The sequence below is a fragment of the Prionailurus bengalensis genome, chromosome A3 (genome assembly GCF_016509475.1).
Source record: "Prionailurus bengalensis isolate Pbe53 chromosome A3, Fcat_Pben_1.1_paternal_pri, whole genome shotgun sequence".
Classification (NCBI taxonomy): domain Eukaryota; kingdom Metazoa; phylum Chordata; class Mammalia; order Carnivora; family Felidae; genus Prionailurus; species Prionailurus bengalensis.
In genome coordinates, this window is record NC_057354.1 from 72,468,565 (window position 1) to 72,756,922 (window position 288,358).

General features: G+C 37.5%; 5 protein-coding genes and 1 non-coding gene across 14 annotated transcripts; 3 read left to right on the plus strand and 3 right to left on the minus strand.

The window, feature by feature from the left end:
• Positions 1–4,898: 4,898 nt before the first annotated feature.
• ASB3 (ankyrin repeat and SOCS box containing 3) lies at positions 4,899–122,966 on the minus strand. 5 transcript variants are annotated; one of them, XM_043603372.1, is made up of 11 exons: positions 122,864–122,966; positions 93,992–94,112; positions 86,285–86,493; positions 76,579–76,737; positions 49,134–49,246; positions 48,411–48,546; positions 45,211–45,388; positions 42,579–42,776; positions 31,165–31,422; positions 25,518–25,651; positions 4,899–6,742 (listed from the first exon to the last, which is right to left on the minus strand). In XM_043603372.1, the coding sequence occupies exons 3-11, from the start codon at positions 86,478–86,480 to the stop codon at positions 6,537–6,539; spliced, it is 1,578 nt and encodes a 525-aa protein (XP_043459307.1). In that variant the 5' UTR covers positions 86,481–86,493; positions 93,992–94,112; positions 122,864–122,966; the 3' UTR covers positions 4,899–6,536. The 5 variants fall into 5 exon arrangements, with proteins under 5 accessions (XP_043459307.1, XP_043459306.1, XP_043459308.1 ...); XM_043603371.1 differs by having other exon boundaries at positions 31,165–31,425; XM_043603373.1 differs by lacking the exon at positions 93,992–94,112 and having other exon boundaries at positions 122,864–122,963.
• CHAC2 (ChaC glutathione specific gamma-glutamylcyclotransferase 2) lies at positions 98,503–106,508 on the plus strand. 2 transcript variants are annotated; one of them, XM_043603379.1, is made up of 3 exons: positions 98,675–98,972; positions 103,646–103,681; positions 105,708–106,508. In XM_043603379.1, the coding sequence occupies exons 1-3, from the start codon at positions 98,838–98,840 to the stop codon at positions 106,089–106,091; spliced, it is 555 nt and encodes a 184-aa protein (XP_043459314.1). In that variant the 5' UTR covers positions 98,675–98,837; the 3' UTR covers positions 106,092–106,508. The 2 variants fall into 2 exon arrangements, with proteins under 2 accessions (XP_043459315.1, XP_043459314.1); XM_043603380.1 differs by lacking the exon at positions 103,646–103,681 and having other exon boundaries at positions 98,503–98,972.
• An 83-nt stretch (positions 122,967–123,049) lies between the features above and the next one.
• On the plus strand, positions 123,050–154,502 carry ERLEC1 (endoplasmic reticulum lectin 1). 3 transcript variants are annotated; one of them, XM_043603376.1, is made up of 14 exons: positions 123,050–123,402; positions 129,620–129,724; positions 131,360–131,440; positions 132,416–132,493; positions 132,629–132,692; positions 133,199–133,233; positions 135,502–135,725; positions 135,818–135,947; positions 142,951–143,112; positions 143,969–144,028; positions 148,157–148,281; positions 150,013–150,090; positions 151,034–151,109; positions 153,623–154,502. In XM_043603376.1, the coding sequence occupies exons 1-14, from the start codon at positions 123,241–123,243 to the stop codon at positions 153,692–153,694; spliced, it is 1,452 nt and encodes a 483-aa protein (XP_043459311.1). In that variant the 5' UTR covers positions 123,050–123,240; the 3' UTR covers positions 153,695–154,502. The 3 variants fall into 3 exon arrangements, with proteins under 3 accessions (XP_043459311.1, XP_043459313.1, XP_043459312.1); XM_043603377.1 differs by lacking the exon at positions 142,951–143,112 and having other exon boundaries at positions 123,084–123,402; XM_043603378.1 differs by lacking the exons at positions 135,502–135,725; positions 135,818–135,947 and having other exon boundaries at positions 123,076–123,402.
• Positions 154,503–164,958: 10,456 nt separating this feature from the next.
• Positions 164,959–165,112, plus strand: LOC122467456. The gene has a single exon (XR_006292972.1). It is a non-coding gene; the product is annotated as a U12 minor spliceosomal RNA (small nuclear RNA).
• A 511-nt stretch (positions 165,113–165,623) lies between these two features.
• Positions 165,624–174,510, minus strand: GPR75 (G protein-coupled receptor 75). Its single transcript, XM_043603370.1, has 2 exons — positions 174,302–174,510; positions 165,624–169,943 (listed from the first exon to the last, which is right to left on the minus strand). Exon 2 carries the CDS (start codon positions 169,843–169,845, stop codon positions 168,223–168,225), a length of 1,623 nt encoding a protein of 540 aa, XP_043459305.1. The 5' UTR covers positions 169,846–169,943; positions 174,302–174,510; the 3' UTR covers positions 165,624–168,222.
• A 6,900-nt stretch (positions 174,511–181,410) lies between these two features.
• Positions 181,411–281,608, minus strand: PSME4 (proteasome activator subunit 4). Of its 2 annotated transcripts, XM_043603381.1 has the most exons (48): positions 281,337–281,582; positions 261,577–261,717; positions 260,823–260,939; positions 251,640–251,705; positions 249,622–249,666; positions 247,448–247,597; positions 245,871–245,934; positions 245,267–245,341; positions 244,018–244,140; positions 241,662–241,754; positions 240,647–240,912; positions 237,806–237,992; positions 236,951–237,040; positions 235,271–235,335; positions 234,860–235,010; positions 232,725–232,823; positions 232,434–232,503; positions 231,887–231,954; positions 229,617–229,832; positions 228,964–229,121; positions 227,920–228,015; positions 220,483–220,538; positions 219,401–219,457; positions 219,143–219,198; positions 218,951–219,049; positions 216,916–216,978; positions 216,673–216,768; positions 215,570–215,701; positions 213,318–213,527; positions 212,089–212,225; positions 211,338–211,391; positions 210,234–210,363; positions 209,254–209,335; positions 207,910–208,063; positions 207,300–207,369; positions 206,166–206,291; positions 205,459–205,611; positions 203,622–203,726; positions 202,731–202,822; positions 201,836–201,967; positions 201,271–201,479; positions 199,326–199,411; positions 190,385–190,513; positions 189,294–189,449; positions 186,596–186,758; positions 184,369–184,502; positions 183,483–183,621; positions 181,411–182,943 (listed from the first exon to the last, which is right to left on the minus strand). In XM_043603381.1, exons 1-47 carry the CDS (start codon positions 281,576–281,578, stop codon positions 183,487–183,489), a joined length of 5,598 nt encoding a protein of 1,865 aa, XP_043459316.1. In that variant the 5' UTR covers positions 281,579–281,582; the 3' UTR covers positions 181,411–182,943; positions 183,483–183,486. The 2 variants fall into 2 exon arrangements, with proteins under 2 accessions (XP_043459316.1, XP_043459317.1); XM_043603382.1 differs by lacking the exon at positions 251,640–251,705 and having other exon boundaries at positions 281,337–281,608.
• Between the last annotated feature and the right edge of the window lie 6,750 nt (positions 281,609–288,358).

Below are 288,358 nucleotides of genomic sequence, written 5' to 3' on the forward strand. Positions count from 1 at the left end.
TCATTCTTACCAATTCATAATTCGTGCTAACTCGTGGCTTGAGTTTGGCTGCAGGTATCATTAACATGATAAAGAAAAGTGTTAGGGCGCTTGGGTATCTCAGTTGGTTAAGCTTCCGACTTCGACTTCGGTTCAGGTCATGATCTCATGGTCTGTGAGTCCAAGGCCCACATCGGGCTCTGTGCTGTCAGTTCAGAGCCTGGAGCCTGCTTCAGATTCTGTGTCTCCCTCTCTCTCTCTGTCACTCCCCCACTCACGCTCTGTCTCTCAAAAAGGAATAAACATTAAAAGAAAAAAAAAAAGAAAAGGAAAGTCTTGATCAGGTACAAAACTGTAACGGTGGCTTAATTTTAATCAGGGGAGGGAAACACTCCTCAAATTTGTGTACAAATTTTTTAAAAGCCTGGGAGAAAGAAAATATTCCAATATGTAGGTTAACATTAATATTGGGTCTGGATGACAGGACTATGGCTCCATCTCCCTTTCCCCACCTTTTTTTCCTAAATTTTAGAATATTTTTTCATTTAAAATGTAACATTTAAAATGTGCTATTATTGCTATAATATATATAAATAAAATATACATATATAAGATGTGCTATTACCATTATATGACTTTTTTAAGATTTTTACCAGCATAGGGACAGGTTAATAGACATCCTTTTATTTAAAATTTAAATGTTTTACTCACTAGAGCAACCACAGAAGATACAAACTTAAAATCTGCACCCAAAGTATGTTTCAAAGTGTATGTTTCCTTAAAAAATAGAATTCAGACTGGCTCAGTATATAAGTTACTGATGTGTGATTGCAATTAAAACTGTATTTTTCTATCAATAGTTCACAAAAATACTAAGCATCATCAGTTCCCTGTCTCACTAAAACCATCAGTTTTTACTGACTCACACACACACACACACAAAAGTTTACTTACTGAAAATTACTGTATTTCAATGACAACCTGTCATTTAATAACAATAGTGATAATAACAAATACAGATGAGGATAAACAGATTAATTTAGCCTCAAAGAGAAAAACATACAATGGAAGAGAAAGCAAAAGAGGAAATCAAAACAGTCACACACAAGGATATTAAATTTTCCTTAAATGTTTCATTAAAAATTTTTAAAGGATAAAGAAGAAAAAAACCCAAGTGTTTATAAAATTATCATGATAGTCTCTCTACACCCTCAAACAGGGGCCAGATTTATCTGTAGTCAGAAACACTGCCTTCTTCTAGAGAATGTGTGGGTGTGAACTCAGAGATCCCACATTAGATCTAAATAAAATATAGCTCTCCTCTTCTGATGCAGGTACACCCACTCTCAATTATCTTTCAGCTAACTACCCCGGGTCATAAAGCACCATGAGTAATGGAAATACTTGGTAAGGACTCTCATCTACACATTAGTCTTGATACTCAGTTATATGTGACCGGCTGATTGGGATAAAAGAAAAGGGAGGAGGCAAGAGCTCCTTGGAAATTCAGGGGAACTAAGAGTACCCAGGGTACTTTTCTTATGTTCCCAGCTCCCAGGAAAAGCTTTAGAGATCCCTTTACCTTTGAGATCCTACTTAAATTGAGTATTTGGATGAAGCCAGTGGGCAGACCTTCCATTTGCTTTATATGGAGGATGAACTCACGAAACTGGAAGAAGGCAGTGTACAGTTTTCCTGGTTATTCTCCTAAATTGTTAGATCTAAAATATTTAATCATGGAGCTGAAAATGGCCACATGACTGACAATGTCACCAGCAATGTAAAATCTTTTCCACAATAGCACTAGGCACCACTGGTAAAAATTGTACAGAGATTTCCTTTTTAAACAAATATTTCTATGACTAATCAAGAAATATAATTAGGCTTTTTCCACAATTTGGCTATTGTTGAGAGTGCTGCTATAAACATTGGGGTACAAATGCCCCTATGCATCAGTACTCCTGTATCCCTTGGGTAAATTCCTAGCAGTGCTACTGCTGGGTCATAGGGTAGGTCTATTTTTAATTTTTTGAGGAAACTCCACACTGTTTTCCAGAGTGGTGATAAAGAAATTGTGGTTTATATACACAATGGAGTACTACGTGGCCATGAGAAAGAACGAAATATGGCCCTTTGTAGCAACGTGGATGGAACTGGAGAGTGTGATGCTAAGTGAAATAAGCCATACAGAGAAATACAGATACCATATGTTTTCACTCTTATGTGGATCCTGAGAAACTTAACAGAAACCCATGGGGGAGGGGAAGGAAAAAAAAATGAGGTTAGAATGGGAGAGAGCCAAAGCATAAGAGACTCTTAAAAACTGAGAACAAACTGAGGGTTGATGGGGGGTGGGAAGGAGGGGAGGGTGGGTGATGGGTATTGAGGAGGGCACCTTTTGGGATGAGCACTGGGTGTTGTATGGAAACCAATTTGACAATAAACTTCATATATTAAAAAAAAAAAAAAGAAGTATAATTAGGGGAATAGACCCCTGAGAATACAGAGTTTAAAAGGGAAAGGCAAACTTTTAGGTGGATTATGTCAACTTCTTTCTGTATCCCGTGCTAATGGAACCACCAAGTCTACTGTTTCAGAGAAGACGTCATTATTTACATTTGTATTATTTACATTATTACATTTTTGAGGACCAACAAAATTATAGTAGAATTTTAGGGAGTAATCAATCAAAACTACTCGTATGTTTTCAAGGTATACCTGACATAATACCTGAAGATCTATAAAATACAATTTTCACACAGATTTATAGATGAACTTAGGTAGGAAGAACAGATCTAAAGTTAGAGAGATCAACTGGTCATGTGACATAAATATGCCACTTAGGCTGCCTATCAAGGATTATCACTGTCATGGGTGGTCATTGAACACAAAGGAGTGTGACTCACTCTGGGAACTAGGGCCACCAGAATGCTTCACATCAAGACACTTGCTACTTGGCAAAAAAGAGAGGAAAATATAAAGAAACAACCTTCAGGTTACCACTGTTCCATCAAATGATCATGGAAAAATATCCAATGACAGGAATGACCAACAATAAAAAAACTTAAAGGATAACATATTATCAAGGGAGGGTAAAATCTTGACAATCGTTATTAAAACTGATCTGAGTCCTGCTCTGGTAATAAGTACCACCATTAGAGAACTACAGTACTACAGCATTCTTGTTTTTTTTTTACAGTGTTCAATAGGCTCACTGTGACTTGCAAATGAAAGTATTAAAACACATACACAAATATTTTATTTTCTTTTTACTTTATATTCCTTTTTATTCTTTAAAAAATTGTTTAATTTACATCCAAGGTAGTTAACATATAGTGCAACAATTTCAGTAGATTCCTTAATGCCCCTTACCCATTTAGCCCATCCCCCCTCCCACAACCCTTCCAGAAATCATTCTTGTTCTCCATATTGGAGTCTTTTGTTTTGTCCCCCGCCCCATCTTTGTATTATTTTTGCTTCCCTTCCCTTGTGTTCATCTGTTCTGTGTCTTAAAGTCCTCATCTGTGTGAAGTCATATGATACTTGTCTTTCTCTAATTTCACCTAGCATAATACCCTCTAGTTCCATCCATGTAGTTGCAGATGGCAAGATTTCATTCTTTTTGATTGCTGATTAATACTCCATTCTATATATATATGCCACATCTTCTTTATCCATTCATCCATCGATGGACATTTGGGCTCTTCCCATACTTTGGCTACTGTTGATAGTACTGCTATAAACATTGGGGTGCATGTGCCCTTTCGAAACAGCATACCTGTATCCCTTGGATAAATACCTAGTAGGGCAATTGCTGGGTCGTAGAGTATTTCTATTTTTAATTTTTTGAGAAACCTCCATAGTGTTTTCCAGAGTGGTCGCACCAGTTGGCATTCCCACCAGCAGTGCAAAAGGGATCCTCTTTCTCTGCATCCTCGCCAAGATCTGTTGTTGCCTGAGTTGTTAATGTCAGCCATTCTGACAGGTGTGAGGTGGTATCTCATTGTGGTTTTGATTTGTATTTCCCTGATGATGAGTGATGTTGAACATCTTCTCATGTGTCAGTTGGCCATCTGGATGTCTTCTTTGGAGAAGTGTCTATTCATGTCTTTTGCCCATTTCTTCACTGGATTGTTTTTTGGGTGTTGAGTTTGATAAGTTCTTTATAGATTTTGGATACTAGCCCTTTATCTGATATGTCATTTGCAAATATTTTCTCCCATTCCATGAGTTGCCTTTTACTTTTGCTGATCACATCCTTCGCTGTGCAGAAGCTTTTTATTTTGATGAGGTCCCAATAATTCATTTTTGCTTGTTTCCCTTGCCTCTGGAGACATGTTGAGTAAGAAGTTGCTGTGGCCAAGATCAAAGAGGTTTATGCCTGCTTTCTTGAGGATTTTGATTTCTTCCTGTCTTACATTTGTCTTTCATCCATTTTGAGTTTATTTTTGCACAAATATTTTAAAAATAAAAATGTACAGTATTAAAGCACTATTGTGCATGTAGGTCAGAGCTTATGGTTCACACTAACCAGAGGTATCATTTTGATCTAGATTTGATCTAGATTTAACTAACTCACTACCTGTAGATACTTTCACATTTCTCACTGAATCCTTGTTGTAAGTCATAAAAATCATAAATACGTAAAAATTTTTAAAGTTTATTTATTTTGAGAAGGAGCAAGAGAGGGAGGGAGAGGTAAAGGAAAAGAGAGAGAGAGAGAGAGAGAGAGAGAGAGAGAGAGAGAGAGAGAATCCTAAGCAGGGTCCACACTGTCAGCACAGAGACCAATGCAGGGCTCAAACTCATGAACCATGTGAGATCGTGATCTGAGCCAAAACCAAGAGTCAGATGCTTAACTGACTGAACCACCCAGGTGCCCCCATTTTCAGATTTTTAAGAACAAGAGCTCAATGATGTTATGGATAGTTTAATTTTTATTACATATTTGAACATGAACAAAAACACGAGAAGATTCACCCTCAAATGTAAACATTCTATGTGCATCTAGCTGTAATAATAAACCAGTTATGTTAAAAATCAGAGACTTGGAGTTTGGAAAAATAAAGATTAGGACATTTAAAAATTACTACATAGTACATACATCCTTGGAATTTCTTTATTAAGTATCAGAATTTCCACCTGGTTTTCCAAATTTATACTTATTTCTGCCTGTATACCCACATTCAAACTCTATCTCCACCCACAGGCAGCAACTATAGCTCTAATCTGCACGAAGTTCAGTCATCCACCTGGACCTTAACATTGCTTCCATCAGTTGGTCTGACTTCATCCACTGCTATTATCAAATAGCAAAGGCCTTTGAGAGATGCACCTGACATACTCCCATCTATTTCAATCCACAGAATCCCAACAGGATAGAAGACCTGCCCTCTTATGGACCCAATTTCTAGTTGTCTGTCATGACAGTAATGCTTTCATAAATTTTCTTTCAAGGTTGGTCCTGACAGCATCTTACCGTAGCTCACCTGATCCAATGTTTAGTCCTCTCTGACTATAGATTCATATTGAACAACTGTAAAACCAGTGAGGTGGTGTCTCATTACCCTAGGATTCTGAGGTCTAAATTTCATAGGATCAAGGACTATTTTATAACCTATCTAGATAATAAAAAGGAAAAACACTATAATATGAATATAACTGGCAGTCATTGCTTCATAGGATCAAAGCTGCCCTCTGATATAGAGGCTGAATGGAGCTTGAATGTTTTATTTGATACTATGAGACTCAGAAATACATAGCTTTCTTTCTTTAAAGATGGTGCCACAGAAATGCCCCTGTTAGTCTCCTGATTAGTACTCTAAATGTGGTTAAATGCTCATTTAATTCACTACTGACCTAATTTTTTTCAACTGAGCCTATCTTTGAGTTTAGATCTGTTCTTGCCATTGCAGAAATGGAGTTTCTTTTAACCAAAGACAGTATCAAGGAACTGTGGGGTAAAACTAACAACAGCAAAATTATTCATTTTCTATATTCTTTAAAAAAAATTCTCCCCTGAGTTTATCTGTGAAAAGCCAATGAATAGCAATTCTTCATAAAACTGACCAAATTAAGAGATGAGAATGGACTTATTTATAAACATAAGAGATAGTCAACCTTAAATAAAATAATAATAATAATGATGATGATGATGATAGCTTCAACCCCATTATGTGTACACTTCCAGGAAAGTTTTATGCAGTCCATTCTAAGCTCCTAGCCCGAGGTAAACACAGAATCGTAAATGGAAATATGCCATGTTCAGCACTAGAAGCAGCCTCATAGTTCATTAACAGAATAAAGTGGAAAACAGTTACATAAATGAATTTACAACATAAAATGTGCTGGTGAATCTGCAATAAAGTAACATAAGTGAAGTTTTTAGTATTTTTTACCAGAAAGCCCAATTGTAAACATTTACATTAAACTACTGTCCCTTCAAAACCTAACCAACCACACAAACAAAAATCATCTTTTATGACTATGAAATCATGAAGAATTTGTACTGCATGGCTCTTTGTTTTGGTAGTTTTCAGAGTAAGACAGGAGCTGTATTAAGTAGCTTCATTGATTTCTCCATCTTCAATAGCTGTCAGTGCTGGAACTTCATTCATCCTCAGAACCTCTGCATAGAGCAAGTAATTATGTAGACTTCTGGGAAGTGGCAACTGACAGATAAAACTGTCAGATCGTAGGTGTTCTGGTTTGAGACAGGACCGAATTTCCAAACGACAAAGGTGAGTAAGGGATGGAAGACAGGCTGGAGAAACAAAAAAAGATGAACATTTTTTTAATTTTCTTTTTTAAAATTTCCCAACTCTTTGTAGTCAAAGAGAAGGCATATGTTACTTAGATTACTTTTGAAAGATTACTTTGGTCAGGATGACCCTGACAAACTATTCATTCCTTTTATTATTTTTACAGCCTTCACCTGGTTCATGTCTGCAATTGCTGGCCACACACTTAAAGTCAGTATTCGGGGCCATATAAATGTTCACATTCTAAAGATGTGGCAATACCAGTTGGTATTTAAGAAATGAATTAACTAATTTTACATATGATAGACACCCACAGCAGCAAATACTATAACCCTCTTTCTCTGTTTCACTGCAAATGGTCTCCAGACCTACCCCATCAAGTGAATAAGTGAGTAATTTATAGAAGCTTTCCTCTTTTTATCCACAACATAGATTGATATTTTAAAATAGACACAGAGAGAAAGGGAACATTGATTATCTATTAGGCCACATACCTATACATTTCACACACACTATGTTTTTATTTTCATTAACCCTATGAGGTGTACATTATCATACTCATACAGAGATAAGAAGATTAGGTAATTTTTCCAAAGGTTATACATCTAGTGCATGGTAGAGCCAGGATTCAAACTCAAGTGCAGATGACCCCAAAACATGCACACACACTTAAAACTATTGCTGCCAGGGGCGCCTGGGTGGCGCAGTCAGTTAAGCGTCCGACTTCAGCCAGGTCACGATCTGATGGTCCGTGAGTTCGAGCCCCGCGTCAGGCTCTGGGCTGATGGCTCGGAGCCTGGAGCCTGTTTCCGATTCTGTGTCTCCCTCTCTCTCTGCCCCTCCCCCGTTCATGCTCTGTCTCTCTCTGTCCCCAAAAAAATAAATAAATGTTGAAAAAAAAATTTAAAAAAACAAAAAACAAAAAACAACTATTGCTGCCAAAGGGCGCCTGGGTGGCTCAGTCAGTTGAGCGTCCGACTTCAGCTCAGGTCATGATCTCACTGTTCGTGAGTTTGAGCCCTGCATCGGGCTCTGTGCTGACAGCTCAGAGCCTGTAGCCTGCTTCGGATTCTGTGTCTCCCTCTCTCTCTGCTCCTCCCCTGCTTGTACTCTGTCTCTCTCTCTCAAAAATAAATAAACGTTAAAAAAAAAAAAAAACTACTGCTGTCAAAAGCTAGTTACCAATTAAAAGATAATCCAGATGTACTTAATTAAGAAAATTGAAATATTCTACATAAGAATGAAATGTTCAAGGTGCTATATAGATAAAGTAGATTTAGCATATTAAATTGAGCTTCATTTTCTCGGATGAAAAGTGTTAACTAAAGAAGCTAACGTCCATGAAAACTAAGAGCACTATAAACAGCTATTGGTTTTATGTGAATCAAATCTAACACCTTTTATTAGGCAAAGAAATCTTCTATAAAATCCTCATGAAATGTAACAATGGTTAACAGACTGGGATCAGAGCAGCAAAGGCAAGTACTATCCGAGACCAGCTGGTCTGACTCCATGCCTAGGAGTTCTGTAAACTGTAAGACCCCGTAGGACCTGCCATACTAATTCTCCAACATCTTCAACACCTTCCAAACCACAAAAGTTAAGTCATCACCTAACTTTTAAGTTTAAGCTTATTGGCTTAAGTTGTTTTTTCAGAGACTGGGAAACTTCTCAAACCATAGTGTTTCAAAATGCCAAAGAAGTTATCTGATTTTGTACATAAAACCTGAATCTAAGAAAAGATGAGAATTTTCTTAAACCATAACTCATAGACTCCCCATTATAAATAGGACTATGACATCTATAATACGTAGCACATTTTTTTAATGTTTATTTATCCATTTTGAGAAACAGAGAGAGTGTACATGTGAGCAGGGGAGGGGCAGAGACAGGGAGAGAGAGAATTCTAAACAGACTCCACACTAGCACAACACACAGTTGGAACTCGCAAACCATGAGATCATAACCTGAGCCAAAATCAAGAGTTGGACACTTAACCAACTAATCCACCCAGGCGCCCCCCACTGCACATATATTTCCAGTGCTTTCATATCTGTATCTTGTTTAAATTTTACCCTGTTCTGCAAACGTAAAGGAAGAATCCTTTTCTCACTTGTAAGATGGGAAAACACAGTGAAGGGAAGCAACGCAGAGATAAGAATACATATAAAAAGCATGCCCAACCTGCAAATGCCCACATTTTTCCAAAAGAGTAAGCAGGTTCAAGTTTAACAAGTAGGCTGACTATGTTGAACTGTTACATATAAAGAAGCCCTCTTCCCCAGTGAGATCAGGAATGATAATTGGTCCTAATGTCACTGGGTATGCACAAATATCATAAAAGCTTTAGAAACAAGCATAACTGATTCTCGGTAAGCATACAACTCAGCTGGTAGGGACACAAGCATGTTGGCATACTAGAGAGCAAGCTATCAGCTACAGACACTGAGCACACCGTCGGCACAGTCAGATGAGAATGAAACCGGAAATGACAAGATTGGGTTGTGTGAGTTAAAGTGAGGTTGGTTAAGAGAACTTCTACTTATATTCAGTCAGAGTTTAATATGCATCTTGTTCAGTTGAGATCTCATCATTCTGCACATTCCTGGTTACACAGATACACACTCAGCAGGAAGATAAACGATATGGCTGTACAACCTGGAGGAGAGCTCTTGGGGCTAAGGGATTCTTGATGCCTCTCCAGCTTCTCCAACTTGATGGAGGACACTAACTTACAGCCTCCTCGGGCTGTGGAGAGTTCCTCTGGATGCCCCACAGCTTCCTGCAATACCACAAGCCTTTCCAGGCCATCTGACTACACCACTGTATCATTATCTTCAAAGCTAAATAAACCACTTATTTTTTTAGACTATTACGTATGTGGAAACTTAATCATTTGTGAGGAAGCCCAACTGGAACAGTACACATCTGCTATGAGAAGTTTACCCCACTTGCCCAGATTGACACGGTATAACAACAAAATAGCTGCTATCAGATCCAGGTGATTTGACTCCAAGTCTAGGATTCTTTAAAGTGTGATAAGACCAAAATAATTCTCTAACATCTTCTAAGCCACTGAAACTATCCCAAGTTTCAGAAGATCTTTCCATTTTTTAATACAAAAAAAAAAAAAAAAAAGGTTGGGGGGGAGAGGTGTAGTCACTTCAGACATTGATTACAATTTTAATTGTACCATTTTGGTTTTTCTCCTGTGAGCACAATAGACTGATGGCATTGTGAACAGTTAGAGGGAAGACCTGTATTCACTTGAACTGAAGGGAGTCTTTCATCTGCAGATTATTAACATAGACAATAATATACCCCTCAGTGCCATCTTAGTTTAATATACCAATGAATATTAAGGAAACTTTATAATCATATATACAGTATTTCAAAGCATGCAAAGCATTCCTATGAAAGTTTTAGTGATGCGTAGTATTTCCAGATGTGTTACCACTAGGCTGAGAGAAGATCAAGCCATGCCTTGAATTTATAATATGAAATAGTCCAGAAGCTGTATGTATGTAAAAACATACTTTCATGAAAACCTGTTAAATCCAGATTTTAATTTGTTAAATACATCTCTGCCTTCTTGGATTATGGCACTGATTGTAGCTTAGAAAATGATGTCTGAAGCCATGCTATACTTTTAAGTCACTTTTCTGACCCAATCAATCATACTCAATTTAGCATGATAAATCTTCTTTATCTATAGATGCAAAAGCATCATACAACCTTTCACTTTTCATTCCTATACAGAATTCTTCAATTTTGTTCATTTTGTTTAATATGTACTCACAGAACAATTGAAACAAAAGGCTACATGTTATATGAAGTTATATTAAGGTGAAAAATGATTAAAACTAAACATCACAATTCTTAACTCATTATGCTTATCAATGCCAACTTTCCTATAGCACAGAACTACATGTACATCATACATACCCGCTACCTATATTTTCCACAACCAATCATCTCTACTCGGCCCTTATGCCAATATTCAAATGAGCTTTCTGCCTAGACTGTATTTCTGTGGTTCCTCTGTACGGCTTTCCACATCAAATGCATTCATTTGACTTCTGGGCCATCTAGTACAATTTATATTTCCATCATTAACATGTTGTCTTTCTGGGTAAGGGGCATTAAGGAATCTACTCCTGAAATCATTCTTGCACTGATGTAAATTTTAAAAAAATTAAATTAAGTATTTTTAAACAATGAAAAAAAAGAATAAAAAAATATTTTCTGGTTGGCTTCTATCTTTTGTTCCCAGTCTTTCTTAATTTACTAGCATAGTCTCTCTTACCCACTGATGACAACCAAAAACTCTAAACAACATTCAAAAGGCAATTACCTGAGGGGTCTGAGAAATAACTAACAGATAGCTTAGGGCAGGAAATCAAAACATGGAGAATGACCAGTAGAACAGCAATGAACAGAACGAATGGAAAGAGCACCACACATAAAAAAGATCTGTCTGCAGTTGTCTGTATTAACAAGTTATGTGACCTTGGGCAAGTCATTTAAATACTTTGACCTTGAGTTCTTCCTGTGTAAGAAGGGCATAATGCCTTACCTATAAAACAGACATGATGTCACCTCTCTGCACCAAAGTTGTTGAAGAGGTTCAAGTTAGAACACATTTGCAAAAGCATTTTATAAAGTATATCACATACAAATCCTAGATACCATGTAATCCAGTGATCTGTAAATGTTTTGAATGTACACTCAATTAGTCTTTGAGTACATATGTGTAGCTATTTTTTAAATAATTATTTATTAGAGGTATAAAATTCTTTTTACTTTTACTAAAAATATTAATAATAATATTTTAACAACAGCGAGGTGACTAAGTTCTATAAATTCTTAGTGACTTGGCAATTCCAAGATTTGGTTCTAGGTCCAGTTTATTTTGATACTTGATTATAAGGGATGATGTAGCTTAAAGAAATATCTTTAAAAAGATGAGGTACAAATGGGAAGGGTGCATTGTAGCTTAGGTGAACTAATCAGCATAGTATCGCATCTACCAATTAGGCAAAAGTTTTTATCAAAATCCACCCAATAAATTTGTATTTTTCCTGATATCAGTTTATAACCTAATTAGAAAGTTTTACTTCTTTGCATCTTTATTAAATGCATTCAAAACCCAGGGAAATGGTTTCCAAGTATTTTAAAGGTGTCAATATAAGAGTTTTTCTAGGTGACACATTGTTTTTGGCAAGAAAAGCACATACAATAGAAGTACTTCCCAGGATGTTTTCAGACTCATCTCCCCAGAGCAGTTTCTTTCAGAAAGTGGTTTCTTTCTCACTCATTTAAAATGTCATCTTTACCTTAAATCAACAGAATTTTTAAAAAATATGTACTAGGTTTCACACTACTGACACCTATTTGTCACCAAGAAAAAGAATTTGGTTCAGGAGACTGGAACATTGCTATTTTAGAAAAAACAAAAAACAAACAAACAAAAAAACCCAGCTATATAATCCATCTTTAAGTTTGACTCTTACACCAAGAGAATGAGCACACTTCTGTATGTATAAATAATCATGGTTACTCCCATCTCATTATAAAGTACTACAAAGACTCTAATATATTTCAAAAGTCAAGTTTTTATGAAGTTGTCTACCACGCTATTACTTTGTGCTATTCTGGTTTCAACTCCTTTCCTGTATTAGCCTATTAATGATGCAATAAACTCATTTCATGAATGATGTTATCTCTATTTCCTAACATCTACAGAAAAGTAAGCCACTCCATCAGTAGTCATTCTTACAGATTTTCCAAAAAACATTTTTCTATTAAATAAGTCATTACTGTTATAAACATATCCATTCCGGTACATATTTCCTTTAGTGGCTCCCAGAAAAGTTAACTATTACAGAAACAGAATCTTCACAAATACCCTAAGCCAAGACCTATTATAAATATTATATATTTATAATAATAAATTAGTATACCTCCAACTTAGTATACCATACTTCCTACCTGCAGAGTGATTTTTGACTCTTTAACTCTTTAGCAGTATTATCTGTGCCCCCTTGAATATTATTAGCTAACAAGGAATGGATTTTATTCTGTCCCATATTATTCTAGCCAGTTTTACTGTGGCAGCAAGAACATGTTTCCCCAATAGTATGTGACTTTTTGCCTTTTCACTAATGATTAAGAAAACTTCAAAAGACTTGTAAGCATTTATCATCATGTTTAGTAAAATTTGTAAAAATAATGGATTGAACATCATGACTTAAAAAGTGATTTAAAAACTCACAGATTTGTCTTCATGGCTTAGAGTGTCTTGCTGATTATTACTTTTTTCATTACCTAATATTTCAAGGCATGCTACATACTAAGGTCAAAGCTCACTGTTAACATTACTAACAGTGAACCATATTTTCAATACTTTTCTTGATATTTCTAAAATTCTTGTCAGCTCAGATTAGGTGGTCATCAAGTTTTCTTTTGTTTTGTTTTTTAATGTTTATTTATTTTCGAGAGAGAGTACAAGCAGGGGAGGGGTGGGGCGACACAGAATCTGAAGTAGGATCCAGGCTCCAACAGCACAGAGTGTGGCACAGGGCTTGAACCCACGAAACTGTGAGATCATGACCTGAGCTGAAGTTGGACATTCAACTGACTGAGCCACCCAGGCACCCCAGGTGGTCATTATTTTTAATCAGAGAACATGGCTATGTGATAAAGAGCAGGGGTACAGCTCTATGGTTATTTGTACCTTAAGTATTATCCACATAAAACGCTCTTTCTTTAAAAGCGTCAATCTTTTTTTTAATGTTTATGTATTTATTTTGAGAGAGAGGGCGTGCGAACGGGGGATGGGCACAGAGAGGGGAAAGAGAATCTGAAGCAATCTCTGCATTGTCAGCACAGAGGCAACAGAGGGCTGGAACTCACAAACCATGAGATCATGACCTGAGCAGAAATCAAGAGAGAGATGCTTAAACAACTGAGCCACCCAGGTGCCCCAGGCAGCAATCTTTTTAAGCCGCTTGATCAATTTTTGAGAACTGGATAACGTAATCACAAGTCTACTGAATGACCACACATTAACTACAATTCATTAAAGCAAATGAATGTGGTTGCATGGTCAGTCCCACCACACACCTCGTTTTGGGAAGTACTTGACCTAACCCATATGGATATGTAGCATCGGACCATGTGTGTTAAGAGGGAAAAAAGACAAAAAGACAAAAATTCAATTCAAAAACTAAAACTACTTCACCAGTAGAGAAAAGACAAAATGGAAGGGAACTTAATCATTGATAATCAATTATATCTTCCTGTATCCCACCTTTAAGATGCCTCTCTGGAGCAAGGAATATTTGAAAATTAAGTAAAAACATCTAGCCTAAGCAGTTTCCTATGGTTATCAGATGAAAGAATGAATCATGGTCTCAGAATCTTAGAAAATAAAAATCCATTCTTTACTTCCCTACTCCATTTAGGGGAGACAATAGGAAAAAATCAAACTCAATATTATAAAGCAAATTTTAACTGTCCTAAAATTTTTCCATAAAGTCTTCCGGAACCCCCATTCTACCACAAACTTTCCTACATCTAGAACACTGTAGAGAAAACTCTCTCCACTTCTTGTCCTCACAGGGAAATCACTTCCTTGACCAATTTCTCAAATAGAATTTTCTCATTCTTCCACCCCCATCACATCTACCACAAAGTCTAGGAGGCAAATGTAGCATTCACACAGTTCTGCACCACTTCCAGGCCCATGGTTTTGGGTCTCTAAATTCCAACGTACACTATCCTTCCAGACTTCACTCTCCCTTACTGCTATTACACCCAATCTTTAATGTCCTGGAGACATCAGGTCCTGTGACTCCTCCTGCCACTAGTCTATCAGGTCCCCTCCTTTCCTGATTCCTTTCCTGACCAGACCAGATTCCATGAGCCCATCCCTCATGTTATTTAATCATCCTCAATTCTTCCGTCTCTGCTCTGACAATCCCTAGGATCAATCTAAACATTCTCCTTCTGCACCTCAACACAGAGAAAGGGAAGCAATGCTGGGGGAAATGATCACATAACCATATGAACGAGTACCACTTGCAACCTCTACGAGGTCTGTAGGGTTGCATACACCTCTTTCCCTGGCCCTCATTCCTTTCCCACAACCACCATTCTCAACTATCAGGTCCCCACCCAATTGTCACTTCAGTCTCATCTGCAAGATTTCCCTCCTACTTCAAAGGAAAACAGGAGGCCTTCAGGGCCCTCTCTCCCTGAGGGCCTAGTTCTCCAGCTATAATATTATCTAGAACCACCCCATCTTCATTCTTCTTTGCAAAGAAATGGGCCTCTTTGAGGCGAATCCCATCTCCCTCTGGGTTATCTGAAACCTTATTTCATAAATATGGCTTTTATCTCCAAATAGTTAAGCTAGTGCTATTGTTGTGTTTTTACAAATTGAGATCCTTCAATCTATAAAAGGTGTTCAAGCCTCTCTCGACTTAAAAAGAAAAATTCTGCTATGACCCTGCATCATTCCCTTTAGCCATTCCACTAAAGAACTATGCTCACTTTATTTTTTCATTCATAAATTCTGTCAATGTCTAATACATACTTGACATGTAATTAAAGAACCCACTCACTAAGGAATTAAGGGATATAAACAGCTAGATTCATAAATGTCTACTTAGAGAAATACTTACATGATAGCTTCTCTTCACTGAAGTTCCATACTTGGAACTAATTTTAGTTAAAATTATAGATTGAGTGATTAAAAGTTCATAAATGAACAAGTTATCAGGAGTTTAAACCTTCTATTCCAATTGTCTTTCCACCTTAAAACAGACATGTTGGGTCTAGAAAATAGTTTTTTGTTTCATTTGGTATACAGTTGTCCCCAGTGTCTGCCCACACACATATCCAATGCAGTATGTCCCTAGCAGGAGTAAGATGGTCTTTCAAATAATATTGGTGACCTGATACTTAGAATACTTTTAAAAATTCTGTTTTAATTGCTCTAAGGCAATTTCCGTCTCTTAGCTTACCAACACACTACTGACAACATAGAAAAATTTTAAGAGCAAAACATCCCAGCAACTATGGACACAACCCATTAGTACCTAGTTTAGTAAGAATTTCTCCACCACACAAACACACACACACACACACAGCCATGCAGATTAGTAAGAAGCTATATGTAGCTATACTTGGATTAGTAAGAGGCTGTGTGAAGGTAAAATTAGAAATGGGCAGATGGAACCTTGTTAAAATTTTAAGTTAACTATAAATTTCTCACTAAAAAAAACCCAAAAAAACTAAGTCTGGCTCTTAAATCTAACAATAAGGGCAGTCTATAGGATATTGTTTAATCAAGGCATGATTCTGAACTTATGAAGGCCAACAATATGGCTGGAATCTTGGAGGTCAAGTTTCCTACTCTATAAATAGAAGATCATATGTTTAATTTTTCAAGATAAAAGGCAACTACTGTTGGGGTTCTTAGTGATAATGTCTTAACCAGAGGAAATGCCTCTAGAGTTAAAATCCGCTGTGAATAGGGGCTTCTGAGTCTCACCAAATACTAAGCTTTATTAATTCTGTGGGCACAGCCTCTGTGGCCATTTTTCCTGTAGTTAAAAAAAAATTTTTTAATGTTTATTTTTGAAGGAGAGAGAGAGCATGAGTGGGGGTAAGAACAAAAAAAGAAGACACAGAATCCAAAGCAGGCTGCAGGCTGCAGGCTCTGAGCTGTCAGCACAGAACCCAACGCGGGACTGAAACTCACAAACTGAGATGATGATCTGAGCTAAAGTCAGACACTTAACAGACTGAGCCACCCAGGCGCCCCCATTTTTCTTGCAGTTTTAAAAGGGTAACTCTCTGTTAAAAACTGAGAACTGAGGGTTGATGGGGGGTGGGAGGGAGGGGAGGGTGGGTGATGGGTATTGAGGAGGGCACCTTTTGGGATGAGCACTGGGTGTTGTATGGAAACCAATTTGTCAATAAATTTCATGTAAAAAAAAAAAAGGGTAACTCTCTCCTCCACATGTTTTCTCAATCCCTACCAAATTTAGAGACATTTCAATTTATTGAACATTTTACCTAAAAACTGCAAGTTGGGGTTTTGCAAATCAATATTTAAAATAAGCGGGTGGGTTTTAGTTGAACTATGCTACCACAGAGCATTTGTATAAATACTCATTACCAAGTATATCACTACATCACTTGTACATTTTGTTGGCTTTTCCTTGGTCATGGACTCGGGGACAGAATTTGGTTATGGGTTAACTTGGTTACCATTAGGTTATGCTATGGTAACATATAAATCCTAAAACCAGTATCTTTTTTTTTTTAATTTTTTTTTATACGTTTATTTATTTTTGAGACAGAGAGAGACAGAGCATGAACGGGGGAGGGGCAGAGAGAGAGGGAGACACAGAATCGGAAGCAGGCTCCAGGCTCTGAGCTGTCAGCCCAGAGCCTGACGCGGGGCTCGAACTCAAGGACCGCGAGATCGTGACCTGAGCCGAAGTCGGACGCCCAACCGACTGAGCCACCCAGGCGCCCCAAAACCAGTATCTTAACACAACAAAGATTTATTTCTGCCTCATGCAAAATCATCCTCAGGCCAGGTGATTCTCTAGGGCAGGTGCCCTGAAATGACATCTCAATGTTTCAGGTAACTTCCACCATGTGTCACCACCATCTCAAACATGGCTTGCACACTTCCTCAGCGAGAAGGGGGAGCATAGAGAGCTCACATCCAGTGATCTTTGACTGCTTACAGCATTCACATGATCACCAAGTCTGGAAAATGCAATCTTCCTCTGTTCCAAGGAAGAGTAAAATGAAGCAGAACTCAGTTAGCTGAGGTCTGTCTCTGCCAAAATGACAAAATCTGTTGTGAAAATGATGAGGTAGGTTCTATTATTATCCCTTTTTTCAGCTGAAGAAACCAAGGCTCAGAGATGTAAGTAACTTCTCTAAGACGAGAAAGTAGTGGAGGTGTGTCTATTCAATTCCAGAGCTCCAATTTTTAACTATTTTATTAACTTTGCCTGATGTCCATGCAAAAACTGAACCATATCACTACCATGAGAGTCAAAGTAGAATGATAAACCATTATAGTAAGTACACCAGGCTGACTACATGTAAAAAGTTATTTTAAGAGACTGTTATATTTGCAGTTACAAATTACCTCCATTAACTCCTCCATCAGCCTGAAATAAGGTTGTGCCCCATCTCCCATCTTTTTAACAAGTAACTTAATGATATAGAAGACACATCTTGAGGGGTGCCTGGACAGATCAGTCAGTAGAGCAAGGGACTGTTGATCTCTGGGTCATGAATTCGAGCCCCACATTGGGTGTAGAGATGACTAAAAATAAACAAACCTTAAAAAAAGATGGAGCTACACTGTATCCTGCTAACCAAAACCAGTCAGAGAAAGACAAATACCATGTGATGTCACTTATATGTGGAATTTAAGAAACAAAACACATGAACATATGGGGGTGGGGAGAAAGGGGGAGAAAAAAGAGAGAGGGAAACAAGCCATAAGAGACTTTTAAAGATAGAGAACAAACTGAGAGTTGATAGAGAGGTAGATGGGGGATGGGCTAGATGGGGGTTGGGCATTAAGGAGGGCACCTGCTATGATGAGCACTGGGTGTTGTATCTAATGGGTCAATCACTGAATTCTACTCCTGAAACCAATACTGCACAGTATGTTAACTAACTGAAATTTAAATAAAAATTTGAAAGGGGGGGGGGAAGATTACATCTTGAAAGATGTATCTTTCAAGATAGAAAATTTATCTTTTGCACAAGATACATGCTATTGCTATAGATAACAGAAAAGTATTCTCTGAAAACTGGATACATTTTATTACCTTAAACTAGAAATGGCTTGAGTAGACAACTGGAATGCTAGTTAATTATTATCAAAAAGGTATACTTCAAACTCACACAATGTTATATGTCAATTATATCTCAATAAAGCTGGAGAAAACATTTTGACCAGAAAAGATTATAATAAACTATGACTAAACTTAAATTGTTTCTGGTAGTTTTTCCTCAATTTGTAACTTCAAATATAACAATCTCTTAAAATAAGCTGCTACATGTAGTGAGCTTGTACTTACTACAATGGTTTATCAGGAAAAGTACAGGAATAAGGAACACTGCTCCAAACTACAAGCATTGCTCAAAGTTTCAAAGGAAACTGTGGCTGTGGATACTTGTTCAGCCTACCACATTTAGCAAGAAGCCCTCATAATATTCCATGGGTTGCACAAATAGAATACTTAGCCCATCACAAATCAGCCTCTACTTTCCATTTTTGTTTTGCTTCTACTTCAAAGCTCAACTATTCCTCTTAAAAATGCGCTCTCAACTGAATCTACAACACAAAATAGCTGCACTCTGATACTTCTTAGGTAGTATAATTTTAGACTTATTGCTAACTATTAATATTAAAATTTGAGTTGAGGGGTGCCTGTGTGGCTCAGTTGGTTGAGAAACTGACTCTTGATTTAGGCTCAGATAGTGATCGCAGGGTCGTGGGATCGAGCCCTGTGTCAGGTGTTGGGCTAAGAATGAAGCCTGCTTGGGTTCTATCTCTTGCCCTCTATCCCTCTCCCCCATGCTCTCTCTCACTCTCTAAAATAAAAAAATAATAATAAAATAAAATAAAAATTTTTTTAATTGAAAAAAATAAAAATTGAGTTGAGGGGTACCTAGCTGGCTCTAGCTGCAACTCTTGATCTCAGAATTGTGAGCTCAAGCCCAATGATGGGTGTAGAGATACTTAATTAAAAACAAAACAAAACAAACAAACAAATAAACAAAACCTTGATCTGAGAGGGGCACCTGGCTGGTTCAGTCCAAAGAGTTTTGTGCAACTCTTGATCTTGGGGTCATGAGTTCGAGCCCCACACGGGGTGTAAAGATTACTTAAACTTTTGGGGCGCCTGGGTGGCTCAGTTGGTTAAGTGTCCAACTTCGGCTCAGGTCACAATCTTGTGGTATGTGAGTTCGAGCCCCGCGTCGGGCTCTGTGCTGACTGCTCAGAGCCTGGAGCCTGTTTCAGATTCTGTGTTTCCCTCTCTCTCTGCCCCTCCCCCGTTCATGCTCTGTCTCTCTCTGTCCCAAAAATAAATAAACGTTGAAAAAAAAAAAATTTAAAGAGAAGTGCTCAAAGTACATACAGGTCACCCACTCCTCCAGATATTATAAATCTAGCCCTGGTTAAGTCAGAGTCACAGATACCCCAGTACCTAGATGACACAATACTGATCCCTAAGAACTACTTTATAGGTTAGAATGATAGCAACAGTCCACATTGAAGACTGGTAAGGTAAAATAAAGTCCCCAAGAAACCAAGTCTACAAAGACAACTTCTAGGAAACTGTCATTACCACATCCAAGAATATTTGTACTTGTGAGTAACAAGTTTATCTTATGTAATCTCTGTAACCTAATGTCAATGACTAGAGAGTTCAGTCAGAACCAAATTTACAGCCTGTCCACAGGCACATTTCAGATTACCATGCTATATTTTCCCTGACACCATTTTAAATCCATCCCCAAGTTTACTTTTCATTTTTCTTTTGCTTCCACTTTTAACATCTTACTGTTTTGTGATAATCTACATGTTTAAACGACTTAAAATCCTTTTTAGAACAAAGCAGAACATTGAAATGAATAGATCAAGAGAGTTTCCTGGGGCCCTTTTAGATTCTTTACAGAATCCAGATTCATATAATACCATGGATAGAATTGTACATATTTGATCATTAAAGTGGGGATGAACTAAAGCCAAGTGCTTTTTTCCCTAAGAATTTAATTACTTAGACTTTATCTTGGACAGCTGGCCAGAGGTAGGCAGATTTTTTTTATGAAGAAGTCTACTACTATGTGGTTAAAATGATATTTCTAAAAGGTATGTATAGAAGGCACATGATTATAAAAAATTGTCATTAAAGATGCAAACAGTCAGTACCTGGTATACATTTCCTTTCTGATGCAAAAAAAAAAAAAATCTTTTTGAAGACAAATCTAACTTCATGATTAAAACATGAGGAACTAGGGGCGCCTGGGTGGCGCAGTCGGTTGAGCGTCCGACTTCAGCCAGGTCACGATCTCGCGGTCCGGGAGTTCGAGCCCCACGTCAGGCTCTGGGCTGATGGCTCAGAGCCTGGAACCTGTTTCTGATTCTGTGTCTCCCTCTCTCTCTGCCCCTCCCCCGTTCATGCTCTGTCTCTCTCTGTCCCAAAAATAAATAAACGTTGAAAAAAAAAATTAAAAAAAAAAAAAAAAACATGAGGAACAAGGGAATAGTTGTCTTTTTTATTTGTAAACTACCAAAGCAAGCTCCTATTTCTTTATGGAGGAAAAAGGTAAAAGGTAAGGAAAGGAAAATATTGACCAAGGATATGGCATTCCAAAGACTTGAAAAGGGCCTAGAAAAAAAAAAATAGAGAAAATCTTTTCCTTGGGATAGATACTGGTAAACCTAAAGGAGCTAGGGAGCTGAAATTATCTAGGGGCTTACTAATAGGTATTGGGCTACAAGAAGTATCTTTTCTGGCACAAAAACAGACACATAGACCAATGGAATAGAATAGAAACCCCAGAACTAGACCCACAAACGTATGGCCAACTCATCTTTGACAAAGCAGGAAAGAACATCCAATGGAAAAAAGACAGCCTCTTTAACAAATGGTGCTGGGAGAACTGGACAGCAACATGCAGAAGGTTGAAACTAGACCACTTTCTCACACCATTCACAAAAATAAACTCAAAATGGATAAAGGACCTAAATGTGAGACAGGAAACCATCAAAACCTTAGAGGAGAAAGCAGGAAAAGACCTCTCTGACCTCAGCCGTAGCAATCTCTTACTCGACACATCCCCAAAGGCAAGGGAATTAAAAGCAAAAGTGAATTACTGGGACCTTATGAAGATAAAAAGCTTCTGCACAGCCAAGGAAACAACCAACAAAACTAAAAGGCAACCAACGGAATGGGAAAAGATATTCGCAAATGACATATCGGACAAAGGGCTAGTATCCAAAATCTATAAAGAGCTCACCAAACTCCACACCCGAAAAACAAATAACCCAGTGAAGAAATGGGCAGAAAACATGAATAGACACTTCTCTAAAGAAGACATCCGGATGGCCAACAGGCACATGAAAAGATGTTCAGCGTCACTCCTTATCAGGGAAATACAAATCAAAACCACACTCAGGTATCACCTCACGCCAGTCAGAGTGGCCAAAATGAACAAATCAGGAGACTATAGATGCTGGAGAGGATGTGGAGAAATGGGAACCCTCTTGCACTGCTGGTGGGAATGCAAATTGGTGCAGCTGCTCTGGAAAGCAGTGTGGAGGTTCCTCAGAAAATTAAAAATAGACCTACCCTATGACCCAGCAATAGCACTGCTAGGAATTTATCCAAGGGATACAGGAGTACTGATGCATAGGGCCACTTGTACCCCAATGTTCATAGCAGCACTCTCAACAATAGTCAAATTATGGAAAGAGCCTAAATGTCCATCAACTGATGAATGAATAAAGAAATTGTGGTTTATATACACAATGGAATACTACGTGGCAATGAGAAAAAATGAAATATGGCCTTTTGTAGCAACGTGGATGGAACTGGAGAGTGTGATGCTAAGTGAAATAAGCCATACAGAGAAAGACAGATACCATATGGTTTCACTCTTATGTGGATCCTGAGAAACTTAACAGGAACCCATGGGGGAGGGGAAGGAAAAAAAAAAAAGAGGTTAGAATGGGAGAGAGCCAAAGCATAAGAGACTGTTAAAAACTGAGAACAAACTGAGGGTTGATGGGGGGTGGGAGGGAGGAGAGGGTGGGTGATGGGTATTGAGGAGGGCACCTTTTGGGATGAGCACTGGGTGTTGTATGGAAACCAATTTGTCAATAAATTTCATAAAAAAAAAAAAAGAAGTATCTTTTCAAAAAAAAATTAAATATATTGAGAACATAGTTTCTGCTACCATGTTAAGAGAAAGCGAGACTCATACATTTAGAGAGGTAGTTAAAGAGTTGCTTTTCTGGGCTCACTCTCACTGGTGATGAGCCATGCTTCTGCTCACCGAAAGTCCTGCAGCTCAAGATCCAAATAAAGTTAACCACTATACCGAATGGAGTGTCCTGAAAATTGAAGGAAAAGAGGAAAGCTGGGTGTATCAAGAGAGAGAGCCTTGAACTACAGAACGGAAGAGAAATTCAGACAACTGAGTAGGTGGGCATATCTTTTCCCCTCAGCCCTACTAAAATCCAATATTGTTATGGTTCCCATTATCTGCAGAAGAGGAACCAATACAGAATACCTTGAGAGATCAATATAACTAGGAGGAAGAACACAAGCTTTTCCTAAGTAGCCTGCAATAAGAGCAAGGTTTAAAAAAGGCTTTCCATAATAGGAATAAAAGGCCTTCTTAAAACCAGACAACCCAAGAGACAATGTAGATCAGAGTTTCTCAAACTCAGCACTACTGACCATTGAAACCAGATAATTCTTTGTTGTGGGGGGCTTCCCTGCAGATTGTGGGATGTTTAGCAGCATCCCTAGCCTCTGCATGCTAGATGGCAATAGCCCCCTCACCAGTAATGACAACCAAAAAATGTTGGTAGACATTGCCAAATATCAGGAGCAAAATCATCCCTGTTGGGCACCACTGCTATGGATGAGACAAGTAATAAAGAGCTGCCAAGGATAACTCACTCTCTGGGTAACTAGCACTCCCAAACCATTTCACTTCTCGAGCCAGGATACAGAAGGAACAGCAGGACTAGTAGGAAAAATGACAAGTTCAAATTTTAGATATGTCAAAATATGAGATACCAAGGGGAGATGTCCATAAGGCAGTTGGATATATGGGAATGGAATCAAGAAAAGAGGTCTCGGCTAGAGAAATAGACCAGAAAAGCATGAGCTACATTAATACCTCTGAGAAAGACTTTTGCAAATCTGTAGCCAAAATAAAATGCTCTTAAGAGATGATGATTATTACCCTACCCAAGCTCTACCTAGTGCCTAATTAAACAAGAAGCCCTTGATGGATTTAGTCTACTGGAGGGTAATGCACTCATGAACAATTTTTACCTTCATCTGGACAAACTTACCATATGTTAAAGTCTTCAGAGTAAACTCTCACATATCTTTACTAATTGATACACTGCAATAATTTTCCCATTTGGCATATGCTCCCTCATTTGACTTTTGTTCCCAAATCCATTGTCCCATATTCTATCTATTTGAAATAGACACTTGTTCTCTACTGCTTCAGATACATAATTAGTAAAAGATGCAATTCTCAACATTAAGAATTAAATGCAAGTGAGTTTTCCAACATTATCATTAAAGAAATTCTGTATGAAAACACTCAGACTCCAAACAGATTACTTTCTTCTTCAACAGAAAACTCTAACAGTTTGAATACACCTCAGTTCAAGAGCATATTTTCCTGAATGTCTGTTTTTGATTGAGAAAATCTACTTAAATGTAATTTTCCAAGAGATTACAAGACACATTTCTACATATGCATTAAGTTCACTTGTTAAAAACCTATTCAACATGTTTTATGAAGAGCTACATTTCATGCAAAAATAGCAGAGAAGAAAAAATTTTCCTAGCTTTAGACATATAATCTGGTTAACAAAATATAGTTAAAGTAAACTAAATCTGAATTACAATTATTATGTTTAGTTTAAGCTGGCTTCCTTGCGTAAGATCTTCTACTTCATGCTTTAATTTTTTTTTTTTTAATGTTTGTTTATTTTTGACAGAGACAGAGACAGAGACAGAATGCAAGTGGGCTAGGGGCAGAGAGCGAGGGAGACACAGAATCCGAAGCAGGCTCCAGGCTCCGAGCTATCAGCACAGAGCCCAACGTGGGGCTCATACTCACAAGCTGAGAGATCATGACCTGAGCCGAAGTTCGGACGCTCAACCTACTGAGCCACCCAGGCACCCCTTCTACTTCATGCTTTTTAACTAGCCTTAAAAAATTTTTAATAAGTGAAAGTAAGTTGAGAATTTGTTTTAAAACAGTCATTTAAATTATCAATCAGGGGTACCTGGGTGGCTTAATAGGTTGAGCCTGGGACTTTAGCTCAGGTCAAGATCTCACAGTTCATGGGTGTGAGCCTTATATTGGGCTTTCTGCTGTCAGGGCACAGCCCACTTCAGATTATTTGTCCCTGTTTCTCTCTGCCCTTCCCCTGCTTGAACTCTCTCTCTCTGAAAAATAAATATTTTTTAAAAAGGATTAAAAAATAATAATAAAGTATCAATCAATTCACAGAATTTTCACCCAGCTCACCTTGATAGTTATATTGTGCCAACACACTGGCATGCATTAAGTAAGAGGTATAAAAAAAAGGGTGGTAATAACAAATAAACGGTTAGCATTTTTCTGCCCACAAACTAAATATTCACTAACAACATTTTTAGGACTCACTTTTGTTTACATAATCCTTACTAGAAATAAAAGGACACCATTAAATAAAAATATCAATAAACACCTGCTTTTCTTTATATGCTCCTTAGGCTAAACTTATCAAATCAGATAAGATATTCATTGAAGAAAATTACTATGATCCACCACCACACCACCACCACAGCCCCATCCTTTCCCCACATAAAGAAAATGCAAACAATGCCCAATTTAATGACTCTAATCACTTACAATTATAAGATAGCTAAAGAGAAGAGAAAGTAGTGAAATGTGTCTAAAATCGAACTTTCTTACCAATATGCTGCTGCAGAGCCTGAGACGAGTGTGAGGCACGAGTGGAAATCATCTTTTCAACAGCTGGAGGAAGTGTCCTCCAATTAGTAAACTCCAAAGTGAAGATAAGGATGTCATCACTGACTGAGTCAATCCTGTATTAGCAAGATGTTAACATACCATCAGACACAAAATATGCCAAGGGTTCATCCTACAAACACCACTTAGTTATTCTTGCAACCTTTCAGTATAGCAGGAAGAGTGAAAACTGGGGGCACAGAAAACATTCATGTAACTGGAGGTAAGTTCAATGGATATGAATAATAATTTACAGGTTCCTATAAGAAAATGAATGGACTGTGTGTGTCCTTGTCCACTAGATGACAAGAGAATTTCTACTTCTGTAGAGGACAGGAATTCTCCTTCCCATTCCTCAGCAGCAGGGGTAAGAAAAAGAGAGGCACCAGTATCATCAGTGGATTTGTCAATTATCTCTTCCCACTGGAATCTCTTGCTATAAACACTTCAAGTGGTCATCCTTATAGACACACAACTTAACAGTCCTAAAAGGATAAAGCCCAAAACACCCAAAGCTATCACTCAACTGAGTATATGGGAGAGATGGCTTGTTTCTGTCCAATTCCCAGGGATGGGCAATTGTTACCCCGTAGGAACCTTCCGCACTGTATAGTCAGTTCTAAAAGATGTACTAAAACAACTTTTGTCCTTAAGGACTGAAAAGTGTTCAAGAGAAACAAGTTCTCCCTCTAGTATTTCAAAATAATACTGAATTTTCTACCAACCCAGCCAAAAGAGACTTCCCCAGATTTTATAAGCACCTGAATCCTACTGGACAGAGCACTGTTCTAAGAAAAGTTCTGGTTTCTTTTTTTTTTTTTTTAATTTTTTTTTAACGTTTATTTATTTTTGAGACAGAGAGAGACAGAGCATGAACACGGGAGGGGCAGAGAGAGAGGGAGACACAGAATCTGAAACAGGCTCCAGGCTCTGAGCTATCAGCACAGAGCCCGACGCGGGGCTCGAACTCACGGACCGTGAGATCATGACCTGAGCTGAAGTCAGACGCTTAACCGACCAAGCCACCCAGGCGCCCCGAAAAGTTCTGGTTTCTAATACCACCTCTACTACTTACAAACATATTGTCTAAATTCTTCAAGCCCTAGACCACAGTCTCAAAAATGCAAATAATACTTAACTTATTTCAGGAGAATATTTGAGAAAATAATATGAAACAATACAGTAAACATACTTTGAAAAGTATAAAATGTTGCACAAATATTTGATATTACTAAAACTGGATTGAAATTTTCAATATTGCATTTTTGTAGGCCTTAAAACATTGTACACATGAAATTTAGTCACATCTTAAAAAAATTTTTTTTAATATTTATTTATTTTTGAGAGACACAGAGAGACAGAGAATGAGCAGGGGAGGAACAGAGAGAGAGGGAGACACAGAATCCAAAGCAGGCTCCAGGCTCTGAGCCATCAGCACAGAGCCTGACGTGGCGCTCGAACCCACAAACCATGAGATCATGACCTGAGCCGAAGTCAGTTGCCTAACCGACTGAGCCACCCAGTCACCCCGAAATTTAGTAACATCTTAAAGAGAACTCCAAATTCTAACAAGATTACCCATCTTGTTACAAGATTACCCATTACTCAACTAAATACTCCCCTGCAATATTGCATTGTTGGAAGGAAAATAAAATGATTAGGGCTTCTGGTAATTACTTCAGAAATTATTTTCAAGGTTGCTTTTTTAAAGATGTTACTGAGCAAGGACTAAAAAAGGGGAAAAAATAGAAGGAAAGGAAAGAAACTGAATAATACTCTCAACTTGTCATTCAAAGACAACTTATATTTTGTAATTCAGAGTCAAAGTGTCCTTGAAATGAAGGACTAGAGAGTATGAAAATCATTTCTCCAATTCTTAATTCTCCAATATGCAAGCATACATAAGAAAGAAGGGTAGCACAAAATGCTTTGGGAAAACATTTTATGTCTTAGGAAGCTCTCAGTAAAATCACAACTTATCAAGAAATACTGAGAATACATTAAATGGTACAATATACTCAAAGGCAAACAATCTCCTTAACATTCTAGTACCCCACAACAAAGGTTACTTAATTCTGGCTCCTTATTTCTTTTTTAATGATTTCATTTTTCTGCTTAAGTGTGCTTTAAGTCTCACTGTGACCAAACACAAAGTCATTTTTATGCAGTTATCTAAACACACACATGAGAAATAAATCTGTTTATACAGCTTTAGTTAATATAATGGTGAGTTGATTCTACCAATGCTGATAATGCCACTAAAAATGTATTGTTAGTGTACTACATTGACCGTTACATTGTACAAAGCAGTTGTACAATCATAAACGAGTGACAGTTAATCAACTAAATGCACAGATGACATTTACTTCCTATTATTCACCCATTACATTTGGGCAAGGGTAGGGAGGGGACCTAGTCTTGCATTCAAAGTTGAAAAAATATTTCAACTCTGTAGATTATATTGTGACAGGCAATTATTCAGTGAGATACATTTTTAAAACTGTTTAAGGCAAGCAATACTAGGAAAGACATTTATAATTTACATGACAAAGATTAAGCAACAGACTTACATGTGATATAAATAAGATACAACCAAAATCCACTTTAACAACATACTGGAATTTTTATGGGAGAATTTTTCTTGAAACAGCTCTTTGAATGTAAATTTGATCAAAGAAAGCAAAACATTTATCATATTCAGCATAAACAGTAGCTTTATCCATTCAATAAAAGATCAGTGAACAAAAATTTGACCATGTTAAGCATTTTCATTGCTAAAGTGAAATTTTCCATTGTATTTTTCTAATGAATATAAAGTGACTGAAGTTACTCCTTTGGAGTAAAATATATACAACTGGCATTCTCCCTCCAGACAGTTGAAAGTTTTACAATTTACTTCAAAATAATTTGTAGTGTACTGTTTCTCAACTCTTTTCTAGCCCAACACATTCAATATATATAGCACACAGAGAGATATCAACAAATACAACAGAAAAATTCTTACATGGCCTATTCACATGGGGAGGGGGAGGGTCCTGTATCCGGACTGGGGATGGAAGAGTGTATTTTACAAATCCTTCTGGGAAAATTAACTTAAGTAATTCCCTCTCCCAGCCCTCTAGGAAGTTGGCTGAGGAGGAAAGGGGAAGAGGCAACATTTAATTTTTCCCCCTATAGGTACTTGCTAATTTATGAGTAAGAAGGAGCAAGAAAAGCCGGCACATATACATCCCCTAGGTTACGCAAGGGATTAAGAAACTTGAAATTCAGTGATGTAACTACAGTATCCATATGGACACACAGGGCAAAGGCAGGATAGCACAATGGTTAGAAAGAAACTTGAGCCACACTACAGGACAGCCACATTACAGGATAAACTCTAGTACTAGTAAATTACTAGCTGTGTCAGCTTGAGCAAGCATGCTAAACACTCTGGGCCTCAATTTGCTTCTCTGTAAAATAAGGATAATAGTATCTACTGTATTTTATATTAAATGAATTAATACAGTAAAGAACTTAAAATAGTGCTTACTTGTGTCAGGCCATATTCTAAGTGTTGGTTAAAGAAAGAAACTAGAAACCAGAAGGGAGTATGAAGGCTAAAAGTAACAGACAAGTACTACAAAGTCAGTACCTTCAGAGGAAGAACACAAAGAATACTGCTGAGAAGAGGGGGGGTGCCCTAAGGACACTGTCAGGGCTGTCCACAGCTGCCCCACGTGCTGGACTGAATTTATAGCAGCAGTTGGGGAGTGAATCCTAGAATAGTGAGAGGCAACTGCGGCTAGCTGTCAGGAGCCTGACACAACCACAAAATTCACTAAGCTAATAGTTAAGAACACTTAAATAACTTTGTTAATAGCTAGATACAGCATTCCTTAGCAAGTGTTTCTATCTTAGTGGTTTGTGTGTCTGTGCATGTGCACATACACACACACACACACACACACACACGCACATATAAAGGAGATTTAACACAAATATGCATATATGAATAACTTTTAAAAATCAGTGATTTCTCAGGGCACCTGGGTGCCTTGGTCGATTGACTATCCTACTCTTGATTTCCACTCAGGTCATGATCTCAGGGTCGGGGGATCAAGCCCTGCATCAGGCTCCATGCTGAGCATGGAGCCTACTTAAGATTCTCTCTTTCTCTGCCTCTGCCTCTCTCCCCCGCTTGCACACTCTCTCTCTAAAATAAAAAATAAATAAATAATTTTTAAAAATCAGTGATTTCTCAATGAATTGTCAATAATCTTTATATTTCATTCAATTATTTAAAAACTACAATGGATTTTTGTGAAATTGTATTGAAAAGGTATAGAGAGAATTCCAACAATGAGTATCTGACAGACAACTAGATATTAATCAGTTGCTGGGAAAAGGAGTAAATACAACCAGGCACTCAACTTGTTATAAGCTATAAACAAAAAGTAAACTGGGAATCGGAATGTGTACCTGAACTTTGCCTTTACTTCTATGTTCCTCAAACAACCTCCCAGAAAGCACTTTTTCCTTACAAACCTCATTATGTAAAACACTTGGTAACAAAAGGGATGACAGGCCGAAGCATAAAACCTCTACTTAGTAAAAATTCCTGAATTCTATATATTGACAGATGTCATAAAAAGGTGAGACGGTGAGATCTGCCAGATAGAGACCTGTTCACCACATGCAGATAGAGAAGCCACCGAGTGAAAGACGGGAGTCTCCAGAAATGCAAACAATGTACAAGTAGGGAACACTACTGTTCCCTGCATGAACCCCAAAGAAGACCTGTTTTCCAAAGAAAAACCCCAATTTAATAAGATACCAAAGCAACTTTCTGCTGAAATGCAAAATTTAGTATTTGTCTAAACATTATTTTAGTGAATGATGACTTTCAAGGCACAAAAATGAGGACATTGAGATGTTTCACTGGAATTTTATACAATACCCATGTCCTCTATTTTCCTGGAGACTTATTCTATTTTCTCATTTGACTTGAATTACAGGCCAACAGAGTTATTTCATTGCTACAATCACCTTCTCAGCTCCACCTAGATACAAACAACTTTTGTAAAAGCTAAAGGCTGGAAGAAACAGTTTTCTCTTCTCATCCAAGAAAAACCCTGAGTCAACTTTCATATATTATCAGCTACTGCAGAAATCAGTATTTACATTAAAGGAGACGAAGTTCAAATACACAAGATGCTACAGGACAAGAGTATTCCCTCTGGTAGATGAAAGGATAACAGAAATCTCCAAAGCAGCTACAACCATTTTGTCACAGGCATAAGAGCATGAGAGATGGCCTAAGTAGAAGAAATAGCCCCCGTCCAAAGAATTCACTGGCATTCATCCATTTCTAATCCCTTCCACCTCTTACCTTTTCCAGGACTCTTACATTCAATCTATTAGTAGCCCCCCAACTCCTTCACCCCAACCTAGCCATCACACCAAAACACACGCACACATTTTCTCTCTCTCTCTCTCTCTCTCGCCTCCCAAATGGGAATCTTAAGAAATTGGGAGAAACTGAAGGTAGTATATTCATTCCAAAAGGAAAAGCTCTTTTCCAAAGCTTCACTATGGTAGGACTTCTTACCATGAACTGCAGAGTAGATTCAGTGGGTCAAAGCCAGCAAGCAGGAGAGATGGCAGCCATTCCTTATATGTTGTCTGTGCTTTAATTGCATGACTTATAAATTCAGAAATATGGTTCCATGGTGCCAATGGACAACCTTTCTTCAAAAAGTAGCGAAATACTAAAAATTTCTCATACTTCAGGCAGTATGCCAAATGAAGTTCATTAAGCTGGGCTCCATATTTCAAAAGTATATTCACAATTCCAAAAAACTCGCAGCTCCAGCAGAAAGAAAGAAAGAAAGAAAGAAAGAAAGAAAGAAAGAAAGAAAAGAAAAAAGAAGACAAGTTAGATTTTCATATGAAAAAAATTCTTGCAAATAGTTAATAGTCTAATAGCTCTCTTCCTGTTGTTGTAGGCTCTTGTTTCCCATGTAAAGTTAGGCAGTCACTGGGGGAGGCAGAGAGCTTCTCCTGCCTCTGTTGGGTTTTTATTACTTTTAACTCAAAATAATCTTAATGCCAAAGTGATACATTTTGGGGGGCTCTCATCTGTAGTCCCTTCACATATCTAGTGAACTGGGACTAGAGAACTAGGGGAAAGGGAGTATTCTACTTTTTAATCTACACTCTCCTGCATGGTTTTTAATTTTCAGCTATGAACAGGCAATGTCCTTAGAATTTTAAAAATTCATCTTAAGTAGATAATTTAAAAGTTACCATTGACAAACAGAAAACTCTTCTCAAATTGTGATGTTTTTGTACAATTAAGTATCTACAACAAAATATTTGCTAAGCCAAGTTCATAAACAATGTCATCAGTCCCTAAAGACAGAAAACTCATTCTAGGAATTTCCAATATACCATTTCCTTTAGCAATAGCCTTAGTCAATTTCCCTTTTACTTTTAAATTAATAATGGTAAAAACAAGGACAGCTTTTTTACGAACAAAAATTTAACTTAGTTTTATATTTTTAAATTAATCTTCTCTATCAAGTACTTCTACAGAATAAAAGTATATCATTTTAGGAGCACTGGAGTGGCTCAGTTGGTTGAACATCCAACTTCAGCTCAGGTCATGATCTCACAGTTCAGGAGTTTGAGCCCTGCAATGGGGACAGGAGAGACCCTGTGAGACAGAGCCTACTTCAGATCCTCTGTCCCCCTCTCTTTCTGTACCTTCCCTGCTCAGGTTCTCTCTCTTTCAAAAATAAGCAAATTTTTAAAAATATATATATCTGGGGCGCCTGGGTGGCTCAGTCGGTTAAGCGGCTGACTTCAGCTCAGGTCATGATCTCACGATCCGTGAGTTCCAGTCCCGCTTCGGGCTCTGTGCTGACAGCTCAGAGCCTGGAGCCTGTTTCAGATTCTGTGTCTCCCTCTCTCTGCCCCTCTCGTGTTCATGCTCTGTCTTTCTCTGTCTCAAAAATAAATGTTAAAAAAAAAAAAATATATATATATATATATATATATATCATTTTATACCTATTAAATTGGTTTTTTTTTTAATGTATCATCCAAGACTGATAAATTGTGGTAAAACTGAATGAAAATAAGTGTAATCCTTTTCCAAGAGAGCTAATTGGCAAGATGAATCAAAAGAGGTATCACAGCAAGTTATAGGGGCACAAACTCTGGAGCCAGCCTGTTCAGCTACTTAGTAGCTATGGGATTCTGAACAAATTGCATAAACTTTCTGGCACACAACACTAGCACCGTACGTGTATCTGTAAAATAAAATTGTATGTAAAGTAAAACAGCATAGTGTGCCTGGCTGGCTCAGTAGATAGAGCATGAAACTCTTGAAATCTCAGGGTCATGAGTTCAAGCCCCATGCTGGGTGTGGAGCCAAGTTAAATAATAAAGAAACAAAAAACCAAATAGAATAGAATAGAATAAATACATATCTTAGGAATTTATCCAAGACAAAATAAAAAAGAAATTACATCCTATTGGCAAAATATGTTAATGACAGTATTATCTACAACAGACTTATTTTTTCTGTAATGGACTTTTAAAAGAAAATTACCTAAATGTTTAACGAGGAGCAAATAAGTACAAAATATGATATGGTTATCATAAAACTGCAATCATGGTGGTTTTGAGACCACATTTTAAAAACTATTTATGTTGGGGCACCTGGATGGCTCAGTCAGTTAAGCGTTCAACCTCAGCTCAGGTCATGATCTTGTGGTTCATGGGTTCGCCCTGCGTTGGGTTCTGGGCTGATAGCTCAGAGCCTGGAGCCTGCTTCAGGTTCTGTCTCTCCCTGTCTCTCTATCCCTCCCCTGCTCTCTTTCTCTCTCAAAAACAAATAAAAAACATTAAAAAAATTTTAAATTGTTTATGCTATAATTGTAACAAAACTTAGTAAACATGTATGTTCATTATGTATACAACTGTGAAAGAAAATATGTAATAAAATTATTCTCCCTTTGAAATTGGCATTAATCCTATTTTAAACTATAATTAAATAATATTTCATTAATCACAGTATCATAGAACCTGAGTAAATAAGAGGCATAAAAATTATTGATGAAACAAGTATTAAAATGTTTAAACCACTGTTATATGAAACTAACTCCTTCTAAGGACTTAATCTAGAACTTGAAATGAGGTTTTAAAAGCAGTTAAAAAAACAAATACATAAGTAAAATGTCACCTAACCCCTGCATATTTTCATAAATCTACGCTGTTTAATCTCCGATTTGTGCTTTTCTTTAGTTAAAACCTGAAATGGCATTTGCTTTACTTTTAGTTATTTACACAGCAATTAGAAAAGACAAATTAATAATTCCAAAATTTCTTGGGGCGCCTGGGTGGCCCAGTCGGTTAAGCGTCCGACTTCAGCCAGGTCACAATCTCGCGGTCCGTGAGTTCGAGCCCCGCGTCAGGCTCTGGGCTGATGGCTCGGAGCCTGGAGCCTGTTTCCGATTCTGTGTCTCCCTCTCTCTCTGCCCCTCCCCCGTTCATGCTCTGTCTCTCTCTGTCCCAAAAATAAATAAACGTTGAAAAAAAAAATAATAATTCCAAAATTTCTTTATAAAAATTAAAAACTTTTTTGCCTGTCTACCATCTTGCTATTTGTTCCTGATGAGAAGTCCATCGTTCATATCATTGTTCTTGAAAACAGTCCTGTATGTATGTATTTTTTGCTCTAGTTCTTTTCAGATACAGGAAACCTGACAGATTTGTCGCCAACAGTCTTGCACTACAAGAAATGCTAAAGGATATACTTCTGACTGACGGTTTTAAACAGTTATCACCAATTTATTTCAACCACCTCGACCTCATTTGACTAGGCTCTCGCTATTTTGCCTGCAGTTATTACTTGCTGATTCCACTATACATATGGACTGTTGAACAAGTTCCAATATATGCAGGTAAAGTGTGAGAAACTGCCTCACTACAAATGAGATGTATAATTCTCCAGAAGCCTGGCAATTTTCGAGGCATGAGTGTTTACATGTGCAATTCAGGGACTGGTTGAACTCTTCCCTCAAAAGCTTTGAAACCATCAATAGCCTAACCACAGATACTTTAGCTCTTAATGATTTAGCTCTTAAAGAAACATACTTTTGCTACAGAATACAAAGGTAAATGAAAGCCCTAAATGCAAGCTAGATTAAGTGCTACAGATGGCTTCTCTAGCCATTTTCTGTTTAGAAAAAAACCTACAAAACAATTAGTGGCTTTCCTATTAAAATTTCAATATAGCACCTAGACATGTGGCTCCTGCTAAGAAAATTTGAGAAACAAGGCCAAAAGAGAAACCATCCATCTCTAAAATGTGGCAGGAACATTTGCACACATAATTCCTTATAATAACAAATTTTAGTGAGTATTTATTCAGTACCAGCCACTGTGCTAAATGTGCTATGTGGAAGATTTGCCCTAATCCTCACAACAACCCTAAGAAGTTAAGTTCTATTATTATCTGTAGTCTAGATACAAAACTGAAGCTTAGACACAGAGGTAGTAACTAGTAGAATTGGCATAGTATCACACCAAAATCTAACCAGTGAATATGGCATGGCAAATACATGAAATATGTCTCCTCCAACTATTATGAAAACTGAACACTTAATGAAATAGTTAAATGAAATTGGGGAATATTTTAAGCCCAGACCTGTTTCCCAAAGTATATTCCATGGACCACTAAATCCTGGAAATGATCTATATGACAAAGGCTCCATATTGAAAATATTTGAGAAACTCTATATACTCTATGATGTGGAAATATTGGAGTTCAGAGCTGACAGCCAAGAAAGAATTCTTGCGGCGTTTTGGTGCAATTAAAGGTGGCTTTTATTATAGCGTGGGGATAGTACCAGCAGGCAGAAGATGATGTCTCAAGAATTCTTTCTTGGCCATTGGCTCTGAACCCCAATGTTTCCAATGGCTCCCACAGTAGAGCCAGGAAAGAAAGAACTATAGGATGAACTTATTTTTTTAAAGTATGCTAGAAAATAAATACATAGAAGTATGCTAGTTACATTTTTTTTTAACGTTTATTTATTTTTGAGACACAGAGAGAGAGAGAGAGCATGAACAGGGGAGGGTCAGAGAAAGAGGGAGACACAGAATCTAAAACAGGCTCCAGGCTCTGAGCTGTCAGCACAGAGCCCGTCCGCGGGGCTCGAACCCACGGACCGCGAGATCATGACCTGAGCCGAAGTCGGACGCTTAACCTTAAGACTGAGCCACCCAGGCCGCCCCTACATTTTCAAAGTAAACACCAAAAATGTCTTCTTCAACCTCCAGATACATTTCAGAAGAAATATCTTTAAAATTAAAGAAATAGGTCTGTTAAGTGAGAAAATCACAGGCCCCACATGGCATCACCCCGGTTAAGGCCCTGAGTCAGTAAACCAAGGCTTAAGACCTAACATAAGTGCAGTTTCAACTCCCTAAGGAATATGACTTAACCAGTCAACATGGAATTTCCTGGTCAACATTAGGAAATTTACTGATGGGCCCCTTCCATCCCCTTAAGAGGGCAACCTTGCCTAAACAATGTATTACTTGCTAATAAATTCCTGTCTCCTCTTTTTATGCCCTCCAGCTGCCTTTAAAAACCTTTCTTTTGTCTAGTTCAGGGGAGATTTCTCCTTGCTAGATGGGATGCTACCCGATTCGTGAATTGTTTAATAAAGCCAATTAAGATCTTCAAATATGGGGCGCCTGGGTGGCTCTGTTGGTTAAGCTTCTGACTCTTGATTTTGGCCCTGCGTTGGCCTCTGAGCTGGCAGCACAGAACCTGCTTGAGATTTACTGTCTCCCTCTCTCTCTGCCCCTCCCCAGCTCTCTGTCTCTAAAAAAAAAAACAAAAACAAAAAAACAACTTTTTTAAAAAACATCTTCAAATTTACTCAAATTTTTTTAAACAGGTCCAATCATTAATCTGAAAAAAGCATAATAAAGAGAGTTTAAAATGCCCAAAAAGTCTATAAACACAGGAACAAAGGTATATTTATAGTAAACATAAGGTTGTCCTGTTTCAAACTTGTGTAGATTCCCTCCTTTCTTTAGGACTTCACAGACATCACCATAAGAAAAAATATTAGAAGACTTTCAGGGAAAAAAACTTACTTAACATTGCTTACCCCTTTGTTTCCCAAACTTGTGTGTCTGGAAACCCCTTGTGTCCTATGCAATATCTAATGATCTATAGAAATAGTACTCTACAAAACACACTTTGGAAAACCCAGGTCTAAACTTCTCAGCCTTGTGTCAGGACAAGAACCCTCCTAAAAGCTTATGTGACTGCTTAGTACTACATTACAGACCCTTTTCTAACAAAACTACCATTTATATGGTAAATAAGAAACACAAAGTGAAGTAGATGATCATAAAACTTTATCAGCATGCCCTGAGCTTGTAGAAAACCTCTTAAGTAGGTGTATAAGCTCCAGAAACACAGGCACCTTCAATGCTATGACTTTGATTACCACATATCATTGAGCAACAATTGGCCCTAAGGTTTACATAAACTTAGGTTAAAATATAAATTACATGGACATATGCACATAATTCCCTTAACACTTAAATTCTCTCTCAAGCCCTGATGAAGAATTGGAAAAACTCTGGAAGAGCACAGAGATTAAAAAGAAATAGTCCATCCTATTTAACACAAATATCAAGAAATAACTATGCCACCTTAAGAGACTGCACATTGTATAAACAATAAAAATCAACACATACTAAGAGAAGAGGTTTAAAAACTAAAAAAAAAACAAAAAACAAAACAAAACAAAATGTCTAGGCCTTATTTTTAGGGCTGTACCTTTTCCATCATTCTGCTCTTTGAAATTGAAAAATGTGTACAGAAGTAGTGCCCTGATGACAGGAGTACAGTGAAAGGAAATTCAACATGTTAACAAGACTTATTTTAAGGAAATAGAAACAGGCAAACATCTTCAGCATTTTATGTCCAATTAGCCAACAAAACATCTAACCAACTTATTAGCTGAATTGTCAAAAGGTCATATAGTAAGTTTCAGCCATCAGCTGAAAACAAAATGAAGACATTAGGTCCTGCCTGGTATACCCATGTGTGATATGATGATGAGAATGGACACAATTTCTATAAAATTAATGGGATAACAATAATCAGCATCAATTAGAAAGACAAAATCAGGTCAGTTAAGCCATGGTCATGTTTTATAGTCATATATAAAAGGCATTAACATGTGTTCAAACTGTCCTGAAATTTCTCAGCTTCCCTCCTCCTTTACCCATTCCAGTTAAAAGAGTCTTTTTCATATATTTTCTCATTTGTATTGAACTACTTAGCTATGTTCTTGAAAGACTGGCTTTCATGTCACTGCAGTTGTTAACTTTTTAGCCTAAAAGGACAGGGACTGCTTTTGTACAGTGGTGCAGGAGACACCTTTCCATCATGCCTCATAGTGGTGAGGAGAGCTAAAGATCACTGCAGAAGCTCACCGTCTCAAGGGGAGACAGAACAAAAATGTCTCGGAATCCTGAGCTGAAAAGTTAACTTGGCTGAATAAAACCATAAAGAAGGGAAAATATAAAACCCAGAGCCATTATTTGTATTTATTATTTTCACCACCTTTCCATGTTCATTGTACTATTTGCAAAAGGAGACAAAAACTTACTAAAAGCACAACAGGCCAATAGCGCAAGATGGGCCACAAATACTAAATTTCCATATGTCAAACATACACATGTGAAAACAAGTTTCTGACTCATTATTACTAAAGTCAGTGTTGAGTAAATCTTTTGATTTTATACCAAACTAACACTATTATAAAAACATATGGCTACTATAAAAATAAAATTTCAAAACTTATGCCACTAAACTTACCTTTTAACCAATCTCTGAGAACTTGAATATCTAATAATAATTAATTTCAGTAAATATAGTCTTTCAAGCTCTCTGCTACCATTTTTGCAACCAAAATTCAAATTCTTATTAATAGTTGATAAATAGGATAAAGGAAGTTCATAGCTTCAATATAGAACAAAAGCACATAATAGTTACTTTAAATAAAAACTATATTCAACTATCCTTGCTTTTTAAATGGTAATTCTAATTAATTTAATTAATTTTAGGTGTGTGACTACAGAGAATCCAATTTTTTTGAAGATTTTATTTTTAAGTAATCGTTACACCCAACATGGGGCTCAAACTCACAACTCCAAGATCAAGAGTAGCATGCTCTTACAACTGAGCCAGCCAGATGCCCCCAAGAATCCAAATATTAAGATGCATACTTATTGAAAGAAATAACCACAACTTAACACATTTTTCAATTTTGAGTTTTTTTCCTAGATGGCTATGCTGTCCTCTTGATATACTAAAACAAAACCTACTGTGAAAATGACAGTTTTCTTGCATGATCAGCAAAGTTTTATATGGAGTTCCAAAATAATCAAGTGATACTCACATTACATGTACAGTGACTGACATGCAAACTAACAGATGTTAATTAGCTAATATAAATGTAGTATAAATATTAAAATTTAATTGATATCGTCTTCTAGCTAAATGGAGGATGGCAAGGAGAAGAAATTAACCATGGTATTTTTTTTACTACGTGCCAAAAATTGTGCAATGTACTATACTTAGGTCAACTCCTTTATATACACACATTAAATGCAAGCATAGGTGATTATGAGGCTACCATCTTTCAGATTTAGTCCCTTGGGAAAGGCTTCCCCTTCAATTAAATTCTCCACAAAGTAGGTAATAGTGGCAAAGATGTCTCAACATCTTTACAGCAATTAAGTCTATTGCCATGGGTTGCAGGCAAACAAATGAAAAGTCAATTAGAAAGACTAGGAGAATGCACCCTTATAAAACAGGTATTTTGATGTTATAGCTTTTTCCCTATAGACTAAGAAGTAATACCTTCCAATGACTTTTCTCACTGAAAAAACCTACCTTACTAATTAAGAATACATTTGGTTCAATTACAAGTTTCCATACGGGGGGAAAAAGCTGATAAGCCCTTTTTTAAAGCCACAAAACCAGATTTCAATTGTGGCCTATAGGGCCACTTCACAGAGCAAAATTTCCAAAAGTAGTAAAAACAAAGGATGTTAGTTCATGTCTGTGATCAAGTACCACTATACATCATTCTGATGCTTCTTCACTTTTAGTTTTCAGCAGTTCGATTGTTTTTTGAGCATGCTCTTTTTTTTTTCTTTTGGCTTTCTCCTGTATCAGTTTACTAAGCTTTCTAAATCTAAAAATGCATACCTTGATCCAATATTGGGATACTTTTGGCCATTATTAGTTCACATAACTTTTCTACAGCAATCTCTTTCTCCTCTCCTTCTGGACTCTACTGACATTAATGTCACTCTGTTGATGTCATCCCCCAGGACTCTGAGGCTCTGTCCTTTTCTCCTTCACCTAATCTTTTTTCTCTCTTCTTCCATTTGGATAATTTCTATTGGTTTATCTTCAAATTAAATGACTCCTTCCCCTTCCTCTGCCTCTTCCATTCTGCTATGGAACCCATGCAGTGAAATTTTCATTTCAGATATTGTATTTTCCAGTTGTAAAATGTCCAGTTGGTTCTTCTCTCATAGTTTTTATTTCTCAGTTGAGAATTTCTACCTTTCCATTTATTTCAAGTGTATTTACCTTAAATACTACACTATGATAGCTTTCAATTCCTTTATATTTCCAACAGCTGAATTATCCCAGTTTGATGCCTGTTCATTCCTTTCCCTTGAGAATTGGTCATAGTATACTCACATGTCAAGAGATTTTAAACTGTATCCTAGACATTGTGATGCTATTGTTGTATTATAATCCTTACTTTTGCTTGTTTATTTTGGCAGGCATATGACCTGCTTAGTTTCAGACTGCAATTTTGGCTTTGCCTTCTACAGACCACAGTTCTGTAGAAGTTCAGTTCTCAAAGACTTTGTTATGCTATTTTGGGTCTGGTCCCACAAAATGTGCCACCCAGAGGTTACTCTGAGACTTTGGGTGACAGTTTAAATCTTGTTTACAACAATGTATATCTGTCATTCAAAGCACGGGGTGAACTCAGGACATATGCAGAGAATCAGAGGATACCCTTCTTCAGCTCTCTCTTCTCCAGAATTCCCCTCACACTCTCTTTCCCACAGGGTTCAACCTTCCTGATTCCTCAGGCCAGAAAAACATTAATTTTGAGGTGTTTGAGGGTTAACATTAGCACTATGTCATATGGTTTAATTCAAACTATACTTAGAAGCTGATGAGGCATGAGTTTAGCTGCTATTCCTCCAAAAGGTAAAATGAAGGCCAGAAAAGACTATCATTATATTGGACAAGCACACATAAAAAATATCCAACACCATTATGTTCTGATATAATCTTTTTAAAAGGTCATTTACCCCACATCGGGCTTACTGCTGTCAGTGCACAGCCTGCTTGGATCTTTCATCCACCCCCCTCTCTGTGCCTCTCCCCAACTCGTGTGCATGCTCTCTTTCTCATGCTCTCTCAAAAATAAATGAAAACATTAAAAAAAATGTTAAAGTTCAATTCTGACCTAATAAAAAAATAGAGTTAGATACATATAGAGAAAAATAACTGAAATAACTAAAGTCATCAATGCAGCCCTCCTGAAGAAAAACTAGACATGTTAGAAAGACAAAACTTGGAGAGGTACACAACGAACTACTATGAAATCATGAGAGTTATGCACAGGGCAGGTCCAGATACTCAGATTCACCAAAACCCCTAATATTCAGACCACGATATACACCTGGAAGCTTACATTCAGAATAAATAAAATGAACTTCTATTTTACATAGCAAATGTTAAAAAATGGTTGACTGAAAAGCTTCATAAATAAATTTTTAATAGATGTTTCCATTAAATTGTGGAGAGGAGTCCATAATCATGAATTCAAGAGAGCCAATGGAATTTGAGGTATGCAAGCAACCTCTTCTGTGTCATTAAAAACAAAAGTGTCTATCTGCACAACTTATTCCATTACTAGATCAACCCTAGATATTATTCAGTATGTTTTTTTCTTACACATAGCCTTATTCTTACTATTTTAAAACCTTAGGAGTCTTATCAACAAGTACTGGTCAGAACCTAATAAAGCAGCAGTAATTCTTCATTTATTCTACCTCAGAAGATCATGGAAGATTAGCAAAACAAATATTTTAAGATCTTTTAATTTAATTTCCCTGACTTATATAGAGAAGTGCCACATATTAAATTCATTAAAAATACAATAATATTTACAAAACTAATATTTCATTTTTAGGCTCATAACAAGTTTTATAAATTTCAAATGGTAAATAACCTGAAATACAATGTCTTATTTGATAAAGTCATCTTAAATTCTTTTTTCTTCCCCAGCTTTACTAAAGTAAAACTGACAAATAAGATCATTAAGATATTTAAGTATGCAACACAGTAATTCCATATATATACACAATGTGAAAGGAATCCTCCCTCTACCACCAAATTAACACATCCATCACATTACATGTTTACCTTTGGGGGGGGGAGGGCGGTAAGAGAATTTAAGTTCTATTCTTAGTAAACTTCAACTATACAATACAGTTTTATCAACTATAGTCATCATGTTACACATTAAATCCTGAAACCTTATCCATCATATAAATGAATGTTTTAATTCTTGAATTATTCTGATAACTAAGTATTATCAGAGAAATCCTGCATTTACTGCATTTACAGAATACACTGAAAGTATTCTGTAAAGTTGCTACAATAAAAATATGATCCAGGTCCAAAAAGGGAAGAGAAAAAAATCTGACATTATCACCTCATTTTATTGTACTTTGATGGAACGATGTACATCACAGAGGGTTATTCATATCTTTCTAAGTTAACAATTTAGCTTCAAGTTTCATCATAAAAGAAAATCACTTGGAAATATATCTCCATGTAGCAAAAAAGGATAAAAATATAGCAAATATACATACTCCTTTTGGAAAGCCATACACATGGGAGAGCTGAACCCAAAGATGAGGCACATCTGGGCATCTGGGCTGTAGCCATGCTGGAGTAACATTTCTAGGCACTCTTCATGCCCTCCAAACACTGCAGAGTAAACGGGGCTCACTTTGTCTGGCCCAGTGTCACAAACCCGGTTGGTAAGTGGTATTAACAATTCCAAGATTCTGTAAGCACACAAGTTCAGGGCATTTCATGTTTTATATGTACATGAGTGCAATCAACATTTCTATGGCACTTATTTTAATAGTCACCCTTTGATTGATTTAAAGTCTTTTTCTGTCTTCTACCTACATTAGATTATTACAGGATAATAAAATGTTACCCTTATTGTTGCTTTATACAAAGGTCCTTACACATATCTGAAACAGAATTAAGTAATGTTACTATAAGTAAATATGTAACAGGTTATCCTTATTTTTTCACTAATTATTTCCCTTGCCACCATCATCACCGTACTCTCCCAAATTCAAATTTTCTATTAGGTATTTTAGGATCTGATCATTTAAAACTTCATTATACCAGATACAAATTTATATCAAGAAAATAAATAATTTTCCTCCTTAAAGTACAAACTAAAATTTATTTTCCTAATTAATAAGAATTTTTAAAGAGGATGAGTGACATGCAATGAATAGTATTTTCATGAGGAAGGAATAAGAATTTCTGCTAAAATATTCTATTTTCTGAAAAGAATATGAGCTCTTTAAACACTGAGGCAGATTTATAAAGAAACTGGTTGCTAAGTAGAGGAAGTTCTAAAGAAAATCATTAAAACCTAAGTTCTTAGATTATTTGTAAACTTACCTCCAAGACACACAGCTGGAAAAAAAATTAACAGTTTACTTTTCTAAAATTAAAAATAAATCTGTAGGGATAAGGTCAGCCATGAAATCCCCCCTCTTTCTGGGAAAAGAAATGCAGGGTTACTCCAAAGCTACTTTTCTTTAGTACTTACATTCACAGAAGGGGTTACACTGAAGTGGTCTATGGAGGAAATCGTTATAACAAAAAAATTCCCAATATTGAGAACAAATAAGGACAAATCCCAGGAGGGTTTTGGTATCAATTTAAAGCTCATGGTAGAATTGTATCTAAGACTTCTGTTTAAATAAACAAGCAAGAGTTAAGAAAAACACCAAATCGTAAAACCTAGGTATTCTGTTGAAATAAAGAATCAGTTTAATGTCCCTTAATAAATGTGTTTTAAAAATGGATTGGAAAAATTATACAAGGTGCAATAGTAAAATACCATGCCACCTAGTGGCATAATAAACAAATGACAGAATGTTTTCCTACTATGTAAACATATGAAAGTAATGACAATTTCACTATTTCTTTTTAAATTAAATAATACAAACAACTACATGGGGCGCCTGGGTGGCTCAGTGGTTGGGCGTCCGACTTCAGGTCAGGTCACGATCTCGCAGTCCATGAGTTCAGGCCCCGCGTCAGGTTCTGTGCTGACAGCTCAGAGACTGGAGCCTGCTTCGAATTCGGGGTCTCCCTCTCTCTCTGCCCCTCCCCCACTCATTCTCTCTCTCTCTCTCTCTCTCTCTCTCTCTCTCTCTCTCTCTCTCTGTCAAAAATAAATAAACGTTAAAAAAAATTTTTTTAAATAAAAAAATAATATGAACTACAAAACTACTATTTTAAATTATGACTCTAAAGAGTTTAAACATACACTTTTTAAAACTATTCATTGCCGGGGCACCTGGGTGGCTCAGTCGTTTAAGCGGCCGACTTCGGCTCAGGTCACGATCTCACAATCTGTGAGTTCGAGCCCTGCGTCAGGCTCTGTGCTGACAGCTCAGAGCCTGGAGCCTGTTTCAGATTCTGTGTCTCCCTCTCTCTGACCCTCCCCCGTTCATGCTCTGTCTCTCTCTGTCTCAAAAATAAATAAACGTTAAAAAAAAAAAAAAAACTTAAAACTATTCATTGCCAATTTATGTTAAGATGGGCTGCCATATTCTCAGAGGTATAACCAGGTTATTCGCTTCTAAGATTCCTGGAACCCCTAATTTTAGGGAGTTCCAACTTTCTTTAAGTCTCTTTCTCCAGAAAAATTTCATAAGAACTTCTGACTAAGGAAGAAGAGTAACAGAAGTAGGGCAGGCAAAGTACCAAGTTGGATTAGAGATTAAAGAGAAGGTCCAGTCACAGGGTTCAAGATGGGGAGAACTCCTTAGCCCACACAAAGGAAAGACTCGATCCAAGAAGGGTCACACACTCAAAAGCTTCCTGGGGTCAAACAGGAAACATCGAATAAGGCCATCAGATTGTTAACTAAAGACACCTGGAATAAAACCGGAGCAGAGCAGCAGAGAATGGCCACAGCTTGAGAAATTAGAGGAAAGTCTTAATACCCTGAGGATGCCCCAGGGCTCCATCTCCAGCCATTCTGTTCACACTAGGAGAGTGTAAGGCTAAGAGGAACTGGGATGGCATGGAGGACAGATATGGAGGTGGCTCTAATCATACAGCAGGCTGGTAGAGAAAATACCAAGGATTTTGCCTAAGATAAAAGAACAGGCTCAGAAGATTTATTCCTTGCGGACTTTTAATTACGAGACTATTTTTATTTTCTGTTTTACCACTTACTCTGTATGGCCCATTTGTGCAGCTGCATGAATAGGTAACTGCCAATCATCCTCATTACAGTAAAGATCAGGATCTGCCCCACTGGACAGCAAAAGCTCTACACATTCTGTGTGGCCCTCCTGAGCAGCAATGAACAAGGGAGTAGCTTCATCCAGTGCTTGACAATTGACATTTGCACCTAATAGAGGATAACAACATGTAACAGACAATCTTAATTTATTTTTTTTAAAATGATAATTAACATAAATTTCAAAACAGCTGTCTTAAAAGGGTTTTATAGTACAATAGTTCCAACCCCAGTGGACGCTGTTGTATAAACATACTGATTTTCCAAACTTGTTGATAATCATTTTAAATTGTTTTTGCTTTTATGTTAACAAGAAAACAAGTGATTAACATTTTAGAATTCATTTTTAAGCTAAAACAAAAATCTTATGCAATGAAGGATTCATTTCATTCCAATCTGTCCTCCAGCAAGCACTCTGTGGGTCCAGTAAGTAATCACTGAAAAGTGGAAAATACAAATCATCAAAAATGGATAACATCTGGGGCACCTGGGTGGCTCAGTCGGTTGGGCGGCCGACTTCGGCTCAGGTCATGGTCTCACGGTCCGTGAGTTCGAGCCCCGCGTCGGGCTCTGTGCTGACAGCTCGGAGCCTGGAGCCCATTTCAGATTCTGTGTCTCCCTCTCTCTGACCCTCCCCCGTTCATGCTCTGTCTCTCTCTGTCTCAAAAATAAATAAACGTTAAAAAAATTAAAAAAAAAAGATAACATCTGACTATTACAGAAAAAGATAAGAAAAACGTACGTTATAAGACTTTATAGATGCCATTAATCAATTCACGCTAAGATTTATGAAAAAAAAATCCCCACAGATATGACATACGTTGGGGCCATACCTTAAAACTAATGTTAACTATACTTTTCATTATATCCTTTTCCTTCATGACCACTGCTTTTAGAGCCTTATAATGAAAGAGAAAATGTCTACTTAAATGGTTTCTGAGCAGACTTTCAGAGAACAAAAACTGAGGCACCTGGGTGGCTAGGTTGGTTAAGCGTCTGGACTTCTGATTTTGGCTCAAGTTAGGATCTCATGGTTCGCAGGTTTGACCCCTGCTTCAAACCTGCTTGGGATTCTCTCCCTCCTCCCACTGTCCCTCCCCCACTCACATGAGAGCACGCGCTCCTTCTCTCTCTGTCTCTCAAAAATAAACATTACAAAGTAAAGAACAAAACTAATCAATTACTTAAATGCCAATATATTAAGACGTAAAAAAGTGACCTCACTTTTGGTGAAGGTTTTAAAAATAGCTAATTTCCCTCAATTTTTCTCATTGACAAATAACATGTTAAATATGCTAAGTATAGTGTTATTGCATGACAATGAGAATTTTTTAATTTCTCTAATGTCTCAGTGGAAATACCTTCATCACAAGGGAAACAAAAATTTTTTTTTTTTGAATGGATGTTCTATAAATGCACCTTGAATAAACCACAGCCCTGAGACAGGTAAAAACTGTGCAAAACACAAATACTAAGTTAAAGGGTTGATGGAATTTCAGAAATTCTAACTGGACACTCAACACATCCAGATAAGTAGGATCTTCTCGACTTAAACAAGGTGGATGCTTCACGTACTGTCAACCTCAGAAAGAAGGGAACACTAAATATATTAAGAAAAGACTAAGTCGAGAAAGAAATCTACTTAACTTTCCTTTTTAAGCAGTTTCATTTTGATTGACAATTTCAAAGAATCAAAAAGAATAAGGAACCAGTCCCTATAAGATTACAGGTAGAAAGTTGGAAAAATGACAGATAATTCACTGAAAGGAAAATCATTTTAAGGAGTTAGAAACATATATAGCTACATGATAAACATACCTACACACCTTTTCAATTTGCTGTTCATAACTATTCGGGGAGGGAGGAAGGAACAAAACAGAACAGGTGCTTAGCATTCTGGGAGACAAACTCAGCATGAGAAGACAATCATTAAGGTAATGTTTAACCTATTTTATTTTAATTATTAGTTACATGCTAATAATTGGAAGTTATGGAACTGGAGGCCATAAAATGAATTAGGACAGCCTCAGGAAAACACAACAGAGAAGAAGAGGAAGAGAGGAAGTCACATGAGAAGGCCTGCTTCTAAGCCTCATTCTGCCAGGAAGTATTTTCTAGATCTTTGGCAAGGCACTTAAACTCTCAGGGCCTGGGATTCTTAATCTAAAAAAGTACATGTTTAAATAAATAATTTTGGAGATTCCTCTCAACTCTAAGATTTACAGATTCAATATTTGTAACAGGTATCTTAATTTGGCACTTAATGTTTTCTTTGCTCCATACTTCAACTTGCACATTTGAAGGTTTGTAAGAAGAGAGCAGAAATAAGAAACTATGTGCTTTGTTGTCGAAATAAACTTTGTTTTGTATATTTGGAGGCAACTTATTAAAAGCCTAGGTATTATAGACAAATATAAAAAGCCTAAGAATTTTTAAAAAATGTTTTGCCTAGCAGCAAATCTGGTGTATTTCCCTTCTGCTCGTAACTATCCATGCTTCATCAGGTTAGTACTATGAGTGTGTGCACAGCGTTTGGAGGAATTTGAAAGCCCTTACATAACAAAGGTTTCCGGTCACAGAAATGTCATACAGCATAAGAATGCCACCTCAACACCATCTCCTCTGGTAATGCTGAATGTGTAATGACTGTCACAGAGAAACCTTTAGCAGGGTTAGGTTGCTATTAATATATTCAAAGCGTAAACATGCTTTCAAATAAACCATTTAAATAATCCCACAATTTATCAAAACATACAACTCAAAGGCTTAATATACGAAATAGCTATCAAATAAATTAATTAAGCTTATATAGTCTTGTACCCTAGACAGTTGGAACTGCTCAGGTCCCCATAAGAAAGAACAGCCCCATCATTCAACTTGCCAATAAACCTGCTTTTGTGATAGATCGTTGTGTTCCTCCTCAAATAAATTAGTAGCTGTGCATCACATTATGTTAGTAATAGACACTTAGTAACCAGGCTTATAAATCAACTTGTATGTACTCTTATTTACCACTAACATAAAACCACAATTTCACAACCTGATTTATATCTGGTCCAGAACTGTACTTCCCAGGAAGACACACTTAAAACTGAAGATCTTAACAGTGCAAAGGCTAAAGGATTCAACTTACCCGATGAAATAAGTATGCTCAAGCTTTCTAGTTTGCCATACTGAGCAGCCACAAATAAAGGTGTGATTCCAAAGTCATCCTGGCATTCCTTGTCTGCTCCTTTCTTAAGAAGCAATTTTATGATCTCACCATTTTCCTAAAGCACAGATTCATATTTTAAACAGGAGAAAACAAAGAAAATAGAAGGTATCTGTTTTCTTATCCCTGTGTTTTGGGGTGTTTTCATCTTCACTAAAGGAAAACTTTTTTTTTAAGTGTATTGTTCAATGGGAAGGATGTACTAGACAGAGATTATTCTATATGTTTAGCCAGCCCATTAAACAGGTGAAACATTGATCTCTAAGAATTATAATCCTTTTAAAGCCTGCAAAATTAGTTTGCTAGCCCAAGCAGTAAGGAGTTAGCACAGTGTCTAAACACACTGCTATAAATAAAGTAAGTCATTGCTCCTTATCAATTTATACCCTAAATATTCTGATGGTCTCTTAACTATGCCATCAACATATGAAAAACTTAGATAATCCCTGAATCCCAAAGCTGCTGGAACTACCAGAGCAGTGGGCTTATTCAGAATGATCATTAGCATTTAGACTGCCTTTTCTGTACTGCACTAACCATCATAAATCACAGGCAAGTAGGAAGCAAAAACTGTATAGAACTGTCATTTTAAAAGGGTAAAACACATAATTTACATGGAAATGAAATAATAAATTCACAGGTTACCTGAAAAGTAGCCTGATGCAAAGCGTTCCATCCACACATAGAATGGGATCCATTAACATTTGCTCCATATCGAAGCAACAGCCTTAACACATCTATATGTCCATTTTCAACAGCTGCGAATGCAACAGTCAAAACAATTATTGTCAGTAGAAAGGCAGGTTTGTAGGACTGGACACTTTGGTGATGTTCTCATCACTTATTCACCCTGGAACTCACAGTACTGTGATCATTCCTATCAAGAAATCAAAACACATACTCCCTATGCAATCCCAAAACATTTATCACAGTTGTCTTAGCTTCAACCTATTAACATACACATCCTTTCTGTGAACAAAATTATTTTCAGTAGCATTTAAAAGAATACAGGGGAAATGGAAGTAAGAGGCAAACATTTATTCTCTCTGCTAATAAAGACAATGTTTCTATTTAGTTAAAATGCAATTGGGAGAGAGATAAGGATGAACAGGTCAGAAGAAACAGCAGTCTGAGGAAACAGTCCCAAAGGGATTGAAAGGTTGGCTGTTATTACCATTTGACCACAAATGACAATAGTCACTGCCCAACTGAAAAAGCAATACTGCAAGTTCTGCATCTTAAATATTTTTTCCGTCATAAACAATCGTTAAATGATATGTTTGAAGCAATCAATGAAAATGTAGTAAAACTTTGCTTGTTTGAAAAAGAAACCCCAGACAACCTAAAGAGTATTTTTGGAGAAATGCATATTACTTAATGGCCCCCAAGCTGCTGCTACAGATCATTTGAAGAATAGCTCACATGCCCATAGGTTCCTTAAAAAATGTGCACCCTTTTACTAATTCCACCAAATTATTCTATTTTCTTTTACATATCTAATTTAACATTACCCCAAGGTAAGTGCCGCCAAATATCAGGTGCATACAATAATTTACAAATCTGATCTTGTGAGGAAGAACACAGGTATGATGTTATTAAGTTGATAGAACAAACGAGTGGGACTAAACTTTCCAGAATGTGATCTACCACAAAACAAAATTGTGCATTGACGATGTCACTGATTCTGGAGTAGTTAAGGGGGGGGAAACAGAACGCCAGAACAGAGGTATAGAGAACTTAATAAAATAAGTACCCACACACATACACCATTAGCAAATATGACATACTGTGATTGATGTACATGTGAGGACTTCTTGGAATTATCAGTTTGGGGAAATATCAGTATCAGAAAGAGGACAGATGTGATAGGAAGGTTTGACTTCATGTGCTTGGCAATGAGAAAGGAGGTTTGAAAAACAAGTATGAATTTTTTATTTCATCTCAAGTATATATTTATTCCTTCTACTATAGTTGCAGGTAGGAAGTAAAAATCAACAACTCCAGTCAAAAATTAGAAAGGCGCTAGACTCTTAAAGAAAGAGCCACATTTGGAAAATGCTAGCATAAAATAGGAAAGATAAAATACTGGAATGTAGAAAGCCAGAAATGATAAGTGTGCTCATTATTACTGAAGATAAGTAACATGTCACTAATACTCTTAATTTTGTATACTGAATTTATACCAAACCTAGTTCCACCACAAAGGACTCTCAGAAGTTTTTTAGTTACGAATTCTCTTATCCTGGGAGGTTTCAGAAACCACAATGGTTGAGACAGCACCATTGTAGCAGAAGTTTAACATACCTTATTTCTAAGTTAACATTCAAGGGTATTTTATCAAGGAAAGAACAACAGTTTTTCAAGCTAGGTTATTTTTCTATAATCAATCTAAAGTCAATCTAATTTGGGTGGAGGACATAAGAAAAAAGGAAGAAAATCAGTTTCATATCCAATTCATCATTATCAGTGATTGCTGATAAAAATCATTCCATAGCCAGATCCTGAGTTGAAGCTTATCAACTGGCAGTGATGTATGAAGCAGGGTAAAGATGTTTGTTTTTCATGAGTTAGGCTGACCTTATAAAAATGAAATTCAAAAAAATTTGTTTTGATTATTAAATACACTACAGTAGAGAGACAGAAAAATTGTTTTTAACATCATAAATACATTAACATATGATACTTGCATCTCCAGTGAAAACATTTGCCAAAGGCAACAGTGAAACCAATATAAAGAGTATTTTTATAGCTCTATTTCAAAATAAAGCAAATTTAATGATTAATAATTATGAACTAGTGGTTCAGAAAAGTGTACTTAGAGGGGCGCCTGGGTGGCTCAGTCAGTTAGGGGCCTGACTCTTGATTTCAGCTCATCATGAGCTCACAGTTTATGGGATTGAGTCTACGCTAATAGCACATAGAACAGCCCACTTGGGATTCTCTCTCTCCCTCTCTCTCTACCCCTTTCCCCTCCTTCCCCCCCACCCTCAAAATAAATAAACGTTTAAAAAAAAAAACTAAACAAAAAGTACATTTAGAACTTACATCTACTACCAAAGCCTCTCCTTTGGAAAAAAATGAATTAACTTATTTTTCTTTACATAACAAGTTATCAAATTAAGCGGGGGGGGGGGGGTGCTATGAAATAACAACATATATTATGCTTCAATAAAAGTTTATTAAAAAACAAAAACAAAACCAGATTTGAACTTCCTATTTGCTGGCCCCCTAATCCACTAAGAAAGCATTCTCCTTAAAGAAAGAAACCGTGTTTCATTCTGCTTGTATGCCTAGTGCCAAATGCAGACAGAAGACAGGAAATAAATAATTGTTGCCTGTATGAATAGGAAAAAACCAAAGTCTAAAAGAAAACAAGTTTTCTCTTTTTAAAAACACATCCCTTTCCAAACTAAACAGGCTTCAGAATTACACTTCTGGATAGGACATTAACTGGTACTAAACTAGCCTTCCTGCTATCAACTATTATACAAGTGAACAAATATGTAAAGCAACTTTTTCTGGCATTAAACAAGTCAGAACATTGTGATTCCTGAAAGAAGGGAAACACATGAGGTGAGCCCCATGACCACCTCAGCTCTCTGCCTAGGGACTTTTCTTAATTATGGTGCAGTGAGCTGAAATCTAAGCAGGGCAAGGTAAGGTTGAAGAAAAGGTACTCAAGAAAGGAAACAATCCAAGCAGAGGACAGCAGTCCACTGAGCTAAGGAGGCATAGATTAGAGTTTAAACAGCTGACATCTGTGGTGCAAGGCCCCAGAGGAAAGAGATCTGTGCAAAGGAGAGGTCCTGGTGTGGAAGTTCTCTAAGAATCCTCAGCTGTGGTCGAGGCTGCACATGCCTAAGGCAAGACAAAACTCACAGAACTGCTGAAGGATTAAAAACGAAATAGAGATAACTAGAGGGCAAAGAGTACTGGGGGCAATGGAAATCCTAGGAGTTCTGGCCAGTCATGGTGGTGAAACAACAGGATACCTCATCAACACCCTGGGAATCCTGCTGAGACACCCAAAAAGCAGAGCCCTGGAAATAAAAACCAATTCTGAGAGTAAGACCTATTCTGGACCTGCTCTAACTAAGCCTAAAATAAGCCCTGAGAAGTTCAGGAAGGAGGCAGAAGTTGGGAAGTAAGAATCCCACCAAATTAGATGCACTTGGGAAACACCTTAAGCTCTCCATAGACACAGTCTAACAAAACATAAAACCAAACCTAAACAAGCTGAAGGTTATAGGTCAGTAAATGAATTATTTAAAAAAAGGAAAACAAAATCAACATTTCTCATATGAAGATAACAGAATTCGAGTCAGAAAAGAGTCAGCAGAAATTGACCCCAAGATGGCCCAGATGTTGGATTTAACAAATGAACTAAAGTAGCTAGTATAAATGCTTGAAAATTTTAAGAAAAGTATGTTCAAAGACTTCACTTTTAGTATATAGAGTATACAGATAGGTATACAGAGTATCTCAGCAGAAGAATGAAGCCATTAAAAAAAATTCTAGAACTGAAAAAAAGACATGGAGGGACTTAAAAGATGATTAGAGCTGGAAGAGTCAGTGAACTTGAAAACATTGATATAAACCATCCAATCTGAAGAACTGAGAGAAAAACCACATTGACTTACAGATCCCAGAAAATCAGCAAACCACAGAGCTTTGAAAGAGGTCACCTCACTTACAATTTCACATTATATATAAATTAAGGATGATTATATAAATATACCTGACAGCTCCAGGGAAGAATGTCAATGATTATAAAAGGGGCTACAAACAACAAGCCACTGAAATCAACTGCTATAATAGCAGTTTCACTTTTTTTTCAGCACTCCTATTTGCACTTAAAATCTAATCTACCATTTTACCATAATCCTTCAAGACTCTGCAAAAATAAATGAATGAGTCCAGTCATTCACCAGGACCAGGAATTGCACTAAGCACAAGGGTTACTGCAGTCAACTCGAATGACAAAGTATTTACCTTCATGGAACTTCTCTTCTAGTCAGAAAGACAGATAATAAACACATTGATAATAAGTTCTCATGAAAATACTGTGAAAGAAATTAACAGAGTAAAGTAATAGACAGTGATCAGGACTACTTTAGAAAAGAGGAGAGAGGACATCTCTGAAACAAAGACAGCTAAACAGAGAAATGACAAGATAAGAAGCAGTAAATCATGCAAACAGATGGAGGAGGAGTACTCCAAACAGAAGAAACAGGAAGTGTAAAGGCCATGAGGGAGCAAAGGGTATGCTTGAGGAACAGCAGGACGGCCACTGTGGCTGACGTGTAAAGACAGGGTGAGGAAATAAGGCCAGAGAGGTAGGAAGAAGCCAAATTTTGTAGGGCATGGCCGGAAGTGTTAATTAATTGCACTGATTTGTTTGTGTGTGTTTATTTATGTTTTAAGGAAACAATGAATTTTCAGCTAGAGCTACTCAAAGGAAAACAGCTCTCTCTTCAGCCTTGCCTTCTGAGCCAACCCCCTTCACTTCCCTGTGTTCTAGTCACACTCTTTTTGTCTTTTTTCAATGGTTATTTCCATGCTTTCAGGATGCCACAACTAAGACAAATGTTCACTGATCAGCCCAACTAAAGCAGGTCCCCCCATTTCTTTCCATCATAATGTCCCACTCCTCTCTATCATTTACATCAGATTACAATTATAATTCACATGTATATGTGTTCATTCTAAATTCCCTACCAGATCATAAGACTTATTCACTACTATATATCCTCAGCACTTAGCAAAGTGTCTGCCATAAGAGCCACTCAGTAAATATTTGCTAGGTGACAGAAAAGAGAAGAAGCTTTATATTGGCTGGCCATTCAAACATAAATACATCGTCACAAATACTAAAAGAAAATAAATGAGCAAAAGGAAAAAAGATACTTAATGTTAACAGTAAGCAGGATTCTCGAGGTGAATAACCAGGTCTTTGCTATTATATAGGAAACATAAGCCTGCATATGACTGATGTTAAAATGGAAGTAATAAAACCTAGAGAAGTATTTATTTGCAATTTATAAATTAAATGAGACAGTCACATAATGAGTTCTTTTATTGCCATAATCAAAATTTAAACAATAACCTGTAAACACATAAAAAGATCAACATCATTAGTCATGAGGGAGATGCAAATCAAAACCATGAGATGCCACTTCACACCCATTAGAATGGCTATAATCAAAAAAGATGGGAATGCAAGCTGGTGCAGCCACTCTGGAAAACAGCATGGAGGTTCCTCAAAAAACTAAAAATAGAACTACCCTATGACCCAGCAATTGCACTACTAGGCATTTATCCAAGGGATATAGGTGTGTTGTTTCGAAGGGACACATGCACCCCAATGTGTATAGCAGCACTATCAACAACAGCCAAAGTATGGAAAGAGCCCAAATGTCCATCGATGGATGAATGGATAAAGATGTGGTATATATATACAATGGAGTATCACTCGGCAATCAAAAAGAATGAAATCTTGCCATTTGCAACGACGTGGATGGAACTGGAGGGTATTATGCTAAGTGAAATTAGACAGAGAAAGACAAAAATCATATGACTTCACTCATATGAGGACTTTAAGAGACAAAATAGATGAACATACAGGAAGGGAAGCAAAAATAATATAAAAACAGGGAAGGGGACAAAACAGAAGAGACTCATGGAGAACAAACTGAGGGTTACTGGAGGGGTTGTGGGATGGGGGGATGGACTAAATGGGTAAGGGGCACTAAGGAATCTACTCCTAAAATCATTGTTGTACTATATACTAACTATTTTGGCTATAAATTTCAAAAAAAAAAATTAAAAAAAAAAAAAAAAAGGACAATAAGTATAGCATTCATAAGGATGTGGACAAACTGCAACCAACCTCCATTGCTGGTGGGGATATAAAATGGTATAGCCCCTTTGTAAGTCCAACAGTTCCTCAAACACTTAAATATAGGGTTATCATATGACCCATTCCTAGAAATTTCCACAAAACAAACTAGAAAACATACATCCACACAAAAACTTTTATACAAATGATTATTATAACAGGATTATTCATAATTGCCAAAAAGTAGAAACCCAAAGGTCCATCAAGTGAAGAATGGATAAACAAAAGGTAGTACTTCCATACCTTTGAGTATTATTCAGCCATAAAAAAGAAGGAGGTACTGATATATGCTACAACATGCACCTTGAAAACTTCATGCTAAGTGAAAAAAGCTGGAGGTAAAAGACCACATATTGTGTGATTATATGAAATGTTGAGAATAAGCAATTCCAGAGATACAAAGTAGCTTCACAGTTGCCAGGGGCTGGGGAAGGGGGTGGGGGGAAGAAGGGAATGACTGCTACCAAGTGCAGGGTCTCCTGTAACTGATGGTCTCTTTACATTTTGTACTATCTCTCAGCCCACCTCTTTTTCAAACCCCAGTGTTTCAATGCATTTCTTTTTAAAACTTTGTGGGTCTAGGGGCGCCTAGGTGGCGCAGTCGGTTAAGCGTCCGACTTCAGCCAGGTCACGATCTTGCGGTCCGTGAGTTCGAGCCCCGCGTCGGGCTCTGGACTGATGGCTCAGAGCCTGGACCCTGTTTCCGATTCTGTGTCTCCCTCTCTCTCTGCCCCTCCCCCGTTCATGCCCTGTCTCTCTCTGTCCCAAAAATAAATAAACGTTGAAAAAAAAAATAAAAAAAAAAAAATAAAACTTTGTGGGTCTCCCGTGAATATTCTTAGGGTTTTCTTTAAATAGGCAAAACCACACTCACGAAGTTCTTTGAGATAAGCCCTTCTCTGCCCTGGGCTTCTGCTGAGGAGCAACACCCCCATGCTTCTTAAAGCCCCACTGTCTGATTGAGTGTACCCGTAAGTCACACCCCAAAGTTGCTAGAGACATTCTGCCTGCCTAAATGCTACTATGAGGCACCACCTTTATCACACACACACTTTAACAAAGTACTTTACAATCATACAGGAGACTTCATTTCTGGACTTCATGTCCTGGATTTGATATTTGTTTGGAAGTTTTAATTTAAGTCTTCTGAATTTAAGCCTTTTGCTCTTAGCAGAGGCTGAGAATTTTCCAAACAAGTCTTTCCTTTAGTTACCTCTCTCTTCTCACTTTTTTTCCCCAAAGTGCTTTTCTTGCATACACCAAAGGAAAATAGTCACCTTAAGTGTAGTTATCATAACTCTTTGGCTCATCAACATTAATTAAAATATGAACCATTGGGGGAAAGGGGGATTTAGTAACAGGGTTAGATGAACTGATCAGCAATTTTTAAAGGAAAAATGAATTTAGATCCAAACTTTTCACCACACAATAACCAAAAAATAAAAATAAATAAGAAAAGCCAGAATTGCACAATTATCAGATTTTAGTAGAAAAACATTCTAATCCTTAATGCCATAGACACAATCACAAAGTAAAAGATAAAGAGATTTAAACAGATATATATACAATAGAAGTGAAAAAGTAGTAAGGAAACAAGTGCACAGGAAAATAATTTTCAAACACAAAAATGAGCTTATAATATAAAGAATTCATAAAAATCAAGAAGGAAAACATGAAGAATCTTACAGATGAGTGACAATAGATAAACTTATAAAAAAGTAAGTCCAAGAAATAAACAGACATGGGAAAATATATAAACCTGGTAATATTTTTTAAATTGGCACATAATATTACGCAAATGGTGTCCTTATGATGATTTGCCAACCTTTCTTGATTTAATAAGGTTAATATGAAAATGTAATAAAATGCTTATTTTTTATTTAGTATCCTTCAACTGATAATTTGTTGTGAGGAAAACTTTCATAGTTATTTTTTCCAAACATGAAGTGACTACTAATAAAACAAAAGGCTAAACTTCTAATATTATGATATAATACCTTCAGTAGACTAAAATAGTATCTAAAACTATAGCTACTAAGAGAGTATTAAAATGTAAAAAATACAGATTAAGTAAAAATGTAAATTGGATATATGATGTATTACATAAAATATAAATTGCTTCTTTAAATTATAAAATGTGTAAATTTCTGTATCAATTACATACAATAGCCACCCGTAAGAAATCACAGGGAGTCCTTAAAGAAACAAATGTGTAAGATATGTGACAATTTTTCCTTCTTAAAAATCTGTTATTATTTATATAGTAATTAAAAATATAAAAATAGTATTTGTGGGATCTATGCTCTTAATACCAACATCTCCTTTTCGGTGTCTCTACTAGTCTACCTCACTATTAACAATTTTTTTCAAATCGATAATGGTATTTCAAAAATTTGTACAGTAGTATTTTAGAGGATGGCTTATTCCAAAGTCTACAAATCTTTCATCACAAGATGACACTTCTGCTGTTGTGACCCAAGGCCACAATCTTCAAGCTCACTTTAGTATTTGCCTTTAAACAGAATTTCAGTCCAAAGAACAATTCAAAACCACATTTCAATACCATAAGACAGAAATTCCTATATAATACCTGTGTGATGACTCAATCTTTTTATAGCATTTCCCTATAAGATTTCAGATCCTGTATTGCAGCCTAGAGTAAGAAGCATATAGAGAAGACTGTGGAATTAGTGAAGTAACACTGCAGGGACAGACAGATGATTTAAATGTCTGGAACACAGTCCTGCTTCCTCATTATGATCAAAAACATCTGCTATGTGTAGAAAAAAGTCAGACCTCTGAAGTCATATTTCAGGGGATAAAAACAGTATGCCTTCATCTATCCATTAGCTTGTGTTCTGTAAACAACAAATAAATATATTCTACGGAGGGTCACGAACTGAAAATCTTATCAGTTGGATTCTATCCCCACATGTATTTTATTTGGTCCACAAAGTTTTATTTGGTTTTATTCATTTGTTTTGTTTTACAGTTGAGGCAACACTCAAAAACTGGGAAATTTCACATTAAAAAAAAAAAAAAACCCAGATATCCATATTTGAAGTACCTTGAAATCTGGCAACACTGGGCTAAAGCAAGTAGTGGCTGTCCCTTTAGACTGTGTTTTACTTTCCTCAATAGTCCCTAACGTTCTCTAGGCATCAGCACTTATAATCTATCTTCTGGTCCCAGTGAACCTTATCATCCAATTTACTTCCTCCATAATAATTACCTATGACCAGTTTTATTGGTTTAAATAAACCTTTCCTCTTCCTCAACTATATATATCTTGTCATTCAGCTTTACAAACATACACACTATTTTCCCATTCTCAAAAAAGGAGTCCAAAGCCCATAATCGTCTAGCTTTCCATGGTCACTTTCTGTACAAACAGCCATTCATTTGCCAGATTTTCCTCTCTTCCAAAAAACACAACTGGGCCCATAAGGGAGGCAGAAGCTGTTAACACAGAACCTTTATGTTCTTTCTTGTCCTTCTATTTCCTGTTCAAATTTTCACTAACTCTAAACACATTTCCTTAGACTGTTTAATTAGTATCATTTATTCATTCTCTCATGTCTCAGTAAGAGTAGGCTTCAGCTACTGATAATGACAAATCCGGAAAGACTTAAATTCCAAGGCAACAAACTGCACATTTTCTGCCTGGCCACACTGGGGCTATATACAGTCACTGACTTTGCACTCAACAGTCACCAGTGACCACAACTCAAATACCTTCCTTCCAATCCAACAACAAAAAAACCCTTACACTCATTTGAAAGTGAACACTCAGTTCAAAGATTTTCAATACTTGTCTATGATCTAGTCCCAGCAAAATCTTTATTGGAAATTAATTTCTATTCACCTAAATTTGGAATATAATTTATAATTTAAATGTATGTGTTTATTGTCACTGCCAATCATATTCTAGAAGCCTACTAATGTTTTCCTGCAAAAACTTCAGCAACCTAATCATTATGGTAAGGCTGGAGAATTACTTTTGAGGGAATGTTACTATTAAACCATACCTATGTATTTCTATGCAGTATACTAAACTGCACTCAACTAAAATTTATTTCTTTTCCTTGACAAGGTAGTAATACCAACTTTATTTGATTTAGAAGCATTTCCACAGTTCAAGTGATTCTGAGCAGCGAAACAGTGATATTTGTGGATATTAAAAAATAACACAAATTTCTACATGATACTAGGATGGCCATATACATGAAACGTATCCTAAAATATATTTTGAATAAGAAAGAGAGGAGGAAGAAAGGAAGGAGGAGGGGAAAGAAACTACTTCATGAGTGCCAGTAACTAGGACCAGACATTTCAGCAATATAGAACTTTAAGTCCCCTTGTATCCTTTTGGTATCATATTTTGTATGTACCAACATACCTCTCAATCAGAATCTTCAAGTAATATGTGCTCACATGAGCATCAGTAACAATCTGTGCACAAGATGGCGTCTGGAGAACAAGGAAAATTAACTCAACTCTTGCAAATATATCACGTTCTTTTAGAACACCATTAGCATTCCTGGCAGATGCTTATGATTGTTAGCCACTTCTCCATCCAAAACTTTGTTCTAAAATCAGTGAACAGGTAACAAACATTACATGAGGTAGAAATGATGAAACACTATACTAAAAAAAATAAGGGACAAATACACTAATTACAATGCAGGGACCTTAACTGGATCGTGATTTCAACAATGTGAAAAATATACATAAACATATATATGACAATCAGGGAAATTTGAAGACCAACTGGGTATTGTTACCTTTAAGAGCAATAATAGCATTGTGGTTGCTCTTTAAAGAAACATCTTTAACCTTTGCAGATATATATGGAGTGGAGATAGTGAGCAGAGCTATAACTGAAGTAAGATTTACCCTAAGTTGAAAACTACTGAAGTTCAGTATCAGGGACATGGCAATTTATTATATTTTTCTCTATACTTAAGACTGCCACAAATTTTGAAGACAATTTCAAACGAGAATTCCAAAAACATTCTGCATATCTGAAATATTCCTAATGTATACAAATCTGAATTTTAAACATACCAGAATAAAAATCTAACTGAACACTTTTACTTACTTATATACAATGGAATATTACACAGCCATAAAAAATGAAATCTTCCCATTTGCAACAACATGGATGAATCTAGACAATATAATGCTAAGTGAAATAAGTAAAGAAAGACAAATGCCATATGATTTCACTCATATGTGGAATTTAAGAAACAAAACATATGAACAAAGAAAAAGAGAGAGAGAGAAATAAAACACCAGACAACTATAGAGAACAAACTGATGATTACTAGAGGGAGGTGGGTGGGGAGAATGAGCCAATTTGGGGATGGGAATTAAAGAGTACACTTACCATGATGAGCAGTAAGTAATGCATAGAATTGTTGAATCACTATATTGTACACCTGAAACTAATATAACATTGTATGTTAACTATACTGGATTTAAAATAAAATAAATTTAAAGTTTAAAAATTCAACCTAATTATAATTAAATTAATTTATTAAAATTTGAGTACCTCAATTAAACTAACCACATATGAAGTGCTTGAGAGCCACGCATAGCCAGTGATTATCATACTGGACAAGGTAGATATAGGATATTTCCAAGTTCTATGGGACAGCATTGGTCTAGAGTTTAGAATTCAACTGAATTGGAATTTAATCTAGAATACTAGGCACATCTAAGATACCTGGCAATGGAGACAGGGGTCAGGCCACCAGTTGTGGCTCCTATGGCTTGGGGTTAACTGTTCAAGGACAGAAAGGAAATGAGTAATTCTAGAACATACAAAAGTACTCTGGTTCTCACAGACAAAAAGAAAGCAGAATCATAATGATCTGATATTATACTGGCATTCAACAGAGATCAAAGCCCAAGGATAAAGAATAAGGATGAAATAAAACACCCCACTTTGGAAAGCAGAGCTCAAAGTGTCTGGGATACATAGAGAGATGGGAGAAGGTCTTTCCTCCCTTCCATACAAACAGGTATTGTCTATAAGACTCCAGCTGAGACAGCAGAAAAGAAAACCAGGAGCTTTGAGGGAAGTGACAGTGCCCCTCCCACAAGAGGTTATATTATAGTGCTGGAGAAGCTAAGAGCCTATAAGCAAACAAGGATGACAATCTCAATAATTTCTAGGGAGACAGTTTATATTGTTGAAGAAGTAAGTTTCTCCATTTTGTAAATTAAAGGAAAAAAGAAGTCAAAAGAAGTAATCTGGGGGTTGCTGGGGAAGAATAACCTGGGGAAACATCCTGAGTAACAAAATACTTTTGAAAAGAAGACATCAAGTAACTGAAAACAGTCTTTGACCCATATAAAACTTCTAACCAAAATCACAATTTAATTGAGGCATGGAATACATACATTAAGTGCAATCCAAAGCCCCAGATGCAGACTTCAGGAAGGCATAGGATCAACACAGCATACTCATTTGGGACAAATAGCAGTAAACCTATGCAGACATGTAAGTAATAAATCTAACTAGAAATAACCAATTCCTAATAGTAAATAATGATCATCATTTAATGCAGCATTCATTAAAGAACAGATTTTTAAAAGAGGAATTTTTTAAAATGCAATTATCGTACTGAATATTCTTCTGGAAAATACCTAATGTAACCATGTATTCTAGGCAACTACTGTAGACAAATCCTATACCAAATGCAAATCACAGTGCCCTGAGTTTTAACTTTATAAGCTAGAAATATATTCGTTCAGTTTGAAGCTCAAATTTTGACAATAATTCTACTGAGAAACATCATGGTCAGTGAGGCTGAAGTGGACAGTTCAGCCACAGGCTGTCCATCTCCTCTTGAATAGCAGCAGGATGGCGATTTCTGAGAACATAAGAGAATCACCTATGTGTTCTATTTGCATGTTTGACTTATATATGAATTTTTAACTGCATCTATGCTTTTTAAGTTCTACATGTACTCTATTCTCCATTATGCACTTCATTTTTCTATGCAATTCAATAATAAAATCCTATTTCCATTGTATACCTAATACGTATACAACTTTTTTATACACTTAGAACATTCAGAAGGCATTTATCTACTGCAGTATTTCTCCAGTCCTGTGGTTACACTGACATCTGGTGGCACTAGGAAAGAAACCAGATTGCAATGACAAAGGAATTTTCTTTTTCTTTTTTTTTTAATAGCTAATTTATTCTATATGACTTCCGAGTTGATGTTTTTCCAAGGTTTTATCTATACCCAAGACAGAACAACTATTAAAATACTATACCAAATCCAATAATAGTAAACATTAGTTATAATCAGTGACATTCTTGAAATAATTCACCTTAGTAATGTGACTGGCAAGGATGCAGAATTCTTTCAAGAACCTCACTGGGTAAGTAGCACTGCTCACAGCTATTTATTTCATAATTAAAGTTTATAATCAGAATGGTTATAAAGTAAGACTTTCTCACTAAGATCAAATGCATAATTTCAAAACATTTTCTTTATAAATTCAGATAGAATCCCATATGTCTTGGCCATGAATCTTTAGTCTCAAATGTAGTATTTTATTGATATTTAGAAAAATTTTTATTTACTTAGAAAACTTTAGAAAAAAATGTAACTTCATTATTATTATAAAGTTTCTTACCAAGTTCTTCATGTCTGCCCAATGACTAACAAGCTTAAAGATACACACTAATGCGAAAAACCATGACCTCAAGGGCAAAATCCATCATGTTAAGAATATAACAAAAAAGTTGTAGCCAATATCTCATTCTAATTCTACATGTTGACACTGACATATCTCATGGTTTCTGACAGAAAGAGAGAATTCCAATGGTCAGTTAGACATGAAAGACCATATCCAGAAAAACACAGCCTTCAATCAGATGAAAGTCTTTGACAAAAAAATAAAATTCCACCACCTTATTATATGTTGATTATTTTTCCATGTTTCCTCAGCAACAGAATCAAGATAAACATGTTATTTACATAGAATACCCCTAAAATCACATCTTCTAGAGCTATAATACTGAATTCTACCATCTTCTTTAATTCTCCAATTCACATTTTTGAACATTCATATAACAGTATTCTCCTTACCACCTCTGTAAGTATGAGCTCCATGTTATGGCTTAGAGAAATGAATCATTACACTGAAAAGTTCCTATCAGAGAAAAAGTATATGCCAAACTATCCTTCATTCCAAGGACTCCTATTTATATAGAAACAGTACTTCTATTTCAGCCATACTAACCAGTGAAGACCATATACAATTAATTGGTCAATGGCAATACTAAGTATGAAGAACGAAGAGACAATTGCATTAACTATGTATAAAGTGATAAAGTTTGACAGCCACACACACATAATGTAGAGCAGTGATACTCAATATGCAAACTGTTCCCAATCCTCAACCCTGTAAGGTTTGACCAGAATGTGAATCAATTATGTCCCTAAGCATACTGTTTAGTTCAGCTGACATTTTTCTTAAAATAAGACTTCTCTGATAAAAGAAGCATTGCCTTAAGTACCTTGTATAAACGAACTGACATTCTGAGTAGCATTAGTCAATGGTATCTAAAGAAAACAGATTGCACTGTATGGGTGGGGTGGGGGTAACAGGGGTTATATTACTGCAAAACACTGAAATCAAGAACTTTTGTTCTACTTTAAAAATTAATATGGACTTTCAATTTTAATATTGGGCCATAAATTTCCCTTACTCTTCTTAGAAGGCATCCAAAAGCAGTTAGTCCAAAAATCAGCAAAGAAATTAAGAAATAAAAACACTCTCCATTTTTAGCAAAACTGGGATCCAGCTAAAACTCCAGGCAAAAAATGGTATAAAAGCTTCTGAAAGAAAGGAGGTTAAAATCCTGGGTACTTAAGGGAGGAAAGGGAGAAAAGATGTCTCAGCTGCATATCTCAGAAAAAGCTAGCAAAGTAAACTCCTCAAAGGTAAGTTGCAAAACATAAATTCCCAGCAGAGGGATAGGATTTATGGACTAACAGCAGAACAGCCCTACACCCAGTTGAAATCTGAAAGTCAGAAGAACCAGGCCTAACAAGGAATCATACAAAGAAACTATATTTGCAACAGGAGTCTGTCTCAGCTTCCACAGAAGGGAAACTGCACTGCAAAATCCCACAGATGCCTGTGTCCACTGACTGGTAAAAAAATAATAACTAAATGAACTCAACAACCAAAAATCCCGAGTCAAAAGGAATACTAGCTAGTCTGAAATGTAGCTCTAGCTCCTTTCTTTTAAAATCTCCTGAAAATAACTGATCTTAGAAAACCAACATTTCCAGATGAGTTATCACAAAAGAACAAACAGAAATCCACATGAAGTTACAAAAAAGGAGATAAAATTACAGGAAAAACTGTTAGTAGACCCCCCAAAAAACCCTCTTTACTTGCCACCAAGTAGCGAAAATTACAGTTAACCTTTTGCTGTAAATTTAAAAAAGAAAAAAGTTAAGGAAAAAAGTCATATCACTAAGATATAAGAGTTCAAGTAAAAGAAGGCTAGGTGATAAGAAATTGTGTAATATAAACTTGGACAATTTAGAAAAGACTTAGAAAACTAAATCACAGAAATGCAGTTGAAACTGGAAGAAACACTATAGAGAATAAACTTTTGTGAAAACGAACACAGAGGATTAAAAAAAAAGGAAAAGTTAAAATTTTTTTAAATGAGTATTAGAGAGGGGAGTAGATATAAAAACAGATGGGATATCCAATATATGAATAGTTGGAGCCCAAGAAAACCATCATAACAGAACAGACAAATATTTAAAGATATAATTCCAAAACGAATCACCAAAAATAAAGAACATCTAAATCTACTGAAGGGGTGCCTGGCTGGTTCAATCAGAAGAGTGTGTGACTCTTAATCTCTGAGTCTTGGGATCAAGCCCCACACTGGGTATAGAAATTACTAAATAAATATAAATAGGTCTATTGAAAGGGCACACTGTGTCTCAGGAAAAAAAAAATCTGATATAGAAGAGACATGCAAAAATACTGTCACCAAAAAAAAAAAAAAAGAAAAGAAAATTAGGCTGGCCTCCAACCTCAACTCTAGAATATAACAGATTACTATTTTAAAACTTTTTAAAGAATATGACCCAAGGATTATACATCTAATCAAACTGCTGTCCAAATACAAAATCATTATTCAATTATGAACATGTAAAACTCAAGGAGCATTATTTCCATGTGTCCTTTTAGAGGACCCTATTAAAGGAAGAATTTAGTTAGCCAAGTAGGGCTAGGAAAGCCATGGCAAAGTAATTGGTGATAAACTTCTAAGCTATTTAACTACAGAACTAAGAATAAAATTAAATGAAGGAATTAAGACACCATAACAGAACAGGATGTAAAGTGTCATTTCCACTAATATGCAAATATGATATTGAACTAACAAAAGTTGGGAATCGAAGAGAGGAAAAAAAAGTTATATAGGGACAATATAAGGATAATGATTTCCTCATCCTTAAAAGTTAGAAGCTTAAATTTATCAAAATGACTAACACAGATTATATAAACAGATTTAATTGAACAAAGGTAAACATAAGAAAGATAATCTAGTTTCATAATTGCTTACTTAAGAATCAAAAAGATACTGTCTTAAAACACAGAAGAGTATGAAAGTGAACAGAACATGAAATTAACATTTTTAAAATATGCCTTTTTGGTGAACACCATACTTTTGATCTGGGAAAACTCAAATTCACATTTTCAAGAACATGCCCTCAAGTAAAAATGCTTAAATTACAATCCCTGAAGAGGATAATTAATCTTTCTGTTGAAAAATCTAAGAACTCCAAAGATAACGTTTAATATTACTAAATATACAAATTCTAAACCTCAAAATTGCTTGCACCTAAAAAATGATCCCTATCAATGATCAATGATTCATGAGAATACTAGTGAAAAGTGAAATATGTTGTGGTTTTTTCAATTCTGGAATATATCAGCGGAGTCAGGGTTAAAGATATGCCCGTGAGCTTAAAGTATGACACACTTCACAGTTAAATACTGAAATATGCAGCCTCACATAACACTATTTATAAAACACTTTATTCTTATTAGGCATTCCTGCTATGTTTAACATTGAAGGTTACACAGAATAAGCAGAGACACAGAAGAACAAAAAATGGAAAACAATCAATCAAAAGCCAAAACTGCATGCTGTGCAGTTCCCATAAAACTTGTTCTGTGAAGTCACTTTGGATTGGATTTGAGCCTCTAATTCACCAGTGTTATTTTATACATAGCAAAATAAAAAGAAAACCTATGTACTATATAATTAGCTGGGTTTTCAGTTAGAATCTACTATATTTATGAATAAGGATATTCTTATTCCCAAAGCAGTTTGACGAATCTATCCTTAGAATATTTACTATGTATGCATTTATGAGGCAAGAGAAAAGGGAGTGGGGAGAGAAGATAAGGGTAAAGAAAAGAAATTAAGGGAGCAGACTGTTGATAATATATAAACTTTAAACTGCATGTTAGCAAAAATGTTCAATGACAATTTTCACATGGAAAGATAAGGAGAAGCTTCCTGAATTTCCCCTTTCTTGTGAGGTTTTCTCATTTCGATTCTTACTGCTATCAAACTGAAAAGCTCCCTTTTGAACTTATTTTTATAAAAATCATGGGGAGTTGTGTGTAGAGAAAATGTTCTCATTATAAACAGTGGAGGAGTAAATTTGCCCTCTACATTTAGTGTTCAATTCAGTCATACTCGAACATCCCTGATGTCAATGAATTTTCCAGTCACCTCTCAAGTTTCTGTAGTTCTATATTCATTTCCTACCTCTTGATCCTCCAGGTTTATATTTATAACCTCCATCAACAGTCTAGGTGGTAACTGGGCCATCAGAACAGGTACTACAACATGCATGAGAATATAGCTTCCCTTGCAGCTAGAGGACAACATACTTCAAAGTTCCAGCAAAGAACAGCTTTGGAAGACAAACCTACAGATGGTAAAGGAAGCTACACCAGATGGGCAGTCCCTTCCTCACTTATGTTCAGGTGGTCCAGCCACTCTTCTTCAAATCAAAACATTATCATCTATAGTCTGTTGCAAACCTTGAAGTGTCCTACATTTTGTTTTAATGAAAGAATCTCTTCCATTATAGATTGAAACATGGATCACTACAGTTATTTGAAAAAGGTATATACAGGTAAGCAAAGCAGGTTGCTTAAGTTTATCATATTATTTATGGGGCAAGAAGACACTGGAGCACAGATCACCTAACTAAAAAGTCATATGTCCATTCTCTGACTAGTGTTTCTGCAAAAGTTAAAGCTATACCTTTCCTTTCTAAGAAAATACTCTTCCTTCCAAACAAGGACCTACTACAACTGACGCTGTACTTGAATACATAAAAGTACTGCCTGTACTATATCTCCTCGGGGTTAATCTCCTGCTTAAGTCCAATTATTTTTTGTAGTAGACAATATAAAACATAATTAGGATAGTCAGTTTGCAGCCAAATAAACTAAATAAAACCTGTTACTAAAAATAAGTAATTTGAAGTTATTAACTGGTTTGAATTATCCTAGCAACTGTTCTTTCATTAACATAAAAAATTACAAGTTAACTATATCCTAAAATAGAAATTACTAAAAATTCTGCATCTCTAATTTTCTCCAAATACTTATATAAGTAGGAACAATACTGAATTTCATAAACCAGGATCATTATATTTTGAAAGTGTAAACTAAATGACCAAACTAGCATTTCTCAAATAGTTCCATGGAACGCTAATGTTCTTTGAGATTTTACTAAGTGTTCCACAAAGAAAAAGAATATTATGGTCAAATACATTTCAAAATTCTGGGTTAAAGTTAAAACAACTGTTGTTTTATAACAGGCCTGAGAGAGATTTTCATTCACCCAACAAATTACTAACTGCCACCATATACCAAGCCTGATCTGGAAGTTACAACAGCGAACAAGATTAAAAAAAAAAATGCCTGCTCTCATGGAGCATTCTTTCTAGTAAAGAGGACAATTAACAAAAATGCAAATAAATACAATAAATGCAGTCAGTGAGAAGAGCTATGAAGACACTAAGATAGGATGTCAGAGCACAGAAGATACTTCTCTCTGGATAGACACATTAAACTACAGAACAAATGTTTGTTTCTTTCTTTCTTTCTTTTTTTCCTACATGGGGTAATATAGTACATGGTATTTCCCAAGCACAGGTTGATCAGGAACACTTTTGTCAATGAACATCTATTAATAGCTCATCAAATCAATTAAGAAAGTGTTCTTCTAACCCATATGCAGACAATAGTAGGATCAAGACTCGAATACAGTTCTTCTGATCCTCAGTACAGTGTTTTTATGTCTTCTTCATCTATGTAAAAGCAGATATAATAATAGTACATATCTTAGAGAATCATGGTAAAAATTAAATTAGCTAATTCATGTAACACACCTCACACGGGGTTTGGTATACAACACTCTGCTCAAAAAATCTTCCTCTTTTATCCCAATGTGATCTGTACTGCTTTCTTTTAATATTTTGAAAACTTTACGTCTATCTCCTTTACAGGACTTAATTAATTTTGTTCACTCCTCTATATGGAAGATTTCTTTTTTTTTTTTTTTCATTTTCTTTTGATGTTTATTTATTTTTGAGAGAGAGACAAAATGTGAATGGGAGAGAGGCAGATAGAGAGAGGGGGAGACACAGAATCCAAAGCCTGGCCAGGCTCAGAGCTGTCAGCACAGAGCCTGAGATGGGGGCTCGAACTCAGGAAGGGCAAGATCATGACCTGAGCTGAAGTTGGGACACTTACCCGAATGAGCCACTCAAGCACCTTATATGGTAGATTTCTTACAGACAGCAACTCAAATAGAGACTGCACATGGCTAGGCCACAATGAAAGCTTACTATGTAGTTACATACACAATATCCATTAACTGTGCATGTGGAAAACAAAAAAAAAAAACTGTATAAAAAGCAATCTCCCCTCTAAGAAATCAAATGATATTACAGCAAGGCTTCCATGAAACATCTTTTTTTTTTTTATTTAAAAAAAAATTTTTTGGGGGGCGCCTGGGTGGCTCAGTCGGTTAAGCGTCCGACTTCAGCTCAGGTCACGATCTCACGGTCCGTGAGTTCGAGCCCCGCGTCGGGCTCTGGGCTGATGGCTCAGAGCCTGGAGCCTGCTTCCGATCCTGTGTCTCCCCCTCTCTCTGCCCCTCCACCGTTCATGCTCTGTCTCTGTCTGTCTCAAAAATAAATAAACGTTAAAAAAAAAATTTTAAAAAAAATAAATAAATAAAAATTTTTTTTAACGTTTATTTATTTTTGAGACAGAGAGAGACAGAGCATGAGTGGGGGAGGGTCAGAGAGAGAGAGGAAGACACAGAATCCGAAACAGGCTCCAGGCTCTGCACTGTCAGCACAGAGCCTGACGCGGGGCTCGAACTCACAGACCGTGAGATCATGACCTGAGCCGAAGTCGGACGCTTAACCAACTGAGCCACCCAGGCGCCCCAAAACATCTTTATAATGATACATTTCACATATTCAAAACACTTTATCATAAATTAACAGTACCAGTAATGAGTCATATTCTTCCTAATAAGATACACTAAGATACCATTTCATGTCTTTGATATTCCTGCCAGGAATACATAACCAGAACGCTATCAAGAAAAAAACCTCAGACATCAGACAAAACATCAGACAAACCCAAAATGAAAAACACTGTGCAAAATGAATAACCTGAAATCTTCAAAAAATGTTTAAAAAAAAAAAGAAAAGAAAAAAGTTAAAATTGTAAAAGAAAAACAGCGAAAAATCTGTTTCTAATTACAGGAGGCTAAAGAGACATAACAACTAAATTAAATAAGTGATCCTGGTGGGAGTTAAGATGGCAGAGGTAGGAGGTAGGACCCTAAGCTTGTCTTGTCCCTTGAACACAGCTAGATAGTTATCAAATCATTCTGAACACCCAATAATAGGAGGTCTAAGAAAACAAAACCTGCAAGTAGAAAAGTGACCACGTTTTGGAAGGTAGGATATGCAGACAGTTGACTTGGGGAAGATATAATTGAGGGTATGGTGACAGGGAGGGAGCCTGCTTACAGAGGCTACTGCAAAGTATCATAAGCAGCAGAGTGCATAATCTGAACTTTTAGAAGTCCGCTAGCTACCATGGGGGAGTGCCTGGCTTAAAGGCGCTAGGCTGGCGAGATCGGGTGGAGTCCCAGGAGTGACAGCATGGACTGAGGATCCCCTGGATCACCAGAAGGGTGGCACCAAGATGCTGCACTGTTCCCAGTCACTGGAGCATGGATTCCAGCTGAGGACAGCAAGCTAGGATGCTGACTTTCTGCTGCCTTCCATAAACTCCCAACCGCTGCAGATCATATGATCACCTTCTTTACACAGCAGACAAACAGGCAAAAGCACTGCAAGACCCTCCCCCCAGAGGAACAACAAGGTTCCAAGCTCCGGGAGTCCCTAAAATGTGGAGTGCTTTAACTCAGTCATGCGCCAGAGATTTAAAAAAAAAAAAAAAAAAAAAAAAAAAAAAAAAAAGCAAACTCGGACATAGGCAAGGTGAACACAGGGTTCTGACATAAACTGGGGACAAGAAGGGTGACTGACTGCTTTTCTGTGAGGATTCTGTGAAAACTGGGGGGGTAGGAACTTTCAGCTCCAGGGCTATCAAGCGAGGCACTACCATATTCATCCAACCGATCAGCACTGAAAGCCTTCTGGGAGCAAAAACAGCGCCATCTACTGGAGGCCAGAGCCATTTACACCAAGCCCCAACCCCCTGAACCCTGCAGATGGATCTCCAAAGGGGGAAGTTCACCCGAGAATCAGGGCAACAGGCCCCTCCCCCAGAAGACCAGGACAAACTAGCTCCTACCAAGTTTACTGATCATAGAGAGCTGCAAAGCCTCAGCTCTAGGGGAAATAGAATCCAGCTTCCTTTTTACTTTTATTCTCTAAATGTTTCTCTTTTTCCATTTCTTTTTTTTAGTCCTTTTTTAAATTTTTATTAATTTTTATTTTTAAATACTTGGTTTTTTTATTTCCATTTTATTTATTTATTTACTTGGATCTAGATTCTTTTTTTAATTTTTTTTTTTAATGTTCATTTATTTTTGAGAGAGACAGAACATATGAGTGAGGGAGAAGCAGAGAGAGGACACACAGAATCCCAAGGAGGCTCCACACTTCAGCAGAGCCCAATAGAGGTCTTGAACTCATAAACTGTGAGAACACGACCTGAGCCCAAACCAAGAGTCTGACACTTAACCAACTGAGACACCCAGATACCCCTGGATCTAGATTCTTTTAGCAAGCAGACCAAACACACCCAGGAACTAGTTTTTTTTTTTTTTGGTTTTTTTTTTGGAGGGGGGGGGGTTGTTTTTGTTTTTTGTTTGCTTGCTTCTTTCTTTTTTCTTCTTCTCTTTTCTGGACAAAAAGATGAGATGGAGAAATTCAACCCAAAAGAATGAACAAGAAGTATAGCTATAGGCCAACTATTTAATCAATACACATATAAGATGTCTAAACTACAATTTAAAACAACAATTATAAGGATACTAGCTAGGCTTGGAAAAAAAACCATAGAAGGCACTAGAGAATCCTTTTCTGCAGAGATAAAAGAACTAAAATCTCATCAGACCAAAATTAAAAATGCTATAACCAAGACACAAACCCAAAGAGAGGCCATAAAAATGAGGATGGACAAAGCAGAGGAGCAAATCAGTGATAGAAAAGATAAAATTATGGAAAATAACAAAGCTGAAAAGAGGGAAATAAATGAAAGGTAATGGATCACACAGATAGACTTAGGGAACTCAGCAACTTATCAAAATAGAGTAACATTTGTATCATAGGGAGTCCCAGTCGGTGAGAGAGAAAAGGGGCAGGTTTACTCCAACAAATTATAGTTGAAAACTTCCCTAATCTGAGGAAGGACACAGATATCAAAATCCAAGAAGCACAGAGAACTCCCATTAAATTCAACAAAAGCTGACAATCGCCAAGGCATATCATAGTTAAATTCACAAAAACATACACAAGGAAAGAATCCTGAAAGCAACAAGGGAGAATAAGTACTTAACTTACAAGGGAAGACAGACTGGGTTCACAGCAGATGTGTCCCCAGAAAGTTGGCAGGCCAGTAAGGAGTGGCAGGATATATTCAATGTGCTGAATGGGAAAAAAAAATGCAGCCAAGAAAGAATTCTTTATCCAGCAAGACTGTCAATCACACTACAAGGAGAGGTAAACAATTTCTCAGACAAAAACTAAAGGAGTTCATGACCACTAAAACCAGCCCTGCAAGAAATTTTAAGGGGAACTCGTTGAGTGGAGAAAAAAAAGACCAAAAGCAACAAGACTAGAAAGGACCGAAGATCATCACCAGAAACACCAACTCCACAGGCAATACAATGGCACTAAATTCATATCTTTCAATAATCACTCTGAATATAAATGGACTAAATACTCCAATCAAAAGACATAGGGTATCAGAATGGAAAAAATAAATAAAAAAAAAAAAACAAGATCCATTTATAGGCTGCCTACAAGAGACTCATTTTACACCTAAAGACCTGGAGATTGAAAGTAAGGGGACGAGAACCACCTGTCATGCAAATGGATGCCAAAAAAAAGCCAGAGTAGCCATACTTATATCAGACAAACTAGATTTTAAGACTGTAACAAGAAATGAAGAAGGGCACTATATAATAATTGAGGGGTCTATTCACCCAGAAAAGCTAACAATTTTAAATATTTATGCCCCCAACTCGAAAGCACCCAAATATATAAATCAATTAGTGACAAACACAAAGAAACTTATCAATAATAATCTAATAGTAGGGGGTTTTAACACCTTATTTACAACAATGGACAGAATTCATCTAAGTAGAAAAATCAACACGGAAACAACAGCTTCTAAAGATACACTGGACCTGATGGAATTAACAGTTATTCAAAACATCTCATCCAGAAGCAGCAGAATACATTTTTCTCAAGTGTACATGGAACATGCTCCAAAACAGATCACACAGTAGTCCACAAATCATCCCTCAAGTAGTACAAAAGGACTGAGATCAAACCATGCATATTTTCAACACTATGAAACTTGAAGTCAACGACAAGAAAAAATCTGGAAAGCCCCATGTCTGTCTCTGTGCTGACAGCTCAGGGCCTGGAGCCTGTTTCAAATTCTGTGTCTCCCTCTCTGTCCCTCCCCCCTCTCATGCACTGGCTCTCTCTCAAAATTAAATAAACATTAAAAAAAAATTTTTTTTAAGAAACATTATGCCTGTAATTTAATCTCAAAAGGTTCAGAAAAAATATATGGATAAATAGAAGAAATAAAATAATCAAGTAAAGAAGAGCAAAAGAACACGATTTGGGTGAAAAGTATATGAGAATCCCTTGTACCGTGAAAACATTTCCATAAGTCTGAAAATATTAAAAAAAAAAAAAAAAATACCCAAACACAAAAGGAATGGGTGGCAATGTTTATAGCAGCACTCTCAACAATAGCCAAATTATGGAAAGAGCCTAAATGTCCATCAACTGATGAATGGATAAAGAAATTGTGGTTTATATACACAATGGAATACTACGTGGCAATGAGAAAAAATGAAATATGGCCTTTTGTAGCAACGTGGATGGAACTGGAGAGTGTGATGCTAAGTGAAATAAGCCATACAGAGAAAGACAGATACCATATGGTTTCACTCTTATGTGGATCCTGAGAAACTTCACAGAAACCCATGGGGGAGGGGAAGGAAAAAAAAAAACAAAAGAGGTTAGAGTGGGAGAGAGCCAAAGCATAAGAGACTGTTAAAAACTGAGAACAAACTGAGGATTGATGAGGGGTGGGAGGGAGGGGAGGGTGGGTGGGTGATGGGTATTGAGGAGGGCACCTTTTGGGATGAGCACTGGGTGTTGTATGGAAACCAATTTGACAATAAATTTCATATATTAAAAAAAAAAAAAAAAGGAATGGGTGAAAAAAGGAAAAATGGAAAATAATCACATCAGAGATGTTCAATATCATTGGCAATCAGGAAAAGTTCAAATTAAAACCACAATGAGATGCCATTAAAAGCAAAAAAAAAAAAAAAATGTCAGTACTAAGTGTCAGGGAGAATGTGTAGCAACTGAAGCTCTCAAATATTACTGGAGGGAATACAAACTGTATAGTCACTTTATAAGAAACTTCTGAATTGTTCTCCAAAGTTAAACATACACTTACCACATGATCCAACAATCCTAAGTATTAATTCAAGAAAAATTAAAACTTATATTCAAACAAAACCTGCATGCAAATGTTTGTAGCAATTTATTCATAATCACCAAACACTGAAAACAACTCAAATGTCTATCAACTGGTAAATGGATAAACTGTGTTACATTTATATAATAGAATACTTCTTAGCAATAAAAAGGAATTACTGATAATGCAATATGTATGCATCTCAAAAGCATTATGCTAAGTTAAAGGTTATATGCTGCAAAATATATGTTATGTATATACATGTTATATATGACATTCTGCAAAAAAAGCAAAATACAGGGAGGAAAATAAGTCAGTGGTTGTTAAGGGTGAAGGGGAGTGGGGAGATTTATTAAAAATAGGTAGCCCAGGGCACCTGGGTGGCTCAGTAGTTGAGCATCTGACTTCAGCTCAGGTCATGATCTCACAGCTCGTGAGTTCTAGCCCTTCATCAGGCTCTGTGCTGACAGCTCAGAGCTGGAGCCTGCTTTGGATTCTGTGTCTCCCTCTCTCTGCCCCTCCCCACTCGGACTGTGTGTGTGTGTGTGTGTGTGTGTGTGTGTCTCCCCCCAAAATAAGTAAACATTAAAAAAATTAAAAATAGGCAGCATGATGGAATTTGGTATGAGGGTGATGGGACTGTCCTGTTTCTTGACTATTATTGTCGTTACACATTATACATACATCAAAATCATAGATGTGAGATGTACACATTTGATGCATACATCAAAACGCATAGAACTATACACTAAAAAGGATAAATTTTACTACATATAAATTTTTTTTTTTTAATTTTTTTTTTTCAACGTTTATTTATTTTTGGGACAGAGAGAGACAGAGCATGAACGGGGGAGGGGCAGAGAGAGAGGGAGACACAGAATCGGAAACAGGCTCCAGGCTCCGAGCCATCAGCCCAGAGCCGGACGCGGGGCTCGAACTCACGGACCGCGAGATCGTGACCTGGCTGAAGTCGGACGCTTAACCGACTGCGCCACCCAGGCGCCCCTAAATTTTAAGTATATATTATGCTTAAAAGGAATGAGCTACATTCATAGGCATCTCATTTTATTCTCAGTCAAATAAAAACTAGATAGGTACTATTACTTTCATTTTATAAGCGGGGAAACAAAAGCATACAGTAAATAAATGAACTTACAAATTACATATGGTAGGACCAAAACTCTAGTCCAGATACACTGACTCTACACAAATGTTTTATTCTCTTAATTTTCTCATTTTCCACTAAACATTATGGCCTCAATGTACCTAACAACAAATAGGATCAAACAGGAAAAAAAGAGGATCAAAGGGAAGGAGGGAGGAAGAAAAGACAGGTAGTGAAGTGTGTCCGTTAGAATTTGAACTTTGTCCTTATAAAATTAAAAACAGTCCATAATTGAAGAAGTCTGAATAGTGACTCATACAGGCAACAAATTAACTGTCATTAAAGGATTAGCTGGTGATTTCTTCCATAAAATCTTCTCAATTTCTTAACACAAACAAAAAGCAAAAGCAAACAAAATGTTCACAGGTAATCTTATAACTACTGCTACAATTTAAGTTATCTGTAGTATTCAGAACAATTTGAGAACAACGATGATGACGACTACAATACAGAAAAAATTTTACAACTTTAAATAAATACTTAAAGATATTCCCAGATGCTATCACCCAAGGATGGAAAAGAAGAGAGAAACCTTTAAAGATAACTTTTTGGTTTCAGAATGAAAGAGGTGGCAGTATAATGCTTGCCAAAGAACATACTGTAAGCACAACAGCTTGGGGGGGGGGGGGGGGGCGGGATTAAGCGTAGTTCTTTTACCAAAAACAAAAAGCAAAAACTGCATCTGTACCAAAAATAGCATACTTCACCTAAAAACAGCGGCGTGGTTTCCTCTGAAGTAGTTGCATTAGGATCTGCCCCAGCTTCTAAAAGAATGTGTACAATCTTCCAATGTCCTTGACTTGCAGCAAGATGCAAGGCACAAAAGCCCTCAAATGTCTTTGTCTTAATGTAGTTTTCAGATGAATCTATGTAAAAATAAAAATAAGAAAGTCAACTGCAAGGTACCACTATTTCCTGTGATTAAAAAGCAAAGATTCCAAGAAGAATTTAATGAAATATTAAATTGTAATTATAAACGGGAGGTCTCACTTTAAAACTCTCTAGAAAATCAAGAAAAAGTTCTACAGGGGTCACAGTGTGAACAGCTCCCTGGTATTCCTTACACACAAATTCTGTCCACAAACTCATCTTCTATTCTCTAATTTTTGGTGGGCAGGGAAGGGGAGTGGCAGGAGTTGAAAAATAACACAAAAGAAGATCTGAAGAGGATGCAGCACCAAAGATTTGCTTAAGCAAGATTTACTAAAATAATACTCAATTTGATTTTTTTTTAATTTCTGAGTTTCCATGAGAGGAATGGTCTCATGTCAAGCATTACTTTCTTGTATTCAACTAATAAAATGAGGGTAGTTTAAAATACTCCTTTTCTGGGGTGCCTGGGTGGTTCAGTCAGTTAAGCGTCCGACTTCAGCTCAGGTCACGATCTCGCGGTCTGTGAGTTCGAGCCCCGCGTCGGGCTCTGGGCTGACAGTGCAGAGCCTGGAACCTGCTTCAGATTCTGTGTCTCCCTCTCTCTCTGACCCTCCCCCATTCATGCTCTGTGTCTCTCTGTCTCAAAAATAAATAAACGTTAAAAAATGTTTTAAATACTCCTTTTCTAACTTAAGACTACAGTGAAGTACTCAAGATTGTATTTCTAAAATAATAAAATGTACTCCATTTCCAAAGAAATCAAACAGTGGCATACAACTTCTACTTTAAGGTTTCTGAGGTTTATCTGTTATGAAAATCTCAAGGTTCTAGTAACATTAAAATTATGTAAATAATGGCTACGTTAATTTTTGTGTAATTCCAAAGCAAAACGAACTATTGAAGTCACATGAAGTGACTTTAGAAAGTGACTTTCTGGGGCACCTGGGTGGCTCAGTCGGTTAAGCGTCTGATTCTTGGGTGTTCAGTTCAGGTCATGATCTCACCGTTCGTGAGTTCAGGCCCCTCATCAGACTCTGTGCTGCTAGCACAGAGCCCACTTCTGATCCTCTGTCCCCCTCTCCCTGTCCCCACCCCACACTCTCTCTCTTGCTCTCTCAAAAATAAACCGTAAATAAATTTTTAAAATTAAAAAAATGTTTACAAGTCTCAAACTTTACAGATGCACAATTAAACTGCAAAATAGAGCAGTTATATTTTTAAAGCTCATATCACAAAAACAGTGTTTCCCAGATTAGTCAGAAACTGACCTTTATTCAGATATCCACAAAACTATGAAGTTAAGAGAAAAACTAGGAACACATACACATATATAGATACCAGACAGCTTCTATTTTTTAAGTATTTATTTATTTATTTATTTTGAGAGACAGACTGTGAGCAGGGGTAGGAGGGGTGCAGAGAGAAAGAGAGAGATAAATCTCAAGCAGGCTCCATGCTGTCAGCACAGAACCTGATGTGGGGCTTGATCCCACAAACCACGATATCATGACTGAGCCAAAATCAAGAGTCAGATGCTTAACAACTAAGCCACCTAGGTGCCCCACACAGACAGCTTCTAAATCTTTTTTTTTTTTTAACGTTTTTTATTCATTTTTTTTTTTTTTAAGAGAGAGGGACAGAGGGCGAGCCGGAGAGGTGCAGACAGACAGGGAGACACAGAATCTGAAGCAGGCCCCAGGCTCTGAGCTGTCAGCACAGCTGGAACCCACCAACTGGGAGATCAAGACCTGAGCCAAAGTCAGTCACTTAACCAACTCAGCCATCCAGGTGCCAAAACACAGACAGCTTCTAAATGGGAAATCTCAGTATTATAAAGATGTGCATTCCTCTCAAAATAATTAATAAATTTATTATAATTCTAACCAAAATGTGAGAAGACCTGTTGTGGTTTGGTTGGTTGCTTTTACGATACTTGATAAAGTGACTAAAGTTGATAGAGATGGAGAGGACAGGTAAGAATAACAAAGTTAGAAAAATAAAGAAAGCAAGTACTAAGAGGAGACTAGACTTACTGCATACACTAAACCAGGTCTTAAAGTTAGAATAAGTAAACCAACGTGGTGATAATACAAAGGCAGAGAGGAGGGTGCCCATCAGGGAGAGAAGGAAGAGCCACAGAAGCAAAATGAGACTAAGAGATGATGGCTGAAAAGAAGCCGACCTAGGCCAGTCTTGCATTAGATATACTGAGGAATTTGTTTTGAAAAGAAGGAAGGATGTTCTCTTCCACTGAGAAAGGAAAGAGATACGACTTAATCATAGCCATTTAAAAAACTGTATAACACAAAGAGTGACACTTACTTAATGTATGCAATGAAAAAAAAAAAAAAACCAACCAGGTGGGTACAGTCAGGGAATCTCAGGATAGAATGGAAACTGTGAGAAAAGTGTCTAATTGGACTACAAATGGATGACACTTTAGAAAATGGTTTTATGACCAGACACTAACCATAAGGCTAAAGACAAAAGGAAGTGTATATATACACTGTTGTCTGGTTGGTAAAGTTGTTTATCATAGGGGGAAAGATGAACAATTCTGAAACCACCATCTATGTACAATAAGCTCAAATAAGCAAAGGAATGGTAGATAGCGACAGGTTTCTCACTATTGAAAAGGGAGGTTACAGATAAGCAAAGGAGGAAGGCTAGAATGAACCAAATGGTACTGGATTAGAATCCAGACATTAGCATGAACTCATATTTAGCTTTAATACAGAATACAGATGGATGGATATTGAAATGCTTATAGGCATGTGTATACACATGGGTTATAATAAATATGTTTCCTAGCCCTGTCTGCTGAAAAGGCTTAAAAGCAGTGACACACCAGTAGCAACAAGCACAATCAGTGCCTAAATCTTGGTTTTGAGAACTGTTCTCCAATAAAAGGAACCAGGGCTCCTAAGAAAATGGCTGATTCTAGGATGGGCACACAGAATATACAAAATGAGCCTGGACCATCTTCTAGGTAAAGAAAGTAAAAAAGTGCTCAAAAAACAAAACATGGGACATGCCAAAGAAACACAAGAGCCGATCTGAAAGAGCACTCAATGACGAAACCTAGAACAATTTGAGCAACAAAATAAATATCATATTGGATTATAACCCAGTGTATAAAATAAATATACACGAGTCCAGGCAGATATAAATGATTGAATAAATAAATGGGAAATAAGCAATATTCTAAGTATCAGATAAATCCAATAATCTATGTAAATACTCCCCCCCCCCCACCTCCAAGGAAGGTGCTTAATTCCCACCTGAATGATTTGAGGGCCACCATTTGTGATTTGCACACACACCATCTTATTATGAAAGGGAAAAAAATACTCCTGTGCAATTATCTATGAACTAAAGAAAAGAAAAGGCCCTTCTCATGCAGGATGAAAAACAGTGAAGTCATTTAACTACTAAATTGAAATCTTAAAAGATTTCACCTATAGAAAAAAATAGATAGATACATTTGAATAGTTTATCTCTAAAACCACTGGACCAGGAAACTTACATGGTGGAGCAAATGCAGTGGATTTGGAGTTAGAAGATTTAGGCTGTAATCCTGGCTCCACCAGTTCTCTATTGGATTACTCTTTGGGTAAATTACTCAAACTCTCTGCAGCAGTTTCCTTAACAGTAAAACAAGGATAAAACAGCTGGCCTGAACCCTCAAAGGGGTTCAACAGAATTACAAAATTTATGTACTGTCACAGTTGTTACAAATTAAAACTCCAAAACACCATTTTCAGAAAGTTTTCAAGATCCAATATAAATTGGTTTTGGAAGTTTCAATGATAAACTGCCCTCCTTAATTGGTATCCAGGGACCAAGGGGACCTTACCTATCTGGTACTGGAATACCAACAACCATCCTCTCACTCTCATCCTTTGTTTTATAAGGGTTCTTGGAAAAATGGCTCATAATACTGTTTTTAATGCCTTAACCTCTACTTATTTCTCACTGGAGGGCAAAGCAGTCTCTGCTTCTATTCTACTTACTGAAAATTTAAATGTAAAGGCATTCAAGACTTCATAATGGGTAAACCCATAATGGGCACTTCGGTTCTGTAATGACAACTTGTGAGTTCTTTCTTGGCTGCACCTTGAGGATTGGGGCCATGTCAGCTGGACCAATGCCAGCCAGCTGACACCTGGGCAGCAATAACAAGAGTTGACTTTAACATTCTAGCAATTATACCACAACCCTATGATTCCTAACACAAAGTGTATTTTTACTTATAAATAAATAGTAAACTTGCTTACTTATTTAAGTGAGAAATGGTACACTTTTGTTTTCTAAGAAAGAAAGCAAAAACACATGGTTTTAATAAGCGTTAAATATTCATTAACATAGGTTAAATATTAAGATCAGAACCTTATCTCAACAACTGAGCCACAATTTGATGATGGCCAAACAAATTTAAGATGTGCCAATCACAAAGAGTGATGAATGTCCATTTCAGGTAGCTGAGAAAGTCAAGTACTTTGCACAATCATTATACTTTACTTAGCAATTCTAAGAAAAGGTTGGGTATAAGATAATTTCCACAACAAACATTTTCACCATGGGCAAAACTTTCAGATAACCCTTTAAGAGATTTCATCATGCATATAAGATGAAGGGAAAAAGTCAGTGGAAAGCAAGAGGTTTGAAGGCATTACAAAGACATGAGACACTATAAAAAATTAAGACTAGGAGAAAATATATGAAATAACTGAACCACATGTAACAGCAAAGGATTAATGTCCAGAATACACAGACTTCTTTAAAGACAAAGTTTGCCTAGAACTTCCAAAGAGAAAGGCTACATGAGAATGAAATGAACACAGAGAAATGCAGACATAAGAGAAAGAAAGACCCAGAGTCCTGACAACATCGTTTTGAATAGGAGCATCTGGCAATGCCTGAAGGGACCTACCACTCAGACTTAATATTTACATAAGCACTGTATGTCCCTTATTTGTTTTTGAGGTTTTTTTAATTTCTATTTAAATCCCAGTTAGTTAACATATAATGTAATATCCATTTCAGGTGTCCAATACAGTGATTCAATACTCACATACAACACCTGGTGCTCATAACAATGTATTTCCGTTCTTTGTGTTAACTAGTTTGAATTATTTCTTTCATTCATTACTGAAAAAGTTCTGATTAATATTATGGATAGTTTAGCCGTGTCTATCAATATTTTAACTTTGCATATTTCTTGCACCAGCACTTTGACTTCTAAAACTCCATTCTATAGAAATATACACCCATGTCACAAAGTTACAACATAAGGATGTTAACTGAAGCACCACTTATAAGAACCCATCAATAGGAGAATTATTAAATATATTACATCTATACTATTAAATACTATGAAACAGTTCTTTTACTCAGAGTGAAATCGGGAGCTATTGCAGAATTCTGAACAGAAGAGACAGACATTAGTCTTTGATACACTAAGACTAGATTATGGTAGGATGAGGAAGAAGTAAGAGCAGAAACTGAGGTTAGGATGCTATTAGAGCAATCCAGGCAAAGAGATATGTGACTCAGACCAAGGTCTTAGAGGTTGTGAGGCAATAAGAGTGATGTGAATTTGTGGATGTGTAAACACACACACACACACACACACACACACACACACACATAAAGATGTGCTGACTGGGTGAGGGATATAAGAAAAAGGAAGTAATTAAGGATGGCCCAGTTTCTGGCCTGAGTTGGAATGATGGAATGTTTCTAATCTTACAGATAAACAAACTGAAGAACCAAGAAGTTAAAAGACCTGTCCTTTTATCCTGCCAGGATAAAGTGGTGAAGTCAGCAGAGCCCAGGTCCATCTGAACACAACTCTTAATCACTATGCTATGGTGCCTATTTATCTAATGATCTTCAGCATCTATTATCATGCCCAATATGACAGCGTAATATTTTTTTAACTAATAAAAAGTACTATGAATTAGCTCATATTTGCCAAATAAAAATATTTGTTGGTGATATGCTACAGTTAATTATAAGATTTTAAGTGATCTTTAGTCAGTAAATGGTTTACTACTGAATGACAGGTATAATTTCCACTGAAGATCATTATTGTCCTCCAAGATGTAAAGATTCATGAAATCTCAACATCTATTAAATGAACTTCCAAAAAGCAAAGAAGACAAGCAAATTTGTTATGTGTATTAACACTTCACACAGAAAGTTAAAATGAAAGGGGCGCCTGGGTCGCTCAGTCGGTTAAGCGTCAGACTTTGGCTCAGGTCAGATCTCATGGTTTGTTGAGCTCGGGCCCCACGTCGGGCTCTGTGCTGACAGCTCAGAGCCTGGAGCCTGCTTCAGATTCTGTGTCTCCCTCTCTCTCTCTGTCCTTCCCCCACTTGCCCTCTGTCTCTTTCTCTCTCTCAAATATAAGTAAACATTAAAAAAAAAAAGTTAAAGTGAAAAAAATACATACACACATTAAATTTCTAACTAATCCATGCTGCATTTGAATGCTCTTCTCCAACTTGAATGAGAAGATCATCTCTAATTTTTAGGCTATATTCTGGATCTAAACTGAAGCGACAGTAAAGCAAAACCTTTCTAAGCATTCTTTTTGTGTAGGCTTAAGTACTTTCATACTTTAGTACACTAATAAAAGGTATAGGTTTTTTGAAGTTTATTTATTTTGGGAGAGGGAGAGAGAGCAGGGGAGAAGCAGAGAGAGAGAGAGAGAGAGAGAGAGAGAGAGAGAATCCCAAGCAGGCTCCGTGCTGCCAGCACCAAGCTCCACACAGGGCTCTATCTCACGAACCATGAAATCATGACTTGAGCTGAAATCAAGAATCAGCAGTCCCTTAACCAACGGAACCATCCAGGTGTCCATAAAAGGTATGTTTATGAATCTCTGGCAGTTCACTAATATTAGAGGAAGTTCAAGGAGACAGAAATTATATAATAAAAGACACTTTTACATGTACCAGCAGAGCTATAAAAGACCGGAGAATTATGAATTAAATAAAACACAGGTACAGCAAAGTATAAAGAAAAACAAAAATGTCAAACTTGTTTCGGAAACTTTTAAGATTAACCCATAATACTAAGTTAACGGGTACAGATATAAAGATGTCACTGTCACCAATAAGCAGAAGAGACCTCACTTCACTTCTCAAGACTAAAAACATACGCTCTTCATCATCACACTTAGCCATATGCTAGCTAAGTAGTCAGCTACCATTCGTCACTGATCAGTGTTCCTGAACTTGAATCTTCCAGGTAAGTTTACATTGTAATCTTTTTTAAAAGGCAGGGGATCTGAATAAAGTATGGACTTTAATTTACAAGAGGAGGAATGGGCCATAAGAAATATTGAGAGAGACAGACACAGCATGAGTGGGGAAGGGGCAGAGAGAGAGAGGGAGCACAGAATCCAAAGCAGGTTCCAGGCTGCCAGCTGTCAGCTCAGAGCCCAACGCAGGGCTGGAACTCACAAAGCGGGAGATCATGACCTGAGCTGAAGTCAGAGGCTTACTGGACTGAGCTACCCAAGAGCCCCTTATAAAACACTTTTATTTAAAGTGACCTATAGCTTTTCTGTCCCATTCTAGTTTTTAGTGAATCAAGTTATCAAATCTGATAGAATTTTGGACATTAGTTCCAACTATAGAGAACAACCGAATTCATGGCAGACAGCGACCAAAACTGTTTCGACCTCCTAAAATAAGTCATATAGCTGCTTCCTAGTCTCTGCACACTCTACTTCCTAATTCTGGTAAACTAGTTTTATCCAAAGTTTACTTCATAATAGTGAACTCTAATAAAAATACAGTGAGATAATTTTATTTGGCCATTTATATCAACTAGTCACATAGCTATGTGTGGCTATCTTAAGCTCCAAAAACATCACGCCTAAAAGAGAAGTCATTAAAAATGAAAGGATATATGTATATGTACACACACACACACACACACACACACACACACACACCCCGGAAAATTACTCAGCCATCAAAAAGAATGAAATCTTGCCGTTTGCAACGACATGGATGGAGCTAGAGTATATTATGCTAAGTAAAATAAGCCAGTCAAAGCTAAACAAATACCATATGATTTCACTCATATATGGATTTTAAGAAACAAAACAGATGAGCATAAGGGAAGAGGAAAAAGGAGAGAAGGGGGCTGCCTGGTGGTTGTCAGTTAAGCATCGGAATCTTAATTTCAGCTCAGGCCATGATCTCACATTTCGTGAGATTGAGCCCCACATTGGGCTGTGCACTGACAGCATGGAGCATGCTTGGGATTTTCTCTCCCGCTCTCCCTCTCCCCTTCCCCCACTCATATTCCTGCTCTGTCTCTCTCTCAAAACAAATAAATAAACTTAAAAAAAAGAGCAGTTCTATATGTAGTAAATAATGTAGGGACACCTGAGTGGCTCAGTCAGTTAAGCATGCAACTATCAGTTTTGGGCTCAGGTCCTGATCTCTCAGCTTCGTGGGTTCAAGCTCCACACAGGCTGTGCTGGCAGTGCAGAGCCTACTTGGGATTCTCTCTTTCTCTGCCCCTCCCCTACTCATGCTATCTCTCAAAATAAATGGACTTAAAAAAAAAACGTACATCAAGCATCTAGTATAATGACCGTTACAAAGCAGTGCTCAATCACCATTATCTCCAAGCAGTGCTCAATCACCATTATCTCCTACCCATCATCTCCTATCAGAATCTCTCATTTAGTCTCTTACTGAGTCCTACTCTCAGTAGTGAGCTGGCAAATGTGTCACTGGCTCTCAGGGGGAAAAAAAACCCAAATTTAAAGCTTTGGTTCATAGCACTGGTTGATTTCTCCCATGTAAATATTCCCACTTGGCTGATCTCAGGTTACAAGCATGAAGTCAATTCAACACAGAGTTGGAAAGAGATGTGCAGTAGCACATAGTTACTCTCTGTCCCATTACCCTGTTTTATTCTCTCTACAACGCTTTTATGTTTTGAAATTATCTTGTTTAATTATTTAAGTATAGTCTGTCTCCCCTGACAGGAATATAAACATCATAAAGGCAGGGACTTTGTCTATCCTGTTTTCTAGTGTGAACTCAGTGGGGGGGGGAGTTAAAGTACTTGTAAAGATTCCCCAAATTAAGGAAACTGAACAATATTAAAAAAAAAAAAAAAAAAAAGACTAACTCAACCAAAGCACAAACACCCTCAATTTCAGTAACATTGCTCCTTCTGTTTGGAAAAGGAAGAAAGAATAAACATGACTAGTAACTACCAAATCCTTAAAAGAGCAGACTATTCTTGCCATATCATCTAGCTCAAACAATAAAAATGGGCCAGGCACAGCAAGTTACATACAAGGGACAACATTTATAGATGTCCAGCTGGAACACCATACAGGCAATGGTGGCAATCTCACCATTCTTAATAATGCATAGGCAGTTTTTTTATGGTCATAGAAAAGGAAAACAAATACCATGGTTGATAAGTCACATATTACCTTTTTTATGGTTTATTAATCCAGCTTGTAGGCCCAGCTCCCATACCTTGAATGTACTTTACCTGCATGAATTAACATCCGTAAACATTCTACAGAGTTGTGATAAGCTGCTTCATGAATTGGCATCCATCCCCTGTTATCAGCAACATCAACGCTACGTCCCTTTCTGAGCAGTTTTCTTAAGACTTTAACATTGCCTTCCCTGGCAGCAAGTCCAACCGTGGAGCATGTGTCAGAGTAAGCCTCTGTAAAATCCATTCCTTTGACCAGTCTATAAAACAAGGCAGAAAGAAAACACTATAGACAATAAAACAACACTGTACTCCTAGAGATTAGCAGATCAAAGCAGGCCTGTCCTGCAACTCTCACAGGACTGCAGAGGAAAAGCCTGAGGTGGAGACAGAGACCTGTCATGCCACATCTTCTACTAGAGTCTAGAGCAAGAAGCGTCTCTGGGAAATTAGGATTCCCTGGAATGTTCTTATTAAAGAAATCAAGGAAGTTTTAAGTGTTCTATCATTCGTTCTCTGGAAATGTCTGAGCATCTCCTTCCTGCAGGCCTCTGCTCCTGTTCATACCCCACTAAAACGCATTCACTGCAATTCTATAGATGAGGGAGCTAAAACACCTCCAGTTAACCCCAAATATGTACTCTATTATGTAGAGATGGCCATTTAACTAAAAATGCTTAGCCTCAAGAATTTGTAGCCCTCTCCAGTTTGTAGCCCTCTCCAGGAAAAAGCTAAACCCAAAAAAGGAATGAAGGAGATTTATTGAAAGGAACAAAGATAAGTAATAATTGTAGTTTTTCTGCTGGTCCTTTCCAAAAGGGGCAGAACATATTCTCTTTCTTTGATAAAACAGTCCTACTTACAGAATATACTGGAACGAACAAGAGAGTCGAGCTTTCCTACATAAGTCCATAAAGTTCTTCACAGCATTAGTGACCTTTTCCTCATCATCTCCCTCCAAAGTTCATTCCACCTTCCCCTGGAGTCAATGTCCAGTATAGTTGTCAGTATATGACTCTCACAAAGACAGTTTCTGGTTAATCCCACTATGAGGCTAAGGTTCAGGATTCTCAGGGGAAGAGTTATCTCCCAAGGGGCAGTCCCTCTCAGTAAAACTTCTATCCCAGCCTTCCTTAGTTTCTTTAGTGATCTTAGGAGATGGTTCAGGACATGCCAACATGTCTAGGCCAATGCAGGTAGAAAACTTTCTAGAACTACATTCTAAATTATTTATCCAGAAAATGACAGTTTAAAAAGAGAAGTTAAAAAGAAAGCAGAGCATTTCCTGTAGGAAATTTAAATTTATCCATGGTCACATTTAAATATAAAGCTATAACTGCAGAACTTGACTCTATGGTGAGCCAAAGAGCTAGCATTAGCTATGGATTAACCTAATTAGATCAACTGATCCGCTCCTATGAAAGTGAGATTTACTACAAAACATTTAATTATGCAGTTGACAGTTACTTACTGGGAACCAACCAGCTGATCAATAATGTGGAAGACATAAAGATAACACAGATTTATGTACAGTCTCAGAGAAATGATAAATACATGTGATTCAAAATAGAAGGAAGTAAGTGCTCTAAGAGAAGTACAGATAAACAGCCATGGGTGGTCAAAGAAGGGAGAAACTTATGAGGGATGTGAGCTGGGTCCCAAAGTACAGGAAGGATCTGAAGAGCATTCTTAAGGAGAATGAAAGACACGATTATGTAAATGAACAAAAAAGGTGAGTAAGACACAGTAAATAAGGCAAACAGTTCACTTTGGAAAGAGGATTAGGTAAGCAAAGAATAGGAGGAAAATGAGCTTACGGAGTGTGAGAAATATGCCCACTGACCCAATCAAAGTAGGGAAGCAGAGACTCAGGGGCAGTGAAGCAAGGCTTTAATCAACTTTCTTGCAAGAGGGAGTGTCTGATGGGCAGGCACAGTTGGGACAGTTACAGCAGGCAATTTATCTCTTAGCCTGAAGTCCCTCCCCCGATTCCTCATTGGCTGAGTACTACAGAGGTTACAGCCTTACCTGGGTGTTGTCTATGCCCATGTAAGGCAAAAGGTAGTCTGACTGGAACAAATGTACATTCCTTTAGGTAAGGCACAGAGACTTCAGTTCTTTGGCAAGTGCTCATTGCAAAGCCCTCAAAAATAAGACCACAAAATGGAGAGGGGAAGAAGAACCAGGAAGTGAAGTATTTAAGAGTTTGACACTCCACAGGGTGGTCGAAGGGGAGGGGGGTGGTTAGTACCTATTTCCAATAGGTTATTAACCTATTGTTAACTAGACAGCACAGACTTAATTTGATATTTCTGAAAATGAATCATCTCACTTAATTCTCACAATCCCTCTTCTTCTAAGTTGATTCCATTTTCATTTAAAGGTTAATTTGGGCGCAAGGCAGGGACATTTGTTTTTTTTTAAGAGCAATCTTAAGCCTGAGGGGGTCTGTGTGGTTGGCCTCCCAGCATTGTTCTAAAATATGTTTTGCTTTTGTTTTCAACCCAGGGACCTCAGGTCCTAACCTTTCCCTCTTTCCTACTAATCCCATCTTTTCCTATCATACTCCCCTCTTTGAACACCTGACTCCTAACTGCCATTAGGAATTGGGACAACAACTGCTTCCTGGTGAAAGGGGGCAATGACAGGAGTACAGCAGTCAGGGCAGGTTCAGAGCTCAATCCTGAGGCCCAAAATAATGGGAGGGTATTTGGGATGTCTGGGCTAGCAAAATTTTCTTATTTTTCTGGCATATGCAAAGCTTCTACAAATAACATACAAAAAGAAAAAAAATTTTGGGGGGCGCCTGGGTGGCGCAGTCGGTTAAGCGGCTGACTTCAGCCAGGTCACGATCTCGCGGTCCGGGAGTTCGAGCCCCGCGTCAGGCTCTGGGCTGATGGCTCAGAGCCTGGAGCCTGTTTCCAATTCTGTGTCTCCCTCTCTCTCTGCCCCTCCCCCGTTCATGCTCTGTCTCTCTCTGTCCCAAAAATAAATAAACGTTGAAAAAAGAAAAAAATTTTTTAAAGAAAAAAAAAGAGTATTAGACCAACAAGCATTAATATTCCAAATGCAATGTCTCCTAGGGAGGAGGTCACACCATGTAAAGTAAAGATGCAACCGTAGTCATCCACAAGATCCCTAACCTGTCTGGTCATTTTCTTTTTTTTTTTAATTTAACTATAGCTTTTCCTTCCTCTTCCATATTTATTTGAATCTTGTGATATATTGCTGCTTAGAATAATTAAATATTTGAACTAATTTTTGGTTCTCAATTCTCAAATCTTCCTTTGGCCATCCAGTTTCCATAGGAACAACTCCATGAGGCATAATTAATTTTACCTCAAAGAAAGATTGATCTTCTATATCTAGATTACTATAAATTTAGGAAATTGTTTTTCCCCCCTGGAGCTAGTAGCACTATAGTCCCTAATTCAGTCATAATGTCTCTTTCTAGCAAGGGAGTAGGGCTCTATGGCATTATCAAAAAATGTGGGGAAAAAAAGTCTCCCCATATGCACCCCGGTGGCTGAAAGAAAAATTTAGTCATAAGTTTTCTTGAATTGTTACTCTGCGTTTGGATAGTTGGCTGGGAGTGGAAAGATCCAGTGTCAAGAAGGAAATCAACCAGATTTCCTTATATTTCTAGAGTTACCCAAGGCCCTGGGTTTCCAATAGACAGATGATTCAGGGGAGTCACCATGAAGAGCCCCAGGACCCATCCGTTCCTTTCAGGGACACTGGTTATCTGAGCTCTCGAATGTTGAGGTCCATGAGGGCGTTCAGATTTTCCAGTGATTGTCTCCACACAAAGGGTATGGCTTACAGGGTTCTGACTTTGTCTCCTCTGAGGACATTCTCATTTCCAGTGCCCTGAACAGCCACATAAACAGCACTTGGTGCCAGGACCTTGGGAAGTCTGGTCTGACATAGTAAAGCCTTAGATTTTTTTTTTTTTTTTTTTTTTTTTTTTTTTACATCTCCTTTCCCGTTCCTTATTCTCTTAATCTTGACTGTAATGTACCTAATTGGCAGCTCATAAGAGCTCCTCCAGGGTTCCTTCCAGGCCAAGAGCCAATTTTTGCAGCTCCCTTGGAGTATCTGCTGCTCATGGAGTGACAAATTTGTCTTTTGAATGGTCTCAGCTTCAAGGGGTGTCAGGGGGAGACAGCCATATATTTAACCTTAACCTTTCCAGAAAGACCACCAGGCTCTTGTCCTGTGTCTGTAAAACAGGGGCTAATTTTGCATAATTTAAGGGTTTAACTCTAGACCTCCATACTTTCTCCAAAACACAAGCTTGGAAGTGGCAATGATACCATCCCCCAATGGGATTATCATAGTCCCAATTAGGATCTCGGGGTGTACAACTGCCTGAACCCAAGTAGGAAACTGGGAGTTCCCTATAGGACCTCCAGTCCCATGATAATTAAGAAGTTGCTTGTTCTCATATCTCTCAGGTGGGGCCAGAACACCACACTTCTCTGTCTCATTAAGAGTCTGATTCAACAAAAGCATTTTATCTTTCCAGGTCAACTCAAAAACATACCTAATATTCTGAAAAACCTCTATACACTTATCTGGATCATCAGAAAAGTTACCTATTCTTTTATCTGTCTCAAATCTCAAAATGAAAAAACTACTTGTAATCTTATCATGGTAGTGCCTCCTTGTGTTTCTCTTTCCAGCACTCTAGCTTCTTGTAGGGGAAACACGCCTGTCACATTATGGGGAAGGCCTGAATACGGTGGGCAACAAGTACAAGTGAGCATATACTGAACTAAGTGTAGCAAAATGGCTCCCATGTATCCCAGTAAAAGCCTATCATAGTCATCCATCCCTCATATGCCTCTACAGGCATCCATTCCTCTAAATGTGGAGCCTTTGGAAGTTGGCAGCCATCTACCCAGACTTTGGATCAAAGGAGGAGCAATTTCAACCAAGTCTTGAGCAAAACAACTGAAAAGGGCGTGTTGTCCTTCCCTTTCTGTTAAAATCATAGTTCTTGCCATCTCTTTGGGCAAAGGAGAAAAAAACACCTTTCCTTTTTTTTTCTCTTAATCAGAAGCAGACCAACAATCTAAGAAAATGTTGTCTTTTTAACAGAGAGTAAAGCAGAATTTTAATCTTCTACCAGTGTACTTTTAAAATCCATTAATTTTAACCTTAGTCCATTGTGATCACACAATATTCCTTTCCAAAGATTTCCCTTCAAGAACCTGCTACAACTTTCCTTTGTATTTAGATTTTGTCCCAAGCCATTCCTCTCTAACCAGTCTCATTTAGGGCAAAATTATTTTCTTTTGCCTCCAACAAAAATTTGCTTGTTTTTTTTTATTTTTTTATATATCTACTTTTACATATAAAGTTGCTTTCCTTATTTCCATCAATCTTAACTGAATTTAGCAGAACCTTAGTCTCCAGTGAAAACAAAGTAGTTATCAATTGTGAACTATTACATCAGAATTCTTTAGATGGCAATTTTATGAATCAACTAAGCACAAAGAATGCTTACCAACAGACCCAAATACCCTTAGTTTCTCTACAAAAAGAAGTTAAATGCACAAGCCTATGTTTAGTAATCAAGGCTTTAACATTTTATCTCATTAAATATCCAATGAATTTAATCCCATTTATTGTGCAAGCAAAAGTTTAAAGTTTCAGGCTATCAAAGACTTTGAAAGCTATCTTAACAATTACCCACCCAGGAAAACTTGAGATAAAATTAGCCATCATTTTAAGTCCTCTTTTTGCTAACAAATTTCAAGAGATACCAAAAGCTTACTTGACCTTTAGTAAACCTAGGTAATAAAACTATAACACTAAGGCAGCCTTCCTTAAGGCTCTGCAGGTCAAGCTCTGCACGTTTCAAGTGTCCATCAGTGGACTACAAGCTATAAGATTTATTTAAGCTACATTTCTCTTGCCTTTGTTTTCCTAATCATTTCCCCCTTTCATCTCAATCATTTTCTCAATAGTTACAATAATCTTAACTGTTTTTGTCTCTCCTCATCCCTCTTTACAAATATCTTTTGTGCCTCCCTGAGCAGTTCTTCTGCTTCTCATTGCATCCATCCATCTTCTGTAACTTTTTGGCAATATCAGGCCAACTTCTAGTGATAAAATTAATCTTCAGGAGACTCTGCCCCACTAGTTTCTCTGAAACTAGGCCTGAATATTTCATTTGACCTCTAAGCCTCTGTAAGAAAACAGCTGGTGTTTCCTCCTTCTCTTTCAGTATCTCAAAAGCCTTGCGACATTCTGACATCTTGGAGCTGATTCCCTGAGTCCTTTGATTATTAGCTCTTAAATCCTGCATCTTAACCCTGTCCCCAGGATCATTATTGTCCTAATCAGGGTCTACTCTGGCAAACTTTTACTCAGCTGGCTGAACACCCTTGCCAGGAGAGTAAGTTTCATATTTAATGCTGATAACTCTAAATACATGTCTATCTCAAACCAACAAACTTAAATTAGTTTAAACGGTGAATATGTTTCAACTGCGTCCACTTAAGTCAATCACTTGCTCCCCATTGTCAGTTTTTACCAGGGACACCAGTAGGGGAATCTGAAGTAGATGGTTCAAGTGGGTGTTCTTCATTCCTTGACAATGAGGGTGTGAGGAGGAGCCAATGATGCTGAAGTCACCAAGGAGTATATAGAATCAGTTATGCAGACCTCACCCTTAGGTGGGGCAGAATCAGGAGGAGGGGAAGGGGAAGGCAGAAGAGGACAGGTACTACCAGAAGGCAGAGAATGATTCTGGTTGTCAGCTTGGACAGAGGAGCAGGTACCATGTTTGTTTGGGGTTTTTTTTCCTCACCAAAGTGGAAATATGGAGTCTATGTCAGGCCTGAGAAGACAGGGAATTTCCTCAAAACAAAAGGAAGGAGTTTCAGCAGCTGCTTGGGATTATTCCTTAAAGTCTCCCTCCTGAGGTAGACTAACCACAGACAATTGGCTCTGATTATCATAGTCATTAACCCAGGAAATGAATGAGGGAGAATGCCCCACATACATCTCCACCAGCAACCAGAGGAGGCCGGTTTAGACAATCATTAGTGTCCCATTAATAGACCTTTTTTTTTTCCCTCATCTCCTAAGGAGTATTGAGGCCAGTATTACAAAAGAAGATGAGTTTGTTTTTTCAACCTTGCAATATGAATTTCATTCCAATGGGTTAGAAGGCATTCCAAGGAGAGTCCTTGGGGACTGATGAAGATCCCATGTTTCCTCAGTCTCAGCATAATCCCTTTCCTCCAGTGTACTAGAACTTTTATCATTTGCATAATGGACTAGGGCCTGATGGACCCAGTCCTCCTCTGAGCCAAAAAACAGATGGCCCTTTAACTGGGTCTTTAGTCCAAACAAAACAGCAGAATTTGATCATTTTATGTTTGTCCTTATTCCCTGTATCCTCTCTGTACTACAATAGACTATCTGAGGGAATATGAAGAGACCCCACCTCTTTGTGGGTTTCTCTTCCCTTACCCCTAGGCCTACAATTTTTGTTCCCCATCCTAGACCAGGCTAGTTCCTGCTCCTGAGTTTCCCTCGGGGCACCAAAAGCCCTTTAATGGAGGTTTCCTGTACTCTCCAGAACCAACTTTGTCCGTCTCGACCTGTTTTCTTTGCGGGAGAACTGAACCACAGATCTAGACTCCACATTCCCTTCATATCTAGAATACGTCTCAGTCACACACACTCAGCCTCTCACAATTTCCCATCCCCCAGGCAATACTTATAGTCCAATTTTCCTACCTTGGTCTGTGCACAGAGTTACCAGGTTGCCGCGGTGCCTTTTACGCTTTCCCAAGGGTCACTTCTTCTGTCTCCAAATGCAAAAATCTTGAGCTCCATGGATTCTACAGGGACCAGGGGCCTGTCCGTGGAAAGGGCATGCAAACCGGGGTGGGAGATGTCTCCTCTCTCACAGGAGGACCTAGACCCCACAGGTAGAGGTGAATCCTGGGCAAGCCCCCAAATGTGAGAAATATGCCTGCTGACCCAATCAAAGGAGGGACCCAGAGACTCAGGGGGCACAGTGAAGTGAGGCTTTGATCAATGTTCTTGCAAGAGCAATATGGACAGGCACACTTGGGGCAGTTACAGCAGTCAATTTATCTCCTAAGGTGAAGTCCCTCCCATCATTCCTCATGGGCTGAGTACTACAGAGGTTATAGCCTTACCTGGATGTCACCTATGCCCAAGTAAGGCAAAAAGTAATCTGACTATTGTACTATATGCTAACTAACTTGGATGTAAGTTAAAAAAAATAAATTAAAAAAGAAAAAAAAAAGATGTGGTAAATACATACAATGGAATATCATTCAGCCACAAAAAAGGAAGGTATCTTGCCACTTGTGACAACATGGATAGACCTTGAGCACATTATGAAATAATGTCAGATAAGTCAGAAAGAGAAAGGCAAGTACTATATGATACCAGTTTTATGTGGAATCTAAAAAAGCCAAATTTGGAAAAAACAGAATAAAATAGTGGTTTCCAGGGAGGGCGTGGGTAATAAAATTGATGTTGTCTAAGGGTACAAACTTGCAATGAATAGTAAATTAGCCATAGAGATCTAATGAACAGTATAATGAATCCAAACAATATAGTATTATAATTGTATAATGTGATAAATACTGCTATAACAAGAATCATATTAAAATATAGAAATGTATCAAACTAATACATTGTACACCTTAAATTCACACGATGGTATATGTTAAATTGTTTAAGAAAGAAAGAAAGAAAGAAAGAAAGAAAGAAAGAAAGAAAGAAAGAAAGAAAGCCTTTTAAAAATAAGTAATCTGATTGGAACAAATGTACATTCCTTTAGGTGAGGCACAGAGACTTCAGTTCTTTGGCTTGGACTCTGCAAAGCCTGTAAAAATAAGCCCCAGAAATGTAAAAGGGAAGAACCAGGAAGTGAAGGGTCTAAGGGTTTGGGACTCCTTGAGGGGGGGTGGGGGGAGAAATCATACATAATTCCAATAAGTTGTGAACCTATTGTTAACTAAACAGCACAACTTTTATTTGACATTTCTGAAAATGAATCATCTCACTTACTTCTCACGCAGAGGTAGCTGAAGGCCAAACTATGGAGAACTTTGAATGCCAGGCTACATTTTGTTGAACCATGCTGATGAGGTTTAGTGGTGATGGTGGGGGTTCAGAGCTGACGGCCAAGAAAAAATTCTTGAAAACAACTTCAGTGCAAAAAGGTGATTTTACTAAAACACAGGGACAGAGCTGTGGGCAGAAAGAGCTGCACTGGGGTTGTGAAGAGTGACTGGTTATATACCTGGGAGTTGTGTGTGGGAAGTAAAGTCAAGGGGAAGTTGCCAATGGGATTTTCATATTCTAAAGACTCACAAAATCCATGGAGGCCTAGCTACTGTCAAACTAAGATTGCTTTTCCCTCTAACAAAGCATTATGATAGTAGGGAGTTCCTGGACTTCAGGCTATTGATAAAATTGCCCCCTTTTTGTAATTGTACCAAGGTATTTGTAAACTGATGGAAACCCATGTCCTGTGTGACTGTGATCTCTATCAGTTAACCATTTGTTTTTTTCCTTTGTTTTTGGGCAGCCAAGAGTGCCTGAGGGATATCACATATTTGGGGGCAGGGGGGTAGTGCTAGCTTGTGCTTGGCCCTTAGCTTGCCTTATGCTCCCTCATCAATGCTAACTTCCAGCTAAGGCCACTATATCCAAATTTCACAAAAAAAGAACAGACTACACAATTTATGGCAATTTATAAGCATATTCATCTGATACAAGAAAAAATTCTTTCTATGTAGGAAAAACACAAGCACATGCATAAGAATACTCCTCCAAGGGGCGCCTGGGTGGCGCAGTCGGTTAAGCGTCCGACTTCAGCCAGGTCACGATCTCGCGGTCCATGAGTTCGAGCCCCGCGTCGGGCTCTGGGCTGATGGCTCAGAGCCTGGAGCCTGTTTCCGATTCTGTGTCTCCCTCTCTCTCTGCCCCTCCCCCGTTCATGCTCTGTCTCTCTCTGTCTCAAAAATAAAAAATAAATGTTAAAAAAAAAAATTTTTAAGAATACTCCTCCAAAGACATTAAAAAATAGCATTCAAGTGAAAACAAGTATGAATCCCTTTCCGAATCTTACTGGCCTTCCTCATAATTACAAATGTTGTTAATGGATCTAGATTAACAGGAAATAACCTGAAAAAATATCAGAACTGGGTAGTATCTTTGAGCTTCTAAAGGGAAGAAGCCAAAAGAAATGTACTATCACCATTCCCCTCAAACCTTAATACCAACTAGTTCACATGCATCAACTGTATGTAAAATCTCTTTTTACAGAAATTTTCCTATGCTCTTGACTAAATAAAAGCATAAAGTCAAACAACCAAAAGTGATATATAAACCTCAACTGGATCCTGGATGGTGAAAAAAATATCAAAGTATCAGCTACAGGGGTGTCTGGGTGGCTCACTCGGTTGAGAGTCTGACTCCTGATTTCGGCTCAGGTCTAGATCCCAGGGTTGCAGGATTGAGCCCCTCGTCGGGGCTCTGTGCTGAGTGTGGAGCCAGCTTGGGATTCTCTCTCTCTCTCTCTCTCTCTCTCTCTCTCTCTCTCTCTCTTCCTCCACCCACCCCTCTCCCTAGCTCATGTTCTCTTTCTCTCTCTTTCTAAAGAATTAAAAAAAAAGTTAGTATCAGCTACAGAAAGCAATTACGAGACAAGGAAATCTGAGTATGTAATAGATATTTGATTATGTAATTCTGCTAATTTCCTTAGAAATGGCATTATGGTTTTTAGGAGAAAGTCCTTATTCTTTAAGTACATAGCAATGAAAAGTAACAAATGCAACTTACTTTAAATGTTTTAGATTAAAAAGCATATATAGAGAAAAAAGAAATAAAGTAATTGTGGCAAAATGTCAATTTTTGGATCCACATGGCAAGTATATGAATGGTCAGATACTTTTTTTCAAAATTTTCTGCATCCCAAGCGATGTGACACTTAATCTTGGAGAATATATAAAAAGACCTGGTTATTCTTTAATGTTTTTTTATATAAATTTTTTTTTTAATGTTTATTTTTTGCGAGAGAGAGAGAGAGACAGACTGTGAGAAGGGGAGGGAGGGTCAGAGAGAAAGGGAGACACAGAATCCAAAGCAGCCTCCAGACTGAGCAGTCAGCACAGAGCCAAAGGCGGGGCTGGAACTCACCAACCTGGAAATCAAGACCAGAGCTGAAATCAAAAGCTTAACCTACTGAGCCAACCAGGTACCCTAAGGCCTGGTTATTGTTAAAATGTTTTTCTTTGTAGCAGTTTCTTGCTGGTTTCTTAACACTTCAAATAATACTCTGAACCTGGGTGTCTCAGTATTCTTTTATATAGCTAAGAACGATGAAACAGAAATCCTCAAGAAAGGGGTGACTGGGTGGTTCAGCTGGTGAACTATCTGACTTCACCTAAGGTCATGATAGCGCAGTTTGTGGGTTCTAGCCCGGCTTCCAGCTCTGTGCTGACAGCATGGAGCCTGCTTCAGATTACGTGTCTCCCCCTCTCTCTCTCTCTGCCGCTCCCCCACACGCTCGCTCTTCTCTCTCAAAAAATAAACATTAAGAAAAAAAATCTCAAGAAACAAGGATTTGCTAAGGCTTCTATTTTCACATACAGAAACACAGCATGATAGTCTGAGTGCGCCTCCTAAACAATATTTTGGAGTAGTGGCGCTAGGCTGCAGACCTTAACATTTTTTTAGGGTCTTCACCTGTTGGAAAAACTCATGAAAGCTATAAAGCTTCTCCCCAGAATGCACAGAACCCAAAGTCTGTACACAATTTCAGGTTCCACATATCGCTTCTACAACCTGTACATAGGGCAAAAACCTTCGCCTATTCTTTTCTGAGCTGCTGATAATGCTACAGATAAATAAGGTCGTTTAGCGCGTAAAATTGATATGAGCTGAAGCACTAGTAGTTCTTCCGCAGGCGTAAAACTTCTCTCGTAAACTTCCCGCTTTTATGAGAAAGGTGAGTTTCTTAGGTGTAAAGTCAAATACGGCATTCACAACTTGCACTCCTCTGGCTGCTGTTAAATGGACAAAAAACCCAATTCCAAAGCAGAACAAAATGTCTTCCTACGTGACACAACCGCGGTTCCTGTACGTCTCTTCCCCGTTATCTACACCACACCGGCCGCGACACCAGGCGCGACTCTGCCCTTCCGTTTCTCCTTGAATGCGTCCGAAAACAGCACACAGTTCCAACCTCTGAGCCACAAATCCCATAAAGGGATTGTGGGTATTGTAGTCCAGTGCACATGAGCAACAGGAGGTTAGGGTGACTTACAGAGGCTGAAAAAGAACCCACAGCTTAGCGAACCGAAGATCAATCGTTCTTGATACCCCAAGCAAGGAAACAGAATAACGTTGACTGACGAAGTCGTAATACATCCCTCGAACTACACGTCCCAGTGTGCTTTGCGCAGCGCGGCCATTGCGCCTGCGCCCTCGCAGCCGGTTACTAGCGTCTGCGAGGCTGCAGTTCCCGCTGGTGCCGGCACCGCAGAGACCAGAGCTGAGGGTCGACCGCCGTCACAGCGGAAGAGCAAGGGAAAGGATGTGGGTTTTTGGTTACGGGTCCCTGATCTGGAAAGTGGACTTCCCCTATCAGGACAAGTTGGTTGGATACATCACAGGCTACAACAGGCGCTTCTGGCAGGGGAGCACCGACCACCGCGGGGTCCCGGGCAAGGTGAGGCGCCAGTCAGCCCCCCACCCTTAACTGCCTTCGGAGCGCCGCTTCCCACCCAACTCGCGGTCCTACTCTGCTGGACCTCCACCCCAACATTTACGATGACCGAGCAAGAAAGTTAGGAATAATGCTGTTACATCTGTGCACCTTTCTCTTCACCTGCCCTCTACTTCTCTCCCAAACCAAGGGCACTACTTCCGAAGCCTTTTGAGACGCTGATGGTTAGTTTCTTGGGAAAGCAAGAAACAGGGGCAAAGGCATACAAGCTCGCCCAAGGCTGATGGGCTGGGAGGAAGCCCCATCTGTGAGCGACCTCTGCCATTAAAAAAAAAAAAAAAAAAAAAAAAAAACGGCGGGAAAATCAATCTCCGTTTCACCACGGAGTTGAATACTAAAATCAACCTGCACATTCAGCTTTAGCTTTTTAGCAATTAAATTTGTTGGCATTTCTGCATTCTGGCAGACTTTCATTGGTTTAAGTTTAAACAAGCATATTATTTCCAAAGGTTTTATTTTATGACATCTAAGGCCACATAGGAACTAGTTTCCAAAATTATCTCCGGTTGTTAAGGAGCTTACCGTGATCACTTCCTTTGGTTGTCAGGTATCGGCGAAGTTAAATATTTGAGTTCTCGGTTTGTTACTTGAGTAACACGGTGCCCATTACTGTGTCCAGCATTATTTTAATCTTTATTTCTCCACGTTTCTCCTCTAAATTATAAATGTGAAATGTAAGTTCCTTGATCTATTTTTCAGTCATTAGAAGACTTTCATCCCAATATATGTATACTAGAAAACTAGTAGCAGCTCAGCCTTGTATTGGCTGCAAAACAACCAATCCACAAGGAAAACAAGGTTGTGGGTAACAATTTGGATAACTTAAATATTGTACTTGGTTTACTTAACCTTCTAACTTTTGGAAGTGCACAAAATTTTTTATTGTTTGTATGTTCTCTAAAGTACTCAGAGCTATGTATGAGCTTGATTACTGTTTTTTAAAGAGAAATTAATATTGGCCCCACAACACAATATGGTAGGCAGATGACTGGAAAACGGTAGTGACTTAGGGCAAATGCACATTTGTAAGCCAACAGGAGCTTCATGTCCAAAATTTCTTCTAGACTATTATAAAAGAGGGGTGCCTGGCTGGCTCAGTCGGTAGAGCATGCAACTGGATCTCAGGGTTTTAAGTTCAAGCCCCACACTGGGTGTAGAGATTACTTAAAAATAAAATCTTAAAAAATATATATATTATAAAACAATGTTTAAGACTTTAAAGAGTTAAATAAAACTTCTAAGTGAAGTAAAATGCCTTTTGAGTTGTCAGATACGAACACTTAAAATTTCTATTCTGAAGAAAGGCTCCAATTTTAATGACGAAGTATTAAATGCTTACAAATGTTTTGGTAGCATATTTTACTACTCTAGTTTCAATCAAAACATATGTGTTTGTTATATAGCATATTGAGATATGTACACTGTTGGAACAGAACAATAAGAAGTTGTCAAGTCAATACAACAGCTCATGATTCTTTAAAAGAAGAAAGGAGCTATAAAAGCCAGTATCTTTTTACTTAAATTTACTAAAATATAGGGCAGGTAAGTTGGGGTACAAGGGGACTGCAATGGCTAATAGTTTTACACTTATTTTTAGTTAAAGAATACATCATAGCAAATTAAAGGAAACTCTAAGTATTTTTTTAAGTATACTATTTTGTTAAAACTGGAAAGAATATTATTTTAATATTTTTTATTACAATGGATCACCAGCCTTATATAAATACAAAAGGCTACAAAGATATCCAGCAAATTAGAAGAATGATGTGGATGTTTTATAGGACTATGTTTTTTATAGCAACATATGCTCCTAGTAAGTTAGTCATCATTACATATGAAATGTGATATTATTAAACAAATGTTAGGCTCATTTCCACATACTGCAATGTGACATTTGTGGGAAAAATACCAAACCTACTTCAATTATGGTTTCTTTTTAGCTTCATTAAACTTTAATTTCTTCCTAAGTTTTATTAAGCATCTCATTTATATATATAAAAAAACTGGCACTGTCTCACCCAAATTAAGGATTTATTTAAATGTGAAAAATTTTTCACAGCAGAGAGAATATATTTCAATTTCAAAAAGAAACATTTTAACACGAGATAATCATGAACATTTACTAAATCTCTAACTTTTCTAGACCTAGATCAGAAAAATTACTCATTACTCAATGAAAGCATCTATAATGACTCATTTCACAATATCCTCCAACCCATTCAGCTTGAAAGACCCCTGCTTTAGTTTCAGTCCCCCCAAAAGCCTTTCATGTGACTTACAAATATACATTGTTTCTCAATAATATATATGTATTTTAGAGACTAAGAACATAAATTTTAGAAAATGTTTCCAAGTAAATTTTCAGTAGTGCCAAAGTCCATGTCTGTTCCATAAGCTGTCACAGGGAGTCCTTTATATCCCCTTAAAATGAGTCCCTATGTACTCTTGTTTTCTGTTTCAGCTGCCACCACCTAAGTCCAGGACTTTTCTACCACTCCTTCCCCTTTCAACAATTACTACTGAGCACTTAGGAGACAGCTATGCAAACAATACCTAACAAGTGCCACAGGGAAGTGAATAAAAGGGAAAATCACAGTTTAGGAGAAAAATCTGCTGCAAAGTCACCTGAGGAGTCAGCCAAGCCTTTATGGATGTAGTGCAGGAGGATATCCCAGAGACAGAAAAGCAAGGGCATTCTATACTGAGCACTGGTATATCCAAAGATACGAATGTTTGTTAAAGTTATAAATAAATCAGTACAGATTGAGGGAAAAAGTGGTAAGAAATAAGGGTTGTAGTTAAATCATGCTGAGAACTTTTAGTTTTATCCTGTAGAATTTTTAAACCCTGAAAAAATTCAAAGCACAGGAGTGAGTGACCCAATTTTTGCACTAGAAAGTCATTCCACTGCCAAGTAGAGAATAGACTAGAGGTAAACAAAACTAGAGGCAGGCAACAAGGTCCCTAAGGAAGCAAATGAAGGATACAGAGGAACAACATACAGAAAAAGATTCAACAGACAGTTACCAGTAATTGGTGACTGCTGGATACAAGGGGAGACAAGGAAAGGTGGAATGCAGAACTTGTCACCAGGACCACGAACATTTCTTACTCAGGGTCTACCTTCTTCCCACTCTAACCATACTATACACTTTACCACTCATCTTCCCCAAACACCTTTTATCATGCCAGTCAGCTACTAGTCAAGTGCTGCAGTAGCTCCTAATTTCCTATTTCTCCCAAATTTCAGTGGCTTCTTATTTTCCATTGTCCCCTAATTTCACCTCTACTCTGGCTCTTCAAATCTGACTATCCTATTTCTCCAATTTTCTTTCTGAATCATCTCTCCAGGTGGGGCCCTCTGCTAGTCAAACATTTAGCCTGGTGTAGTCTTGCCTCTAGGCCTGCACTTGTAAATCATGCCCTTTTGCCAGAATTTTTTTTTCCTTTCTGACCACCCAAGACTCAAAATTCTTAATTGCCTTCATACCATACATCTTAGCCCTTAAGTGTTCTCTACCTGTTTCATGTGTTAAGTTTGTGTTCCAGAATTATAATATAAGCTCTTGAAAGCAAGAATTAAGGTTTTATCTTCTCTACAACACACACTAAGTAGTCAATAAATAGCTCCTAATTCATCTTGAAATTGAAAGTAATACAGAAGTGCCTACATAACCCACACCAAGATATGTGTCCTCATTATAGCATTATCTTAAATAGAAAAAAGGTGAAATTGAAATGCCCAACAACACAGGAATGTTTAAATTATAGCTCATTGATGATACATTATGCAACTATTAAAACGTATGATAAGACTAACAGGAAAATGTAATTAAATTAAATAAGAAACATAATCCCAAATCCCATGTTTTCCGTGATTACAAATTGTCTATACAAATGGACAAAGACCAGAAGGAAATAGCAATGAAGATGACACAAATACCTGAATTATTTATGCTCCCTGTGTGTCAGACAATGGGCAAATAAATATGTTAAAATGTGGCTTAGAATTCAGCATTCTCACTAATGATGCTAACATGTCAGTAGATACATAGCCTTTGGCACCAGGTAGGAAGTGTACTTAAAAAAAATAATAAAAAAAGACAAATTCTCAAACAGCTCCAAATCTACAGGATCATTAACTCTGGGACTGTACACAAGCAGTGTGTTTATCAACCCTCCATGTAATTGTGATCTACACTAAAGTTTGAGGGCCACTTCCCTATTATAGGAAAGCACTCTGGAAGAGCATGTTTTGTTCCCTAATAAAACTATAGCAATCTGATCAGAACTTTTATAATTGCTTCTTCCTTTGTCTTTCATTATACATGAGCCTTAGTCACAGGTATTTTTTTTAATATATCCATTTTTTAAGTGAATATAATATAGCTAATATACATAAATTGAAGGGAATCTTTTAGAAAAGTCAAGATACTTTGGATAATGTATATTCTTAATTCACTTGAAAATTTATCATAAAAATGAGTACTTTATGGAGGTGTTTAGTATGAACAATTAAAATATTCCATGTCAACAATAAATTGGTAATGCTCAGTTAGTTGATAAACTGTGATTCAGAAAAAAAAATTTTTTTTTTTTTACTTTTTTTAAAACAGCCTGGAAGAGTTGTGACTCTTGTTGAAGATCCTCGGGTATGGTATTATTGTTCTTTTTTTGTGTAGTCTTTAATCATATAAAATGTTGAAATGTTTCTCAGTTTTAATAATCAATGGAATTTTATTAACAGTCATCACAGACAGCTTGAACAGTAAGTCTAGAATTCTTCTCTGTATTTATTGTGTTTCTTTTTAACTGTTGGGAAAAGCTGGAATGCAGAATGCCCGGTAGACAACAAAATAAAACCAAATGGCATGTAGTCTTTTTTTTTTTTTTTCTTGAATTTATTGACTAAGAATTTGGCATTAATGGCCCTAGGCCTCAGACAGCCATACTGCCACTGAGGCACACTTGGCCATACTTGCCACATCAAGTGGAACCATTGAAACTCTCGTATTTGCTAGGAGTATACTATTCTCAGCAAAAATCCCTGTCAGGAGTTACCACTTTCTTTCTTGCCTAATTTTTTAGTAGCACAACAGGTTTTTAAACAGGTTTGGGGCACTAGAAAACGTATTTACCTGATAGTCCTCTGTTTCTTAAATATTTTCAATCATTTCATTGAGGTATAGATTCAGACGTTCATAGTGTGAAGGTAAAAATTTAACTTTGGAAATGACTCTGATATACAAAAGTCAAGCAGCTATCAACAGGAAATGAATAATGGTGAAATAATGAAATGCTTTCATAATTTACATTAGGAAAAGCATCTATAAAAATGGCCTCAAACTGGTAACTGTAACTCTTAATTAAAGTCAATAAACGGCACTTTGTTTCTACAGAATGTTAAACTCACTCAAGAACCGGGCACCGGATGGCTCAGTTGGTTGAGCATCCAACTTCGGCTCAGGTTATGATCTCACCGTTCCCGAGTTCGAGCCCCACATTGGGCTAGCTGTCAGCCTGTCAGTGCAGAGCCCACTTCGGATCCTCTGTCCCCCTCTCTCTGACCCTTCCCAGCTTGCACTCTCTCAAAAATAAACATTAAAAAAAAATTCACTCAAGAAGATACTTTGCAACCTAGAGTTTAATAATTAAAGCTAGTAATTAAAGGTTGTGAAAAAACTAGATAATCTATAACTACAAACTATAAATAAATCCTGTTTATATCAGATATTTTATTAACACTAAAAAACAAACCAAAAAACCTCTGCAGCCAGTTTTTTTACTGACACTTTGTTCATGGGCTCTCAACAAAAGAGACTGCCATTTAGTATTCTGCATGGAATTATTTACAAAGGATATTTGAAAGCTCCTGCAGTGAAAAAATGAATAAAATGAACTTGCTATGGCCTTCAGTAGTTGATTGCTTTCTTACAGACCTTTTAAAACAAAGAACCCTTTCTGTAAATAAGGAAACAGCCGGTAAAAAGATAAGTGACGCTCAGTTTTAGCTAGCTAAAGTAAGTTGGTGTATCAAAGCCCTCCCAGATAGCACCCAGCACTTACATCCCCAAAGGTAAGCTCCCAAGTGGCTACAACACTCCATAAAGCAGTTTGGAAACTACCGTCCTGTACCATCAGTGAAATGTTTAAGGATTTAAAACTTTAGAACTGTGTTTAATGACCAAGTGAACACCTGATTTTTTTTCAGTCCCACTAGTTAAAAGATACGATTTTTAAAACTTAAACAATGATAAATATCCTAGTGTGCAAGAAATTACTTATTCAGACTGAAGAATTTAAAATGCTGATTTCCTTTATTGTTTAGTTTGTACCTCCCAGTGCGCTTTAAAAAAAAAAAAATTAATGTTTATTTTTGAGAGAAAGAGACAGACAGTGTGTGAGCAGTGGAGGGGCAGAGAGGGAGACACAGAATCCAAAGCAGGCTCTGGGCGCTCAGCGCGGAGCCCAATGTGGGGCCAAACCGTAAGGTCATGACCTGAGCCGAAGTTGGATGCTTAACCACTGAGCCACCCAAGCACCCCTCAGTGCACTTTAAGTGAATCAAAACTACACTGACTTCTAAGAACATACAGCTATTTTCTTAGAGCATAACATATCTTCACCTATTTTAGCCCTGTAAATTCTAAATAATACGTTCTTTTCATTTTTCAACAGGGTTGTGTGTGGGGTGTTGCTTACAGACTGCCAGTAGGAAAGGAAGAAGAAGTAAAAGCATACCTTGACTTCAGAGAGAAAGGAGGCTACAGGACCACAACAGTCATTTTTTATCCAAAAGATCCCACAACAAAACCATTTAGTGTGTTGCTATATATTGGAACATGTGATAATCCTAATTATCTTGGTCCTGCACCTCTGGAAGACATTGCTGAACAAATTTTTAATGCAGCTGGTCCAAGTGGAAAAAATACAGAATATCTTTTTGAACTTGCAAATTCTATTAGGAACATTGTGCCAGAAGATGCAGATGAGCATCTTTTCTCTTTGGAAAAATTAGTAAAGGAACGTTTAGAAGGAAAACAGAACCTCAATTGCTTATAAAGACCTAATCATTGACTTTTTCAAACAAGCAGAGCTTTTAGTCTTCAGAGAATAGGTTCATGTACACTGGCAATATGATTTGGAAACATGTTTGTTTACTTGAAGATCTTATTTATTTTTAATGTTGTATTATTCAAGCTATGATCAAATGTGTGGTTTAATTGCACATATCCTAAAACACATAAATATTTAAAATACTGGGATAGAGTTAAAGAAAAATTCAAGTTTTAATAATATAATGGTTTCCTAGCTAAATAATATTGAACACTTGCTCATGAGAAGTGAGTTCTTTAGAAAAGTACAATGAAGGATGAAGTTCAGAGCTTGTTATTTTCAGAGTAAAAATAATTGTGTCATTTCATGTCACAATTCTATTTTCAAGTTGTAGAGAATTAAACCAAAAGATAATACCTTCAATATATTTCTGTACAGTAATTCTGTAACCATGGTTTAGAATATATAATCTTGGGGCGCCTGGGTGGTGCAGTTGGTTAAGCGTCCGACTTCAGCCAGGTCACGATCTCCCGGTCCGGGAGTTCGAGCCCCGCATCAGGCTCTGGGCTGATGGCTCGGAGCCTGGAGCCTGTTTCCGATTCTGTGTCTCCCTCTCTCTCTGCCCCTCCCCCGTTCGTGCTCTGTCTCTCTCTGTCCCAAAAATAAATAAAAACATTGAAAAAAAAAAATTAGAATATATAATCTTAAAATAATGTATAATGAGAAATATATGGTAATATAGACAAGATTTCAACCTTGATTGTGAATTTCCTTGTTCAGGTATTATATAAGACCCTTTCCAATTTAAATCAAAAAGACTGGCATTTTTAATATAAAAATTTCCTTAGAATTATAATGTACTATACTTCTTTTTTGAATAAACGCATTTTACTAGAATGAAAAAAAATTCCGCTAAAAAAAGCACAACTTACAATGTACCAATCACATCCACGAAATGACAAAATGTAGTCTGTCATTCACTCACTTTGTATTAATCTTACAGTGAAACTTGAAAAAAAGATGGCCATTCTGATATTACAAATTAACACAACCATATATATAATGAAAGTTTAGTGCTTGAAATGACTTTTAGAATTATAGTTTTTTAGGGGCACCTGGGTGGCTCAGTAGGTTAAGCATCCAACTCTTGATCTTGGCTCAGGTCATGATCTCATGGTTCGTGAGATGGAGCCCTGTGTCCAGCTCTGTGCTGACAGCGCAGAGCCACCTTGGGATTCTGTCTCTCGCTCTCTCTGTCCCTCCTCTGCTCACTTGTGCGTTCTCTCTCTCTCAAAATACACATGAAAGAAAAAAGAACTGTAGTTTTTTAAAATGTATAAGATTAACTCATGTAGAATTGATCTTGATTCTAATGAAGATTATTTTTTCTTTTTTTTTTTTTAAACATTTTAAAGTAATCTCTACACCCAACATGGGGCTTGAATTCACGACCCCAAGATAAAAAATCACACACTCTTCTGACTGAGCCAGCCAGGTGCCCCTAATCAAGATTCTTTCTTTCTTCTTTTTTTTTTTTTTTTTTTTAGTGTTTATTTATTTTTGAGAGATAGCAAGCAGGGCAGGGGCAGAAAAGTTTCACATTAAATAAAGTTGTCCTACATAGCAGGGAAAGTAGCCCTTTCCATGTTTTTCTATTTAGTAACACCTAACTTAGTAATTTACTTAGCTCTATAACTATTTTAAATATTTTCCCAACATTTTCATTATTAGTTTTCTAGAAAGCATTTCACTTGTCCTGTAAAACAAGAAAAGGTACTTAATATTAATGATCATTAACATTAATGATCATCTCATAAGGATATGCTGGGCACTTTACATATGGAAGCATTTTCTGGGTAACTCCTCTGAGCTTGTTTCCATACTATCCTGCAGTTACTTATCTGTTAAGTAGCAGAAATCCAGGTCTCTCTCTCACTCTAAAAGCACTAGATCTTTCTATGATATATTTAAAAACCCACCTGAACTTCACCATCTTTACTATACAGCATCTTTTTTTCAGGAGGTAAACAAGATTAACTGTTTTTATATAATGAAACAGGTACCTTGTTACATAAAGATGTTAATTTTTTTTTAAGTCTGAATCTTTTTTAATTTGAGAGAGAGCACATGCAAGTGGGGGAGAGGGGCAAAGGGAGATAAAGAATGAATCTTAAGCAGGCTCCACACTCAGCGAGGAGTCTGACACAGGGCTCCAGCCCATGACCCTGGGATCATGGAGCCAAAATCAAAAATCAGACGTTCAACCGACTGAGCCACCCAGGCATCCCGTTAAAGTTCATTTTTATAGATGTATATAGATTCCCACAAATATAATGAGCCTATCCAAGACTCACATAGGTGAATTCAATGATAAAAAGCCTTTCATTTTACAAACAAACCTAAGTCCAAAAGAGTGTGTGACCTCCCCAAAGTGATTCTTCTACCATTTAATATATAATTGTTACAGAATATAAAGAGCAAGGGGTAACTTTGGGATGCCCATTTTTTGTCTTTCTAGGCTTTCAGTCACAAGTTAGAAAATATGTAACTATAAATATGATATGCCATCAGCATTTATAGGGAAGCCATATTCCAAAGAGCTCAGAAATAAGGGATGTTAATTTTCCTGGGATAGGGAGAAACATGACTAAAATGGAGAAGTTAAATAAATAGTACTGAGTTAGAAGCTAGGGTTTAAAGCCTCTAAGTTAGCAGGAATGAAAAGGTATCAAGTTGCCTAAAGCCTAACTTAACTTTTGTTAGCAAAACTGTCTGTCTTTACAGTCCTTGGGTCTTACTTTCAAGACATTTTTTCTCATTCTTTGCTAATTACACACAAAACTCAAAGACTCTCTTTCCTCAGAGTACAAATATTAGGTTTCAAATTTTAGGAATTCAAGAAAAGTATGAGTGTAAACCCTACATTAAGAAACTTTTAGGGGTGCCTGGGTGGCTCAGTCGGTTGAGCATCTGACTTTGGCTCAGGTCATGATCTCACATTTCATGAGTTCGAGCCCCACGTCAGGCTCTATGCTGACAGCCCAGAGCCTGGAGCCTGCTTGGGATTCTGTGTCTCCCTCTGACTCTGCTCCTCCCCTGCTTGCACTCTGTCTCTCTCTCTCTCTCTCTCTCTCTCTCAAAAATCAATAAGCATTAAAAAGAAAAAGAAGGGGCACCTGGGTAGCTCAGTCGGTTAAGCGTCCAACTTCAGCTCAGGTCATGATCTCACAGTTTGTGAGTTTGAGCCCTGCGTTGGGCTGTGTGCTGACAGCTCAGAGCCTGGAGCCTGTTCTGGATTCTGTCTCCCTTTCTCTCTGCCCCGCTTCTGCTCACACTCTGTCTCTCTCAAAAAAATAAACATTAAAAAAATTTTTTTAAAGAAAAAGGAAAGAAAAAGGCCATACTAAATTCTAAAAAAAAAAAAAAAGAAAGAAAGAAACTCTTAATATAAATCTCTAATGGAGATTTTTTAAAGTAGGTCTTTCTACTCCTGTAGGCCACTATTATGTTTCCAACAATCACTCTTCAATCTACCCAGAATGGTAAATCCCATCTAAATACCACCTCCACAGATAAAAAGTTATCATTTAGGGAAACAAAGGTTATGATGTCATCTCTGAATATTTGAAAGTACAAAAGACTAATTTTAGGGGCACCTTAGCAGTTCAGTCAGTTACGTGCCTGACTCTTGATCTAGGCTCAAGTCATGATCTCAGTTTTGGGAGTTCAAGCCCCATATCGGGCTCTGTGCTAACAGCTCAGACACTGAGTGGGATTCTTCCTCACTCTCTGCCTTTCCCCTGCTTGTACACGTACTCTAAATAAATAAGCAAACAAAACAAATAAATAAGCAAACAAACATTAAAACAAAAAAAGACTGGGGTGCCTGGGTGGCTCAGTTGGCTAAATGTGCAACTCTTGATTTTGGCTCAGGTAATCTCACAGTTTCAGGAGTTCAAGCCCCACATCAGGGTCTGCACTGACAACTTAGCTTGAGATTCTGTCTCTGCCCCTACCCCACTCACGCTCTGTCTCTCTCAAAATAAATAAAACTTTTTAAAAATTAAAAAATAAAGGGGCACCTGGGCAGCTCAGTTGGTTAAGCGTCTGACTTCAGCTCAGGTCATGATCTCACAGTTTGTGAGTTCAAGCCCCACATCGGGCTCTGTGCTGACAGCTCAGAGCCTGGAACCTGCTTCAGATTCTCTGTCTCTGCTCTTTCCCCGCTCATGCTCTCTCTCTCCTTCAAAAATAAATAAACATTTTTAAAAAAGATTAAAAATTTTTTTTAATTTTTAAAAAGACTGATTTTTGAAATGTGGCCATTGTCTACAGATACGCATTTCATCTTAAAAAGGAATTTTTTTTTCATTTTCAACTAATAAAGTACCTGAAATGATTATTTTAAATTTTGAAGGTGCTTATTTAATTTTAACATGTGTGAAGCATTATACAATTCCTGATGTAATAATATGTATTACCTAATATTACTTTATATTATATATTCAGATTACCATGGTTTTAGTATCTTTGAGATTCATTATGAGATCAATCCTGCCTGTAATTTAAGAACCATATTTGATCTATTAGATATTATTCAAACATTTTATAGTCAACATTTCATTCTATTAGATTTCTCTTTTCCATGGATACATAGCTTTTAAATTATAACTTGGGAGCAGCTATGACTATCAATGCATCATACTCCTATAATTTACCATCCCTGATTCTTTCAAAGTCAGTCATATGATACATGCACTTACAATTCTTAATTCCCCCTCATCATATGTTAAAAATCTACATATGAGGGGTGCCTGGGTGGCTCAGTTGGTTAAGTCTCTGGCTCTTGATTTCAGCTCAGGTCATGATCTCACAGTTCTTGAGTTTGAGCCCTACATAGGGTTCTGAACTGACAATCTCTCTCTCTCCCTCTGCCCCTGCCACATGCGCATGCACGTGCACTCTCTCTCAAAATAAACAAACTTAAAAGAAATCTACATATGAAATATTCCAATTATGCTTATCTTTTCTCACCAGAAATACTGTGACTATATTTTCTGTGTATTTATTCAGCTCTTAACAATCTCTTTTTATGCATTTCTAAAGGCTTAAAATAAATTCACCCTAAGCATATATTAAAAACTCAAAAATTAGTGGAATGATTTTGTAATTTTTAAATTTTAACTCCTCCAGAGACAACTACTAAAATTATTATTCTGTATGTCAAGTTTATATGATGAAAATAAGCTTTAGTGAATTTCAGGGTGTTTTCATTCTTCTTAAATTTCATTTTCCCTTTCTAAAATATTATATAGTTGGGGCACCTGGGTGGCTTAGTCGGTTGAGCATCCAACTTCGGCTCAAGTCATGATTTCACAGTTCATGAGTTCAAGCCCCATGTCGGGCTCTTTGCTGACAGCTCAGAGCCTGAAGCCTGCTTCAGATACCATGTCTCCTGCTCCCTCTGCCCCTCTCCCATTTGCACTCTTTCTGTCTCTCAAATATTATGTAGTTTAGCACTAATCTCTTGGTGGTTTAATTGCACTGAACCTTCTTGTCTTTATAAAACTTTAACAACGTACATACACACATCCTGTAACTGGAAAAACCACCACTTGACCCTGTAATTTTCTTTATTCTTTCAACTTTCCTATCCTTCACAGAATTTTTTTTTTCAAGTTTTTATTTAAGTCCATTAGTTAACATATAGTGTAACAGTAGTTTCAGGTGTACAATTTAGTGATTCATCACTTCCATACAACACACAGTGCTCATCACAAGTACATTCCTTAATCCTCATTAAGCAACTCCTTAAACACCCATTTAACCCATTCCCCCAGCCACCAATCCTCCCAAAATTCTCAATTTGTTCTGCAGAGTTAAGAGTCTATTTCCTGGTTTGCCTCTCTTTTTCCCCCACTATGTTCATCTGTTTTATTTCTTAAATTCCACATGAGTGAAATCATATATTTGTCTTTCTCTGACTTATTTTCTTAGCTTAATACTCTTTAGCTCCCACATTCTTGCAAATGACAGGATTTCATTCTTTTTTATGGCTGAGTAATATTCCATTGTGTGTGTGTAACAGATTTTTTTTTAACTATCATATTCTACTTCCTTATCAACTCTTCTTAATGCCCCTCCAATCTCCTTTTACTCTTGCTGTGCTCACATAATCAGTGTAGTCTCAAGTCTCCAATAATCCTTCCTGATTTAACTCAAAGATCTCAGTTTCATCCTTTATGATTAATGCACCAGACACTACTAAGCAAGCACCTGATATCAATAAGGCCCAAAGAGAATAACATTTCATTGTAGGGGCACCTTATATCTGGAGCCACCTTCTAACTTAACCTCTAATCTCTTTTCTTCTTTCCAATATATTCTCTACTCTGCACTCAATTATCTTTGTAAAATAGGAAAGTAACCTGATCAATAATCAAAAATGCCTTCCACTGCATACTAAACTTCAAATTCTTTTATCTGTTATTCAACTATTTATAATCTGTTATCAGCATATTTGTCACATTCTACTTCCCAATAATACACCCTACCCCATGCTCCAGTCACACTATCCTCCTCATCAATTAAGACCCAGCAAAAATGAGGGACTCATGTTATGTGGCAAGCCATGACTATGCAACAAGACTACCAAAATAAAAAAGATAGTTACCAGCTATCAAGAACCAAATGTGGGGCACCTGGGTGGCTCAGTCAGTTAAGCATCCAACTTTGGCTCAAGTCAGGTCCTGATCTCATGGGTTCAAGCCCTGCACTGACAGCTTGGAGCCTGGAGCCTGCTTCAAATTCTGTATCTCCCTCTTTCTCTGCCCTTCCCCTGCTTGTGATCTCTCTCTCTGCCCTCCCCACACCCCCTCCCCCCCCCCCCCCGTCTCTCTCTCAAATAAAGAAATAAACATTAAAAAAAAAAAAAAAGAACCACATTTGGTGGAGAGACATACAATCAAGCAAACCACGGGGTGCCTAGGTAGCTCAGTCGGTAAAAAGGCCGACTCCATTTCAGCTCAGGTCATGATCTCAGTTTTTGAGTTCCAGCTCTGCATCAGGCTCTGTAGGGACAGTGGGGAGCCTGCTTGGTATTCTCTGTCTCTTCCTCTCTCTCTGCCCTCCTCCCCACACCTCAAAATACATAAACTTAAAAAAAAAAAAAAGCAAATCAATTTAATTCAACATAAAGACTGTGACATAAAATACAAGCAGAATACAGGGGCGCCTGGGTGGCTCTGTCAGTTAAGCATCCAACTTCAGCTCAGGTCATGATCTCATGGTTCACGTGTTCGAGCCCTGCGTCAGGCTCTGTGCTGACAGCTCAGAGCCTGAAGCCTGCTTCAGATTCTGCGTCTCCCTCTCACTCTTTGCACTTCCCCTGCTCACGCTCTCTGTCTCTCTCAAAAATAAATAAACATTAAAAAAAATTTTTTTAATACAAACAGAATACAGACTGGCAAATTATTAATTAAAACTAATTAAGATCAATGAAAGCCTCATAGAAAAAAATAAACAGTTGTTCATGGATCAAAGAATAATAATTAACCTTATGTAGCAAATACTATATATGCCAAAATCTGTTCCAGGTATTTTACATATATTAATCCCCATTTTCTTGGATGATGAAAATGAGAGACAAAAAGAGTTTGAGTTAAACAAACATAATAATAATAACTATCATTTATTGAATACTTACAACATGCCAGGCACTATGCTAAACACTAAAAAGGAACAAAATGAAATTAAGGGCTTTAATTTTTTAAAAAATCGTGAGAGATGGCAGCTTTCTCATTTTGTACCTCCACTGGTGTTTTAACTTCAATGAGATTTCCTCCTAAAATAGAATCAATTAAAGGATAAAAAAAAAAGAAAAGAAAAAGGATTCATTTAGTTATCCATATCCTACAGCCATAATTTTTTTAACTTAAACAAAAGTATGCTTTGCCCAGTTTTCTCAACAGCATTAATCGATTTATTCAACAAATATCTATGAATTATCTACTCTGTGTGAGATAAACTAAGGACATTAATTTTCCTCCACTTCTATCAAAATTCCACTAAAATGTATTCATTCATTCCAGAAGAGAAAAAGCAGATGGGATTATACTGGGGATTAAGCCAGTGCAGAAAAAAACTTCAATCTAGAACATGCACACAGGCACAAGAAGGCTGCACCCATGGAGAAGCCATTGCTGGCAGCAGAACCTGGAGAACTACCAAACATGAAAACAGGAATAGAAAAGAGGGGGCTGTAGGATTAAAATCAGGATGATTAAAATATGTATATGGAACGGCCAAGCCAAACCTCTTACCCCATTCCTTTACACAAAGAAAGTCTATCAGCAACTGTGTTGGTTTCTAGCTAAAACCACATTTGTTTTTCTTAATTGAGCAATCTACCCTGAAAGCATTAGAGCATCCTCATACTCCCCAACAAAGCCTTCCTTATTTGGCCATAGGCTAGAGGCAGACAGGGGAGAAGCAGCTCTTTTCCTGCATTTCAGCCATGGACCCTAAAGTGAGGCCCAGCAATTAATACCATGCTCATTTACAAAGAGCTCAAGACTCTTTTTTTTTTCTTTCTTTTCTTTTTTTTTTTTAAGGAAAAGCAAAGGCACAAGAGAAAAGGATGAAAATAAACAACTAACCTGAAGGAAGTACCGCTATTTCTGGGAACAGAAGATAAATGTTTAAAATTTATAAGTGCTATCCTAAAAGAAATTCATAAAGACACTGCAACCATGAAAAATGAGCAACTAGAGGGGTGCCTGGGTGGCTCTGTCGGTTGAGCCTCTGACTTCGGCTCAGGTCCTGGGCTCGCATTTCATGAGTTCGAGCCCCACATCAGGCTCTCTGATCAGTGAGGAGCCGACTTCAGGTCCTCTGTCACCCTCTCTGTGCCCCTCCCCTGCTCAGACGCTCACTCTCTCTCTGTCTCTCTCTCAAAAATAAATAAATAAACATTAAAAAAATATTGAGCAACTGGAGTACACCTGAAACTAGATAGCACATCATAAGTTTAAGTGGCAGCAGTTACTTTCTTTCATAGTAGAACAAAAAACAATGGTGCGCCCTAAAATATACGGCAAAGGGGGGCTGCTATGGTAGACTTTAAGACAACAATCAAACGCAAGTCATGAACTTTGACTGGAAAGGGAATAAAGGTAAATAAACAGTAAAAATTGAAATCATTGTTATTTTTCTAAGATGTGATAGTAGTATACATCTTAGGTTATATAGGAGTCTCTTCATTCTTAGTCATTGACTTTTTTCAACATCCAGGCCATTGGTCTTATTCAAGGTGCCACATTTTGGATTTGGTTATTTCTTAGGCTTGGCGAGAATACAACATAGGTATTATTGTACACAGCTGTTGCTGTATACTTGGAGTTTTAAAAATTCATTCTTGTACAGGACATCTGGGTGGCTCCCAGTTGGTTAAGCATTCGACTCCTGATTTCAGCTCTCACACTGTGTGAGATCAAGCCCTGCATCCAGTTCTGCACTGTAGAGCCAGCTTGGGATTCTCTCTCTCCCCCTATCACTGCCCTTTCCCCCCCACCATCAAAATAAATAAACTTAAAAAAAAATTTTTTTTAATTCATTCTTACAGAAAATTCTTAGTAAAAACTTAAAAATATAAAGCATGGGATTAAAAAAAGAATCATGCTAGCTTGAAATCAAATTTCCACTCTCCTTTTTTCCTCCTATGCCTAAGAAACAAATACAATATTCACAACTGCACCTGTGTATTTGCTGGTATTCTGTCACCTGTGTGTTATATTTTAACCAAAAAATGTCTAAAAACCAAAAGCTTTTCTTTTCCTTTATCTTTCCCAAAATGTGCATCCCAGTTCTCCTATGTCTTCTTTCTTATTACTGCAGAATAAATTATATTCAAAGAAGGAATTGAAAGGAGAAAAAATCAGTATTGAAAATGAAGAGAAAAGGGCAATTACCTTCTTCGGCAGCCTCTGGAGTAATTAGTGCTACACAACCTCAGACGGCACACCAGCTGTTCAGCTGAGCAAATGTCGTTGTTTTTACTGGTTTTGCCCTTTTTTATGTCTAAATGAGAAACAAGAGATCTGGGGTAACTTTTAACTCAAAGCCCAACTGTCTGTTTCTCATTTGTGATTCATAAAATTTTCAACTAAAAAAAATTTATATTTTTATTATAGCATTGTTTACAGCTTGGCATATATATATAATTTTGTATGTGTAAATTATATTAGAATATAGTATTAACTTGTATCACAGTTTCCTCATCAGTAATATGGGGAAAATAATAAAACCTACTTTTTGGGTTAATATGAGGAATAAGTCAAATAAGTTAATATAAAGTGCTTATTAAAATAGAGCCTGGGGGCACCTGGGTGGCTCCGTCGGTTGGGCGTCCGACTTCAGGTCATGATCTCATGATCCGTGAGTTCGAGCCCCGCATCGGGCTCTGTGCTGACAGCTCAGAGCCTGGAGCCTGCTTCGATTCTGTATCTGCCTCTCTCTCTGACCCTCCCCCATTCATGCTCTCTCTCTGTCTCAAAAATAAATAAACATTAAACCAAAAAAATTTAAAAAATAAAAAAAATAAAATAGAGCCTGGACACAACATCTGTTACATGAACAGAATATATAATAAAACTGAATCATCATTAGTTCTTACATCTTACTACTTATTTTCTCCACCAGAAGGATAAGAAAACAGAGTTCTGAAGAGGTTAAGTAACATTCCCAAGGTCAGACATATGGTTAGGTAATAGAGCCTCTGCTCCTAACACCTCGCTATTTTTTTATAAAAATCTTTTAACATTTATTTTTGAGGGAGAGATAGAATGTGAGCAGGAAAAGGGCAGAGAGAGAAGAAGACACAGAATCTGAAGCTGGCTCCAGGCTCTGAGCTGTCAGCACAGAGCCTGACATGGGGCTCAAACCTATGAACCATGAGATCACGATCTCAGCCGAAGACAGACACTTAACCAACTGAGCCCCCCAAGCGCCCCTCACTCTTCAGTTGCATAAAGTTTGTATATAATCATTTATTCAGCCATAGCCTTAATGGTGGGAATTCAGATATCCAGAGGTTTTTTTGCCATTATAGATAATACCACAATGAATACCTTTGTACATACATCCTTATGTATCAAGGCTCTTGTTTTTAAAAATATTTTAAGTTTACTTTTGAGACAGACAAAGAACACAGGGAAGGAGTGGGGGAAGAGTGGAGATAGAGAATCCCAAGCAGGCTTCATGCTGTCAGAGCAGAGCCCAAGGTGGGGCTCAATATCATGAACCTCAAGATTATGACCTCAGCCAATATCAAGAGTCGGACACTTAACCAACTGAGCTACCCAGGCACCCTAGGACTTTTGTTTTAAAGGAGAAAATTCAAAAAATAAAATCACTAAGCCAAAGGTTTGCATATTTTAACAGAAATTACTAATTTTAAGACATTTATTATAGCAGGTCTATCTTTCCTTCTATAGTATCTAGATTTCCTATCTTACTAAAAAAATGTCATCTCTACTCCAGTTACATAAATATTCTCCTAATTTCTTCATATAGATACACATCTTAAACCCCTTTACAATTTACTTTTTGTGTATTTTGTGAAGAAGGGATCTAGTTGGTTTTCTTATATGTGGATAGCAAATTATACTCGCAGTATTTATTAGTTAAAACATCCTTTTGGGGCACCTGGGTTGCTCAGTTGGTTAAGCATCCAACTCTTAATCTTGGCTCAAGTCAGGATCTCATGGTTTGTGAGCTCAAGTCCTAAATCAGGCTCTGTGCTGACAGCGCAGAGCCTGCTTGGGATTCTCTCTCTCCTTCTCTCTCTCTCTCTCTCTCTCTCTCTCAGCCCCTTCCCTGCTTGAGCACACACACTTTCTCTCTCAAATTAAATAATTTTTTTTTTAAATCCTTTTCCCACCAGGGTAAAATGTCACCCTTGACACATATTAAACTCCTTATGTCATTCCCAAGCTTCTTTCCTGTACTCAAACCAAATTACTTTTGATCTCAATAGGTCTTGGGCTCATGTTCTTTCATCCACTTAGAATAGGCCTTTCCCAAGCTCTATAAATCCAAATCCTACCATCTGTGAAGGTCCAATACAAATGCCAGGACTACTTTATTAGTTTCTACCCTTCCTTCCTCTCATCCCTTGCTAGAGGTAATCACTCCCTCCTTTGAATGTCCACAATACTTTATCTGTATAGTACTTCTCTAACACTCCCCACTTTTAATGTAATTAGTTACATACAAGTCCTATCTCCTTTCTAGGTGGTAACATTCTGATGGACTTGATCTGTATCCACATCATTTTATAGCACCCTTAGTACTTGGGACAGTGCCCCAAAATCATATATGTTAGATGAATAACTGCACAACTTTCTTGTCCCCTCCCCAGATCTGCAGTTCTGCAACTAGCTGAAAATTACTGCATTGTACACAGAAAAAGGTAGCTTTGCCAAATAAAGGAGGATTTTTCTGTAATCCATAAATCAAAAGTTAAAATAACTGAAATTTAAAATTACATATTCTATACCATATTTATACGAGAAAAAGTCAAAAGACTATTAAATGAAAATGTTGACTATTTTTTTCAGAATAGCAATTTCTAGGCTATGATAGGATTAACAGATTCAGAATAATCTTCTACATATTTATATTGAAATCCTCTATGATGATAACCTATGTGTATAATAATGACATTAGTGCAAGGTAAGATTAAGTGACTTATGAAATACCAAAGACACAATGCAAACTACCATCTGAATTACAAGCAGAGCAGGTATTCACTACTCTGACAAAATTCTGAAGTGCTAGGAAGGTCTCCTGCTTGCCCCTAAACATCTTTGCAATCAGTGAGCTATTGCCTAAAAATTCATCATGAATATTCACAGTTTCATTTAAGAGTCTAAACCAGCAGTTCTCAATCATGGGCCATTTTTCCTGCCAAGGGACATGTGGCAGTATCTGCAGACATTTTTAGTTGCCACATGAGTGGGAGGAATTGTTAGTAACATTTAGTGGACACAAACCAGGTGATGAGGGAGCACAAAGCAAGCTGAGGGCACAGTACAGGCTAAGAGCACCCCTGCCCCCAGGTGGAATATGTGTGATATTCCTCAGACATTCCTGGCTACTCAAGAACAAAGGAAAGGGGTTTAAGTGCTTGCCATGGTAATGTGGGAAACTAAGGCAAACTAAAATTTAAATTCCCTTACTGCCTACAGCACATTGACAAGTCTTTGAAACAGAGTAAATGGGAACCTTGGCTTAACATTACCCTGACCCCCCAGGATCCTCTAAGTCTACTTTAACATATAAAAACTTCTTTGGAAACTTCCTTGATCTCAACTCCCCCACAATACACGCTGGCAATCATACTCCAAGCTTACGGGCCGGCTGATATACATCTGAAGGGCCTCATGACTGAGGTTTTACTACACCGTAATAAATTCATTTTCCTAACAGGAGCTAGCCCCTCAAGATCCTGGAAACCTTGCTTCCAAAATACTTTAGAAACTTACTCTATCCCATACTCCCTCCTAACCTTAGGATATATAATTAGTTACCCAGGGCGCCTGGGTGGTTCAATTGGTTGGGTGTCTGACTTTAGCTCAGGTCAGGAACTCGCAGTATGTATGTTCCAGTCCCGCGGCAGGCTCTGTGCTGAAGCTTGGAGCCTGCTTGGATTCTGTGTCTCCCTCTCTCTCTGCCTCTCCCCCACTCACATTCTCTCTCTCTCTCAAAAATAAGTAAGTTTAAAAAAAAACTTTTTTTAAAAAAATCAGTTACCTGTCACAACCCCAGTGCAGCTCTTTCTTGCCCACAGGTCCTGTCCCCATGCTTTAATAAAATCACCTTTTTTTGCATCAAAGACATCTTCAAGAATTCTTTCTTGGCCATAGGCTCCAAACCCCCCACCATCACCCCAAAACCCCATCACCAAAGAGTTTCTTACTTATGTGTTATTTATTTAGACACCCGCCCCCCTTACTTGAACATAAGCTCTATTGAGCCAAATTCCATTATTATAGCCCCAGAGACTAAACCAGAGCCTTATAAGTATTTTTAATTTTTATTAGTTAAATGTCTTTTTCTTTTTTTTTTTTAAAGACTTTAAGTAGTCTCTACAGCCAAAGTGGGGCTCAAACTCACAACGCTGAGATCAAGAGTCACATGCTCTACCAACATAGCCAGCTGATGCCCCTGTTTTGTTTCATTTTTAACGTTTATTTTTTGAGAGAGAGAGAAACAGAGCATGAGCAAGGGAGGGGCAGAGAGAGAGGGAGACACAAAATTCGAAGCAGTCAGCACAGAGCCTGATGCGGGACCATGAGATCATGACCTGAGCTGAAGTCAGACACTCAACCCAGGTGCCCCTGCTCGTCTTTTTCTTTCATGACAGAAAGATGTCCTATTTTACTCACAAGGATTATCTAATTATTCTCCTAAATTTTCTTATATTGTTTTCTCTTTTTTGTGTGTGATTCATTGAAATCTTTAATCCATTTGGAATTAGTCTTTGTTTGTATACTTGAGAAACAGAAATCACATCGGATGATTCCAATGCAAAAACTCTACAATAATTCTGACCTGTTGGATAAAACTCAAACACTTCTGCAGAACATGTTGATAAGGTTTTGGGGTGACGGGGGATCAGAGCTGACAGCCAAGAAAGAATTCTTAAAGATGTCTTTGGTGCAAAAGGTGATTTTATTAAAGTACAGGACCCATGGGCAGAAAGAGCTGCACTGGGGCTGTAAAGAATGACAGGTTATATACCTTGAACTTGGGGGAGGTATAGTCCGAAGGGAAGTTTCCAAAAAGACTTTCATATGCTAAAGACTCACAGATTCCTGGAGGCCTAGCTATTGTCAAGCTAAGGTTGTTTTTGTCTCCAGCAAAGCATTAAAATCAAGACAGTAGGGAGTTTTCTTTAGCCAAGGATGGGATTGCCTTTTTCTCGTCAACTGGTAGGGACTCTTATCAGTTAAACCATTTGCTTTTTGCCCTTTCCTGCTTTCCTGTTTTTGGGTAGTGGGAGTTCCAAGGTATATCATACATATCCCAGCTGGGGGCAGGGGGTGTGCTAGCTTGTACTTTGCCCTCAGCCTGCCTTATGTTCCCTTATCAATACAAACTGATTGCCTCTGTTCCTCTGTAGTATCAATCTCCTGCTCCTAATTCCATCTTATCCTGCCCTCTGACTACATCAAAAGGTCCAAATGGATCATCAGAAAGAATTATGCTTGAAATGCACTTCCCCATCTGCCTGCTGAACTTCTATAAGTCCTTAAAAGCCCCAGTTCTACAGTCACCTCTCCTGGAAAGTCTTTCCTGTCCAACCCCAGAGTTCCTCCCTCACTTCCTTCTTCATATCTCCACTTTCACATCTCTCTACTGTATAATATACACTCCCTGCTTCATAATATATATAAAGTACTTAGACTAGTGCCTACCACAGAATAAATGCTAAGTAAATGTTAAGTACTATTTTATTACCACAATAGGTCGCAATTATTTGTGTAATCTCCCTTGCTAGACTATGGGGGACAGAAGACAGAGACCCACTTATTTGCTATTATTTTACCAAACCCACTGGTCTGGCACATATTAAACACTAATAAGTAATAAATAAAGTAATAAACAAGACCTCAATTCTAGACAGAAGTAATTTTGATACTGTGCATTCCCTATGTTTTAAATGAAAAAGGAAATTTTTCAGATGAAAAATTGCCGTTCCTGCTTTTTTTTAATTTGGTTCAAATTTGAGGAGTTCTAGCTGTACCCACCTCCAGAAAGACAATTCTTGGTGCTCCATAGCTACCACTGTATAACCTAGTATATACTGGAAATGAAAACCATGGCATGGGGAGGGGAACTTAAAATTTTTTATCTTACTCTGAATGCAGTCAAGAGTTCATAACCTCACATTCTCTTGGCCCTGAACTTCACATAAGTAAACTCATCAGCGCAGCGCCTGGGTGGCTCAGTCCATTAAGCGGCGAACCTCGGCTCAGGTCAAGATCTAGCAGTTCCTGAGTTCAACCCCAACATGGGGCTCTGTGCTGACAGCTCAGAGCCTGAAGCCTTTTCAGATTCTGTGTCTCCCTCACTCTGCCCCTCTCCAACTCGCGCTCTCTCTTTCCCTCTCCCAAAAATAAACATTAAAAAGTAAATAAGATATAACAAAAAAAAAAAAAAAAGGAAATTTATCAGTTTCCATGATGACACAACAACCCTATACGTCAACCCTGGAATGAAGGAGAAGCCCCACGGGTGAAAATGCAGGGGCTGTGATGTCTAGCTGCTCTCTTCACGAGGAGTCTGCGTCCATACCAACTTCGGAGAATCACAGCATTCTTTTACTGAGGGAAGACAGGATTCCTCAGCTCCAGTATCCCCTAACCTAGGACTGCAGAGACAGTGAGCAAACCGCCCTGCGTTGGTCAGCAGCTGCAAGGCACTGAGATGACTACAGCCCAGAGTAGAAGAGGCGGAGAAAAGCTTCAAGCGGGAAAGATGAAACGCAGAGACGCTACGTGCGGAGAAAAGGAGAAAGGAAAGCAGCTGGAGGATAGATCAGCCAGGAACACCGCCACTTCTCACTTCTCATCTCCACCTCGAATCTTGGCATCCAAAATTTACACCCGCCACTCTCACTCTCTACTTTCCGCTCCAGGGCGGGCCAAGCCGCCGCCCACCCCTAGAAACCGGGCCGGTGGCAGGAGAGGGCGGTTGCAGCCTCCCGGACTCACCGGCTCTCGGTGCCGCCACTTCTGCGCGGAAAGGCCTGGTCCGAAGTGCGGTCTTCTGAAGTCCGCTCCCCAGAAGCCACGATGTTGGATTTTTCCTCTCCCCGCAACCGCGAGAACGCCAACCGGCGTCCGGGCTTCCGTAGGCGGACGGCTTGGCGGCCCCGGATGTTGATTGCCGCCTGCCCCGGAAACGGTGGCGGAAGGCCCAAGGGGGCGGAGGTGGCGTTGCCCTGCTCTCCGGAAGGAGACGTGGCGGCGGTTGGGCCCCCGGCTGCCTGGGTGCTTAGTAGTCCTGCCGCCGCCTCCTCCTCCTCCCCCTCCTCTCCTCTGTGGGCAGAGGAGGCTGTGGCGGCGGCTGGAGAAATCGGCAGCGGAGGATGGAGGAAGGAGGCGGCGGCGCACGTAGTCTGGTCCAAGGCGGGCCGGTGTTATTGGTCCTCTGCGGCCTCTTAGAGGCGTCCGGCGGCGGCCGAGCGCTCCCCCAGCTCAGCGATGACATCCCTTTCCGAGTCAACTGGCCCGGCACCGAGTTCTCTCTGGTCAGTGCCCTTGCGAATCCTGTAGCTATCTCTCTCCCTCCTAGCACTAGAGTTTGGTTCCTTCTCTCCTTACCTGCGCGTTGCTCCCCCAGAACCACCTCTGCAGGCGCCTGCCCCCTTCCCTAATCCAAAGGTTCATTTACCTCTCATCCATTCATTCATACAGCAAGTGTTTAGCGAACACACTATGTAGTTGTGTCCTCCATGCTAAGCATTGGCGATTCAGAGATTACCTGCTCTCCCCCTTTTAAATTTGTCTCATTAGACCGTGCTTACCAACAGTCCCACCCCACGGAAGCAGCTTTTTTGGAAATTCAGGCGCTTACGTTGAATCTTCTCTTTAGAAAGTCAGCTGCAGTTCTTCCTCCACCAGCCGCCTTCTCTCCTTTAGTATTGCACACAACCGGATCGACACAACCGGTTACACTGCAGATATGAGTTCCCTTTCACACTCGGTATATCTATCTTGTATACACACACGTGCATATGTGTATACGCACAGCTCTGTCTCCTTCAAAGTTGTTTCTGAGAGAGCTATTTGACCTGTGGGATGTTAACGACGCTCTATTCAGAATATCCTTTACCGTGTTAATGTATTGCAGTCGTAATACGTAAGACCCCAGAACATGAGATTTTATGGTCAGTTTTCCTAGAGTGATGAACGTATTTATAACTTAACAGTTAACGAAAATTTACAGTCCTTCTGTCTTTGGGGAGTGCTCTGCTGAAAAGTCTTCCTACCACTGTAGGCCAATAAATTGCACACTTAAGATACTACACTTAAGATACTTACCGTGTAGTAATTATTTATTTCAAATCGAAGTCTTGGAAAATACAAAAGCTTTTTTTTTTTAATTCTTACTCCAGTTAGCTGCAGTCATTCCATGTGGGATGACTATTTTGTTCTATTACCATATTGTTCTATTACTACTTCACTGAAACAAGAATAAGTGGTCGCAAGCAAGATTTACCAGGATAACAAATGTCATGGTTACCACAACGGATTTCTACTTGCAGATGTTAGTTTTTGCGAGTATTTCACACTTTATTTCTCCATCCCTCTGTTTTCAGTTCTCCTGTTATGGTAGTTCAGTGATTCTGAAACTTATCTAAGTAAATATTTCTCTGGGAAGCCAGGTTTATATTTGTGTTAATTCCATTAAATATTGTTACTTTAAAATACTTACATAAAAGTGTATTATAAGTGAGACATAACTTTAGCAGTCTTGAGGTGAGCATAATTTATTTAGTCCAACCTCTGTTACTGTTTTAAAAGAGCACACAAAATGAACATGTCAAGTATTAAACAATGTGGTCATTAAAATATTTTACTCTTGCACCTGTTGGTTTTTTTTTTTTAATTAAAAAACGCACACTGATATGCAGCCTTCAAAACTTACTGATGTGTTAGGTGGATGACTAAAATCAGCCTTTTTCAAGGTTACTACAAAATTGTTTCATTTTTCTTCTGGCAGTGGTGTGTGCTGGCTGAAAGAGGTTATGGAAGATCTGTATTAAATTTATCCTGTACCAACCTTTCACATATCTATCAATTTTATTTTGAAATTGAATTTTTAATTCTTTTTGACAGTGCAACATAATTTAAGATGGGTATATCTGAAGAATTTTTTTTTAAGTTATTTTGAGAAAAATCTAGGGACATTTTTCTGTGAGTTGGCAAAAGGTCTGTGGCTTTCATGCAAAAATAAACCCCAGGAGTCATTATCATTGGCCTTTGGGTTTTGTTTTAGTATTTTTATAATCTTAAGGCTTCCCTTCCTACTTTATGTAACTGGCACTACAGCCCTCCTCACCTGGCACTGTCATTTTCTTTTATGAGCCAGTTGATTGGACATACGTAAACAAGCAGCTGTATGAAGGAGGATAAGGGCCTTTATCTCTCTACAATCGGAAGTTGGAAGAGACTGGATTAGAAGATGTGAATTTTTTTTTTAGCTTTAAAATTGTTCTGTACTTTAAATCATCTCCCCATTCAGATATATCAAAACAATACATAATCTTTACAATCTCGCTTTCATATTTGCTTAGAATAATTATTAAGCACCAACAAGGAATACATATTTTTAACATTTATGTTCATTAATTAATGGCTATGATATTCTTTGTTTACTGGTTTTTAGCGTTCAGTTTTGTGTGTGTGTGTATTTTTCTTCTGAAATACCTACCATCGTTGTGTCTATTAAAGTGCTCAACAATTTATTACTTCACAGAGTTCATAGATTTCACCAAAGTAAAACCACAAAACAAGTCTAATTTTCTCTTCTGTTGTTAACATAGAAATGTATTCCCACTCAAACTTCCCCCAGACACTATGCTTGGGAAGAATGGTGACCAACTCTATTTAAGCATGTTATATATGTTGGCAAGTTGTGCCACTGAGTTTATTTTACAGCCTCTATCAAGATACTTTTGTCTTTTATCCTCTATCTTAATTCCTCCAGACCCTTGTTAAACATTCAGCATTTCTCCCCTGCCAACATATTTTTAAAGTTCCTTAACCTTAAAGTACCATACCCCCTTGGTTTAGTTTCATTATATTAAAATCTGATTTTTATCAGATTACTAATAGGGGCTCTTACACTGAAAATACTTTAGGGTATTAAGTTATATGCAACAACTTTTTTCCCTATCTAGATATATTCAGAAGTATTTTGTTTTCTTAACTCTTTTACTAAATCAAAAAGAAACATTTTTGTTAGATCAAAAAAGTTTTTTAAGTTAGAAAATCAGGAAAGGTTAACTTCCCTGTAATTTTTTTTGAAAATGTAGGGTAAAGTTTGTTAAAAATTTTTACTTGGTGATCCCAATAAGTGACTATTTCAGCAATTTTCAGATAGAAGAATTGCTACTTGGTCTGTTTTATTCAAGAGGAAACCTGCTCTTCCAAAACTTAGTGAAAGAGAAGTCTTTTCATCTTCTAACAAGTGATGGCTTTTATTTCTTGTTACCTCTTACTTAGACCTTAAAAACAATAGAATAGAACATAGCTGGGGCGCAGGGTTGCAAAAGCACCTGACCCCGGGGGTTCCAAACAGACCAGGTTCAGCCACTCACCCCTAACAAAATCCAAAGGCAGAGAAATGAGTGGTGGTGAAACAAGACAGGAATTCATTTCAGTGACGCCAACAGCTGAAAACAGCAGACTAGCTTCTCAAAGACTGTCTCCAAAGTGCCAAAAATACTGTCAGGTTTATATATGGGAAATATGGGGCAAAGGTGGTGGATATGTGCAAGTAGGCTTTGGAAGTCAAATCGATCAATATCTTGGAGTCCATCATGGGTGAGGTCTTGCTGGCCCAGGGCAGTCCTTACTGTTTGAGAGTAGTTTTGGTTCCTGGGGATGCTTTGCCAAGAGACAAGCTGGAAAGGAAAACCCAACTAAAAAGTTTGAGGTCAAAATGGAGGTAGCTGAAATCCTCTTTCAAGAGGAATGAATTTCTTTATCATATAAACATAAAGCCCCAAGAGTGGTTTTCATTACAAAAAAAAAAAAAAAAGGATTGTCTTCCTTCCTTTGCTGTAATTCCAAACAAGCAGTTAGTTGCTTTTTCCATTGTTAGTATTTTGGTGAACAGTTTAGTAAACAAGTCAATATTGCTGCCCAATTTAACTTTGAACATCAGAGTTGCAGGTACTTCACAAATAGAGGTAAATACAATTAAGTCATATGCTACTGGTGCTGCAGGATTTTTTTTTACCTCAATACCTGGGATTCGTTGTCTCACCACTTCAAAGAATGAAAAGGTGGACACAGAATGAGCAGTAGGGGAAAGTTTAGTATAGACTCCAGATTAGAAAGTAAGAATAGTATGGGGCGCCTGGGTGGCGCAGTCGGTTAAGCGTCCGACTTCAGCCAGGTCACGATCTCGTGGTCCAGGAGTTCGAGCCCTGCGTCAGGCTCTGGGCTGATGGCTCAGAGCCTGGATTCTGTGTCTCCCTCTCTCTCTGCCCCTCCCCCGTTCATGCTCTGTCTCTCTCTGTCCCAAAAATAAACAAAAAAACGTTGAAAAAAAAATTTTTTTTAATAAAAAAAAAAAAGTAAGAATAGTAGGAAAGCTGTCTCTACAGAGAGGGGGTATTCAAAGGTGAATACCCAACAATAGTGGTTTCACACTGTTTTGTAAGGTTCTGGTCATCACCCCCATACAAGTCCCCCTCCTTCCTTCTCAGGTCCTACCCTCATTGGCTTGATAGCTCTAGGTTCTGGGTTGTCCATTCCTGATTGGCTTGTTTCCACTGTATGAGGGGTGGTCTATGGCCATATCATTATGGGTTACGCATTTATGGTCTCATACTTATTTCTACTTAGGTCTTTTGTCAAATTCCTTAGGGACACCTGAGGGGGAGTAGGTGGTGTCTGTTGCATTCTTAAGAGGAACCTTATGCCTGAGGGTGTTTGCTGTGGTCAGACACTCCCAGCATTGTTCCAAAATACAAGTTTCCCACCCCACCCAACCTCAGGTCCTATCCTTTCCCTCTCTGCCTATTTTATCCTATCTTTCCCTATTATACTGGTTGTCTTCACTACAGTAAAGGGATGATTTGGCAAGACTTCAGGCCAGCCATTGGTAAGCAAATGTGAATCCTGCTTTGAACAAGACACTGTCATACATTCTGCATATATCTGAAAAACATCAAAAGGCATTATAAATGTTATAACAATTTGTTGGTGCAACTAAATAAACGTTTCTAAGAATCACTTTATCATAAATTTGGCTTTGCAGCTCTCAGTTACAATGGTCTTTTAAACAAGGATCTTTCGTCACAATACAGGAGCCTATATAGTAATCTAAAAAAAGGCTAACAAAAGCTGATTCAAATATGTTAAAGGGCACCTGGGTGTCTCAGTTAGTTAACCATCTGACTCTTGGTTTCGGCTTAGGTCATGATCTCAGGAGTTCCTGAGTTTGCACCCTGTGTTAGGCTCTGCACCGAGTACACAGAGCGTGCTTGGGATCCTCTCTTTGCCCCTCCCCTGCTCTCACTCTCTCTATCTCTTTCTCTCAAGATAAATAAATGAACTTAAAAAAAAAAAAAGAAAGCCCCAAATATTTGCTACCTGGCCCTTTACAGAAAGTATTTGCTGACCCAAAATGTATACTAAAAAAAAAGTTAAGCAGAGAGGATTCTTAGTGATTTTTATTTTAAAAGTATTTTATCCTGGAGCTCCTGGGTGGCTTAGTCGGTTAAATGTATGTGTTCTGGTCATGATCTCACAGTTCGTGGGTTCAAGCCCTGCATCAGGCTGTTGCTATCCAAATGTGAAAAAGAATGCGCTATGTTATCTTCAAGTGTCCCATCTGACAAAATTGAGAGTACATTTGTAAAGTGCTGTAGATTTTCACATATAGATGGTAATTGTTAATAGAAGTAATAAGTATTTAGCGATGGTGTATCTATGTATATTCATTGCTTCTTAATGCTTTTTAATCCGTATTTTAACCTCAGTCTGTTGCATTACCAGTTTTTCGTTTATACTCCAAATTTCAGTTGTGTTCATTTTTTTGTTATAACACTTGGATAAAGTATGTCATCCTCCTTTTGTCCTTATTATTATTTAATATATAGAATATTTTCCCTGCCTTTGGAAATACATTTAAAAATTTTTCTGTTGACATGATGAATTACTTTGACCTAAGACTGTAAATTATTGGGACATCTGGGTGGCTCAGTCAGTTAAGCATCCAGCTCTTCTTTTTTTTTTTCAACGTTTATTTATTTTTGGGACAGAGAGAGACAGAGCATGAACGGGGGAGGGGCAGAGAGAGAGGGAGACACAGAATCGGAAACAGGCTCCAGGCTCTGAGCCATCAGCCCAGAGCCTGATACGGGGCTCGAACTCACAGACCGCAGATCGTGACCTGGCTGAAGTCGGACGCTTAACCGACTGCGCCACCCAGGCGCCCCTAAGCATCCAGCTCTTGATTTCAGCTCAGGTCATGATCTAGCAGTTCATCGAATCAAGCCCCACTTCAGCCTTTGCACTGCCAGCACAGGGATTTTCTTGGGATTTTCTCTCTCCCTCTGCCTCTGCCCTTCCCCTGTGCGTACTCTCTTTCCTTCGCGCTCTCTCTCTCTCTCTCTCTCTCTCTCTCTCTCTCAAAATAAATAAGTTAAAAAAACTAAGACTGTAAATTATTCAATGTACTACAATTTAACCAGAGAAAATAATATGTATTTTTTGTTCTTTTTCTAGCCTACAACTGGAGTTTTGTATAAAGAGGATAATTATGTCATCATGACAACTACACATAAAGAAAAATATAAATGCATTCTGCCCCTTGTGACAAGTGGGGATGAGGTAACTTTTTATAAATATATTGATAATCCCTGTCACCAAAGATATTCTTTAAAACATTGCAAACACATACTTTAAAACTGAATGACACCATACAGTGTTATTGCAATATTATTAATTATATTCCCTATTATATAGTTTTTTTTTTAATCTGTGACATTTATATTATAACTGAAGTGTGTACCTCTTAATGCCCTTTGTCTCTTTCACCCATTCCACCACCCCTCCTATGTGGCAACCACCAGTTTGTTCTGTGTATTTATGATTCTATTTGGTTTAATTTGTATGTTTGTTTTTGTTTGTTTTGCTTTTAAATTTGACTTATAAGTAAAATAATATGGTAATTGTTTTTCTCTGATGTATTTCACTTAACATAATAACGTCAAAGTCTAACCATGTTGTTGCAAATGGCAGGATCTCGTTAATTTTTATGGCTCACTAATATTCCATTGTATGTGTATACTACATCTTTTTCATCCATATTTGGATGAGCACTTGGATTGCCTCCATATTTAGATGCTATAAATAATTCTGCAATAAATACAAAATATGCACATAAAAAAAAACTGAATGACAGGTTTCTCAGTAATCCTGTTTACCATAAAAGTAGTAATCACTTTTATTATTCTTGAATTCTTTGATTTTACAGTTCAACTAGGAAAAATTAGCAACCAGTTATTAATATTTTGAATGAAAATCTAATTCCATGCTTGCTTCTTTTATAGAAATGAGGGTTTTGAAACAGCATAATTTTTAAATGTATATGTGACATTTTTTATAAAGAATTTCTAATAAATCTATAGGTACCTATACTTTTTCCCTACCTTAGCTCATGCTCATTTCTTCCTCCTGAAATGCCCTAACTACCTCTTATCCATCCTTCAAGGCAATGACTTCTTTCAAGATGAAACAGGAGAGTCAGCATGGTAAAATGAAAAGGACACCAGCCTAGGAGCCAGGAGGCTGAGGTATAGGCTCTGGTTAGCTGTGGAACCTTGAACAAATTTGAAACTCAGTACTTCCACTCAGTAAATTTATTGAGCTAATTACATAATATTTTCACAGTCTGTAAAATGGAAACATTACAAACTCAATGAGTGCTTTCTTGGGTTTTGTTCAGATTTGAAATCTGTGAAAGACAGCTCTCTGTTTCATTTTCGTTTTAAACCTTCTAAAGACATAATATACACGTGTGTGCAGTCATACACATATGCCTATGGCATTCAAGTCTGAGATGTAAAAATATATAGGAAACTGGGATGTACCTTAAAACTTTCCCATACATTTTGCAAGATTCTCCAAGATTCAACTACTCTGAGGCATTCATAGGTAGAATCTGTTCGGATGCAAGTATTTAAAACTTCTGAAATAGGTTTATAAGAATTGTTCAGGAAACTGATACTCAAAAACCTTTTTTTTAAGAGAAGAAAGAATGGAAGATTATTCTATGGCTCCATATTTTATACATCATTTCTTTTGAAAGAAGTGGCAAACCATAGGCTCTTATTAAAAGTTTTGACTTTTTTTCCTTTTTTATTCCCAAGCATTTGTGATTTGGACAATGAGTTAATACCCAGACAGCAGAGTTGGGTGAAGTTCTAGAATAATTGTAAGTATTAAACCCTAGTTCTTTCATAGGAAGAAGAAAAGGATTATAAAGGCCCTAATCCAAGAGAACTATTGGAGCCACTATTTAAACAAAGCAGTTGTTCCTACAGAGTACGTATTTTATGTTCACTTAATAAAAGTAGAAAATAAATTTCCAAATAGCCAATAGACCCTTAAAAATAATTCTACATTTCTTTTTATTATGTTGTGTCAAATTTTAAGTTAGTTGTAAATCAAATCATATTGCTTAATAGTATTTTGTTCATTTAAATTCCTGGATAGTAGATGCAGCAAACACCCATTAAAACTGATTTCAAATAATGTCACTTACCAAGTTGCTTTGAACGTTTTCTAGTTCAAAGGAAAGTTTCCTTATATGCAATTTTAATTTAAAAAAAATTTTTTTAATGTTTATTTTTGAGAGAGAAAGAGACAGAATGTGAGTGGGTTAGGGGCAGAGAGAGAGGGAGACACAGAATCTGAGGTAGGCTCCAGGCTCCGAGCTGTCAGCACAGAACCCGGCGCAGGGCTTGAACTCATGAGCTATGAGATCTGACCTGAGCTGAAGTTGGACGTTCAGCCGACTGAGCCACCCAGGCGCCCCTACTCCTGATCTATTCTTAATGCCTAAAACAAGGCTTAGCCACAGGGGGCCTGGGTGGCTTAGTAAGTGTCAGACTTAGGTCATGATCTCATGGTTTGTGAGTTCAAGCCCAGTGTTGGGCTCTGTGCTGTCAGTTCAGAGCCTGGAGCCACCCAGGCACCCCAATATACAATTTTAATTTAAAAAAATGCTAATTGTTATTTTTTTGACTATGTCAAAAATAGTCCCTAAGGCTAATAGTTATCACAGATCCCACATGTATTCTAGACCTTCACAGAGTTTTCAGATACAGCTAATTAGTGAAAACAGTGAATATGGCTTCAGAAATTTCATATTTTTCTGAGGCATAATAATGTTTCACCTAATGAAAGCTTACTCTAAATCTTGAGGGAGATCTACTCAACTACATAAAATAGAAGAAAGTAATTCAGTTGAGTTAGTTATGTGGCTTTTGTAAGTGTAAATACATCCATTTTTCTTAGATTGAGTCTTATTGGACTTACGAAGTATGTCACGGAAAACACATTCGACAATATCATGAAGAGAAAGAAAGTGGTCAGGTACGTTTTTCTTCAAAACATCAAGTATGGAACATTAGAAAATGAGAATGTTAGTAATTAGATTGATGATTTTCAAGTTATATTCTTGGTAGTTGCAAAATACTTACTGTATTTTTATTTTATTTCCAAATATAGAAAGTAAATATTCACGAGTACTACCTTGGGAATATGCTGGCTAAGAACCTTCTATCTGAAAAAGGTTTGTTTCTACAGAGTGATTTGATAGTAATGCTGGAATTTGGTTGAACGTATATACTCAAATTGGAATTTAAAAGATCTTGTTGGAAACTGGATGAATTTTAAAACACTAAAATAAATTTCTGAACAATCTCTTAGAAAAATTTTTCAAAGAGATTTTTTTCATTATTTTCGACCTCAACAAACAGTATCCTTTTTGCTACCTATTAATCAATTCTATTAAATCTGTTAAGATAATACACGTTAATGTTACATTTATATAGTGTTAGTGTTAGTCTTTTCCTTGGTTTAACATAGTTGTTATTTATGGAAATAGAAATGTAGATGTATCCCTGCAATTGTGAAATAAAATAAAAGTTGTAAGATAAAAATTATATTTATGTTTAGGATCTTCTTTAGAAAGAAATTTAAAATTAAAAGGGTGATTGAAAACTTAAGTCATTTGTATTTTATATATAAGTCCCTGGTCATTCTTTACACCTACCTTACTTTTATATTATTCCACAGATCAAGAAGCAGATGAAAAAGAAAAATCAAAAGAGGCAAGTGACAAGTGTTGATTTTTTTTCACTCTTAACATCTATTATTAGTGAGGCATGAACTTACACAACTCAAATGACAGAATTTTGTCTTGTGTTCTTTACCTATTGCATACCCCAAAGGATTGGGTCAAAGAAAATTTTCAGTATGTTAGGTTTTTCTGAGAAAAGTTATACTGTGATACTTTTATTTACTTTTAAGATCATAGAAAAATAAAAAAATTTACCAAAGATATATCTGGGAAACTTTTCGTAATAGCAGTGTATCACTTCGAGGCTTAGCAGTGGTTCCCTGTGTTTAACATTGGAAATAATTATAAATTAGAGCTTTTGCTTCTTTTCCCTTGTTTGGTCTCTATCTCCCATGGGTAAAACAGATAAACTACACAAGCTACCAGACTGCAAGCATCTTCAAAGCAGGGACTGTCTTTTATCTCTTTACCCCACAATGCAAAGCAGAGTGCCAAACATTAATATCGGCACTTCATAAGTGTTTATCAAATGTGAATGCATAATTGATGACTGACAAATAGGATTGTTTAAAAAGAATGATTCCTTAGGGTACCTAATCACAATTTTTAAATGCCCCTATAGTTCAAGGAATGCTTTCTGAATCCTAAGCACTCCCATAGAGTTATATAACCTATTGATAGAGGATATTTCTAGAAGTGGTTTCATATCATAACGATACTTCTATTAGACGTAAAGTGAAATGGCAAAGACCTTCAAAGGAATGCCTGTAACTTGAAAAGGGTGGCTTTGGGGGGAATTGATAAGCTAAGCATAGACACACAAAACATTGCTATTTTAAAAGATTTTAATTTTGCAGACTACCTTTGAGATAAAATATTTATTTACTGTGGCTCTGGAGGATAGCAAGATGGAATTCAAAGTGTGAAATGATAAAGGAAGAGGAAGAAAAGGGTAAGGGAAGAAAACTAACATTTACTGAGCCCCAATTTATAAGCCAGGTACTGTGCCAGGCATGTAACAAGAGGTAATGCTTAATTTTCCCCCCAACCTTTGAGTATGTATTATTATTCTCCTTTCACAAATGACAAAAATTGGAATTTAGTCAAAGTCAGAAAGCTGGTAAATTCAAAGCTTGACTCGGAACCCAGGATTTTCTAATTCTAGATAGTAGCATGAAAAGAGCTTACAAGAAGTATCAAAATATTTGTCCCTAGAAACATTTGTTTATTTCCTGTTTTGGAGATGGCACTGACAGGGTACCAAAGTGATACAAGATGAGCTCCCTGCCTCCAAAGAGCTTGCTTGGGGATATCATTAACAATATTTTTTTAGGCCCGTTATATTGGACTTTTCTTTGGTTTACATAAATAAAATATAGGCGCTAGCTCCTTAATAATCCTTGTCTTCTGAGGTGATCTATTTTATTCCTCCATTCAATGAAAATTTCTTCATTTGTCCTTTACTGGCTTTGAATAGATTGAGATAGGAGTTTACACTGAAAAGTATGTCTCTTAATATTAATGACAGGGAAAAAGAGTAAGCAGATTGATGAACGAGTACAGTATTGAGATTCCTGTTTTAAAAGATGGTGTTTTACTCTGTAGCCCCACTTTTTGACAAAATAGACTTCACATCTCTAGAATCTAAAGAGTAACACAGCCTTTCACTAGAAGTTTAGTATAGCAAGCTCTGACTAGACCAGTATTATAAGTTCCTGTATTTTATCTTAGTCTGTTTACAACTATTGAAAACAATTCATATCAATCAAGATATTATATTCTTTTATATAAATGTACATTTACTTAATATCTTAATTTTTGCATCAAATAAAATTTTCCCTTTTTTACTGTAGTAAACTAGCTCTGAAAATATGTATTTGGTCAAATAAGAATTCAGGAATCAAAAGAATGTTAGAGGAAGAATATATAGAAAATATGGAAATGTTACCTTTATAAATGTTGGTTTATAAATAAAATGTAGTTTCTTCCTTTACGAATAAGTGCTTCTCGGGGCACTGGATGGCTCAGTTGGTTGAGCATCTGACTTCAGCTCAAGTCATGATCTCACAGCTCGTGAGTTCGAGCCCTGCATCGGACTCTATGCTGACAGCTCAGAGCCTGGAGCCTGCTTCAGGTTCTGTGTCTCCCTGTCTCTCTGCTCCTCCCCAGCTTGCACTCTGTCTCTCTCTCAAAAATAAATAAACATTAAAAAACTTAAAAAAAAAAAAAAAGTGCTTCTTCCATCCTCACCCCCACCTCCATTTCTAATGAAAAGTCTGTCTTGTACTTTTTTTTTAAGATTCCCACTAAAAATATCGAAGGTCAGATGACACCCTACTATCCTGTGGGAATGGGAAATGGTACACCTTGTAGTTTGAAACAGAACCGGCCCAGATCAAGTACTGTGATGTACATATGTCATCCTGAATCTAAGCATGAAATTCTTTCAGTAGCTGAAGTTACAACTTGTGAATATGAAGTTGTCATTTTGACACCACTCCTGTGCAATCATCCTAAATATAGGTAGGACATGGATTCAATATTTTAAACATGAAATGCACACATGCTTTAAAGTGGCATAGGCTTAGCTTTAATGCTTTGTTCTTACCAAATAGATTCAGAGCATCTCCTGTGAATGACATATTTTGCCAATCACTGCCAGGATCACCATTTAAACCCCTCACTCTGAGACAATTGGAACAGCAGGAAGAAATCCTAAGAGTGCCTTTCAGGAGAAATAAAGAGGTAGGAGAATTATCTAACAGTATTTTCTTGGTGCTTCCTTTTCCAAATTTCAGAGCATATATCAATATTTTAATGATTCCAATAGCATAGTAGTAATTTATTTTTCTGACTCAAAATTTTAAATTCCATTTTTTTTAATGTTTTTATTTATTTTTGAGACAGAGAGAGACAGAGCATAAGCAGGGGAGGAGCAGAGAGAGAGGGAAACACAGAATCCAAAGCAGGCTCCAGGCTCTGAGCTGTCAACACAGAGCCTGATGTGGGGCTCAAACTCACAGACTGTGAGATCATGACCTGAGCCGAAATCAGACACCCAACCGACTGAGCCACCCAGGCACCCCTTAAATTCCATTTTTTAATTGATTTTAATTATTTTCCTTATTTTAGTGCTTCTCAGAAACTATTTTATCATTCTTTCACTCTCATGATTTCATATTTTAAAGTTTGACATCCTATTAATTATAGTTAAGTTTAATTTTTAGCTAGTTGACTGGCCTTACCAGATGAGCCCCTTGAAGAAATAGACTACAGTGCATCTTCTGCTTTATTTATTCTTCAACTCCTTGCTATATGTCATCAAAACATCATTCTTCTAAAAGTGTTCTTATTAAGGTCAGTGGCAGTCTTTTGGTTCTAAATTCACTGGACATATGCATAACTTGATGTTAGCACATAAAACACTGAACAGTTGCAGCTTGAACTTTCACTCCTGCCTTTACTTGAAGTCATTCTCTCTGTTTTATTCTGGTTCTTTTCTCCTGTGAACTAATCTTTGTCTGCTTCCTGCCCCCTTAAAATGTTGAACCACAGTTCTATCTGTGGTTGCCTTCTCTTCTTAGTGTCTATAGTCTTAGGTGGGCTCATCCAGGCCCACTCTACCAACTTCCATTAATATGCTCACGAGTTCCAAATGTCCATCTTCAACGTTGACCTTTCCCCTGAACTTAAACCACAATCACAATAATTAACATGTGTTGAACCTTAACAGCTATTGTGTAATGCTTACAGCAACCTCCAAGATTGCTATTATTATTTTCCTTAACAGATTAGGAAATTGAGGGATTCAGAGAAGGGAAGGGACAGATGATGGATTAGAGATGAAAATCAAAACAATCTGGTTTTAGAACCTGTCCTCTTAACCACTGCTCTATGCTATCTTGCTTTTCATCTCTTCATTGGACATAGCCAAATACGTTTTAAGTACTCTCAGATTCATATCTCTCACAATGACCCTTTTCCTACCTTCCCTATTATTTGCGAAGAAATGTCACTTCTTTTGCAAATGAGCAAATGAGCCAGGACTTCTAATGGACTACCCCAGGAAGAGATAACTGTTTCCTCTTCTTTGGTCCTATATTTTATTCAGTCTTACATTATAGCACTTACATAGCTAAAATTGTTTTTCCTATGATTCTTACATTAAGATCAAGGGAAAACAAGGTATGCTTTATTACTTTGGGGTTTCCAGCTCCTTGCGCGATACCTGGTATTCTGTGGGTACTTAACAATGGTTTCATTAATCACTAACATTCCGCTCCAAAACCTCTTTCTTCCCTTTCTCTTGAGTACTCATTGTACAATTATTGCCAGATTCTGATGGGTGTGAATACTGCCATTCTGTTAGGAAAAGAAAATTATCTTAACATTAATCAGCGTTTGATTTAAAGTGCTCAATTAAAAGACTGGAGATGGATTTCTCTTCTGGTCTTCTCCCTAATAGTGATTTAAATACGGACAGGTACTTAAAAGTCAGCTCAATCAAAATGCTTCACAAATCCCAACTTTAATTACTCTTCAGGGAAGAAATGCCAGCTTACTTTCCTTTAATTAATGTTTTTAATATGCCATTTGAGAAAAAAGTATTTTTAAAGAGCTACAGATGGGGGCGCCTCAGTGGCTCAGTCAGGAGAGCATTCTATTCTTGATCTCTGCGTTATGAGTTTAAGCCCCACATTGGGTATAGGGATTACTTAAATAAATAATTATTTTTAAGAAATACAATGAAAAGCTACTGTATTTCAAAATACTTAGGATCTTTAGACCCTAGATCCTAGAATACGTGTTGTATATGAAAACCTTAGGTAATACTGTAGGTAAAGAGTTATTTAAAACTGATCTTTTTTTCCACAATCTTTTCTTTTGTAAATCTGGTTTGTTTTTTTTTAATGTTTATTTATTTTTGAGACACAGACAGAGCATGAACGGGGGAGGAGCAGAGAGAGGGAGGGAGACACTGAATCCGAAGCAGGCTCCAGGCTCTGAGCTGTCAGCACAGAGCCCGACACGGGGCTCGAACTCACAGACCGTGAGATCGTGACCTGAGCCGAAGTCGGACGCCCAACCGACGGAGCCACCCAGGCGCCCCTATAAATCTAGTTTATTACATGTAACTTTTTTTTAAATTGATATTTAGCATATGGTTTGCCTTTTATTTATTTACTCTTTTAATGTTTATTTTTGAGAGAGAGACAGAGAGTGGTACACAAGCAGGGGAGGGACAGAGAGGCAGGCAGAGGATCTGAAGCAGGCTCTGAGCTACAGCAGAGAGCCCCATGCAGGGCTCAAACTCACAAACTGTGAGATCATGACCTGAGCTGAAGTCAGATGCCTAACTCACTAAGCCACCTAGGTGCCCCTGGTTTGCCTTTTAAATTTGGATTAAGCTTTATCATAATGAATTTTTCTTCTTTTTTAAACAAAAATTCAAATCTGGCTAGCAGAATTTTGGTTTCAACCTAAAACTAATGTGACACACTGTACATTAACTAACTGGAATTTAAATAAAAACTAAAACAAAGGAAAAATAGAAAAAAAAGAATTTTGGTTTCATGTCGTACCTGGTTTTTTGTTGTTGTTGTTCAGTTTCACAAGAAATGGTTTATTAAGAGGACTTATGGACAAAACCTTTTGGGCTTTGGCAATTCGAATAGATCTCCACAATCCCACCGCCTGCAAAACCTTTTTTATAGCCCTAGAAGCTACCAGTACATGCTGAGGGACCGCCCAGAATGTTTAGGAATAGGTGTGAGTAGAGAAACTACTTGCTAGATAACCTACTAGATAAAGTCCTAATGAGATTAAAAAAAAAAAGAATAGGTGTGCATCATTGTCATATCGCCAGGGCAGATGAAGGAAGTTTTGCCCCATAGGTGTACCTAAAGGTGTGGTTGAACAAGAAGAAACATTAGTGGAGCCTCCAGGAGGCTTCAGGCAACAGAGGGGTCATCATGGCAGATTTGTCCAAGGTGACATTACTCTAGCCCACACACTCTACCCTATGTATCCAGCCCTTACAGTCTCATACACCCAGCTTTTCCATGATATTCCCTGAGCCAGCAGAAAAACGCTCTTTGCAGTAGGGGCTCTTTGTCCAAGTTGAAGGCATAAACCACAGCAGCAGTACAGACAGCAAGAAAAGAGACTTATGTTGACACAACCAAGAATGGAGTAATAATTTTTGCCACCATCTCCCTCAGACTCTAAACCAGTTTGATAACTACTGGTTGCAGTGGGCACAGGACCATCTAATGTGTGTATCTCTTTGTGCATGTCTTTTAATGCGATAGTGATACTGCCTGAATTACTAGGCATATACATGCAACATTCAGTGTGAATATAGCACAGGTGCCCCCTTGTGCTACGGTGAGTATATCCAAGCCCATTCTACTCTGTAATATAGCTTTTCACATCAGTGTAATCTCTGTATTCATGAGTGTCAGGCTATAGTAACTATTGTTGAGAATCCTCTGGATATAATAATTAATGTGTGGGGCATCTGGGTGGCTCAGTCGGTTGAGCATCTGACTTTGGCTCAGGTCATGATCTCACGGCTCATGGGTTCAAGCCCTATGTCGAGCTCTGGACTGACAGCTCAAAGCCTGGAGCCTGCTTCGGATTCTGTGACTCCCTCTCTCTCTGCCCTTCCCCCACTCATGCTGTGTGATGCTCTCTTTGTCTCTCAAAAATGAATAAACGTTAAAAAAATTTTTCAATAATGATTAACGTCTCTATATACCATTTCACATCTTCTTTGCCTAAACATGGTACAAATATTACTGCTAAATGCTTGTACCAATGAAAGACAGCATGGGTCCATCGTGCCTTTAATAGGGAGTAAATTTACAGAGGCTGTTATCGTGCTGGCTTTGTTGTTATTGCATTAATTTGAAGATAACTGGACTATAAGGAGTCCATTTTATGAATTTCTAAATGCTACTACAAAAACCACCATCGCTTTTATTGGAATAATTTTTCTTAGAAATGCAAGTAGATGCTGTGTCCACAAGAAGGAATAATAAATGGTCATGCTTCTATTCTTTTTACCTCTTCCCCTACCTGAGCTAGAGGTTTCGTTGTGCATTATTAATGTGTTTCCTCACTAACCTTACTATAGGTCTCATGTATTCTAAGTAATTAGCTTAGTCTGTTAGACCTTAGCTCCTTAGGAGCAGTGACTCTGTCTGCTACATTTTTAATACTCAACACTTTAAAACAGTGCCAGGAGCATAGAATGCTCTGAATGTAGAAAGTCTATACATAAAATCCAAGGTCCTTTCAAAGAAGTAAAGATGCCATCTTGGCAATCTTTGTTCTTCTGTAATACTGGAGGAGAGAAAGGATAAGGTCGTTGGTTTCTAGAGTAACCATCCAATGACTCCTACCAGCCAAGATAGAAGAAGAAAAACATAGTTGATCAATGGCAACTACAGCAAGTGAAAAGGAGATACCATGTCCACTATACATTTATTTGGAACTCTTTTTAATTTTTTAAATTATTCAGTTTTAATTGGTATACTCCTTTAATCCTGATGTAGATTCATTTTCTCTCCACTCACAGTCAAAACATAGTTTACTTCTGGATTCTAACTCATTATTCTCTTTCATAACTATTCTTTCTACCCCACTTATGTCATTCCTTTAGATTCTCTTCATCTGTGGCACTGGGTTACTTCAACTTCTAATGTGGCTCCGCACCTCGGGATTTATTCTTACTATTCCTTCCCTGCTACAGTATTGCTTAAAAATCTGATCATGCCATATTTTTGTCTAAAATCTAGAAGATGATAGAGCATCACATAGTTTTCTTTATCATTAAGTACCTGCCTATCTCTTCAGTTTTAAATATTATGCTACACCCCACATCTTTGCTCTTTTTTAAAATGTTTATTTACTTATTTTGACAGAGAGAGAATGCACTCATGAGCTGGGGAGGCGCAGAGAGAGAATCCCAAGCCAGGCTCCACACTGTCAGTGCAGAGCCTGACACAGGGCTTTATCTCACAAACCATGAGATCATGACCTGAGATAAGATCAAGAGTCAGATATGCCCAACCAACTTAGTCATCCAGGGGCCCCCACATCTTTGCTCTTAATGTCTTCCTCAGGTTCACATGCATAAGTACACACAAACACAAAATACAAACAGACATTCACATAAATCACAAATTATTCATGTTTCAAGAATTAAAAGTTTTCTCTTGATGAAGTCTTCATGTTTCATTTCTTCATCAAAATCTGTTTGAATCATTACTACCTCTGTGAATCTGCTGTTCCCTGAACCCTTTAGTGGGCATCTTCCATAACCGAATTGCAGAGTCCTTCAGGACAACAACCAGGTCCTGTTGCATGTTAATAATTATAGTTAATATTCATATTTACTCCCATTCAGCTCCTCTTTACCCTGCTTCTTATCTTTTATTTACCCATAGTAACCACATTTTCCAAAACTAAGTATAGAGACAAAATCTAGTAAGTAGCAAAATACTTAAAAAGGCTAAAATCTTAGTGAACTTCTCTCTCTGCCCCTCCCCTGCTCACATGTACACGCGCCCTCTCTCTCCCCCTCTTTCCCCCCTCCCTCCCTCCTTCTCTCTCTCTCTCTCTCTCTCCCTAAATAAATAAATAAGCTTAAACACTCTTGCTTTAAAAAATAATAATAGTAATTGGGGCTCCTGGGTGGCTCAGTTGGTTAAGCATCTGACTTGGGCTCAGGTCATGATCTCACGTTTTGTGAGTTCAGGCCCCGCGTAAGGGCTCTGTGCTGACAGCTCAGAGCCTGGAGCCTCTTTGGATTCTGTGTCTCCCTCTCTCTGCGCCTCTCCTGCTCATACTCTGTCTCTCTATCAAAAATAAATAAACATTAAAAAACATTTTTTTAATAATAATAATAATTGGGACCAAACTGTATACATGTGTGTATATATCTATACATAAAATTTTCACTTGTTTTCACTTAACAGTATATTATTTCTATATAACTATGTCATAAAGTAATCTTCTATAGTGTTATTTTAATTATCTCAAATATTCCATTGCTTAAAGTACCAAAATTTATTTAATTAATTTACTGGTATGGATATTTTTGTTGTCCACAATTTTTTGCTAACGTAAAGAATGTCACACTGAATGTCATTGAAGCTAAGTCTTTGCACCCATCCATAGTGATCACTAACTCAGAATAAATTTCTAGAAACAGGTCAAATGTAAGCACTTAATTAAGAACAAATAGGTAAGTACATAATAAAGTATATACCATCAAACTGTACTCGAGAAAATTGTGGAATTTTACAGTTTCATTAGCAATATTTTTTTAACAACAAGGAAGGTTATGATGTGCATTTGTGTATATTTGTTTGTATTTGTGTGTATGTAATGTGTTTGTGGTATTTCTAGTAAGGTAGAGTGCTACTTAGCTTAGGTACTTGCACTAGAATAATTCTAGCTGCTAAAATCAAAAAAAGAAGGAGACAAAACATATGAGGTGGAAATTATCCCTGTATGTTAAGAATGGCCATCATATCCCTAACCGGTAGATGGAAATAACCTTTGTCTAGAGCTTTCTCTATTGTATTAAGTGTTGCAAAATTCATTTTTTGACAACACATTAAAAATAAGAGGACAACTTTTATTTTCCAAATTTCCTATAGTTAAAAATAATAAAGTCATAACTGAAAAAAAAAATAAGTATGGTTAGAAGCCCTTAAACATATGTGTTTAATTTTAGGAAGAGTTGCAATCAACCAAAGAAGAGAGATTTCCAGCAATCCACAAACCCATTGCTGTTGGTTCTCAGCCTATGCTCACTGTTGGAACAACCCACATATCCAAATTGACAGATGACCAACTCATAAAAGAGTTCCTTAGTGGTTCTTACTGCTTTCATGGGGTGAGAAGTGAGCCTTTGGTTTAAATATTTATCTTACAGCCTTCACTTGTATGTTAATTAGTCAGGACCCATTAGCAGCACTGAAAAAAGTTTTCATCTGTAGAGAAATGGCAGGATTCTGGAAGCCTCCTAATAGACATTTTCTCTCTGCATCTTATATAATCTAATTTGTAGCCATTATGTTCTCTTTACTCACAAGCTAAAACTTGACCTTTACTTGACAGAAATTACGTATATATAAATAAATCATGTGTGATTTGGGTTAATTGGTAGAATGGGCATCAGAGATTATATGGCATAAAAAAAATTGTATGGTCTGCATTTTGGTTATGTATCAATCACATTTAAAACTTGAGTTAACATCTACAAAGGTTAAATTTTGCCTTTAATAGACTAGTAGTTACAGTGGGAAATACGCTAAGTGGAATTTTCATTTTATTTTATTTTACTAAGGCAGTACAGCAGCTATACTCCGTATTTGTCTTTTTTAAATTAGTATTTCTCAGTAATTTCTCTTTTTATTATTGAAGTGTAGTTGACATACAATGTTATATTAGTTGCAGGTGCTATAACATAGTGATTTGACAATTCTGTACATTACTTAATGCTCATTATAAGTAGTTACCATCTTTCACCAGATAATGTTATTTCTCAGTACTTCTCAGTAACTTTTTAATTTTAATTTTCAACCACATTGTTGCTAGTATCATTTTTTTATGTTTATATATATGTGTATATATATTTGTTTATATATATATATATATTTTTTTTTCCCATCACTGTCATGTTGCAATATTGAGACAGACCCCAATCCCCCATTCTCTATATTTAACTTGATCTTTTTGCTTTCTCGTAGGGTGTTGGTTGGTGGAAATATGAATTCTGCTATGGCAAACATGTACATCAGTATCATGAGGTATGGAATAGCCTTTATATCATTCTACCACTAGATAAAGTTTTAAAAATCTTTTGTGAAAAAAAAAGAGGGGAGATGGCATTTTAATTATGAAATGACTTAATTATGAAAATACTTCAGGGGCGCCTGGGTGGCTCAGTCGGTTAAGCATCCGACTTCAGGTCACGATCTCGTGGTCCGTGAGTTCGAGCCCCGAGTCAGGCTCTGGGCTGACGGCTCAGAGCCTGGAGCCTGTTTCAGATTCTGTGTCTCCCTCTCTCTGCCCCTCCCCCGTTCATGCTCTGTCTCTCTCTGTCTCAAAAATAAATAAACGTTAAAAAAAAAAAAAAATTTAAAAAGAAAATACTTCAAAGTGTCTGTAAGTTCCAGAAAATGGAAAACTTGGTGTTAAGTAAATCAACCATCTTTTTTTTTCTTTTTTTAATGTTTATTTATTTTTGAGGGAGAGAGACTGAGTGTGAGGGGGGGAGGGGCAGAGAGAGAGACACACACACACAAAATCCAAAACAGGCTCCAGGCTCTGAGCTGTCAGCACAGAGCCCATCACAGGGCTCAAACCCACAAACCATCAGATCATGACCTGAGCCAAAGTAGGATGCTTAACTGATGGAGCCACCCAGGTGCCCTACTAAGTCAACCATCTTAAAGTAAGGTTGTTTATTAATTGCTCAGATTCTTGTATTACTGTGACTCTGGAGGAATAATAAGCTATTGTGACTAACCTTGTTAGCTTGGACCGAGAAATTAGTAATTATAATTCTTTAAATTAACAAAGTAAAAAAAAAAAATTAACAAAGTGAATAGTAAGATAGTACATTATGGCTCAGGCTAGGAAAATAGGATAAATACAGCAAGTTTCTCAGCTAAAAGAATATACCATATCATTTAAGTTTAAAATCAAATACGTTTTATTGGCTTTTGATTCTTCCTTTTTTTCTAATTTCATAAATCAGATAGCATATTCTCCCACATTTGAGCCAAGCTGTTCAAATTCTGAACTTCAGCCCTTATTAAATTTATCTGTCACAGTTGTACATTGGTAAGCAACTGTTTGAAATTTTTTTTTTTAATTTTTTTTTAACGTTTATTTTATTTTTGAGACAGGGAGAGACAGCATGAGTGGGGGAGGGTCAGAGAGAGAGGGAGACACAGAATCTGAAGCAGGCTTCAGGCTCTGAGCTGTCAGCACAGAGTCTGATGCGGGGCTTGAACTCACGGACTGCGAGATCATGATCTGAGCCGAAGTCGGATGCTTAACCGACTGAGCCTCCCAGGCGCCCCTGTAAGCAACTGTTTGAAGACAAACATTAATTAATAAATATTTACCTTGCTGATAGGAGATAAAAGGCTGTTTTTATTCCTCCAAAGAAATAATAACTAGTAATTAGAAAATACTGTGTTTGCCCTCTTGAGTTGTTTTAAGCCAGTCTTAATTTCCAAAGCAGACCATACCAGGAAAGATCATCAACTCACCTTCCACATTTAAATCATTCCAAATTTATGAGGCACCTATAAACTAGGAAATTTGTTTTCTTTACTTAAACCTAAGAAGTACCATTTTACTCTTATTCCCATTTATTCTTGCTGCTTTATAAATGTTTTATTTATTTTTAGTAACATTTATTAATAGGAAAAAAATTGCCTAACTACAATCCAGATAATGTGCAATGGCTTTTTTTTTTTTTAAGAAAATTTATTCATTTTTTTCAAATTTGCATGGCTAGTGAAGAGGGGATTTATTTTTGTTTTAAGTTTTTTTTTTTGAGAGAGAGAGAGAGAGAGAGAGCAAGCATAAGCCAGAGAGGGGGAGAGAGAGAGGGAGAGAGAAACCCAAAAAGGTTCTGCACTATCAGCGCAGTGCCTAACGTGGGGCTTAATGTCACAAAATTTGAGCCAAAATCAACATCAGTCGCTTAACTGACCGAGCCACCCAGGTGCTCCACGATGGCTTTTTTTTTTTTTTTTAATTAAAGGAATACATACCAGAAATTTAGAATGAATGGTAAAATTCTTGTCTACCATTGTCCCATTTCCTAAAAGTAATTGTTCTTGATGTTTTCTTAGTTAACCCTCCACAAGAAAACAAATGCCTACATGTAAATGTTGGTATAACCTTGTATTTAGACAGAAGGTATCTGCTAAACACACTGCTCTGCGTTTGTTCTTTTCAGTTAGTGTCTTGGAGATCTTTTCACAACAGCAACAGCTGATCTCATTCTTCTCAGCATCTACAGAGCATTATGTCTATACCCACAATATATTTAGGATATAGGTCTGTAGATCTCTACAGACCTTTGAATTGTTTCCAGTTTTTCTGTAATAGCATTTTAGTGAGCATTTATAAATAGTTTTGTTGGTAAACTTTTGCAAGTTTACCACATTCATATTCATGAAGTATCTCATATTCACAAGGCACATTTCTAGCAGTGTGCTTGTTAGGTCAAAATTTACGCATACTGAACATTTTGGAAGACATTCCCAATAACAATGGCTTTTTTCCCCATACACTTGCCAGCACTAGATTTTATCAGACTTATTTTGCCCAAGGTTATATAACTTAGAACTTTCCGAAGGATGCTACTAGGAGCTTTGGGAGATATAAAAATAATAGTAGCTGATGAATATAATATTCATTGTATACCAGGCACTGTTCTAACTATGCATATTACCTCATTTAACTCTCATAACCACCCTCAGAGGTGAGTATTATTATTCCAACGTGAGGAAACGGAAGCAATAATTTAGTAGCTTGCCTAAAACCACATAGGTAGTAAATGATAAAACCAGAATTCTAACCCAGGCAGTGTTGTTCCATATCCAGCCTCCTTAAACACTTCACCATATGGCTCCAATCCCTGTCTATCTATTAACTTATAGTCCAGTTGCTAAAAGACTGTTAAATGGTTCTTTCTTCCACTAAGCAGTCAGCTCTGCTGGTAGCAGTGGCTCTGCCCAGTTCATCTGCCATTTATAAGGGTTTTTAATCCTACTCATCCCTTGTATGCTAGTGCTCAGCATGGTGCCTGGCATAAAATATAAAGAAGGAAAAGAAAGGGAGGGGAGAGGAAAGAAAAAGGAGAGAGAAGGAGGGAGATCCACATATAAGATAGTATATAGTTACTGTTTAAAAAAATAACAAAAGTTTGAGTACCTGGGTGGCTCAGTCAGTTGAGGAGCAGATTCTTGGTTTTGGCTCAGGTCATGATCTCAGGGTCACGGGATCGAGCCCTGTGTTGTGCTCCACACTGAGTATTTAGCCTGCCTGGGATTTTCTCTCTTCCTTGCCCCTCTCCCCCTCTTGCGCTCTCTATCTGAAGTTTTAAAAAATAAAATAAATAAATACATAATAAAGCAAAAAATTTAATAAAAAATAATAAAATCTGAATGGGGAAGAGGGTTTGTGAACAGTCTTGATAAAGAAATAAGCATGATGTCAAATGAATAATGTGAATACTAGTATAACTTAAAGATTGGCATTTGAAAGGGTAGAAGTACGATGAAGATAGGTTCATTGTGGCTGCAGGGTAAAAGATACAGGCCAGAGATTTAATTAAGAATCACAGTAGCGTGGCACCTGGGTGGCTCATCAGTTGATTGTCCAACTTGGGCTCTCACAGTTCTTGTGTTCGAGTCCCACATCAGGCTTGCTGCTGTCAACAGTGCAGAGCCTACTTTGGATCCTCTGTCCCTCTCTCTGTTCCTCTTCTGCTTGTGCTCTCTCACAAAAATTTAAAATAAGAAAAAAGAATCACAGTAGTATGCAATTGTATCATCTAGGTATAAGTGATTAAACTCTTGGTTGAGGAGGTAAAATATTAGCATTGGAAATGTAGAGGAAGATTCTGAAGCCAAGAACATCCCCAGGAAAATAATGTAGGAGACAAAGGAAATAGAAATAACTGCGTTTGGTGCTAGCCTGACCGGAAAGCAGTTTCATTATTCAGAAAAACAAAGAATAAAGAAGATAGTGAGCTCAGATTTCTACTCATCAGGTTTGACTGACATCTAAACACACACACCCAGTATGCAGGTGGAGATAAGGACTGTAACTTACAGGCAGGCCATCAGCATAAATGTCCACTTGATAATATGAAGAATGCATTATCACAAGTATTTTTCATATATCAGGACAAGGATAGTGGGAAAACCTCTGTGGTTGTGGGGACATGGAACCAAGAAGAGCATATTGAATGGGCTAAGAAGAATACTGCCAGAGCCTATCACCTTCAAGATGATGGTACCCAGACAGTCAGGTAAAGATTAACTTTATTTGTCTTTGGATCTGATTAGTAGAATATTTAAAACTCAGAATATTGAAAAGCATAAAATTGAAACACTTAGGTAAAATCTCTGGTCAGTTTTTTTAAGGGACATCTTTTAAGTTAGTTTTCTTTTCCTAAGGTAATAGTTAAGAACACAGTTTCAGAAATGGGGAGCCCTGGATTCAAATACTGGCTCTTCACGTACTACCTTGGGCAGATTACATAATCTTGTTAAATCTCACTCTTCTTGTCTGCTAGTATTTGCCTCATAGGATTGTTACAACATTTAAACACGGTCATTTAGGTAACGCATTATACCTGCAAAGAGCATGCCATAAATTTTGGCTGCTGCCTTTAGCAGTGGTGGTGGCATGGTAATGAGAATGGTGGCAGTGGTGATGGACACAGTGGCTCAATTCCACATATTAAGTCTGAGACTGTTGTTATAAAGCATTTCCCTTTTTAATGTGTAATCTTTACCTCTTTAAGTTAGTTAATTCTACTTAAATGTACTCCAGGGGCACCTGGATGCTTCAGTTGGTTAAATGTCTCTTAGTTTCAGCTCAGGTCATGATCTCACAGGCTCATGAGTTTGAGCCCCACTTCAGGCTCCCTCCCTCCCCCTACCAACAGAGCCTGCTTGGGATTCTCTCCCTCTGTCTGCTCCTTCCCCACTCACATGCACTCTCTTTCTCTCAAAATAAATAAAAATAAAAAATAAATATCTGCTAGCATGTTCCTTTGTTACTTTACCTTTGTGAGGTTATGGTTGAAAATAAACAGTGACTTTTTACAAAACTACCTCACATCTTCTCTGAGTTATATAGGTATATCTTGTTATAGCAGAAATAAATTAATCTCTTATTTCTCAAGAATAGCTAAGCTTAAGTTTTCCTTGTAGTCTCTTGCCTGGCAAGTTTTAAATTATCCATTCTTTTCTCTTTATTGGGCATTAAGTTTGTCCGTCCTAGCAACATGGTATTGAGAGACTCTGTTTTTAGAATGTGCTGACTTTGGGGCACCTGGATGGCTTAGCTGGTGGAGCACAAGACTCTTGATCTTGGGGTTGTGAGTTTGAGCCACACATTGGGTATAGAGATTACTTAAAAATAAAATCTTAAAAAAAAAAAAAAATTGGGGGGTGTCTGGATAGCTCAGTCAGTTAAGCATCCGGCTTCAGCTCAGGTCATGATCTCAGTGTGTGGGTTCCAGTCCCACATCAGGCTCTGTGCTAATGGTACAGCGCCCGCTTCAGAGCCTCTGTCTCCCTCTCTCTCTGCCCCTCTCCTGCTTGCTCTCTCTCTCTCTCTCAAAAAATAAATAAACAATGAAAAAGAAAAAAACAGAACGTGCTGACTTTTGGGGCTGACCAAAAAGTGCTGAAGGATGGGAAGGAGAGAAAATTGTTCCACAAAGTAAACAATATACAGGGCTGAGGAAATGGTTAACTTCAAAAAGACTTTTTAAAAAGCAATTTAACCTTAACTGTTTGTATACAGGTAGATAATATGCAAATTGAAGATTACTCTTATCAGGTAAATCACTCTGAAATATCTCAGTTTTATAGTCTCCTTATAAAATCTGAAACATTTTCTCTGTAACATGACCCTAAAAATATTTTATAACTAATGCAAAACTGATCCCTCTAACCATCTTCTCATCACCACCAGCCCACATGACACTTACTCTGAATGAATGAACTTGTTTGTTTCTCTGATTTAGGATGGTGTCACATTTTTATGGGAATGGAGATATTTGTGATATAACTGACAAGCCAAGACAGGTGACTGTAAAACTAAAGTAAGTTAGACCATCAACTTGTGCTTTATGCTTTTCTCTTTAATCTGTATCCAGTGTGAAAAAGTCTACATAAATAGGAAATATAATTGTGAATAAACACAATTATATTTCTGCATAATAATATGGATTAATGTAATATGAAAATAATGCTTTATTCTGGGGCGCCTGGATGGCTCAGTTGGTTGAGCATCCGACTTCGGTTCAGGTCATGATCTTGTGGTTTGAGTTCGAGCCCCAAACTGTGCTCTGTGCTGACAGCTCAGAGCCTGGAGCCCGCTTTGGATTCTGTGTCTCCCAATCTCTGTGCCCTTCCCTGGCTCACACTCTGCCTCTCTCTCTCTCTCTCTCTCTCTCTCTCTCTCTCTCTCTCTCAAAACTAAGTAAACATATTTAAAAAATTATTACTTTATTCTAAAGTATTAATTAAGGTGCCTGGCTGGCTCAGTCAAAAGAACATGCCACTCTCTTGACCTTGGCGTTGTGAGTCCGAGCTCCACACTGGGTATAGAGATTACTTAAGAGAGAGGGAAAGAGAGAAAGAAACTTTAAAAGATAGAGAAAGAAAAAGATGGTTCAGTCAGTTGAGTGTCCATCTCTTGATTTTGGCTCAAGTCATGATCTCATGGTTCGTGGCTTCAAGCCCCATGTGGCTGACGGTGAGGAGCCTGCTTGGGATTCTCTCATCTTCTCTCACTGCCCTTACCCCGCTTGCGTGCATGCATGCACTCTCTCTCCCTCTCTCAAAACAAATAAACTTAAAATCATTTTTAAAAATAAAATATAAAAATTATTTTAATATAATTATTTATTTGTAAGTTATGATTGTTAAATGATATCAGTATTATATTAAATTATACAGGAGATAAGTTTTTTATAGCTTAAGAGGAAAACAAAAATACTTTTGTATGGTTTGGGCAGTACTTTAAAGTACTCTCTGTTTTAGGTGTAAAGAATCAGATTCTCCTCATGCTGTTACTGTATATATGCTAGAGCCTCACTCCTGTCAGTATATCCTTGGGGTAAGTAAAAAAATAATACTCAGGAATTCATTTTGGGAACATGTTTCGATTTTTAGCATTAAGTCTAGAAAGGACCTTCAGTAATGTCCAAAATGTAATATAATCCCCATGCTATCTCTGTAAAACCTAAAATCTTTTTTATTAAGGTACAATTTACATAAAATAAGATGCAAAGATCTTAAGTGCTGAGTTTGATACATTTTGATAATTTTATATACCTATATAATTATCACCCCAAACAAGGTATCTTATCACTGCAGAAAAAAATTTTATAGCCCTTTTATGTTAATACCCCTCAACCCCCACAGATACCCCTTTCTGTTTCTCACACTCTAGGGCAGTTTTGCCTGGTTTTTTATTCCCTACGAATGGGACCATATAGTATATAGTTTTTTATGCCTGCCCTCTTTGACTTGGCATGTTTTTCACTCACCCGTGTCACTCCAGTACTTCATTCTCTTTTTGTTACTGAATAGTAGTCAGTTGTATAAGTAAATCACATTTGCTGATCCATTCTTCTATAAAGACATTTGGGTTGGTTCTCATTTTTTATCATGTAAATAAGCTGCTAGGAACATTTTTTTACAAGTTGCTTTGTAATCCTGTATTTTCATTTCTTTTGGGTAAGTACCTAGGAGTGGAATTGCTGAATCATAGATTAGATATATGTTTAACTTTTACCGAATAGCTGTCCAAATGGCTGTACCATTTCACACTCATACCAGTAGTGTGTGAGAATCCAGCTGCTCCACATCCTTATCAACATTTGGTAAAAATAGAACTACCCTACGACCCAGTCCTTGCACTACTAGGTATTTATCCAAGGGATACAGGTGTGCTGTTTTGAAGGGGCACATGCACCCCACTATTTATAGCAGCGCTATCGACAATAGCCAAAGTATGGAAAGAGCCCAAATGTCCATTGATGGATGAACGGATAAAGAAGAGGTGATGTATATACATACATATATATATATATATATATATATATATATATAAAGAAGATGTGGTATACACACACACACACAATGGAGTATTACTCAGCAATCAATGAAATCTTGCCATTTGTAACTACGTGGATGGAACTAGAGGGTATTATTCTAAGCGAAATTAGAGAAAGACAAATATCATATGACTTCACTCCTATGAGGACTTTAAGATACAAAACAGGTGAACATAAGGGAAGAGAAGCAAAAATAATATAAAAACAGGGAGGAGGACAAAACATAAGAGACTCTTAAATATGGAGAACAAATAGAGAGTTCCTGGAGGGGTTGTGGGAGGGGGCGTGGCTAAATGGGTAAGGGGCATTAAGGAATCTACTCCTGAAATTATTGTTGCACTATATGCTAACTAACTTGGGTGTAAATTTAAAAAATAAATTAAATAAAAATACCCCTCCCAAAAAAAGCTACATGCAAAAAACAAAAACATTTGGTATTTTCAATCTCTTTTATATTTAGCCATTTTAGTCATTTTAATATGCATTTCCCATATGGAAAATGGTGGCAAGCACCTTTTCATGTGATCTTTTGTGAAATGTCTAGCCAAGTCTTTTTAAAGAAAAATTCTGACACTTACTCAAACAGTCTTTATTCAGGACTATTGGCAGTAAGTGTCAAGACTATAGTAGGGAAGAGAGATACAGCTTAACTCCACTTACAGCAAAGACAGCTCAGGATATACAGCCAAACAGAAGGTGGAGGAGGGGAGTTTCAATGGATGGAAAATTACTAAGAGGAGAGATCAACATAAACTGACTTGATAGGATTATTGCTGAAGACAGGCCAGGATGACCAGCCATCAAATGTGAGAGACGAGGAATTTGATCAGATACGGAGGATGATTAGATGTTGAGAGTGTGGGGTTCTCTCCACACTGATTCTTACTACAGCTGGACTCAGCAGGCCCAAGACAGGGCACAAGTACAAAAAGAAGCCTACGAAAAGGGACCGGGGGAGCCTAACCTTAGTTTGGTCAAGGAGAGTCTGTCATCTGTCTGTCTTTTACCCATTTTTATTGTTATTGTTTATCTTCTTTTTTCTAGGAGTTCAAATATATTCTGGGTATGAGGTCTTTGTTTATAGTGCACATTCTTTTCCTCAATCTGTGGCTTGCCTGTTTATTTTCTTAATGTCTTTTGATGAGCAGAAGTTGGTTTATTTGATAAAGTTTATTTTATCCACTTTTTCTCTTTTATGGCAAATGCTTTATTTTGTTCTGAGAAAACATTGCCACCCAAAAGTCATGAAAATATTATGCTGTATTTCTTTCTAGAAGTTTTATGGTCCTACCTTTGGTTATGTGATGCCTAACTAGCTTTCTGTGTATTTTTCCTAGTCAGAGTTCATTGAGCTTTGTGTATTTATGGGTTGATATTATTAATCATTATACTTCTGTGAATATACATTTAACAACTTTATATACATGGATTCACATAGCAAAAGACTACCGAATAAAGTAAGTATTCAGTTTAACAACTTTTTAATGGTTTTCTTATTTTTGTTCTTTAGGTTGAATCTCCGGTGATCTGTAAAATCTTAGATACAGCAGATGAAAATGGACTTCTTTCTCTCCCCAACTAAAGGATAATAAAGTTTGGAGAAAGATCATTGACAGTCATGATGATTTCTGTCTGACCATGTATGTGTCTCATAGAGTTCTTAGCCATTGGATCTCATCTAAAGGATCGTATAAAAGGACTCTCAACCACTTTGTGAATATAAATGTGTATATAAGAGGTTATGGATAAACTTCTTAAGGCAGATAGTTGTCTCATTTCTTTCATTTTTGTCATGTCTTATGATCCGATCGTGTTTTTTGCTTGGATAATGTGATTCCAAAATAAATTTCATCCAAGCAGTTTAGAGTCCAGCCTAATGAAATGTCATAATTGTTGTGCCTATTGAAAGTTTTTAAATAATAGATTTATTATGTAAATTATAGTATATATAACTAATGAACTAAAGATAATGAAGAAAGAAATTGATAGTAGGTTGTTTAAATGGGAGACCATGTAAAATATGTAAATTCTAGTGCCTGAAATCCTTTCTACAAATTTTTATTTAGCAACTACCAGGTGTTAGACTAGAAACTGGGCACATAGTAGAGCCTCACAACATTTAAGTTTTCTTCACCTCTGTTAATCTCAAGAAACTCTTATTTGTAATAGATTGTTGCTCTCGGAACTTTTATCTGTTTCTTTTCCCCCAAGATGTGTACCTGGTATAGACAGTCAGAGATCCTTCTCTTTTGACTTAGAATGGTTTACTCCCAACAAAACGCACTGTGCTGGCCATCCTTTGTATTTGCCTACTGTATACTACAGATTTTAGTTCTGGACAGTTTCACAGCATAATATTTATTTTAAAGTGAATAAAATGTTCCCAAGCAGTGTTGTCATGTAGTCAATGGCAGATTACTCATTTCCTTTATTTTCTCCATCCCCATGTTGCACACATTATCTTAATTGTATTTTGGATGTACATATCTAAATAAGGAAAGAAAAGTAGCTATAAAATACTTTTCCTCCTTTTCAGTAGTTCTGGAGAAAGATATTTTAATTTGAGAAATGGTTAATGCAATTGATTATTGCAGGGCTGTTTGTAGATTTTCACGTGAAGCAGCACACATAGAGAAAAAGCACACACTTTGCACTCAAACTGAAGTCCACATACTCTCTAGCTTACTAGCTGTGTGATCCTGTACCAATCAGTTAACCTCTTTGAGACTCGCTTCCTCTTTGGTAGAGAGACTGCGTCCTTCCAAAGGGGGTTGCAGAGTGCATTCATTTTACTGTATGTAAAACCCCAGGCCCAGTACTAGACACCAGGTTCCCAGTAAGAGTTCCTTTATTTCCTAATATCGCCCTTGTCTCCTATTAATAGAATAAGATCAGAGACCACAGCCGTCAAAATCTATTTCTTTAGTAAATTAGAATCGTACTTCTTACATCAATGAATTAAGACAAATAGAATTACCCACATTTGGATAATAGGTATAGGAGGGAGGGTGTGAGGGTTGTGAAGGTTGAGTGCCAGAAGACACAGAATATTCAGGCCAAACTCTTCTGTTAAAAAGGGGAAGTGGGGGGGGGGGGCAGAGATCTAAAAAACTGTATTGGATAATTTACTGAAGAAGATTCTTAAAAATAGAAGTTGTAATTTTTTCAAAATAAAATGTTTTTTTAAAAGTAAGTTGGCTTTCTCTCTGGGCTAACAGCTTCAACCTGTTTAGGAAGGGCTAGGCCAGCTCTCCATATTCCTTCTAAATCTTGGGTCCCTTATATGAAATCTCATTTGATCTCTAAAGTCTGCTTCCTCCTCTGCCACTCTTCTGCAGAAGCAGCTGAGTTCCTAATAGGTAGGAGAAAGGGCTCAGCTACGGTATGCCTATTGTACTTGGAGAAATCTAGTAAGGTGGATGCTATTCCACACCTACTAAATCAGATCCTTTAGAGCAGAGCATAATCTGCGCTTCAAATATGCCTCCTGAGTGATCCACTTGACTTTAAATATATTCTCCAGTGAAAATCACCGACTTAGGAACTTCACCTTTAACAGTTTCACACATTCTAACCCTCCTAATTAGGGTTTCAGGGAAATAACTAGTAGCTCATCTTTACAAGAATAGAGGACTTTAGGGGTGCCTGGGTGGCGCAGTCGGTTAAGCGTCCAACTTCAGCCAGGTCACGATCTCGTGGTCCGGGAGTTCGAGCCCCACGTCGGGCTCTGGGCTGATGGCTCAGAGCCTGGAGCCTGTTTCCGATTCTGTGTCTCCCTCTCTCTCTGCCCCTCCCCCGTTCATGCTCTCTCTGTCTCTCTCTGTCCCAAAAATAAACATTGAAAAAAAAAAAAAAAAAAAGAATACAGGACTTTTCCTTTCTTTTTTTAGCTTTACCTGCTTTTCTTCGAGTCACCACTAGATGGGGCCTATAGCCCAGCTCTACTTTGTATCTTCATGTCCTTGATAAAAGGGACTTAACAACAAAGGGCAAGAAATTATTTCAGTTACCTGAATAGTAAGCTTTTCACTCAGTCTGATATACAAAGGCTTTACCTGATTTCTGACAATTCTCAAACTTCCTAGTACATAATCGGGCCAAATTACCTTTTAGGAGAATGAAAATCAAGACATAAATTTTGAATAAATAGGATATGCAATCACAGTTGCAAATGAAAATATCAGCTTTCCTAGGATCTGATTTTAATGTTTTAATTCTATATGGAGCCTGAAGCGGGGCTGAGTCTCATGAACCATGGGATCATGACCTAAGCCCAAATTAACAGTGGGTCGTGGGGGCCTGGGTGGCTCAGTGGGTTGAGCATCTGATTCTTGATTTCAGAATCTCTGTCAGTGCAGACCCCGCTTTTGAGATTCTCTCCTTCTCTCTTTGCTTCTCCTCCATGTGCGCACATTCTCTCTTTCTCAAAATAAATAAACCTTTCTTAAAAACAAAAAAAACAAAAAAAACCTGAGTCACCCAGGTGCCATTAGGATCTGATTTTATACTCCCTTCCTAGTGTTGAGTGATTTTATTTACCAGTGCTTGCATTTCCACTTGAACAAAGAAATAAACTATCATGTATATGGATGTTATATGTTATAAGGAGTTGTTGAAGTAAAAGTTTTCAAAATATGTTGCCATGGTGACATGACTTACATTTTTTTTCAGTTGCTTGGCAGGGGTAGTAGAGAAACCATGCTCAACTACATGCCCTAGCGCAGGCTTTGTTTCATATGCCAGTGGTTTTAAAGTAGGTTGTACAGGCAGGCAAAATGATCCAATGCATTATGGGGAAAAAATACTAGAAATTCTCTAAAATTTTCATCTGTAAAAAGGAATTGAGCTTTTATTGTTTTTTTAAGTTTGAGAGAGACAGAGAAAGCACAAGTGGAAGAAAGGCAGAGAGAGAGAATCCCAAGAAGGCTCAGCACTCAGCACAGAGCCCATCATCGGGCTCGATCCTACAATCACAAGACCATGACCTGAGCTGAAATCAAGAGTGGGACGCTCAAACAACTGAGCCACCCAGGCACCCCAAGCTTTTATTTTTATTTAATATTTTATGGGTGGATCAAATAAACTAGTATACATAGTCATTCATAAGTCAGGTTTTGTTCAATAAAACACAAAACGTCACAGGTGGAAGAGGAGGCGTTACATATGTGGAGGAGATGATGGAGATACCATCATTATTTACTTTCACCATATATAACTTTGTAGATAAACTAAATCCCTCCATCACCGTTCAGAAAATGGAATTGTCACTTTAAAATTAGCATCAAGACCACACATTAAAAAAAAGAAAGAGAAGGAGGAGGAAAAGGAGGAGGAGAAGGAAAAGAGGAAGGAGGAGGGGTGCCTGGGTAACTGGGGAGTCTGTTGGGTGGTTGACTTCCACTCAGGTCATGATCTCACAGTTTGTGGGTTCGAGCCCCACATCGGGCTTTGTGCTGACAGCTCAGAGCCTGGAGCCTGCTTCTGATTCTGTGTCTCCCTCTCTCTCTGCCCCTCCCCTCCCCCCTCTCTCTCTCAAAAATAAATAAGCATTTTTTTTTTAATTTTAAAGAGGAAGAGGAGAAGGAGAAGAAGAGGGAGGAGAAGGAGAAGGAGAAAAGAAAGGAGAAGGAGGAGGACAAAAGGAGGAGGAGGAGGAGAAAGAAGGAGAAGGAAAAAGAGGAAGGAAGAGTGAGTTCAAGCCCCATATTGGACATGGAGCCTACTTAAAAAAAAGAAGACCACACACTATCAGGTATATAACCAACCAGAATTAAGGGGAGAGGTTAGCAGGTGACTTTCACCTGTCATGGCCCCAATCACTGTGGTCCTGGTATCTCACAAGATTTCTCTATTAGAAACAACACAGTTTTTTTTTTTAATGCTTTTTTGGAATGATCAGGAAGAATGAGCATTCTTCCCTCACTGGCAATGAGAAGAAAGTACAGTATGAAGACTACTGCATTTCCACTCTTTAACACTTAGAGAAAATAAAAGCCCTCCTGACAATCTCAACACTTTCAAAATAAAAAGAAGAAAGGCAAAATTATTAACAAAGGGAATATAGGGCTTATAGTGTTTTGTGTCCATACCCATTTGTAAATGTTTAGGCATTTTAGTATTTTTTACATTTGAAACAAAAGTGTTCACCGAAAGCAAGTACATCTAGCAGAACTTATGGAAATGGTAACCATCTTCACTATGGAAGACATTTATGAGACTGTAAAATAATGCTAAACATCTCGTCTAATCACGTACAACATTATATATTTCAACTCTATTAAATTGCTTTCCAGTACTTTTCAACAGACTACATTATGCTTTGCCTTGGGTTCAAGAAAAAATGCAGAAAAAAAAATATTTTCCTCAGGCATAAACATAATTTTGATGTTGTAAATATATAATATTAAAAGTCAAGCTCTCAGGGGACTGATAGGTACAGGAGTCCAGCTATAGAATAAGTCACCCAGATGAAAGGAACAGCCAATATATAGGAAGGGAATATAGTCAATGGTGTAATAGTGTTGTATGGTGACAGACGGTAGCCAGACTTGTGAGCATTGCATGATGTATAGAGTTGTCAAATCATTATACTGTACACCTGAAACCAACGCCACATTCGGTGTCAAGTATATTTCAATTAAAAAACAAAAGTGTTCTACCACCAAAAAAATAATTTTTTTTCAAACTTCCTCAAAAGTCCGGCAACTTAGGGGTTAAAACCCAATTAGTCAAATCTGCTCTACTCTGTAAACTCACTCAAAATATAGCCAAAAACAGTGAACTTTCTTTTAATAGCTTCTGTGTCCTTAATAAAATACTATGCAAATTAGTCAACAGTGGTTCTTAACAGCACTAAAACCTAATTCACTCATTTAAGAATTCTAACAGAGCTCTAAGTGTTATCCAAAGATTAGAAATGTTAATAGCTGGTCAAGGAAATCAGGAGTCTCTTTCCTTTGAATTCATTTTCCATATTTATAGTTTTTAGTGTTCTTAACCCATAGGGACAGAAATCATTTGTTGGAAAAGCTTTTCATCAACCACTTCCAAGAAAGTGTTTTGCCATCCCCACAAAGCCAGTTGTGTACAAACTTGAGTCATTATTCCTAGAATCTCAAATGATATTTTAATAATAAAAATGATTGGGGCGCCTGGTGGCTCAGTTGGTTGAGCGACTGACTTCGGCTCAGGTCATGATCTCACAGTCTGTGAGTTCGAGCCCCGCACCAGGCTCTGTGCTAACAGCTCAGAGCCTGGTGCCCACTTTGGATTCTGTGTCTCCCCCTCTCTCTCTGCCCCTCCCCCACTCATGCTCTGTCTCTCTCTGTCTCATAAATAAACATTAAAAACAATTTTTTTTAATAATAATAAAAATGATAGCTGCCATTACCCCACATTGATTACATGCTGGCACTATGCTAAACAGTTCAGATACCTTGTGATCACAACCCCATGAGGTTATGTTTACTATCTTTAACTCACAGTTTAGGAAAATGAGGCGCAAAAAGTGGAACTAAAACCACATATGGTTCAGCCAGCTTTGGAATCAATTCAAATGGTGCAGTCCCTGTTTGTAAATAATGTGCTATAGCACTTTCTATTCGCAGAACCATCTTTTGCCCCATGAACCACTCTGTGCCATCACCTTCCACCTGAAGGAACACACCAAAGGGCTCAGCAAAATGCTGACTGAAATGACTGACCTTGTCTTGTAAATGTATGATACTTATTTTCCCCCATACAGTGTATTTTATTTTTATTTTATTTTACGTTTATTTTTGCGAGAGAGAGAGAGCACGAGAGGGGGAAGGACAGAGAGAGAGGGAGACTCAGAATCTGAAGCAGGCTCTAGGCTCTGAGCTGTCAGCGCAGAGCCCGACGCGGGGCACGAAACCACGAACTGTGAGATCGTGACCTGAGCCAAAGTCGGACACTCAACCGACTGAGCCACCCAGGTGCCCCTACAGTATATTTTTATCATGGAACACCACTAACTTCTCTTAAACTAACACAACCCACAATCTGGCAAATGAGAACTCACTAGCAAGATTAAAATGTCACCTTGGGAATTCTGTCTTGGTTAAATGCCATCAAACTTTCCCTTCTCTGATAAGCATTTGATGGTGGTAAACAACTGCAAGGGCAATTTATCTAGAACCAGATTGTATTTTCATGTAAATGATAAAAAAAAATCCTTCATCTTTTACTTATTGGTAAAGAATTTATCTTATGTTCTTTCTCAGACCTTTCTACTCAGACCTTGCCTCACAATGACACTCAATATTTGCTGAATGAATGAATGAACCCTCATCCTCTCTTACCACACCTCATGAAAGCTTCCCCAACTACAATTCTGAGGAGTTTCCTACATGTTATTTTTGAGTGTTTGATGCTTTGAGAACGACAGTATTTTCCTCAATTTTATAATAGTTGGGAAAGAAAAGGGAGAATTAATTAATGACTTGTCCCATTTGTATTCTTTCTTACTCAAATTCTGCACCACAAAATTTAACGGATTTTTTTTTCCTTCTCCCTCACAAGAAGACAGTGTCTGTGTCTCTGTTCTGTTTCCCCCATTTGGGGGCAGTGACTGAAGCAAAGCCACTGATCTCTCTCAGGTCAAGAAAAGAATAGAATTTCCACCTCCAACTCCATGAATGGAAAATATTCCAGTTCTGAGGTACTCTTAATTCCTCAAAGAAAGTGTCTAATATTATAATTCTCTGTGAAGAACACAGTTCCCAGCCATATCTTTCCTCAGTGTAATATTAATGAAATCAGTTCCTACGTTTCTTATATTTTGTTGCTAAAGCCAAACAAATGAGCAAGAAGCTTTCATAACTCTTGCTAATGTCAGGCAGGAAATGTGTTGAACCTTCAGCATTTCCCCAGGTTATGAAACTCATCCTAGTGCCTCAGCCCCAGAAGACAGGCATAAAAGCACTCTTTGTAAGTTGTTCCACTTCTTAAGGTCTCCCTGGCATCTGAACAAGCTGCATTTTGCAAAACCTTGGGCTTTGCATGAAAATCAAGATTCCCACACTGGGAGTCGGACGAAAGATCTCCCACTCATCAGCATGCTGCAAGCAGCTGGAGGTTCCAGAAAGTGTCAAAAGGGCCAACATTCACATATATGGCACTTAGAGAAACACATTGAACTTATCTTGGCACCAGCTAAGCGCATTTATAAAGAAGCAGAATTATCTGTTTATTGGAGTAGAGGAGGGAAGATTCACTATTTGTCCATAAGCGATGAAGTGCTATTTCTACTTTGGTGAAATTATTCTCCAAGGCATTGGACCGAGACACTGCCTGTTAACTATCTCTTATGGAAAACAGAGTTTCACTAAATCTGGACCTTTTTTTCAAAATGTTCTATACTTTAAAGTGATTGGTAGTCTCCCTTCTATCCCTCCAAGAATGAATTACTTCTTTTCTCCTTTAACTTCTCTGTGGTTGCTGAAGAGTTTCCTTTCATCTTCAGTGTCCTTGGGTTGCATAATGGGCCCAAGAATTCCCATGAGAATGAAGGCAGGTTGTCTGGCAGCTCATGGGCAGCCGGGGTGGTCCCCTGGGAAAAGATGCCCTTGGAGCTGGTTGCCTGAGAAAACTATCAGAAATAAGGTCTTGTAGTCCTAAATCAAGACCCATGTCCCCCTTTCATTAGAGTCCTGCTGATAATCATCCTGGGAATGTAGAGAGAGATACAAAAATAACAACATACATGGGGAAACTAAGCCAGTCAGAGAGAGATTTGGGTTGATATCACTTTCAGGCTTCAGCCTTTCAATCATTTATTATTTGATTCATTCATTTCTTCAGTGATGCACTGAAGGCTCATCAGGGCCAAGGACTGATAGGTACTAGCATGTGGTACTGAACGAAAGAGACAAAACTTTCGCCCTATCATATCAGAGCTTTAGTCTAGAGGGGAAAAGGCCAGCAAAAATTATACATAACTGTATGGACTGAATTGTGCACCTCCCCCTCAAATTCATGTTTGAAGCTCTAACCCTCATTGTGGCTGTAATTGGAGATAACGCTTTTACTGAGGTAATTAAGGTAAAATGAGGTCATAAGAGTGGAGCCCTCATCTGATAGGAATGGTGTACACACAAGAGGAGGAGACACCTTGAGAGCCCCCCATCCGCAGCTCTCTCCCTTCCCCTCTCCCCCACCCCCTCTCTTCTCATGTATGCACAAAAAGGAGGTCATGTGAGGACACAACGAGAAGCCAGGAAAAGAGGCCTCACAGAAACTAATGCTGTTAGTTCACCTTGGACTTCTAGCCTCCATCCAGAACCGTGAGAAAATAAATTTCTGTTATTTAAGCCACCCAGGCTGCAGTATTTTGTTATGGCAGCCCAAGCAGACTAATACAGTAATGATAAGAATCATGAAAAGAGTAAGATAGGGCAGAGGGATAGACCGTGATGGGGTAAGAACTGTATTGAATATGACAACTAGGAAAGGCCATTGGGGAGGGTGGTTCCAGGCTGGAACGTTTCTAGGGAAATTAATGCCCTGACATGAGAACAAAATTGAGGCATGTGAGAAAGATCCAGAAAGCCTGTTGTAGCCCAAGCACATTAGGCAAGGTATAAGTCAAAGGCAATAGTGACAGAGAGAAAACCAAGAGCCAGATCATCAGGGCCATATAGGTCATGGCAAGGACTTCTACGTGGGACAGAAAGGCACTGGAAGGTTTTAAACAGGAGAGTGGCAAACACAGCTTATCTTAGAAGTGTCCTAGTCACAAATAAAGGGGAGACTGTAGAAGAGAGAGCCTCGAAGCTGGGAAATGGTCCTGAGGCTGGTGAGAAATGATGGAGACATGGGCTAGAGGAGATGGGAATGAAGAGGTAAGAAGTAGTTGGAATCAGAGTTTATTTTCAAGATAGTTCAGGATTTGTCAATGGATTGGATGTGATGTAAGAGAGAGTCAAGGACAACAAATAGAGCTGTGTGATTGGGGAAATGCCATGCCATTTACTGAGATAATAAAACAGCAGGAGACACAAGTTTGGTGAGGAGGAGGTGTGAACTGAGAGTTCAGTTTTGCACATGTTAAAATTTGAGATGCCTATTAGACATCCAAGTGGAGATGTTGAATAGGCAATTGGATAGACCAGCATGCAGCTCAGGGAGAGGTTAGGACTAGAGATATAAAATTGAGTGTCATTAGCATTTAAATGATATTGAAAGCCAGAAGATGGAAAATCATAATTATGCCAGCACCTGCTTCTCAGTTTACAGATCCATCTTTAGAGGCAGGGAAGGAAATAAGGGGCTATTTCCCTATCTTTCTGCTCCTCCTTTCCCTTCTCCGTCTTCTCAAAGATTACCCCATCTGGCTTCAGTGGCCATCATTTTCGTTCCGACAGGTGACTTGGGATCTCCTGCATCTCATCATATTTGGGCCAGTACAGCTGGAATGAGCCCACCGAAGCTCATCCTGCAGATACCTGCCTCAGTAGAGTCCTCTCTACACCACGTTCTGGTGGGGCTTGCTGTTTTGTGTTGTAAGCTCAGTCCAGGCCTGGCCTCTCTAAAGCCTGGATCTCTGATGGGAGGTGAGCCTTTTCCGGGCAGCCTGCCTGCCTTTCTTACAATTCCATAGGCCTGGAATCTTCACTAACTCTTGGCCTTCCTTCAATTCCAGTAGGAGGGCAGTAGAGCAAGTGTCTCTGTAGGGACCATTGGCTTCTTTCATTAATGGAAAAGAAAAACAACTGCTTTTAGTGGATATGAGAGAAAACACATGTCTCCCTGGGAGTCATGTATGCTACCCCTGAACTGTGAATGAAAAGGGTGGCCTTGAAAGAGGAGACTCCGTAACCTGGCCTGGCCAGATTACAGACTATTACTTAAGAATGAGCTATAATAACAAGTCAGATCTGGAGAGGAACCCAAGACTGCCAGCACCCAAGAAGTGTTACTTGTCGCCTCAAGTAATGATCTTCGAAATGAGGTGTGACTAACTTGAAAATGAAAAATGGAGGGGCACCTGGGTGGCTCATTTGGTGAAGTGTCCGACTCTGGATTTCAGCTCAGGTCTTGATTTCACTGTTTGTAAGTTCGAGCCCTGCATTGGGCTCCGTGCTGTCAGCACGGATTCTCTTGCATGGGATTCTCTCTCTCTCTCCCTCTCTCTGCTCCTCCCCTGCTCATGCTCAATCTTTCTTTCTCTAAATAAATAAATAAAACTTAAAAAAAAAAAAAGAAAATGAAACTGGGAACAGGTTTACAGATGCTCATTTTTAGGACCCCAAAACCAAACTGTTTAAGAAGGGTTCTGGGCCTTAACTCTGCAGGACTTCATGCTGCTATTTCTTTGTCAGTGCCCTTCCGTTTCTGCTGCCTCCCCACTTCAGAAAAGAATTATCACCTGGGATCTTGTGAGGGCTTTGCTCCTGGATGTAGAGTTGCTAACCAAGAAACTACTCACAATATTAGTTTCAAAGAAGGGTCCTTCAATTGTTTATCAAGGGACCATAACTGTGTTTTCCTTTAGCTTATACACACCATATATACCACCAATTCTAAGAAATGCACTTTTGCTTTTGGCTTTCAGCTGGAAGGAGGCAAAGGTGCAGCTGTCTTAGGTCGTCCTGAATCTGGGTTCACCTAACACCAGCCACCTTCACCATGCCACCTAAGTTCAACCCCAGCAAGACCAAGTCATATACCTTGTGGGGAAGTTGTTGCCACGTCTGCCCTGGCCCAGAAGACAGGCTCCCTGGGTCTGTCTCCAAAAATGGTTGGTGCTGACATCATCAAGGGAACGAGTGATTGGAAGGGTCTGAAGATTACAGTGAAACTGACCATTCAGAACAGACAGGCGCTATGCCTTAAACTTATGAGTAAAAAAATAACGATTCAGGGTGATGCCTGAATCTTCACTGCTAATGTGAGACGAGACAAATTTTTAAGTGGGTAAAAGTCACCCCTAAAGTGACCCACCTACTTCAAGGGATGCCTGGGAATCATGATCTTCCCATAAAAAAACAAACAAAACAACAACAACAACAACAACACACAGGCCCAAATTGAAGTGGTACCTTCTGCTTCTGCCCTGATTATCAAAGCCCTCAAGAAATTGCTAAGAGATAGAAAGAGGCAGAAAAACATTAAGTACAGGGGAAATACCACTTTTGATGAGACTGTCAACAATGCCTGACAGATGCAGCACCGACCATGAGCCAGAGAACTACCTGGAACCATTAAAGAGATCCTGAGGACTCAGGATGCCTGGCTAGCTCAGTCAGGGGAGCATGCGACTCTTGATCTTGACTCTTGATCATGTAGGGGTTCCAGCCCAAGGTTGGGCATACAGCTGACTTAAAAAAAACAAAAACAAAAACCCACAAGTATTTCATCTCTTAAGGAAGAGAATGCTGAGGGTTAACACATTGTTATCCATTGTGCAATAATCATCACTACTTTTCTCTGATAGTTTTCAAATGATTGGACAGGAAAGTCATAGTACTGCAATCTGATGTTCAGAAATGTTAGGATTTTCAATACTTTTATTTTCCAAACATTATTTTTTTAAAAGAACATTAAAAGCATCAGAAATACAAATCTGGCCTAAAGGTTAACATCAGAACAGTTATAAAATGTTTGAAATACATCACATACTTTGCATCACAGTAAAGCATCAAGAGAACTAATTAATATACCCTGCTAATAATTAGTCACATTCAACTGAGTGCTCATTATTTTTAGTTCTCAGGTTAGCCCTTATAGAGAAGTTATATATGTATCTATTTTTATAAATAGATATATATGTAACTTGTGAAGAGATAAGTTTTATCTATCTCTGTATCTCCACATAGATACAGAGATACATGTGGAGAAGGCTAAGAATCTAGCCCAACATGTATTTCATGCAAGTTAAATCAATAATTTCTTGATGAGCATACAGAGAAAGAACACCTCATATGCACATGCTTATTTTTCTTTATATTATTATAACTTTTACCTCCCAAAGATGGGTCATCTCAAACTCAAAGGTCACACAAGAAAACCTGACATTTTAAATTTTACAAGTAGAAATTACTTTTAAAAAATCTTTTATTGAATCACACTGGAAATGCCCAGCCAAAAAAGAGATACATACCTTAAAAAGTCTTAATCAAGAAGTGTCTTTTTGATTAATGTTATTAATTATAAAGCTGTTTGGCTTATTGGAATAAATACCCAGTTCTAAATTAAGACAAAAGTCTCATTCCTAATTTTCCACAATTCTTCAAATGACCTTGGGAAAGGATATTGGATTTCTTAGTGCTTTTTAAAAAGGGTAATATATTACCTGGTTAGTATATTACTTAATCTTGTGGGAATATTAATAAATGAAAACAGTGTTGTATTAAACATATAAAAGTATAACTGAAATAGGTTATAGTGATTTTCAAAAATAGCATTCAATTACAAACAAGAAAAAATGTGACAGAGTAGAGGTTTTCTCTTCTGTTATAAAATTTAATAACAAAAAGGAAGAAAGGGAGAGAAGGAAGGGAAGGACAAAGTTCTAAAAGGCGAATTTAAAAACAAAGTAAAACCCATATCTCATACTCAGATCTCAGAAATAGAATGGCTGGTGGGTGCTGGAAGGCGAGAGGTGTTGGACAAGGCTGCACAGAGTTCCAGCTGAGCATCTGTTCTGTGTCCCAACCCCCCTTCCCCAAGGAATCTTGTATTTGGGAAAGGCCTGGAGAGGGAGCTATAAACTGGATACCTTTCAAAACAACAAAGTTCCTTCCAATCTGCAATAACAGTTCTTGACTATAACAATTTTCCTCTAAAGATAGGTTTTGGATCTTGATGCTCGTCTGGAGTTTGGCAGCTATAGTTCCAAAACTGCAGCGAGTTCAAATGCTAACTCTATAATGAAAATGTTTTTACATAAAAATATGAATTTACAGTTGTTATGCTAGGAATCACAGGATACATAATAAAATTAGCATAAGGTATAGAAATACTTCATCTAGTTCTCCTTTACTGCCCATGTCCAAGATTAATGGGAGAGAAATAACACGATTAGTTTGAAAACAGATTGTCTTAAGAATTTTTCTACCATAGTGATACATAAACAAGGACAAAAAAAAATTATTTTCAAACACTGGGATACTCTGTTAGGTTGTTAACAAACCATCCTTACAGAGAAGGAACAAATCAAATGAAATACTCCCATTGTCATTCTTACAGCTTCTTAAGCAATGATAAAGATCTTCTAACACACAATGGCAGTTCAGATTGCTTCCTACATCACCACACCCTGATTGAGATGACCACCGTTAGTGCCCATGCACCTAGAAATCACATTCCTCCACTACAGGTCCTGTCCTCTTCACCAAGGGCTCTCGGGTAAGATCATGCCAAAATAGAATAAGGCGTTTTCAGCAAGCAAAAACAGATTTCTTTTTAAAAAGCTTTATAGCTAATCAACTCACACAAAATAATGTCTATAATAAGAAATGGTAATAATCATAATACTGTAATTCTTGGCTGACTGTCTTATGAAAGGAAAGTACTTAATGCCTGTGTGTCTTGGGTAAAGGTAATTATAGATAATATATTTCTGATTTTCTGCTTTGACAATGTATTATTTATTCAAATAAGCCTGCTACCAAAAAAGTGTATTGCTCCCCATTTCAACACATTACAGAATCAAAATTTACAGTTCAATTAATAAAAAATTCGCCTCAGTGAAGATCATACCTTCATATTGTTTAAAAAAAATCCAACTCAGGTATACTTTGAAGGCCCCGAACACTGACTCAAATGATCGTAATCAGTCCATTCTCCTTCAATACATTAGCATGATCATTCCTGGCATCTATTTAAAAGTTTAGTACAAAAGATCAGAGCGCAGGTCAGGGTAAAAAATCTAAATAATACATTTTTACATCAAATCTTAAAAGGTCAAGAAACCACAAAGCAAATCAATAGGTGCTTATACTTCAGACAGAAGAAAATCAGAACTGCCAACTGTTCCGCTGGATCTTGAAGTTTTCATCTACCACGGGTCTCACAGAAATGGGGGAAAAAATCAAATAGTATCAGAAACAAAAACAGTTTCTGCAAGAGTCTCCAGCCTCCACGAGCCTAAACAGAGGGCACTGGAATCTGCTTGGCCGACGTGCTGTCATATTCTTGCATTAAATCATTAGTGGTGTGATAGTGCATGGCAATATATGAACTAGCAAATCCAAAAGAGTTTACTGGCTGCAAGTTATGCGGACTGCTCTCCTCCTGGGAGGGGCTGCTGTTGTAAATGCTGTAGTAGGGTTCAATCCGAGTGTTGATGGGGGTGGAGCTGCTCTGACCGTAGTGCTGGTGTCCAGCAGAGATCTTGGGACTGACCACACTTTCCTTTGAATGACTTGGGCCACAAGCCTGGTCCACAAATTTCTTCTGGGGCTTTGGAGACAACATGTAGGCAGAGTTTGTTTCATGATGGGAGGATTTGTTTCTGTTGATTTCCAGGTTCCCCTTTCCCATGGCTCGAAGTCGAGTCTTCTGTTTGCAGCAGAAAAAACCCAGGCCCACGTACTGGAGGCACCAGAGCACTTTCCTCCTCAGCCCTGAGCTGTTCCGAGAATATATAAAAGGGTTTAATCCTGATTTGAAAAATATAAGGGTAAATCCAAAGAGTTCAAACTGGTAAAGGATGAAGCTCCCATTGCTGGAAAGGACCACCTGCACTAAGGAAATCCCCAGTGGAAGACAGCACACCAGGACGGAGAGCACGATAATCACACAGGTGACCACCGCTTTGGAATCCTTAGCCGTGGAGAGATTGACAGCAGAGACCAGCTGGAGCCGGCTGGCCCCCGGAGTTGGCATCTGGTTAAGACTCTTGGTGTATCCATGGGTCTGAACGTGCTGCAGTTTGTTGTAATTCTGGTTCCTGTAGAGAGCCGGCATGGTGCACTGGATGGGATCTCCACCCCCCTTTCCAGGGGCCCCCATGAAAGGCTGTGGTCTGGAAGCATCTACTGTGATCACAGGGGGGCACTTTCTGACTTGAGCATTTTTCCGCAGCGTCTGAGCGATCATGATGTAAGAGACAGATACCACAGCGACACAACAGGTGAAGTCGATCACATACAGAGACAAAATGGCTCTCCCTTCTCCGGCCATCAGACTGGACATGGGAAGGCAGAGGTGGGACTTGCTGGTTTTCAGGGTGCCCAAGGTGGCAAGAGTGAAACTGGTGGCCCAGAGAAGCAGAGTGAGGAGCAGGGTGCAGGGAAAGGAGGCTGTGCGATTGGGCTGCTTTCCCAACACCATGCGGAGCCGGTGCAAGGCAATCACTGCCACGGTCTTGAGGGACATGATTATGAAGCCTGAACTGGTGAGATGGAAGGTGAAGCAGAAAGCATCTGGGATACTACTGGCTGAGCTGAAGAACAACACAAAGGTGAACATGGGGGCTGTCACTCCACAGATGAAGAGGTCACAGAAGGACAGGTTCAGGATCATGAAATCAAAGTTGGTTCTGAATTTCCTGAAAGCTGGGTCAAAGAAGGACAAGAAGACAATGAAGTTGCCATAAGAGCCCAGGCAGAAGATGACTGCAAGTAGAAAAGTGCAGGTTACCAAGGTGGCGGTGTGGATGAGGTCCTGGAGGCCCTCCTGTAGTGTGGTGCTGTTTCCTCCATGGGAGTGACGCACGTGGAGCAAGGTGGTGTTGGGAGCGTCCTGAAGGTGGTCCGTGGAGTTCATCTTCAGAGAGAAGGGACTCTCCCTTCTGTGGGAGGGGAGTCAGGGCCTCAACTCACAGGCGAGCAGTATGGGGCAAAAGAGGCCCAGAGCAGAAAAGCCTGCACACAAAAATGCACACCCAGAAACAGAAAGAAATTAATGGAGTAGAGCGATTGCATGATTTTTTACAAGAGTACTAGAATTTGTTTTAGCTCTGACTGATGCATACAAAAAAACATTTCTCTGCTCAAAGTCCAACACAGAAAAGACACAAACACCTCAAAATATATTCCTTGGGCTAATGTCAGGTTTCATGGCACAGTGGTTTTTGGAATAGTTTAAGCATCACCTGGGGACTTAAAAAAAAAAAAAAAAAAGCAGATTCCTGGGCCCCACCCCTTGAGTTTCTGATTGAAGGGTATGCAAATGTTACTTTTAGAAACACTCTGGTGCCAGACACCAAAGAGATCACTATGTACTCACAGCCTAATGTGGTCAATCAGATGACAGCAGGTGCTGTGGAAGTCAGAGAAGGGGAAGCTAATCCCAACCTGGGGTGGAGGCTGAGGGCACCTGCAGGGAGTGATGGTGAGGAGCTTGCTGGGGGTCAGGAGCAGGGCAGGGATGGAGGGGCAGACAGGGTGAGATTATGGGAGTAGGTCTCACAGCATGTGTTTAGGTTACAAGTCAGATGGCATTGCTGAAGTATACTGTGGCCCCTTATCGAACTCCCACAAATCACTAACAAGTACTATTTCTTTCCCTAGGAACACGCTTTATTTTCCATTGTTTATAATTTTTTCTCCCTGCTGGTAATTTCTTGGCCATCTCCCTCCCTTTCACTGGAAAAAACTTTGTGTAGGACTACATTTGAGAGGGGAAAATGAAAGCATTGTATTTGAGATTTAAAAGGTACAAAGCACCCTTTTGTAAACTCTAACCTTCTATACAAAGGTGAATTGTTATTCAACAGCAATATCGTCATGATCAAACAGGAGGCACATGCCCATTCATGCCTTCATTTACTCAGTTTACATTTATCATGTGCAGACTGTATGCCAGCTTTATGCTAGGTGCTGTGGGTAGAAAGATGAGTAAGACCCAGCCTCTGCTTTATAAGAAAACTTCTTTTTCTTCTTGCTTTTTATTTTCGACTTTGTTTTGCAATGAGATTTAAAGTACACTCACAGAAATCTTCCGTTGTTCCAAATGTCAAAGCCCTGTGTGGCCTGGTGCCCACTCTGCTCTGAAAGATGCTTCCAGCAGGACAGCTGAAGTTGTTCCTTGGAGACTGGTGCAATGCTCTTGACGACTCAAAGGTATTTGCTTTAATCCAGCATTTAGGAATAAGCAATGGCACTGGGGACGTCCTGGGGTTATGTTCCAAATATTTAACCATGAGCTCCAACTGGGTTCCAGAGGCCTCTAGCTGTGCCTGGGATTAACCCTTTGGTTCCTGGATCATGGGGCACAGAGGAAGAGGGGACTGGTCCATGAAGGATTACTCGGGGCTCCAAGCAGCAGCTATGAACCTCCTGATACAGAAATGTCTCAGCATTCAGTAGTAGGTATGGCTGTGCCAGTGAGTATGAGACAAATTTCAGTCCTGAGGAGATCCATCTACCTAACAAATGTCCTTCACGAAGGAAGAAGATGGCCTCTTTTTTCTTCTCAATGGTCAAATAGTACAGACCATGACAATATGATGAATTTCTTCACTGGCAAGGGAAACCAGCTTTCTTATACTTTCCTTATAAAAGTTCCATGAGACAAAAATATAAATCCCAACCACTTGTTTCTTGATGATTAGAATTAAAACATAATAATGGATGGCTTTATTGTTTTCACTTACAGACCGGGTCCCTGTTTCTGAATCCTTTTTGATAGCTATGAGGTAAGAAAAAGACAACCTTTTGCTACTTGTTTTTGCATTGTTAATTGGACGACTGGAGTTAGCTGATGAAAAGAGAAGTAGAAAACTCAACTTGAGGAGGCAGAAAGGCAGAGAGATGCCCAGAAGGGTTTCTTCTTTGGAGGTAGGGGAGCAAACAGGAGAGAAGAGGGAAGCAGGAATTTGGAATGAAAGCATTTGGAACTGATGTTCAGAGAAATACCGAGTGAGTGGCTAAAAACGAAGAAGAGGGGTGATGGAAATTATGAAGATCACAGGCTAGGAGACATCTGGAAAGGGAACTGTCAAAGGGAAAATGGGATGATGAAGCACCAATATTGGTCAAGGATAAGAGGCAGGAGGAAAAAAAAAAAAAGATTTGGAGTAGTTGAGGACCAACTTCCACTTTCTGCACAGTTATAATTTTTTCAATCAATTTAACATTTTTCAGTAGGTTTTTCTTTCAAAGATTTTTTTTTTAACGTTTATTCATTTTTGAGAGAGACAGAGTGTGAGGGGGGAGGGGTAGCGAGAGGGAGACACAGAATCCTAAGCAGGCTTCAGGCTCTGAGCTGTCAGCACAGGGCCCGATGCAGGGCTCGAACCCATGAACTGTGAGATCATGACCTGAGCTGAAGTCAGATGCTTACCTGACTGAGCCACCCAGGCGCCCCATCAGTAGGTTTTTTTAAAAAAGAAAATTCTAGGTCAGGGATATAATTGTCAATGTCATTATTAGTATGTTAACTTTATCGAGTGCTTATGATATGTCAGGCACTGTTTTCAAGGCTCCATGATATTAATTTCTCGAATCTTCACAGCAACCCTGAGTATAACATATCCCTGTTTTACAGATAAGGAAACTTGAGTTGGAGACAGTGCTCCCACCTTAAAGTGGTAGGGCATGGATTTGAACCTAAGCTGACATTTGTCACCACCACGCTCAACTCAATGTTCAACTCAACGTAACAAGAAAGAAATCAAGGGAGGTTGGCTGCCTAGAAGATAATCATAGCAGCTATCACTTCTTGGGTCATTATCATACATATCAGCAGCTCTACATAAGCTATCACACTTTATTTCACTCTCAGTATAGACCTGTGAAGTAGGTATCACAATCCCTTCCGGACTCAAAGTTCCTGGAGCCCAAAATAGGGACACACACAGACACACACACACACACACACACACACACACACACACTTCTGTGTAACTCTTTGGCAAGGTTGATAATTACACTTCTGGTATAAAGTAATTATAAATCATTCCCAGATAGTTAGGGGGAAAAAAAAAGAAGGGAATGTGAGGCTGGGAAGAAAAGGAAAAACGTGACAGAAATAAAGGTTTTTGCAGAGAAACCTTAGGCGCAATAAAGGAAACAAAGGAAAAGTAAGCCCACTTCTGGGACTTTTAAGAAAGAGGAGGCTGGAATCACAATTTGGAATGAAGTTATGATGGTAGCACTATAAAACTCAGTGATTTGAGGAGGGGGATAAATGAAATTTGTTACTCCTAAATATTAAAAATTACCAACGTTCTTTTCAGTGCAAGCATACCAGCTACTTTATTTCTGGGACCATAAGTAAATGATGAAAGTCAGAAAATCAGAAAAATTTTAAGTTAGAGCACCAGTCTTAGACAGGCATTTTAGCCACAGTTGGACAGAATGAATTCACATCCATGTGCATCTTGTTACAACTAAGGAGGGGGTATCCTAAGCAAGGACTAGTTAAATGAAAATTTTTGTACCATAGCAATGATTTCTCATTAAGCTGTGTGAAGAGTCTCTGATAATCTACTGTGCTACTTTAATACTTTAGTACGTATGAAAGCATTTTGTATGAGCTTTTACAAGTTAGCTCCTGGCCTGGATTCTTCCAATTCATTTTTTTTTTCTCATATAAATTTGTCATAATGCCTTAAATTCTTCGAGGACAGCATCTTCACGGTCTAACTCTCACAGAGAGCAAGGTTCTGTACTATTATTAGACCAACTGTATTTGTACAGATCAGGAAAACCTCAAGGAAGTTAGATGACTTGCCCAAGGTCACTAGATTCAAGGCAGATTTATCTGATTTCGGAGGACCCGCTCTTTCTCCCCAGGTGAACTACCTCTTGAAGCCCTGAGCAGCTGACAGGCTGGGGCAGGGTCAGTGGATGACGGAGACGGGGAGGCTATGGAGAGCCCCCAGTCTGGGGGTGCGCTGGGAGGCTGCCGGGAAGGGAGGTGGGCCCCAGCTAGGGACTGGAGATGGGCAGGCGCTCCCTGGGGTGGGGAAGGTTGTGGTGATGAGGGCCTAGTTCAGGCCAGCAAGCTTGTAAGAGAATGGGCAGAGGGCTGGTGGGGTGCGGAGGGCTCCGGCCAGGAATGGGCGGTGGGGAAAGGGCTCCGCAACCCGGCGGAGCCCGGGAGCAGGCTAGGCAGGGACGAGATAGCTTCCCCGCAGGCCGCGCCAGGAGGGCAGGTGCGCGGCGGCCGGGCCTGGACCAGCGCAGCCTCGCGCCGCCCTAACCCGCCGTCTTCCCGGGGCCCGGCCCTCCCGGCCCCCGCGCGTCGTCCTCCTCCGGGGCCCGCGGCCTCTCACCTGCCCGGTGGCCGCAGCGCCGCCCCCCTCCTCCTCCATCTCGCAGCCCGGACCCCAGCTCCGCCCGCCGCCCGGGACCAGGCTGGGCTACAGGCATCATCGCCATCGCCGCCGCCGCCGCCTCCGCGCATCCCGGGAGCCGCCGAGCCGGGGGCGCGGGAGGCGCAGTCACGGAGACGCCGAGGGCGCCGCCCCCTCCGCCGGACACTCGGGCAGCGGCGCCCGCCTGCCCCCGCGCCCTCACCGCCTCGCGGGCCCCCTCGTGCCCGGGGGCCGCCCCGCCCTCCGCCCCCCACGCTGCGCCGCTGCCCGCGCAGGGAGCCGCGCTCCAAGGCGGGCGAGGGCTGGCGCGCGGAGGAAGCGGGGGCCCGTGGGCTGGGCCGCGGGCAGGGAAGGCTGGGGGCCCCGATGGCCTGAGCCGGTGCAGAGCGTGGGCCGGGCGGCTGGCGGGGCTCTCCTCGCGGCCCGGTGCTTCCGAGAAGGCCTCCTGGCTCTGGTCGGCGCTGCAGCGAACACTCTGCCTCCTGTATTAAACTGGCGTCGTCGTCCAGTTCGGTACTTTGAGACGGAGTTTGCAAATGAAGTCGTTATAACAATTTAAAATCAAACCAGCTTTCACTTAATGGCAAAGAGCCACGCAGTTTTTCCCCGTTCTCTCAGCTACCTCAGAGTATTAAGGAATTTACTGAGGGAACTCAGCAAGGGGAGTAACCACTGGAAAACCAAACGCAAGTGAAGAGACCACCCCTGCAAATGACATAACCACGCCAAGAAATCGTGGACCTTATTTAATGCAGTGGTGCTACGTGTGCAGCTAATTTTAGTAAGCAACGCAGAAACCGATTGTCCCCGTATTCTCTACACCCCCCCCCTTTCTTAAGTCCACAACATATCCAAAATAATGAACTCATAAAATGGGTTTAACTTTAGTCTGAGCCATAAGCAGCATTCCGAAGTATGTTTGCCATTCTGGGTACAAAGTAAAGCCAGATAAACCCTTACTCCTTGTGTCCCAACCTGGGTCTTTAGAAACTTACTACTTTTCTCACCCCAGGGGGTACTATGTAGAAATAGAGAACACTACTTGAATGCCCTTTCCTTCATTCTGGTGCCAGAAACCCAGAAAACTTGGTTCAAGGTAAACTTAGAATACTGCTACTGAAGTCTCTATTTTGGCTAGCAGTTTATCTTTTTAAACAGAAACCGTTGGGTACTAACAAGTACTAAAGAATTTGATTTAGGTGGAGAACATCTTCCCCAGTATCCTGTACTTTCATCAAGAGAAAAACAACAGAACTGGATAATTTATGAAGTAGACATTCAGTCCAAGAGTTGACTATGCTATTGAATTGTTCAGAAATAACTTCACAGAAATTTCCAATTAATTCCCACATAATACTCTACTCCACTCCCCAACCACTTGTAATGCAGTTCTATGTTGTCAGCTATGATGAACTTTGGCCAGAGAAATAAGCAATCAAAAAAAGACCCGTTAGTATTTCGAGTGAGAATTCTAACCAAAGTTATAGTCCTCTCCATATGAATTAGCTACTGAATAAATAACTGCCAGCTGATTTCCAGGCATCTGGCCATAGAAAAGGAGATTATAATAGGTTTGGGCTGGAATGCGGCCATCAATTACACCTTTGTGAGAAATTATACTGAAAAAAAAAAATTCCCAAGTTGTGAAGGATTCTAAAGAGGAAATCAGGAACTAATTAGTACCATCAGCAAGGCTAAAGCTACTAGAATTATGGCTATAAAATGTACCAGCCAACAGTGCCAAATGAACAGAAGCTCAGTAGTAAAAAACCGAAAATCTGCAAATGCACTAACAGGACTATGTTAAAGTATGAATGGGCTATCAATTTCCAGGGAAACCATCATTCTAGTACCATTATTGGCAATACAAATTGATACATGTGCAGGTGAAGGAAAATATATCACAGCAATTACAATGTCTAGATTTTTGACATCAAAATGTACTCCTTACAATGTACCCTAAGGAAATACTTGAAAAAAGTTTTAAGCATGAAGTTATGAAAATATGCATGGCAATATAATTTGTAGTAAAGAAAACTGAAAACCTTGATGTTCAACAATGGGGAGAAATATTCAAAGCAATTATAGTAACAAGACAATGGTCTTTGTGCACAAAACTATGAAGACTATGTAGAAAAAGTTGATTTTTCAGTAAAACCAAATTCCTCAGTAATTCTCTCTGGCCACACTACTAATCACAGTTTTGCAATCTAAAGTGCTTGGCTAAGTAAACATTAAAAAAAAAAAAATCCCCCCCAAAAACGTTAAGAAAACACATAGGGGGGACCTGGGTGGAGGTCAGGTTGATCTCACAGTTGGTGGGTTTGAGCCCCCACCTCAATCTCTGCTGACAGCTCAGAGCCTGGAGCCTTTTTTGGATTCTGTGTCTCCTCTTCCAGCCCTGCTCATGCTCTCTCTCAAAAATAAACATACATAAATAAATAAATAAATAAATAAATAAATAAATAAATAAATAAATAAAGGGCTTGACAATACCAAGTATCAGAGTATTTGAAAACTGCTTTCTCATCCTATTATTTTTTTCACTGAAACTTTCATTCCTTCACATTAAGAGACTAGGTGAGTAAATTTTCTTAAATTTTGAAACACAATTTACAAAGTCTTTGTTTTTATTATTTGAGAGACAGCGAGCGCATGCACACAAGCGGATGCAAAGAGGGAGAGTATCTCCACTCTGAGCGCAATATGGCGCTGGATCCCATGATCCCGGGATCATGACCGGAACTGAAAATTAAGAGTCGGAGGCTCAACCGACTGAACCACCCAGACGCCCTGAAGACTTTTTCAAAGGATCCATAAACAACTAGATTATTAGCCATTAAAACCTCACTTTTCACCCCTCAACCCCTTCCCCACCTAGAAACCTACCTTCACTTGCTCTTCCACTCCTAAACCGCAGTGACTTCTCAACTTTGGTCTGCTTTTGCCTCCCTTAACACCGTTCCTGCTCTGTGCACCATACATTTAGGAACTACCTTGGACAACAGTTTCAGATCGTGATCTCCTGGTTTGTGGGCTCCAGCCCCAAATTGGGCTCTGTGCTAACCCACCCGGAGCCTGGAGCCTGCTTGGGATTCTGTGTCTCCCTTTCTCTTTGCCCCTCCCCCACTTGTGCTGTCTCTCAAAAACCAACAACGCCCTCTCCCCCCCCCCCCAAAAAAAAACAGTAGCCACCTGCCCTTTTGTCTCCCCCCTCCCTTTCATTCTTGAGGCCCCTGGTAGAAAATGTAAGGAATTACATTTCACAGTATAACCAGACTGGGGTATCAAGGTAATAAGCAACACCTATACCTTTTATCATGACACGGGGCAAATGCTGGACACTCAGATTAAAAAATCCTGTTTTGGGGGTGCCTGGGTGGCTCAGTCGGTTGAGCATCCGACTTTGGCTCGGGTCATCATCTCACGGCTGGTGGCTTCGAGCCCCACGACGCGCTCTGCGCTGACAGCTCGGGGCCTGGAGGCTGCTTCGGATTCTGTGTCTCCCTCTCTCCCTGCTCCTCCCCTGCTCACATTCTGTCTCTCTCAAAAATAAATGAAGATTAAAAAAATTAAAAAAAAAAATCCTGTTTTTAGGTCTATGGCAGGCCATAAGAATCGTCACAAGAGGTTTTCAATTCTGATGCACAACTGAAACATTATGGCAATTTTATTTTTTTTTAATTATTTTTTTTTAACGTTTATTTTTGAGACAGAGAGAGACAGAGCACAAATGGGGGAGGGTCAGAGAGAGGGAGACACAGAATCTGAAACAGGCTCCAGGCACTGAGCTGTCAGCACAGAGCCCTACGCGGGGCTCGAACTCACGGACAGCGAAATCATGACCTGAGCCGAAGTCAGCCGCTTAACCGACTGAGCCACCCAGGCGCCCCCATTATGGTGATTTTAAAAGTTATTGACGCCTGTGTCCAACCAGAGAAATTCTGATTCAGGATGCCACAGTGGGTGCCCAGAACTTTTATTTTTTAAAGTTCCTACTTTATAGAAAGGGAAGGAAAACTTCCAGACTCATTCTATGAAGCCAGTATTACTTTGATTCCTAAACCAGACAGAGACCCAGTAAAAAAAGAGAACTACAGGCCAATATCCCTGATGAATATGGATGCAAAAATTCTCAAGTAAGATACTAGCAAATCGAATTCAACAGCATATAAAAAGAATTATTCACCATGATCAAGTGGGATTCATTCCTGGGATGCAGGGCTGGTTCAACATTCGCAAATCAATCAACATGATACATCACATTAATAAAAGAAAAGATAAGAACCATATGATCCTGTCAATCGATGCAGAAAAGGCCTTTGACAAAATTCAGCACCCTTTCTTAATAAAAACCCTTCAGGAAGTCGGGATAGAAGGAACATACTTAAACATCATAAAAGCCATTTATGAAAAGCCCACAGCTAACATCATCCTCAATGGGGAAAAACTGAGAGCCTTTTCCCTGAGATCAGGAAAACGACAGGGATGCCCACTCTCACCGCTGTTGTTTAACATAGTGTTGGAAGTTCTAGCATCAGCAATCAGACAACAAAAGGAAATCAAAGGCATCCAAATTGGCAAAGATGAAGTCAAGCTTTCACTTTTTGCAGATGACATGATACTATACATGGAAAATCCGATAGACTCCACCAAAAGTCTGCTAGAACTGATACATGAATTCAGCAAAGTTGCAGGATACAAAATCAATGTACAGAAATCAGTTGTATTCTTATACACCAATAATGAAGCAACAGAAAGACATAAAGAAACTGATCCCATTCACAATTGCACCAAGCATAAAATACCTAGGAATAAATCTAACCAAAGATGTAAAAGATCTATATGCTCAACACTATAGAAAGCTTATGAAGGTAATTGAAGAAGATATAAAGAAATGGAAAGACATTCCCTGCTCATGGATTGGAAAAATAAATATTGTCAAAATGTCAATACTACCCAAAGCTATCTACACATTCATCGCAATCCCAATCAAAACTGCACCAGCATTCTTCTCGAAACTAGAACAAGCAATCCTAAAATTCATATGGAACCACAAAAGGCCCCGAATAGCCAAAGTAATTTTGAAGAAGACAAAAGCAGGAGGCATCACAATCCCAGACTTTAGCCTCTACTACAAAGCTGTAATCGTCAAGACAGCATGGTATTGGCACAAAACCAGACACATAGACCAATGGAATAGAATAGAAACCCCAGAACTAGACCCACAAACGTATGGCCAACTAATCTTTGACAAAGAAGGAAAGAACATCCAATGGAAAAAAGACAGTCTCTTTAACAAATGGTGCTGGGAGAACTGGACAGCAACATGCAGAAGGTGGAAACTAGACCACTTTCTCACACCATTCACAAAAATAAACTCAAAATGGATAAAGGACCTGGATGTGAGACAGGAAACCATCAAAACCCTAGAGGAGAAAGCAGGAAAAGACCTCTCTGACCTCAGCTGTAGCAATCTCTTACTTGACACATCTCCAAAGCAAGGGAATTAAAAGCAAAAATGAATTACTGGGACCTTATGAAGATAAAAAGCTTCTGCACAGCAAAGGAAACAACCAACAAAACTAAAAGGCAACCAATGGAATGGGAAAAGATATTTGCAAATGACATATCGGACAAAGGGCTAGTATCCAAAATCTATAAAGAGCTCACCAAACTCCACACCCTAAAAACAAATAACCCAGTGAAGAAAAGGGCAGAAAACATGAATAGACACTTCTCTAAAGAGGACATCCGGATGGCCAACAGGCACATGAAAAGATGTTCAATGTCGGTCCTTACCAGGGAAATACAAATCAAAACCACACTCAGATATCACCTCACGCCAGTCAGAGTGGCCAAAATGAACAAATCAGGAGACTATAGATGCTGGAGAGGATGTGGAGAAACGGGAACCCTCTTGCACTGTTGGTGGGAATGCAAACTGGTGCAGCCACTCTGGAAAACAGTGTGGAGGTTCCTCAAAAAATTAAAAATGGACCTACCCTATGACCCAGCAATAGCACTGCTAGGAATTTACCCAAGGGATACAGGAGTACTGATGCATAGGGGCACTTGTACCCCAATGTTTATAGCAGCACTCTCAACAATAACCAAATTATGGAAAGAGCCTAAACGTCCATCAACTGATGAATGGATAAAGAAATTGTGGTTTATATACACAATGGAGTACTACGTGGCAATGAGAAAGAATGAAATATGGCCCTTTGTAGCAACGTGGATGGAACTGGAGAGTGTGATGCTAAGTGAAATAAGCCATATAGAGAAGGACAGATACCGTATGTTTTCACTCTTATGTGGATCCTGAGAAACTTTACAGAAACCCATGGGGGAGGGGAAGGAAAAAAAAAAAGAGGTTAGAGTGGGAGAGAGCCAAAGCATAAGAGACTCTTAAAAACTGAGGGTTGATGGGGGGTGGGAGGGAGGAGAGGGTGGGTGATGGGTATTGAGGAGGGCACCTTTTGGGATGAGCAATGGGTGTTGTATGGAAACCAATTTGACAATAAGTTTCATACATTGAAAAAAAAAATAAAGTTCTTACTTTAGGAACCTTGCTAAGGCATAGTTTCATGCAGCTCGTTTAGAAAAATCTCAAGTGGTTAATATAATGTAAGGCCTCACCATTCAAAGTGTGAGGGCCAGGCATCAATATCATGAGCTAGCAGCATGAATTAAAATTCACATTTTAACAAAATCCCCATGTGATTCTTAGATACATTCTTAGACACATCTAGATCACCAATGATCTAGACCAGACCAGTGCTGTCCAACAGAACTTTCTGTGATAAAAACATTCATCTGTGCTACTCAGTAAGGTAAACTACTAGCCACAAGTGGCCATAGAGGCTGAAGAAATGAAATTTTATTTATACGTAAATAGGCATATGTAGCTATTAGCTACTATACTAGACAGGTCTGGTTTAGGTAATTCATTTTGGTTAGAGGGCATGAATTTATGGATCCAGATCTATGGATGGAAAAGGAATCCATGAGAGTCACTGCCTAGAAAACTGTCTTCTCTTCTTAATGAAGACAAAAGCCAGATGTTAAAAACAATCCATTTATTGGGTTTTAAACTAGTTACACAATTGAAATCATCAGTTTGGCACTACTCTATACAGGGATTAGGCCTGTGTATGCTGACAATTCAATACTATACCGGGACCTCTGCTGTGCTTAGGTCTGTATCGAGTCATTCAGCAAGTAGATACTAAAAAATATACTGTAGTGTTCCTTTAAGGAAGACTGTACAGGGTGTGTTCCAAGATGACATTCACCAACTTGTGAATTACTTTAACCTAGAAGATACCTTGCATTCTATAAACTTGTCACAGGCAAACATGTGGTTTTGCATTTAAGGATGCACACAAAAAAGTTACATAAAAATCCAGACATTCTAACGATAAGTGAACTCAAACAAAAACCCCATACCTCAGCTTTTGTAACATGAAAAGATAGAGAAAATAATTTAAAAACACAAAAAATAGCATTCAATTGGTACAAAAGCCAAAATTTACTATAATAAAGAGCTACATGTGAATCTTTACAAATAATTACACACAGGTGCTGTGTAAAAGGTTGCATCTGTACAAAGTCTTGCCAATGCTATCTCTACAGTTTATACAGTCTTTTACATCTATATAACATTTATTAAACAAGTCAATTAAATATAAAGACTCAGTCTCTCAACGATTCTGCAGGCAAAAAAAACAAAAAAGAAGAAAAAAGAAAAAAAACAAAAAGAAAGAAAATTACGAAATTTCCACATACACAGCAGTTTTCCATTAGGTGATGTATAACAGTTTTCAAAGAGGGTCCAATAGTATATGCAAAGAATACAGGTAAAAATCAATCAGTCAGGGTTTTTGTTGTTGTTGTTGTTTATTTTCAAAATCACACATTGTATACACACACAACAATCAATCAAAAATTTATTCACCAAACCCCCAGTTTTTCAGCAACTGCTCTATCAGCACCAAAAACTCCAGTCTGTGGGAAGAATGTGGACAAAGACTTCACTTCTGTGTCTTGGTGGAGTGATCCATCAGGTCCTTGGTTAGGCTCCAAACTTGGCTCTCTTTTACTTCCCTCTTCATGGCTCTCCAGACCCAAGGCTCTCAGGCTTTGATTTATGGCCCGCAGCCCTACTACCATCTACACCCAACAGCCATTTGGAAAAAATTCAAAATAATTTGAGATGAGTGAAATGACAGGACCTGTATTACAGACAGGTATTCTCCATTACAAGTAAATTGTTTCTTAATGATTTCCTAGACTCTGTTTGTTCTTGGATGCCATGATCATATTGGGTAATTATTTCTAGTCTGAGACACTGTGGCTTTGTCAGATGCCTCAAAGAAAAAGTGTTCAGTATTCTGGAGATACTTCCAGACAAGTTAGGTAATCAAATGGCAGCTGAGAGCCTGTGGAACGTAGACTAATGAGACTAAACACAGAAACCACCAAACCGATGAGAGCTCAGCAGAGGCGGGGTTTAAAAACCTGCAGAGAGCCACCACAGATGGTACCTGAGGATCTGGAATTTTTGATGAAAAGAGCTTGAAGTGAGGACTACTCATCTGTATCAGGGAGGAAAAAAATTTCAGTTAGACAACAGAACATGCAAGAAGTGAGATTTTCTTTATTCTTCTTACCCCAGTGGAAAGGTTTCTGGGTTCTCATCTTTAATTCAGGATGAAAACAAAAAACAAAAAACAAAAAACTTAAGAATACAGATGAAATGTTCTCATAATTGTATAGTACCTAAGGTCCTTGGGGCAACCCAGAGTGCCTAGGCCCCACGCAGGAGGCAAGTAAGAACACAATTTCTCTTAACTAACCATTCCCAGGCTACTGAGCCTTCTCATTTATAAAGGTCCAAAAGCAGTCACATCAATTCTCTGCTTAATACCCGAAGCAGAGAAACAAGGAAGAATTTTCTGGAAACTTACTTCCACTGATAATAGCAAAAGTCATATATATATTTTAAATCTAAACAGTGACATCTAAGAATGTCAGAAAAAGGAAAAAACTTAGGAACACCTACTTCCCAATCACCAAACCAATGACATCTGCCTGGGGATGCCAGACTTCTTTAATCTCAATTTTGCTGACTCACCCTTCTATGCATAATAGCATGGTGACACAAGGAGATCGGTGAGAACAAGCAGCTGGTCATCTGTGAATTGCTGTTTGTGTTCTTGCCAGTTGTCATGGTGCGTCCTTCGGAAATTGGATAAGGTCTTTTTTACAGTCATCTGTAGAGTAGGCAACCCACACACATTTTATTTTAACCTCTGAAAAACTAGGATAACTAGTTTAGGATAGTTATGTGTTTAGGATATATATGTGTTTAGTTATCCTAGTTAGTGGTTAGGATAACTAAATAAAGATCCCTCTAGACTTCAGATCTCACACTTAACTGAGTGCTGCAAAACTAACAAGCCAAATGGAACTTGGCAAAGCCACCAAGCTCACTTCTTTAAAACTATGAGCTGCACTTTAGGACAAGCCCCTGGAACTTACACCGCATTATTAAACCAGTTTGAATATACACCTACATCTATTTACCAAGGTGAAAAGGACAAAGTCATTGACCTTTTCAGCTATTTAGGGACATAGTTAATCATGAATACTACCATCACAATTTCCTGTTTAATATTAGCTCCCAGTTAGATACTTCCTAGGTATAAAATGTTAGTGAAGTATAAAGATTAACTATCCAGACAACATTGACAGTATTTTACTTCCACTGAACTGGGAGAGACAGAAGCTATAGTATTTTCCTTGCTACCAAAAGCTCTCAAATATACACAAAAGCAAGGCCTCTGCAAGATTTTAATAATCACTGATGAGCAGGCTTAGCCCTGGCAGAGGTAGTAGCAGCAGCAGTTTTATCATAGCTGAAGGTCCAGAGTGAATGGGAAATTATCAGCATAAATGATTTCTTAGAAAACATCACTGATATAATATGCATGCAAAGAAACTAACAAGAAAGATTTTACCTCAATAGGCTGCGGATCATTTAGATGTGCACTGAGATTCATAAGGAGCTGGGGCATCCAGGTGGGAACATCATAAGGACTAGAAAGAACACACGCACCAAGTCCTAGCACCCCAGCATGACGTTTGACCAACTCTGCAAAAAAACCACCAATGTATGTTCCAATATTTACAGGACTCTACTGCACGTGTTACAGTGAAATGAAATTAGTTTTCAATTAAACTAGTGGTTTTCAGGATGCCTGGGCGGCTCAGTCGGTTAAGCGTTTGACTTTGGCTCAGGTCATGATCTCTCGGCTAGTGAGTTTGAGCCCCATGTTGGGCTGTCTGCTGTCAGCTTGGAGCCTGCTTCAGATCCTCTGTACCACCACCCCCCCACCCCGGCCCCTCCCCTGCTTGTACACTCTCTCTCAAAAGTAAACATTAACACACACACACACACACACACACACACACACACACAGCTCTCAGGTGTGCCTGGATGGCTCAGTCAGTTAAACATCCGACTTCCCCTCAGGTCATGATCTCATGAGATCAAGCCCTGCATGGGGCTCTGTGCGGACAGTGCAGAGCCTACTTGGGATTCTCTCTCTCTTTGCCCCTCCCCTACTCATACCCTCTCTCTCTTTCTCTCTCTCAAAATAAATAATTAAAAAATATATACATATATAGTTCTCAAGCAAAGCCACTAGAACATACATTGGCATTTTATTGGAAATTGCTATTAGGTAACTATATGACATAATTAAGACTCTTCTGTAATCAGCACTTAGGAGCTTCACATTCCAAGCATGTCCCATAAATCTGATAAGCCTCCTACTTATTAAGAATCTTTCTATATATTTTTCATTCTTCCTGTGACTATGTAGTTAGCAGTTGCAATGTCAGATAGTTCTTTCCAACCATGGTTTTTTTAAAGATTTTATTTTTAAATAGTCTCTATACCCAACATGGAGCTTGAATTTACAACCCTGAGATCAAGAATCACATGCTCCACCGACCAAGCCAGCCAAGCGCCCCACAATCATGTTTAAATGTCTCTTTAAATGTGACATGGTAGGGGCGCCTGGGTGGCGCAGTCGGTTAAGCGTCCGACTTCAGCCAGGTCACGATCTCCCGGTCCGTGAGTTCGAGCCCCGCGTCGGGCTCTGGGCTGATGGCTCAAAGCCTGGAGCCTGTTTCCGATTCTGTGTCTCCCTCTCTCTCTGCCCCTCCCCCGTTCATGCTCTGTCTCTCTCTGTCCCAAAAATAAATAAACGTTGAAAAAAAAAATTAAAAAAAAAATAAAAAAATAAAAAATAAATAAATGTGACATGGTAATCAGATCTGACTCTTAAACAGACTGTTTATCTTTATGCTCCGCTAGAGTAAAAACTTCTACTCTGAAAGGACTCTTCTTACCCTCCCAACAAATGGCTAGTGAAGTAGTGAATAGACCCCTTTCCAAATAAAAGTAAGGCTGTTTTTACTTTATATTTTCTTAGTACATTTATACCTAAGCAATAAAATCTAAAAAATATTTTAGCCTCTCCAAAATGACTAATTCATGTAGGTGGGTAGACCTGATTAATTTAATAGTTGCATGCAGCGGTGTATAGGTTTCTTTGTTTTTATTATTATTATTATTATTTATTATTATTTTTTTTTTTTTGAGAGAGAGAGAGAGAGAGAGAGAGAGAGAGAGAGAGAGAGAGAGAGGATGAATCTTAAACAGGCTCCACAATCAGCACCAAGCCCAACTTGGGGCTTGATCTCACAATGGTGAGATGCCATCATGACCTGAGTCAAAATCAAGAGTCAGACACTTTACCGACTGAACTACCCAGGCATCCTCAGGTCCCTTTGTACTTATCTCAATTTTTGCTTTTAAATTCCAGGTCTTGCCTTAATAGGCAAAGCTCATTAAAAGCAGGGACAACCTGGGGCGCCTGGGTGGCTCAATCAATTAAGCATCCGACTTCAGCTCAGGTCATGATCTTGCAGTTCGTGAGTTTGAGCCCCGTGTCAGGGAGCCTGCTTCAGATTCTGTGTCTGTCTCTCTCTGCCCCTCCCTCACCTGTGCTCCCTCTCTCAAAAATAAACATTGAAAAAAATTATTAAAAAAAAAAAAAAAAAGCAGGAACAACTATTTCCAGTACCCAGGTACATACAAGTATTCAGTAAATATTTGTTAAGTAAGCCTGGTTAATTTCCCAAAGGATATGGGTATTTTTCTACCAGCACAGTTACCTGCAGAAGGAATTGTATCTCCTACAAAACCAGGGTCTCGCTTTCTTTTCTTCGGTAGTTTTGTCTTGCAAAGTTGCTCAAAATGAATCTGCATAGGACTGTCCATGGTCAGGAAATTACATTGTAACAGACCACTTAAGGTGGTAGCAGCCATTTCTCGAACCTGTAGAGATAATCACTTCTTTTAGAGTTGAGATCCTAAATCAAGTGGAATGCTAGGGAGGGTGGTTGCAGGAACTGGGCTGGGGGCTTTCCCTGGCATTTGTTTGCAAATTATGTAAATACTCTCACATGCTATTTCTTAATGGAGACTTCATCAGATCCTCAAGGGGTCTGTGACCTCAAAACGGATGAAAGCATTAGGGTTGCAGAGAGTAACATACAAAATTAAATTTCTCCATAAAGCATTTTCCCATTGACCGACAGTTCTTCTTATCAGGGCTATAACTGTTTAAAAGCAGTGCCAGAGCCTAACATTAAAACAAAGTTTTCCTGGAGTCCAGATCTCTAAAATCTACTGCTATTGTTGTTTTCACTGGTAACAGAGATACAGGACAATTTCTGCAATGGGCATATATTGTAGCTACTTCTGTGCAATTTACTTCTTAGGAATCTCACAAGCTTATGTCAGACTACAAACATCGTTTTCAGAAGTGCTAAATGCAGAGTGCATCATTTCAAAGTGGAATGGGAACTCAAGTTTTGTTGAAAACAAAAAAGCAGTAAAATGCTATCTTCTCAGATATATCACAAAATTCCTGCTAAATATTCATAAAGACAGGAAATAATGATTTAAAAAAAAACCTGAATATTTTGCTATTTATTGCTTCAAAAGGTTTTGTCTTAAATGTTTTAGTGTTGACAGTTTTTGCATACTTAACATTTTCATCACACTATTAAGTGAATTACATTATAAAATGTTTCACTACTTCATATTCGGTTGCATTATTTCTTTTAATACCATGATTCATTTTTATATCCAACTATTGATTAGAATGCTTTCAACTTCTATTGTGCTAAAAATATTCTTAATTTATGTATATAATTTTTTTCCATACTGTTATGTGTTTTCTTAAGTTGGATCCTAAAAATTGGGATTACTAAATTCCAATGTATGAACAATTTTACTGTGAATTTTGTGGCTATCAGCTGCTTTTCAAAGAGCCAGTGCTAACATACTATGACAGAAGACTAATGTGGAATACTCATTATATATCTTGACAACCCTGTCATCATCATTACACATTCTTTTTTTAAAGTAGGCTCTACACCCAACATGGGGCTTGAACTCACGACCCTGAAATCGAGTCGCATGCTCTACTAAATGAGCCAGCCAGGCACCCCTAAAAGTTTTCCTTTAAATAAATCAATAGTTTTCTTTAAACATTCCTCATTTAGATTATTATAATGTTTTCTCAGTATTATGAGTAGCTGTCACTAATTATTACTGATACTCAATATTCTGTTTTAAAAAATATGACAGAGGTGCCCGGCTGGCTCAGTCAGTGGGTGGAAAACGCGACTCTTGATCTTGGGGCTGTGAGTCTGAGCCCCACACTGGGTTGAGAGATTACTTAAAAAAAAAAAAAATCTTTAGGAAAAAAAAGAAAGGCAGTTTTAATGAATAGCATGGTTATACTTATAGTAGCAGTTATGCTTAAGCCTACTACATGGAATATAAAAATAATTATGAAAATGTCCTACAAGGTCCAGCTAAACAGTAAATGCAATTTAATGTGATTACTGTAATATTTAAAATTAGGAAATACTGATTTCAAGATTTCCACCTTTTCATTTCCATTCAAGTTACTAAAAAATACAAGTTAAAAAGTTATGGATAACTGTAAATATTTACATTGAAGTCTGTTGTGGTTGTCATAACCAACTGTGAGTATCTAAGGGACTAGACGATATTGGCTCCCAGAAAACAATAAAGCTATACTACAAAATGAATAGGCTCATTAGGAGGTAGAAAAATTTCCATTCCTAGTTTCCTACTGATATAATCTATTTTCAGTGCTCTCAAATAGAATATATAATTACTGGGAGTGTTCTACCATACAGAAAACCCATAAAGCCCATAAAATTAAAAAAGTACAAATTTCACAAAAATTTCAATGAATTTTCTTTACCTAAGGCCAATTTCAAAAGTTGTATCTTAATCCGTATTTACTACAACATGCTTTTCTTACATTTGGCTATTTTAACTAAGAGATTTATCTTTTTGTACAAAATGTTAATGTAACCTCACCTCAAAAGCTACCTTTAATTTCTCTACCAAGAAAAATAAAAAGGGGCAACAATCCTATTTTAAGTCTACTGGATAATAGCATTTGTGTGTGGATTTTTATTCTCTTGAAATTGCCTTCATGGACATTCCTATTAGCTCTTAAGTTAGTAAGGAAAATATTATCACCTGCAATTTCACATATAAGAAAACTTTGGTTCAAAAATGTTATCTGTCCACGTTCAAAGAGATGCCAGAACAAGTACATGCCCAATGTTTGTTTCCATTTGTACAACAGGAAGTCATGATTAGGGTATCAAAACCAATCACACAGAGTATGTTAAAATGAAAGTTACTTTTAATAATTTACACTTTAAGAAAATCAATCAGTGCATACTTATTAAAGAGGGGGTAGGGCATGATGCCTTCTTTAAATGTATTACATTTGATTTGCTGTATCTCAAACTTTACCTCTAGTTGCTCATCCTCCAAAAGACTTATAACCAGCCACCTGATGTCTTTAACTGCATCTTCATTGTTAAGGAAAATAAAGAGGTTATAAAATACCATGGTCTGGAGGTAGGTCAGTACTGTGTATCTAGCATGCCAAGAACTGCTTCTTGCTGTCTGTAAATGAGAAGTAGAAACAATGCAAACAGTGCTACCAAGAACAAAAATGACAGAAATTACACGCAAATAATATAATCTACTACAACTCTACTTTTACAAGTATAGTTAGAGCAAGCTCATGTCCTATATCCTTCTAAATAAAAGGTTGCATAAACTATTTCAGGTAAAGTTATTTATTTATTTATTTATTTATTTATTTTTATTATTTTTTTAAACGTTTATTTATTTTTGGGACAGAGAGAGACAGAGCATGAATGGGGGAGGGGCAGAGAGAGAGGGAGACACAGAATCGGAAACAGGCTCCAGGCTCTGAGCCATCATCCCAGAGCCTGACGTGGGGCTCGAACTCACGGACCGCGAGATTGTGACCTGGCTGAAGTCGGACGCTTAACCGACTGCGCCACCCAGGCGCCCCAAAGTTAGTTATTTAGAATGGTTGAAAGTAAAGGGAAAGGAACACATTCAAAAGTCAACTCTTGAAGAAAATTATTTATAACTAATGCTCTGACTCCTCTAAGAGTTGCACATTATTATTATTATTATTATCATCATCATCATCATCATTATTTTTAACCAGAAACCAGGAAATACAAGTGAATAAAATAAAGGGGATATTGATGAAAGGGAATGACCACCCCCCTCACTCATAAGCACATTGTATCTGAGGTGCTTCAGTAAGTAGCTCTGTGTGTATATAGAAAATCTGGGGGTGGAGTGATTGCCCCCAAGGTCACAGAAGTTGGTGGCAAAGGCAGGTACAGAATCTAGGTCTGTTTCTTTGGCCAATATATGTCTTCCCTCATACTAAAAGAAAATTCAAAATGAAAAACAAATTTCAGGTTTTATGTGCACTACAGCGGACTCTGTGAAATTCTTAGAATGATATACCAAGTTCTAACAAAATCATATAAATATTTGTTATACACTCTTACTTGTTTTAGCACCTGAAGTACCAAAGGCACTTGATGAGGGTAAAGCAACCCCTGAGACATTAGTGACAAACATAACTTTGCATCTCTTTTCAGTTCATCATAGCTATTGTCATTTTCCACTGGGGCAATCTAGAGAACAATAAAAAAGACAAACAGACAAACACGTAACTGAAAATAACAGCCAAGAAGTACAAAGGCATCCTTACATAAAAAAAAAAAAAATCACATTTTACTTTTAAAAGTAAACTTCTACGCAAATTTTCAGATATATACAAAAACTAGGGAATAGTACAAGGAGTCTCCATAAAATCAATTACCTCTTCAACAATAACAAACTCACAGGTAACCCCCTCATTTTTGACAACATCCCCCAATTATCTGAAGCAAATCCCAGACATACTTCACCCACGAATATTTTATTATAGATCTCTAAAAGATAAAAGTTACTTATTAAAAACAAACCTGGAATGACATCACCCACTAAAATTCATTATAGTTAAAATATAAAGTGTACAGTAGTGTTCAAATTTCCCCCAATTATTTTGTACATGTGTTACTGCAACTGGTTGTTTGGAATCTGGTTCAATATAATGACCACACACTGTATTTGGTTCATGTGGCTCTTAAATGTAAAAGATTCTGTGAAAAAATGTATTTTAAAAAATCTCTAAATTATCTCCATCCTCTTTTAAAAGTCCTTGCCTTTTCTCTTATTTTTTAAATGTTTATTTTTGAGGCGGGGTGGAGGGGCAGAGAAAGAGGGAGACACAGAACCCCAAGCAGGCTTTAGGCTCTGAGCTGTTAGCACAGAGACTGACGTGGGGCTCGAAATCAGGAACCACGAGATCATGACCTGACCTGAAGTCTTATGTTTAAACGACTGAGCCACCCAGGCGCCCTGCCCACCCCCCCCGCAGCCCCCCGTTTTTAAAACAAAGTGGAGGAAGGCCTGGCTCCTTAGTTTTGTATTGTCCCCTATAAATGGCCTTCTCTTATTGCATCCCTGTGATGGCATTCATTGGCTCCAGCATGATTTTTTTTCAAGTTTAACTGTTTGAGTACAAAATAAATGGTGTGTACTTCCTTCACTTATGGTCAGTATCCTTTGTGATGAACCATTATAAAAAGGTTTACAAAATGCTGACACTCATCTCTTCTTCATAGAGAAAAGCCTTCCCTCCTTCAGAATGTTTCCTTCCTATTCTCCAAATGCGAACAATGAATTTTTTTTAAATGTCATTATGAACTAATGAATTTCAACAAATTTAATGGTTTTAATCTTAGTGTGCTCAAAATGGCTCCTGAGTCCTTTAACATAACTGTAACATCCTTGGTTTCTGCTATAAGATAAATGAGGTCTATCCTGCACATTTCTGGTCCAAACCTGAAATCAGCTATTTCTCCGAGGAGCCCTGATTCTTCTAGTGGGAAATGATACCTAGAAACCATAATCTGGGCACTACGAGTAGTGATCACTACTAGGCTGATTAGTGGTTATGAATTTTTGTGGACATTGCTAGGAAATAAGCATATTTTCTAAAGAGAAACAGATCATGAGATCATACCGATGTTTTCAAATTTAGGATGACTGAGATTTTACTAAAAAGCTGTATTTTTATATCTCTTGTCACTCATGCTAAAAATTTCAGTTCCTATTGCTAAAAAAGGAACAGGCTCAAAATGATGTCAATTGCCCCCCACCCTGCAAACCAAGACTTAACTGTAGTTTTCAGTTAAGTCACGCCCAGGAATATGACCATCACCCAGGTAATGTGGAATTACCTTATCAGTGACAGTAATAGTAAACTCCAAGACAGACCTCTGCCTCTCCCCTACAGAAAGATGACCTTGTTGGAAAGAGTCCTTTTTGTTTATGCCCTTCCTTGTCCCATTCCCTTACAGCCTTTAAAAAAAACCTTCTATGTTGTAGAGTTCCTTGAAGCTCCTTTCTATTTGCTAAAGGGGTACTGTCCCCATTCATGATCACTGGACAAACAAACCCAGTAAGATCTTCAAATTTATCCTGTTGAATTTTTTTTTTAACACTATTGGCAATTATTATTTGCTCTTCATTAAATAACATAATAGCTTCATTCCAATATTAGAGGATGCAATTCTCACAAGGCATGCATGATTTTTTTTAAAGTTTATTTATTTTGAGAGAGAGCGAGAGAGCACGCAGAGCCTAATGCGGGACTGGATCTCATGAACTGTGAAATCATGACCTGAGCCATTATCAAGAGTCAGACGCTTAACTGACTGAGCCACCCAGGCACCCTGATTTTGTTTTAAAAGTCACCACTCTGTGTATTTATCCTTACAACCAGTTACATAGTGAGGTGAGATTCATTTCATTTCGCTTTCTGTAAAGGGAATTTTCATATAATTTTGTTTTCTGATCATAAAAAGTATTTTTAAGTCTCCAAAGACAAATTGGTAAAATAAAGTACACTTAGGTAGCCTTCTTTGTCCCCAACCCTTAAATAAGTGTCCTCTAAAACAGCGTAAGTATATTTTATTTCTTTTTTCAAAATTTATTTATTTTTGAGAAAGAGAGAGAGAGAGAGCGCGCACACGTGTGTGCATGGAGGAGGGGCCGAGAGGAGAGACAGGATCTGAAGGCTCCACACTGACAGCAGGGAGCTGGATGCAGGGCTTGAACTCAAACTGTGAGATCAGGACCTGAGCCAAAGTCAGACACTTAACCGACTGAATCACCCAGGCACCTCTCTTGTTTCTTCTGAAAGTATAGCTTTAATATGGGAAAAAAATTATTTTTTTCTAAAACACTAAGGAAGTCAATTTAGGGGAGATATTCAAAGTTTAGTATTCCCAAATTTCTTTGCATACCCATAACAAATGGGAACTTAACCATGCCTTTACTTTAACTATCCTTATTTACCCAGCTTTAGCCTGGTTACTCTGAGCTCTCTTTTAGTCCTTGGGCCTGCTGAGTCCAGTTGTAGCAAGAATCCTGACAAGTCTGTTTTTAGAGAAGACCTCACCCTCTGTATGTGATCCAGTTCCTGACCTCCACCTTTGGTATCTGATCGTCATGGGCTGCTTTTCAGGAAGAATCCTGTCAAGTCAGTTTAGCAGGAATCCCCTGCCCTTGACGTCTCCTCTTAGTACACTATCCACTGACACCTCCTCCCATTCGTCTTGTTGGCTAAGTATCCGCAGCTGTCTGCTGTATTAGGCTTGGAGCCCAGTCTCTCTCCCCTACTCAGTCTTGACACCTATCGCAACAGACCTAAATAAAGTCTTCCTTATGATTTTAACAGGTATCAGAATAATTTTTCTTTAACAACTAAACCTCCAAGTAGAGTATACTAATTCACCATGTTAATTTCCCTTAGCAGACTTTACTAAAACCAGCGTATCAGATTCCATCTCAAATCAATCGAGAAAAGATAGATTATCTTGAAAAGTAAGCTGTACCTTTACATCAATACTTTATATAAAAGTAATCATATCAATTTTCTATCTTATACTGCAAAATTTAAATTCAAAAGATAAAACCATAAAAATAAGACAAGAGTTGTTTAAAAAAATAATCTTGGACTAGCAAACTTCAAAACATCATTAAAAATAAAGAAACTTATGAAAATGGAACACCTTCATAACACAAAAGAAAACTGGCAAAATACAGATAGCTGGCAGAAAAATAAAAAGAGCCAATGTACAAGGAGGCAGTCTCACTAAAGAGGTACAGTGATTTTATTTTTAATTATTTATTTATTTAAAGTAGGATCCATGTCCAAAGTGGGGCTTGAAGTCACAACCCTGAGAGTAAGAGCTGCATGCCAACCAGGCACCCCAAGAACAATAATTTTTATTTGACCATCAAAGATTTAAGAAACATCAGGGTTTGCGGGAAAGAGATAAGACAGGCTCTTTGGAGGGCAGTATCCACTAAAATTACCAACACAAACAGACCTTTTACACAGCAATTTCATACACAGCAATTATCCTACAAAAATACTCATATTTGCAAAAGACTATTATCACTGTTTTTTTAACAGCCAAAAGCTGGGAATAACCAGTGACCATCCACAGAAAACTGATTAAACGGTAATACAGTCGTCATTATAAAGAGAGGCAGTTATGTGAAAAGATGGCCCTTATCAATTTGCAGCTTGAACTAGTTCTAGTTTTTGTACAACAAACCCATACACACACTAACCAAACTGGTGTATGGTACAGGTGTGTTCACAAAGGTATAAACAGATACACACCGAACAAATTCAGCGTAAAAATTATTACAAATACCCAACAGTACAAATGTCCAGGCCATGTAGATGGAGCTGTTTTCCTTTGTCATTTAACTCCTCCACAATAAAAATGAGGTGGTTTAGAGTTTGGTTAGTTGAACTGTCGTATAAAAAAGAAGATACTCATTTGCTGCCAGGCCTACCATTACCACCAGAAAAATTTAAGGTGACTCACTCACCTATTGAATCAGTAGTCTCTCTTCCTACCATTCATGAAAAAAATTTGTTTTATGAATAAAATTAGGACATAATGTTCTCAAGTTGAGAACAGATTAAAATGTTCTACTAAAACCAGTAAAATCCTGAAGTCCAATGGATAAACTTCACTATAAAGAATATCATGTTCCAAAGCAGCAAATTAACCATTATTAATTACCAGCATAGGATGACAATTCATTTGGAATAGACTACTTTTATATGCCAGTGAGATAAAAATCTCTTAGATATAATTTTTCAAGTTTTTATTTATTTAAGTAATCTCTACTCCCATTGTGGGGTAGAACTCACAACCTTGAGATCAAGAGTCACATGCTCTTCTGACTGAACCAGGCAGGCACCCCCAAATCTCTTAGATATTTTACTTTGCAGGGGTTTTCTCTATGAACAACATCCTGTTTGTGGAACGAAAACCTTTTCAGTTACAAATAAAGCCTCTAAGTTTGGAAGAGTACTCCCCCTCCAACACTTTTTTAAAAAAGTATTTATATATTTAAGTAACCTTTGTACCCACTATGGGGCTCAAACTCATGACCCCCAAGATCCAGAGTCACAGGCTCTACCAAGTGAGCCAGGCCATCTCCACAAGAGTACTTTCTTCTTAGTTCATCTCAAGAAACAACATCTACATTTCTTTATCAGCAACTGCTCTATAGGTAAGTTTGCCTGAATCATACAAACTCACTTCAACTTTAAAATTTTCAACTTTAATATTTTCTTAAAAGCATTATTTTTCTTTCTAGATATGACTTTTAAAAGAACACATGTGTACACTGTGTTAATGTTCTAACTACCATATGTGTAGTTATAGAAACACGAAGATTCAGACAACCTTAAAGTCTGCGAATGTTCATCTGGGACCGAAGGGGGTATACACCGAAGGGGTGTATAGACTTATACACAGTATAAATTGGTTAAACGATTTCAATTTTCTGATGTTGAGAATACACTGCAGTTTAAAAAAAATGTAACTACTAGAGAAAATTGAGTGAAGAGTATGTGAGACCTCTTTGAACTATCTTTGTAACTTCCTGTGCATCATTATTATTTTGAAATAAAAAGTTTGGGGAAAAATGTGCCCATGAAATTTAGGGGCTTTCTTCGGGTAATGCTAATTATTATCATTTGCTTTCTGGTCACACTACAGAACAGACTGACATACAGTGATTTGGGTTTTCCTTAAGATACGAAGTAAGAAGGGTGTTTTATGGTCTATTTGTATCATAAATATGAGCATTTCTTTGCCAATTTATTCATCCCTCCTGCTGATAACAACAGTTTGATTAACTTTGGAAAAGCATCTTTTTCTGTCATTCTGGTAGGTCTGTCAATCAAGGGATCATACAGCCTAGCCAAAGTGTAGCAAGAGACCCAAGCCCAGCCAATGAGACTTTTTCTGGACATCTGAAATCTTTTTTTTTTTTTTTAATTTTTTTTTTAAATGTTTATTTTTGAAGGAGAGAGAAACAGAGTGTGAGTGGGGGAGGGGCAGAGAGAGAAGGAGACACAGAATCTGAAGCAGGCTCCAGGCTCCGAGCTGTCAGCACAGAGCCCGACGTGGGGCTTGAACTCACAAACCGTGAGATCATGACCTGAGCTGAAGTTAGACGCTTAACTGACTGAGCCACCTAGGTGCTCCTGGACATCTGAAATCTTGAAGAGAGAAATGCAAGGAGACAGCATCTTGAGGAGGCTGTTAAATTCTGTTACCTAAGTCCCCAGGGACTGAACTGCCTAGATATTTCTAAGTGATCTATTAATTTCTGACTGAGCCACCCAGTCACCCCAATGGCATGTAACTTTGTACAACATCTGTAAATTTTTCTCTAAGTTTGGTATATGCAAAACTATTATTGTACAGTGGTGAGTTTTGATGAGCCCTTAGTGAAGTCTGAAATAAGATATATAATACATCCTCTCTTCCTCCCTGATTGTAGTCATCAGAACTCTTTATTATTCCAAACTAAAATGCGGTTAGGGGCACCTGGGTGGCTTAGTCAGTTAAGCGTCTGACTTCAGCTCAGGTCATGATCTTACAGCTCATAAGTTCTGTGAGTTCATTTGAACTCACAACATTGGGGTCTGTGCTGACAGCTCAGAGCCTGGAGCCTGCTTTGGATTCTGTGTCTCCCTCTAGCTCTGTCCCTCCCTTGCTCTCTCTCTCTCACAAAAATAAATACTAAAAAAAATTAACAAAATAAAAATACTAAATAAATAGTACTAAACAAAATAAATAGTACTAAACAAAAATAAATACTAAAAAAAATTAACAAAAAAAAATTAACAAAAATAATCTACAATAATTACAATATATACAAGTATCTGACACCGTGCTCTCTGCTTTACAGGCATTGTCTCATTTCATCCTTGCAACAACTCTGTGAGGAATACTGGTATTATCCCTCACTTTATATATAAGAAGTCAGTCTTACAAGTTCAGTAGCCTGTGCAAGATCACAAAATTGCACCTCTCACAAACAGGATTTTAAAGTAGGTCTCTTTTTTTAAGTCTAAAGCCAATGTTGTGTAAACTATTCCTGTTTGAAAATCCTCCTCCTTTAACCTTTAGCGGTATGCAGACTCTTCAACTAGAATAGGCAAATAATAGAAACTTCCACTTTGATATAGATTTCAAGGTTTTTTGTTTTTTGAATTGCTACACAACTGTTTTTTGTGGGATGAGATATATAACACTTCATTTAGAATCTAAGAAGCATCTCAAGTATGTCCAAAACAGAATTTCTGATCTCATCTCCTACCATTTCTGAGTGCCTCCCACAGTTTAATAAGCAACAATGTGCTTTCAGACTCCTTTCTTTATCTTCACTCTACAAAGCTGATGTGCATGCAAACTGACTGCTCATTTGTGTGCTATATAGTGTCTTTGTACCCCAGACCCCACTCACCATGATGACCTAAAGCAGATTCTCAATCTCAACATCTGAAGATGCAGGTGAAATGTTAGGCCTGTCACAAGCAATTCATACAATACAGCTTTCTGATGATTTCAGTTTTATAAATGTCACATGGATTCAAAATACCCTTCTATCAAACCTCACTCTCATACACCTCCTTACTGATTTTTTTTTTTTTAATTCTACCCCTAACATGGGACTGAAACTCCCAACCCTGAGATCAAGAGTAACATGCCCTTCCAAATGAGCCAGCCAGGCTCTGCTCTCCTTCCTCCCTCCCCGTTTCCCTCCCTCCCTCCCTCCCTCCCTCCCTCCCTTTCCTTCCTTTCTTTCTTTCTTTCTCTTTCTTTCTCTCTAAGTGAAAGAAAGGGGTAGAACTCCAACTATCCCCAAGTTCACCGCACATTACGCATGTAAGAACCTATGAGATCAGGTTCTATATCCACTGCTTATGTGGCAGTAGAGAAAAGTTTAAGCACCACTGACCTAAAGAAAAACCCTATGTACCCCAATGACTTACAAGTAACATGGACCTATATACACTAATAGCTACTGTCCATTCTTCTATCCCAAAAGATCCCAGAGGTGCTCATGGGCTTTAGGCCCTACACAGAATTCTTAGAAGTATTTTAGTAGTGAATCTTTTGAAAATTACTATGTAGAGCTCTATTTTTTGAAATTTCCCAAAGACAAAGTATACTGTGGCAAAACAGAAGTTTAGCATTATACTTGCTGAGAAACAGTAACAAGGACGTTCCTACTGAAATGGTAACTATATTGAACAGTAACTGTCAAGTAGTGGTGATGTCTGTCCCAAGGGTTCCAAATGTGCAGTGATACCAGACTGCTTCCTAACCACATGTGACTGTGGACTACAACTGTGGCAGCCAATGTATCAGTCTGCGACCTTAGTTTATTAGCTTCATCATCCGACTAGATGATAATTAGAACCACCTCAGGTTATATCTTTTGTCAATGTCGTTATAGGATTACCAGAAACAAGTTATTTCTGGCAGATATTTGTTACAAGCTATTATAGTCCCATTGAACACTGTAAAATAAATATGATATACTGTATGTAGAATATTTAATAAAACCTCAGATTATACACTAAATAAAAAAAATCAGAAATAGCTACATTCAAAAACTTCATTGTGTCTTTTTTTTTTTAATTTACGAATATTTTCCTAAACTATTACTTTGAAATTGGTTATTGGTAAAACAGTACTGTCTATGAACTCTTCACGTATCTGTCAAGATCCTAGGCTTACCAAATGCTAAAAAGATTATTTCAACAAGTATTAAACTACCATCACCTCATGATTTCCCTGAAACTATTCTACTTCTTAGAGATCCAACCAGCTCCTACACAGTCTATAAAACTATAAGCCATCAGATGATAAATATAAAATATAAATTCCCAGTGAAGGTCAGAAGGGGATGCATTCTTTTTTTCCCCCTCCTTTCCAAGTTGTTATTTAGATTCCAGTTAGTTAACAGAGGGTGATGCATTCTTAATTTCAGCCATAAACTTACCTTAAAAAACAAAGGTAGAAGTTGAAGTTGTTCTGTGACAGCTGTAGAGAAGGATCTTCCGGCACTAGCCATCAGCCATTTCAATACTATTTGAAAACACACACACAGAATCAGTCTTTGCTATATAGTCAGAGAGCAAAAAGTAGAATAATATTGTAGTGCTGGTGTCAGAGAGTCACTCTGGTAACTCCGGTAACTAACTCTTCAATACTAAGAAAGAGATCATCTATGTTACTTCATAAGTTAGACACTCACTAATCAGCATGATGACAGGAACCACAATAACAGGTATCAACCAACTAGGGTACCAAAGCCACTCTCAAAAAATGAATCAGCAAAATTATTAACAACCTACTAAATAGCAACACCAACTACAAATTAAAACTAGCCTTCATTAATTTTCATGCAGTAAAAGTGATAACAAGTTAGTTGTTTATACTTAGAATGCTTGAAAAAATTTTAAATATAAAAGTAACAAGACACCTCCAATAACCAAGACAATTTTGAAAAAGAACAAAGTTAGAGGATTCACACTTCCAGATTTCAAAACTTACTAGTAACTACAGTATTCAAAATAGTGTGGCACTGACATAAGGACAGACAGACATAAAGACCAGTGGAATAAACTAGAGAGTCTATAAGCCCTCACACATATGGCTAATTTTCAGTAAGAGTGCCATATTCAATAAAGAAATGAGTCTTTTCAACAAATGGTGCCAGGAAACTGGGTACCCATCAGCAAAAGAATGAAGTTGACCCTCACCTTACACCATATACAAAAATTAACTCAGAGTAGATTAAAGATCTAAACTTAAGAACTATAAGTACAAAACTCTTAAAAAAAACTTAAAGGAAAAACTTCATGACATTGGATTTGGCAATGATTTCTTGGATATGATACCAAAAACAAAGACAACAAAAGGGAAAATAGATAAATTAGACTTCATCAAAATTAAAAACTTTTGTACATCAAAGGATACTAATATTAGACAGTAAAAAGACAAACCACTGAGTGAGAAAATATTTGCAAATTGTATTATGAGATAAGGGGTTGATATCCAGAATATATAAAGATCTCCAACTCAATAACAAAATTAATAACCTAGTCCAAACATGGGCAAAGGACTTGAAGAGACATTTCTCCAAAGATTTAAAAAAAAAAAAAAGGGGGGGGGAAATTAGCAAATAAAAAGATGTTTAACTACTGATCATTAGGGAAACACATCAAAACCACGGGGTTATCTTTTTCACACTCATCTGGATAGTTGTAAGTCACAAAAACAGAAAACAAGCATTGGCATGAGCATGAAAAAAATGCAACCCTCTTGCAGTGCTTGCTGGTAGGAATAGAAAAAGGTGCAGCCAGAAGAAAAGAGCTTGGTTGCTCTTAAAAATTAAGTCAAACATAGAATTACCGTATGGTCCAGCAATTCCACTTCCAATATCTCAAAGAATTGAAAACAGGGACTCAAAACAGATACCCATACAATACTGCTCACAGCAGCATTATTCACAGTAGCCAAAAGGTACAAATAGCCTACATGTCCCTCAACAGATAAATGGATAAATATTGAAAACACTATGCAAAGTTAAAAAAAACAGGCATAAGAGGACAAATATTGTATGATTCCACTTACATGGCTGCCAGGGCAACGGGAAGGTGGGAACAAGAATTTACAGATAGGAATATTGGGTGCAGAGCTTTAGTTCTGCAAGATGAAGTAATGGAAATGGACGAAGGCAATGGTTGTACAACAACATGAATGTATTTGATGCCACCAAACTGTAAATTTTATATTATGTATGTTTTACCAAGGTAAAAATAAGGGGGGGGGGGGATGACAAAAGGATGATCTAAAGAAATGTCTGTTTTGTTCTGTTCTCCCCCACCCCAGTTATAAATTGTCTGTTTTTAAGTGAGTTTCTATTAATTTTAGCCACTCACTAGTTTTCAAGAGTTTAATGCCTTGAGTTCGTTCATCTTCTTCACCAATTCCATTTTCTTCCATAACATGGTTCTGAATTTCTTCATCCACATCCATGAGGGGTTTCAGTTTGTCTAGAATTCGAGCAGTAAACTCAGGGACCCGAGGGGATGCTGTTGGCGCCGTGTTTGGCAAAGAAACATCTATCATAAATATGTAGGTCAGCACACTGTGAAATGAAATATGTATAATGAGAAGAAATCCCACATTATCAATAAAACTAAGGTTCAAAAGCGATGACCCAAGCAAAATAAATATTTGAATGATGACTCCTGTGAGAGAGTCTCTCGTGCTGTGCCTAGAATTTGGAGGCACTGAGAACCAGTCAAATGCTCACCTCTGGCTTATGAGCTCACTGCTGTCCTGTTTTACATGATCTGTCTAGTGTCCCAAACACAATATATAACACAACTTGAAGAGTACCATGGAATTCAATATAACATAACCAGTACTATGAGACACTAAAATTTAATTTAAAAAAAGAACTCAAGAAGTATACCATACCACAGAGAAAATAATACCTACCTCCCTATTCTTTCCCTAACATTTTTGTAAACCTGGGTGAGTTTGGGTTCCAAGTACTTCAGTAGTCTGTGCAATAGCTCCGGCACTCTCCACTCTTGCTGGGCAAGGCCACCTTGCAGCACATAGAGTCGACTAGAATTAAAGCACAGGACAGTTGTGTTAGAGCCTGTCCCTGCCTTTCCATATGACAGTATAGATTAATGGAGTCTAGACTCTACTTCAAATTATTTCATTTTCCTACCTAATAAATAATAAAATGGACAATTCAAAACAGCACCTTTATGAAGATTTTATTACTTTTACGGCATCATTTTCTCTGTATTCTCATTTCCTCTCCACTACTACATAATCAAAAGAAATACTGACTTGAGAATATGAATTGATTTCTAAGCATCAGAATATTCCCCATTAAATAGTAATAGCAACAAATTGTTATTCTTGTTAACAAGATTACCTAGATTTCCTTCTCTAGTCTACTAATTTTTTCCAGCTCCTTATATCCCACACCAAGAATACTTTTCCTTGAAAGGATTACTCTGTTCTTTCCTAATAAGAAAGAGTGAAAAAGGAGAGGATGTGATGAAGAAGTTAGTGTTGTCATGGCATAAAAAAGCGGCCCCAAAAGAAAAGATCTGACAGCGGAGATGGCTGAATCTAAATTTTGTCTGAGTTGCTCAGGTTGCCTCCATTTCTACTTCTTCCCAGCTGGAGAAATAACTCTACTTAGTGTCATAAATTGTACTGAACTGGATCATTCATCTCTCACAAGAAAACAGTTACATCATCTAGCCTTTAGGAGTATAGACAGTTCACTTCCATTTACACATCAAGAGCAAAGCTGTTATCTTTTGTTGCAAAATCTTTTGTTAACCTTGCAAGTTTTCTTTTTATTTACCATGCATCTACAAAGGATCCTCCTTCACCACTCAATGGTGATTCCAACAGTAGCTCAAAGAGCCAATGAAGTTTCCGGGGATCTCTGCTTTCCTGTGTTGAAAACATAAAAGAACAATAAAAAGAGGGGTCCTACAATTTTCTATATATACCAGATCCTGTTAGTTTAAAAAATTTTCTTTTTAAGTTTATTTATTTGAGAGAGAGAGAGAGAGATAGAGCGAGCATGTACATGAGCAGGGAAAGGGCAGAAAGAGAGAATCCCAAGCAGGCCCTATACTGTCAGCACGGAGTCTGACTCAGGGTTCAAACCCACGAACTGTGAGATCATGACCTAAGCTGAAACCAGTAGGTGGACGCTTAACCAATGAGCCTCCCAGGCGCCCCTGGATCCTGTTATTTTAGCAGTATTATAAATAAATACAAGTATGAGGGGAGAAAAATCAAACTAAAACTCATAGGTTAGTCAAATCCAAATATAGCTCATGTTAGAAAGACTAATAGTAAGAAAACTGTTCTTAGCTAAATGGATTGTCTTTAAATCGAAGTTTAAAAGCTAGGGACATATTTAGTGTGGAAAGTAACATCTATATAACCTTGTATCATCTGGCTTTTACTATATGTAAGTCACATTTCCAGATATATGATACAATTTGCCATTTAATCTAAGAATGCATTACCATGACAAAGAAGATGTAATTAATAATCACTTAAGAATTATCACTCAAGGTTTATGTGAAAGGCTAAACAGCCATCTTTAATTATGTTAGATGACAAAAACGTGAAGAAAAATTTCAAGACTCAGGAGATATAATGAGATTTCACAGGTTTTAAGAAAGGGCATGAAATAGTTTGAATAGATCAGTTAGACACAAAAAGAAGCAGCACTTACACAGGATGTCGCTATACAAGTTCCCCAGTCATTGTACGTTTCTACTGTAATGTTGGACAGTGCTGTTCTAAGCAGAGGGCAAAGAAGCTCCCAAAGCTTCTCCACCTACTCAAAACGAAATACATGGAGAAAAATTAATGACATACTCAGAACATTTCTTTTCAACCATCTTTCCCTACCTAGAAATACACACAGGTACATGATCTGATACTTATTTAAATTATTTCTTAGAACACCCACATAATCCAGGAAAAGTAACTTCACCATGTTATCATCATAAATACCCATGTATAAAAGTGAACTATTCAGAAAAGAGGAGACACCTTTTATGGTTCCTTACAATATCTCATACTTCCTTTTAAAAAAAAAGCTTCCTTTTAAAAATCTTGAGTAACATAGTACACTGGACTGAAACAAAACCTCTTTTTTCTAAGTTTTGTATACTTATCGAGGTCACTTGATTAAGTCCTAATATGAGAAGCAACGACTTTTTAACACAATTCAGTATTAGCCTGAAGTATAATCTTCAAGTTCCAAGTTTTAGATTACTATAAAAAGCCTTTTAAAAGTGCTCTTATACAGAGACTGCAAATACATGTGTATAGATGCTTCTCACAGGTTACTGAGAATACAAATCACCTTGAGATCTTGATAAAATGCAGATTCTGATTCATTAGACCAAGGTGAGACCTGAGATCCTACTTTTCTAACAAGCTCCAGAGTGATGCCCATGTTGCAGGTCCAGGGACTGTACTTTAGTCAAAAGGACCTACATAGGACAAATGGGGAGGGAGGGATTGGGATAAAATTTCCAGTGGTAGCATCAGGCGTTGAGGTGGCGGTGGGAGGGCGGGGAAAGCTGTACCATGAACAACTAATAAAGAAAGGAGATGTGCTCTGGAAAAGAGGTAACTACAAAATGACAGAGACAGGATGACAAGGATATGTATGACATGTTTAAATAAAACTGTTTCATGATATGTGAACAAGAAAAAGGCAATATTAGAAATTCCAAAAAGTATGCGTAATTAAGTCTGCCAAAACCAGCAGCTGCGTCTCTTCCTTGAGGAAATGGTGGCCTGCCTTGTATTTTCGCATTCTGGATATTTTCAATCTAGCCCATCTTGCTAAGAAACTAACCTTAGGGTAGGTGTGTAAAACTAAATCTATCAATTAAAAAGAGGGATACTTAAAAAAAGGATGTCAGACTCAGACTGTAAGACTAAACGAGTGATGCAGATGAGCAAGAAGGCTAAGAGAAAGGATTTTTAAAAAAATGTTTATTTATTACTCTTGAGAGAGAGGAAGTATGTGTGTGCGAATATGCACTCGCAAGCCGGGGAGAGGCAGAGAGAGAAGGAGAGAATCTGAAGCAGACTCCACGCTCTCAGTGCAGAGCCCAATGTGGGCCTGGATCCAACAACCCTGGGATCATGACCTGAGCTGAAATCATGTTGGACACTTAACTGACTGAGCTGCCCAGGAGCCCCTAAGAGAAAGGATTTAATGAGAAGCTACAGAACGCCTCATGAGGGGAGAAGCTCATGCCCGGCACACATGAGGCAATGCAATAATGTAAGACCAGTATCAGGATCTTCCCATTTTTCAAGAGTAATTGAAATCTTTTTTTAGGGTTCTTCTCCTAGTGATGGCAAATAATTCAAATTCCAAAAGATAATGAATGTTGCCTTTACACCACTAGTTTGTGATCTATACTCAAAAGCAATATGGAATTTGAACACTTCATATTTTCAGTATTAATACTTACTGTGTTGGGAACTACTACATAAGTGGGTATTATAGCTTTAACACGGAATGTGCTGCACGAATACATCACCTTTTCAAATGTCCAATGCTTAGAACCTCTGATTAAACCAGCTATAATTTCTGCAACACATCGCTGGGTGCTTTCATGTGAATCTGCAACCAAACGTTCTAAATGGGGCTTCAGAATTGGCAGAAACGCATCATCAAAATTTCTGAATATGCCCTATAAAAACAACAACAAAAAGTTCTTCAGTGTTCAAATGACTCCATTATAATGATAATATGCTTGTGTTTATTTACATTACTACTGTGGTTATAAAACCCCAAGTGTTCTTCCCTTTAGAAATGCTTTAACAATCGCTTCTCAGCCTTTTGGCTAAGATCAAGTGTAGAAATGCTTTACCAATGTCTATAAATTAAAATAAAAACTGTTACTTTACATATCGCATTAAAATATAATGAATGAAATCAAAATTACTAGCCTTTCTGACCTTAAAAGTATCACACACCTCAAAAAACTCAAATGAACATCAAATGCATATAGTCTTGTGGGTTTCTCCTTAGGCTGCTAATTACAAATATTAGAGATAAATATTAAAGGCTTTTCTTAAAAACTCCTAGACTTTAAGCTAAGATCAATATGACTGGGGTAACTTCCAGAGCCATTTTAGATGAAGACGGCAGATGGCCAAACTCAATTGGGACTTTAAAACTTATGAACCAACAAACTGATAGTCACTAAGCTTTATGAAGAAGGATATTAAATAACACATTTACCTTAAAGAGGCAAAAACGGCGAGGATTAAACTTATCTTTTCCTTTTCTGTCTTCTAAAGATAGAAAAGTAATTAACTGTTCAACAAATTTAGGATCAGAAAAATGATCAAATATAATCTGTTCAGCCTATAAAGTTAAAAAAAAACACAAAACAACATTCAGGGTGTAAGATCTATTTAAAAACAGGATTCTGAAACATCAAAATTCAATTGTAAAGTTTTAATTATCAACAGTAGGCTGTTATTTTTGTTGTAAAGAGTTTTTACTTCTCATAGAGGCTTTCTACAACCAAAATAATATCATCAGCTAGAAATGCTAAATCCGTAATAGTTTACTTTTCCTTCAGACCTTCAAGTTTGAATTCCATAATCAGGCTGCTTGAGAAATGAAGACAGAGCTATTGTGCCTTCTGGTGTATAATTTAGGAAAACCCCCCAAACTATAAACCAGACCCCAACAAATTATTTCCATTATTTATAAAACATCACAAGTTAAAAGGTAAACTTTGTTGAATTATAAGATAAAAGCTAGGGGCACCTGCCTGGCTCAGTCAGTAAAGCCTGGGACTCTTGATCTCAGGATCATGAGTTCAAACCCCACATTAAACACAGTGCTTACTTTAAAAAAAAAAAAAAAAAAAAAGCTACATCATTAACTTACTTGAGAAACACATTAACTTACAAGTCTTTAACCAACTTTCAAAATGGTGGAGAAATAAGCTTTATGAAAACAAAGGGGTTTCAACTTAAATCTGCAAACATCTAATTACTGAGTATCCAGCATTTATATGCAATAAAAAATTAAAAGCCAAACAAATAAACAAAAACCCACCTAAAAACCAGGCATTATCTTTGCCCTCAAGAAGCTTCTTACCACACAGAACTGATACAAGCAATATGCAGATAACTATATAAAGCAGTACCCAGGTAAAGTGGGGTAGTGACATGAGAGTAACCTTAAATACAAAGACTTTTGCCAATAGGCCCTAACAGAATGGGGAGTACATGTTTACCAGTGTTTACCTAGTGATATCCTGAAATACACTGAACTCAGTTTGAAAACAAATCAGAAGCCCAAAGTAAGATTCATGTGAACTGGGTAAGTGTTTACACACAGTGAAAATGGAATGCTCACCTCTGTCAAATCTTCCCTGCTTCTGCCCAGCTTAGGCTGCTCTTCCACACCAGCATAAACAACCATATTCCTACACAGTAAGAGTTGATTTTGTAATACATATAGAAAAAATAGTAGAGCTTCATAGAGAGCATTAGAAGGCACTTTTAATGAACTCTAAATCAGATGCTAAGTTTGGCGGTATAAGTACATCGCTAACAATCTTGGCCTTAAAAATCTATCTGGTCACTGTGTGACATTAAGTCCTTGGAGTCGACAGTAAGAATAAGTATTTCTCTGGGCTGGTTCAGGCATATGTAATAGTGATTGGTAAGAATATAATTTAGAGCAGCTATTAACAACTCCTTAGATGCATAAGGGTGGGACTAAGAAGGCTAAGGGTTTCAGTGGAAAGATAAAGAAAAAGGCAGGACTGAGGCATACATAGCATTAGTAGGAACAAAAGAAAAAGAAGAAGGAAGAAGAAAAAAGAAAGAGATTGTGTGTTTTTGGTGGCATGTACCTCTACCTGCTTTAAGTGCCTCTGAATCTCTCCAAACATCCAAAATGATAAAACAAATTATATCCTAGACAAGCTGTTTAACGATGTACATGGCAAGCTGCCACTTACTGCGGCCAGGTGTAGTATCCCCAGTGAGTTTTTTCCACAAAGCAGCTTGACTCCCATTCTTTTTTGGTTCTCGGTATACTTTTGCTATCATAATGCAACCAATGATTATCAGGCCTATCACCAGCAAGAATTTGGGTAGGTTTAGAATATCCACCTTGAGGAAGAGACAATTACATCTGATAAACTTAAAAATAAAATAAAATGAATAAAAATGCATGCAATAATGATTCTCAACTTTTAATCAATAGTACTAGTGTGACTCTGTCTTCATAACAAGATTATCAAACTTCGCTCAAGGCAAGACCACATATATAGGAGGCATTACCCATTAATGGGATAATTATGGGGGGGGGTAGAGGATTAAGTATGATACATACTTCAGCCCTTTTACCAAAATTTAAAGGATTAATTTTGTTAAAACCTTTTAGATTTGAATTATTTTCATGCTTAAAGAGCTCAAAGAATCCCCATATATTCTTCACCCAGATGCCCCAAATTGTAACATTTTACCCTGTGTAGTTTGACATTCTTTCTATACATGCACATTTTTTGGAAGCATTAAATATTCATTTACTATGGGACCTACAAACGTGTGTCAAATGAGGATAAAACAAGGTTAGTAGTAGGGAGTGTAATGGAAGTCTTTCCCACATTTAGTAAACACCACTTTACAGTGTTCCCCCAAAAAGATGGTGGTGCATAAATACACTCCCCTCCCAAAGATGGGGTGGGAGAGGACTAAAGACAGCTGTCTGAATGTCACAGAAGCTCTCAGGGATAGAAAAAAATGTGGTAGCCAGAGGAGTAGAAATGACATCTTTCTTTCCAAAACCAAGTTAATTCATTATTTTTTCTGCGCACCATTCTCATTAGATTACTATTCAGAAAATCTGATAATATAGTAAGGAATAAAGAAAAAAATTAACCTTGCCTCTAATCCTACCACCCACAGAGAAACACTTAACATAGTGATACATTAATGATAATGGTATTTGGTAATTAATGTTATTTTAAGTCTGTGAAACACAGTTTGATAAATAACTAGTATATTGCTTGGTTGGTTAGATAAATAAGTAGATAACATGTTTGTGGACAGTATGCAAAAGGTACATGTTATTATGAAGATATAGAGTCCATCTATTTTTTTAAGGTGTATTTATTTCTTTTTGTAGTAATCTTTACACCCAAGGTGGGGTTCGAACTCATAACCCCAAGATCAAGAGTCGCATGTTCTTCCTACTGAGGCAGCCAGGTGCCCGAGAATCCATCTATTTTTTTTTTAAAGCTTATTTATTTATTTTGAGAGAGAGAGACAGCATATTAATTACATTTGGTAGTACTTACCCATTTCATAAGGATTGATGGTCAGCTTTTTGTGGGTTCTTTTGAGCTGCTTAAGAATACCAGCCACAGCTGAGATTGCCATCTAGAAAAGAAACAGGTAAGGTACATGTATCAACATTTTAAAATCTCTTGAATAGTTTGCTGCCTGTCTTGATCAAAGCAGAGGATGGATTCTGCTTTTTTCAAAAGCAGGTAAATGCCTCATCTGTTGACATCTGGCAGCACAGCCATGTGAGTGCTAAATGTGAGTGGGAATGAGTCACTGAACGTTCTTACTTTCACCTGTGCTAGTCTGCCTAGGAAACTTCCATACTTTCTTTGTTAAACCAATATCTGCTCATACTTCAAATCTTAGCCTAGACATTTCTTCTTGAAGGTCTTTCTCTAATGCACCTGGCTGGGTCAGCCCCATTATATACTCCACCTCTAATACTTTGTGAATAAAACCAAAAAGTTGTATCCTCAGGTATCTTTCCCTTCCTGTAAGACTTCATACCTGTCATTAATTTTTCAAAATCAGTATTTCTCATGAATCTATAAATTTGTTCCCTACTATATCCCCAGTGTTGAAATGCACATTGCCTGAACATGTCCTCATATATTTGTTGGATAAAAAATTATCATCCCCGGGGCGCCTGTGTGGCTCAGTCGGTTGAATGTCCAACTTTGGCTCAGGTCATGATCTCACGGTTCGTGAGTTCGAGCCCTGCGTCAGGCTCTGTGCTGACAGCTCAGAGCCTGGAGCCTGCTTCTGATTCTGTGTCTCCCTCTCTCTCTGTCTCTCTCCCCCTCATGCTCTCTTTCTCTCAAAAATAAATAAACGTTAAAAAAAATTTTTTTTTTACATAATTATCGTCCCTGAACCAACAATGATAAATTTCAAATCAATACACTTCAAGGCAAAGTGTCTTGGGAAGACTTTAAGAGCTTCAGGTGAGGTAAAAATTCTCAAACCCAAGACTACAGTTACAATAGAGTACCTTTCGGACTACAATCGCATCATGGTTGAGATTCTCAACAAAAAAACGTATGGCACGAAGAGGTAACACTCGGTCATCTCTCAAGAGTAGAGACAGAAGCCCAATGCCTATATGTTCAAATTTCCAAGGCCTAAAAAGAAGAGAGAAAAAAAAAAATCACAAAACATATCACTCCATGGGGCGCCTGGGTGGCGCAGTCGGTTAAGTGTCCGACATCAGCCAGGTCACGATCTCGCGGTCCGTGAGTTCGAGCCCCGCGTCAGGCTCTGGGCTGATGGCTCAGAGCCTGGAGCCTGCTTCTGATTCTGTGTCTCCCTCTCTCTCTGCCCCTCCCCCGTTCATGCTCTGTCTCTCTCGGTCCCAAAAATAAATAAACGTTGAAAAAAAAAAAAACAAAAACACATATCACTCCTAAAACCATTTTTAAACTGTATTTGAAACATTGCAATTTTAAGTATCCTAAGAATTAAAATAAGTATAGTGATGAACACCACTCCTATCACTAGCCCCAAAGTTCACCTGTTACTTTTCTTTCAATTCATGAATCAGACTGTAATTTTTTCTGACACAGTCATTCACTGCTTTCAGGGAAGAAACCTCCTACAGTATTTAAGGTAAAAGTTTTGAGAACTTTAAAAAAAAAAAAAAAAAGAAGAAGAAATTTTGTAGGCACCTAGGTGGCTCAGTGCATCTGACCCCTGATTTTGGCTCAATCATGATCTCACTGGTTCATGAGTTCAAGCCTGGCACTGGGTTCTGTGCTGACAGCTCAGAGCCTGCTTGGGATTCTGTCTTCCTCTCTCTGCCCCTGCCCCCCTCACAAGCGCGTGCTCATTCTAAAATAAATAAACATTAAAAAAAAAAAAACTGGCGGGTGCCTGGGTGGCTCAGTCGGTTAAGCGTCCAACTTCGGCTCAGGTCATGATCTCATGGTTTCGTGGGTTCGAGCCCTGCATCGAGCTCTGTGCTGACAGCTCGGAGCCTGCAGCCTGCTTTAGATTCTGTGTCTCCCTCTCTGTCTGCTCCTTCCTGCCTTTGCGCACTCTGTCTCTCTCTCTCTCTCTCTCAAAATTAAACATTAAAAAAAAAAAATTTTGCACTTACAGATTTCTTTGCTCCACACCATCTAATAAAGTGTTTACCAAATTTTCATAGTTCCTTAAAAAAAATAAAAAAAAATTCAGGTGAAGTATTGTTTTAATAAAGCACTAAGACAATCATCAAATAATGTAACATAAATTCAAATTCTAGCCAAATTCACCATTCTCTTACATGCTATCACCAGACTATAAAAGGCGTGGTGAGACTCAAGCCAGAATGAAAGCAGATGGGTGAAGAGAGATGGTGGGAAAAGACCACGAACAGCAGAGAGAAAACAACACAAAGCTCTAGGTACAACTGTTCCCAACAGATATTCAAAAGTAAACCTGTGAGTAGTAATCAATGTTAGAAGTGGTCTACCTATATGGTACTCTAGGTATACACAAGGTAGGCTATAATAATTTATTCTTACATAGGCATGTTAGAAAAAAATTAATATGCATAACCATAAGGCAAAGACAAAAATCAAGCTAGAAAGGCTCCTGCTTGAATGCTATCACTGAAGCACTGAACTGCTTGGGTTCCAGAAATCTAAAACCAGTCTTTTGAGATAATTTTAAGATGGTGTTTTCCACTTCTATAGCTAAAAGTAACACAGGGACCTTCACAATAATTATTTCCTAACAGTTTGTATTTTTTTAGAATCAATGTGTAAATTTCATGAGGTATTCATGGTGCATCTATATTTCAGAAATACTTAAAACCAGCTGTCTTTAATGCCATCTATCTGGATAAAATAGGCATTCATAATTACCTCAGGGCATCAGCATTCTTTTCTTGTTGGCGTTTAAGTCCTTCTTTAATTTCTTCTGAACTAAGCATTATCTGGTTGGAAGAGGGGTTTTTTGATTGTTGAAGTAATTCTGCTATTTCAACACAGGACTTCGGGATCTTACAAAAAAGAAAAGCGAGGGGGAAAAGTGAGGTACTGATACATGCTACAACATGGACAAATCTTGACAACGTTATGCTCAGAGAGAGAAGCCAGATACGAAAGGCCACCTATCGTATGATTCCATTTCCATATAAATGATCTCCAGGGACTCCATATTAGTGATCTCCAGGGACTAGGAATGCTGGGGGAAGAGCAGTGACTGCTCCTGGGTACAGGGTTTCTTTCTGAGTGATGACAGTGTTCTGAAATGAGAGTAGTGATGGTTGCAGAGCCCTGAGAATATACTATTGTGAATATACAGTATGCTATTGTGTTAAGTTAAAACGGTGTATTTTTTGTTATGTAAATTATGTATTAAAAAAAAAAAAAACCCAAAACTTTTTTTAAAGAAAGCATAAGCTGGGGAGCCTAGCTGGCTTAACCAGTAGAGCACACAACTCTTGATCTCAGTGTTTTGAGTTTGAGCCCACGCTGGGTGCAGAGATTACTTAAAAAAATAAAATCTTAAAAAAAACACAAACACATAATCTAATGACAGCTGCAAATAACAAGACTATGTTTTACAGAAAAGGAATATGTTTAGAGCAGTGGTTTTCAAACCAAAGGATGGATGTCAAACACAATTACTTTAGAGAAGAAGGCAATTCATCTGCACTCACACCACTTTTATCCACCCTCAGTTATGATGGGTGTATACATATGCACCTGCTATATCTCTCCATATGAGCACCACTGAAATTGATAGCCTTCCTCATGTGTCAAATCATCCAATTTTAATATTCATCACTATAAATGATGAACCCTCTGATCAAACTTATGTGACTTTGACTATTAAGAGTGACCTTCTAAAATATAATCAACTCTGAAAAAACGAGCCCATGCATATACAAAGAATAATGGTAAATGCAACAGTGTAATAACCTTTTGTTGCCTCTTGGAAGAAAAACCTCCTACCTGTCTCCTGGCCAGGCTCCAAATTCACACTCCACCCTGCTACCTACCATAATGATTACTGAGTACAAAAAGGAAACAGAAAGCAAATGTTAATTTCCACTAAAATCTGAATTAAAAAAATGGTTTTTGCTTACTGAGAAGTCCAAGCCAATTGTTTCATATTGCCGATGAATCTTTTCTGCAAGATCATCAAATAGTCTCACTATTGATGGTTTTTCCAGGGACATCGCTTTGCTAAGCCCAGAAGAAACAATTGCTGGCCACGTCTGTACAATACAGTCCCAATCATGAAGGTTTGCCAAACATACACCACTGTGATTTCCAAGGAGACAATACAAGGCACCCTGCAGGAAAAAATAATTAATATGGGAAGTAAGAGCACCGTTTAGCTGTAGCCAATTCACCTATGAGTTGTTTTTAAATTTACTACTATTTAAGTGTCTGATACTGGTTGGTAAAATAGGTTCACACACTTAACATGTTACTTTTAGAAACCTGAACTTGACCTTTAATTCGCATTCAGTAATATTTTCCCTAAATCATCTACTAGAGGATTAGCTCAAAGAATAGCTATTAGTAAGATAACACAGAAATGTAAAGCTGTTGTTTTTAAAGATAGAGCTTCCATTCCAATTCTCTTCTACTACAATTATATCACGGAGACCATAAAATATGCCACTCTTAGCATTTTAGGGCATGTCTGGAATAATTTCTAAAATCTGGTTGTGATGTATTTTAAGTATATAAAAACTAGGTTACTTTATTATACTGTGTACTTTTTACTCATAGACGCTGAGTTAATCAGAATGATTCTGATGACACGGGGTACCCTTTTCAAAGATACCCCATTTTCATGAAAAGAGCTATTATCTTATTTTCTGAACATTCATCCTAACGCCATTCTGATCTGGCTTATTACCTACCACGTACTCTACTCCTCTTTACAGGTTCTCATAGGTCACTGGTAATTTGGTTTTACTGACCTAATAGACATTTTTCACTTTTGGTCTTAACTTGATCTACCTGATTTTGTCCCTTTAAGCTGCTCCCAACATGGTGGACAATGTACCACTCTACAAGTTAGACATTCCACAGTACTCCTGAATGCTACATCTACATCAGAGGTCAGCAAACTTTTTCTCTAAAGGGTTAACAGTAAATAGTTGGCCATATGGTCTCTGTCACAACTATGCCATTGTAGTGTGAAAGCAGCCACAGACATGACATGACTGTGTTCCAATGCAACTTTACTTATCAAAGCAACCAACTGAGCCCAAGCTATGGTTTGTTGACTGGTATTATAAGCCAACATCAAGGAACACGTAAAGTTGTAATCTTAACTCCCTCCGGAAAGCAAATGATCTGCTGAGTCTCTCTTCTCTCAGGGAAAGATCTCCCCGTGGCTTCTGTAACCTCTCGCTTCTTAGTATCTTTCGGATCTTTCCCTCCTTGGTTACCTCTTCTTCTTGGGGTTCTAATGGAGTTTTCTCAATACTTGTTACCCTGGTCCTCTTCTCTTCTCACTCTCCTCGTTGGCTCTCTTACCCGTGCCCAAAGGTTTCACTGTCATCAACACATGCTGAAATGGTGTGTTGTGGAGAAATGAGGTCTGCCTGCCTATTTGATAATGACTCTTAGTTTACAGGAAACACTTCAAATATAACTTGTTCAAACAAATTCATCATCTAGTCTTCCTGTTCTCTCTCTGATGACCCAATAACCAGCTGTACAATTTAGAACCTGTGTAATTATGATACCTCCTTTCAGTTCACTACCTTCATATTCAACCACCAAGTCTTATCAATTCTCTCTCCTAAATCATGTTCAATCAACCTACTTCTTACAGTATAAGCAATCATTATATTTTATCTATACTCTATTGTACTCCTGTGGGATATACTATTTTCCTTATCTTATGTCGTTCCCTTCCCCCTCTGCTCCAATCATACGAGCTTTGACTCAGTTACTCAAACTCACTATGTTTCTTCTGGTCTCAGGCCTTCCAACACGCTGGTCTCATTACCCTACACCTTTTGGTCTTTCACCTGCCTCTCCTACAGGCCAGCCAGGCTATTTACCACTGGTGCTCAACTCAAATAGCAGCCTGCATTTTCTCCACCGTAACAACAATCATAACATAGGTAGGTCAACTATTAGGGAGAAAAAACAACTGTATGTTTAAAGGTGAAGGGTATGGATGTCTTCAATTTACTTTGACATAAAAAAAAAAGGATGGATATAGAGACAGATATGTGATAAGGCAAACACAGCAAAATGTTAAATACAGAATCTGAGTGGTGGACATATGGATGTTTACTGTATAATTCTTTCAACTTTCTGTATATCTGAAAATTTTCAGGATAAAGTAAAACAGAAAACCTTATACCTTGAATTGCTGTTGTGTGACATCTTGTCTATCGGGCCGTAAGAACTCCAAAACCAAGGGAATGATATCTCTGCAACAGAAGTTATATGCGCCCAAGGCAGCAAAAAACGTTTGCTGAGCCTTATTTCTGACCTGAAGAAAGTACAGAGGATGTTTATTAAATGGTAGACAAACTAGAAAATGTTTCTAAATGAATTATCAAAAATAACTTAAATATTGGTGTAGTAACAGAAAAATACATCCAAGCACATACCTTAGCAAAAACAAGTAAAGGACTATCTTTTTACTAAAAGGAATGCATATTACCACCAACCACATCCATGGTTTAGGTTACACAGGTTCAGATATTTTTGATAAAGGAGAGACTGAATAGAGCTGATATGTGCTTATTCCTTAACATAATCAGCAGACTAGTCAACTTTCTCTTCTGACTTACTTTTGATGAGAAGAGTTAAGATTTTCTCTCCTGTCTACACAGAGAAACATAAAGACTTTCTTGAACCCAAACAGAAGATTCAGTATAAGTTTATAACCCACAAACCAAATAGTAACAAATAATGACTATAGTAAAAGTGACACAATGTACATATTTCAAACTCTTTTAAACATTACTTGAGGTACAATCTTTGAGTTAGAGACTAGTTTCCTAATTTACATTATTTTATAAAGACAGAGTAATTAGCTGTTCATGAATTTTGGTTTTTCCAGTTGTCTCTGCTTAGAGATAATCTCTTGGTCCTATGCTACCTGAAAGGATGGACCCCATAATTCAGATGGCAGCAGGTTGCTGAAACCCAAGCATAACACCTAGGAGGAATTATACCACCTTCCCAGACTGGCCTTCATCATGTCATCTGATTAAGTGGGAGCAACATTACACAATCTACTAACTTTACATTTTTAAAGAAATTTGAGAAGCAATAACAAACCGTTAAGATCAACATTATTTTAAAAAGACTACTAAAATTAGCTTGAGAATATTTGCAATTTGAAAGGTGTTTTCTATGCCAATAAATTACTTAAACCTCCTTGGATTTGAAATGGGGATATTCAGATTGCCCTGTAATAAAATGGGAGGGGGAGGTCGAGTTGACTGGCTTTACCTGACTGTACGAACTTGTAGATAAACGAAGTAGATCTCTGATCATATCTTGATGTATCCTTTTATATTCACAACCCTCAACAGTCAGTGTTCGTAGCTATGAAAATTAAACAGTGTAAAATCAAACCCCAAAGTTTTTTACTAAAAAGTAAAAAGTTCATTTAACTATGAAGTAACACAAATAATGACATTCATCTGGAAAACTGTCATTTAAAAAAGTCGTCATGATTTTAAAGAGATTTACCTCATGCTGCAACATTACTCTGTCAATCAACAGTGCTCTGATATGTTGTTTTTTCCCATGGAGCTAGAAAACAAAGTAGAAGACACTTCAACATTGTCTGGAAGTTCCACACCAGTGGCTTCCCCTGAATCCTTTATAGAAAAATTAGTACAGTAAAGGTCCATGGTGGCTGGTGGGTAATAGAGGAATTTCATTTATTCTAAGTGATCAGGCTTATATTAAAAGATACTATTTCAGTTAATTTTATGGCTACTAGGAGAAATATTACCCCGCCCCCCGCCCCTTTTGAAGAAATATCCCCTTTAAATGGGTCATCCAACACTGTGTTTTTCTCTGGTAGTTTATTAACGGATCCATGCGTGGGAAAGGAACTAAGCTGGTCCTTATTCAGTCAAATACTGGAAAGTATAAAATCAGACTACTAAGAAAATTGCTTGACCCTGTTACATTTATACATAGCCTTTCCAGGTTAACTGTGTATGTTTACTACAGAAATTAGTATCTGTTATTTTTCTAAGAATTATCTTTTATGTTCTCCCCTACCACCCTACCTTCCACCTGCTCACTAACGGCAAATGGCTGGAACTCAAAGATTGCTCCCCTTTCATACCTTCTTCTCACTAGTCATTAAGTCCCCACAATTTCTTCTTTTTCAACGTCTTTTATTTATTTTGGGACAGAGAGAGACAGAGCATGAACGGGGGAGGGGCAGAGAGAGAGGGAGACACAGAATTGGAACAGGATCCAGGCTCCGAGCCATCAGCCCAGAGCCTGACGCGGGGCTCGAACTCACGGACCGCGAGATCGTGACCTGGCTGAAGTCGGACGCTCAACCAACTGCGCCACCCAGGCGCCCCAATTTCTTCTTTTTCAAAACACCTTATTTGCATCCCAATGCCACTGACTTGATTCAGGTTGTGTTCTTCCATCTGGACTGTTTATAATAGTTTAACTGCCCTCCCTGCTTACAGCCTCAATTTCCTATTGCTTATTTTTCACAGTGATGACAGAGCTCTTCAAAGTTCATTGAATTCATTTTAATTTTGATTGATCAAAGACTGGTCTTTCCAATATTCAAATCAGATCTACCTGAGAAATTTTAATGACTCCCCCAATGCTGAATATAAAACTGAAGCACTTTCTTGGGATGAAACTATAAACGACCTTGTTACCTCATGCCATTCTGTTCACTAGCCACTGTTCTCCAAAGCATGCCATGTTTGTTTGTCTCCCTGCCTTATTTTTTTATTTTTTTTATTTTTTAACATTATTTATTTTTGAGACAGAGAGAGACAGAGCATGAACGGGGGAGGGGCAGAGAGAGAGGGAGACACAGAATCCGAAACAGGCTCCAGGCTCTGAGCGGTCAGCACAGAGCCTGACGCGGGGCTTGAACTCACGGACGGGACCATGAGATCATGACTTGAGCCGAAGTCGGACGCTCAACGGACTGAGCCACCCAGGCGCCCCTCCCTGCCCTATTTTACATGCTATTCCTTCTAATAATGTACGTAGCGACCTCTGCCTAAGTAACACATTCCTACAACCTTTTTAGACTCAAATTCAATAAAAGTCTCCCACAGAAGAACACTGCTGTCAACATCAAAGGGCTGGCTTAAGTATTCTTTCTTCCAAATTCTCGAAAAGCTTGTACTGAGGTCTGGAGTGCAAAAATAACATAAGACATATTTTTCTGAGATCTCCATAAAGTGAGATGCTTTAAATTCATGCCTGTGGACAATTCCTCCTATCTTTTATTCCCTCAAGTTGTTACACAGCAGCCTGCCAAGTTATCACACTCCAAATACCCAATAAGAGTTCAGAGACTCATGGAAATTCACAGAAGAGTTTATATCAGGAAAACATTTTTCTACAATCCTTCTGATTATACCACAATACAATATTTGAAAATCTACTATTTTTACGCATAGGGAAACTTCATGTGTATGTTGAGCAATTGCTAGATCAAGCGGCTACATCAATATTATACACATTTAAAAAAATTAATTCAGAGTTTGTAGGTGAAAATACTGACCCGATTTTCCATTGATTTCTTTACTAGGTTAAAGCTTTTCCAACGAGAGTCAAATTCATGCTTGTGAGATCCTTGGAACTGCAAAAGGTCTCCAATAACCTGTGTCAAAGAATTTTAAATTTTACATTTACAAGTGATCGTGTCAAACCTAGTCACATTAATAATCATGCACCCACTAAAGGATAACTGTACCTTTATGATAAGAAACAAAGACTTGGTATCATCCTCTGAATTGTTAAGTATGTGGTCTATAATAAAAGAAGAAGGATTTTGTTTAAAATATTTGGAATTACTACAAGAATACTGATATATCAGTTAGGAATCTATTAGTTAAGAAAAAAAATACTACCTTATATTCTCTTTAGAATTTAAATAAAGTAAAAGCACATATGCTACAAAATGCCTAAATATTTATTAGTAAAAATAAGTTAAAAGCATACATGTACTTACTGAGAAGTTTCCTTATGACCCTAGCAATTGCTTCTCGGTGGTTCTCTCTGGATAGATCTATTTTTTAGAAAATGAGACAAGGCATTTTAGACACACCGAATGCTCCCCAGAATGCTGAAGCTTCTATCAAGTTTATGTCAAGAATAAATAATGTATCAAGGAAAAAAACCAAATGGGTCTGCCTTTTATCACAGTTGGATTAGTGTCTAGGCATGATCCAGAGTAACTTTTAAAACCTTCACATTTACAAAGACCTGCTTATAAAACTTTATTGGGCAGTAAAGGAGGAGGGAGAAAAAAACCACTTTGCCAATATTTCAAAGGCTCTAGACACTAAGTAGTGATCATAAATGTGTAGGATTCTCTAATTGGTTAGGGGTAACCCAAATCAAGCAAACAAAAATTACACCTTAGCAATTCATTCCACTGTTAATCCAGCAATAAGGAAATGTGCTAAATTTCTATTAATGTTAGATTCAGAACATTAAATTAACACGTTTTACATACTTATATGAAATTTAATTCACTATGACAGGAAGACACAAAGATCATTAGAATAAAGGTTGTACTATTCCTACATTCACATCAAATATAAAGTATCAGTTCTAAATCAATTCTCAACATAAATGCACATGACTAGATATGAAAAACTGCCTTTGCACACAGAAAGCATCCAAATATTGGGGAGCCTGGGTGGCTCAGTCAGTTAAGCATTCAACTCTTAACTTTGGTTCAGGTCATGATCTCATGGTTCACGGGATTGAGCCCTGCGTTGGGCTCTGTCCTGACAGCACGGAACCTGGTTGGGATTCTTTCTCCCTCTCTCTCTGGCCCTTCCCCACTCCCTCTCACAAATAAATAAGAAAGCATCCAAACGTTTATCTTTTATTGACTTTTCTTGTATAAATAAATTTCCAGTTTCTCTAGGAAAAGCAAAGACAGCTATTATAGCTAACTAATATTCATTTTATATGGAAAAGAGACTAGGAAAATTCTAACTACAAATTATTTCATGTTAATTATTATACAGTAACTGACCAAAATTCTCCCCATAAAACTTATTCAGACCAGAATTTACATACCGTATTCAAGTCCAGTATACAACTTTGTCTCTTCCAAGGACACCATACTTGGTACCCTGTATAAAAACAAGAGTGCTTGCATTTATTAATAATACCAATAAGAAGGATGAAAGGGAAAAGTGTCATTGCTAGAATGTTTAAATCAAAACAAAGATGATGCTTTTTTAATAAACACATTTCTCATCTTCAATACTTCAACTCTTTACTCTATCCTTCTGAAGATTAATGCTATCTGTTTCAGTAAGGACAATATTAATTCATCTTAAAGAAAATGTTAATTAAATTAATGACTTTATGGGGGAAAATTCACCACCCAAATAAACATAACAATATTTAATATTCAAGTGTAAAAGCTTAAGTCTGATGATACACATTTATACATTTATCCAAAGAAAAGTAGGCTTTATAATGGTATAATAAAGGTTAAAACTAGACACCAAAAACTCAAGTTTTACTAAAGAATATACAGCTGACAAGCTTCTTTAAATAATCATTACTCTTCCCCTTAAAACCACCCACACTGATCTCTCCTAACACCTGCAGTAAAATGCCACTACTTCTTTTGAAAAACGATCAGATATAAAAACACTGTGTTTCCTAAATAAAGACCTGCCACAAAGAATTATGTTACCAGAACCAGACCTAGCTACTTAAACTCATCAAACAATTAAAAGCCACTGTTAAGGTATGTAAGAACAGATTTTACTAGGGAATATAAATCTTTATATTTGAAATCTAAATTTTCTTCAATGAAAAATATTTTCAACATTTTATTTCAAAATACGCATCAATTCAATGACTTTTTATAAACAAAAAGATAATACTTTCTAAGAGGAAGAGCATAGGCACAAATGCCAAGGGAACATGGGGTAAGCATATCCAACACAAAGCTAATTAGTAATAAACAGAAATCTTATAGTGATTACTCCTCATTCATGAACTACACATCACTTATCATGAAGAAAAAACTAATCTTAAATCAACATACCCCTGTCTATATTGTATTTTTTAAACTTGAATTAAGCAAGTTATCTCTATCTTAATATTTGGTAGTTACGAATTCTGGGATTTGTCTAAGTGGGCAATAATATTAAGATTAATAAACTGCCAATTATTTTACTATGTCCCTCACTAGCAATACTGTTTGTGTTTCAAACCAAGCCTAATAAATCACGATTATATACTTTTTAAATTTGTCTTTTATTTTTTTAACGTTTATTTTTGAGAGAGGGGGAGAGAGTGCACACTAGTGCAAGTGGGGAAGCAGAGGGAGAGAATTTTCAGCAGGCTCCACACTGTCAGCGCAGAGCACAGTGTGGGGCTTGTACTCACGAACCATGAGATCGTGACCTGAACCAATATCAGGAGTCAGACGCTCAACCGAGTGAGCCACCCAGGCACCCCAGAATGGTTATATCTTATAACATAAAATACGAATTTGCTTTTCAGAGACTCAAGTTCAAATTCAGATTCATAAAATTTGTGTTTTCATCCTATAAAGCTTCAACCTTTGGCAACATTTTGCAAACTGGAACATTCTGTAAAATTGTGTATGATTAAATAATATATATGTATCCAAAATCCAGTCAGTTAAAACTAAAATCAGATTCCTTTACAATGAAGGAGTCCAACATCTCTACTGAAATTAGATTTCACCACCAAAGAGAAAAAGACTGTGCTCAGGCAACAAGCATAAAACATAAGACCATCCCCCACTCCCCCATCCTTCCTTTCCTGTTACAGCACAGGAAATGTTTGCCATAAGCAATCACATGAGAGCTGATGTCTCCTCACTGCTGCTATATAAACATCAGTAGCTTTGTAAAGTAAGAATGCTCTTGTACCTTACCTGTCTGTACCTAATACCAAATAATATTGAACCAAGCATGCATTTTAACTAGTCATAAAATTCTTCTTACAAATAACATAAAAAAGCAATAACCCTAACTATCAAACAAACAAACTAACAAACAAACACACAAAAAAAGACTATCAGTTGGGAATTTGCAATGTTTTGCTTGTATGCATTTCTGACTCTAGTAACGGCAGTATAATCACATTCAAAAACAAGTCTCATGTAAGAGCCCTGATGCTAACCTTTAAAATTCCTGTGTCATTCTGAACTGTTACCCTACTAGAAAATCTGAAGAAATATTATCACTGATTACAAGTGTTTTAAAATATCTCAACCTGTACGGAATTTTGAAATATTAAGAAGTACATTTAAATAAAATCAGCTTAGGCTTTTACTTTTGAAACCTGAATTAAAACACATCTTTCCTATCTTAAGTGTACAAAAGGCATCTGGTCAGACATGTATTTCAGCTTTATTTGTTCTGATCCATCACAAATTCCTTCTACCTTTCTTTACCTAAGATTCTGTTTTAATAGATCTCTTCTTCTCTAACAAATTAATTAAACTCTGATTGGATTGACAGGTTTTACACTAAATGTTTCTCAGAAGTGTAAATACATATTTATACAAAGTATTTCCTCTGGTCTTTAGAAGAATAATTACCTAAAAGAAATCTCTATCCACTACCCAAGTAATACTGTGATTGTATCTTTTTGTGGCCACACTAAGTATATATGTACTGCCCTGTACTTTGACACTGAAAACTGCTCTTGCCATTTTTAGTTACCTACACAATCTTAGAGGAGGAGCATATTTAAAGTGACAATAGCACTTACAGATGTGCATTCTGATTTAAAGCTATAGTAGCAATATGTATAATTTAAATCAAATACCATCACTACCCCAACCCACATGAAATTCATTCTTTTCTTCTTGGTGCATTTTACAAACAATCATAATGTGACCTCAAGAACCAAATAAAAGTCTGACAAAAATTCCAACACAACATATTATAAATAATACCATTTACACAACAATAATAAAGTTAAATCAGCTTCAAAGCACTAGACAGCACAAGGTCACCACCTCATTTATAAGAAAATGCGTTCAATATTTGTGCCACTAAAAAAGAAAAAAAAAAAAAAAAACCTAGAAATTTTCAACAGCCATGTTATTTGTACCACTAGATGGCAATCTTCTCCAGATCGGATTAGAGTAGAACTATGAAAACAATCACTGGTGGGAGAGAGGGTGGTGAAAAAGCAAGAAATGACTAATAAAAGAAAAACAAAATATACAATGCTTATCAGATATGCAAACGAAGGCTAGGTGAACTGTCATGAAACAAGTACAAACAATAATTTTTTTCTGTAGGTGAAAGAACAGCCTACTCTTCCCAACAATCCCCCCCATCATGAAAGCAAACATAAAAAGTATAAAAACCAAGCCACTAATACACAAAGATTTTTTTTTCCCTTTCAAGGTTACAAGTGTTTCACAAGAAACAATTGGCCCATTTCTGTGTTCTGTTGTCCATTTCAGTCCTAGGCATCAGTAATAGCTATGAACACAAATGAAAAGCTGGCTCTTACTCTACCATGGGAATTAAAGGTTGCTAGGTTTAAAATTAACTCTGAGCAAAAGAGCTATTTCCACGTCTGACACACAAGCTTTTAAAAATCAATGAAAACAGTCAGAAGGTGAAATAAGGAGAAAACAGGGTTACTCACCGTGGAGTAGTAACTGTTTCCTTTCCTGTGTGCAGCTCCCCCAGCAGAGCTGGGTAGTTTCCTGGAGGTGCCAAGAGAGGTTAGCTAGCCCTGCCCCTCATCGCAGAACAACACATCCTTTCACATATTAATGAAATGGTCTCAACTTAAATATGAAGTTTTCTTTGACTGAGAAGTTAGTAAAAGCTGAGATCCTAAGAATGGTTTAACTAAGAATGACTTAACAGATCTATCAGAGGAAAGGGGGCACAAAGTAAAGAAGAAATATCTCAGATGAAAAATGGTGACTCCTCTACCTTGAGTAACCCTGTTTTTATAGATGTTAGTTTTTTGCATCCTGTGATAGCTGGTTAGGCCTAAAAGATTATAAAGACTGGACTGCAAAAGGAGAAATTAATGACGATTTGAGGATTAAAGGCAAATGTCCAACATTCCTGTGTGACCCTGCAAAGATATAATCCAACTTCCACATCTATAAAGGTAGAACTAGGAGTATAAACTATACCACACATATTTCTATTAAGTCATTAACTAAAGGTTCCAACAGCAAAATAGAGAGGTTCCATTCGAAGATTAATTCAGCAACCTTGGTACCTAACAAAACTGCCCAAAATTCAAATTGCTCTAAAGAAATTTACCCTTCATTACTCTCAAGGGACCTTTTACCCATCCTTTGAAACAGTAAAATTTATAATAAATACAAGATATTTAGTAACCCTACACTGCCAAAGGCCAAAAAGTACGATGAAGATACCATTAGGTATATCATTTACTTTATACCTAGGACAATCAAGTCACCTAAGATTTTATGTTTTGTCAGTCTCTAATACAATGCACAGAAAACTGGTTTTCACATCTAGCAGCCATTTACTTGAACAATGGGATTCTAAGACTATGCCATATATTCTATCAGGAACTAAGATCAGGAAAACTCAGAACTGAACCAAGTTCCCAGTTTCTCATTATTGCAATTTTCTAGAAGACAAATACTACTAGTCCACGTGCAAAGCTAATTTAATAATGAAAGATCTGATGAAAAAAATTAAGTAGCCAGCCGGACCGTTTTACCTAACTGAGTTTTATATAAGAAAAATATAAGATTAATTTTAAAGAAAGAATTGGGTTGGTAGGTGCTTCCAAAAACTGGTCTGGTATTTCAGAAAATACACCATGTCCCACAATACCACAGCCAAAGTGTTTGTTATTAACAAGAGTGATTTCCTCAGGCATCTTAGGCATCTAACTAATTCATCACAATTATACCTTTCCTTTTCTCCCCTACCTGGTATTTGACTCTGTTTCTTATAGAGACTTGCTGCTATAATCTCCAAGAATTATGCTACAGATACTCTTCCTTCACACTAGGCAGTGTGGTTTATTATCACAAAACAATGGCATCATCAACTGAAATTATTTGACTAGTTTTTTCTTTTTCTTTTTTTTTTTAAAGTTTTATTTATTTAAGTAATTTCTACACCCAACATGGGGCTCACACTTATGACCCTGAGATCAAGAGTCAGCATGTTCCTCTGACTGAGCTAGCCAGGCACTCTGATTAGTTTTTTCAAATCAATTTACATTTAAGAAATCTTAACAATTACGGACCTATATTAGAATAAGAATTTTTTAAATTTATAAAGCTAACTTTATGATACTTCAGTGACAACTAATTTGCTATGTGCAAAAAAAGTTGAAATGTTAAAGAAAATAAATGTAAAAAGTCCTATGCTGTCAAAATAAATTAAAATTTCAGATGAAGGAGACACCAGATAGAAATTGGTTTTAAAGGGAAGGATTCTGTTAAGAATTATTTAAAAGCCTTTATAAGACTTTATAAACCCCCTCTTCTGGCAATTCAAAGGCCAAGGGCTGCTCATTAATCTTTGATTCTACTTTGTATAATCATTATCCCTGCCTACATGTATGTAACTATTACATATATATATAAAGGGCCCTAAAAATGTATATCACTCAATGATGAAAACAAATTAAGTTTCGTTCTGTATTTTATTTCATTAAGTATTATTAAATATACCAGAAAACATTTCATATTTATACTAAATATAAATTTTTCATTACTTCATTATCTTTTAGGGTATTAAAATTTCACTCTGAAAGTGAAAATTCTGAAACACAAAACTTTCCAGTTTAATTATCTTTCCTTCTCAATTTTTCTGGGAAAAACCTACAAAGATGCTCAAGATCCATTTTAAGGCTTATCATGTCTAATAATATAGGCAAACAGTCTACTTATTTCTATTCCATGGCATTCATAAAATGTTAACAACATGGTATTCTTCTCTTTATTGAAAATGTATTTCATTATATACAAACCTAATTGGTTTTATCATAACCAAAATATGCAACTTCTGTCCTGATGTGCACTTAGTTCAAAGGATAAAGACCTTCCTCCGATTCCCTGTCACAGTGCACATGGCACATGTGCATACTGATATGAACTGCACAGAAACCTGTCAGTCTCCTGACTGGACCCTTCAGCAGTGCATCCTCAGGATAACTCAATACTAAAAATCTGCTAATCATATATACAGAAGATACATGCTTTTGCTCTTAGATAAATTATTGGATTAAACTACCATATTTCTCAAAGTCAACATGTTATAGAAGAACTCAATTTACTGATGTAATAAATCTGTTATATATGAAGTAGGTTTTTAGCATGCCATAAGAGTTAAATTCTTACTATATTACATACTGCTAAGATCATCAGGAAAATCAAAACCATTTCCACAGGTCTCTCATTTTTAAATACTGTTTAAAATCAATCTCTCTTAACAAAAATGAATTTTGGTAAAACTGCCCTTAGATCAAACTATAATGCTGATGAAAACCAAAAGTGCTTTAAAAGAACTCAGCAAATTCCTAGACAAACTTAAAACACATTTCCTTACCTGAGATGACCCTACTTCTCCCTCTTAAATCTAATTAGCAATCTAAAGTTCAATGCCTAGGAACAGTTTTTAAAGGAAATTAAATGGGAATCATGAGAAAGCAGGACTCCAAGCAATGATTATACAAAATATGTGAAACACAAGCAAGCCATGTTTTAAAACCACTCCTTGAAGTGTTTAAGAATTTTGTTGCAAATCAACAAATTCCTCCCTTTGTGTTTTTTGAGGGGCAGGGGTTACTTACTTGTTTTTATGGGATTTTCATGAACTTGCTCAGCAAGGAGATGTTGATGTTGAGAGAAAATGATCTAAGGCAGTATAATGAAACTAGATCTGAAACTAGCATCTATCTACTTAATAACTGAGCTAGAGTTATTTTTCTATTATTTTCTATTAATCAGTTATTGCTGATTTCATTTAAACTCATTTTTTTCAACTTAAATGGTTGCACTAACAATGGACTAAATAAAGACATTCACTCACAATAGTTATAGTCTGAAAAGCACTTAAAATCAGAAAAGCAACTTAGTAGAATTTAAAAGCTCAAAATAACATTCAACAAATTTTTATGTAAAAACACGCAGATTTTTCCAGTAAAATCCTTAATGAACAGTGATTGCTGACCAAAAAAAGGAATTTTTTTTTAAAGAGCATTTTATCTTAACTCAGAAACTACAGGATGAACTTAGTATCAATATTTTTAAACCGATTAACGATGAAAATTATCCTACACTGGTATCACATGAAAAACTGAATAAAGCCTTAAAGTTTAGAGACCTAAATTCTGCCTCAGGTATTTTTGGCCTAACAATGACAAAACGGTTCAAGTGATACAGAAACAACACCAATAACAAAACCAGCGACTCGTTATTTGACTAAGACTTAAAATCATGCCAAATGGCAAAACAGCAAAATATGTAAAGTGGTTATTTTTACTTACAAGTTAGTAACTGGCTCTCCTTTCAGTGGAGGTAGGAGGTTTCCTGACCCAATTAAACAGTTGTGCACTATAGTCAGACTCTGTAGAATATCATCTCTGGAAAAGACAAAAGGTATCCTCATATTTTAGAAGACTCCAAATCCCCTTCTAACAAGAGGCCTTCTAGAGTCTAGGGTGGAGTACAAGAACCTTAAGTGGGGATATACAATATTAAGGTAAAAAAATGTCTTAAGGCCCACTTAATAATACAAGGTAATGAAATAAGTATTTACTGGTAATACAGACCTGCTTACAATTAAACAAGCTCTAAATAATCACAAGTAACAACAAGTGATTACCCTTTGTGAATCAATTCTGAATGCAATCACCTATTCACCCAAAGATCACTACCACTAACAAAAAGGGGAAACAGTGTTACAGAAGATCTCCCAACATAGTTCATCTTTCAAAAATGGACTAGCTACACATTTACTCCAAAAAGCAGTTCAGTCATCAATTGTACTTCTTTCCTTCTCCATTCCTACTGAATTTGCTTATTAAAATTTCCTGGTATTTGACACATAGTAACTTTCTTAATATTATTTTAGGAACTTTCAAAGATTTAAACTATAAAAGTCTAATGATCTTAAATAATTGTTCCTTGTTAAAGCCTCTTGGAAAAGAAAAACATCTCAGATATTTCACTAAGTACTGTTAATGTCAATAATATGAATTACAGAAAAAAAACCTAAAAAAACATCTAATCTGAATCTAGAAAAATAGGCATTTCCATACACTTCCCAAAAAATGCTCAAGCTAAACTGCTAAGTAGAAGTCACAAAAAGCAAACTAGAAAAAAACCCCAAGTTTTTCTATTTAAAAGGCTTAAAAATCATGAAGGAATTTGTTATACTGCTCTATATTAAATAGTTGTCTAATTGCATTTATGGCAGATATAAACACACACTGAAAATAAATCATTCGGGTACGCTGCAGAGAAAGGAAAAGCACAAAGATTTTAGTCTGCAACTAAGTAACAGTTCCTGGTTATGAAAGAAAACTAACCTAGACATTTCAAGTTCGCCATCACCACAGTGCTGGAGTTTGATGAGCTCAGGCTGAAGAAAAGAGTCCAACAGATAGAATGCAAAAGCCACTTCCTCTGAAGAAGGAACATGCCACTGGATGCCCAGATTCCACAAGTCCCCTGGTTTACCCCAGTCCTAGAAAAAAATAGCATTTGTTCAGCAAGTTGAGAAGTTGAAAAAAGAACATACACATGTAACATAAAAGGTCTTCCAGAAAATGTGGAAGTAATCCAAACCTAAGGTAGCAAAAAATGCACGAAAAAGGGCATGAAAACATCTTACCCCCCTTCCTTATCACTCCAGAAAAAGGTCTCCCTGAAGAGCCACTCAACTCTAAGAGCAATAGTGAGTTTCTGTGAGTCTACTGAGTTCCTCAATAAAATTATATGGAATATAGAGGTTACAAATAGCATACCAACTCACTTCATATACAAACAAAAAAGAAGAAAACTAAGCCGTTCCAGGGCTATGTTGCACTTTCCAAGTTTAAAAATTCCAATAATAAACGTAATAATCTACTTTAAAGATAAAGAAGTGATACCTTTATACACAAGAAAAACTCCCACACTTTGAATCCTTAGAAAAATAGCCCAATATGTACTTGAAATCTTGATTACTGACAACACCTGCCTTTATAGGAAAGTATTCAGAAGGAGGCTTGTCGAAGCCACCTGGCACACTGCAGTACTCTGTAGGGTAGATGAGTGTCGTAGAGCGAAGAAGGTGGTGTAGAAGGTTACAAGACAGAGTGTAACCCTGCTTACAGGTCAGGTGCAGGGTTCTTTGGAGAATCTTTACAAGCTGCTCCCTATAAAGAAGCAATTTCTTCCCATCCACTCGAGTAATCTAAAAGAGGAAGAAAATAGTTCAAGACATTTTGGTGAAAAGATTAAGAATCAATAATTAATGCAATGGACAATGTTTAGCTACTAAAGTAGCCTAAAATAGTAACAGTGTCTCTTCAAATGACTTTAATTCATTTTAGGACTGTCATTTTAAGTATATTCTAACAATTCTTTTTTTTTTTTTTTGGTCTAGAGAAGTAAAGTTTATTTATTTTTGAGACAGAGAGAGACAGAGCACGAGTACGGGAGGGTCAGAGAGAGAGGGAGACACAGAATCTGAAGCAGGCTCTAGGCTCTGAGCTGTCAGCATAGAGCCCGACGCGGGGCTCAAACTCACAGACCCTGAGATCATGACCTGAGCCGAAGTCAGAAGCTCAACTGACTAAGCCACCCAGGCACCCCAGAAGTAAAGTTTATTACATGAAAAACACATAAGGGTGAAAATTGGCAAAACACCTATATTATTCCCCTATGGAAACATATATGTATGTTATTTTAAACATTAACGTATGCTACTTTACAAAAAGATCAGAAAAATAGGAAAAGGGAAAATCATATGGGACCAGTAAAATGCAAATATCAAAATAGCAGCTAACAATGCTTTTTTAAGATCAAAACACATTCTCTGAATTCAGGCTCTCATGTACCATAGTACCATCCTTTCCCAAACAGTTTATTTCTTCGGTTCCTCAAATAATTAAAAATAGAACTACCCTATGATCCAGCAATTGCAATTGTATTTATCCATGGGATACAGGTGCGCTGTTTCAAAGGGGAACATATACACCCCAATGCAGCGCTATCGACAATATCCAAAGGATGGAAAGAGCCCAAATGTCCATTGATGGATGAATGGACAAAGAAGATGTGGGGGGGCGTGCACACAGGCGCGCACACACACACACACACACACACACACACGAGTATTACTCGGCAATCAAAAAGAATGGAATCTTGCTATTTGCAACTACGTGGATAGAACTGGAGGATATTATGCTAAGTGAAATTAGTCAGATAAAGACAAATATATGACTTCACTCATATGAGGAATTTAAGATACTAAACAGATGAACATAAGGGAAGGGAAAAATAATATAAAAATATAAAAAAAATAATATAAAAACAGGGAGGGGGATAAAACATAAGAGACTCTTAAATATAGAGAACAGGGCACCTGGGTGGTTCAATCGGTTAGGTGTCCGACTTCAGCTCAGGTCAAGATCTCACAGCTTGTGAGTTCAAGCCCCACATCAGGCTCTGTGCTGATCTAAGAGCCGGAGCCTGCTTCGGATTCTCTCTCTCTCAAATATAAATAAACATTAAAAAAAATTTTTTTTTAAATATAGAGAACAAACAGAGGGTTACTGAAGGGGTTGTGGCGGAGAGATGGGCTAAATGGGTAAGGGCATTAAAGAATCTACTCCTGAAATACTGTTGCACTATATGCTAACTAACTTGGATGTAAATTAAATAATACATATATTAACTAAAAAAAAATTTTTAAAGATGTAAAATCTACTGATAACTGATTAGAAACAATAAGAAATCTGCAAACAAACTAGTTTTACATACATATATGTATATGCTTTCCTTATATATTAATGAGAACTAATTAGAAAATTAATTAAATGTAGATATAATTCATAAGGAAAGAAAAGGTCTATCTCCTCAAAGAGACAAAACTTAAATGTAGTTCTCTGTTTGCTACCCAGTGAACTAACCCATAGAGGAAAATGAAGTCTCACTGAGAGCCAAATTTAGAATGTAGACAGGGGGAAGGAAAAAAAAAAGAACTGCCAAAATGGTAAAATTTTCAATGAAAGTTACTAATATCAGAATTAATCAGTAAAAAGCAGAGTGCTGCACATGGAAAGTCATCAACCAATATCACTCTTTTGATAACAAGAAAATGACATTATCTGATTTTGTAGCCATATCAAGAAATTTCTAAAACTTAAGATTTTTCATATTTTTATGTCAATTAAAAAAAATTGAAATTCTAAAACCAAGCCAACATTTACATACTACTTTCCTTAATCCAAAGACTTACAATACCTCAGACAAAAGTTGAAGATTCCACAGCAACTCCTTATCTAGCTCTTCTTCATTTAACACATCATCATCTAAAAATGGCAAAACAGTATCAAGGAAAGAGAACCATGTATCCAACTTAAATGCATCATTTTTCAATATTTGTCTTTAGTGTCTCTAACAGCTGAGAAGACGCTCTTTTTGAGAGACTTTTCATTCCTTCCTCATGTGGCTGAACTTGCTCCAGAAAAGGTAAAAACTCAATTTGCAAGAAAATAAACACATCAGTCAGGACTCCTGCTCCTCCAGTTCTCACAAAATAACTGATATTTTTTTATGGCAACCTCTGAATGTTCTTGTATATATGAAAATACTAATTTAACAAAGTAAAATTTCTAAGATGTCACCTGGATGATACCTTAATTTGAGTAATCCCTGTCCCAAACTACAAGATTTAATTTAATTATTGCTTAGCTTATAGAATCTGTTTTCATCAACAGAGTTCTAGAAACCAAAAAAAAAAAAAAATCACCTAAAATTGCAAATACAGAATAGTAACCTTATGACTTACTCATTGTAAGCTGAGTTATAACACTGCAGCAGTGAGGAACAAATAACTTCAAAGACTCCTCTGGGCAGCACTGAAAACAAATTTGTATAAGTAAGTTTTCTGGAAGGCCATGAATATTCAACACTCACAAAGTATACCCTAACACTATTTTCAGAGGCAAATAAGGGTTGTAAGCTGCTACTGAAAGAACGATATATTGTAAGTTATAACAAACATGTCTAAAAATAAGTAACCATATAAACCTGCTGGTTACTGATGCATTAATTCATCCAAAAAAGAAACCAAACTCACCTTTACAGCAGCACGGCACATGTCGGCCACCATGCGGCCTGCTACTCTTGTTTCAAATATATGTGAAATAGAAAAATTAAAAACTTTCTGAAGGGCGACCTATTAAGACATGTAAGAAATGAAAACGTCTTATGAGCATTTTTAAGAAAACTAAACATCTTATGAACCATAAAAGAAAAATGAGATTCAGACTATAAAAAAAACCACGTAGGAAATTTAACCATCTGAATTACAAAAATAATTCAATATAACATCAAGATCTATGAACAATCTTTGCACAAAACCCTAACGTGAACAAAACATTTCAGACACAAGATTTTATTTCCTACAGAAACATTAAACACAAAACTATAGCTGTTGGAAGCAAATGCAAATTATCTTGCTGGCTAATCCAACATAACAAAGGGAAGTTTTTGGAGTACTTAATATTTAGACTTTGTCATTCTGACAATGCTACAAACTATAAATATTTATCTCTACTCTAAAAGACCTGGAAGCAGGTTTTGAATCCTGCTTTTTTACAATCACATCACAGAAAGCAATTTTACAATCATATCACAGAACTGCCAAATGAAAGAATGGACTCTTGACATTTACAATTTTCAGGATTTCAAAGATTTTGGTTAAATGAGAAAATTTACATTAATTTCTATACTAACATATATCAGTAAATATTTCATGCATCTGTAAAGCAGTTTAGCTTTTACCCAAGATAAATACATTGAACAGTCATAATCTCAGATGAAGGGAGATGAAACATGAACGGAAGTAAAGTCTGGTCTTAAAGACCACACTATACATAACGTGTCAACCAATACTGAATAAGTGAATGTTTACAGAATGTCTTGGGAGGACACACAAACTCCCATTCATTATAGTTTGTGGGTTTTTTTTTTTTTAAGTTCATTCATTTATTTTGAGACAGAGAGAGAGAGAAAGAGTGCAAGCAGGGAGAAGGGCAGAAAGAGAGACTCCCAAGCAGGCTCTGCACTGGTAGCTTTCAACCCTGAGATCATGACCTGAGCTGATACCGAGTCAGACATTCAACCAACTGAGCCAACCAGGCACCCCTACAGTTTGCCAGATTTTTATACTTGGGATTTAATTTCTATCATGTGATGGCATAAACAATTTCCAAAACTTTCCTCCCAAACAGTATTTAACTGATTAAAAAAATGCAGTCAATTCTTGTTATATGTAATATATTCTATAAAGTTGCTTTGAGCACTGATATAGCAAATACTGAATCACTGTTCCTAGAGGAAATGCAGGATTAAGTACTAACAAGTCTCTGGTTTTCATCAACTGATAAATATATAATTTTCTTTATGTGTATTTAATATATATTGTTGATTCACTGACAGTGAAGCCAGCCAATGGCACTGTAACCCATGCCTGAATAAAGCTCATCTAAAACATGTTATTTTCTGTGAGGCACATCATAACTCTCTTACGCTCAGAACAGTAGACAGTGCTGCAACATTACTCCTGGGGGCCATTTTAAACCACAAAATCCCCAACAGAAAGCACAAAATGTGAAAACCTGGCACTAAATAGATGTAAAACTTGCCAGGGTGCCCGGGTGGCTGAGCTGGTTAAACACCCGATTCTTGATTTTGGCTCAGGTTATGATCTCATGGTTTTTGAGTTCGAGCCCTACGTTGGGCTCTGCGCACTGACCACGTGGAGCCTCCTTGGGATTCTCCCTCTCTGCCCCTCCCTTGTTCACATTCTATCTCTCTCAAAAATAAATAAACTCTAAAATAAATAAATTAATAGACACAAAGCTTGCTTACAGTATTAGAGCTGAAACAAGAAGGCAGAGTGTGTTACATTATTCAACCTCAGCCGTGAACACGTGCAACTCGTAATTTTTGCCAAATTTACACATCTGCACAAGAGCACTGTGAGTACAGATTCTGGGATTACAAACAAATTTTCTAGCAAGCAGATGAATTTGCAAATATGAAATTTGCAAATATAATGAGAATCAACTGTTCATCTTTTCCAAATTTTAGTATGAAACCAAGGATAAATGGCATGATACAATATTTAAAGTAACTTGAAGCTCAATTTTTAAAACAACAAAGAAAACAAGATTGGGATTTAATTTTTTGCAGCAATGAGACTCTTACCATAAATATTTCTTTGGAACATTGTGTGAGGATTGTACTAAACGTAGAAGACAGACCTAATTCGACCAAACTCTCCAAATGAGTCATTTTCTCAGTTTCTGTCTCTTCTCTTGTTTGCTCCAATGTGCTACTTTCTATAAGTCCAAAACATCTAAATAATCCAAAGAAAGGATAATTTTAGCAACTAAGAACTAGTTTAACATTTTTGATGATAATTAGATAACCCTCCATTGTCATGACTATTTGAATGACAGCTATGCAATTTGTGCAGGTTCACATATCACTTGACCTTTTATAACTTCAGAAGCTCGGTCCCAGGACAGTAGTTATGCAAAGAGACTGAAGTTGTTTGGACAGGATAGTCATTTCTTTCAATGTCTAATAGAGAGCGGGTCTGGAGCACATACTCACCTGTCCATAAATTGTAAGACGAAATCCTCAAATTCAGCTGTGGCTGAACAAAGTTCTCGTTCCACCTATGACATTTCAATGTGGAGAAAAATTAAAAATAGCCTTTGATTTTTTTCTCAGAACTAATGAAACTCAATTATGGCCTACAAAATAGATTTAACACTACATTATTATACTGAGTACGATGAGAAACAGTACCAGTACCACATATCAATTTAGAAAAACCCAACCTACTCCTTTCCGGGAATCAAAATAAGCAGCAATTAGCATTATTTTAAAGGGCCCAAAATAGAAGTCAAATAGCCATCTTTCTCAATAACTACAGTTTTTAAACTTCTAGTGTATGTATAAAGAATTATCTTACGACTTGAATATTCAAATGACAAAATTCAAGTAGAAACATGCCTACAATAAAGAAAATAGTTCTAGAAGAATCAGTCAGTAATGAAAAAAATGTCTTTTCATTAGATGTCAATCCCCTCAATACATTTATTCCTAAGCTAAAACCAAACAAAAACAAAATTTAAAAAACCCACCACTACCTTTGCTTAACAGAAAATTAGAAGTGACAAAAAATTGAAATGCACCTCCAGATGTCAGTTGTTTACAAAAATAGCCCATTTTCTGGGGCTCCTGTGTAGCTCCAGTCGGTTAAGCATCTGACTTCATCTCAGGTCATGAACTCATGGTTCATGGGTTCGAGCCCTTTGTCTGGCTCTGTGCTGACAGTTCAGAGCCTGGAGCCTGCTTCGGATTCTGTGTCTCCCTCTCTTTCTCTGTCCCTCCCCCACTCACAATGTCTGTCTCTCTCTCAAAAATAAACAAATAAAAAAATAGCCTATTTTTTTTTTTAATTTTTTTTTTTCAACATTTGTTTATTTTTGGGACAGAGAGAGACAGAGCATGAACGGGGGAGGGGCAGAGAGAGAGGGAGACACAGAATCGGAAACAGGCTCCAGGCTCTGAGCCATCAGCCCAGAGCCTGATGCGGGGCTCGAACTCACGGACCGCGAGATCGTGACCTGGCTGAAGTCGGACGCTCAACCAACTGCGCCACCCAGGCGCCCCAAAAATAGCCTATTTTTGACCTACAGCATTTGGTGGGTGCTCTGCAGATTATCTTACCAATGACCTGGCCTTCCATTTATATCATTCTAATCACAAAATAGTAATCTTAATGTTTATTTATCTTGAGAGAGAGAGAGAGAGAGAGAGAGAGAAAGGCATAGGGGCAGAGAAAGAAAGGGAGAGACATAGAATCCAAACCATGAGATCACAATCTGAGCTGAAATGGAGTCGGATGCTAAACCAATGTGAGCCACCCGGCGCCCCACAAAATAGTAATCTGAAACTGTTGGTATTTAAACTATCAAATTCTACTATGTGGGGTGCCTGGGTGGTTCAGTTGGTAGGGCATCTGACTTGGGCTCAGGTCATGATCTCACGGTCCATGAGTTCAAGCCCCACGTCGGGCTCTGTGCTGACAGCTCAGAGCCTGGAGTCTGCTTCAGATTCTGTGTTTTCCTCTCTCTGCCTCTCCCCCATTCATGCTGTGTCTCTCTCTCTCTCTCTGTCAAAAATTAATAAACATTAAAAAAAATAAAAAAAAATATTACTATGCATTTACGTAAGAGTTATAACTCAGTTAACAATCTTTCTACAACCAGTAAGCATCCTTACTTCTGTGAGGTCACTTCTTTCTTGTAGTACAGATGAACAATCTACTAAAGGCACCAGAGTGGAAAATGTTGCTATAAACTGGAATGTGATCTGTGGGAAGATGCAAAAAAATTAACAGTAATTATGTAATTCTAATTCAAAAATACAAGTATACCATAAGCTACAATAAAAAAGTACCCAAATAAATTATCTTAAGGGAAATACCACAGTAATATTCCAGGAAATTTTTTACTTAGATTTGAACATTTTAAGATTCCTCATAATTAAGGAGCTGTTACTTTAGTAATGAAGTTACATTAAATTTACTTCCATAGTTATTTATTATGTTTAAGCACAACATTCTCCAACTCTCTGTCAATCAAAAGTTAACTTTGCCCCCCACCCAAAGATGCAAAATTAACTAAGGATAAAAAGGAAATTCTTAAGCAAAAGCTACAGATTGGGGAAGAGGGAAGGTGAGCCAAAATTCTAAGTCAGGAGAGGTGTGTATAAATGGGATCTGGCATTTTGCACCCAGCAACTGTTATCATGCCCTTGTCATCAGTGTAGATGAAGGGAAGTACAAATGATCACATGCTGATTTTTAATATCTCTACTTAAAGAAAATAGTAAATATACAGCAAGCGTTGAAAAAATCCTGTGATCATTACATGTATCCAGATTATGGCACATTACTTCTGAAGGATGACATATAGCTCAACTAACCATCCACAGATCTAAACTTGGGCATCTACAGATATAATCCTTTTAGCATTAACAAATTTTACACTGAACTATGTTCTAAACAAAACTTAACAGGATGCCAACTCACACAATTAGAACTCAGACACAAAACAGAATGATAAATATGCTTACCATGCATTTACTGAAGTCATTTGGATCCACCCCAGGCAATGCTCTCATCAACAGAGGTAGCATGTGTGTTGGACCTTCAGGAAACCATTTGCCCCCTGATACCAAACTGCGGGCTACTCCAATTACACAACTTAAAGTAGCTGTGAGCTGGTGAGGTTCTGTTAAAGTCTCTAGTGCAGGATACGTTCTACAGTTGAAAACAGAATTAAAAAAAAAAAAAAAAGATTCCATCACAGATAAAAAGGCACAATACATTAAATCTCCCAAATTCATAAACTACATGTTGGCTTTAAGGCTGGTAGCTAGCAGAATCTTTTGAGTGAGTATAAGTTAACAGAATCATACACATAAAGGAAAGGTACATGTTTCCCCAATCCCCTGCCACCTCACCATGGCTCTCCATGCATATTTCACAGTGAAAAAGAACATAAACTGCCAAGATCTAGCATTATTTCAGTCAGCTGAATCTACTTCCCTATGTCAATAGGAATGCATCTAATCTAATGGTCAGTGACTATCAGAATTCAGGAAGAGCAAGTGATAATTATCCCACTCTTCCCTTTTATTCGAAAAACAATCTTTACTAAAACCCTGAAATTTCTCTTATACTTTTTAGAAGACTGGTATTTTAAAATTGGAAATCTGCTCTAGAAACATAGTAGAAGATTTCCTGACACTAGAGTGCATAAACAAGGGAGAATAATACAAATACAGTCTTTGATCATCAAGTAAAATACAAGGCAAGAACATTCACTCTTTGACAAGTGATTTCATTTTTGAGAATCTATCCTGTGGGGGGTGGGGGGGGGAGTCTAAAATGCAGTCATTTAAAATTTCTCTTATACAGAAAAAGTAAATAATAAAGGAAATTTCATCATAAGTAGAAAAAAAGAGGATTTGGAACAGGGGTAAAAAAAACTAACAAACCTATGCTTACTTTAAAAGATGAAGAAAACAAACCAACTCTTTAACAGAGGAGATCTAAAATCAAATGCCTAAAATTTATTTTCTACATTTTTACTTTTTAAAGTACTTTTGCTTTTATAAAAGAAAACTTGAAAATATGTCTCTTATATGTCTCTTGGCCAAGCATGTATCACTCAATATGCTATTAAATTTGTCCAAAAAGTGAAAACTAAAGAAAAATGTGTTGGAATAATTTTACTTGTATATAACCTTCGTTCCTTCTATTAAAAATGTATCTCACTACATAATTCATCAGCTGGAAAACACTGAAATAAGCCAAAACAAATATCAAAATATTCCCATCTTCAAAATTTTAGCTATGCAAACAGCTGAAGTCCCTCCTTAAAGGTATGTCTCTCCTCAACAAGAGACATCAAGGGAACTGCCACTGAACTGTTAGTGTCGCTACCACATGGAGGCCAGAGTGCAGAGAATATTGGGGGTTGGGACAGAGTAGAAAGCGCCTAATTTCCCCATTCTATTTCCTAATTAAATTATATGTACTGGGAGAGTTTCAGTGCCCCCAAAGTGCACACAAAAAAGGGACAGGTTTGGAAAATGAGGTAAAACTTGAATATTTATGGCAATGGGGACAGGGCCAAACCAAGAGGTTTGGAAAATGAGGTAAAACTTGAATATTTATGGCAATGGGGACAACTTGAATATTTATGGCAATTTATAAATAATGGAGACCTATTTTGGTCAAGATCTTTTTTTAATCTTTTTAATGTTTCTTTTTGAGAGAGAGAGAGCGCAAGCAGGAGAAGGATGAAAAGGGGGGTGGGACAGAGGACCTGACGCAGGATCTGAGGCGGGCTCTGCACGGACAGCACAGAGGCCAATGTGGTGCTCAAACTCATGGTATATCATGAAATGAACTCGTGAAATCATGACCTGAGCCTAAGTCAGACGTTCAATCAACTGAGCTGCCCAGGCACCCCAAGATCTTTAACAGGATACCTGTCTCCAAGCAAATATGCCCAATTATGCTATTTTAGTGGTAAGTAAGATAATAGGCTGTCATGTACATTATCACTAAAGGACCTTGCACAAATCTATTTTATGGAACTCGAACTGTTGTTAGACCCTTCTTAGCCCTAAAAAACTAGTATTTTTTTTTTTTGAGTAAGACATTAAAAGAGAAATCATAAAGCTCAACTTCAGACAGCAGAGGAATTAACAGAAAGGTTAAGTATTATTATAGAAGTTCAGAAGGCCTATAATGTGACAGTGACTAGGCAAACAGAAAACTTGTTACTATTTCAACATACAAAACAAAATGAATGTAATAAAGTCTACATTGTGGAAATAATACATATAAGATTATATAGTACGTGAAAATAATAAAGATAGTCAAATTTTCTTCTGTATCACTGCTTCTAAGAAATAAAAGAAATCCAAAATCACTTTCACTGCCACATTCTCAATATTTAGTGACACTCACATTTTGATGTAAAAGCAGTCAGAGCTTGCTTATTTGCTTGCTTGCTTCCTAAAACAATTTTATTTTTAAGTAACCTCTATACTCAACATGGGGCTGAAACAACCCCGAGATCAAGAGTCACATGCTCCATCGACTGAGCCCACCCGGCACCCTTACTTTATTAAGCACAAACTTCAGAAACTAAAATTTGCCAATAATTCAAAAATATTTTATCCATTTAGTATCGATTTTCTTTTCTCTTCAGTAAACCTTTATCAAGCTACCAATCATTAGGTTAAAATGCCTTGCTTCTCCTCTAGGAACAGGAATAAGTAGCAAGAGAGCAAAAGAGAGCCACAGAAAAGACAACTAAGTAGAACAGCAGAGTAGAGGGAAGAGATAACCAGAACGGCCGGCCAAGGCTTCAACCAAACATGTAAAGCTACACTTACCTTTCAAGTACAGGGGGTATTACTAACTCAGGTCTCATGAGTGCAAGATTCTGCAGAGCCTGTGCTGCTTCTAAACTACCAGTTTTGCTAAACATAGCCAAGAGGACAGGTTGAATAATGCATCGTACAAAGTCTGTAACATCTTGATCAGTAAGCTTATGGCTATCAGGCACAGGAGTTAACCAAGAAGGCTTCTTGTATCTTTCACGATGCAATCTTCTAACAACACTGTTTGGCAACCGCTGAAGTAGTTTCATTAACTTGTTCTGGGGACACAGAAGCAAAAAGTCCAAGGTAGGTTTGATTTCCCACACAGATAGTTATGGTTCCTTTCTACAATCCAAGTAAAATTTCTTAAAATAACAGCTCTTACAATCTATTACAAACACCTGCATAGCATAACTAGATAGAATAAAATACTTTATCAATAAATTACTGATAATAATAAATATTTGTTTTAAATGTCAATTTTATTTTTTTTTAAATAAGGTTTATTTTTGAGAGAGAGCAAGCACAAGCAGGGGAGGGGCAGACAGGAGACAGAGAATCCCAAGCAGGCTCCATGTTGATCTCCATGCGGAGATCTCTTAGGCTTGAACTCACTAACAGTGAGATCATGACCTGAGGCAGGACACTTAACCCACTGAGCCATGCAGGCACCCCTCAAATGTCAATTTTATTTTCTAGCACCAGATGAACCTTCCATTACATGAAAAACTATTCTAACCAGGCAATGTGGAAAGAAAACAAAATCCAAAACCAAAAACCACACTGACTGTACTTTCTATTACCAGAATGTGACATTTTGTCACCAGCTACTGGACCAGTATTATCTTATTTTTATGTTCTATGAACACAGTATCTTAGTCTGAACTTAATCAGCTACATATAGCCAAAAGTTATACTTATATGAAGGACAGAAATAGTATTATAGGTTGCATAATAGGCGATAGTTATGTGTGACCATAACTTTAAAAAGTTCCAAACCCTACAATAAAAAAATGAACATACTCACCAGCCAGCGCCCATTATTTGAAGGGTGGTAAAAAGATGTGATGCTGTTAAACAAACCAGCCAAGTGTTTCTGTACTAGCTTACTTGGTCCACCCTATTCAGATAAAAGAATAAAAATATCAGTACCCTCAGTACCCTGGAAAATTGAAGGGATCAATAGGCCCAAGCCTACATATAACTCTCCAACATGGTGCACATCCATCTTGATGAGAAAAACCAATTCTACCTCCAAATAAAAGCCAAAAACGATTTGCTAGTAAACTTTCCACAATCCTCAATTCAAAACACTCTACTAAAAGTAAGGGCAACCTACTGAAACCAAATTAGGTAACTGCAAAGACATCTTTCAATTTAGGGTATCGGCATATTTTACTCTTCTGCAGTGAAAAAACTTTTGTCAGTAAGAGAGTCTTAAAATAACCAAGAGTGCTAACATCAGGCATAAAAAGCATTCCTTAAATGATTTGAGAAGTGAATTTCTTATTGCAGGAAATGAAGATGTGAGATTTACATAAATGGATTCAAATATTTTATTATTACTCCTAAACGTTTCAAATGATTAAACCTGTGGTATGTGACCATTTAAAAAAAATTTTTTTTTAAATGTTTATTTATTTTGAGAGAGACAGAGAGAGACGGACAGACAGACAGAGTACGGGCAGGAAAGGGGCAGAGCGAGCGAGAGAGAGAGACACACACATAATTCAAAGCAGGCTCTAGGCTCTGAGCTGTCAGCACAGAGCCTGACACAGGGCTCGAACCCACGAACTGTGAAATCATGACCTGAGCCAAAGTCGGAAGCTTAACCAACTGAATCACCCAGGTGCCCTTGACGACATTTTGACTCAAAGGAAAAATAGTTTTTTCTCAATCTATTACCCAAACAAACACACCAAACAACAATATGATCTGGGGGAAAAATGAGGAAAAAAGTTAGTATTCAATCTTATCAAGTTGAACAGCCCTGAGGATAAAGAACTACAGCTTGGTCTTGAAACCTTCTCTCTCTCTCTCAAGATGATCTTTCAAGAAACAGCCTAGACCTAAGGTAGACTGTCCAGTTACATGAGGAACATGTCTTCCTGCTGAAATGAAATCCACGTTCATGTTCCCAATTTAGAGTAGGTCAACAGCTAAAGAGACCATAATAATTCCATAGCAAAAAAACAAAACAAAACAAAAAAAAAAAACCAACAAAAATTTCAAAATCCTAGCATAATAATTAGCTTTTTTAATTATATTCAATATTCATATCTAACACAAAATAAACATGTCAATGGGAAAAACTGTATGAGAAAGAAGAGCAACATGAACTAAAATAAAGTTGATACTAATCATGATATAATTCTGTTGCTCCTAAAAAAAAAAATTGCTGATATAACATAGTAAACATCCAGATGTTTTTACTCATTTGGAGTATTATAAAGAAAATAGGATTTTCCTATTTAATAATGAAATTGCAAAAACGGGGGGAGAATGAATTTCATTTTTTAATTTTAATGTTCATTTATTTTTGAGAGAGAGAGAGCAAACAGGGATGGGGCAGAGAGAGAGGGGAGACAAAGAATCTGAAGCAGGCTCCAGGCTCTGAGCCGTCAGCACAGAGCCTGACACAGGACTCTATCCCTTGGGCTGTGAGATCATGACCTGAGCCAAAGTCAATGCTTAACTGACTGAGCCACCTAGATGCCCCTGAATTTCTCTTTTTAATCTAAGAATAAAATGTAAGAGCTAAACTTCTCACAACCATCCTGCCTTATCCACAGAAAAAACAACGAAACAATATAACCTGGGGAAAAATATCAAACACAGAATAATAATTTTAAAAAGAGAGAGCTGTAGAAGGAGAATGAATGACAATCCAGAAAATTACAGTATGAAATTGTTTTAATATTCTTATTTGGAAGAGGACACTGAAATCCAAGCATGTGGATATATTTTTACTTTCCTTCAAGGATGTCAGTAAAGTAATCCTCCATACTTCTCCCTTCACCAAGATTACTTTATTTAATTAGCTTTGTGTTCAATGCCATCTTCAACACTGAATGCATTAGTACTGAGCATATGCAAAACCCCAAGTTCTAATCCCACATTTATCATTATCAACTTGACCTTTCATCTGTGAGATTGTTAGACATTCTAAATCTCTCAAAACTCTAAACCCTGACTCTATTTTTAGGATTCATTGGCTAGAGAGATTTATAAATGGTGTGTTACGACTACATTCTGGGTCTGAGAAACACTAGCTTACTACATCAGAAAATATCGAAGAATCAAATGACCAACTACGATACTAATATAGGCTTATGTTTTTACATGGTTAACACAAAATTTAGAAGAACTAATGTGTTACAAACCATCATGGCGGTGATCCATATTACAGCATGTCCTATATCATATGCATTTGTTAAAAATCTTGGGACTAACACTTGACTGCTTCCCACTGGGAGGTTCAAGCTTCTCAGAATTCTCGTAAATATCTTTCAAAAGAAAAAAAGAATTAAGAATAAATATTTATAGGTATCAAGTAACTCCTTAAATAACTGAAGTGATATATATTAGTGTTGGTGCATGTATTCTCACTGGATCAGTTTTTAAGCAAAATTACATACTGTTTGGCAGTTTTATATACTGCTATATTCCATAAAATTTACATAGAAGATCTACTTTTTAAAATGTTTTATTATTTTAAGTTTATTTATTTAAGTAATAGCTACACCCAACACAGAACTGAGGGTCAAGAGCTACATGCTCTAACAACTAAGCCAGCCAGGCACCCCTATTTGCTTTTTCTTAAATGACACTGAGGTCACAGGAGTATGAATCTGAAACAGCTGTATCCATGAACCCATAAACAAACAAATGAGATATAAATGCAAATACTTGTCTTCTAGTGAGTTATTTTCCCTTTCAAAATTCTAACACTGATTTGATTTTTTCCCCAAGAATTTGCATTTTAATCTTAATTGCATTTTAATAATTTATATTTAAAACCTGTCATTAGTAACAGATAGGGAGCCCAAATGTAGAAGAAAATGACTTTTCTTCTTTAGTTTCTACTGGACAGCACAAGCAGAGGTAAACAGTAAGCTTAATGTTTGCTGCTCTGCCTCCCTGCTCTACAGTCAAGGTGTGGATCAGAATCACCTGTACACCCCATGCAGGCCCTCTTGGATTTACGGCAGCTGAAACAAAACAGAAGCTGCAGTGTTAAGAACACTGCACCTAAAGACACTCTAGCTTTATTTGCTCGAGGAAAATGTGACATAAAAAGTGGAGAACACTCTAGAATAGGAATCAAATACAATACCCAAAATTTGTTGGAAGGTATGAATTAAGACCCCGAATAATACACTTTGTACTTCCTAAATTACTCACTCTGAAACTTCTATTTCATGTCCGGCGTAAGCAAGACAAAAATCATACATTTCTGATACCTTAATATGAACCAATTAATTTTTTAAAATAAATGGTCTATCCCGGAAAACTTTATGTTTTTACTAGTGGTCAAAAAAATTTTAGCAATTAGCATACAAAACACACTTCTTAAAGACACAAAAAGTGCTATCAGTGCTATTGTATGTTGTATGTTCACATGTTAATTACCTTTGGTACATATGGATCCCAATCTATGTACCCTATATTATCTGTAGCCAATCGAGCAAAGAGATTTACTAGTTGCTGAAAGTAAAAAAAGAAAGACAATTAAGTAAGTACACTTGTTGTTATTAATAAGTGTCAGTCACACCCCTTATCCATTTGTTGTTCTCAGCTATCATCATTAACACAACTTAATACATGGTTTATGGCTCATTTTTTAAAAATCTCCAAATTTCAGTTTTGATTGTCACCATCTTAAATCAACTGTAGTTGAAATGCTTATTAAAAGGGAAATGACAAAGCATCATTCACAATGCAAACAGAAGACATTTTAATCTAATAAGCATAAAGAAAACATCCACAATGTTTCTAACAACGTGCCAGTGAAGGTACAAAAGCAGAGTCTTACATTTCATAATACATGCACATGCTTCTAGATATTGATAAAAACAAAACAAACAAGTGTCTGTTTCTGTTAGAAAACAGCAAACAGAATTTAAAAACAAACAAAAAATAATTACAACACTGCCAAGAGCCAATTCTAGGAAGTGAAGTTACTTATCAAATGATCTGATATATACTGTCAGAAGGAAAAAAATAGGATACTCACCCCCTCCCACTGTGGGAGATTTTGCACTGAAACCCAAAGGCCAATTAATTCATCAAACCAAAGTCTGAAGAAGAAAAATGGTGTTATGAATAGCAAGTGATTTATAGAAAGTGGTTCAAAGCCAGGTATCCTTTGTATTTTTTTAATCTATTATTCTTACTGATAACTATACAACCTAGAAAAAATAATACTCAATGTACAAACTTAATGGAACAAATAACTATTTTTTCTGAATATTCCACTTCCAATACACTTATGCCAAAAGAGTAATCTCATCAACCCCCTACTTCATTGTTAAATAATTACTGACCACCCCTATCTAACACTGTTTACAAGTGTCTCCTTCCTCCCTTTCTCCTTTAATATTTTCCTATTACTATCTATTCTTGCAACTCTCCCTTGCATTCTGTTTTTTAATAAGCCAATTAGTAATTATGCCATTAACTACCACTATAATAAGTGTTCCCTAAAAGAATGAGTCACGAAGTGTTAGGTAGAACTAAATTATTGTGGGGGAATTATCTCAGATTAAACAGAAGAGGATGTCAGGGCAAGAAAGTGCTGCAATATTATTCACCAATCTTTACAAAGGTCAAAGAAATGCTTTTAGAATTTCTGGATGAGAATTAACATTTCATCAATATACAGCTAAATACAAAATTTCTGATTTGAAAGAAATAAAAGATTTGGCATCTCACTATAGAAAATATGGGGAGGAGGGACTGGGGAGTAAGCATGAATCCACAACACAGTAATAATACCTATTTCCTTCCAGTCTTTTTTTCATACCTTTTCTTTTTTCCATAAAAGCACAGTCTAAATTTCTTCATTCTAGCACTTGTTTTATACCTATAGTCATCTAGAAAAAAAAGTTCTCTTTTTTTTTTTAAAGTAGGCTTCATGCTCATCACAGAACATAGCGGGTCTTGAACTCATGACCCTTAGATCAAGACCTGAGCTGAGATTAAGAATTGGACGCTTAACTGAGCCACCCCAGAAAAAAAAAAAAATTCGTAAAAGCAGTGCTAAGACTAGAACAAGTAAAGAAAAAAAATTATAGGAAAGGCCCAAGAAAAACTACAAGTGATGAATAAAACCAAGTTTTATAAAAACACTTTTCCTTTTCCTGAACTCCACACAATTTAACATTTTTATCACTGCTTATTTACTGATACTTTCTACTCCTTTTTGCATTTTTTATTCTTTCTCTCTTGCTTTCTTAAATTAAAGCCCTCATCTTTCCTTTTTTGTTTTTTTAAGATTTTATTTTTAAGTAAGCTCTACCTACCCCCAACATGGACTCAAACTCACAACCCCGAGATCAGTAATAGTCACGTGCTCTACCAACTGAGCCAGCCAGGAAAAGCCCTCATCTTATTTGTTTGACATACAAGCATTATTCTCTCTTCATTTACAATCTTATGTTTAATTGTTTCACCCTTCACACACTTCAAGTATAATCAACATAATGGCTGAATTAGTAAATTTTTGTTTACTTATAATTGCTTTACTGGTCTGCTTATACATCTCTATTTCTTGCTCTATTCTATAATTTGTTAAGATATGTATATACTTACTTAAAACCTTTATGATGAAGTTCTGGAGGAAGGGAGGTAGGAAGAAATATTTCAAAGTAAGTGATGGCCTTTTGCATTGTTACGTCAAAAGGGCACATTAAAGGCCGCCATTCTTCTAGCATCTCAGCTGTGGCATCTGCTGGAAAGTATCTAATGAAAAAGAAGGTTTTCATTTACCTAATCAGTGCTTTAAAAAAACATTCTACAACATCAACATGTGGCTGACAAAAAAAGGGGGAGGGGGGATGGATTTTATAAGGCATAGCACACACACTACAAATGTCAAGTTAACTTAAACACATTTTGCCACTCTCAATAACCTATAAATATAAACATACATGTTTCTTGCAGTTTTTCCCTTCCTGTGTGCTATGTAATAGCAACAAGAAAAAAATTTAGTCAGAAAATCCAGTCTATATATATGGATAATCAGTGACATGAGAAAGAGAACACCGGACAAACCATTTCCTTTCACTGTACCACAGAGCTCTCTTGTAATACAAGAGCAGGTTAGACTAGACAGTCTGGTCCTACAGGTACTAATATTTTACAAGTCTAGGAAATGGGCAGGAGAGCCCTTGGAGTAGAGAAGATTCACAAAATTAAAATCTGACGTGTGCATTCATACACAAAACAAAGGTAAATGGAAAAAGAGGACCCATGTATAATTACTAAATGTCCATTAAGGGATTTAAAATAACAACAACAAAAAAAGTATATGACAAATTCGATTTGAGTATGGCCAAAAAAGTTAGGAAACCCTTTCAAATACACCTGTAGGTTTGCCCTACAAGTCACATTATTAATCCTATTATATCTTTTGTCCATCTGTATTAATTAGAATCACACTTCATTCCTTTATGTGAAAAATAGAACTACACTTCCAGTAATACTTCTTTGGGTTCATCAAGCATCCATGTGCCAGGTCACTGTGCTACAGGTTAGAACACACACACACACACACACAACCACACACAAAATATATCCTGCCTTTAAAGATCTCATACACCAATTCTCCTTTCCAATCTTTCAGAGTCAACTGTTAGTTTAGTAATCCAACATAAAAGCTTGGGTGTTCTATGAATTACCTAAGAACCTAAAAACCACTAAGCACCCCAGTGATGATCAAGTATCCAGTTAGGAAACATAGACTAAGAGGTAAGTGCCTTGCTCAAAATGACACTGCTCATCGGTGGCTTATGACTCAGGTTAAATCTTAAGCCTCAATCTTAAAAGGGAGACTATATCTTAAAAATACATTTGCCCAAGACTGAGTAGGATAGTAGGTCAGCAATAAATATCTGATTTATAAAATCATTTATAACTTTAACTCATAAGAATATGGCAAAATACGGATTTCTATTCAAAAGAATTCACTGCATCCATATATATCAGGATAAGCAGTCTAAGAACACCCTGATAAAAAACACTTCAAGTCCACAGACTTGGACTTTAGTTGATTAAAACTAAATTCAACCCATATTCATCTTTAAATATAAGAATATGGAATATTTCTGTATGTTCCACTGAAAGAGAACTTTAAAAAAATGTCTTTTACTTTAAAAAATACACAGGGGTGCCTGGGTGGCTCAGTTGGTTAAGCATCCAACTTCGGCTCAGATCATGATCTCAGGGTTTGTGAGTTTGAGCCCACGTCGAGCTCTGTGCTAACAGCTCAGAGCCTGGAGCCTACTTAAGATTTTGTGTCTCCCTGTCTGTCCCTCCCCCACTTGCGCCCAGTCTCTTTCTCTCTCTCTCAAAAAATGGATAAAAAACATTAAATTTTTTTTTTAAAAAATACTTTTAAAAATGTCTGAACACCTTTTCATTATTACTCACATTTTGATGCAATACCTACAATATGCATTTTGGAAAATATTTTTGATCTGAGTAATGATACTCTAGGAAAATCTTTCAAATAAAGACAATTATACATAAATTATGGCAATCTTACTTTATAATGGGGAACACCCACATCACTTAAAAATTTCTAAATTTATAAATGAAAGCTAAATAATTTAGTTCAAGAGTTGAAAATGATATGTTGTGCCCAGTGACTAACATCACAGTGTTAGAAACTATTTATACCTTCAATTTTCTCTTCAAAGCACACTAAGAATGGGAAAAAGCCCAAAGAAATAACAAGAGGTTTCATAAAATGAGAAGCTACTTACGGTCGGCAGCTTTTCACGAGTGTTTTGAGAACACTTTCTACAGAACTGGGGGGGGAAGAAAGCCATTTGATAAATTAGATTGCTGTATTTTAAGAACACATCTAATCCAATTAATAAATATCTCGAAGATATGTTCATACGTTTAAATATTATCTGTGTACGTGCAATAACTGCTCCTCTTTCATACAGACAGAACTATTAGGATTAACTATCTAAACTCTGTAACCTACTCTTTCCTTTGCCCTCAGTTTGCTCATTCTCTGTTGTAAACCAAAGGGAAGAAAACTGGGAAAAGGACAAATCATTTTCAATCCTTACAAAGTAGGCAGCAATGACCGTACTTAACAACACATCAAGAAGTATGCTCAGCGGCTTAAAACTTCAAATACTAATTTTTATTTTAATTGAAGTGCTTTTACATGGAAACACAAGAAGCAGACAAAATCTGGTGTGCTCATATCAGCAACTGCCAGAAACTAGTTTTCTATAACCAAGTGGTGAGAATTCTATAACCCTACAAGGTTACTAACAATTATCGAAAATAGCAACAGCCATCTTTTTGACCAGCTACTTAAATATTTCTATATGGATTCATAAGAAATGTTCGTTTTAATGAAAAGGCCAATGTGTAGTCATTTAAACACACATGGACAGAATGGAATATTTAAATTAATTAGACTACTGTCAAAAGAGGTATAATGCAAATAAGCAAAACAAAGGGCACAAGGTAATTTTGGACTGGAATTTTAAAATTAATGTGTGACTATTTACAGGATGAAGTGTACAAGTAAATAAAACAAGTCTCCAAACGTCAAAGAAAAAAATTATGGGGGGAAGGGGTAACTTTCAGGCAGTGCTTCCACCTGACATTTTCTCATTAAGCTTCTTGAAATTCTTAAGTCCAGAAGTCTATCCAACTTCTCTGAAAGCTTAAGAACTAATCTATAAAGAAATTCCAAGGGGTAACACAAACCAAACTCAGCACAAGTAATCAATTATACAACCAAGAGAGAGAACTATCATTTCATTACTAGAAGCTGTAGAAATCCTCTTTAATTTCAAAACTACTCAGAAAAAAATTAACTGAAGAGGAAACCAGGCTACAACACATCATTCTAAAATAAAAAGGAGGACCATATGGTGAGAAAGACATAGAACATTTTCTTTGAGTATTAGGGAGAGATTCTACCTTCTCTCACAAAAAAAACCCTAAGCAATTGAGAAACACAGAATTATTAGTTTAGAGAGTATCTAAGTTCGCCTGGTTAAAAAAAACAGGTAAACTCTCCGACTACATTTAAACTCCCTGAAGACCACGACTATGATTTTTATTTCCGGGCATTTCCAAAGTATTTATACCAAGGCTATGGTTCATATATATTTATGCATATTTATATTTATTATTTTACAAAACTCAATGGACATTTTCTATCAGAGCAACAAAAAGCACAGATCTTTGGATCTTCTTTTAGTCTGGACTGAAGAACTCCATTTAGAAATAAATTATAGCCAAGGTTTAAAGAAACACCTAGTTCCTAGTGCATCAACTTAAATGTAGATTTTAAAAAGATAATTCTAAAATGGTAAAGTGTCTGTCCAAGGAAATAAGCAGAAGATTTGTAATTCTACCAGTTCCTAAAGTTTGTGTTCATGTTAACTTTACATTTATTTTACTGTTTCTGTGGCAACTCATTTGAGAGTACAACACAGAAAACCTGTTATTTTCACTGGTAATTTTTCTATTCCACCAAACTTTCAAATAACATCAAAAATGATTCTCAAAAGCAAGTCATAAAAGCCTACATAACTACCTGCTCTCTCCAGTTCCCTTCACTCTTCAGAAGGAGGTTAATTATAATACTTGATAGCTGTCACTTCACTTCATTAGAGGAATAGGGTATGTGGGAATGTGCTTTAGTTTCTCTAAATAAAATCAATTTCAACCCCTCTTTATATATATAAGGACTGTGCCAATGGATTCATGCTCTTTATCCAGAAAAGGGTACAATCTCTCTAACCTGTGATATCTGTATAGTGACCTTTTGTGATTCTTGTAATCTCTCAAGATGAAGGGAACAATGTTTCTGTTTAAAAATAAAATAAAAGGTTAAGGCTAGATGCTACTAGACTATATTTCACTAATTTTTAGAGGGAGTGAATAATCACTATGTACTTTCCCAAATGCTGGAGTTTATAATATTAAAGTGATTACAATTCAAAACACTTTTTTTTTTTTTTAATCAAAAGGGCTCTAACAGAAGGAATAAGCTTTGGATGAGTTTTCTCATAACCTACTTTCTCTTAGAAAAAGCATGCTAAGTTGAAAAGAAAGCCATAGTATACCATGCAATGGTTCACAACTTGCGCTTTAGAGTCACACAGATCTAAATTTGATTACCAGTTATGTTTCTTACTATCAGTTCAATATTATAGCCGCAGTTTTTCCAGCTATATAATAGTAATAATACCTACCACTCGGAAGGCTGTTATAAAAACTCAATGAGGTATTATAAAGAAAACAGTTATCTGGCCCAGAATTAAACACAAAAAGTATTAACTATAATTATTATTTCTTACTAGCCAAAATAAATTATATTTTCAATCTCCTTAAAAACTAAAATTTTGTGCTCATTTTGTTTTTACATTTACTGCCTCTTGAATAACTGTTAATTTATGATTTAGGAGACCACATCAAAATAGGAAATTCTTCCCCCAATTCCCACCCTATTTATTAGGGCAGAAAGTAAGGTTCTGGTCCCAGTTCTTGAGCTCTTATCCCAGTTTCAACCAATGACTGTATGAATTTTCCTCTATGGACCACAATTTCCTCACTCTTTATGATTATTTATGACATTAATAAAGTTAAGGGCCAAACATGTAACAGAGAAGCTTGAGGAAAGCCAAAAACCTTAGTTTCCAGTTACACTGGTTACTGAGATAGGGGACTTACATAAACCTAGCGGTTAAGGTTTCCTACCTCCTTGGCCTTACCTAATTATCAGAACAATATTCACTTTTAAACCAGAGAAATGTACAGCAAATGATATATTCAAGTTGAAAGTAGTGTGGAATGTCCATAGCCAGAGGTATTTTTAGCTTCACATGACAATTCTTGAACTAAAATTTAGCTTCAGAATTATATTTGCTTTTTAATAAATGAACTGGGAAATTATAACACTGGCTTATTCTACACACCTCTGCCTTAACCTCCTTATAATTCAACCATAATTGCCTATATATTTTCTTTCTTAAGAATGTACTTCCCTGGGGCACCTGAGTGGCTCAGTTGGTTGAGAGTCTGACTCTTGATTTTGGCTCAGGTCATAATCTCGAGGTTCATGGGATCGAGCCACATGTCTGACTCTGCACTGACAGCATGGAGACTGCTTGGGATCCTCTCTCCCTCACTCTCTGCTCCATCCCCACTCATGCACATGCCCTCTCTCCAAATAAATAAACTTAAAAAAAAAAAAGAAGAATGTACTTCACTTAACCTAAAAAACTCAGTTTTACCTGCTTTCTCTAAATCTAAACAAATACAACCATCAAACACTATTCATCTCACAGCTAATCTTTCAAAAATCTAATATTGCATAGTTTCATGAGTCAGTACTCATTTTTCACAGCCACTTCACACAAAATGAGGGCCAAGATAATACCATAAGAAAGGTATAAATACTTAAAGAAAGAAGTCTGCCTCATGGCTAGTACTAATAAGTTGTAATAATCCTGACCACATAAGTAAAAAGAACACGCATAATTCCTGAAAGTGATGATAAGCCTAATCAGTGTGAACTAAATATTTTTAAATGCTTCTAAAGAAAAATCATTGTAACACAGATACAACTTTTGGGAACACACTACCAAAGTCATTAATAAAATAAAATCAACTATTTATTCTCTCATTTCCAAATAAAAGTAAAAATAGTATTTTTAAAAGAGCAAATAGAATATTCCTCAAATACCATGTTAATAAATCACTACATCTAGATGCCTGGGTGGCTCAGTGGGTTAAGCATCTGAGTTTTGATTTTGGCTCAGGTCATGATCTCACAGTTGTGGGATCAAGCCCCAAGCTGGGCTCCACACTGGGCATGGAGCCTGCTTAAGATTCTCTCTCTGCTCCTCCCCCACTCATGCACTCTGACTCAAATAAGTAAATGATCACTACATTTACCTTATTAATAATTGCTGCTTATTAACAAAATAACCATAAACTATTTTAAATTTCAACGGGGCCTCAAAGAAATTGCTCTCATCATTTTATTATCATGTTAAATTCTGTAGCTAGAGATCATTCTCGAGCTGCAGATAATAACTTAAGTTTATAAATATAGCCACATGTGTCAAGAAACTTCCAGCAGAGTAAGAACATGTCATTTCCATGTGTTGAAGGGGGAACAGAGGATTTAGCTGTATCTTGGGGATAAGAGCACCAAATCAAACGGTCCTTTGTCAGATTAATTGAGAAACAAAAGCCACCAAGAACAAGCACCAAAAAGGGAAATAATCAAGTTTCTTCAGAAGCAGATTAATATGAAAAATGAAAATATTTAGGGACGCCTAGGTGGCTCAGTCAGTTGAGCATCTGACTCTTGATTTCAGCTCAGGTCATGATCTCACAGTTCATGAGATCCAGCCCCTCTGGGATCTGTGCTGATAGCTCAGAGAGCCTGCTTGGGATTCTCTCTCTTCCTCTCTTTCTGCTCTTCCCCCTTCCCCCTGCCTCCATGCGCTCTCTTTCTCTCTCAAATAAACTTTAAAAAACATACTAAAAAAAGGAAATGTTTAATACTCTACGATCCCCTTAGAGAATGATCTATATGAAAGAAAAATAGATCTTAAAAATATATTTTGAAAAAAGTAAATGAGTTATCTAGGCCCAAACTGCTCATGATGCAAATATGTAAGCCTTTTAACACTGAACAACTCACAAAAATCAAACTGATGGTGACAAGACTAAACAAATTTACACACATGTATCTACTCAAATATGAATTGTCTGTGCCCATTTGTAAAAGCTGATTTATGCATAATTCCTCCATACCTTGTTAGTAGTAACAGCCTTTATTAGTAACTTGCAAGATGCTGCCCCAATTAAGTGTGGGGGACACTATTTTATAAAACTAGGCCCCTAAGGTTCAAATGCTTCTTTTGTAATATAATCATTAAGTGATTCTTACATTACTATTATCAAGTTCAAACTACTGAATTCCTTTCCAATTTTGATTTATCAAATAACAAAATCCTACAATTTGTTTCTCCAGTAGAAATGAGAAACAGAGAAGAATGAAAATGGTCTCTTGCCCCTGAAGCATAAAGGCAGAACAACAGAAGGAATAAAGGGAGGGGAATAAAGAGAAGAGGAGGGAGAAAGATAAGGGAAAAGGGGAAGGGAAAGAAGAAAGCTGAATAATCCTTGCTCCAAAAAATAGAACCCGCTTTTAAAATCCTATTGACATGCATGGCACCCTTAGCAGTAGTTTCAATAAAGAAAAACACATAAGGCACATGAGTTTAAGACCTGAAAGACAGTTAACAAATGAAGCAACCTTTCACTTTTGATTATAAAAATAGTATTCTAAAAATAGTATGAACACATGCAGTCAGCTGACAAAACTGTTTCAAAATGAGTCAGAATACAGCTAAGATGAAAATACTCAAAGCAAAAATACCAATTCCAAAAGCATGCCATATTAAAGGGTTTTCAGGGGTTTTCTGAAATAAAATGTTTGTGAAGTCATAACATTATCCCTGGACTATAAATACTTGCTATACTAGTACACTGAACAGAAGGTTAAGAAAAAAAAAAACGGAATTTTAAAATGTTTTAAATAATTCCCTATTAGAAATCCAGAGGACATAGAACAGCTCTAAGAAGCAGAAACTAAAAAGTAGTGCTGTATAGCTCTCCAACTGGTTTCTCTAATATTTCTGCCTAAGAACTAAGACTACTAGATTTCTGATTTTAAGATAAAGGCAAGTGTGACGAACAAAGTCCAAGAACCAAAGAGGTTGATAATCCTTCAAAGGTGAGGTTTTATAACTATATAGGTATATAGGTATTCCTTTCAAAAGGTGGTAAATATCTGATGGTAACAGTAAAAAGATTATAGAAAGTTGGAGAAAGTGAATAAAGAATTATAGTCCTGAAAAGTGTTTTAAGTACAATTCCTTCTACTTTTCTTACAGACATTAGGTTTCTAATTTTGTCCTACAGTTGCCTCTCACCAAGCAAAATCCCCCTCAAAAGTGGTTCCAGATCCTTAGTATTCTTGTGATCCCTTTAAATTGGAACAACACATTACCATTTTTAAAAAGTGTCTGCATCACAGAGCTACACTTCACAACGTGTACTCCAGGGGCGCCTGGATGACTCAGTCAGTTGAGTGTCTGACTTCAGCTTGGGTCATGATCTCACAGTCCGTGGGCTCGAGGTCCGCATCGGGCTCTGTGCTGACAGCTCAGAGCCTGGAGCCTGCTTCAGATTCTGTGTCTCCCTCTCTCTGCCCATCTCCTACTCCCGCTATGTCTCTCTCTTTCAAAAATAAAAAAACATCGGGAAAAAAAAAAAAGAAAGCACAATATGTACTCCATTCAATGGCACACACAGCCCCTGGGTGTGAGCAATCCAAACCACAGAACAAATATGGTTCATCTTCCAGGGGCATCAATTTTAGTCAAGATATAGATTGGAGGAATTTTTACTTACGAAAATACTACTTTTTAAGAATGATTCTAATTTTATGTAATCTCTACACCCAACATGGGGTTCAGACTCACAACCCTGAGACCAAGAGTCACATGTTCTACTGACTGAGCCAGCCAGGTGCCCCTGAAAATATTATTTATAAGCCTAATACCAATATCAATGTTTAAAATAACATGTGAAATTTCCAAGAAATTTCTCACACCAGACCACTTTAAGAGACACCTCAAAGCCTCAAGGAAAGAGGAGGTATTAAATTAAGTGGACAGTTTGAAAAGTACTGGTCCAGGAAAAAAAATACTGGTTTGGAAACTAAAAAAACGGGATTTTTTTTTTTTTTTTAGTTTATTTATTTATTTTGAGAGAGAGTGAGCCAGAGAGAGCAGGGGAGGGATAGAGAGAGAGGGCAGAGAGACTCCTAAGCAGGCTAAGCGCTGTCAGCACAGAACCCGATGTGGAACTTCATCTCACAAACCCTGAAATCATGACCTGAGTCGAGATCAAGCATTGGACACTTAACCAACTGAGCCACCCAGTTAAAAAAAGTAAACTGTAAAGTAAAAAGTAAACTGTTTTTAACCATTAATTATTTTTTGTAAAGTTTTAATAGACACTGAATCTTCTAGGAATATAATAAACATATAAACTGAAGTAAGTATTTTGATTTCTTGAAAACTTTACCTAGGGTTATTCATTACTCCCCGCCCTCTCCCCCAAAAATCACACTATCATAGCAATTCCAACCGCAAAACTCGATCTGCCAATGCTATACGCATGAAGAGTGAAATATGCAACTAAGATCGAAGACTATTTTAACAGTTTAGAACCAACTGTCATTACATTGGCAATTAGCAGATATAAAACATGGCATCACAGAATTTCATTAGTAATTTTGCTGTTAAAAAGCTTCATATTATCTCTCAAAAAGAAATAAACACTTTAAATGCTTATGTTATTGTCATCCTTTTTGGTATGGCACATAAAGCAACTTATGCTGCAAAAATTATATACTGACATTATTTACTAATTTACTTTAGCACTGCTTGTTAGTTTTCAATCTTACTGATACTGTCACTGGAAGCCCACTGCACAAATTTTCTATGGCTTATCAATATTTCTTTTCCCAATTCATCCTTTGCCTCTATTTCTTTCAAATGTAATAATGTTCAAGAATAATGTTTTGTGATACCAAATAACTACACTATTCCATATCATTACATAAAGAATTATTGTGACACTATATAAAAAGGCCAGCTTATCTGTAAGAATATCATACTTTCTTTTTCCCCAGCTTAGTACTCTGAAATTAAAGCTACTTCTCTCTTGTCATATTTAAGTAAGTCCTATTTGTTATTCTTTATCCTAGTGCTAGTTTTTACTTTAATGTCCATTCATAATGCTGCTCTTTTATTCTCTTGTACTTCTTATACAAAATGTTTTTTTTTTTTATTTTTTTTTTTTCAACGTTTATTTATTTTTGGGACAGAGAGAGACAGAGCATGAACGGGGGAGGGGCAGAGAGAGAGGGAGACACAGAATCGGAAACAGGCTCCAGGCTCTGAGCCATCAGCCCAGAGCCCGATGCGGGGCTCGAACCCACAGACCGCGAGATCGTGACCTGGCTGAAGTCGGATGCTTAACCGACTGTGCCACCCAGGCGCCCCTATACAAAATGTTTTGATGTTCTTGCTTTTAAATTCAAACTTACTCATTTAAGTAGGTGCAAAATCTCAATACTATATTGTGTCTTTTCGCGTAATATTGCATGCATATTCAAAACACATATTGTTTTATAATAAACTACCTTCCCATTATGGGAATCATTTTATGGTTAACAAATTATTTATATTGATTTTTGTCACTGAGTACAGATAAAGAGTATAGGTAAGTCATAGTACTTATGAATTTCATTTTAGAATAGTTAACTACAGAATACAAAAGTGGATGCTGCCTGCTTTAAACCAAGCAAAGATTTCAACAAATACATGATGTTTCTTCAAAAGACCAAGAACACTCATGGTGAAACTTCTTTTTTTAAGTTTATTTATTTATTTTGAGAGAGAGGGCAGAAAGAGGAAGAAAGAGCGAGTCCCAAGCAGGCTCCACATTATCAGCACAGAGCACGATGCAGGGCTTGAACTCACAAACCGTGAGGTCGTGACCTGAGCCAAAACCAAGAGTTGGGTGCTTAAACGACTGAGCCACCCATACAGCCCTCATGGTGAAACTTTTAAGGAAGAAGGTTTCCATGAGAGCAAAGATGATGGGAAGATTCAGGAAAAGACATGGTAATAATAAGTACAGTATCAAGATGCAGGGGAGGAACTATAAGCACTGACTGACACTAAGTGTGATAAGTTCTGACAAAACTTCCAGGAAAGCAAGCCATAGATAAGTATTAGCGACCACACAAGACTTAAAAGGAAGCAGCTGTCTTTGAAAAGGTACACCTCAGGGCAGGAAGTACTTACTGCAGGAAGGACTTACTGAAGAATTTTTTTTTTTTTTAATTTATTTTTGTGAGAAAGAGCACAAGCAGGGGAGAGGCAGAGAGAGAGAAAGAGGGAGACACAATCTGAAGCAAGCTCCAGGCTCCAAGCTGTCAGCACAGAGCCGGATGCAGGGCTTGAATCCACAAACCATGACATTATGACCTGAGCCAAAGTTGGACGCTTAACTGAGTCACCCAGGAGCTAGAAGAAAGAATTACTGAAGAAATAAATAGCCTTCTCTCCTCTATCATTTACCAAAGATTTTTCTGAGGCAGCCGAACAATCAGCCTGAAAATTTTCAAAAAGATAACTGATTCTGAACATCATTTAAAGTTCCCTGAAATTGCTGATTCTAGTGAAAGCCTAAATGGCCTCATATTTTAAGAAGACCCAGTCAATCTAGTCCGTGCCATATTTCCTCCAGCAGAAATACTCAAAAGGAACCTTTGTAACAAAGCTTTTATGCTAAATTTTGGGTTTTCATAATAAATATTTATAAAAATATATTTGAATGATGTACCACTTAGTTTCACGGTGAATTCTGTTCATTTTATGGTTGAAATGGGTTTCCTTGTTTTAACCCATGAAATCTTTAGGAAAGAAATGATTTCTTACCACTCTGTTTGTGACCACCGTCCAAAAACCAATTAGGGCCTAAGTTCAGGATCACCTATAGTCATTTTTCAAAACTTCTTTTCATTTACATCATTTCGCTATTTATTTATTTATTTTTTTTTTTTTTTAATTTTTTTTTCAACGTTTATTTATTTTTGGGACAGAGAGAGACAGAGCATGAACGGGGGAGAGGCAGAGAGAGAGGAAGACACAGAATCGGAAACAGGCTCCAGGCTCTGAGCCATCAGCCCAGAGCCTGACGCGGGGCTCGAACTCCCGGACCGCAAGATCGTGACCTGGCTGAAGTCAGACCCTTAACCGACTGCGCCACCCAGGCGCCCCTCATTTCGCTATTTAATTATGACCTGAAAATCTTTTAAAATCTACCATCTGTGGTCATTTTTCAGAAAATTCTATGTAAGGGTGTAACAAAGACTGCTGAGTGGTGAAGCTGAGTGGTGGATTAAATGAACTGAAAGGGGGAGACTATAAGAAGTTATGAAATAATGAAAACATGCCTAGAATTGAGAGAGAAACAACAGAAACAAATCTTTAAAGACTTAATTTATAAAAAAGAAAGAGGAAAATAATACAAGTGTATAAAATGGTGTTCTTCCGGAAATGAGTACATATGTGTATGACAAGCAGTAGAGAAAAAATAAATTGAAGAAAACTGTAGAAATTTTCCTAAAAAATAAACCTCAATCACAAATAGTTTGAGTACTTTAAGCCAAACATGTTAAGACTGAGAAAAGAGCTAGATCAAATCTAAAATCACTATTAATTAACCAAAAAGGACAGATCATCATATTGTACTCCATAAATTCAGAATAAAATACAGAACACACCAAAATTAGAGATCTGGAAGAGCTAGGAGGCATGTACAAGAAGGCAGAATTAGTCAGAGGTTCATAATCCTCGTATGTCTAAATCAAGAAGTCGTGCATCTGAATAGCTTACATTCACGAACAGTCACTGAAATTAATGGTTCTCTAATTGTGATGTGGGTGTCTCCTGGAATATACCAACCTCCTCTTCTCAAGGCATTTGTTTTATTTGCAGTATTAAAATACATGTGGATATATAATAAAGAATACCAAATGTGTATTACTTTCAATGACAAATTCAAGATTTCAAACAAAAATCTGTTTTCTTTGCTCAACATGGTAATATTAGTGATCAGATATCCTGGTGGGAAATTCATAACTGCAACTTCAGCTATAGTTTAAAGAAGGCAATAAATTGTTTTAGGAGTTAAGTTTCATAGTAATGAGCACATTGAAATGTGTATTTGCTTATCTCAAATAACCCAATTATTTATCAATTATGACCAAATCCTAAAAGGCGCAAGTGCTCCCAAAGAAGTACTTGAAGGAAATACTTACTTAGGAAACCAATTTAATCCCAGGTGCTCTGTCTTGGAATATAATATTCTTTCCACCATGTCATAAAGTGGTCTCCAAGGTAACTCCAAATCATCTCTTGAAAGAAGTTCCTTTTTCCTAATTAAAAAAAAAAAAGTAAACATATATGCATATATTCACGTGCAGTTGTTTGTATATTACCGCTACCACACAAGGACGACAGTTGTTAAATGTTGCTGTCATCCTGGTGGGCCTTGCTTTTCCCCATCCATGGCAACTCATTGGTAGAACGCACCAGTAGGAAGAACAATGCACCAGATTCTTACTGCTGCTCACATCTCAAAGAGCACCAGGTAAAAAGGGGCATTTACATTTGTGCCACCATTATTGCCAATGAATTTCTTATTTTTCCATGTCATTGATGGAGTACTTAATGTTTCCAGCATTGTTCTGGATTTCCAGGAATAAGAAAAGAATAAATGATCCATGTCTTCTCAAGGATCTTACAACATATATAAGAGAACTAGTTTAAACAAACATTAGGTAACATATAGTTCAGTGTCTGCGACAAAACAGAAGGCTTCATCGAGGAGATGGAATTTTAATTAATTAACACATATAGCTTAAACTTATGATAGAGTTTTCTGCAATCTTTTTGTTAACTGGAAATTTGGGACTTGGGTCTTCTTACCAAAGAACACTTAGCTCTCATTCCCTAAAACCTTGAAGAAACAAACCAAAAAATGTTAGCAGAAATCACAGGAAATTTACTTACTTTAACAAGTTGATCAAGAGACGGGCAAATCCCTGCATCATGCTGATTTCCAGTTTTGGAATTGATACCAGCTCATACAATAACTTGATAAAAAGAACATGATCTTCTTTGCTAAATTTTCTCCCATAAAGTCGAATATATCTGCAAAAAAAAAAAAAATCAATACAGCCTTCAAAAAGAAGTATGGTGACACATCCATATTCACAGTAGCATTTTTCATAATAGTCAAAGTGTAGAAACAATGTAAATGTCCACTGATGGATGAATAAATAAGGATAATGTGGAATACACACGCGTACACACACAATGGATTATAAAGCCTTTTAAAAAGAGATTTCTGTCATATGCTACAACATGGAGGAACCTTGAGGACATTATGCTAAGTAAAATTAGCCAATCATAAAAGACAAACACTGCATGATTCCACATATATGCAGTATCTAAAACAATGAAACTCACTGAAACAAACAGAATGGTAGTTGCCAGGAACAAGTGGAGGTGGGGCACACAGGGAAATGGAGTTATTCAGCGGGTACAGGAGACATGATGAAAAAGTTCTGGAGATCCGTTGTACAACAACGTACATATAGTTAATGAAACTGTACTATATACTTAAAAACTGTTAAGAGGATAAAATTATTGCTTTTTGCCACAATAAAGAAAATATGTGGGGCGCCTGGGTGGCTCAGCCAGTTAAACGTTCGACTTTGGCTCAGTTCATGATCTCATAGTTTGTGGGTTCAAGCCCTGTGTTGGGCTCTGTGCTGACAGTGCAGACCTGTTTGGGATTCTCTCTTTCCCTCTCTATGCCCCTCCTAGACTCAGACTTTCGCTCTCAAAATAAACTTAAAAAAAAAAAAAAATATATATATATATATATATATATAGTGATACCTTAATTTCAAATGTCCTTGATGTTAAGCATTTTATACTTACTGCTATGTAGGAAGAATTATTCTGTATTTAATTAAGAGACTACCCAATAATAATTAACAAAAGGCTTATAATGATAACTGAATTCTCATCAACATTCAATGACCAATTAAAAACACTGCTGTCTTATTGTTGTTTGTTCTTAACTGGCCTGTGATCATAAGTAACCTTGAAAGGAGCTTCTCTGTCCCCTTCCCTTTATTAAGCAAGGGCACATTCAAGAGAATCATCAGTTTATAACTCCTAAAAGTATTTAAAAGCAGCATATCACAATATAAAAAATAGAACAAGAGAGTACAGATAATAGAAGTTTACTGTTTAACCACAGAATCTTTGAAGAATACATAATAGTTTGCTTAGAATCCTGTAACAATACAGCAAGTTACATAACTTACACTATGTGTTCCTGAGTTAACTCATAATTATAATAAAATTAAGTTACTACCCAAAATAATACAGTATTTTACCTCAAAGTTACACATTTTCAGTACTTTTAACTTTAGGGAACCAAGGCCATCAAAAGCATCAACTACAAGCAAATTTAAGGAAAAAGCATCCCCAAAAGGAAGGATGACTACAGAATATTTTAGGGATGCCTAAGTAACAAAAACTTAAGTAATCAAAAACTTACTTAGAACAAATGACTGGACACTTAAAAATCCTAAAATCCTTTGAGGAAGACCACTTGACAGACAAATATATAAATGAACAGAAAACATGACATTAATACTCCTTATATGATCTCTAGCACTTCTCTGATAGCTAAGATCAAATTGAACTTACACTTAACTTCTAAAATTAGGCTATCTAGGGAAGGAAAAATAAGATAAAAACAGGGAGGAAAACCATAATAGACTCTTAAATACAGAAAACTAGGGTTGCTGGAGGGAAGAGGAGTGGGTTGATGGCCTAAATGGATGATAGGTACTAAGGAGGGAACTTGTTGGGATGAGCACTGAGTGTTATATGTAAGTGATGAATCACTAAATTTTATTCCTGAAATCATTATTATGCCTTATGTCAACTAACTTGGATTTAAATAAAATTTAATATATAAAATAAAATAAAATAAAATAAAGTAAAATATCTAACTGCTTTTCTCTCCCAGAAATTCCTCAAAATTCTTGGTCCACTAAAAACACACTTTTTCATTTTCTCAGACTATTGTGTATTTATTTATTCATTCAGCTCTTTTCTGTTGTTTCAAGGTATAATCCCGTGATTTCACCTTAGTACTCTGTTGATCAGATAGTATGGGACGCAGAGCAATGAGACCTGAGATACTGTTTTGCCTCTACCAGTAATTACTGTGCAAGTTTCTTAACCACACTGGACTGGTAAACAGATTAGTAAAGGCAATATCTAAAAACCCTAAGCCTGGGGCTACCTGAGATACTTCAAAGCTGAATAAACATGGTATAACCTCCTGCAGCCTCCCTCAATGTCACTTTAAATTTTGGAGTGAAAGGTACAATCAATTAAATGCTACTTTCAAATGAAAGCTATATTCCTAAATATATTCCTAAAGCAGCACACACAGAAGAGTTCAAAGACGTCCCTTGCTTTCAGTGGCTACTTCAGGTCTGGCCAGAACGCTAGATACCCCTGAGGTCCTGCATTCACTCACCTCTGAGGCTAGGATACTTCTGTGGAAAAATTGGGAAATACTGCCCTAAGTCACTGAAAGAAGTTAGCTACAGCCCACTGCATTTACCGCAGTAGAAAGACAACTATGTGCTTATTAACATTAGGAACGTAAAATTCAGAGCCCCAAATTCAATATGCTGAAAAGAGACAAACAGGGGGATTCCTAGAGGAGGTAGAACTGCTGACAAAACGAGAGATGTTAGGGGGATTACTCAGAAAGAAACCTTTTATTTTCTCTGTCAACCAGGAAATAGTTCTTGTCAGCCAGAAAATGGTTCTTGTCTCAGCATTTTTCAAAATGCAGTCCAAGAAAATTTCTTCTGAAGAACACAAGAAGTACTACATGAAAATTAATAACTGGCATTCATTAAAATTGAGAAATTCTATTCACAATAAAACACTACTAAAAGTGAAAAGCCCAATGAAATATTTGGAATACATACATCTGACGAAGTATTCATATCCAAATTATATAAGAACTCCTTCAAATCAGAAAGAAAAAGACACAACCCAATAAAAAAGGCAGAAGACTCGGGTAGGCGCTTCCCAGAAGACAACATCCAGACGACTAATAAGCAAATGTAAAGGTACTCAACACCCTTACTCCTCAGTAAAAGCAAATTAAAACCACAGTAAGGTACCACTACACCCACCAGACTGGCTAAAATTAAAAAGCCTAATAATATCTGGTTTGGGTGAGAATGTGGAACAACCGGACCTTTCATATGTTACTGGTGGGTGTATAAAATGGTACAGCCACCCCCAAAAAATTGCCTGACATTACTTAGTTTTCTTACACATTAGATTGTTTAAAATACATACTCCTGACTTCCATCTTAAATCTAGTCCATTAAATATACAGGAGTGTGAAATGCAATAAAACTGTAAGAAAAAAAGAAAAAAAAAAGGAAAGGAAATTTAGTTGGTTTTTCTGTGTATTTATGTTCAAAAATCCTACTTTAGACCATATTAAGAGATGGTCTATTCTTTTTCCAATTAATTTTCACATTAAATTTTAGAACTAAAAATTACTATTAGATGTCTCAAAATAGTTGAAAACCTTGGTAACAGTCAAGATTGATCTTTTGAACAGAATATTTTTTAAACTATCCAGAATATACAGATGACAAGTCATTATGTTCTACCCTCTCACAGTGGGGGGGGGGGGGACAGTTAAAGATAATACAAAAGTACTTCAAATTTTTTCTTTTTTTTTTTTTAGAGAGAATGTGTAAGCAGGGGAGAGGGGTGGGGGAGGGAAAGAATCTTAAGCAGGCTCCATGCTCAGTGCAGAGCCTGACACAGGGCTCAATCCCAGGACCCTGGGATTGTGACCTAAGCCAAAATCAAGAGTCAGCTGCTCAACAGACTAAGCTACTGAGGTACCCCACAAACACATTTTTTAACTGCTTCCTCCTCACAATCTTATAGTGCATTAATCAAATGCTTTAATTTTTAATCTTGAGTAAAGAAAGACAGCAGCATACCAGGAAGAGTAATTAATAAGATGTTCAATACTATCAAAGTTTTTTTCTACTATACATCCTGAAGATAGTATAAATATAAAATTATACATTATTGAAATGAACTAAGATTCAGAGGTTGCTAGAAGCTAAAAATACTCATTTTCAATACAAGTTTTGTCATTCACTAGTTATTTTTCTTCAAGGCAATCACTGGGTTTCTAATGTTCTAACTACATCTACCTATCAAGTGAAATTAACATCATTTCAGAGCAACATTAAGACTATTTGTAATTATAGGGACATCTGGGTGGCTCAGTTGGTTAAGCGGTCGACATCAGCTCAGGTCATGATCTCACAGCTCATGAGTGTGAGCCCTGCATCAGGCTCTGTGCTGACAGCTCAGAGCCTGGAGCCTGCATTGGATTCTGTGTCTCCCTCTCTCTCTGTCCCTCCCCCACTTGTGCTCTGTTTCTCTCTCTCTCAAAAATAAATAAACGTTAAAAAATTTTTTTTAAAAAAGACTATTTGTAATTATAAAACACGTGAGACATTCAGCAATAACATTTAACCTTAAATAAATGCTTTATTTCAGGAAGTCCTCCTCAAAAGGCAAAAAATGGAATTTTAACTTTAAAATTTAAAGGCCAGAGTTTAACTATGTTCATTTAGAACACTTAAAAGTATTTATGGATGACTTTTTAAAAATCCTACATCTATCCTAAGCAATATATCCTAGCAATATATCCTAAGTAAAAATCCAGAATATCACAGTCAAAATACCAAAGTTTTTCTATGTACACCTGCAATAATCTTCCTGGAAAAAAAACCCCAAAACTGGAAATCCAACATAAGAGAACAGTTTGTTAAATTTAGTGGATGTGAAATGAAATGTCATATAAAAAAAGCAGGATACAAAATACATATGAATACAACTAAATAAAAACATATAATCATACGTTAAGATGAAAAGATAAACACTATAACATGTTACCTCTGAGTGGTACAACTGAGTGGTTTTCATGTTCTTCTATATACCTTTGTTTATTCAAACTTTATAAAATAAAAAGGCATTATTTTTATAATTAACATGTCAAAACATTTCATATCAAATTCCTGTTATAAAATACAATGTTTAAAATCAGGCAATCAATATTTCTGCATTTCTACATTTCTCTTAATAAAAACAGCCCTCTTATCAAAGACTTAATATTAAAGTCCTACTGAAAATTTTTTTTAATGTTTGTTTATTTTTGAGAGAGACAAAGTATGAGCTGGGGAGGGGCAGAGAGAGAGGGAGACAAAGAATCAGAAGCAGGCTCCAGGCTCTGAGCTGTCAGCATAGATGCGGGACAGGAACTCAAATGGTGCAATCATGACCTGAGGCGAAGTCGGATGCCTAACCCAGGTGCCCCTTAAAGCCTTATCTAAAAGAGAACAGAAGTCAAATTGTACAGTTCTCAATAGCCAAAAAATGACACCAGAGAGCATGAATCAGGATAATTAACTACCATGAATGTTTAAATATAATGATACTAAAAATATAAATACAAACAAAAGAAAACTCAGAGCATTTGAAGAATGCTAGGGAACAAAATCATTATCTTAAAAGCTGGTAAATGAAGAGAACCAATGTCACATTTATCCTGGTTCCTATAGGAATTGCACCGCAGGGTAAACAATAGTTCAGGGGGAAAAGTTCTTTTGAGAAATTCAGCTAATAAGCATTTTGCATTCTTTAAAGAATGTAGGATGGTTACTAACATCACAAAAAGAAAACCAGGGATTATGCATCTCCTGAAAAAAGTATACAATACACTTACTACCTAGTCTTGAAGAGGAAAATAAAACTTTAAGTGCTGAAGAGCAGTAACAAAATCAATGACTGGATGTCTTTAACATTTCAATCAGACTTTGAATGTAATTAAAATCATGTAATTAATAAAGCTGACTTTTAAAGACAAATAAAAATTGTGAGATTACAGAAACTGTGCCCTCTTTTCCCTCTCTGTGGAACACTTATAGAACTGGTCATAAACTAGGCCACAAAGAAAAACTCACTTAATTCTAATATGGACATTATTCTGGCCAAATAGTCTGATTATAATAAAATATAAATTAGAAAATACTAGCAAAGTGTTTGAAACCAAATTACTTAAAAACACGCAGTCTTAAAGGTTAATATCAGACTTGAGGCATGCTGCCCCCTCTAAGAGGCGCTTCCTTTAAAAGCAAAAACCTTTTTTTTTTCTTTTTGCAAAAAACCACCTTTAAAAGTCTAAAACATTTAAAACCAGACAGATTCAGGGCAATAATCACTATTCTTACTATTATTATTTAGCATTATTCTGAATGTAGAGATTAAAAAAGTAACCTAGGAAACACAAATGGGGCAAATGTTTCAGGAACAGTAGAAGAGGATATTGTCAATACTAGGATTTTCCCCAAGACATCCAAAACTAGCAACAAAAAACTACTCTTACACTACATAAGAAAATCCACAGAATATGTCTTTTGAAATCAGTAGCCTTCCTGTATGGCACCCAGATTAAAAATAATGATGAATGAAGGAAAACTGTTCCATTCTCATAATATCAACAAAAAGATTCATTAGAAATTTCTCTAAAAGAAATGTGCAAGAAGTACATTCTAAAACTATAAAACTGTACTAAAATGCAAAATATCTGAATAAATGGTGACACATAAGAATTTTCTAAACTATGTCTTAATACCCGACAGCTAGGACTAACTGACAAGTATTTTAAAGCAAATAAAATAACCAGGACCAATGAAATACCTGAAACATTCTTCCCTCTAACCAGAAAACAAAATAATACAAAAAAACCCAACCTCCCTCCCCACTTTACTATCTTCTGTTCCTAAGACAGCATCAAATTGAAAAAATAAAAAATAAAAAAGGCAAAATTTGCAGAGAACACTAGAGGATCAGGAATTTATTACTCTGACTTTATTCCAGGACTAAGTCTGTCATCATTACGTATAATATTAAAAATGCAGATATAGCTTCTCATTGGTAGGAACAGTGAGTGAACAGAAAAAATAAGGAGTTTTCTCAGAAATCCACCTCTCCTTCTCTTTTCACTCAACTACCCATGTATTCAAAAAGCATTTCTAGAGCAAAAGACATACACAGGACAAGAATATGATTCATATACTTTGTTCCTTTACACTATGAACTCACAATCAGATGTGAGGAAACACATACTGGAAAACTATACAGAAGGGGGGGATAAATGAAGTAGTATTAGAGTTTTGTGATTTTTTTTTTTTAAGCTAATGTTTCATCACATGTAAATGACCACGGATGTGAATCTTCAAAGATTAGAAAGCTGTCATCACTGTAAATAAGCAACCCAAGGTCAAGAAAATCTGAGCATTTGGGGAAAGAGGCAGGAAGAGGCACAGGAGATGGCTCTAGGGAGAGGAACAGAGCCAAGAACAGCATACTGTGGCAAAAAGACACAACCAAGAGAAATGTTCCTTATTCTCCCATTTCACTTCCAGAGAGGTCAAGCTGAGGATCAAGAAAAGGGATACACTATCAGAAACAAACAACAATAAAGGATATCAATTCCAAGTGTCTGCTGATAAGGAAGAAAAGCAAATTAGGTGTTATCTAAAGTAGAGAATACCTTACATTTCCATGCTCTAGATTGCTTTGCAACTCCCAACATTATTATCTACTCTGAATAGACAGAATAGTTACTGATTTCAACACAGTAGCCAAGCCAGCAGGCGCAGCGTGATTTTACAAGTTTGCAGAGAATTCAAACTGCTCCAGGTCTGTCCCTAGGGCAAGTCATTTAATTCCTGTATTAGTAAAACCTGGATTTCCTCACAAGGCTATGGTGATAGGTAATTGATTAATGTACAAGGAAGTCATTCTGACTTAACTGAACTACAATGGGGACCCAGGTACCAGTTGTTCTACATTTGAGAACCACTCACTGCACCTTAGCAGACTGACTGGAGCACAATGTATGGCTTAAAATATATTTAAATCATTAAAAACATAATACTAATATAATCTGTTTCAATTAACGAGGCTACATACATCTTAGGATATTTGTTTACTACATAATTATTTGTTCATATTCAAAGGATAGCCTGTCTATCCTTTAAGACTTCTTTTCATGAAGTGCTCCTTCATTCCCAAAATGCTCTCTGTTCTCTGTCCCTTAATAGCTTGTACCAAACCTATTTTCCACATTTTACTTCTTAGAGTAGTTACATATGTTTCTTTATTCATTATTGTATTTCTGGCTCCTATACATATATCATATATAACCTTCAACTCTAACCAAAGAATGAAACAAGACAGACATTCTGAAAAACATTTCTTTGACTCAAGATATGAATATATCTTGAGAAATATACTGGCTTATGTAACTAAAACAGCTCACTAGAGCTAACCTATTTTTGAAAAGAAAAAATACACTTCAAACAATAAATATTTTACCTAATTAAGCAAAATGACTTTGAAACATTGAGTAGGTTTCCAAAACACACTAAAAAACAGGCCCATTATCTTTACCAAGTATAGTACTTCTGATGGATGGAAGGTTTTAAATGGACAAGAAAAGCTGAAGTATACACTTCTCTTTATCCCCATCTATACGCCAGGCTAAACAATAGTCACTGAAGTTTCAGCAGATTGTATTTCGCAGTTATATTCTTTATGATATATTAAAATTGACAACTTCTGGAATAATATAGTCATCCACTATTAATACCTAATAATGATGCCTCTATTCTTTTCCCAGTTGCTTCTCTCTGGAGGCATGGATAAGGAGCATTCATATGTTGAAAGACTTTATTGAACATTTAAGAGCCAGACATGGCAACAGGGAATGGAAACATTAAAGTAACAAATGGTCTTGGAGCATACAGCCTAGAAGGAGACAGATAACTGATTATTTCAATACGATGCTCTGAATATAGACTTTACCAGTCATATGGTTAATTTGCTCCTATCTCTGTTCCCCCACATTAAAAAGCTTTTTCAGAATTCCTCCTTATCTAACCAAATCCCACCTCAATGTTCAGGTGCACTTCCCCTTTCCCAGGTATACAGCCTGGGGGTTTCTTTCCTCTAGAACACAGGGTTAAGAGCAAGAGCCCTGTGGTCTTCAGGCAAACCAGCCAATATATTACCTCACTAAGCCTCATTTCTTCAAAGGTAAAACTGGGGTAACAAACATACCTACAATTCATAGGGTTGTTTGTGAAAATTAAATGAAAAAATGAATGTAAAGTTATTAGCATAGTGCTGGCACGTTCTGAGGCCTCAATATATGATAGGTAGTATCTGTACCTCTCATTCAACAATCTATTAATTAATGCTCTCTTGTAAGATCCCTCAGTTTAATTTTTGAACTGTTGTAACTTTCCATTTCTTCCCTTATACCTTTATAGCTCAAGGCGTAGTTGTTGATGATACGACCTGAATCACAGAAAGAAACCTGTAAAATTAATAGCTTTCATATTTTGGGGGCCACAACCTGCCATCACCTATAATCCATGATATACACGTAAACATATATATAACAAATTAAGGTCATGAACATTCATCTTTATTCCTCTAAATTTACACTAATAATTCTAAAGCAGTTCACTAGAAAAGAAACAAAACGGCCCAAAACAACAACAAAAAAACAAAAAACTGGTAAGACCTAAATTGATTTCACAATTCTATGGTTATAACCCACAAGTGAAAAATTCTCTATAAGCATTAATAAATCAAAATGTAGATTTAAAAAATTGTGATACCATACAAACTAAAAAAAAGTCCACAAAGTGAAAACCTTTTAAGATATTTGTTTATGTAATTATAATTTAAAAAGAACTATCACATTTTAAATCATTCCTGAATTTGTTAAATAACTTTTTTCCTGCCATACACAAAATAGGGACCTCTGCTTGACACATGTTGACAGAAATTTGACAATATCTTACTTATTGGTATCTCTGGAAGTAACCCATTTTCCCTCAAAAGAGAAACTTTCTGACTAAACTCTTCAGGAATCTGGGGTGCCTGGGTGGCTGAGTTAACTGAGCAACCGACTCCTGATTTCAGCTCAGGTCAAGATCCCAGGGTCGTGGGATCACACCCCACATCGGGCTTCAAGCTGAGCGTGAAACTAAGATTCTCTCTCCCCCCCCTCAGACCCTCTCCCCCACTTGTGCACGCTCTCTCTCTAAAAAAATTAAAAACATAAAAAACACTCTTTAGGAATCAGCCTAAAATATAAACACTCAACTGCAAAAGCTTGCGTTCATAAAATTTCTTACTCTAAAAACTTCTACTCTATTCTTGGCTTAAAAAAAAATTTGTCAGGGGCATCTGGGTGGCTCAGTCAACTGGGTGGCCGACTTCAGCTCAGGTCATTATCTCACGCTTTGTGGGTTCAAGCCCCACATGGAGCTCTATGCTGACAGCTCAGAACCTGGAGCCTGCTTCAGATTCTGTGACACTCTCTCTCTCTCTGCCCCATACCATGTTCGTGCTCTGTCTCCCTCTCAGAAATCAATAAACATTAAAAAAAATTTTTTTAGGGGCACCTGGGTGGCTCAGTCGGCTAAGCGTCCGACTTCAGCTCAGCTCATGATCTCGCAGTTCGTGGGTTTGAGCCCCGCGTCGGGCTCTGTGCTGACAGCTCAGAGCCTGGAGCCTGTTTCATATTCTGTGTCTCCTTCTCTCTCTGACCCTCCTCCATTCATGCTCTATCTCTCTCTGTCTCAAAAATAAATAAACGTTAAAAAAAACAAATTAAAAAAAAATTTTTTTAAAGAAATTTGTCAGAAAACGAGATGAAATATCTATGCTGAAAAGCCCCAAAATGTTTTAGTAAACATTCCATTTAGAGTGTCTACCATTAGGAGATTATAAACCATTTTTTAATAAATTTTTTTTAATGTTTATTTTTTTTTCTGAGAGAGAGAGAGGGCGCGTGTGTGCACATGAGCGGAGGAGGGGCAGAGAGACAGGGAGACACAGAATTCAAAGCAGGCTCCAGGCTCTGAGCTGTCAGCACAGAGCCCAACATGGGGCTCAAACTCACGGACTGTGAGATCATGACCTGAGCCAAAGTCGGACATGTAACCGACTGAGCCACCCAGGTGCCTCTAAACCATTTTTTAATAATTCTTAAGTAATTTCTGCCTTATTTGAACTACAATACTATTCTCAAACCCATTTCATAGCTGCAATGGTGTTAGTTTTTTCTTGGTAAGGGAAAAGGTCTTTAGTATATTTCAAATTTTTTTTTTAAGTTTTTATTTATTTATTTTTAGTAATCTCTACCCCTAATGTAGGGCTTGAACTTACAACCCTGAGATCAGGAGTAGCATGCTCTTCCAACTGAGCCAGCCAGGGGCCCCTTCACTATATTTTTAAACTCTAAAGTTTAGGTTCTATATATTTTTTTAAATGTGTATTTATTTATTTTGAAAGAGAGAGGGCGAGCATGAGCAGAGGAGGGACAGAGGGACAGGGAGGGAGAGAGAGAGAGAGAGAGAGAGAGAGAGAGAGAGAATGAATCCCAGGCAGGCTCCACACTGTCAGTGCAAAGTCTGACATGAGACTCAATTTCACAAACTGTGAGATCATGACCTCAGCTAAAACCAAGAGTTGGAAACTTAACCAACTGAGCCACCCAGGTACCCAGTTAGGGTCTATGTATTCTGAAAAAAAGTCACACCAGCCTAAAAGGTGATTACCATTACCCAAAACTATGGTTCACCTATCAAAAAACTGTATTACTGTACCCTAAATTATTTTATACTAAATGTATTTTTTTTTAATTTTTTTTTTCAACGTTTATTTATTTTTGGAACAGAGAGAGACAGAGCATGAACAGGGGAGGGGCAGAGAGAGAGGGAGACACAGAATCGGAAACAGGCTCCAGGCTCTGAGCCATCAGCCCAGAGCCCGACGCGGGGCTCGAACTCACGGACCGCGAGATCGTGACCTGGCTGAAGTCGGACGCTTAACCGACTGTGCCACCCAGGCGCCCCTATATTTTTTAAGATTCTATTTTTTAATGTAATTTTTGAGAAAATGCATGCATGTGTGCATCAGCGGAGAGGGGCAGAGAGAGAGGGGAGACAGAGGATCCAAAGCTGGCTCTGCGCTGACAGCAGAGAGCCTGAGGTGGGGCTCAAACCTGCGAACCATGAGAACATGGCCTGAGCTGAAATTGGGTGCTTAACCAACTGAGCCACCCAGGTACCCCAATATTTTATTTTTTTAAGTAATCTCCACACCCAACGCAGGGTTCAAACTCACAATCCCAAGCTCAAGAGTCTCATGCTTTACTGGCTGAGCCAGCCAGGTGCCCCTTAATACTAAATATTCAGGCATAAAAATTATTATAGATTTATTTTTATTTTTATTATTATTTTTCCTAATGTTTACTTTTGAGAGAAAGAGTATGCACAAGCAGAGGATGGGACAGAAAAAGAGAGGGAGACACAGAATCCAGAGCAGGCTCCAGGCTCTGAGCTGTCAGTGCAGAGCCTAACATGGGGCTCAAACCCACAAACCATTAGATCATGACCTGAGCCGAAGTTGGACACTCAACTGACTGAGCCACCCAGGCGCCCCTAGATTTATTTTTATTTTTATTTTTATTTTATTTTTTTTTTCAACGTTTATTTATTTTTGGGACAGAGAGAGACAGAGCATGAACGAGGGAGGGGCAGAGAGAGGGAGTCACAGAATCGGAAACAGGCTCCAGGCTCCGAGCCATCAGCCCAGAGCCCGACGCGGGGCTCGAACTCACGGACCGCGAGATCGTGACCTGGCTGAAGTCGGACGCTTAACCGACTGCGCCACCCAGGCGCCCCTAGATTTATTTTTAAATGAAAGTCTCAAACTCACCGATGAAACCTATTCTCCCCGACCCCCACTTTGGATTATGAAACACACCATTCTTTTATTTAACCAAAATGCTCCTTTCCTCCACTTCTTTTATTAAATATATACTACTTTCTTTTGAATAGAGTATTAAAATAGACCTCATCCCAGGTTTGTTTTCTCCATTTGACTGTAAAAAGTTTCGTAGAATTTCATAATGCTTTAGTTTACAAAGAATAAAAAAGTAAATTATAATATTATTGAGTACCTATGAATGTATACACTGCAGTACTAAATGCTGGGAGTGGAGGAAAGGTGTTAAGCATGGAGGACATTGACCTCCAGAAAGCTCACAGTAGAGGGAAAATATGCACACAGACTACAAAAGCATGAACAAGGGATCAAGAGGGAGTGTGCTAAAAGGGAAGAAATGCTGAGTGTAGGCCGAATATGGAAGTAGCCAACCTCAAGATTCCAAATGGGAATGAATATTTATAGTATGTGCTTTTAACATTCCACTGGCTGTGTCAATGAATATAAAGGTTTTGTTGTTGTTGTTTGCTTGCTGTTGCTTTTATTACCATGTTCTCAGCTTGCCATTCATACTGTATGAGATTTTGATCTAATTTTCTACAAAGGTTAGAGAGAAACACAGATTTGGATTTTGTACAAAAAAGATGTACAGTGAGAGGAAGATTCACTACAAATGAGCCTCATTTAACAGAAAAATTAACTCCCAGGTTCCACAATGAGAAAACTGGTTTGGAGGTTGTGCCCTTATTTACCACTAAATAAATAAGCACCCCTTAAAAACAAACAAGTCGCCTCCATTTCACTTAAGAACATGTCTTTCTAAGACAATTTTATAACACTGCAGCGAGACGACTTAGGAAAATTGTTTAAAAAAAATTTTTTTTAATCTTCATTTATTTTTGAGAGAGAGACAGAGACAGAGACAGAGTGTGAGCAGGGGAGGGGCAGAGGGAGAAGGAGAGGGAGACAAAGAATTCGAAGCAGGCTCCAGGCTCTGAGGAGCCTGACGTGGGGCTGGAACTCCCGAAACCTGAGTTCACAACCTGAGCCAAAGTCAGCTGCTCAACCGATTGAGCCACCAAGGGGGCCCTGGGAAAATTATTTTTAAATGATACATTCAGATTTCTGAAGAACAATGAATGGTTCTGTTTTACTAGATTTTTTTTTTTTTTTTCCTAACTGCGCTTCTCAGTACCTCCATTTAGGGCATTAAAACATAAGATTTTTTTTTAAGTAATGCACATAGAATTCCTATTTTCTTCCCCCAAATTTGTTGACGGAGCTACACCTTGCCTAGGCTGTCCTTAACGAACAAAAATGTGTGCTAAGAAAAAGAGCACACTGGAACTTCCCAAGAGGGCAGAAATCTTTCACTCACTAACATATCCCAAGTGCCAAAAACAGTGCCTGGCCCACAAAGAGCACTCAGGAAAATAACTTGTTCAAAGATTCCTGCTTCTACTACTTTACATCAAACTATGTATTAGCTAATAAGAACCTCAGTGTCTTTGTTTTTAAAAGGGAGATAATTCAAGGGAGTCCTTGTTGCTCCAGGGTTGATTCTATGCCTTAGAAGTTAAGATGTCATAATACACAAATGTTCATTAATAAGCTGTATTTTAAATTTCTGTCCATGGGGTCTATTTGCAATAAGCCTTAGACAAAACAATCCAAATGGAAACTCACAAGTAAAATCACAAATTTTGCAAAGTAGAACTTCATGAGGTTGACCAAAGTGATAATGGATCATCATTCATGTTTTTAGCTTAGATAATGGCATCGGTATTGACTTTTTTGGTTTAACCCCTTTTCCCTTAGAGATACATCCTGCAAGCACTTATGAATGAAGTAATATGTTCAAAAATAATGGGGGTGAGTGGGCATGGAAGGAACATGATTGGCCATGAGTTGATAACTGGAAGATGGGTTAGAGAACTATTCAAATCACATTTATTGACAAATGAGATTCTGGCAATAACATCCTGTTAACTAGAGGAGAAAAAACTGACGAAGTGTTTTAAAAGAATGAGTAAGAGAGGTCCTTGAGGGGCACCTGATTGGCTCAGTCAGTAGAGGATGTGCCTCTTAATCTCAGGGTCATGAGCTCAGACCCAACATTGGGCATGGAGCCTACTTAGAAAGAAAGAAAGAAAGAAAGAAAGAAAGAAAGAAAGAAAGAAAGAAAGAAGAAAGAAAGAAAGCAAGCAAGCAAGCAAGCAAGCAAGCAAGCAACTAAAGAGGTATTTGAAAAATGGGAAGGGCTTCATATATATATGAACTTTGTGCTCAATTTTGCTTTGAACCTAAAACTGCTCTAAAAAAGTTTGTTCATTAAAAAAAAAAGGATAGTTTATTGCACTGTTACACAACTTTGTCAGAAAAATTCATATTCCCAAAATCACTTCATTCATTTACTTTGTCTTTCTATGGAAAATCAACTTTTAAATCAACTTTACAAAGAAACTTTGGTTCTTGTTCGGAGTGTTGTCACATAGTAACAATGGCAAACCTTTTCTACTACTTTCCCAACTGGTTTTCACTGATGAATGTGGTAATGTATCAAGACTTTAAGATTTTTTACTAAAAACAGGCACTTCTATTTATTGTGTACTTTACAATTTCAACACACAAACATTAGCTATCCTAAATAAGTTCATTGTGTTAATAGATAACTGAGATTCAGCAGTTAGCATTTTCCACTTTCTCCCTTAACAAAGAGATGATACAAATTTGGGTGCTCTTGTGGTCAGATTATTACTTTCCATAAAAGGAGTTCAGTGTATTTGATAATTCTTATCTTGACTAAACTTAGGTTTCCGGTGGTTATATAATCTAATTAAATACATTATGTGGTTTCAACTGGGATAATCCAATTCCTATTTTAGAAGCCTACATAATTAAACAAGGAAGTTACAGTTTAATTAGCAAATGAAATGATTTATCAATATAATAGTCATATCATAATAATAAAACAGCACAGAAGTTAACATTTCACTCTAACAACAAAAAAACCCACATTTAAATGTGGTGGGGGGGCGCCTGGGTGGCTCAGTTGATTAAGCATCTGACTTTGGCTCAGGTCATGATCTCAGGGTTCGTGAATTCGAGCCCCACGTCGGGCTCTGTGCTGACAGCTCAGAGCCTGGAGCCTGCTTTGGATTCTGTATCTCATCCTCTCTCTGCCCATCCCCTGCTCATGCTGTGTCTGTCTCTCTCTCTCAATAATAAATAATCGTTAAAAAAAAATTAAAAATAAAACATCTTCGTAAAAACATTTAAATGTCCTTCATAATACAGTAAGCCCACATCCTTCACGAGAATCAAAATTCTGATTGAAAAAAGCAAACACTAAAGAATTATATCCATAATGTAATTACAGGTAAACTTATAGGAAATAATAGCCCATTCACTTGTTTTCCTTCCTCTAGACCAACTTAAAGGAACACAGAGCTAGAAAGGCCCTTTAGCACTAACTCAGTGATTTTTGGATCCCTGAGCAGGCTTCAGGGGCTTCTATGGTCAGTGAAGTGTTAAAACGAAAAAAAATCATTGCAACTGCATTCTTCCCAAAGACCCCAACATTGTGTTTCTGATTCTGCTTTTATACAACAGTCCGTGGCTAAGTTTTAAGTTTGAAAAACCACTAAGAGTCTATCACACTTTCCAAGAGAACTCTAAAGCTTCAGAGAGGTTAAGAAAGACCAAAATGATAATGTTCATGGCAAGGCCAGGTAAAGAGAAACTGACATCTTCAAACTAGACCTCCACCGCCTCACGTGAAAGGTCCAAAGGACAAAGGAAGAAAAAGCAAGTTTCAAGATTACCTTTATTCAACTCCATCATGGGCCATACCAGTTATCCACCAATACCTTTCACTTAGTGTCCAGGAACAGTCTTTCCTGTGACCATTATTAGGTTTGAGCCTCTCTTCTCCAATTTGTTTTCTTGCTTCTTAAAAACTGTCCCTGTGATATTATGTCACACAATGTCTCTTTAACAGGCAGTTCTAATACTTTAACTTGTTCATGCAAGAGAGCTTGTATTTTATCACAGGCCAATTTTTAAAATACACAGAAATAACCTTTCTCACAGTGATACTACATAGACCCACAAGTCTTGAAATGGATGGAAACAGAATGACAATAAGTACTAAGGTGAGGTAAAAAGTAAAAAAAAAAAAAAAAAAAGGGAGCCTGAATATCCCCAAACCAGAACTCTATCCCACACAGACCTGTGATGCCCTGATTAGGGGTGTATACTTCTGGTCCGGGATCCAGTCCCAGTGCCTCTGAACAGCATTTACACTCTGGTCTTCTTTAGGAATGTGCTTGATCTATGCAACTATTCCCAGTGCTTTACAAGCTGCTCAAACAGTCCTTGCAGAAAGATACACATTGGCTTATTTGAGGCTCTACAGGATAAAAAATAAAATCATAAAATACCACACCAGGGCTGTCTCCCAGGAATTATTTAGTCCAACCCCTTCATTTTTCACAAGAATGCTAATATACATGAATTAAAGTCACTTTCCCACCGTCACAGAGCTACTACTGGTAGAAGTTAGATTTTGTTTTCATTACTACTTTCCATTCTTCTACAAAGTACTAAATATGATCACTGCTCAGCTAATTGCCAGCTATCATCACATGTTTTGGCATCATTTAGATGTAAACTTGTGCAACACAAGGCTTATTAAAAAACAACAAGTGCAACTATAAACAGGTCACCTTAACATGACTTAGGAGAAAAAAATACACCCAAGATCACAACATGTCCCACCAAGTTCAGAATGTCTCATACTGCAATCCTTAGAATCAGTTTGTTCCAAAATAAAATCCTCACAGCATTTCTTGCTAGTTACTTCGACATAAATGGTTTGAGTTTCATAGGCTAGTAAGCTTCATCAACTGCAATCTTGCCCTCAACACCAAGGACTGTCTCCACTGTATTTTTAGCCATTTCCAGATAAAAGCTACATACACATAATAAGCCAAAAATAATCAAACTCTAGGTGCTAATTTGCCAAGCTTAGTAATAAGTATGTCAGAAAACAATGCTTAACTATGCCTGTGAAGATTCTAGATTCAGAAATCCAAACCAGGTAAGCATTCACACATTGGTATATATTGTGCATCTAAAAGAAGCTGTGTCCCCCAAAATGGTTATTCTCTGGCAAATCTAATAAGAATGATTAAAATGGGGAATTACTGGAACCGACAAAGTATTTTTACTGTGCCTGAGTAAGACAAACACATAGAAGCTCACATGAAAAATCATTTGATTTCAATCAGTTATAAAACATAGAACATTGCTGTTTTGACCAGAAATGGTTCTTTTCCCTGTTGCATTTCTTTTTTCCCAGAGTCTCCTAAGAATCCTAAATACACAAACTTCTTTACACTCTCTTCAAGAGGAGAGCTGTTAACCTTGACATTTTATGGTCACTCTTTGAAAAGGGAAAAATTAAGTGTTTAAGTTTTGCTTTTTAATTAAAAAGGTAATTATTCCCACCACCACTGCGCCAAGTGGAGATGAGAAATTTGTCAGAGGCTCCCTAATAATTGGCAGATAAGAATCATCCTGTGAGGAAATGTAGACAAGACTATTGCATTACAAAACCCTGAGTCATCACCCAGTTCACTCAGCAGATTTGGGTAAACAGTGGATAAGTGACTTATGTCTTGTGTGTTTATCCATCCATACCCACATTCATGAACATACAATGTTACCAGATTTTGTGTACAGTTAACCAAACAAGATACAGCACAACTTTCTTAAAAAATTCTTCTCTCACAACGAAGATACCCATCTTGCAAATAAAGTGCCTAACCTTTCCCCCTCAGACCGTATTTTTATTTGCTGCCCCCCCCCCAATTTCAGTGGTACTATAGTTTAAGGAGAGTTTGTGCAAAAAAAAAAAAAAAAAAAAAAAAAAAAGAAAAGAAACAGTAATCAAACAATAACATAACTCCTGAAACTGATTTTTAGGTCATCTATATTCATCTGAGCGACTCAAAAATTAACGCAAGCCCTGTACTAATAACGCCCTGGACAATATGACAGCTCTCTTCTATTTTCCTTAGGGTCGCACATTTCCAAAGGAAATGTCACAACTGGAGAAACATACACTTTCCCGATGTTCTAAGACTCAACATTCTCAACATTAACTGTCTAGTATACAGCTCAAGAAAGCGCTAAGAGCTGATTTTGAACCAATCTATTCAATCAAACCCACAAAGACTGAGCAGGCCCAAAAAAGCAGAACCTACAAGTTCCCTACGGCCTCCTTCCCATTCAGAAAGTTACGAGACCTGAATTGAGGGCTATAAAGAGGCGGAGACCGTAGAGGAAGAACCGGAGGAAGCACCAGGAAAAGTCGAGTTACTCCCCCATAGACGAATCCTCTCCTCCCATATCCCCTATGCGCAAAGGTTCAGGACCCTTGGGGGATCCTTCATCTCTCCCTGAGGGCCTGGTGCCCTCCGGCTCCCCAAGATGCCGTAGGTCGCAAGACAACAACCTAAACCCTTGGGGAGAAGCAGCTAGGGAGGACGTACAAGGCTGGTGAGGACAGAGGAGGTCCCGCTGAAAAGTGGCAGGGAGCGGACTTGAGTGCTTCCCAGGCTTCCTGTAGCGATTCTCCGACTACTGCTCGGAGACCACCGGAGGGTCGAGTCGGGGCAGAGCTGTGTCCAGCGGTCCGGTGTGGACAAAGAGCCGCCGCTGCCCTTGCCCCGGACGCTTTCCCACTGAGCCTTTGCCCCCCTTTGCCCACGCACCCACCCTGCAGACCCGAACACACTTACGTGGAGAGTTTCCTGGTCCAGAAGAGGCCCCCGGGCCACAGCTCTTGGAGCTGCACGGCCCTGCCCAGGTTGCTTTTGATCTGGGCCAGCTGCAAGTCGGACTCGGCGTCCAGCCGCTCGGCATAGGGCAGCAGCTTGTTGTAGACGATCTCCTTCTGCGGGACGAAGCCCCGCGAGTCCGGGCCGGGACGCCCGCCGGGCTCCGGGGGATCCCCGCCGCCCGCCCGCTCGGCCGGCTCCATGAGCCTAGGGACACCCCCCCCACCCCCTCCCACCCTAACCCTCCCCGGCCCCCACCCCTCTCCGGGCTCCGCCTCCTCCGCGTCGTCGTCGCCCCGCGGCCGTCGGCAGCCCGTAGCCCTCGGCCCGACCGCTGGGCCCCCTGCGCTGGCCGGCGCGCTGCTGGTCCCCGCGCGATCCCAGTTCGTTGGCGGCGGCAGCGGCCGCTCTGCCCGCCCCGCACCGGCTCGGCTGGTGACGCTGCAGCAGCCGGGCCCGCAGGTTCCGGACGGGCCTCAAGTCACTTCCGGGGCGGGGCGGAGCGACGGCGTCGGAGGAGGTGGCGGCGGTGGTGGCGGCAGCGGGAGCCCGGCGGGCCGCGCCTTTCTCGCCGTGGGCCGGGCTCGGAGCCCCCACCCCCGGGCCTCACCGGCCGAGCGCGAGCCTGCCCCACCGGAAACACGAAGCCGAATTCCAGGCTATTGTCCTTCCTCGCCTGGGGTTGCGCGGTCCCTGTGGCTGTCCTCGGGAGCCCGTAGTCGCGGTGCTCTCCGCCAAGGCGGTGGGCCTAGTCCCCCACGCCGAGTGTGTGGAAAAACCTAGGTACTCTGTATCCATCTCACTTGTTAATTACAGATTTTTTTACTCTGTCTCATTTAAGTCCCCTCTTTCGGGTATTTTTTCTGGCCGCTCTCATTACAAAAAGGTGAATTGTTATTCAACAAATATTAATTGAACTGCTATTTTGTGTGTCAGCCGCTCCTTTTAGGCCCTTGAAATGGGAAGAGCACGTGATTTCTGCCCTCCAGGGTTTTACAATCTACCTGAGCTTTAGTCTAGGGAACGAGCAATTACAAGACAATAGTGTTAATTACTGGATAAGTACAGGATGCCTTGGGAACACCTAAAGAGAATTTCAAACTGTAGGGGTGTCAGGTAGTTTCCTAGAAGTGATAAAGTTGAGGTTTAAGGGGGTTGAGGGCAGAGTTGGTTAGGAAAAGGAGGAGAAGGTACAGCAACAGCTTAAGAGGCCACAAGCATGCACTCTAGGAATTCAAGGAAGTTCAGAATGGCTGCAGATTGCTTGCAAGAGGGGAGTGCAGGATTGAAACCTAGAAAAATGCTAGGGAGTTTTTAGAGCATTAATCCTAAAAGCAACAAAAACTCTGAAACATTTTAAGCATAGGAGTGGTGTGATATAACTTACAGTTTCCAAGAATCATTCTGGCTTTATGTGGAGAATGGATTAAAATAGACACCACTGGAAACTGGAGGAACTCTTAAGAAGTTGTGACATAATGATGTCCTGGATGTCAGTGGAATGATTTGAGAGCTACTGCAGCAAGTAAAATGGCCTGGACTTGGTAGCTGACTGAATATGAAGAGTGAAACAATGGGAAGAGACAGGATGATTTCAGATTTGTGGTTTGGGAAGATGGATAGTAAACTCCTTCACTGAGATGGAGAACACAACAGAAACAGATTTGGAGACAGAATGCCTAAGAGATGGAAAAGTACTTTGATGTATGGATCAAGGGGATGATCTAAACTGAAATATTGATTAGCATATAGGTAGGACTGAAGGGAATGAGACAGAGACTTACTAACAGATAACAGGCATATTAAGAATTTTAAGAGTTTATTGAGCAAAAATCTATCGAAATTGGGCAGAGTAAAAGCAGAAGTTTGGAGCCCAGAGAGGAGCCAAGGGAAAGATTTATGTAGAGAAGGTGTGGAGACAAAGAAAGGAAACTATTTGATTGGCTATACCTTAAAGCCCAGTTGGCTGTTTATGATTGGTTGTCCTTAGCGTTTAGATTTCATAACCTTGAGTCATTTACACAGAATTTGGGCAAGGACATTAGAGCCACCTCATCTAATGGCTGTTGTGTAATTAGGTTAACAGTATGAAAAGAGTAGGGTCCTTGACCAGCCTCTCAGGGGTACCATATTTAGGGATGTGTAGAGAAAGAGGAGAGAGACCACAAAGAATGCTCATGAGAAGCTGTCAGAGAAATAGGAGGAGTTCTAGGAAAGGGGCCTTCCTAAAGATGGAGTGTTTCAGATGGAGGAAGTAATCAGTGTACCAAAAGTGATTTGAGCTGTTAAATGAAATGAGAACTGAGTAGAGTTTATAGGAGTTGTTGATACAGCAGGTAACAGTTTCAGTGGAGTGTACAAATGGAAACCAGATTACAATGACAATGGAAAAATAGGAAGTAAATAAATAGAGGCAGCAAAAGCAGACAACCTTTTTTAAAAGTTTGGGTGGGAAGAAAAGGAGAGAGATAAGGAGGTAGCTGGAATAAAAAGGAATTTTTGAAGGTGGGATATGTTTTAAATAATAATGAGAAGGAGCCAATGGAGAAAGGTTGAAGTTACGTGGGCGAGCATGACAGAGAGTGGGAGAGAATATGGAGTCATTGTCCTTTAGCAATAAGCCAGACTGTGCTTCATTGTCAGAGGAGGAAGGCAGGGGAGGATAGGTGCAAATGCAGAAAGGTTTGCAGTTTTGGGTGGCTAGGTTGGAGAAGTTCTTTCTGATAGTTTCTTTTTTTTTTTTTTTTTTTCTGTGTAATGAGAGAATGAGAACAATGGGAAGAAGTGGGGAGGAGGAGATTGGAGGAGACTGGAGAACGTTTATAGTAGTCTCAAAATTCAGAAAACTCATTAGAGAAACAGAATTATTTGTCAGTTAAGTCTGGAAGCATGAATTTACTTCCATCTGTCCGAACACTTTAGTGATTTTTCCCAATAATGTTTAGCAGCCCCAGATTGTGTGCCGTGGAGTCTGGTATGATACAGTGACAAAAGAATAAGATTGTATGTTGGTGGTGGCGATGGTAATGGTGTTAGCTACCCTTTTTTGAGCCCTTCTCTCAGCCAGCGCTTTACCCACAATATCTCATTGAATTCTCTTTCCTAAGTAGGATCCTTGGGTTGAGAATATTTAAAAGAGAGTGGTTAATGTCAAAATTGGTTGAAGTCTAAATGAAAGAGAAGAGGGTTAATAGAGAGGTCAAGGTACTCGGATCCTAATTAGGTACAGGAGCAATATGAAAGGATTAGCCTGAACAAGGGATCTGGAAGAACAGGAATGTTTGGACTTAAGATTTCAAAGAAGCAGTTCCTGATGATGTCAGTTTCCCTGGGAATGGATGTCTAAACTGGAAAGGTCAAAAGAATTATTGGAACAAAAAAGATGAAGTCTCTTTCTGTTATTCTATGTGAACTTTACTGGAAAACACTAGTGAGTGAAACCTATTCAGGTGAGAAAGTTGAGAAACCTTAAATCTCTCTGGGGGACTTAGTCCACTTATCATTTGAGATAGTCATCCAAAGTCTGGGGTTAATTTTCTCTTCTGAGACCAACTCCCAAGCATTTTTTATCTTTTAGAGGTCCGGATCCTCTGCCAAAAGATAACAGCACATTATGCTTTCATTCAGACCCTGAGGGAGACATTGGCTTCTTATCAGACCCCTCCAGGAAACAGACTAAAATCTCCTTTCTTGGAAAGTGCAATAGCCCTTCATGGAAAATATTCTGAAGACAGAGCTTTCTCCTCAGGTTGGAGGAATTAATGGGGATAATTACCAATCAAATATTTATGCCTTTGGTTCACTGCTTGATAATCCACTTAGTAGCAGTGAACAAAAATGACAGGTTGTTAATTTCCTGCCTTCCCTGCCTTATTCTGTATATGATACATTTGAGCCTGAGAGTATATTGAATTTATGTGGTCAGAGCATAATCTTTAGAAGTATTTGAATTATATTAGAATGATTCATTCTAATGTAATCAAATGTCCAAACTTCTGCTGTATTTCAGTTCCTAAAGGCACAAGAATATTGGACCTGAGAAATGAGAGGTTTTTTCCTGTTCCTATATGTTTTTTAAGTCTTGATTTTTTTCATCCCAAAGCCCTTCTCATCCAGCCATAGTATCTACTTTCCTTCATTAGAGTGTATTTAGAATTCATTTTTTTAGTAAAGAGAAAATCACAGCTAAAGGAATGAATTCTTCTGTGGTTACTACTTTATAGTTTTCCTCTTTGTTAGGCATTTTGCCATTTTACTATGATGTAGCTGGATGTAGGTTTCTTTTTATTTATCTTGCAGGGGATTTGTATTTCTTAAAAGATCCCTGTCACTCATCAATCATAAAAATTTTTGGCTATTATCTTTTCACAATTTTTTCCCCTTCTTTCTTTGTAGAATTCCCATTAGACGTATGTTATATCTTCTTATGCTACTCTCCATATTTGTTACTTTCATTTTGCAAGTCTTTGTCTCCTTACTCATTCTGGATAACTATCAGACCTATTTCTAACTCATAGAATTCTTTGTTTATCTTTACCTGATCTGTTTAACTTATCTATTGAGCTTCTAATTCCAACGATTATATTTTTAATTTTACAAGTTCTATTTAGTTCTTTTCCAAATCTACTATTCTATTTTCATTGACTTATTCTTTATGGTTCCAATGACTCTTTTCATCATTTTGACATGTGTATTTAATTATTTTAGACAATTGTATTCAAACAGTCCTTTCTGTTCTTTCAGATTTTTAAAAGTTTTTTAAACTTTATTTAAGTAATCTCTATACCCAACATGGGGCTCAAACTCACAACCCTAAGATCAAGAGTCACATGCTCCTCTGAATGAGCCAGCCAGACACCCCTGTTATTTCAGACTTTTGGGGATGCTATATGTTTGTTGACTTTTTTTTTTTTTTAATTTTTTTTCAACGTTTTTATTTATTTTTGGGACAGAGAGAGACAGAGCATGAATGGGGGAGGGGCAGAGAGAGAGGGAGACACAGAATCGGAAACAGGCTCCAGGCTCCGAGCCATCAGCCCAGAGCCTGACGCGGGGCTCAAACTCACGGACCGCGAGATCGTGACCTGGCTGAAGTCGGACGCTTAACCAACTGCGCCACCCAGGCGCCCCTGTTTGTTGACTTTTGTTCATGGTGGATCATTTGCTTCAGTTTTATAATTTTTTATTTTATGAAATTATCTTCACATGGCTTTTTTTCTCTGTGGAAATCCCATGTGACCCAGAGCATTTTGTTGGTTTGTTTGTTTGCACCAGACCCACAAAAATATCACAGGCTCAGTACCAATAAATATTTATGTTAATTTCTCAGCTATGTAAACTTCTCAAATATAAATTTGGATTTCTGTCCTATGCAAGTTACAGGCCTGAGAATTCAGCCCTTGGAGAGTTTTATTACTATGCAGTATTTGACTTCCGACTCCCTTAGGTTCAAGGCTTCAAATTCTTTCCCTAAGTAGATATTAAAGTGCAAGTCACTTGCTGTTTCAAGATTCAATAACATTGCCCCAAAATTGATGCAGAGTTAAGTCACACACTTATCACTCTGGCTTTCCTTTCTTTTTTGTTTCTGTCATCTGGAGATTTTTTTCTGTGTGTGAACTCATCTATTGTTATCACTTGTTGTGTTTAATGCAGCTTTTCTATATTAGGGTTTCTGCATTACTCAGGATGCCATGTTACTGGAACTGGAGACCCTTAAGGAATGAACTTCTAGCTCTGAAGTATTAGACATCATTTGGAGCAAAGGGGAATAATCGTGGATGATTCAGAGCTTTTTTAGAATCCTCATATCACATAGGTGGTCACTGGTGATGCCTATCTATCAAGGCATATTTATTAAAGGATTAAAAAATTATTAAGTTATTATTTAGAAAATGCCTATTTGATATTTAAATGCTAGGAGTTTTTCAACACAACTGAAGCTCTTTATGTTTCTTCTTTTTGACAAGCTATGGATAATATAGGAGGACACAGCTTCCTTCATAATCAAATACGGTAAAGAGATGTATTGTATTTAATGGTAGTTGAAAAAGTTGACAGTAGAGGCAGTGGAGAGATAATAACTAAAGCACAAAGAGGATATATGCTCTTTCCACCTAACCCTGCTCCTAAGCACAGAATGAAATTGTCTGCATGAATAATTTGAATAGCCAGCAAGACACTCACACTATATCTGATGCTTGAAATGCTACCCTTTGCAATCTGTTTCTTTGTACTAAGCACAATCTCTTTTGAAATTTACAGACTCATAAGAGGGGTAATATATCAAATCCCTAATTCTCCAGGGTGAATTATATATTCATTAATTCAGTAAACATTATTAAGTGCCTCCTGAGTGCCAAGTTTGAGATCATAAGATGAATGACACAGTACTTGTCCTCAAGGAGTTCACTATCTAGTGGGTTGACAGTCAAATAAACAGATAAATTAAAATTGTAACTAAATGTCATCTGGGATCTTACTACCTCTTAAAATCTCTAGATAAAACTAATTCAGACTGCCTTCCATAGACTGAAAAATTCAGTGCCTCACCCATTAGTTCTGCCTACCAGTTTTGGAGAATGGGGACTTATGTTTTTATAGCAATTCCCAGATCTGAACTTTTGCTCTGGTAAACTACTTCTGTCAAGTGATCATATTATCCTGAGGCTTCTGTTGTTCCTGTTCCAGTAGTGCTTTAATCTAAACATTTCCACAATTTCTGTAATTTCCACAAACCATTCATACAAGGCTCTGTGTGTATGCGAGAGAGAGAGAGAGAGAGAGAAAGAGAGACAATAAATGTAAACAAGTTAAAAGAGACAAAGGGATTTATATGGTAGAAAGAATAAACAACTTAAAATTTATTATAAAATATTTTTCCTAAAAGATCAATTTTCTATATGATTACTAATATGGAGCTCACTGACTGGCAGAGCAGTCAGACATTAAACATTTCCTTTTACAGGTATTTTAATTATGAT

Coding starts and splice junctions, on each gene's coding strand:
- ASB3 (XM_043603371.1), bottom strand. CDS start 86,480: ATGGATTTTACAGAGGCTTACTCTGACACATGCTCCACGGTTGGACTT. Junction 48,547..49,133: donor TGCATCAGGCTACTTTTCAG/GTAACCTGTGAA, acceptor TCTGTGCTTTAG/GAAAATGGTGAGATCATAAA. Junction 42,777..45,210: donor GCACAAATGGGCCATACAGA/GTAAGTGGTAAA, acceptor GTGTGCTTACAG/AATCTTGGAATTGTTAATAC.
- CHAC2 (XM_043603379.1), top strand. CDS start 98,838: ATGTGGGTTTTTGGTTACGGGTCCCTGATCTGGAAAGTGGACTTCCCC. Junction 98,973..103,645: donor ACCGCGGGGTCCCGGGCAAG/GTGAGGCGCCAG, acceptor TTTTTAAAACAG/CCTGGAAGAGTTGTGACTCT. Junction 103,682..105,707: donor CTCTTGTTGAAGATCCTCGG/GTATGGTATTAT, acceptor ATTTTTCAACAG/GGTTGTGTGTGGGGTGTTGC.
- ERLEC1 (XM_043603376.1), top strand. CDS start 123,241: ATGGAGGAAGGAGGCGGCGGCGCACGTAGTCTGGTCCAAGGCGGGCCG. Junction 123,403..129,619: donor CCGGCACCGAGTTCTCTCTG/GTCAGTGCCCTT, acceptor TTCTTTTTCTAG/CCTACAACTGGAGTTTTGTA. Junction 132,494..132,628: donor AAGAGAAAGAAAGTGGTCAG/GTACGTTTTTCT, acceptor TTCCAAATATAG/AAAGTAAATATTCACGAGTA.
- GPR75 (XM_043603370.1), bottom strand. CDS start 169,845: ATGAACTCCACGGACCACCTTCAGGACGCTCCCAACACCACCTTGCTC.
- PSME4 (XM_043603381.1), bottom strand. CDS start 281,578: ATGGAGCCGGCCGAGCGGGCGGGCGGCGGGGATCCCCCGGAGCCCGGC. Junction 232,824..234,859: donor GTTCCAAAGAAATATTTATG/GTAAGAGTCTCA, acceptor ATGTCTTAATAG/GTCGCCCTTCAGAAAGTTTT. Junction 219,050..219,142: donor CTTTGTTTCTTATCATAAAG/GTACAGTTATCC, acceptor TCTTTGACACAG/GTTATTGGAGACCTTTTGCA.